This window comes from Daucus carota, chromosome 7 (genome assembly GCF_001625215.2).
Source record: "Daucus carota subsp. sativus chromosome 7, DH1 v3.0, whole genome shotgun sequence".
NCBI classification, from domain to species: Eukaryota; Viridiplantae; Streptophyta; class Magnoliopsida; order Apiales; family Apiaceae; genus Daucus; species Daucus carota.
Window position 1 is genome coordinate 38466649 of NC_030387.2, and position 278953 is coordinate 38745601.

The window sequence follows — 278953 nt, forward strand, 5'->3', positions numbered from 1 at the left end:
ATTATGAAACTTTTTTTAACTTGTAAGAGAGTAATATTATATAAAGATATGCATTTTTATGTTAATTAAGCTCCATTTATGAATTCCTGGACCGGGGTTGCTACAACTGATTTGTTAGGACCCTGGACCCTGGTGGCGTCACATGGTTAGGTTTGAGTTCCGTCGTGGTCATCTTTTCTTGATTATCGATCATCTCATGTCTTGCTTAGCAAACCTCCTGAACTAAAAATGGATTCCATTCTAAGCTTTGTTCTAAAAGTTGATGATTAATCTTGTAACTCACCTAATTGATTAAATATTCGATTCAATTAATCATCCAATTATTTAATCGGGATTAATATTCAGATAATCCTTATACTGACTTCACTTGTTATATCCGATTCTCACTTTTACGACACGTACATGACTTTAACCGCGTGATCAGCAGATTTAGTGGTGGAGGTACTGTTTTAAGAGATTAGTCTGCGTGATCAAAAGACTTACTGCTATATTCGTCATATATATTTACATGCAACAAGGTCCTGAAGTTCAAACATATCATATCCCCGAGAAGCTTGCTATACAGGAAAAGCTTATTGACTTCATGGCTTCTGTGAAAGATCTTATCATACCATGAAATTTCCTTGTAATTGTGTAGCATATATATTTACGTTATGATAGTGACATGTTTGTTTTGTTCATTAAATCGAAAGTTACAATAATCTGTGTTATGTTTGAAGCGGATTGATAAAGCAAAAGTAATTATCAGCTAATGAACTTTCAGAAATTTGACGTCTGAACCAAGTATAATACGTACAAGTGACAATATCCAAGAAACTACCAGGAAAATTCCTCGACAGGCCCAGTTCAGGCCTGGATTTTAGTTCCGTTGTCTTCTTTGCTTGGATTAAACATTGAACTGATTCTTTATCTCTTTATATCAGTTAAAATGAAATACACACTTTTCATAACAGAAGTGACTTAATATCCCAGCTTTAGCAATAAGTATTTCTTTTCACACTATCTCTTAACTATTGATTTCTTCAGTGAAAACAAGGACTGGCGACTTCTCCTTAGCTTCGCATACAAGATATAATTATAGCAATAATTGCGGCCAAGGAAATAGGCGAGATGCTTCGTGCAACTTTGGGTGTTTGTCTTGGAAAGCTTATGTTATCTACCGACTACTTTGCCGATTTTCTATGCATTTTCCTCAGGCTTTGAATGACTTTTACCTTCACATAGGCCAATATGAATACCAGACCATCTATCTATAAATGCTGAAATGCAATACCATAAATCTATACTTCTCACAGAAGATACTCATTCAACAGCTCAGTCACTCTTCTACACCTCTCTTTTTTCCTCATCTACTATTATATTTCTTTCATCTCGAAACGACCATGAGTAAAGCAATTTCAGTAGGGGGAATAATCTTGATGGGAATCAAGTCAGCTAGCCTCACATCACTTGTCAGCATTAGCGTATTGTTTATGGTTCTATGTTGTTTAATAGAACTATACGACGACTTCTATTCATCTTTTGTTCAGCCCTCACTAGACTTCCTCTATGTCACATGGAAATGTTATTCCGCCAAGGGGACTAATCCTCACTCTAACGACGATAATCATGATTGCAGAGACACTAGGTGGATATTACGAGCAGAAGTTGAGATGGTAATGGAAAGATTAGGACTTTCTAGCCACCCAAATTGTGACAAGAAGTTGCAAGAGAGATTTAGTTCACATGAGATAGCAAATATGTTCAATGTGAATGAGCCAAGCCTAGGGGAAGTCCAGCAAGCTTTCGATTTGTTTGATGAGAATAGTGATGGTTATGTAGACCAAAAGGAGTTAGCTAGAGTCCTCAAGAGGCTGGGCTTAAAAGAATTTTCAGAAACAGAATATCGGAAGATGATTAAAATTTATGATCGAAACGGGGACGGACTTATTGATTTTTTCGAGTTCTGTGAGCTCGTCGAGGATAGCTTTAGTTGTTAATGCGTTCTTACTCTAATTTCCCCCCCCCTTTAGTTGTTTCTGAGCAATGTTTAATCAATGCATGCTTTGCCTTGCTGGTCGCTACTACTCCCATCCTGTTTTATTTTATTCAGACATTTTGAGACATTTTTTAGGTAGACGGAACGGATGATAAAAAATTATTATTTTTGATTAATTTTTTTTAAATAAAATTTTAAATGTATATTTTTAATCAGAAAAACAAAAATAATATTTTTAACTACCTGCTCAAAATACTTAAAAATGTTTCTTAAAAATTAAATGATCAAACAAAAATTATTTAAAATATGCATTAAAAGTCAAAGCGTCCAGACTATGTTGAGTAATACAGACTACAGAGGTGAGCTGTCTTTATATGAGCATATGACACATACTTGCAAGAACAAAATTCCCAGTCACAAGTTCATCTAATTCTTGACCAGACCAACCTGTATTCCGGACCACTAATTCATGTACATTAACAGATTTTATAGTAAATTATTCATGTAATTTAGATTACATATAAAATGTGTTTAGCGTGTTTTGTGCACTATTATACTTGCGTTTAGCAACTCACTGATGACATAAAACCTAGATGGAAAAGATAATCAAACAGATTCGCTATTGATATGTTAAGATAATAGAGGAAACTAAATATCAGACGTATCAAAAATATATCTCAATATCTATTTTTATTTTTATCTTTTGCACTATAAATTTTAACATAGAAATTATTATATATATATTTTTTCTTCGATACTAATAGATAAAAGAATGATAGTATAATTTTGGAAGAGCGTGTCCAAAATGATAATGCGCGATAAGTGTTTTCAAAACAATTTGAAGAATGCGTATAAAAAAGTTGCACATGAGTGTAAATAAAAGATGCGTTTCATCTGTACATGTGTTTCCGTGATGCAGAAAATGTATGTTATTGCAGAATGTTTTTATTTTAAAATAATTATCCGCACAATGCTCATGCACAAGATGCGTGTTATTGTAGAAAGTTGTTTTTTAAAAATAACTAGTTGAGAATCCGCGCGTTGCGGCGGCTTATAAAAGTTATATTAATAATTCAATATTAATATTTGTAGAATGCAATAATTTTGTGGTTGTCTATAAAATGTATATTAATGTTTCCAAGTTATTATTTATAGGATAAAATAAATTTTATGCTATAAAAATCTTGATGTAATACCAATACTAATATATAAAATTGGAATATAATTCATGGTGAAAAAATGAAAATAAATTTATACACGTATTAACAAATTAATTTGTGTTTTTTTAAAAATAATCATGTTATTACATTGGCACCTTCTTCCAATTTTTTTTATTGATTGTGCACGAAAACATCTAACATAAATATGTAAGATAGCAGTCTATAACTACTGTTGCTTGTAAGGATTTTTATTTTTTAATACTGTATAAACAACCTTCACTTAAAAATTGCTTGAACGGAGCAAACAGATTATTCATGAATAATTCTTTCATGTATACAAAGTAAATCATATAAAAATTGACAACAACAAACATGTCCGATGAACAAAACAAATATTATAAACGAATAACCAACAAACATACATCACTAATAGTTAATTTATTGATATCATCCATCAATATCATGTCAAGACTATATTATTTTCCTGTATTTGGATTTGTTGACTTCCACATAGCGGTCTATAACTACCTTTGCTTGCAATAACCTTTATTTTTTTTAATACTGTATAAACATCCTTCACTTATCGTCGCAGAAGAACGGCACCACCGAGTTGGAAATCGAGCAAGAGAACTATCACCAGAGAGAGGTAGGGTTGTGGTATTCAAAGAGAGGAGGTTGTGTTTAGATGATCCAAAACCCTGTGTGCTACTCTTTCCCATAATTAAATAATCTGAAACAAAATTAGATTGAAATTGAAATATAGGAGGTTGTGTTTAGATGATCCAAAACCCTACAATCTATAGGGGTATTTATAGGTGCAGAGAGACTTATGTGCTACTCTTTCTCATAATTAAATAATCTGAAACAAAATCAAATTAAAAATTTCAAACTACTATATTCCATAAATAATCTGAAACAAAATCAGATACTGAAACTTGCTTTTTACATACCTGAAACTGAAAAAGGTAGTTCTGAAACTTGCTTCTAATATATCCGAAACTAAAAAAGGCAGTTCTAATTTTTGATATTTTTCATCTGAAAATTTCAGAAAATTAATAAAATAAAACGGCGGAGCGATGTGAGAGGCGCCACCTACACGCCCCTCGCTCCTCCTTTATATAGAAACAAAATTAAATTAAAACTTTCAAGTTACTATATTCCATAAATAATCTGAAACAAAATCATATTATATAGAAACAAAATCAAATTAAAACTTTCAAGCTACTATATTCCATAAATATTCTGAAACAAAATCAGATCCTGAAACTTGCTTCCAATATATCCGAAACTAAAAAAGGTAGTTCTAATTTTTGGTATTTTTCATCCAAAAATTCCAGAAAATTAGAAAAATAGAACAGAGCGATGTGGGAGACGCCACCTACACGCCCCTCGCTTCTCCTTTATATAAGTATATTGATTTATCTATATATATTTTTTTGCAACACGAGGTACTTTGACAAATATTTTATGAAATATTAGTCAGCTTCTTCACACACGCATTTTAATTAGAAAATTAGTGTGTATGCAGGGGGCTCGTTATTATTTGTAGGACGAAATTAATTAAAAGTTGTCGTATAAAATTTGAAAAATATTTGTTTTACTTTGGCATTTTTAAAAACAAAATTATAAATATAAATTTTGAAAGATAAATCAAAAGCAAATATATAGTTAGCATTTAATAAAATTTTAACTTGTACTCCCTCTGGTCCATTATACAGGGCGTTTGACTTTATACGTATCTTTAGGAGGTTTGACCACATGCAAAACGCCTAAAATTACATGTAAAAAGTCAAACGAACCTATATAATGGATCAAATGAAGTATATAATACGATTATCATTCATATATATTTAATACCATCAAGTCAATGCTATTATTCGATTAATTTGATTGGTAACTCGATTTTGAGTTTGATTCGGATAAAGCTGAACATAACTTGAGTCAAAAACTTCTTTTCTCTGTTGGAAATTTTGTTATTTTAGTTTCTATTGACATTCCCTCTTTGAGATGTGTTCTTCGAGATTTAATTTGAGAGGAGTCCTCTCGTTGTGAATATTCTTTTCTTGGTATAAAATTTTACAAGGTGTAGCGCTCATTTACCAAAAGAATAAATAAATCTGGGCAACTTGGATTATACATTAAATTGAAAAATAAAGAACAAGTTAAAAACGGAAAAAATCTCACATGATAACATAATTATCTAACATATGTAAAAGTTTATATAATATTATAACGTAAACTATAAATTATTATACAATCTATATATCTATATATAAATTAATGATTTAATATCTAAAATCAAATTATAACTATATTCATTTTTTTAAATAAGTAATTTTCAACTAATATGAATACTCGTTACTCAATAAGCTTATCAAGTCAAATCGAAATTCAAATTTTAGAACATTAGTTAGCTGTTAATTGACTTGCCACTTAAAGTGTTGGAGTTTTATTGAACACCATCACCAATCATATTCTTTAGATCACAAGATATATGCCTAAAACAAAAAATTTTGTACTCCCGCTCTCTAACACAAGACGTATCAAATCTACTACTCCCTCTGTCCCGAAAAGATTGAACTGCTTTGACTTTCACGGAGATTAAGAAAAAGATAGTAAAAAGGTTGAAAAGTTGGTAAAGTGGTGGGACCCATCAAAATTTTAATAATAGATTTGAGATAGTGGAGGAAAGTAGTGGGTGTAATAGTGTTTATATTATTATAGAATAGAGATAGTGGAAGAAAGTAGTGGGTGTAATAGTGAAAAGTAGTGTTCAAAAATAATAAGTTTAATAGGTTCATTTTTTTTGGGACGTCCCAAAAAGGAATAAGTGTCAATTAAAATGGGACGGAGGGAGTATTTCTTATGAAATTTAGTGTTAATAATTAATGTAAAACTCTAAATTAATAAATATGATTGTATTATTACACACACAAAAATATATATGTGTGTGTGATTAAAAATAAGATTAGCAAACAAATCACTCCATTAAAAATATAAAAACTAATTAATTATAATATTAGAAATAACACTAAGTTAAATCGAAATTAATTTGAGGTATCCGCACATGCAAATTTTTTTTTTTTTTTGATAATATGAGAATCAAGAGATCTTGATTTAATAGTTATGATCGCAGAGTTTACATGAGAGTTAGTTTATATATCTCAAAATTCAATTCACATATTTCATTCTTTTTTAATAAACAGTCATAAATAAGTGACAACTATAATTAAATAGATATTTATTATGTAAATGTATTAATTACTAATACTTAATATTTCAAGTATAATAAATGAATCATCTATTGGTAATTTTGTAATTACAATTAAAATAAGGATATAATGGATATTTCACAATTATTTTATTGGCTCTTTTTGCCCTTGATTACCATTTAATATATAGAAGCAGATTATATACTGTCCACAGACCCAAACGCCAAGAAAATCTTCAGGGCGCAACCAGCCCATGGCTGGGATGGGCTATAGCTCCAGACCAAAACAAATTTTATAAAATTTATTTATGTATTTGCTAGCCCAATAGAGTTTCAGCGAAGCTAGTCCAACAAAACAAAACAAAACCTAATTACAGGTCCAGTGTCCACCAAATTAAACCAACGTAATACACAGTTACACAGGGACACGGTGTTGTCTCTGTTATCTTCACACTTCACAGCCCGCTGCTCCGCTCTGCGCCTCCGCCGACCGCCGACCGCCGACCGGTGCCGCTCCGCTGCTCCGCCGCGGCTCCAGGCTCTTGCTCCGCATTCCGCAATGTAATATTTATTTCTCAATCAATTTGATTTTTATAATTTTTATGTATCTGCAAAAGTAAAACTCATTCAATGTATAAGTTTTATGTATATTTTTCATACGAAATTCTCAGTCAATTAGCGAAATTATAAAGTTTAAAGGGTCGCCAACTTGCCATGTGCTTTCTAATTATACTGTATAATTTATACAGAAGTCGTTTTGTATAATTTAAATCATTTGTCAGATAATTTATTTTGTGATCCCAATTTTAGGTAGTTCAATTTGAAAAACAGAGCAAACTTATCGAATATTAATTGGATAATGTGGATGATTCTGACTGTTTGCTGGTGTTTCTGTTTTTGTTTTAGCAAGCATATTACTTTCAGAGCTCGCATTCATTGTTTGTTTATATTATTGCAGGAGTCACGATCGAAAGAGAACAAAAACATTGTTTTCGTTTTTAAGTCAAAAAATTATGTTATATATAGGTATTGGGTTGTGAATTTTATACTGTCTCTTTCGCCCAGCCCAGGTGGATTCTAAATCCCGGTTCCGCCAAAACCCCCTCAATCCCTAACCATTCGCCGGAGCTCCGGCGGCTCGATTTCCGGTAAACTAAACTCCTTCACTCATACACACACGTACGAAGATAAGTAGCAAAAGGGTCTCTCAAATTCTCCAATGGCGGCGCTTCCGTTGATGAAACTTATAAGACTTAAAGGAGTGCCAATACTGCAGCAACTTCACTTAGAGGAGCGTTTGCTTCGTACTTCTCCACATAATTGGTGTATTATTAATGATGGAACTAATTTACCTCACATTGTTATGGGCATTTCTGGGTATTTCTCTTTTTTCACTTCATTTTTTTTAAAAAAATTTTTTGTTGCTAATTGATGGGTGTACTTTTTCTTTATATTCACTTTTGTAGTTATCTTTCTTGGGATTTTGCTAGTCAGCTTGAGTTCAATAATTAAAATGCATATTAACTTCTTAATTGTCCACTGCTTGAAAAGTTGAAGCTTTACTATGGGAGCAATAAGGTGATGACCAAACATAATATGACTACTGGTTGCTAATATTGTTCATTGTGCATTACATCGTCTGGCCTGAATTGGTTATGAATATGGTGATACTTTATGCTGACATGCTGATTTTAGTAGTATATTTATTCATTTGGTTAACTATTGTAGTGAATCAAGGATACAATGCTTTATTAATTTTTGAGTTTTCGTAAATATGTTAGGCTATTAAGCTAACGAGTTAGTTCTGAAATTATTACCAAGTGTGAGAAAATTTTGTGCTTGCTATAGATGCTTTTCGTTAATTTTATCATTATTCGTGAAGTCGTGAACTGAATGACAGCGCTGCTAAAACTGGTCTTGTAGGACCCTGATGACACCACCTGGCTAGATTTGTCGCAGGGTTGTCTTTTGTTGATCGTCATCTCATGCGTGCTTCACCTATATTTTCCTAGATGCTAATATTCCTTAAATGATTGTTCTTGCTTAGGAAACCTGCCGAACTTCTTGAAATCAATTCTGTTTTGAGAGATAAAGTTCCTGTGATTAGAAGATTTAGCGGAGGAGGTACTGTTATAGTTGATACTGGTACGATATTCGTCACATTCATATGCAACAAGGATGATGTTTCTGAAGTTCAACCATATCCTCGACCTATCATGTCCTGGAGTAGCTTATTGTACAGTAAAGTATTTCAAGGAGTTGGTGATTTTGTCCTCCGCGAGAATGGTATATACATTGTACTCTATACTGCTTACAATCGAAAATGAATTCAATATCCCCCCCACCCCCACCCCCACCCCCACCCCCCAACACAAAAAAAAAACAAACCGCCCCATCCTTTTTACTATACACCAAATAAGTGATTAAAAGGTTCTCGTGAGTTTGGTTTGCCTCAACTCACAAACTATGTATTAGGTGATATATAAAATTGCTTCGAGCTGTCAGCAATGTCTGAAGTTGTAATTGATCTATTTCAATTCAGTGGCTTATGACACCTTTAGTTTTCTTATCATGCATTGAAATTCTGTCGGTGCTTAAGTTACTCAATATTCTTTTTGAATGATGTAGATTACGCCTTTGGCAACCGCAAGTTTGGTGGAAATGCTCAATCTATCACCAAAAATCGTTGGATTCATCATACATCGTTTTTGTGGGACTATGAAATCAATAACATGGCTTATCTCAAGCTTCCGAAACGAGCTCCTGAATATAGACTAGTATGTCCCCAATCTCTTAGCTTCTACTATATGAGAGACTACAATTACATTTAACACCACCACTATCTAAACTGTTCTATCACTAGTTGAGTATTGACATGTCATTATAGCTTTAGATAAATGGAAGATAGTGCACATATATAACTGATGAATATTTAAATACATATGTTCCGTTTTGTATCTTTTGAAGCCTGAGGGAAAAGGAATCTAAGCTATGAACAAAACATCAACTTCTGAGGGCATTTCATTGATTGTGCCTGTCAAATGTTCCTACTATATATTGGTAACATTATTAGCATATACCATAATAATCAATTCATCCCAACTGTCTTCTGTTGAGAATCCACGTAACTATTTCTGATGGATGCAAACCTATAGTCGGCAATCTGAGGGAATATTATGGTCAGAGCCTGTTAAATTGTAAGGGCATAAGCTGATCACTTGTATTTGTGCAGGCTTGTTTTTTCTCTAAATTTTGTTTGTGCAGGGTTCTTCTTATAGGGATGCTATTTATAGTTCTGCAGTGAACATTAAGCGTTATTAATAGATTTGCACTGAAAGTTTTGCAATTACATAAAACATTACTTTGAAATTTTTCTGTAACTGTGTGCACATCAATGTATGTTCAGGCTAGGAATCACTTGGATTTCATATGTTGCATGAAAGAATATATGCCAAGGACAAATTTCATCACAAGAACTGTTGATGCACTCCAAGGTGAGTTTTCTGTTGAAACCACAGACTTGGAAGCAGTTGAGTCTCCTCCAAATACAAAGTTTATTCATTCCTCAAAGATACTGACAGAGCGGGAACTGGAGGAAGCTGCTCTGGGATGACACGTTACTCTTTGTTAGTTAGCTCTGTAGAATTGGTTAGTCAAGCCAGAGAGAGACATGTAGAGAAGCGCTGAATATTTCCATCTTTGTTTCACAATAGAAGGTATTAAATTCATTCTGATTTAAATGCTTGGAAACTCATATCCACTTTGATCTAAAGTATAATGTTAGAGAGGATACATACATAATATATACAGGCAGAAGCGTGCTTATGTAGCATAGATGTATGCTCATAGTTATATGTGTATATGTACTGTCTCAATTCTTATTATTCAGGTGCAGAATAATTTTTGCGTTGTCATTTAATTATATTCTTAAGGATTCTATACATGTGTTAGTTTCATATATATAGCGTCTTTCAGTTTGAAATAACAAGGGCTCTGAAGAGCTGGGAATGTCATACGTGTACTGGGTATATGTTCTTTTACCATCTATTAATCCAGTATGATTTTGCAATTTCGCTTATGCTGCGTGTTTTAGGAGGAAGTCGTGGATCATATGAACTTTGTGTTAATAATGTATGTTCATATAGTTGAAAATATGTTGTAATGACTTGCTAAATATGTGATGATGGAAGTTGTCTTGAATCTAGTAGGAGCGTTGAAGATTATGAATGTCATCCATCTTATATCTATATGTCATTATAGAAACAAGATTTAATTAACCAAAATTAATATACTCCAGGAAAAATAAATATTCTCAACAACTCTATTGATTACAAATTGTAGGTGTTTTTAGGTCCGCATCTTATGAAATAATACTCTTGGACATCGATGGTAAAAGTTTTGCTAGAATATAGAATACATTTTGTGATGTTTGAGGTGGTTCAATGCTGTGAGGTATATAGTGTAACTATGGATCATGCACAAGATCAAGCAGCTTATATTAGTTGTTATTTTCCTGCACAAAGTTGTAAAGTTAACAGTAACATGCCTTGATATGTGCTGCTCTATGTTATTGCATATGTATACTAAATGTTGAGCAGAAAAGGAAGAAGACTACATAACTTGTGCATAATAATATAGGTTTCATTGTGTTCTGTTTGTTGATGGAGCTTGTTAAGAGCAAGTCCATCGTGTTATATCTTGTTCTATAGCTATATTATAGAACAAAAAGTAAAAATCAACGCTCCGATGGTGTTCTATATTTTGTGCTACGATAGACAAGATATAGCAACAACCGTTGGAGACATGATTTTAGTTTAGCATTAAAAATCACTTTCTGTAACTAAATTATAGCAATAACTCTGTTTATTTTATCACAACCATTGGACTTGCTTGTAGAAAAATATTGCAATCTTACTTCTGTACATTGAAACTAAAGGTACGCAATAAAGCAAATTTTCGGTCAAAAATCATGTATTCATGGTTTACAATACAAATGAACATGATTTTTTTCTTAAATCGACTCTTGTCCGGAGATTTTAGCCTATGGTGAGCCGCTGAAAGTTTGAACAATTGTGTTGTGCCATGGGTCAGCTAGGTGCTGCTGAAGGTTCTCGAATGGTCCTTTTCCGGTCACATTGTGTTGAACCACAAACCCTAAGAATGCCAACATTGCCAGTCTTCCTGTAAAATTTGTAACACATGAATTAGTTCCTAGTTCATGAATGCAAATTAGATTTGCTAGATGTTAAACTATGGTTTAGGAGAAAGGAGACTTGGTGACTTACCATTGGCAAGCTCTTTCTCTTTAGCCTCTTCAGTAGCCGCGAAATTCAGAGGGTTGAAGATACCGCCTGGGTAACCAACTTCACCTGGTGGCAAACTGTAGCTCTTGAAGATGGGATCCTGATTTACGCTTCCAGGGTTCTTGATGTCTTGCCACCTCCTGATCTCTACATAGTGGAACAAGATGAACTCGATCACGAACAGGGTCGATGACGATGCAAAGTACTCGGATTTTCCAGCATCGTACCATTCCGGAGCATTGATCAGACCAATCTTGGTGAAAACCTCAGGTAGTAGCATTCCAGCAACTCCTAACATAGCCCATCGTCCGTTAACAAGCTCTGCCTGAACGAACCATTTCAAGTTCTCGGGGTCCTCAGCTAGCGCCAAAGGATCAAATCCATTGTCACCTGGAAGACTGAATGAAGAAACAAAGGTAAATTACTATCCTTAAGCACACTAAACTTACATTGTACAAGAAGTAAACATGTTTCCACAAAAGTACCTGCCATCTAGATAACCAGGGGAAGCTAGGCCAGGTAGCCACTGGCCTTTCTTGGCTTCAACTTTGAATGAGCCTGAAGCCACCGGCTTGAACGAGACCTCACGGTTTAATCTCCCCGATGATCCGGTGAGGAACCTCGTCTTCGAGGCACACGGCCTGATACCGGCTACCGAAGCTTGGGTGGTGACTGCAGCCATAATTGTTTTCTCAGATTAAGAATGTAGTATTCTGCTGGTGCTCTCAGTGTATGCCCTTGTAGCCATTTTGTACTTCATTTTAAAACCATATTCGTGGCTTTGGTTCAATGAAAAAATCAGGCAGTTGGATCTGTGGAAACCAGTGGCTGTGATTTGATGTCATGATTTTGGATATGCTTATCAGCCTATGGTGCTGCAAGGTCCTTATCCACCTTATCTTGCTGTTGTTGCTTATTGATCTTCGTATATTTTGCGTTCTTCTTACTGGTTCTGAGCAAGTTGTGGGATCCACCGGTGGTGACACGTAGATGATTCTGCGATGTGGTGGATTCGATTTTCTAACAGGCCATCTAAACATCCTTCTTGTACAAATGATTGGTTCACGTGAGAACTCGAATCTGATGAGACTTGGGTTAGGTTTGATGGGCCTTTAGTTTCTGTCCAGGACTTTAAAATGTGGATCGGATGGGAAGTTGTTCAAAAAACTTGAGCCCAATGTCATCACTCTTATAATTTCAAACCTGTTAATATGTCACACAACGCTTTACATTTATTTTGTTCGCGTTCAGATTTACTTATTTGATCATAATTATTGTTCATAATTATTTATTTTTGACAAACGAAATAGGAAAATGTGATCATAATGAATGAGATGGAAGGTGTATACTATATAATTATCATTGATCTTAAATTTGTAATCACTATAGAATGTTTTGTTACTTAGAGTTTTCATGATGTAGGTGGTGTGATATACTCCATCTCTGACTCTCTCCCCCTCTTTCTCCTAGGTTGTTTATCTTTGGATACAGACTGTTTATTTTTAGAGACGGAGCTTAATACACATTTTAAGACTCATATAAAAAGACGTGTTTTAGAATTTAAATTATGTGCTAAGCAATGCAAAAAGTTGTAAAGAAATGAGAGGGATGGTGAATTATATCGGAAATGAACTAGGCCGGAAAGAAGAATGTATGCAGAAACAAGAAAGCATAAGTAGACAAACAAAGGCCCTCTGCTTTATTCTGTCATGACTAGATATACATGCCAAGTGATACAAATTATCATCATAGCTAAGGACATTTTTAGCATCAGCAGCCAAATTTGTTGACTCCATCCAGACCCCCAAACAAAATATGCAGGCACTTGTTCTTTAATGTATACTATGGGCCGTTTGGCTGTGCTTAGAAGAAGTAACTTATTACTTAAAATAAAGAAGTGGATTAAAATTAATAAGTTGATTTAGACTTAAAAGCTATTACAAGTGTTTGGATACTATGACTTATAATTTCTTATAAGTTATTTAAGTGTTTGGATAACTTAACTCATAAGTTTGTATAATTCTCTAATTTTTTAAAATAAATTGTTTTATTTAAAAATATATTTTAATAGTTTCAAAAAAAATATATTTTAACAATACAAAAACTTTTATTATTAATACACGAAATATTTTCTTTCAAAAAAAATACACAAAATATTTTACAAATAAAAAATATAAAAACTATGCATTAAAAAGATAAAGAAGAAGTGCTGAAGTTAAAGAAGAGGAGGTGCATGAGAAAATCCGCCGCGGAGAGAAGTAAACAAGTGTTTAGTAATATAAGCTGGAGTAAAAAAAAAAGCCGGGGTTTATAGCTTTTTTTTCCCGAGCTTCTCCAACTTATTTTGAGCGCTCCTACATTTGCCAAACAGCAGGTTTAACAAGTGAAGTGGGCTTATCGGGCTTTTAAGCCCATAAGTTCAATCCCCAAACACCCACTATATAATTGTCCTTGATCTTAAATTTGTACACTATAAAATGTTTTGTTACTTAGAGTTTTCATGATGGAGGTGGTGTGATATACTCCATCTCTTCCCTAGGTTGTTTATCTTTGCAGGCATACTGTTTATTTTCATAGACGGAGGTTGACACACATTTTAAGATTCATATAAAAATATGTGCTTTAAAATTTAAAATACGTGCTAAGCAATGCAAAAAGTTGTAAAGAAATGAGAGGGATGGTGAATTATATCGGAAATGAACTAGGCCGGAAAGAAGAATGTATGCAGAAACAAGAAAGCATAAGTAGACAAACAAAGGCCCTCTGCTTTATTCTGTCATGACTAGATATACATGCCAAGTGATACAAATTATCATCATTGCTAAGGTCATTTTTAGCATCAGCAGCCAAATTTGTTGACTCCATCCAGACCCCCAACAAAATCTCCAGTCACATCTTCACCAACGAGCTCTGCTAGCTGCTAGCTGCCTCCAAGATACAGCGGCCAGCCGCAGCCGCGGCCAGGGTGGTGATTAATATTCTCACCACCCCTATTGTTATTCTCTCCCAACATAATAACCAGACAACACACATGTTACTGAAGTGAGCCTCTTAATACGAGCCTTAATTCTCACTTCTGTAACCAGAAACCACACTATACAACACAACAAGTACATGTATATGACAATTATCTACTGATGCAGAGGGCTTGTTGGATGAGTTAGAATTGCCCGCCACTGAAGGTCTGGCCGAAAGACCAGCCTTCAGGGGCAACGTTGTCGCACTCCAGAACACGGCCATCGCTGCTAGTGACTCTGAAAGACAGACTCTGACCATCAAGTAAAGTATAGCTCTGCCAGTTCTGTCCCCAGTTCCTTGACATGGCTAGCCAACCTGTTTTTGAACCTTTTATCGATACAGCCTTAATGTCACCCGCCCCTGCAACGTTTGTGATGAGTACCAGGTTGAAGTATGAGTGTCCGTTTATAGTGAATCTTATTCCTCCTTTCTTCTCGCAAGGCACCCTAATCAAGAAATTACGTACAGTTAAGTTACCAGTTCTCCTAAATTTTATGACGGTGACTGAATCAGATATTGAAATTTATGTTTATTAAATTTTATATTAAAGAATTAAAGACCTTCTGTAAGAGACAGGAACAACTCCTCCAGTAGAGTCTGCAATTTTTTGGAACACAGGCTCAGAAAGGTCAAAATGAGGCTGGGGAGGATCGCACCAGTTGCCAGGATCATTAGGAGGACAGAAATTAGTTGCGGTGACTATAATAGACCCTGATCTGCACCATCTCGGGGAATTGATACACTTGAGCTCAAAGCAAGCTCCGCAGCTGAAGCCATCATTAAAAAGCACAGTGCTTAGTGCTGCAGTATCCGTCCCATACCCTGTGTTAAACAAGTTTCCATATCCACAAGATCCACCTGTTCCCAAATTTTCACAGATCAGCTAATAAATATATTTATGAGCCTCGAAAATAAACAAAAATGGTATACATAACAACGTACCCATAGTGCCGGAAGCATCACTGCCTCCATAAAAGGTGGCACGGCCCTGCATCCAGCTTCCGTCATCAAATCCATGAACAAGCGAAATAAGACAGAGGATGCCTCCTAGTGTAGAAACAAGCCTGCAGGCCATTTTTTTATTGTGTATTCTTCTAGTTAGTTCCTGCAAACAACCAAAACAGAATTAATTGAGTTACTGACTACTGATAACCATCAACCATTAACCGTTAACTGTAAATACTAGTATTCAGTCTCATTTCTCGACAATAAAAAACGTTTTTAGAGTTGATTATCACACCTTTGGGGAGATTTTGTTGTGGGGGATGAAGCTGTGATTGTGATGGACAAATGAGGGGGAGAAATGGATGTTATATAGGGGAGGGTAAGGGCAAAACGGGGAATTCGGAGACCAAAAAACTGTAATTCAAGTATTGCAGGTAGCTAGTATGTGAACAAGTGAAGGCAGATTGATAATGTGATATGATGAAAGCAATTTGACTTGAAGGGCAGTGTGCAACTTCTTTTTTTTTAGCTTTTTCTGCATTTAAAACCCTTTTCTTCTTCATTTTTGCTTCTTCTTTTGCTTTTTTCCTCCGACGGTTTCGTCTGCTTTCTATTTATATGAATCGTTGTTAGGAGGAGGTTCTGAGTATATTCCGATGCATATATTTCGCTTACATTTTTAGCGGATGGTTCTCTTTTAGGTAGAGAGCTGTAAACGAACCGAACTCAGATGAACTCGGACGAAAATTTAACAAACACGAACAAATTTTAGGCCTATTTAAGATTATTGAACATTTTAAATTCATAGCATGAGAAACGTAGCTTGGCCGGAGCCACAAATGACTCTTGCAGATCGATCCGGGATATTCTGAAGGTAATCGAAATTCTGGAAACAGGATGCTAAAACCCTTCCCTGCAATTATTTTGTAGCGGACGGGTGTGTAACGCGTAAAAATCTGTTAAACAGTTCGGATCAAATTATTTAGTCAAGAATGAGAATGCGAGGTCTCCAGAAATATTGTTTCATTTCATTATAATTCTTATGAATAATTTCGTTTTAAATTAGTAAATTAAGTTATGATGATCGACGGATATATATGGTAACTAATGTGAGTTGCAGAGATGCAACGGCTAAATTAGAAATAACGTACGTAACAGGATGAAGAAGCAAAAGATAAATTGAGTTGCAGAATCGCGCTGTTGTTACAACTTTCGTGACACTTAACATTATGCAGCATGTTGATCATGACCCGTACGTTCATAAACCGCGGCAGAAAGAAAGGAACTGATCTATGCTCAGCAACTCTAAACAGGGTCTCGGACAAACTCTTTTAAAAATGCGAGTCTTCTTTTTCCGCTCTCTTTTAAAGAGTATCTAAATGCTATTAAATTATTATTATTAAATACAATATTCACTTCAATCCAATTTTATTCATTTCTCTCTACAGCAATTTTTTTCAATAATAAAAAATAAAAATGGAGAGCAAATATAAAAAGTAGGGCTGAAATTATTAATGTATTTAATGTATTAACTTGTTATGAGATATATATATTATAAAATTATATTAAAAATAATTTAAAACCCCGTTGAAGATGCTCTTACTAAAATCTAGTTGAAAGGAATTTGAATGTAGTTTAGTCATTTTTTTGAGAAAATAATTTTTATATCAATGAATAGCATCAAAATATAATATCCGAATATGAGGCTTCTTCGTTCAAAAAATTTTATAATCTAACCTAGAGACTTGTCAAGATGTCGACAAAAATTTATGATCTTTTAGAAATTTGTGAAACACCTCGTTCCATATTTAATATATTCATCATCAGATTTACGATTTTGACAACACTCGATTTTCGGTGTTTTATATATATATATATATATTTGTTTGCATTTTGTTTTTTACAATGATTATAGATTATTATAACATATTAGATATGCTTAATTTCTTATTATTATTTTTGACATGATGCTAATTTCTTATTGGTTATCATCTTTATTGGCTTACATTAATATTACTTTAAATTCATAATGATTATCAGATATCATATAATAAACTTGAATATATTTAGTTTCAGGTTGTCTGTTTTGTATTTGTAATGATTTCATATGACAATTTGAAATATACCCGCTTTCTTGATTGATATCATATGTGTCGGTTCCGAATTTTTCGTAATAAACGTCATATATTATTCTGTATCAAGAGAATCCAGAATGATCATCAAATCTCATATAATAAACTTGAATATATTTAGTTTTATGTTGGCTGTCAGCAATTTATATCTGTAATGATTTCATAACTATAATTTGAAACATACTCGCTTTCTTGATTGATATCATATATGTCAGGTACTCTCCATCTTCGCAATGAACGTCATATATTATCGTGTATGCTGTTGATTCTATGATATTTGTCAACTTTATAAGTGTGAACTACGTCAAAAAAATTATAACGATCGTCAGACATATCATTCCGTTATCATGAATATCCTTTTATCTTTGCATGTGATGCTTATCGGGTTGCAAAAAAGAAAGTTAAAAAAAGTCCTTATTTTTGTTTTGTATACTCTACTTATAATAATAGTCATTTATATAATATTATTTATGATCGACTCAACAAATTTTCTAACATATTTGAACTGTTAACTATTAAATATATTGTACACGTGCCTATTTATAAATAAATTATTATATAATTTATATAATAGCTCGTATCTACACTAAGGAGTTGATATTAATTTTGTCCTATTTGTAAGATATCTTATTTTATAATTAGACAATTCGAGAAGAAATAAAAGATACTCCCTCCGTCTCTAAATACTTTTCATGTTTGTACTTTTCACGTTTGCCAACACACACTTTTAATCATTAATATTTTTCATTTCGTAGTAGTATTAAATATAAAAATTTCACCGTATTAAAGTACTCGTGAATACGAATCTAACAAGATCACTCATGACTATATATAGTTTTATAGATTAGATGTAAATTAGTAATTTGTCTCATGTTATGAACAGTACCGACATCACAAACAGGAAAAGAAATAAGAAACGGAGGGAGTAACGAAAACTCTCTCTATCCCATCATTCACTCTTCTTATCATTCTTGCAATATTAATCATTAGCCAACCTTGCATTCAGTGCAAAGAAGTATGCTCTGTTATATTTAATAATTTAAAATATAAAAAGAAAATATATTTAGCGTGAATTGGTGTGTTTTGCGCATAAGATCGTTCTTTTTATCATATTATTTATCCTTTATAAATTGAGAAAGAAGTGATTATACTCTATATTGGTTGAGATTAATTAACAATAATCTTAATTACAAATCTCAATTGGCTAATGTCACGTGCAACTAATTGATGTATAAAGTTACACACACATATAAACCCATCACAAATTTTTTTACATAAACATCGCAATATCGCATATGTTACTACTATCATCAACTTCATGTTAACATGTCATGAAAAAGATAATATAATTTTATAAATTTTTTATCACAACTATATTATTAAATTTCATATGTGTGTGTAAGAACTTATACTCAAACAAAGATGATTTTAAATGAGAATTTATTAAAAATAGGTGATTTGAATAAATAATATTGATAATTTTTACAAAATTTAATTAATAGATTATATAAAATTACCACATATTGAATATAAAATTTATTTTTGTTGACACATCTTCCGCTGCTACTAGCAAGCAGCATCAATTGGGCTTCAAAAAGAACCTGGATAGTCAAGCCCATGAACTGAGCAGCCAGAGATGGTCCGCAACAAGTGAATTGTTAATTTAGGGTTTTATATCAAACTCGTCACTCATTGCGTCAAAATATCTCATTTGACCCATCCATCCCATTGGCGACTATTTAAGCCACTATAAACAAAATATATATCATTTTACCCACAATATTATTCATACATTTTTACTTAAACATTTATCAAAAATTAAATATTTGTTATTTTGCTACAAAACCACCTCGAGTACCTTCATAATTGTCTCTAGTATTTATCAAAATAATTCGGGAATTAAAAAGCAACATAGCTATTTATGAAAAAAATATTTAGTAATAAATATTATTTATGTGATCTCTCTAACTATGTTGCTTTAGAAATTTCTAAATTATTTTGATAAATACTAGAGACAATTATGAAGGTACTCGAGGTGGTTTTGTAGTAAAAAAACAAACGGTTGATTTTTTATAAATATTGCTTAACTAAATAGGTATAAATAGTGATGTGAGTAAAATGATATATATTTGGTTTATAGTGGCTTAAACGAGTCCCCGATGAGATGGGCGGGTAAAGTGAGACATTTTGACGAAATGAGTGGCCAGCTTGATATATAACCCGTTAATTTAGTAAATTTACAATTTGCACGTTATCTTATCTTCTGTTGTGTACTTTAAATATATTTTCAGTTACAAATTTTTTCTACGTATTATTGAAAATTTGGTGTAAAAGTTTGTGAATCAAAGTCTGTGTAATGTAGTTACAGACTGTATTTATAATTGTTCTTATTTATAAATTCTCAAAATAAATTAAATAGTATATTTTTAAATATATCTATGATATATATGATATGAAAATTGATTATAATTTTATTTTATTAATATATTTTAATTGATTCAGATTTTTCGGTGAACTTTGGAAAAAGATGAACAAATAGAAATTGTATAATAACTGAATTAATTTTAGGGGATACTCATAAATATCTAAATCCAAAATTATTTTTGCAAAAATATCATATTTTTTAAAAATATTTCACGAAAATACTAAACATTAGAAAATATCGTAAAAATACTGTGCAACATGTCATAACCACATGCAATTATGCAACTATTCTTTGAACGAGATGCATGCATGAAGTTGCATTTAGTTTTATTTTAATTAGTCGAACTAAATTATTTCATGTTGACAATATTCTAAGTAGTAAGTACTAAGTAGTGTAATGTCCGGCCTCCGGTCCTTTGACTTTCTTGATTTGCACTCTGCAGTTCGGTCGTTCTAGCAACTTTCTTCCCGTTTCAGATTCAGAAATTTAAACTCCCTCACATTTAATCTCTTTCTTATCTTCCTACTCTCTGAAACAGATCACAACATGGGCAAGACAGAACTGTTTGATCTGGAGAAGCACTTTGCTTTCTATGGAGCATACCACAGCAACCCAGTCAACATTTATTTACACATGCTTTTTGTATGGCCAACTGTCTTCACTACTCTAGTTATTCTCAGCTTCACCCCTCCAATATTTTCCAGCTTCTCTGAAGTTGATCTTTTTGGTCAACACTTGGTTCTGAATGTTGGGTTTTTGCTGACTTTGACGTTTGCAATCTTCTATGTTTGTCTTGACAAGAAAGCTGGTTGTTTGGGTGCTTTTCTTTTTTTTGCATGTTGGGTTTGTGGCAGCTCTGTTGCTCAGTACTTGGGCTTCTCTGTAGCTTGGAAGGTACTTCTACATCTCCTACTTGTATGTATTTGTGTTGTTTCTAGTTGAATAACTACCGTGTGTTTGGATCATGATTTTTGAGCCGGTTAATGGGAATCAGAACCTCAAACCATGCAACCATGCGTTGGTGTTTGGATTAGTAAATTTATTGTATGGAATATAATAGGAATCTTATTTGGTAAATTATTCCCTTCACAGAATCACAGCCCATGATATGCCTATTCCATACCTTCATTCCCATACCCCTCTTTCTCATTCCCGATTTTCATTCCCACCCACGATCCAAATGCCCTCTATATCATTGGATTGTTGTGGAAAAAGTATATTAGGGCCTCGGAAGCGGATTGTAACTAAGGTCCCGGCAACCTCAATGCCGGATATATGAAGGCCTCGGAAGCCTATTTTGACCAAGGTCCCGAGAGCCTCAATGTCGGGCCCAGTGGTATTAGCATGTAGGACTAGTAAATTGTTATTTGTTAAGTAACAAAATTAAAAGTTGAAATTGTTTCTTTTTGGTTGAGTGAAAGATTAATGTATGATCTTGTAAATATTATGTGGACTTGGTTAAATTGTGACAGATTGCAGTGATGAAGTATATAACTTTTTGATAAGGAAGTTTATACTTTATGACTTTGTGTACATTGCAGAAGTGTTATAAATCAGACTTGAATAGGAGAACAGATAGGTTTGTGCTTCCTTTGAGTTTGTGAACATAGGTTGAGTTTTATTCTCTTCATTTTAGGATAGCCACCTCGCATATACTTGTTTTTTCAAAGCATGTTATTACCCTTCAATTATCAATAATCTTGCAGATGTTAGGCACGTAGAGAATTATTCAAGATCCTTGAAGGATGCAGATAGATAAGTGATAACTCTGACATTTTTTCGGAAATCATATAATAGTAAGAAGGTTTGATGGAGGAATACCGGGAATGAGAGATGGGTACTGGGACTGGAGCACTAAAAATGCATAGCAGTGCCTGCACAGTGTGATTATAGCCCATTTTGACGGTTGAGTTAAAAGAATTTAGCTCTAAAGTTTTAACTAGATACTTGACAGCATTAATTACCGGTTTAGCATAAACTCTAAATGAAGAGTGCCTGGTATTATCCTGAATAATTAGACAGTCTTGCTTGTGCACTTGTGTTTTAATGTGTACATCTATATATTTTAGGTTGTCCTAGCAGCTCAATTATTTTGCGGAACTGGACAATTCATTGGCCATGGTGTGTTCGAGGTATTTTTGTTGCTTTTTCAGTATTCATCAGCATGCTTCCACTCTTTTATAAGCTGGATCTGATTTGTTGTCTTCCGTAGAAACGTGCTCCAGCTCTTTTGGACAACCTGATGCAAGCCTTTGTAATGGGACATTCTTCGTATTGCTCGAGGTTATTTGCATTAGCTGTATTATAAATTAAGTGGAAATTATTTGTTGGCAAGAAGAATAAGTTTCTTATACTTGATCTTGCAGGCACTTCACATGTTCTTTCACTATGAGCCATATCCTGGATTTCATGCAACTGTTAAAGCCAAGGTAGAAGCTGAAATCAAAATGTGGCAAGACAAGAAGCAGAAGAAGATAACTTAAGTTGAGTTGTAAATGAGTGTTTATTACATCTGAACATATGAGTCTGATTGCATCCTAGCTAGATCCTATGACAGACTCGGGCTTAAATGTTGTACTATAAAAGCTTAGGTGAATAATCATGGAATGAACTCACATTTTTAGATCTGAATAAAACATGATGTTTCCTTCATTGTATAGTTAAAATTATTATCTTCAAAATATTCTTTTTATGAATAATAATATATGATTAATATTATAATTCAAAAAAAATATAATTTTAAAAATAATAATTTTAATAAAACAGTAAAGGACTTAGAATTTAGAAATGTGTAGGATTGGCTGCTAAGCTGTTCTTTGCCTTCTTGGAAGAAATGCTTGAAAGCAGAAAAGATTAAAAGGAGTTTGGGCTTTCTCTTAGAAGTTGTTGTGAAGTTGTGGTCCTTTGATTCAGGGTTTCTGGTAAGAGCTTGTAGAGTTAGCCCAATACCCAGAGAAATGTATATCAGCCCAATATCACGTGCAATTTCATTTTTTTTGAAAGTCGAGCAAATTTTATTAAAAAAAACTTTCAAGTGCGAATCAGAAATAAAATATTCTCTTTGAATATTATATGTTTAACGTGATTCAATCAATAACTTAATTAATTGAACAAACTTAAAATAATATTATATGTTAGTTGGAAAATATTATAGACAGATGAATGATTTTGGTTAAATAATTTATATATACACGAAATTTCGTTATTGTTAATATTAATAAACCGATTAAATATTATCAATTAAGCTTTTGAAAAAATATTCAGGATCAATTTCTGGATTATCCGACTTTTTCCATTTTGCATACTGCATCAGCCATGAAACGAATCCTCTCCAGTTTCAAATCGTCCAAATATCTCAGCACGAAGAAAAGGCACAAGTCGTTGGAAAGATAACAACGCAAATCCCCAACAAATAAAAGACCCAACATTTGTTTAGCCTTTGCATGTCGAGACACAGTCCTCCGTGACTAACTTGTCCACCTCCGCTTTAATCCACATAATACAGTTGTAAATCACAACAGAAACTCCATCCAAATCTCTGCATTATACATGCACACAAATTACAATCCGACGAATATAACAGAAATAATTGTCGTAGATATTGAACACATGGGTTGTTTCGGCAAGTTTAAAAAAGTGACCCCTGACTTACAGTGCAAAAGTGGATGAAAAGTGAAAAGTCAATAAGTGGATAAAATGTTTGGAAAATAAGCAGAAGCTCTCAGAGAGAAATTAGCATTCTGAACTGCTCGAAAGTGCTTCTGTTTTTTTACACCAACGGGTCAAGAAAAGCAGAAGCGAGAAACAGCTCCAGCTTCTCAGAAACAAACACCCCCACAATCAGTTAGCTCATACTCCTTTGGCTCATTCAATTGTAGTTGTTACTCTTTTGGCACGTTTTTTTAGACTCTCTTAAAGTATGATTTTATAATATATTTAAAAATAATTTCTTTTCTAAACAAAAGTTTGATATATAAATTTTTATCCAAAAAATAAAATTTTGAAAAAACATTGTGAAACTATACTTTATATGAGTTTTAAAATACGTACAAACAGGTGACATACACTACTTATAAGTATAGAAAGAGTATTATGTTGTCGACTACAAAAACAATTAATCGGTGTTTTTTTTAAAAATTAACTCGATTAACACTTAATCGAAACCGAACTCATTCAAACCGTAACTGGTGATCAATCGATGATTTTTTGAACACTTAGATATCGAACACAAGCAGCCAGCCCATACTATGTTGTCGACGACAAAAGCGAGCAACTCCACAAAAAAGGCAGAGCTTTGTTGCAGCCAACCTTACCCACCAGTTTGTCTCGTATGTGACTTTCGATTAGTTGCAAGTATGTAACAACAATTGTTTGGATCGGATTGGTCCACTTTCCAAGGCTTGCTACCTCCTCAAATCTACTAACGCAACGGCTTAGATCAGACAAACCATCCCAGCGTCATCCGATTTGATTTCGTTTGTCGTCTTCCTTTTCCTCCAATTGTTTTTTTTCGTTTTCTTATTTTGGCAGTATGTTTAGATTTTTAGTTTGTTCTCATTATAGGGTGGTGTTTGTTCGAGAGAAGAAGTTTCTGGCTTCTGCTTTTTTTATCCGTGTAAAGAGTTAGAAACATTTTTAAGAAGTTGAGAACGCTAGCTTCTCTCTCACAGCTTCTGTTTCCTTTTCAAACACTTTATAAACTTACCTACTTCTCATTTCTACTCCACTTCTTAACTATAAGAAAGAAGTCACTTATTTATTTTAAGATAACTCAAACGGTCTCTATGATTTCGATGTTAGGCTTTCAGCTCACCGGCTAATATCCATGTTTTAAAGTTCGTAACAATATTATTACTCTGATATTTATTGTCATATTATGATTTTCTAGAGACGGAACCAGAATTTTAAGAATCGGTCATTTCTCGAAAAATAACGGAGGCTGCACAATCACGGACACATCATATTTATATAAAATTAGCTTGAATTAATATTTTTTATATTGACAAAAGATAGAGCCGTATCGATGGATGTTGATGTCGCACTTGTTCTTTAATGGACGATACACACGCAATAATATGCAGGCAGTGGCTAAAAATTTCATAATATAAAGAATTTTGGCATTTTGTATAAAGATTTATGTTAACGAAATATTAATTTTTGCACATATTTAACTGTCAGTATGACGTGAAAGTACAGTGTTTTAGTATGATATTAAATTTTTGATATAACATTAGCTGTCATATAGCTATGTCGCCAGGAAGATGCGAATATTATTAGATTTTGGATATCGTAGAAATTGAGACCCAAATAATATTCTATATCGTTAAAATAATGATTCTACAGTGAACTTGTCCCGCATGATTATAGTGTTTTATAAAACAAAAATGTAGAATATACATGTCAAGTTTTAATTAATAATAAAAATGATAAATGAGATTTCATCCCGTACTGATCACAGTGATTTTCTATCGCGTCATTTTAGTCATTTATGTCACGTTATTCGAAAATTCTTTTAAAGTGCCCAACATTGATTTTATAGACACTCTCTTATTCATTCTCATTTTTTTTTATAATTTTTATTATTACTTGATGCACATTTTAAATTATATATAACATGTAATTTTATAAATTATTATTTCAAATTTGCTTTGTATAAATATTTAAACAGTAGATTTCTATTTTTAAAAACTTAAATTATATATGAAATTATATCTAATAAAAATTTTAAAATATGTGTTAAGTTCTCGTCTCAATGATAAACAATTTAGGGGCAAAGAGACACTCGCTGAAAATAAACAATTTAGAAGGGACAACTTAGAAGACACAATGAGTACTAAACTAGGTCATCAATTATATACTAAATAATTTAAGCTCCATGCGATTAGTAAACCTAATAATCAAAAAATAGATGAAGAAAAATAACCAGTCCTCTTTCGATCATCAAGCAATTAAGAAAAACTACTTTGACCTAGGTTTTCAAATTGTTCATCTCTATGCAGTAATTTATAAAAATTCAAATAACAGGTACTGTCATAATTCAAAGCTGCCAAATGAGACCTACAACTTAAAGGCAGAGCTCAAGTTTATTCCGTATAAATATATAAACGGTTTGGCTAGTGTGTGCCCATGGGCACATGCTAAGCACTAACATTAATAAAAATGGAGGGTTTTGATTGGTGTGGTTGTTGTAACTGCAGGGGGGTCCACCATTATTAAAGAAGGTAAGCCAATAGAAACCCTCCAATTTCATAAATTTTGGTGCTTAATGTGTGCCATGGGCACACCATAGAAAAACCGATATATAAAATAACTAAGTTGTTGCAACTAACAGCTTTCAATATTTGAAATCAAACCATTAAACTATAGAGTTACGTGCATACTGTCGTTCTCATGAGAATTCAGATAACTTATGTTCAGGTCCAATCTACAGTTATTCTTTTATTTACACCAATGTTTGTCAAAACCAAATTTACTGAAATTCAAAACGAGGATGGTTAATTATTAGACTATCCATTTCCGTTCAAATATTTTTAGTGTTCGATGAAATATTACGTGATATCGAACTTACATTTCTTATACCCATCGTTTTTGTTAATATGATCGTTTTGTATGTCGAGTGTTATTGAGGAATATATGGATTTGAGATATGATATTTAATATTATGTGTCTGGTTGAGTTACCAATTTGAATTAATTAAAATTATTATTAAAATTATTATCATATATTTTCGTATGATTGATTTAATTTTGTATTAAAAGTTTATATTTAGTTGATTAAACATAACTAAAAATATGTGAAACAAGTTCATTATCGTACCTCTCTTTCATGCTAGCCCACTCTCTTCCGTATTAATTAAGTCTCATATACTACCTTTATTCCAAAATAATAGTCGCTTTGACACATTATTTTTGAAATTTTTTTTTCCTGAATAAAAGTTTAACATCTCTATTTTTATTCAGAAAAAGAAGATTTCAAAAATAACAAGTAGAAGTATGTTTTTTTTACTTCAAAATGCGTGCACAAAGTCAAAGCGACTATTATTTTGGAATGGAGGGAGTATTGAAAAGTTGAGATGTGAATTTCAAAATCTATTTTCTTACTCTCTCCGTTTTTTAATATTTGACGTTTTGACTTTTGGCACACATCTTTAGGTGAGTTGACCGGATATTAAAAATTATTATTTTTGATTGATTTTTTTTGTGAATTAAAGTTTTGATTATATATTTTTATTTAGAAAAACAAAATTTTAAAAATAATAATTTTAACAACTCGGTCAAAGCACTTAAAAATACGTGCCCAAAATCAAAGCATCAAATATTAAAAAATAGAAGGAGTAATTAAAATAACTTTGAAATGAGCGAAATCTTTCAAAACACCTCAACCAAATGATCCCAAAATAAATGTTCATTTAGAAGTAATAACTTACACAAATTTGATACGAGTACGTGTCAGTGCAGATATATTGTGACGATAATTCAGATTCCATTTCATGTTTTATTATAATCAAAGTCGTCACATTTGTATTAATTAAAGTATATAAGTTAAATAAAACGCCATCAGTGCTTACATGCTAGCTATTCTAAAGTGTACTTTGACCGAATTAGTATATGATTAAACGGTGTTATAATAATTCAGGTTAGGTAATTACTGTTAAAGATGTGCGTGGAGGCCGCAACAGTCACAAAGCAACAAATAATAAGCCAATAAGCAATACCGAATCGAGACTTTGAGTTAATTATTTGACTAGCTATACTGCCTAATTGAAGTCTTAATCCCCTAAGGCCTAAACCTATCGGCATTGTGTCCAATTATATTCTTTACTCGTGTGCATGTCGCTGTGCAGCCACCTGTTGGGAGATAAGAAACAGCCAGCTAGCTAAACGGGGGACTAAATTACCACAAAGACATTAAGAGGTCAACTCTCGTATTAGCAACACTAAATCTTTCGATTAATTTTTAATTAGGGATTAGCAGAGGAAGAAATGCTGATTCATACTTTATGATGTTAATTAAAGCCGTTTAATCTGACTTAAGTATATTTAGAAAAAATAAAGCTACATATCTCAATTTTTCGTCAATTTTTCCACAAATAAATGCCGTGTGACAGATATATGGATAATTTGGATATACATATGATCTCATTATAATTAATGTGAGTAAAATCAATCATATGTAATTGCCAACTAAAATTTAGTAAAAAAAATTAAGAACAAGATTTTAGATAACGATCATTTTCTGTTTAGAAAACTATCTCATCATGGTTTATTTGTTTCGATACAATTCATTGTTAGACAGAAGGGTAATTCTTTCAGCTTTTCACCATTTTGTTGTTAACCACTTTTCAATGTCATGTCTGAAATAAAAATATTATTTTTGGTTATTATCTAAAAGTAAAAATTAGATTAAATTTCACAGATAATTGAGGAATAATTAAGACCTTAAGAATATTTACATACAAAAGTAACAAAACAGAGCAACTAGCTGTACCAAGGACCAGGTCAAAAGGGAGTACCAGTTTTCTACTACTTGTTCCATCAATTTTTGTTTTGTTTTGCTGACTTTTCTGCATGTTTGATTGGAGTAATTAATTAAATGAATAATTAAACATATCCTTTCTATAATTTAATAAAATAAGATATATATATATATCTATAAAAGCAGATAAGGAGATTGAAGACAGAAACGAAGCAAAAGACAAGAGTTAGTATATACCAGCTGACTGAAGAGAATGCCACATTGCCAGCTGCGTGGTGTTGGGGCGTGTTTAGATTTTGGGCGCACTGTCATGTAATTTTATTGGTGTGAAAACCTAGGTGGCAAATATGGAATTTGACTTGCGGAATAAATAATATTTTTTCACCAACCGTAATTTTGTGATATGGTTTTCTCAAATGTTGATTTTGGATCAAATTGCATGTTTTTTCACACGAATTTCGATTTTAATTTGTATCAAATTTTGGTTAATATATTAGAAATTCTGATATACTGTAAACTGAACTGTTTTTCTAAATTTTTAAGAACTTAAATTTCACTTGCAAGAATCTTTATATTCAACAGCAGAGTTTTGAAATATGTTTTTCATTTATTCAAATTTACTGCTACAAACAAATACTAATATATGAATTTATACTCAAAACATTAACCTACGTTTGTGGATAGAGCAACAGCTTCTCTAAATAGGTACCGTCTCTAAACATGCAAAATATGCAACACATGTATTAAAAGCTCTGAAGATCAAGAGAAAGTGAAATTGGCGGTATCTTTACATTCTTGCCGAGGATAGAGTGAAGCAAAGAAAAATTTATTCGTATGAGTTTTTATTTGTTTGGGGTAAAGGTTTATTCCCAAAAAAAAAATAAAGTTAGTAAAGCATCGGTACATCTATGTTATTTTTATCAATTTATTGGAGTAGATATCTGATGAGGTAACGTCACTATAAATTTTCCTTTTTATTATGCACGAAAAAAATGATAGAAGTCGCTGATCAATTTTCAATTCTTTTCCGAATATCGTAATTTTTATTAGTCATTAAAACAATAAATAAGATGCACGTCACATTCATATTATTCACACAAAATTAATAGGTTGGTTTGTCTTAATTTCAAAGAAATGCCTATTAATTATAAGTAATATATTTTTTATAAGTGAAAATTAATTTTGAATTTATGTGTTTGGAATTTTTTTTTGTATTTACAACTTATCGGATGTAAAATTATTATAAATTATTTTTTAAAATGATCCCTTTATATTTTTGTAAAATCAATATTTAAAAATATAAATACATCACTAAATAAGTCTGGTTTTCAATTTGTCATATTTATAAGTCAAAAATTAATTTGCAATTTTTTACGTAAATAGTATATAAATAATATGTTTCTGACTTATAAATCCGGCATCTTTTAAACCAATTAGTCCCCGTATCTAATATAAGAACATTATTATTTTTGCATTTACAAATAATACTTTCACAAAAAACATATTTTCCATGTCGAAATTATGAATTTTATTAGTTGACTACATGGGATATCGATAATCATTGCCTCCACAACCTGAGTTACGATTGGCCATCAAATTCAGCCATCAACTCACATACAAGGCTAGAGTACGTCCAAAACAAAACCGAACCACTTTAAGGCAAAGAAGAAGGAGGATCCTCTACTACTCTTTCTCATTTCTAACAACTTTGAAAAAGTGTATCCAATACTTCATGGCAGAATAATTCATAACTAAAAAGCCAACTCCTTTCGTGTTTATTGTATTAGATAAGGATATACTTGAAAATAATGCGAAACCATGGGATGCAATTTGACTTTTTGCTCCTTAAGGGCCACGCGTCACATAGATAACCTTGTTATCAAAAGATTATTATGTTTAGGATTAGTGGGGGTAAACCTGTCTTTTGTGTCGACTAATGGAGGCTAGACTAATTTCAGGTGGCTGATGGGGAAGGTATTGTAATCTTGCATACAGCTGTTTTCACTAGTAAGTGAAATTTAAGTATACATATTATGCTCATAATCGAATCATCTTTCGAAAACAATATTTTCATTCAGTGGTGGAAATCATTTTATGAAAATAAAAAAAATATTTTTAACGAATCAAATTGAGCTGATATTAAGAACTCGTTTGGCTGAATATAAAATTATGATTTAACATGACTTTGACTATGATAAAATGATTTATGATTATTAAAAATGTAATAATAAGAAGTTGATTTATGAGTAACTTATGACTTAGGAGTAATTTTAAGTCACCAAAAAAAGTATCTCAAATTAAAATCTGGCTTTAATATTTTTGATTTTAAATCAATTTATGACTTATTATACAAATATATATTTTTTACTTAAAAGATGGAAACAGTTTTAAATCCAGACTTAAAACTCATGCAAACATGGTGTAAGTGTAACTATACCAACATAGATGTTGGTGTTTATAATATTGGTTGGTATATTTACTTTTTTATAGGATTATTTGATGAGATTATATAATAAAATAATTCAAACATTTTCATAATGCATGTTGGGGAAGTCCGGTGTACAGCAAACTTAAATAATGCCAATCTGAGTAAATCAATATATAACAAATTCAATGAATTTGTCAAAGAAAGATACTCTATGAGTCTATGCATGTAGTTGCATAAAAAATCATTTTGTTAAATAAGCACATAAATGCTATTTATTCTTGTTGCATATCTACTCCAGATATAGGATTGTTTAATAAAAACTAATGGCATAAAATTAGCACTGATCCCTTTTAAAAAGTCATATTTTAATGCTGGAGTTGAGATTCTTTTGTTGACAAAACCATGGGACTCTTTATTTGAGAGGCCTGGAATACTTTGTGTATCAAACTTCATGCCTGATATGTAATGTTCACATTCAGATGATCTGTATGTATTTAGTGTTAACAAGCCGTGTAATGTGATTAGTTGATGAAAAAATAGATAAAACCTGATTGTCCGTGAAATAAAATCACTCCTAGCTAGTTGCCTTTGGAGCCACGTTTCTCTTTCCTTTTCACAAACTCCTCTATATAGGGCCTTATGTTTTTCTTCTCAACATTTGCCAACTCTTTAAGCTACTTTCTTTCCTCTTCTATGGCCTCTTTCTCTCCTTTTCTCTCCCTTTTTCACTCACCTGTCTCTATTTAAGCCTAGCTAGCTCAATTTTATTCTTCAAGACTGTCTAGTTTGCTATAAGTTCTTTTTTAAGGTAGGGAAAAAGGTGGTTTCTTGGTTTTTATTGTGTAAGGAAGAAAGGGTTGGTGATAAAGATGGAGAATTTTGGTGGTAAGGAAGATGAGCAGGTGTTTCTGCCTCCGGGGTTTCGGTTTCATCCGACTGATGAAGAGCTGATCACTCATTATTTGTCCAAGAAGGTTCTTGACAGTAACTTCTCAGCTACTGCTATTGGAGAAGTTGATATGAACAAGATTGAGCCTTGGGATTTACCAAGTGAGGAACTTTTGTTTTATGGCATAATTTGTTATTTTTCTTTTGTTGGATTAGTTTTTTGTGTGCTGACTTTGTGATGCTTTTGTTATTGAACAAAGGGAGAGCAAAAATGGGGGAAAAAGAGTGGTATTTTTTCTGTGTGAGGGACAAGAAGTACCCAACTGGGCTGAGAACAAATAGAGCTACTACTGCAGGGTACTGGAAAGCCACTGGCAAAGATAAGGAGATTTTTCGCGGAAAATCTCTGGTTGGAATGAAGAAAACTCTGGTTTTCTACAGAGGAAGAGCTCCAAAAGGCGAAAAAAGCAACTGGGTGATTCATGAATATAGGCTGGAGGGGAGATTTTCCATCCATAATTTACCTAAAACTGCAAAGGTACATGCACTTGGACTGTTATGTTCATTGTATTTTCTGTTTTCGACGAAATTTTTCTGACAAGAGCTTCTCTTTTTTGTATTCAATTGCAGAATGAGTGGGTGATTTGCAGGGTGTTCAAGAAAACATCTGGAGGGAAAAAAATTCACATCTCTGGATTATTGAGTTCGAATACTATTGATGATGAAATGATTCCAGATGTTATGCCACAGCTTCTGGATTCTTCGACTAGTGATCGATTAACTCCCAATGTTACAGAGTCACTTCACGTGCCCTGCTTCTCCAATGCTATCGACATTCAATCATCTCAGAAAGATTTATTCAGTTACTTCAACAACAATCCGGGCTACCCCATGTCCTCGAACACATCTGAATTTTTCCAGAGGTTTTCGCATCCAAATTTGTACCCTGGAGTCCAATCCGCTCAAATACCAGTGAATTTTCAGTATCCAAGTACCATGGCCATGCAAGACCAGTCGATTTTAAGGGGCTTGTTTGAGAATTACGGTTCAAATACGCGACAAAACCTTAAAACCGAGAAGGAAATGGTGAGTGTCTCTCAGGAAACAGGCTTAAGCACTGAAGTAAACACTGAAATCTCCTCAGTTGTGTCGAATCTCGACATGGGAAGGAGGACATTTGATGATCAACAAGCTCCAACAGCTTCAGTTGGAGCACTGGAATATGATTGTCTTTGGAGCTATTAATCTGTTATACCAGACGCAGAGAAGGATAATAAGCATCTTCAGACAGAGCTAAATAAGTATCAACTGCAACAATTATTCTTATTGTGTTAGATTTATTATGTGATTGTTAAATGTATAGATTTATCAACTCTATGACCCCTAAAATTACATATATTGTAATGATGAAACTTGCTTGTAATATATATTATAAGATTTTCATTTTAATTATAGCAATTAACTTTATGTAATTATGAATAAGTACGTGAGTATTTAAATTTTCGTGATAAAATGGTATAATTAATCTTGGGTAGGATATCCTCAGGTTATCTGTGACATGAGAATTGAAGTTGGTGGCCAACTGATCTCCAAGTAGTTAAATAACTTACATTCTTAATTCTCTTGCTTGTCTCTTCTCTCTTGTGGGACTCCTAATCTCTATCAATATGCTCTAGGCCATCTTCCTTACATGTGACGCATGCTTGATTTGAAGTTGCTTATAAAATTTGTACAAAATTGCAGGGTGATGAAATTATGGCCCCTGTTCTGATTAATTAATCAGGAATGTCATCATCACGCATTCACACTGCCTTGTACTTTGATGCTCTTTCCTTCCCACCCCCTTTTTCCAGTTGTTTTCAAGAAACAAACGTCCCCAGAGTATTGGGATGGTAAGAGAGAATGAGAATAGGGAATTATAACGAGACGTTTCATGTGTAGTGTAAAAAATAATTTATTTTTTTTAATATTCTTATTTCATGTCATAAAATTGTTAATCCAAATATCAAAAATGAATCTGTGATTCCGATTCTATATAACCAAAACTCAAAACCATGAACCAAACATTTCTTTATATCTTTTCTCTAATATGAATTAGCCAATATTGTCTATTACAAGAAATGTTTGGGACAATCAACAATCTAAAATATTTAAATATTCATTTCTTTACTAAATTTTGAACTTTTAATTTCTTTTTATCCGATTTCGAATATAAGTATTTTATTGTATCAAGCCCACTCCATATCAGAATCTTGTTCACTGTTTATTATTTTTGTTAATTATTGTGTGTATTATTGTTCTTTGTTAATAAAGCCTCCAACCTACTATAATGTAGGTAGTTCAAAAAATAACCATTTCTCAAGATAAATGCCACATTTTAAACGGAGTGTTGTACAAAATCCTATATTTCCTTCAATCTTATGACTTGGTATAAAAATTGAAATCCACTTAACTGAAAGTGAAGAAAATTTATTAAAAGTCTGAAGTTTTGTGTATATTTTCACATGGGTTAACCTTTTAAAGAAACGGAAAGAACGAGTCCTTCACGAAATATACCTCAAAACATACCAAGGAAAAGGAATTTGCTGCTTTAAATTTGTTTTGTCCTTGTCACGTTCTGTTACCAGTGCAATTTGCGGCTCCAAAATTGCAATTACACCACTACATTTCTGTTGGCTTCCGTTCAACCCCAGGTCTTTGCTTGATTTTTAGTTGTATATAATGATTTGCGTTAGGAAATATTTATTTCTTTTATTCTTTTTGTATGTTAAACTAAATATCAATAAGCAATATACAAAACTAGACTGAAGTGTTTTTTATGCATAAAAAGTTAGAATGAAGTGTTTGGTTTTATATTATTTTATATGTATTAGAATTGATGCATTTAAGAAAAGTACATGAATGAATAAAAATTCAATATTATATAATATACTATGACAAATAAAAATAAAACATAATACAGTTATTTTTTGCAGAATACATGTGAAGTGGTGTGTTTTGGTGGCAGCCGGTGACTCCAACAACAAATATATAGTTAATAATTAGTTTTTTTTTCAGGGAATAGTAAATAATCTATTGGTCTATTTTTATTTTAAAAATAGTTATATTTAATTAATTTTATACAAATATAATAAATAATAAGTAAATTTAAAATATAACCCAATGAATAATAATAACTTTCTTACTTTTTTGTAATCAATAATTCATCAGTTGGTAATTTCAATTAATAATATAATTTATTTATACTCTTTATTATATCAAAAGAATAACTATTTGAAAAAACAAATAGCCCTATGACTCTTTCTTTATGTAACCTGCAGCCCAGCATTCTTTCTTTACGTAACCTGGAGCAGCCCAGCTGTATACTGCGGTTGCACAACAGCCCAATTTGCAATCAGCCCAATAATCTGGTCCAATACATGTGCTTTATTTCACCATCTAAGTATATTATATTGAATGGATTATAACGAAATATAATTTAATTCATATAAAACAAATTTGTTACAATGTAATTTTAAAATAAAAATAAAAAATATACCAATTGATCGAATTATTAATCAACTATAATATTTAATAATTCGTTTAAACTGTTGAATAAAATATATTATTGATAACAAATACTCCCTCCGTCCCTCCCATTTCTTATCAAATGGGTCGGGCACCGAATTTAAGAAATATATATAAAATAGTGGAAAAGAGAAAGAAAAGTGGGTGAAGTGATGGGACCCATTAATTTTTAACGTATAAAAAGAAGATAGTGGAGTAAAAAGTAGTGTGAAAAGAGAAGAAAAGTGAAGAAGTGGTGGGACCATTGACTATTTTTGGTAAGTTTTGAAATGTAAAGAATTGGATGGGACACCCCAAAAAGGAAAGTGTAAAGAAATGCGTGGGACAGAGGGAGTATCTAATACTACATGTAAATTTCAATAAATTAAAATAATTTAAAAGAAGTAGTAAAAATCGAAAACTGGAATTAATCTGATACTAACCTGTTAACATATTTGAGATTTATTGAAAAATTTTATAATCAAATCGAAATATAATTTATAATCAATAAATTATTAAATATTTTTTAAAATTTAATCTTTTAAAAGATGGAGATATTTAAAACACTAAATAAGTGATAAACATTGTAAAATTAACAAGGGCAAACATGTAATGTTAAAATGAAAAATAAGACGGCCACATAAACAGAGTTGGAGTGCAGTAAAACCTTGTTGGCCGTTTGAGTTCTCATCTTCTTCCCTGTATCTCAATCCACACAGCTATGTATGTATCTGTATCTATACTTTTCCTTAGTATGATTCTATAATTTATCTGTTTATTTGTTTTCCCTGATTTTTATACTTGGTTTATTAATTTGAACAAGATTTAACATTTATAAACCCAGGTTGAACTATGCTTAGTGATTTTGATGGTTGAGAATTGTGATAAATTATTTGATTCTTGAAAGATTTATTGTTCTGGGTATTTTAATGGGTACTTCACAATTGGGCTAATTATTGAAATTTTAATGTTCTATGCATATACTGAGACTTGAACCCTCACGTATTGATAATTGCTAGGCCGAGTTATTATTTTGAATGATTAAATAAAATTTCGCATCAATTTTGTCTTTAACAAGATTTATAGTCTCAAGACCTCTAATAAGTAGAGCGAGTGAAATACCATCTAACCAAGGTCATTGCTTAAGTTTTGCAAGTGCTCATGTGATTGTTGAGTGTGTTAAGGTCATATAATTGATTTGTTCGACATTGTAAGTGTTGTTATGTCTTGAGGCTGTCTTACTTGTGGGAGATGAATTTTTTAACTTGTTATTGAGAGTGGTTATTCGATTGTAGTTAATGACATTTTTATGATTCTGTGGTCTGTGCTATCCTGTGTTTGAGGCATTTTTGCACTTGTTAAGCACTATGTATACTCGGTGTTCACAGTGTGCAGTAATTATGGGAAAAGACGGAAAGGCGGGAGGAAAGGGTAAGGGAAAACAAGCAGCAGGTGGTAGTGATGAAAGTTCTGGAAAGGGCAAAGGGAAAGGTGGGAAGGCAGCAGATGGCCTTGGTACCTGCACATATGTCAAAGGTCTGTTCTAGTATGACATGGGGGTGATGAGCATGTGTATCCCTAAAATATATTAATATTACTCTCGTTTTTTGAAATGTTATCAGCTAGGCATGTTTTATGTGAGAAGCAAGGAAAAATTAATGAAGCATACAAGAAGCTGCAAGATGGCTGGCTTAACAATGGAGACAAGGTGCCACCAGCTGAATTTGCAAAGGTAAAATTTCCAATTGTTCTTGGCTCCTTGCAAGTCCGGTTAATTTGGTAATGTTCAAAATAACGTTGTACCATTAGAAAGTAAGTATTATCATGATTCAAGAATATTTACAATACATCCTTATCTATCGAGAAATGATGTCACACACCTGGTTGTACTTGTGCAGTCATGGGCCATGTTCTAGTATGTTGAATTGGTATCAGTTCACAGGAATTTGACACTTTTACCTAGATAAGGAGAATGTCATGAAGACATGAACATTCTGATTGTATCTTAGGAGAAAGAACAATCTTACGTGCATGATTGAGTTGGCAAGGCAACTATGTTACTTGTCAGGTATGGGTGTCGGACACGGGTGCAAATCCAACGGTCAGATTCCTAGAGTTTGGATAATTAGGATGGGTGTTTGGTATCCAAGAGTCAGATTTGTAGTTTTCAGATAATTAGGATTCTTGGACATGGATCTGACATTAGACAGGGCCCAGGGGTGTCTCGGCGCTTAGACTCCAACAAGTAAAACTTTATATATACTGATGTATTTTACGTTCTCAAAACAGTGTCTACTGCACATAAATCACACTTAATTATGTATGCTAAATTATAGCATAAAAATCAATAGAATAACATAAAAACAACCAAAGCAAATGCTAATCATTCATGGACCTTGATCTCTATTAACAAGTTGTTACAAGACGAAAATTTTCATTTGAAGTGTGATGCTAGGAAGTGAAGTGTCCGGTTTCAATAAGAAGGATCCGACTTAGATTCCATACCCACACCCATACTATGTCCGGTGGACGCAGGCATAAGCACAAAATATAGATAGTCTGGGTAACATAGTTTGGAAAAAGTACGGACCAGTACATTTGGAGCTAAAATCTACGAATACCAAAATTAGTCACAGTTTCTAATTTTGTTAATATGCTAGAATCATTGTTATCAGGAGTATTATTTTGAAACAGGGCAACAAGTAAAATAATTGTAATGCCAACATGTTTGGCATATGCACCTATCGAGTAACCTCTCCTAATTAGTCATCCTTGCATGATTTCTAGATATTCCATAACACTGAAGGTAACATGATTCTCTAAACACATGTATGTCTTTCCAGATAGCAGCTGAATACTCAGAGTGTCCATCTGGCAAGAAAGGTGGAGATCTAGGATGGTTTCCGCGTGGCAAAATGGCTGGTCCATTCCAGGAAGTTGCCTTCAATACACCTGTTGGGGTGACCAGTGCACCATTTAAATCAACGTCAGTTTACTAGCACGATTTCATTGAAATTGCAATGTAGTTTATACGTCTTGTCCACAAGTAACTGACTGTTTTTTTTTCAACACAATGCAGGCATGGGTACCACATTATATTGGCCGAAGGGAGGAAGAACTGAGAATCCTTACCGTTCAAAAGGAATACTATTTTAGGGTGGCATAGTTATGGAAGTGATGTACTGATTATCTTGCAAGATGTTTGGCCCTATAATGGGAACAATGACTTGATGTTGGATGTTCTTCCCTATAACTGTCGGTCTGTCATAAAATATTCTTCACTGTTTTATGTTGCTATATCTTTTTTTTTTCCTTGTGCTTTTGTTAAACGAGTTAATCTAGTTAATCTAGTTAATCTACCTGTGTTCTGATGAAGCTGTTGCTCTATCTTCCAAGAAATTAATAAACAGGGCAGTTGTCAGCTAGAGGATATTCTGAAGTCTGAACACTCCTTGGTGCTGTATTCTTTACTCTTTAGTGCCTTTTCTTTTTTTCATTTTTATAGATGTTTTCTACCTACATTTGAAGCAAATGATGTCCAAAGCAGCAGACATTACACATTTCCATGGTAGGGAAATCCTGTTCTACTGTGATGCATCAAATAATATTAATCTCTAGTATCCTATAAGTAAACAACTTTAGACTCATTTTGCTGTTAAATAAGTGCATATTTAGCACATATGTTTAATTATTGATAGCTGGATTTTCATATAATCAATTGGTAATTAGAGATATTATAAATTTTTATCAGACAATTTTTTATATTTTAAATAATTTTGTAGTTTCTGATCCACGAAGTTGGTTGTTGGATTGACAAATATATTCAAGCTTTTTGAAATAGTTTACGAGGGTTCTGGATTGCCTTTCTAGTAATTTGGGTTGTATTATATTCTTCACAAGGGTATTAGCCCAGTAAGGCAGGAGTGGTTACAAACGGGAACATGATCAAGGGTTTATTTAGTCTGAGATTTTCTTTGATGCATTGAGTTAATTGTGGTTTTACTCTACAATAAAATCAGAAGAAAATATTTGTTTCAATAATCTATTATATTATATCCATTATATTCATGGCAATAGAAATCGGTAATCAGAACTAATTGATAACCTGTCGATTTATTAGAGAATTATTGAAAAATCGATTTTTTTTAGTCAAATCGAAGTGTAATCGATAAATAAGTAAAATTATTTTTAAAGATTAATCAAAAAAAATTCAATAAATCGGGGATTTTTGAAAAATTGATTATCTAATTATATCTTATTTGATATGAGCATGTTGATCGTTCTGAATATGATTCTCGCTCATTCTGGTATATTCTCTCGGCTCTAATTATAGGGCTGTAAACGAACTGAGCTGTTCGCGAACAAGCTCGGCTCGACTCGTTTAAAACTCGACTCGGTTCGTTATGGAGCTCGAGTTCGAACAAAAAAATTTGATCGTTAAGAAACTCGAGTCGAGTCGAGTTTTACTAGTGTTCGACTCGAGCTCGACTCGGTTCTTAACGAACTCGAGTTCGAACAACAAAAATGATCGTTTACCTTGTCGATCAAGCTCGACTCGTTTAGCAAAAACTCGAACTCGACTCGCAAAAACTCGACTCGACTCGCTTCGTTTACAGCCCTGGCTCTAAATCAACACACTGAGCAGTGAGCACACTGTTTGGAAATGTGCAGAGTAATATACAACAGTATCGAATGGAGCAAAATGCAAAAGCGTGTCCAAAGACAAAAGGTAAGCACAGACAGTATAAAAGAAAGGGAGTGGCTCCAGTCACGCCTTGAAACTTGGCGCTGTTTATCTTCATCTACTCTTGTTAATTCAGTTTGTTCTGAGAGCTGCCATTTCTTTTTCCACTTGCACTTGCTTCCACACACATATGGAATCAATCTGTATGAGACAAAAGTTTGTGTCACTGATCTGAGAATCACCGATTTGTTTTTGTCCGAATAATAAAAATATACTCACTCTGTCAGTTTCCACTTTCCACCTACATGTATTTTACGATCTTGGATGATACTTGCAGATCATAATTTTTATTTTTTGTCTTCCTGATATGTGTACGATCTTTTGTCAGTTCGTGGTTTGTGTATTCTTTGATCTTGTATGATTTCCGTCAGAGAAAATGAGAACGAGAATGAGAATGAGATTTGAAATTTCTATAGGGACGAAAATCTGATAACACTCTCAAAGTTCTTGAACATGTATTTCTCGCATCACAACTGAGAAGAACACGTGCAATTAATATAATTACTGTAAAAAGAAAAGAAAAGACAATAGGATAAGCACGACAATTAAGCGAGTAGTGGTAATTAAAGAGTATAAAAAATAAAAACTGCTGCTGTTTAGAGTATTTGGTAAACTAGATTATCACAAATGCATGCACTTGGCTAGCTAAGTTTAACTTCTTTATCCTCAACCGACTTAACTGGGAGATATATACTCCTAGGTAGGTAGGAACGTGGTTAATAATATCTCGCTCCATTTATTTACATTTTCCTTTTCGGATGGCCGGTCTAACTAAATATTTTTAATTTTATAAATCCGAATCAAATGTTAATAATTGAGTGAGACGGAGGAGCAAAGATCGAGGTCGGTAATACCATTGTTATAAAAATTATCTTGGAAAGAACCTGAGATCTGATAAATCCTTACATGCACATGGTCACAGTGTTGGTTTTATCTAATGCATTTTTAGATTAATTGAAAGACATGTAAGAATTTGGCGGATTATAATCAGATTGAGTCTCTATTGCCGGGCTTGACATCAAGCAAGTTCGTATCGGACTAATTAGCTGCTTAATGGAGTATATAATTTCGAATTTCGAAAAACTTATCCATATGAAAATTCTTTATACTAATGTATATATATGCTAGCTAGGTGGAACTCTTGAAACTCTTTTCTCCTATATTAATGTTTGCTAGTAATACCAGATGCATGGAACAGAGAGCATATGCCAAGAGTATCATTTAATATCTTCATAACAGGCGCCCAGTCTAGTGTGATCGAAGGTGATCCTGACTATAAATTGCGTTCAGCTGAACATACGCCAAGAGTATTATTGAATACCAATTTTGACCAGAACCTCATAATTTTTTTTGGGAAGGCTCCATGATGGATGTGAATTTATATGAAGATAATTTAGAGATAAAAAAAATTAGGGTTCGTGGCTGCCTCGTGAGTCTGAGTACAGTCCTAGCTGTTCATTGGATCCTATGTCATGTGCCCCAAGATGCTTGCTGAACAATCCCATTTTTTATTATATAAACTGATCGGTCTCTAGTTAATATAGTATCATAGCGTAAGCTCTCTGCTATCTACTGCTTACTTAATTTAGTCAAGATTACAGAGATCAAATATTTTGTTACATGAATCTCAGGCACACAGCACGGTCAGGTGCCCGGAAAGACAGCATAAAGATACAAAATATGATCCTGCTAAACACTCCTCGTGATATCTTAAAATTTTATGAGAATTCGTGACCATCGGAGTTGAAGACATTAGCATGTCATCTGTGGAGGCATTGGAATAAATTACACATCCTTACGTCAATTGATCGACGATGCCATTAGAGCCAATGATTAATTACTTTCTTGTTAACGGAATCTCCTGCTTCATGACCAACCATTCAATGACCACGTTAATTCTGAATTATTAGTCCTGCTAAATCTGAGGACTCTGTAATCATATCATAGATTAATAGAGTACTAATCTGGGAATCCGCTAGTTCGCTAGGCAGGCGACATGTTTATGTGGTGCCAACTTAAACATGTCTGCTTATTATGTCCTATGTACGTAATTAGCAAGAAATGGTTTCCAGAAATAGAAATTCCTAAGAATTACCTGTCTAATTTGTCATCAATTGTATAGGATTCCTCAGTTTTTATGTACTGAATATCTACTTTATTAGTATATACAGCTGATTATAACTAGCTACTGTACTACTGAATACTGATCACTGATCTCTGGCTGGCTGGCTTACTGAAATTAATTCATGATTAGCAATTTAGCATATCTGATTAGCGATGATACTACGTTAATTATAATAGTCATTAAGACTATATGTGGAAACTGGAATAATGACCCTGTGCCTCTTCTTGCAGCCTTTAAGGCTAATGACTAATTCAATGGCAGCAAGTTGAAGAAAACACATGCATATTAAGCTAGTTGTCCAACTTGCTGAATGCAGTAATGAGCAAAATCTACTGGTGCAGTTCAAATCATATAGTCAGTTTTAAAAATGTTGGTTATTGTATGACTTCCCTCATGGACTGACTCAACTGGTTGATGATTTCGATCCATTAAGTAATCAGAATTCAGAACACTTAAATTAACTCTTCTGCTCCTCAACAGCTAGTTGACAACTGAAACTATCAGGTACCCAAATCTACTTATTCGAAATGAAACAGCCTACTTGCACAGATTACTCTAAATTCTAGTAATGTGCTCTTTTCGTCCCAAAATAAATATCGTTTTAACTTTTTGCACACAATTTGAGGTGTTGAAAAACATATTTCTATATTTTATTTTTCAGTTTTTAATGAAATAAAAATTTACTTACCTGAAAGAAGTCAAACTGACGGTTATTATAGGACTAAGGGAGTATTATTTAAATTATGACTATTTCGACTATCTATTATTTAAGCTTCGGTTATTTCGGGATCCTGATTTCGCCCTGCATCTAATATTGTGATCCGTAGTGTGTAGATCATGTCGGCAGTGGATGAGGTACAAACATTGCAGTATGAGTTCGAAACATTAAATTAGCGAGGGACAACATTGATCGTTATTTGACAACGATATTAAGTTGACGAGGAAGGAAACAAAACAGTTATGGGGGAAAGGAAACCGAAATATAACGGCCATTCCCATGCATTTGATATCAAGATGAGTCGCTTGTGGGACGGTGTGTTGTGTTCTCCTCTTCGTCGAGTACCCACGTGTCTTGTTCTTTCCTTTCATTTCTATAACCCGACTATCCATGTTGCTTCATTACTCGCTAGTCAACTCACTCACTATCCTTGGACTAAATACACTGGACACTCCTCACCGTATATATTTTCGGAATCCTGATTCCGTCACTGTAATACTGATGATCTTAACCAACATTTTTTTTTTTTGTAATTATTTTTACATGTTTAGTACTGTAGTACTAACCAAGATGAAGCACTTACTTTTGATTGGTTGTTTGAGAAATATATTTATAGTGAAACAGCAGTACAAAGAAGTGAGGTTGATGTTTGCATAATTAGAAGAAATGAGGGTGAAGAGTAGAAAAGTATAATTAGGTCTGGTACCGGCGGGGGAGCAACCACAAAATGCAGAAGCCCAGTAGTCCACTGTAACATGGTAGGGCGTGGAAACACTGACAACATTCAACATTAAACAACCTAATCAATTAATCTCCTCTCTCCATACAGGCATATGTATGTAGTTACTCCCTCCGTCCCCCTGAGTAGTATACATTGGGGGAGGGAGACGCGGCACGGACTTTAATGCTCTTGTAAAGTGTAGTTGTGTAATTTATTTTTAAAATTTTCTTTTTCTGAATTAAAGTTTGGATGTTATATTTTTATTCAGAAAAAGAAAATCTCAAAAATAAGTTACGGAACTATATTCTATGAGAGCATTGAAATGCGTGTCGAACAGTTGAAAAGAAACGTATACAATTAAGGGACAGAGGGAGTAATAGTTATAGAAAACAAATTGTTTTACCATCTCTTTATAATTACATAGCAGTGTAGTTATTATTATAATTTACTGATGACGGAGAATAATCATCATGCTTAGATTAATACTTCCGGCCACAGTTTTTATTTCCCGGGCAGGGGTGGAATTCTGGATTACATATCATGTTCGTCGTTGGTAAACGGATCACGTTCATGTCAAATTAAAATTACATGAAATTGAATATTTAATTTTAAGATAATGATATTCTAGTTTCAGTTTATTTTTGAATTAAGCGAATCATTTTCGAGTTTTTGAGTCCTTTTCAAATTTTATCTCAGTAGTAGATCAGATTACAAACCGAGTCAGGTTCATGCAAGATTTCAGAATTACGTGTCATGTTTGTATTCGTAAACAAGCCAAGTTTAGGTCAAACTAAAATTACATTAAATTGAATATTTAACTTTAAAGACAATAAAATTCTAATTTTGGGTATTTTTTGATTCATCGAATTATTTTCGCATTTTATCTCGATAAATCAGGTTAAAATTGGGTCAAGTTCATCTCAGATTTCGGCCATTTAAGAAAAAATGGAGGAGTTCATGATATAAACAATGTGAAAGTACCAAACTCTCCCCTTCCATCTCTTTGCCTCCCTCCCTCGGGCCTATTTAAGTAGTACAACCCCATTTCTTTCTCCCATGCAGTTGTCTAGATATCTCATTCCTCTCTCACTTTCACTCATCACTCTACCTCTTATCTTCACTACACTTTATTCAATCTAGAGCACTATATACAAAACACAACATACCCCCACCTCTTAAATTTCTTCTGCCCCACTCTCATTTAAGTCCTCCGGCCATCCTGTACATTTGTTTCGATTATTTCCACATATTACATTTTTCTCGAATTTCTGTTTATAAATACACAGCTTCTGCAGACTGCAACATACACATATTTTCTACAACTCAAGTAGTGTGTACTATACTTTAAAAATGTCTAGCAGGAGATCTTCTCGCTCAAGACAGTCATCCGGTGGAGCTTCCAGGATCACCGATGAGCAAATCAACGATCTCGTCTCCAAGTTGCAGCAGCTCCTTCCGGAGATCAACCGCAACACCAGGCGCTCTGACAAGGTGTGTACAATTGAATACATATATACAGATAAATCTTTATAAATGAATATTATCAGAATCATGGGAGGACCTGTTAAGGGGCGAGGGGCTAAAATCCCTGAACTTGGAAAAATAGGAAAATGTTATTTTTTATACATATAAAAATTATAACAGTTTTTTAAGAAACATGAAAAATATAACATGTTAACTATTCATATGGAAGTAATTAGAAGTATGCAAGAAAAATTGGATAAATATATACAGTTAAATTTTTTAAAAATGAATATCCTCGGGATCAGAGAATTTATACATCCAGGGTAAAAATAATAAACCGTCCAATAACAAAGAGATGTATTATTTTAATTAGCTGGTTATATATTTATTTAGGAGCATCTTTTGTAAATCTTACCAGCAGGCTCATATTTAATAATGAATTTTTTTTCTAATATTCTTTATATACATCTGGATTTGCATGGAAGTCTGAGTCTGTGGATTATAAGTATACATGAGCATGTGCTAACCTATATATTATTGAGATATTAAAATACCTTCTTCTCAAAATACTCATATTGTTTGTAGCTCAGTATATATAAAATGATATATCTGTGTATATATTTGTGTGGACAATATTACTGTGCACATAATCTATCAAAAAAGAAAATAAAACCGTGCACATATACATTGGCGGAGCCAGGATCAAATGTATAAAGGGACATCATAACTCTAATCACATAGTTCAGCTGGAGGCACCTGTTAATAATACATGTGGGACCCACAAAAATATAGTTGTTTTTTGAAAGTTGGAGGGGCACGAGCCCCCAGGTGCCCTAATGTGGCACCGCCACTGCACATATAAATAGAAAATAAGAGTGTACACTGTACTGTATGGGATCGGAGTTTGAGTAGGGTAAACATGCACGTGCAGGTATCATCGGCTAGGGTATTGCAGGAGACCTGCAACTACATAAGAAGCCTTCACAGGGAAGTTGATGACCTCAGCGAGAGGCTGTCGGAGTTGCTGGCCAACACTGACACCACTCAAGCTGCCTTGATTCGGAGCCTGCTCATGCAATAGCTCCGTCACCATCGTTATCATCATCATTATCATTATCATTCGACTTCTAGCCAGTCGATGTATCAGATCGGTCCGATTACATGTTATACTACTTTTGTCTGTAATTTTGCAGTGTCTTATAAGTACCTGTACTGGTTTGCTTAATTTTGATCATTAGGGTTTTTGTCAACCCAAAGATGCAATGCCTTGCACTTGGATGATTCCACTTTGTATCAGCATAGTATAGTTGATGATTTATCATGGAAACTCTTGTGTCTCTTAAGATAATTAGCTTTGTAATAATAAATGGAGACTCGCGTTTTCCTGTATCTTCCAATTTTCTTAGTCAATGTACTTAATTATGTGATGTTATATACTCCATCTGGTTACGTACGCATTTCGAGGTTCCTATAAATTATAGTTTCATAATTTTTTTAATTATTATTTTTTTGAATAAAAGTTTAAATATAATTAAATTTTATCAGCAAAAAAATAATTTAAAAAATTATTAATAAACTATACAATTGAATGAGACAGATTGAGTGACTGATTAGTTATTTTTAATTGTTAATCATATGTGTAAAAGTAATACAAAGTTCTTCTATATTTTAAGTTGGAATTTAAGCAACCTAAACACCCCTCTAATTGTTTAACGGGTACTGGTAAGTCTGGCTTTTTTGTTCAGACAAATAAAACTGATTTTTCTCCGGAGATCGAACTGATATATCCTCGCATCAATGGCCACCCGAGAGCTTTTACCTTACTATCTATCCGGCCAGCTAAAAATTATAGTTAAAAGTAAGAACATGCAATTTATCCTAACAATCAAGTAGCTAACGACCGGAAACTTCTTGGGTTATTGATGGCCGGGAATCAGTTGATTCCGATCCGAGTTCTTCAAATTTGAATAAGTTCGACAGCAGATCAGTAAATCTTGGATTTCCTTTCTCAAATTATTAACATTTAGGGTCTACATTAATTAAAATTTTGTTCGTCTAGTTGGTCTTTGACTCTTAATTTTTCGACCAGTTTACCAACATATATTGCTACAAATACAACATTTTATAACGGTTAACTTCGTATTTTACAGGTTCATTTTGATTCAACTTAAGACTGATATAATTCGAAAAACTCCTATCCCAGTCAATACTTTAAAACAAATCCAAAAAATTATTTTTCGGTCAATATTTACGGATCAAATTCATGTTACATTCTCAAGTTTGATTTTGCTACTCTTGTCACCAGTAAATAAACATGATAGAAATCTGTTTCCTCAGTCAGCTCAAATTTGGCCCTGCAGTGCGGCTAAATTATAGAAGAAAGTCGGAAGGTACGAGTAAACGTAGAAACACGAATCATTCATAAACATTGTTTTTAAACTCTGAACATTTTTGCATAGTAAAACGTCAAAAACATCGAAATTGAATGTAGGAATTGTACAAACTGTCGGCACTTATTTCTCAAACATTCAGAACTAACAGCAGCCTTTATTGTACACCTAAAGAGTGCACACGATTAACGTTCGTACATATATGAATGACATATATCGGGGGTTGCACTAAATGGCTGAGATGGAATTTCAAACAATTCAAGACTAATTTTTTTTAATATATATTTGTAGTGAACTTCTGATCTTTTATATTCTGCATGTGATATATAATATTGGTGTTTAACAATATGTCGTTACATAAACCCTCAAGTTTATCCGCTGAAATTCAGTTAAATTCAACTTCAACTTATCCAATATTCTTGAGTATATTTGATATTTGTACTTTAGCCTCCTTATTTTTACGTATTTTTTTAATTTTATTTCAAATTTTGTTTCTTGTCATGTTATATCTCTAAATTTTAATTTTCACTTTATTTTACATTTTTTTGACCAAATTCTGTCCCTATCGATTATTATTATTATTGCGTGTTGTGATAAAATATTGAAATTTACATAAATCTGCCCGCAAGTGTACATGTTGACTCCCGAAGGGAGCAGAATTTGTGATGATTATGTCTCATCCATCAGTGCCCGCAAGTGTACATGTATCCTCTTGGTCACAGGTTTGACTCTCGAAGAGAGCAGAATTTGTGGTGATTATGCCTCCTCCATCAGAGCCTGTCGCTTATGAGTTTACCCAGTACGCACCCGAAAGATAGCGGTCGCGGATTTCTACGTAAAGATTGAAAATGTATAGAAACATAGTTGATACCAAATCGAAAATATGTCAAAACAACAAAGGATGTAAAGTACTAATTACTCCTCACTCTTTCAAGAATTTTAAATCGGTGTTTCTGATATCTCTTAAGCTCAGTTAAATTGAACGTCGGCCTCTCTTACCCTTTTAACGGATTATAGATTCCGTGCATGTAAAATATAAGTAGATGACCCATGTAATAAATGCATTATTTCACATGAGTTAGTTGGGTACACAGAACACTGTTTGTACGGGACGGTGAAAATTACAAGTGATGTGATTCACCGCATGTACACACGTAAAAATTGGAATTTTGCTGAAAACTTTATGGGCATTGTCACCTCAACAAATTGTACTAGCTGACTTACTGTTTCTGCAGTACTGCTTGCCGTGATGTTTTATTCAAGGGAACCGACCCATCTGATGCCCCTTTCACTAATTAATTACATATCAACCACGGTAACTAATTTTCATGGCTCCACTTTCATTTCTCTGCTCACTGGAATCGCCTAGAACATGTTGTATTATGCTTGCAGATGGAGAACTCGGGAACAAACATCGTCTGAGAAATGCAGGAACCTATTTATGATTGCAGACAACCGTTGCACATAGTTTCGTAGCCATTTGCAGATCGCGGTGCTGTAAAAGAATCTTATGCGGCCGTGATCACCTTATAATTAATCGCCTGCAATTGTATGCATAGAAAGTTCATATAACGTGGGTGTTTGGGCGGGGCTTAAAAGTCCCGCTTCTAGAGTTTTAAGTTAGAAACATTTATTCGTATCGTATCGTTTGTGTAAAAAGTTGAGAAGCACTTATAAAAAGTTAGGATTCCTAGTTTTTGTTTCAAGATTTCTACTTTTTTCCCAAACACTTTAATCACTTATAAGTTTTAACTAACTTCTAACTTCTACTTCACTTTTTTACTTTAAACAAGAAGCACTTATTTTAAGTTCACCAACGACCCCAACATCCCATATCGGCAAATAATAATTGATACATGATTGTATTTGGAAATTAGAGGTTTGAGGTAAAATTATTTCAAAATATAATACATAAATTTTTAAGAATAAAATAGTGGTTAGAAACTAATATACACACTCTTATCCGTCATGTTAGCATTGATTTTTAACGGAAAATACTTATTTGTTAATTACCCAAAATCTCAGGGCACATCGATCTGTACAGATAGCTACCTGTAGTGGAACATCAATCCGGTGTTTCGGACTTCCTCAGAACTCAGATGCATTCCCCGCCATTCCGCGTACCTAAAATGAACTGAGATTGGCTGTCCCATATACGTTGAAAGAGTAATACCTGCGGCTCGGATTTTTCCAAAAGCTCAGAAATACAATTTTGAGTTCAATGATAATACACACAACGATAGAAACATTATAGAGACCAACCATAGAACCCTCACCATTATTCTTGTACATGCCAAAAATATCAATATCTAATATTATGTTTTAAAATTATTTTTGAATACACACAACGATAAAAAAATATGAAAAAATATTTACATATAGATCCTAAAAATCTATTGTAGCAGAACTTTACTGGTTCTATGGTTCTATTTTAAGGACCGGTTTTCCTTTAATCGCAACTCCTAAATTTTAATATTAAATACTAATTATATCACCTACACAGCCTAAAACGTTTCATTAGCTTTCGGCACCACTAGAATTTTAACAAAAATTTGTGTATAACTATGAAAACCTTAAATATTATGTAAATTTAGTGCTTGAAACTTATCAAAATTAATATATGCTTTTAAGTTTTGTCCAGATAAAAGAAAATATTCATCACAAAAATTTATAAATATTAACAAATATATGCAGAGTAAAAATATATTAATCACAAAATTTTACAAACATTAACCAATATATATAAGTTATATTTATCATTATATCACTTTTTAATTTATAAATTTTAGAGATAAAAAATTAGAAAATTCATATTTAAGAGAAAATTAAAAATTTCAAATCTCAAATTTTTAACTAAACATCATAAAATATTTATTTATTTATTTTATAAAATCTGAAAATTATATGTTAAAATAAACTAAATATATTTATAATGATATAAAATTTATTATTTTTTCCAATGACATGATATATATAAATTTTAATTAAATATAATTAACTTGACTTGTTTATAATTAGGTCGAAGAAATATATATGTAGGGATAAGATCAAATAAAATTTTTTTAAAGTTACGAACTTACAAATTTTTTTTTTTTAATTTTTTTTATTCTCGCACCCTGTTAATCCTTAGTTATCGAAAGTATCTATGTTGAAAATTATTGAAAAAACATCACAATTTTAAAAATAACACATAGATAAATCGTGCATTCAACACATTTGAGGCTGGAGTTCAACATTGGGTGTACAACATTAATTATCATTGTGTTGAATATTATATACTTTTATATAATAAGTGTAGGGGAGATAATTTGGTTGCATGGTCATATGGTCCAAAAGCTTATCATATGTTGGATCTTATATTGAATAAATAAGTACCATTAGATTAGAACAAAATTAACTTCTAATTCTATAAGGCAACTTATATCTACTTGCATGTTTATAATTCTTTTTCTGAATCCAAAACAAATTTTGTCTTTCATATGTTTATGATTTTTTTAATTCAAAATAAATATTTCCTACCAGTTTTAATTGTAGAATCATATAAATCGCACCGTCGCAAAATTATTTTTATCTAATATATTTCAAAATTTCAAATTAATGACCATCACAAAATTATTTTTATCTAACATTGGCTTGATTACAATAGTTTATTTGAAGTCATTAATGACAATGTATTTTATACTGCATTGTCACTGTCGGATGATCCAACATGTGCAACCAATTTTTTTTTTTTTTACAGAAACAAGTCTGAAATACAATAGTTCTGACTTACAAACAAATCATAATTTCACATTTTATTTAATTGAAAATTTTAATTTATTATTTATAAATTAAATTCTTTCACACCACTTACAATGTATTTAAAAAATTTATAAATAATTAAAAAGCTCATGTGTCTTGCACGGGCTATAAGTTAGCATTTATAGAGATGCACGAGCTATAAGCTAATATTTATAGAGATGCTTAAACTATAACTCTGGATTTGAGTAGGGTATAAATATTGGTTATATAATATATTTAACGTAGTTCTTACATTTAAAATTTAGTTTATATACTTCTCTAAACGAATATAATACGTTTAACGTAATTTTTGCATTTAAAATTTAGTTTATGTGCTTCTCTAACACATTTTTAATTGATAAAAAATTTGTAAGTTTGTACCAGAACCCTCCTCCACTAATATATGTATTATATTGAACTTTATGAACAACATGTCAATTAAATTAGAGTTAAGTTCTATGGAGTACATGAAAACATTGGAGTATTGGAGTACAAATCATAATATTTTAGTTTAATCATAAATAATATCTCTAATTATCCAAATTCATATATAATTTATCATTTATAAATAATATTAAACATAATTATCAATTAATCATTAATATCTTTCAACTTTATCAAGTATTGTTGTTCTGCTTATAAGTTATATTGCAGAACATAATGTCCTACGTTTTATAAAAGTAACTATTCTATCTTTTGGTTACAATGTTTATGTTATAGAACATAATCTGCAGGTTGTCGGATGTTTATAAATATTGTAGAACAAAAAAATTAAAATTTAAATGACTAGATTATATTGTACTAATCTTTGTACTGCAGTACTCCAATGTTTTTTGTACTCCATATAACTTGACTCGTTAAATTAAGTATTACTAGCCTTTAACCCGTGCGAAGCACGGGCGAGTATAGAATTCGTAATTTATTAATTATAATTTAAATTTTAACATCTTATTATTAGTATTTTAGTATTGATGGATTGGATTTTAACCATATTATATTTACCAAGTGATTATATTTAAAAGAATAATGATGGAGTTTTTATCTTGTACTACATCTCAAGTGTTTGTAATTTAAATGATATAAAACTTTTTAATATTGTAAGAGTAAGAGAAGTCTACACGTGACAGACCTGTATTTAGAAAAGATATGACCAAACCAAAATTTTGTACGATTACGAATTATACACCTAGATTCCTTGATTAGTTAAAAAAAAAGGTATTATCCCTCGATTAATTGATCAGCTAGGACTCTTCCAAACTCCAGAGCCCCAATTGATTCATAACTCTCCGAGCAATACAAACACCGGAGACCATCAAGTCTACTTCAGGTTCGATCAGATCCCAGTAACACTATCTCTACATGCGTTACACATTTAAACTTCATTTTGATGCGTTTGCACATGATTATTATTTGATTTGATCGGTATTAATTGCTGCTGATACATATAATCGATTGGGTCATTGCAGAAATTAGGGTTTTGATTTCTTGAAGATGGTGTTAGTGTTAGCATTGGGCGATCTTCATATTTCACATAGAGCACCTGATTTACCTCCTAAGTTCAAGTCAATGCTTGTTCCCGGCAAGATTCAACATATTATTTGCACGGGAAATTTGTGTATCAAGGTAATTGGTTTTTGATTCTTTATATACCCTTTTATTGTTTTTATCAAATTTTTAATCGAAATTTTGGTTAAGCTGATTAAATGTGTGTACTGTAATTTTGCGGATTTGATGTGCTTACTGGGGTTCCTGTTTACTAGTTGGAATTGGTTATGTATATCGTGTTAGTCTGTTTGTGATGGCTAAAAGGGAGTTATGTCAAAGATTTAGTTATGCGACTAATTTTTGCCTCAGTAAAGTGGAATTTTATGTTGTAATATATGTAGTTTTACTGTTTTAAATGATAGATGTTCACGGATGCAACTTGTACTATAAGGTTTGGTTTTAAGGTTTTTCCCAAATTCATTTATATTTGTTATTTGAATTGCCTTAGTAAAGTTTTTCCCTGGTAACTCTGGCACTTGTGAAATGTGGGAGAGTTGACAACTTCACCTGTTGAATAGTTACCCATACTGATGTGAGAGCCGATGTATGAGTAAAAACATTGATAAACAAGCATAGGCGCAGGGTATAACAGGAGGTCCCTGATTGTATGTGAAGTCGATATAGCTAATCACATATGTAATCAAAGTATAACTAATTCCCGCGGACATAGGATATCATGCTAGATAAAGAAACTTGATTATAAATCTACTAATGACATCATCCTCCTTATGGTGATAAATATGGGTTAGTATAGAGTTCACAGACATGTGTGCCATACTCTTATGTTGTGTTTGGTTGGGGTGAATGAAAATGGAGGGAATGGAATGGATTTGAACTATAATTTAGTTGAATGTATAATAACTTCATTCATTACATCATTCCATTCCTATCACTCTTAACTAGAGCTCAAACCCTCAATTTTGTGAAGGAATGCTCCATTCCTTATCATACCTATTTTCTACCCAAATCTTATCACACAAAATTTGCACTCACTCGTTTTTTTTAAAGTCCTCTCTTCTGCACTCTATTATTATCCTTTATTTATACTCATTCCATTCCATTCCATTCACCCCAACCAAACACAACATTAGTGCTTCTGATAAATAGATACATAGTGCGGTAAAGTTTTGCTTCTTTAAAATGTATTACTCTGTTTTGAGGGATGCGGGGTGTTCTGTTTTCTGGTCGTTTTTTTGGAGTTACTGTGGTATACACTTTTAGGCATTGCAATGTGGAACTACAGTATGTGGAAATGTTTATTGTACTTCATATCTTGTTTAGGTAACTGAAATCCTTTGCCATTACCTTAAAATCTTTTCCATCCACGAAATTTTATTATTTCTGTCATTTTGTGTGAAATGAGTCTGAATCACCTTCTCCACCTTCAGTTTGTGGCACATAGCATAGCAAACTAAAGGTGACTGTCTGTAATTCTGTATATATATTTGATATCCTTTATGCCTTGTCTATTTTAGTAATTTACATGTTGTGTCTATGGTATATTTGTATCATATGATTCAGATATTACTAATATGACGGGCTATGTATTATTTACAACCTATAATGCAAATCATGATATCCTTTTTTCAACTTACAAACAATTAGTGATGCTATATTAAAGGGCAAGCTTAGGCTTTCCTTGGTATGGCTTTTAGTAGCATCAAAATGAGCTATAATGTTCTAATTTACTCCATAACAGTTGGTTATTTCACTCTTGCAACAAGACGTGTTCTCACAAATTATGTGTTTCTAGGTAACTATCCCTTAATTTATTATTATTATTTTTTATTGTGTAGTCATTTCTCATGGTATGTAGTGCCTTCTTTTGTCTTGGTTCTGAAAATCTTTGTCTACTGTGTTCTTCTCTTCCTAATGATGATGCTAAATTTATAGGAGATTCATGACTACTTGAGGACTATCTGTCCCGACTTGCATATTACTAGAGGCGAATATGATGAAGAGACACGGTATCCTGAAACTAAGACACTGACCATTGGTCAGTTCAAGATTGGAATATGCCATGGTCATCAGGTTTAAATCTTGTTATTCATTTAGTGCACTGAACAGTAATATCTTAATATAAAAGTGTTGGCAGAATTTTATGATATCCAGTTTATACTATATCTAATATTTACCATGTACTTACGGTATGGACTCAGAAAAGTATTCTTATACATGCTGACATCATTATATACAATTCTTGTTCCTTTCATTTGTCCGTGTGACTTTCTGTTTGCAAATTAATCTACTCACCTTGTGAATGTTCAACATGGTTGCTCAATTATAAACTTGTTATGTTTAGCCTATTTGTAGTTTGCTGAAAAGAGTATACACCTAAATATGTGTTTTACTCGATGAATAAACTGATTTGAGGATTTAGTTGTTCCATGAACAGCTTGGATCACTCTAACCTCCGATTTTAGGGGAAATATTCTGATAGTGATTATATATTTTGAAGGTCATTCCAAGTGGGGATCTGGATTCATTGGCCATGCTTCAGAGGCAGCTTGACGTAGACATCCTAGTAACAGGTCACACCCATCAGTTCACAGCCTACAAACATGAAGCAGGAGTAGTCATTAACCCAGGATCTGCAACTGGGGCCTACAGTAGCATAACGTACGATGTTAATCCCAGCTTTGTTCTCATGGACATCGATGCACTCCGTGTTGTTGTCTATGTTTATGAACTTATCGACGGGGAGGTTAAGGTAGACAAGATCGATTTCAAGAAGACAACTACAACATAGTCCTTTTCTCAGATTTTATGGTTCAATAGTATATGCTCTCTGAGTCTCTGGGGATCTCTTGATGTTGTTAACCAAGTATCGAAGGTCATCATTTGCATGTTGCTGCAGTTTTGCTGTTGCAGATTTTACTTTGCAGTACACACCTAATTTCTTTTGTTGTCGATTTGTGAAGGTTGCTAAGTGTAGTCAGCTGAAGCAAATAAATTATGCTGATGGGTACTTACTGGAAATATTATGTTCACAGTTCCGTCAAAGACTTGGTTGTTTAGTTTTATATGGTTTGTTCAAGGCTAGTTCTAAGTTTCAAGTTTGTGTATGGTTTCATTTTAGGCGAGTTTTAAAGGTAACCTGATAGGCAAAGAATTGCCCAATTTGTACAAGCTAATGAACATATTATCTATCACCTTGTATTCTCAATGTGAGTTGTTTTATGTCCAAACATGTTGGCATGTATCATGTTCTACAGGTGAGCCAGGTTATATATGACATGTATCATATTGATCAAATGTTTCATGATTCGGGGCCGTTTTGTGGGAATGGGTATCTCATGGGGTGTGAAGATGATTTACGGTTAGAATGAGATTTCCATTCCATACAATAAATTTGTAATCCAAACACCAAGACATGGGTTTGAGATTTCGATTTTTTTAACCGGACTCATTAACCATGACTCAAACACCCCTTCGGTGGTTATATAACAGAGCAACAAGAATTTTAGTTAATTGTGAATATTGAGAATTGGCTTAAAGATGCAACCCATCTGCAAATTTTCTTGTTGATAAGAAAAGATCAACCCTTTAAGGCTTTAACTAGTTATTAGACTGGGTAACTACAATGTTTCCACAAAAGCACAAGTACTTGAAGAGTTGAAGAATAAAGATAGGCTAGCCAAATGCTCCATTCTACTCTGTTGTAAACCTGTAGACCATAATGTGCTCATAAGTGGCCCCTGGATTTACAATCTGTGAAGGAAAATTTGGCTGATTCACGGCATCAGGAAATCCTTGAGTCTCCAGGCAAAGTCCAGCGTGCTTGTGATAAATAAACCCGAATTTGCCCTTCACACTGGCTATCATGTTACTGGTATAGAACTGAACTCCTGGTTGATTAGTCCAGAGCTCCATCTTTCGCCCGGATTTACTGTCATGAACCATAGCAACCTTGTTAAAATGCTTCTTACTGGTGCCATCTAGCACATAATTGATATCATATCCGTCTGAAAGTTCACTGATTCTGCTTCCAATCTCACGGGCCTGTAGGAAATCATACGCTGTCCCTGCCACAGGCACAATTTGGCCTGTAGGAATCAAGTGTTTATTAACCGGGGTGATCTTGGATGCTAATAGTTGAATGGTGTGTGACAGAATGTCACCGCTGTTATGCCCTGCCAGATTCCAGTAAGTGTGTGAAGCTAGGTTTATCGGAGTGGCCTTGTTCTTAGGCTTTGCTTTCATTTTAATCGCCAGCTTATCTGTATCCATCAACATGTATGTAACTTCGACTGAAACATCACCAGGGAATCCTGTTCCATTAAAAACAATTCCAAATCTTAAACCAAGATACCTCAAATCAACAACGAAATCGATACAATCAAGAATCTACAAGAGTAAATACCATCTTCACCATCCGGGCTGTTGTAAGTGAATGTAATATGGCTATTCGCCTGGTAATCTTCAACTGTCCATACCATCTTGCTGAATCCCTTTTTACCACCTGGCATTTTATCCCGCATTTCATTATCCGAATATCTGATAAAAATAAATAAAAATTCTACCTTGCTTGAATAGTATGTACCATGGAGAGTGTTATTGCCATCATTAGCCGACAAATGATACACAACACCGTTCAGAGTAAAACGAGCGTTTCCAATCCTGTTAGCCACACGCCCCACAAGAGCACCGAAGTATGTTGTACCATTCTGTATAACAAACAAATCACTCATTAAACCATAATATCAATTCTTCGAATCATTCGAATATGCTACCAGCAATATACGTGAAACTTGTTTAGTTTTCTCTTGATGATCATAGATAAAAGAAGCATCACATTCTATATCAGATTAATAATTCTTTTAGTATTTTTCCGACAAGTCATTCATTTTCTTCTGAAAATGACTGTAAACTGATTTAACCAATCGGGTTTATTATTAAAGTGTCCACCATTCTCTCCAAAAACTACCATGTGACTACCCGATCTCCATGAATACTCATTTTAGCCACCAGAATCACTATATATATCATTATGTTAAATCTTGAAAAATAATTAACGAAAAGCTTAATGAAATCCTAAGCAGCAAATGATGTCGAGTAACAAGGATTACAAAAAACAACTAGAAGCAAAGATTATAAAGAAATATAGAAAGATTGTAGTAAACACATAATCTATTTGTTAACTATTTCATTAATATTTTTTCAAGATTTAACGGAATGATATATAAAATGATTATAATGGTTTAAACGAGAACGGTGGACACTAGTACTATGATATAATACCTTGACCAATCTAACCAAATTGTAATTGTCTGAAACAAACAGTAAAAAAGTACAGAAGAAACCTACAGAGTAATCCTTAATGGAGTCATAACCAAGCACCACATCATCAAATTTGCCTGAAAAACAACATACAAACTATCAAACCATCATATTAATATAAATTAACATACTTAATCATTCTTTTTTCCGGAATAAAAAACAAACCGTTTCTATCAGGGAGCATGACAGACAAAACAGTAGCACCATAGTTGGTAACCTTGATCGAAAAATCGCCTTTTTTCAGTTCATAAATACCGATATCTCCTCCTCTACTCAGTTGAATCAAGAGATTAAACACTAAAAACACCAGCATTGATGATGAGAGCAGAGCCATAAAGCAGAATGAAAGTGTGTATCTCTTTATTTTGACACAGTCTTGGCAAGGATGAGTGTGTTTTGTGAGAGCTGGTTTGTCAGTTGTAACAAACAAGCGATTTTGGATATATATGATTATAAAAGGCTGAGCCTTAGCCATAGGCATCAAAATTCGAACATGACAAACGTGATATGCCACTATAAAAAAGCAATTTTGATAATATAGTAACTCACATTTGTTGGCATGCTTGCCAAAGTTAGAATAATGTAACGTAGAGTATTTAGGATTTAAGTATTTCAAAATTCTTGATTATGATGGGATTTTATATAACATAAAATATAATCAACAATATCACATAATCCATCATTAAAAAAACCATCATAATATACAATCCTAATTGAATATCTCAAGATTTTGATACAATTTTTGAAATTCGAGCTGAAAACACCTGAATTTCATGAGTGAATTTTTTTTTTTAAAATCCCAATTAATTATACTCCAACACGTAAACAATGATATTTTTACGTCTTTCGTTTTTGACACAATAAACTTAAAAATGTCTTTAAAATATTAAGTGAAACTATTATTTTCATATACTTTGAATTATTTAGAAAATAAAACTGACATATGTCCCAACAAAAAGAAAACTACTTGGAAGAAGAAAGACAAAGCTAGACAAAAGCTTCATTCTACTCTGCTGTAAACCTATAGAGCATAATGTGCTCATAAGTCTCCCCTGGACTCACAATTTGTGAAGGGAAATTCGGCTGATTTACTGCATCAGGGAATCCCTGAGTCTCCAAGGCCAGCCCAGCGTACTTCTGATAAAAAGACCCTGATTTTCCCTTCACATTGGCTATCATATTACTGGTATAAAACTGAACTCCTGGTTGATTAGTCCAGAGCTCCATCTTTCGCCCTGATTTACTGTCGTGAACTACAGCAGCCTTGTGAAAATGCTTCTTACCCGTGCCATCGAGCACATAATTGATGTCATATCCATCTGCAAGTTCAAGGATTTTGCTTCCAATCTCACGGGCCTTTAGGAAATCATATGCAGTCCCTGCCACGGGCACGATCTGGCCTGTAGGAATCAAGTCTTTATTGACCGGGGTGATCTTGGATGCTAATAGTTGAATGGTGTGTGACAGAATGTCACCGCTGTTATGCCCTGCCAGATTCCAGTAAGTGTGTGAAGCCAGGTTTATCGGAGTGGCCTTGTTCTTAGGCTTCGCTTTCATTCTCAGAGCCAGCTTATTCGTACCAATCAACATGTATGTAACTTCCACCGAAACATCACCAGGGAATCCTGTTTCATCAAAAATTACACTTTCTTAAAACAAGATATCTCAATTCAACAACAAAATCGATACAATCAAGAATCTACAAGATTAACTACCAACATTATACACCCTCTGTTTTGAAATACTCCCTCTGTTTTTTTATATGACGCTTTGACTTTTGGCACACACTTTTAAGTGCTTTGACCGGGTAGTTAAAAATATTATTTTTTGAATTTTCTTTTTCTGAATAATAATATATAATCAAAATTTTTATTCAGAAAAAGAAAATTTAAAAAATAATATTTTTAACTACCCGGTCAAAGCATTTAAAAATGTGTGCCAAAAGTCAAAGCGTCATATAAAAAAAAACAGAGGGAGTATAAGTCTGCTTGACTTTTTTGCACGCGGTTTTAAAATCTTTGACCACATGTTAAAATTTATTATTTTTGAAAATTTTCTTTTTTGAATAAAAATATATGATTGATATTATTATTCAGAAGAAAAAAATTCAAAAATAATGATTTTAAACATGCGGTCAAAAAACTTAAAAAATCAAACGACTGATATTTCAAAACGGAGAGGAGTACTTCTTAAAATTCTTCAATTCAACAACAAAATCGATACAATCAAGAATACGAGAGTAAATACCATCTTCGCCATCCTTGCTGTTGTAAGTGAAAGTAACATGGTGTTGATAGAGGAATTTGGTAATCAACAAAGATGAGGTTCATGGCCGGAATCAAGATCCGTGACGGTGGTTTTGGTCGCCGGAGAGTGGTGGTTGTTTGTTTGAGGGTGGCTGAGATCAAGGGAATATATTTCTGCTCTCGTTCTCACAACTCTCGATATATCCCCTTGATGTGCCTACGTACCCCTTTATATAGGGGATCAAGCCGTACGTAGTTCTATAGAACCAAGACTCCTAGTTTGATCAGGACTAGGCCTCTTGGGGATAAGACCAACCGTGGGTCGGAGACTTATCACTTAGAGTTCTACTCCAGTTAGAAGTAAGCCTTGAGACAACTACCTTAGAATCCTAGTCCAAGTACATCACGGATACGGCATCACCTCCACTACGAGAGGTGACACTAACCGCTACTCTTCGTAACATGGAGGAGACATTGGATAGAGTCGTAACCACTTCCATGAGGCGTATGGACGCGTCCTTACCCCCTAGTGAAGGTTCTCACTAAGAGATAAGACAATTGAGGAGCCAAGTTACACGATCGTCCCAGTCCCCCAATGAGGACTAACTCACCAGAATACAGGACCCGGACATATGATCGGCCTTCGTGTTACCCCTGAGGGCCTTCTACAACCATGATCACCCCAGGCCCCCGCACGAGGACAACCCGGCAGATAGCAGGACTGGGGATTATAGATCACGCCCGGACGTAACCCGGGAACTACCAGATGAGCCTGATAACTACCAGATGAGCTCTGGCACTAGTCTTCATATCCCTCGGAAGGGTAAATCTTCGTATCCCTCGGAAGGGTCGTCATCGAGACTCACTCAACCTCACACACATTCATCACCTGTGGGCGCGACCACGGAGGGCGCGCCCTTGACCCTTGTTCCTCATTCTCTTCACACTTCAGACACGTGACATCGTGCTCTTGAGACAAAGGGCCGCGCCTCCCGGATTACCCGCGGAGGGCGCGCCCTCTCCCAATTCACGTGGCCAAATGTGGCCAAATATGGTCAAGCCTCTCATAGAGGTTACACCTCCAAGGGGTACGCCCTCTCAAAGAGGTCAAACCTCTAAGGGGTACGCCCTCTCATTCAATGCGTCCACATGTGGGCGCGACCCCTGAGGACGCGCCCTTCATCTTCGATGTCTTGTCCCATGAGTCGTCTCAACAGGTCAGACATGTCTTCTAATATCCGAAGGCCGCGCCCACGGGATCACCCCGCCAAGGGCGCGCCCTTGGTCTTCTTCCCATGGCTATCCAAGATACTCCACGACATGCTCCCCCCTGCCAGGAGGCCGCGCCCTCGGAATTACCTCCGAGAAAGGCGCGCCCTCTATAAGATTACCAGGGACAAATCTGGCCATAACAAGTACTCCCCAAATTTTCTTGATATTGGAGATATTAGGGAAATTTTTACCCCATACCACACACCCTCTTCCGAAAGCGCGTCCGCGCATAGAGGCGCGACATAAGCCACTATTATTCCTCGACATTCCAAGATGCAGGTTGTACACAGACCTTGCAAGTATATAATGTCGGTATCTTTGATTATCTTAGCAAAGTGGCTAGACATGAGGCTGGCGCATCTTTATGATGTGTTCATAAGTAATGAGCAATCTTTATAAAAGAAAACAGGGGACGCGACCTATCTGTCGTTGACAGTGGCGCAGCTTCGCTTATTCCCTCCAAAGAACACATTCAACCATAACATTCGCGCCAATGAACTTCAACAAAAGAAGGGCGCGCCTTCGCGGTGCGAAGGTTGGTGGCTGTTTTTCAGCCTTAGTGTGTCCACGGTACCTAGGAACAGTACATATAAGGCGCGACTTACAAAACGGCGCCGCCTTGTTATAATATGACCCCCTTTTTTATCTTTTTCTAAAGAATTGCCTAAGCAGAGGGCGCAGCCTACGGCGCAGCCTTACTTGTAACGTGGGCTCTTTTGATCTTTTCCAAGGATTAAGTAGAGGGCGCGGCCTTTGGCGCAGCCTTACTTTTTCACGCGTGAATCACTTGCTTAAGAAATTCAAAAGGACCACTCCCCAGTCCATACATCATCCCATATGGGGCATCACGAATCTTATCGTGGTTTATATAACTCCGGTGCATCGCACGGGTCCCAGAGCTCATAGCTTAATGGGGAATCAATAGTATAAAGCGTTACCCAGAGCATATCATGGATATGTAAGATCCAGAGCGCGCAAATATAGTGTCCAGAGCGTATCATGAATGGTTAAAATTCATAGCACCCAGAGCTGGTCATTGATAATTAGGCAACTTTTGAAAGGCCTTAAGTGTATCATGGTCAAAGACCTTGTAGGTATCATGCTACGTTCATATAGAACGGAGGACGCGCTCTCATCAAGATGGACAGCTCCTTTAGCATGTCGGACTTGACCTGCACTCAATCATGTATACCACTTAATAATGACGATCAGTGTTACCTCATGACGTGCCCTGTTAGGGGGAAGGCGTGTCCTCCCGAATTATCAACCCTGGAAACATGACTTTGGAACTCGGGGTGCGTCCAACTAGGAGGAGGCGCGTCTTTGAAGCATCTCCCTTCTCAACCTTATTATCCTGGGGGCGCGCCCTCATGCGCTTTCTCGAGTGATAAGTACTTCCGAGAGGGCGCGCCCTAGGGAGGGACGTGACCTCTTCAAGACTAGTGAGCTCCTTCCTGAGTATGTTTGTCTTCACACAATATCATATGAAGCAATTAATGCATCAGACATACCATAGGACGCGCCCTGTCAGAGGGAGGCGCGCAATTCGTTCTCTGATAGAATACTGGTTGGATATGGCGTACCCCTTTAGGAGGGCGCGCCTTGTTGGAGGAAAGTGCGACTACTCCTCACGGAGAAACGGTGTACTTCTCTTAAAGGTAACACCATATTACCTGTGAATTTATACATGTAGTAGTCTTAGGGAACCAAATACCGAAGGAGTCTAGTATTACCTGAGGGCGTGCCCGGTCAGGGGAATGCGCGCACTCCTACGACTTTTTGAGCTAGGTTCCATCTCAATAACTCGCCCTTCGTAACTTTCCCGTTCATATCACCACATGTGGTCAGGCCTTCAACATGCGCCTCTCGCGAACCTCAAATTACTTGCTCTGGGGAGGGCGCGCCCTTTTAGAAAACCGTTGAGGCTTCCAAGGAGGCGATCTCCTTCTCGTAATGACTCAAACCACAACAGACTTGTTAGCAATAACATGCGAAAGCATTATGAGAATCTTACCCGGAGGTGCGCCTTCTTCGAAGGTGTTAGGGAATTCGTTCCTCGCGGTGGTAATTGAACACCACATTACTTGGAGGCGTACCCTGTCAAGGGGAGGTGTACCCTGCCCGGGGGAGGTGTTTAGGGCTTTTTCTTCCTTTAATTCATATTTAAGTGCCCTAAGTTGACCGGGCCAGCAGCTAATCCAAACGGACCTAAAAAACGAAACTTTCCACAATCGGAGTAGCGCGGGCGCGCTACCAGGGCGCACCGAGGGCGCGGGCGCGCCGCTCCAGGGCGCAGGCGCTCCCAGGGCGCACCAGGGCGCGGGCGCGCCGCTCCAGGGCGCGGGCGCTCCCAGGGCGCACTCAGGGCGCGGGCGCGCCGCTCCAGGGCGCAGGCGCTCCCAGGGCGCACCCAGGGCGCGGGCGCGCCGCTCCAGGGCGCGGGCGCTCTCAGGGCGCACCCAGGGCGCGGGCGCGCCGCTCCAGGGCGCGGGCGCTCCCAAGACGCTCCCAGGGCGCACTCAGGGCGCGGGCGCGCCGCTCCAGGGCGCAGGCGCTCCCAGGGCGCACCCAGGGCGCGGGCGCGCCGCTCCCGGGCGCGGGCGCGCCACATAGGCAGACCCCGGGCGCTACCAGGGCGCTCTAGGGCGCTCTTGATTTTCTTTCTTTTCGCTTCATTTCTCGACTTCCAAGCCACCGTATAAGCTTGGAAAAGTCCATACTCCCTCCACCTAGGTTCTTCGGTCCGGGGGAGGCGTACCCTCTTCGTAGGTGTCAAGGGATGCATTCCTCACGGTGGTCGACGGACACCACATCACCTGGAGGCGTACCCTGTCGGGGGGAGGTGTACTCTGTCCGGGGGAGGCGTACCCTGTTCGGGGGAGGTGTACCCTCTTCGTAAGTGTTAGGTCTCCGAAAATCGCATCCTTCACCGACTCCCCGGTCCAGAATACCTTGTTCGCATATTAGGTTACCTCCTAGAATTTCGTTGATGATCGTCCTCCTTCAAACCCCCGATGAAGGTCTCCTCTTCTCTTGTGCTCTAGCCATCGCCCTGCCGGAAAACGATCCTCCTCTACGTGCGAATCTCCGTCGTGTGACATCTCTTCCTCTTAAGATGATGATCTTGAATAGCCCCTCCTTCTAGCGCCAATTTGTTGATAGAGGAATTTGGTAATCAACAAAGATGAGGTTCATGGCCGGAATCAAGATCCGTGACGGTGGTTTTGGTCGCCGGAGAGTGGTGGTTGTTTGTTTGAGGGTGGCTGAGATCAAGGGAATATATTTCTGCTCTCGTTCTCACAACTCTCGATATATCCCCTTGATGTGCCTACGTACCCCTTTATATAGGGGATCAAGCCGTACGTAGTTCTATAGAACCAAGACTCCTAGTTTGATCAGGACTAGGCCTCTTGGGGATAAGACCAACCGTGGGTCGGAGACTTATCACTTAGAGTTCTACTCCAGTTAGAAGTAAGCCTTGAGACAACTACCTTAGAATCCTAGTCCAAGTACATCACGGATACGGCATCACCTCCACTACGAGAGGTGACACTAACCGCTACTCTTCGTAACATGGAGAAGACATTGGATAGAGTCGTAACCACTTCCATGAGGCGTATGGACGCGTCCTTACCCCCTAGTGAAGGTTCTCACTAAGAGATAAGACAATTGAGGAGCCAAGTTACACGATCGTCCCAGTCCCCCAATGAGGACTAACTCACCAGAATACAGGACCCGGACATATGATCGGCCTTCGTGTTACCCCTGAGGGCCTTCTACAACCATGATCACCCCAGGCCCCCGCACGAGGACAACCCGGCAGATAGCAGGACTGGGGATTATAGATCACGCCCGGACGTAACCCGGGAACTACCAGATGAGCCTGATAACTACCAGATGAGCTCTGGCACTAGTCTTCATATCCCTCGGAAGGGTAAATCTTCGTATCCCTCGGAAGGGTCGTCATCGAGACTCACTCAACCTCACACACATTCATCACCTGTGGGCGCGACCACGGAGGGCGCGCCCTTGACCCTTGTTCCTCATTCTCTTCACACTTCAGACACGTGACATCGTGCTCTTGAGACAAAGGGCCGCGCCTCCCGGATTACCCGCGGAGGGCGCGCCCTCTCCCAATTCACGTGGCCAAATGTGGCCAAATATGGTCAAGCCTCTCATAGAGGTTACACCTCCAAGGGGTACGCCCTCTCAAAGAGGTCAAACCTCTAAGGGGTACGCCCTCTCATTCAATGCGTCCACATGTGGGCGCGACCCCTGAGGACGCGCCCTTCATCTTCGATGTCTTGTCCCATGAGTCGTCTCAACAGGTCAGACATGTCTTCTAATATCCGAAGGCCGCGCCCACGGGATCACCCCGCCAAGGGCGCGCCCTTGGTCTTCTTCCCATGGCTATCCAAGATACTCCACGACATGCTCCCCCCTGCCAGGAGGCCGCGCCCTCGGAATTACCTCCGAGAAAGGCGCGCCCTCTATAAGATTACCAGGGACAAATCTGGCCATAACACATGGCTATCCGCCTTGTGATCTTTAACTGTCCATATCACCGTACTGAATCCCGTTTTACCTCCTGCCATATTATTCAAATTTCATCATCTGATGATCTGAAAATAAATATAAATTCAAAGACTTTACGTCTAATAGTACTATTGTAGTACCATGGAGAGTGTTGTTGCCATCATTGGCGGACAAATGATACACGACGCCGTTTAGAGTAAAACGAGCGTCTCCAATCCTGTTAGCCACACGCCCCACAAGAGCACCAAAGTATGTTGTACCATTCTGCGTAACAAATTAAACCATTAATCCAGAAAGCAATACATTTGTAACCAAATTGTGGTTGTATGGTTAAAATAGTTGTAAGCAGTGTTGTAAAAAGCGGGAATTGGAATTAATCGGTGAAGTTACGGAACAAGGATTAATCGAGGATTAATTGAATTAATCGGGGATTAATCGGATTGATCGGTGATTAATCAAAGATTTAATCAGTTCGACGAGTTACGGAACAGAGATTAATCGTTGATTAATCGTGATTAATCACCGACTTTTACAACAGAGGTTATAAGTAGAGAAGAAACTGACAGAGTAATCCTTAACGGAGTCATAGCCAAGCACCACGTCATCAACTTTGCCTGAACACCAACATGCATATTATCAAACCAAATAAACAATGTTATAAAACGGAAATCGATGATTAATCAGTGAAGATCAGAATAAGAATTAATCGGATTGATAGAGAATTAATCGAATGATTAATTGAATAATCAAAGATTTAATCAGTTCGACGATTTACATAACAGAATTAATCGACGATTAATCACCGACTTTTAAAATAATGATATATTACAGACACATTAATCATTCAAAAAAACACACCGTTTCTATCAGGGAGCATGACAGACAAAACAGTGGCACCATAGTTGGTAACCTTGATCGAAAAATCGCCTCGTTTCAATTCATAAACATCGATATTTGCACATTCATTCTGTTGAATCAAGAGAGAAAGTATTAAAAACACCAAGATTGATAATGAGAGATTAGCCATTGTGTATCTACTGCTGCTGGTGGTATAGCAGAATGGACGATGTATATTTATACTCACGGAGTCCTAGCCGACAGCTAGTTACAAGTCGAAACAAACATGGAATCCTGGATAATAATATTCAAAAAGGATATTTATTAAAATACAATCTTTTGATGCAGAATTAAAAATATTACCTGATTTGATTTATTATCCAGATAAGAAGACAAGAGAATAAAGAATTTTAGTTGAATTATGATCCTTATCCTTTTAAGATTCATAATATTCTAAAATCTCAATTGAATATTCCCTTGAGTTGCGTCATTATCCTTTTATTCTTTTACTCTATTTATTTTTTTAATATGTCACTTTTGATTTGATCACACATTTTTAAGTGGATTGATCGCATAGTAAAAATTATTATTTTTAGTTAAATTTTTTTTGTGAATTAAATTTTTTATTATATGTGTTTGTTCAAAAAATTAAATTTTGAAAAATAATATTTTTAACCACCTAATCAAAGCACTGAAAAATATATGTCAAAAAATAGAAGATTATATAATAAAAACAGAGATGGTTAGAATTAAAAAATAAAAGAATATGAGTTACACTATAATTCCTTATTCTCTTGTTCTTTAAAATAAGAGAAAAACTTAGACGATCATTTTTTGATCGTGTATAATAATTAATAATACTTATTTACTCAAAACATAAAAAACATGTGATACATACATTTTGAGAATAAAAACATGAGATATTTGAATACATCTCAAGATTGTGCACGAGAAAAATATAAGAAAGATTGTGTATATGGAAATAAAATATATAACAAAATACAAGAGGAAAGTTATCTACGATTTATCTCAATTCGTTGTTTCTTCTTCCCTCCTATTTACTTGTCTAATTCAATTTGTCCTTTTTACATGTCCAATTCAATTTTTAAAAAGTCAAATTAACTAATACATGGTTAAGTATTAGAAAAAAATCATTTAATATTTTACGAAACCGAAAGTTATATTGTAAAATAGATTAAATGAACGTCTTAATGATATAATTTTTTTTTAATTTTTTTCATTTATATGATATATATAAATTTTATTTCAAATAAAAAATGATTCGATTACGCAAAAGTCAAAAACGACAAATAAAAAGGAACAAAACGATAACTTTTTTGAAATTATAAAAGATTGTGTACATCAATAATAATATCTTATCTTTCATGTACATTGTAGAAAATTTATAAGGGATTCGACAGTTATCTTTATTATTGTACGTATATATTAGCATTCCAAAAATCGGTTGACTCGGCCAACTATTCGGCCGAGTACCCCTTTTCACCTCCTGACTTGATCCGAGTTTCGAGTAATCAGGAGCAGAAACGATTTTCTGAAAATCAGTCAGAACTCGGTTTAAGTATTCGATTTAACTCAAATTTCTGAAATTTTTTGAAGTATTTTGAGACGCCTGTAAATATAAAACGGAGAGCTGCCATACATTAAAGAAAAAAAAATTCCTACATAGGATGTTCAATGTATGTTTATATTCATTATAAATGTATGGCAAATTCATAATCTTATTTACATTTTGGCACACTTTAGGAAGGCATTAACTTTCATTACATAGATAGGTATTTCCGTCGATGTATTACTAATCTTTCTTAGATCAGGCTGCCTGCCTGCTCCACAATTCGCTTTACTGCAACCTAAGTCTTGTTCTCACTAAACATCCGAACAGCTACAGACTTTGTAGAAGAAATAGTGCTGGGGTGGCATAGCAGTGATGACAAGGTAAGGTTTATTACCATAAGCTTTACCCTGTCTGCAATACTATAAGATAAGACGGACCAAATTATTCAAATGAAATAGACAACCTCATGTTGAAAGTAGAATTACAGGCCTTGACAAATAAACACAAGATATATAGTTAAGTCAACAATTCAAGGTCTCCCATTCTAGTACTACTATATGTTCTTCATATTTCCACCGTTAGGTATCCCATTCTAGTATTACTACATATTCTTTATATTTCCATCATTATTCTCAAGCTCTAAGCAACAGATTAAAATGTAATCGCTCAAGTACAGTAGCACTTTATCCAATATAATATACAAAAATGGCCCCAAGATATAATTCTAAGTTCAATATAAGAAACCAGATTGGATAGCAATGGTGCGGGGACTGCGCTTAGTTATAATACAGATAAACTAGAGTCAGCCATTTTCATTCTTAAATTGTTTGTTGCAACTTGTGACTTTTGCGATGACCTCATAATCTCATATGATAGTATGCAGTACAAAATCCCCGTCTTATAATGTTCCTATAAATAGCCCCAAACCTAAAAGCATAATATTGAAAAGGTGGGTACCGAAGTGCCCCTCTTTACCAACTGGACTAGATGCTGAAATCTGACAACATTTACTAAATTCGATGTATTATCGGTAAATATTCGTTGCTTTAGCTATCAATTAAATTGTCCTTGAGAGTATAGAAACAACTAATATCGCATTTTCTCCTAATATATGCTTATGCCTGGGCAATGAAAGCTGGGTAGCACCCTACTAATTAAAACCAGTATTTAATCATCATATAACAGGTACATCTATTGTAAGACAGGAAGCTCTAGAATTTTGCACAAGTAATGCATACATTGATATGATTTTCAACATTGTGTCAGACGGGAATGTACTTTAATTTCCCAAATCCAGTTTCTTCAATATCTGAAAAGAAAGATGCTAATTAGACAGAGTATCAAGAACACTACTATACGAACGCCAATATATAGTTAATGCAACTTCCTTCACATACCAAAATCAGATATAACCCAAGTAACACAATAATATGAATCGCGAGAGCAAAACCAAGAACAAGACAATGCACAATTATATCCAAGACGAGCAGTTCATACCTCTTTCATATTGTTGACCAAAGAAGCATCTCTGCTGCAGAGGACAGCTAGAACCTAGAGTTTAAGCTGAAAAATTATTCTGAATTATCCCACTTTGTGAAAATCCATTTCAGCCATGTAGAAAAGCAATGCCTGGATAGGTGTTCTGGTAAATCCACCTAGCAACAAATTTCAATTAGTGACTGATCTTAGGAGCTCATTTCCTTGCATTTTTGTAGAAAGAGCCAAGTTTCAGTGTTTACAAGTTCAAATTACTGTGGTCTCACTTCCTTACATTTTTGTTATCTCGTAAGCTTTTCTAACATAAATAAGGTTGACGGTTGTTTTCATTCAAAAAATACTACCAGAATTCAAGCTATACCTAATAAGATCACAGGTCTAACTAGTATAATATGAGACATGAAAATATCATTGTTATTAAAAAAAATACAAAAAAATTAAGAATAAGGAAAAAGACAAGCATATAAGTACATATCATATTATTTAGGAAAATAAAGAAGTTGCGCCACAACTTACAGTGTTCCATACAGTAGAGTACCCATCTGTAGAGAGCAACCAGCCACTTGACAGGGATAACAAACTTGGACTATTGTTTGAAAAATCAAGATCAAACAAAGCATTATTGCTCTTATCATGATCACGATGTTTTCTCCTTTTCTTTCCATGCTTCTCTTTCTTCCTGCGTTTTACTCCAATTAAATTTCTTTTGTCTGAATCAGATGCAGTATCTTCAGAAAATCCACTAGGATCTAATAATGGATAGTTTTCAGAATTACGAAAAAATATTCCATTACTTCGAAAAATTATTTCCCAAGTATCACGAGTCTGAGATTCCTCAGATAATCTGTAATGAAGAGCAAAAGACTGCAGCCCCAGCCACTTAATTGGATTTAGGGATTTAGTTTTTATGCACTCTAACATAAGTGGGACCAAACTGCTGTGATGGCAAGAGGATTCACAAACCTGCCGCACTATATCCTGAATTTGCATTTTCTCCTCATGTGCCTCTTCTTCACAAATAAGACGGAGAAGCTGCCTTCCTTTATTCATAACTGCATTTAACAGGAGTAGCTCATCCATAGAGTCGGAAATGCTGAACTTCGATAATATCATCTCAAACCAATAAAATGAAGAACCAGTCTCTATATGTTCCCTCTTCAATTTAAGAACCTTACGGCTTAATTTCAGGAAAAGAAGCAAGTCTCTCTCTTCGAGAACAATAAGAAGGTGTTGACATAGAGATGAGAAAGATTCATCCATCAGAAACTCATCTACGACTTCCCACATCTCTTTCAAGTCATCTTTATACATAAAATCAAGAAACAACTGAACAAAGAATTTCACATCCATAAACAAGATTTCCCCACCTTCTAATGACTCAGCAAACTCTCTGGATGACCAAAACTCAGGCACATATTCAAGGAAATTATTAACAGTTTGTTGAATATCAATATCAAGAAAATAATGAGGCTTTGTGGCAACCACTGCAGGTGATTGCCCATGTTTTCCTTTCCATTCAAGCTCCTCCCAGCAGAGGTCTCGATTCACGAAAGCAAATTGTGATAATGCCTTGGCACCTTTTCTATGTTGCAAATCGCCACTCCCAGAAAAACTGGAGAACCACTGGATGATACGGTCTGGATGTCCTGCATGTTCAGAACAAAGATAAATCAATCTTGCACCAACTGCTACGTACAGAAGCTGATAAGCATTTCAAATTTTGCAAAACAATGAAATACGGATATGCCAAGGACAACCACAGAGTCAGAAGTACAAGTTGATGCAAAAAATAAAAACCCCTAATAAGACATTTCGTCATTTTTTACAAAATCTAGGGAAGCTGCATTCAGACTGGCAGTATGATGCCATGTGAACAGAGTCAACAATAACTTGTGTACACAGTTCGGATAAAGAGTAAGGTCAATAATAGCAGGACAGCAAATAAGTAATATTTGTATAATGGAATCACCCTATCATTCAAGCTCCCAACTATTACTCAAATAACAAACAAATTTCTATGCTAACTCTTCAACTAAATTATAACAATTTTACCTCTAAAGAAGATCTCTAGCATGTGACAATTCTTGGCTAAGATAGCTCCAACTCTTTCTGGTCTCTTTTCAAAGATCATCTGCAATAGCTGACTCGCAAGGACAAGCTTACGTGGTTTAGACCTTAATAACTTCACAAACACCTCTTGTTGGTTGCGGGGATTGATTAAACTCATGCCTGAAAGTGTGTTGCAGAGCCATAAGCGAGCCTCAGACCGACCCCCGTATGACAACAGTGATAGGATAATTGTTTCCAGCTTAGTCAAGAGAGATATTCTCTGCTTCACGGACGCATCATCCTCTATGTGATCCCATGAGGGTTCAGATAGGTACAATTGAGCCATTTTTATTCCTGAAATGCCAACATATTCTACTCAGGCAACAAGTTGAGAATCCCAATAAGAGATACTCATAGCCAAATATTAGTTCATATTTACTAAAGCTTGTTCTAAATATGGCTTCCACCTCAATTAAAAAAAAACCATCCGTATTAAAAAAAATTAAGATAAATGCTACAAAAGATATTACTAATAAGTTACTTCATCTAAAAAACTAGGAATACTGAAAATTGATGATAAATGATGGTAGATTAAGCTCCACATCTAGGGTTGTAAACGAGCCGAGTTAAGTTTTGTCGAGTTCGAGTGTTTTCTTACCGAGTCAAGCCCAACTCAATTAGCTTATCAACAAATTTTTCCAATTCAAACTCGAGTTTGTTAATGACCGAGTTGAGTTCGAGTCGGGTCGAAACAAACGATAATTTTTTATTTTTTTTTTCATCTTTGGCTTCTTTTTTAGTGAAGCAGATTAGGCCTGAACCAAAAGTCCCAAATATATTTGTACAAAAGATAAAAGAATTATATATTTGGTGTTATAATATAGCCTAAATATTTATATTTGCAGTAATATTGTAGAACTAAAAATTAAATAGTCATATTCCGACTATTCTAAATCTGTTTCAACTACATTTATCACTGAATTTGCTCAAGTGTGTACCATCTGTTTATCTTACATGTATGCGCTTTTTTCTTTCTTGATATAATATTCAGTAGAGTGCATATTCCCTCACAACAATAGGTTGGTGTGTTATGAGATATACAACATAATAACAGATTCTCACCTAGTCGAGTTGAGTTTCTTAATGACCAGCTCGACTCGTTTAGAATCCTAGATCGGTTCGTTTACAACCATATCCACAACCCTACCAACAAACACACAGATATTTAGAGGGAAAAGAGTGTCTAAAGCCTACAGTAGAGAAGTTCTCTATTAATGCGGATTATATATAACAATATAAATTATAATTAGAACACACTAACCGTACAAAACCCAGCTAAACACACACATACGAGAAATAAGGAACCCTGCTATAGCTATATAAATATATAAAACTTTTCCCCCGACATCTCACACACACGCGAGAAGTGAAGCAAGGAACGCTGCTATAGCTATCTAGTTACTGAAAGTTGCGAGGCTTCCGTTATTCAACCATAGGCATTCCTCCACAGTTCTTCAAATAATTCGACAATTCAAATCATCCCAATATAACTAGTTACATTACAAACTTCTACAAGTCCTCTCGCAATTTTCCAGAACAAATATCGCTCGAACTCGAAAAAAAAGCAGAACGACAACAATTCACAAGCTATTTTCAACACTACTGCCTTGATCTAGATAACATCACAATTACAAATACACACAAACATATATGTATATCGTCAACATCAACAAAGATAGAGTAATATTGTAATCCGCTTCAACTGCTACTAGAATTAATTAAAGGAAATTAAAGTAAAAAATGGAAATTACATAGCAGCGAAACATTAAATCTAGCAGAGCTCACCTGAAGTTTAATTGATTCGGGCTGTTCGTTCGCGGAGGAGAAAAAAGATAAACCCAATGGCTCACTTGCACAGCATAAAGTGTTCAGTACAGGCTTTTGGGCTTGGGCTGACATTTTGTGCCTGCAATTAAGTTCGTCTTGTTAAATTCGTATTAAAGGAAAGAGTTAATTACAGTTTGTAAACCCTAAGATTTCTCCAAACGCATTTAAGATTCTGAACTATCAAACGTGACATAATGCACCCTGAACTTTACATTCCCGTGCAAGTTGTAACTCATAGTCACTATTTCGTCCAAATATGCCGTTAACTTTAACTGTTTGAGAGGTAACAGTGTGTATATTAGTTTCTAACAGCTGCTTTACCCCTGTGATTCCTCAAAGTTTATGTATTATATTTTGAAATTATTTCTGAACACACACAACGATGTAAAAAATATTAAAATAATTTTTAAAATATGTATTTATTTTAAAATTTTAAAATAAGTTACATCGTTTATGTAAAAATAATAATAAATTTTCAGATTCTAAATCTAGATACATATTTTAAAACTTATTTTAAATTTTTTTACATCATTGTGTGTGTTCAGAAATAATTTCAAAATATAATACATAATTTTTGAGGGGTCACAAGAGGTAAAGTAGCTGTTGGAAACTAATATACACGCTGTTACCTCTCAAACAGTTAAAGTTAACGGCATATTTGGACGGAATAGTGACTATGGGTTACAACTTGCACAGGAATATAAAGTTCAGGGTGCATTATGTCACGTTTGATAGTTCAGGATCTTAAGTGCGTTTGGAGCAATCCTAGGGGTTACAAACTGTAATTAACTCTAAAGGAAATTTATGAGAGATTAAAAGTAGTGAATATACCTTTTTTTTTTTTGGAGGAAAATATATATTAGGCATGTGTAGATGAAATTATTATCTTTATTATATATAAGCTTATAAACTTATTATCGAAAAATCTTGTGTTGATTTTTGATTATAAACTGTTAGCATAATGTAGATGATTAATTGTATTACTATAAGTTGTTTTTTATTTATAAGTGAAAAATGAGACTAGTTTAATATATTTTTAATTTGAGTTAAGTTTTAAAATAAATTTCTTGTGTTATAAATTAAAATTTTAATGTGTTTAAAGATAATCTAATTGCATACTTCAAATCTCAGTGATTTGAGTGAATTTATCAAAAATAACTATTTTATATTAGTTACTGGATAGATTTGTTGCATAACTTTATGCTTACAATCTTTATAGTACGGTATTCCGTAAAAATTATGTCACAAAATTCTAAAGTTATGCTTACATTTATTTCTGTTATATTATTGTCAGATTTTTAGTCAATTGCTCAGCCTAATGTTCTACTCGCATAACCTTAACTGTAATGGTTAATATTTTGGTTTAATGTGTATCCTTGGTATGGATGAATTTGTTGCTTATTAATAAATTTGGATGATTGTGGTTTGTTTGACATAGACTGGTGATATACTTACACCAGTAGTAGTGCAATTGTATTCCTCGAGTTTTGATTGCTACTGGTAATTTTACGCAACTCGTTTTTTGTTTCAGTTGGCCCAACCGGAAATGAAGTCGAACAGGGCGTGAATAGGTTGTGGGACCTTGATGGTTATGTAAAACTTTTTTTTATATCAGCATTTCTTTTAAGTTTTGTTTTCCATGCTAGTTATTAAAGGGTAGTGATATTTGCACACCCTAAATTGATAGTTGCACACCCTTTAGTGGTCATTTGACCAAAATAATCTCTCCTTTTCATTTTAGTCTTTACCTGTTAAGGTGCGAGATAGGGGTGGACACAGTTCTTTCATTTTTTTTTAAATTTCAGAAAGGTCAACAATGGCATTAATGTGTTTTGTTTGAATATTTCATTGTTGTCGCATGATGTCATGATTGTTCAAGGATGCTAGGGAGATGCTCTCAACTAGCTGAAAATTGCTAATTAAACACTGATGACCAATTCAATAACTTGCAAACCACAAAGTGATAATATATAGGTTAGTTTGTCACAATACACTGAGTGGTCCACGTTCACAAAAAGTTGCATTTCTAAGATGCACTGGCCGAGGCATATATAGGACCCTCATACAGACAGGCAAATGTTACATGTATTTGTACCCAAAGTGGTACGATAGTTCAATCTGTCTCCTTGCTAATTTATATATTTAGTTATATACTTATATACTTATATGATATACATTAAAAGGTTTATTTGTTCAAAACAATTTTTTCATGCAATATTCAGTATGGAAATTGGTGAATAAATTTGTCAAATTATTGCAACTTGGATTTGGTGTGAGAACATATTTTCCAAGAATCATATTCTTCTACCATAGTAACATGCTCTTGTAATCATGCCTGATTGATAGAGAGGGGAAAGAAGCAAGATAGCTAGATAACAAATACTAACAATATGTTTAGAGCAAGTATGCCATACATAATGATAACAACTTACGAATGTTAAAGTAGCTCAGTTGTCTTGCATGTCCAGTATAATTGATTGGAAAACCAACGCTTTTTTCCTTTGAAGTACCCTGTATAAAAAGCAATGTTGTGTTAATAGGGGATATTTGCTTTGTTGTATAAATATTTGAAATCTTACGGAACAAACCTCAATTCCATCATGTTGAGAAGTTTCTTTCTTATCTAGTCGGCATTCATCGAAAAACTTTTTAAGGATCGTCACATGAATTAAGATCGTGGAACAAGAATTAGAGAGCAATAAAAATCCTACAATCTTTCCATCAGTATTGAAAGCCGGGACATCCCAAAGACCTTCCATACAAGTTAAGCCATTACAATTGATGATTGGGGTCAAAGGGTTCAGATTTCTATAAAATTCTTTATCTTCAATATCTGCAGCATCTAACATTATCTTATGAAAAACATGTCCAAGAATCGGATAGTGCATTAGTGCGGTACTGCTTGTACTGATGCATTTGACTCAAATGTCCCACATGTCTCATTACCATTAGGTAAAGTAACTTTTTCTATGCGCTGCAAAGTTACATAACCAAACAAACGTGAGCCTACATATTCTAAAGGATTTCCATGTATTATCAACGGATGGCCGACATAAAGTGTCCCATCAGAGACAAACTCCCCGGACTTCCAGTCAGTCACATTATTGGCCTCCAATATTGCTAGATCCATGATGTACGGATATGTTTTAATGTAAGCGTAATCCTTTTTAGATCAATCTCCGTAAATAAATGTGAATAAGTCCTTATCAGCCCGTTGGTCATAGAAAACCCAGTGTCTTGCGTAGGATATTGATCACTAATATCATCATTAGTTTCATCATACATTTGAATAAACCAAGTAATATCATTTATATTCTTGTGAGCACAAATTTGGACATCCTACAATTTAATTTTCAAAAACAAAATCAAATAAAGTTCACATCAACACAAGCATTAATAATAAAATAAACAATATGTTGTGTGTATTATATTTTGTCAATATACTAGATTAAAAAAATATCAAGATGAAAATAGGTACAATGTTCGTTACAGGTTATATAGTCACTTACAAAAACGAAAGTATAATGACATGACTCTCCAAACAACACCAAAATCAACTACATCGAGTATTTATTGACCAAAAACTATGCATGTCAATAATCAAATTAAAAACCACATACATATGCAAACAAAAATATATTCAAAGCATTGTGTATATAGGCAGAGAAGGCTGCAAAACTTTTCATGTATATTGCAAAGATTGCCGACTATTCATCTTTAGCGGATGATGCACAGAGTATTCACATTCCCCAGGACTCTTAACAGGTGAAATTATTGTGTTTATAAGCCTACTAAGCAGTAGATGTGTAAAGCATAATGTAACGTAAATGTAATTACGATAACTCAACACAACAAAAGACAAGAAACAATACGTAAGTATAATACAGGAATCTACAGGTTGGAGATTCGATACAAACAGACAAAGACAATCAAGATATCTGAGGCGAGCATCCGTCCACTGAAAGAAGTTCATTAATATGTTCAAGCCTCAGTGAAGAATAAAGTTCAATGTGTCTGCTATCAAGATTGCCTGAAGATCAAGTATCAAAGACCAGAAGATTCCAGTATATTTAATTTGATTATTCATAATCAAATTTATCGAAGCAACACCTAACCCGGAATGACTGATCAAGTATATTATCAAGCAAAGGATTCAAAGAATTATTTCAGTTCGAGTCGTTCGTGAACCAGACCAGTGCACAGGACGTCAGGACATACGAAAGTATTCAGTGGATTCGATCAACGAATTAATTGATCAGGTCAATCGAGCTGCTCCTGGATTTATTGCCAAAGGAACTTATTAATTAGATATATATATATATATATATATATATATATTAATTGTGAATTATTTGAATTTAAATAATTCAAGTGATTAATTAAACACAATTAAGTATATATATATGTATATTTAATTCGTATGCTAAATGGGAAGTCTTGTGAAATTGTCTAAGTGTTCATCACAAGGGAAGCATCAACACTGTTAAAGCGCAAACTTTGACTAAGTCAAAGTTTGCGCCTCAACCTCTCTCAAACACTTAGAATTTTCTAAGTATATACAGTGCATACACTGTCTCCTTCCATAAGCGCAACTATTGACTTTTGGTCAAAGTTGGCGCCTCACATACAGGGGAAGAATCAAGCGCATCTTTCACTTAGAATTTATCTAAGTCATGTCCCCTGTGAAGCTCCTTAAGCGCAACCTTTGACCAGTATTCTCAGCGCAACAATTGACTTAATTACTTAGATTTAATCTAAGTAATTCTCTCACAGTAGTTGTCTCTACAAAGCGCAAGGTTTGACTGGGAAGTCAAGCGCAAGTTTTGACTTCCCATTGTACAAATCCTTGGCGCCATGTTTGACTGGTTACTCTGTCATACATATATATATACTTGTATATATGTATATGTAATTGGCGCCAGTTAATGTGTTGTGGAGATAGATTTATTTTGGTCAATTTAATTCGTCCAGGACGAACTCAAGTCGTCCAGGACGAACTCGTTAACCATGGTTAGTTGTTGGAAAGCCTATAAATAGAGGTTAATGTTTTCATTTGAAAACAACTACACACTTTGTAAGTGCACACACTATACACATTCTCGAGAGTTAAATTAGAAGATCGTTTTTATCGAGAGTTTGTAATAGAGTGATTGTAGTCTCTGCAGCCGACACTTGTGTTGGATTTTGTAGCACCCGAGGATTATTTCTAATATAAGAATATTCCCCGACTTGCTGGAGTTATTTATTTACGATTGATTTAACATGGACTGAAACAAGATTATCCGCAATTAAATTAAATCGAAGAAATTGGTAAGACGTATTCAACCCCCCCCCCCCTTCTACGTCTGATTGGACCTAACAATTGGTATCAGAGCTTAGCTGATCGATATACAGATCTGAGATCCGTAACCAATCTAAAAAGCTAGATGTCCGTACAATCGTAATTTTATCTGATAACAATGTCGACACACAAGTTAGGAATCAAAGTACCTCCATTTGACAAGGATGACTACAACAACTGGAAGATGAAGATGTTGCTGTACATCAGAGTTGCTAATCCCATGTTCATTGGGATTCTTGAAAATGGTCCATTTGTGCCTATGAAGATTATTCCTGAATCTGTTGAAAATGGTGTTCGTATTCCACAGAAGTCTGTTCCCAAAGAGAAAAGTGAATACACTGACACTGATAAGGAATATGTTGCACATGATCATAATCTGCAACTCATAATTGTTGAATCAATGACCAAGACAATGACACATCTGATACTAAGTCTGAAAACTTCAAAGCAGATGTGGGACACTATTGAGGCATTGATGGAGGGATCTGAAGAAGTCAGGGAAAATAGATACGATATGCTAATTGCCAGATATGAAGCATTTCAGGCAATACCTGGAGAGAACATTTCTCAAATCTATGAGAGGTTCATGCTGTTGTTGAATGAACTCACCCTGCATGGAAAGACTTATCCACCGAAAGAGATTAACAGAAAGTTCTCATTTGTGATGCCACCCCATCTAGTTGTAAAGACAGAGACCATCCGGGAAAGAAGCGACTTCAGAACTATGACTTTGGAAAAGCTGTTTGGAAAACTGAAGACGTTTGAGATGGAACTTGAACAGAGAAAGATCATATATGGTGGTGGATCAACAGAATCCAAGAGTATGGCCTTACAGAAGACCACTGCACTTATTGCTGATCAACCATACTTTGGTTATCAACAATTAGTTGAATATGGTATCAATGATCACACTGTTGCTCAGAGTGATTGTTCATCCATCAAATCTGACCATCCTTCTACCAATACTGAGATTGTGGAAGCTGAAATTGATGAAGTTTCTGGAGAACCGGAGGATGAGTTCTACACTCAGGAAGAGCTGGAGCAGCTGGAAGATAAGTCAATGGCTTATATGGCTGCAAGGTTCAAGCATATCAAGTTCAGGAAGAACCCCCGGTACAAGAAAGCTTCAGGGAACAAGTTTCAGGGTAAAGGAGGATACTCAGGGTCAGGGTCAAAGAGTACTGGCAGTTTCAAACCAAACATGTACGACAAGAGCAAGGTCAGATGCTACAACTGCAATGACTTAGGGCACTTTGCTACAGAGTGCAGGAAACCCAAAGCAGCTCCTGTCAGAAGCAACTCATATGATAAGAAGAATTCTTATGAGGATCCGAAGAAAGAAAATGAGAAGCTAAAAGCTAAGTTGGAAGCAATGGTGGCCAAGCACAAAGGAAGGGCTTACATTGCTGAGGGAAAAAGCTGGGATGACACAGATTCTGATGATGAACCTGTCCAGAGCAATTATGCATTTGCATTAATGGCTGACACTGTCGAGGAATCTCCATCTCAGGTATCTCCTGAAATTTCTGTTGATGACATGACTACTGCTGATTATAAAAAGACTATAAATGAACTAGGTCAAGAGATGTATAACTTGCACACTAGTTTATTAGCTTCAGAATCAGATAACTGTAGTCTTTCTCTAAAGATAGCTAAACTTGAAGAAAGAGTAGATGAATTAGCTTTAGAGAAACTCATGAACACTAACTTTAAAGATAGAATTGAATATCTAGAGAATAAGGAGAAGTGTAGTGCAGAAATTGAGGAGTCCCTTAGGTCTCAGATTGCTGACCTAGAAACTAAGCTTAGGGCCTATCAGAATTCTGCTTTTCTACAGAAAGAGATCTTGGATAGTCAAAGGGTTGATAAGAAGGTTGCTATTGGCCTTGACTATAGTTCTTTGGAAAGAGCTAAAAGAAAGAAGAGAAAAGAGAATGAAGGCATATTTGTTTCAGCAGGAACTGAGAATGCTCCTGAAGGAACAAATATACCTAAAATTCTGAAGAACACCAAGACCCCTATCTTTAGAATGGCACAAACAGAACCTCTGATAGAAGAAGACCTTGTCATCAAGGAAGAGTTGAAAAATGAGGAAGTTGTTAAGCCTCAAGTAAAACAGGAATCACAAGATGTACCTTCTAATTCCCATGTCAGAGATGACTCAGATAAAACTGGATTAGGAAGTACTAGTTCCAACAAAAAGAAGAACAACAGGAATGGCAAGTTAGATCCTAAGAACACCAATTCTAGGAATTCTAATGCTAGAAAGGTTTGTAATAATTGCAATTCTACTAATCATCTTACTCATGCATGTAAAGTGATTAAAGTAGATAATTCTGTTTCTAGCATGCCTAATACTGTTAACATGAATACTGTTCATTTGCCATGTGGTAGAGTAGGTTGCATGCTATGTGCTATGAATATGATGTCTGCATGCTTTACCATGTTGAATGCATCTTTTTCTGCACCATCTACCATGAATATGAATATGCCTGCACCTTCTGTTGCCCCTGTGGCAAAGACTGCTAGTCCTTCTAAGAAGAAGGAAACTCCCAACTCCAAGTCTAAAAGCACTTCTGCTAAGACTAAAAAGGAGAAGAGTCCAGTCACCCCTGAACAAGCACATGTTAAACCAGTTTCTGTTGATAATCCTGTTTCTACTAAATCACCTGGACCCAAGAATGTCTGGGTACCAAAGAAAGTTTAATCCATTTGTGAATGCAGGGCACAGGAAGGAAAAGTAAAGTTGTGTGGGTTCTTGATAGTGGTTGTTCAAAACACATGACTGGAGAAAAGTCCCTGCTCACAGATGTGGTGATGAGAACCGGCCCAATTGTAATCTTTGGAGATGACAGCAAAGGTTTTACAACGGGATATGGTAAGCTGAAAGTTGGAAATGTCATCATTGAAGATATCTCTCTGGTGGAAGGACTCAAGCACAACTTACTGAGTATCAGTCAGTTCTGTGACAAAGGATACGACGTAATCTTTCAGAAGGAAGTTTGCTTAATCCAGAACCGGAAGAACAAGGATCTTACCCTCCGTGGTGTAAGAAAATCAAGTTTGTTTATAGCCGACATAGACTCAGCAAGTAAGGGGGAGGTCAAGTGTTTCTACACCAAGGCCTCTGCTGATGATAGTTGGTTATGGCATCGGAAGCTCTCACACTTGAACTTTAAGACTATGAACTCTTTAGTCAAAAGGGAACTTGTGAGAGGATTGCCACAGAAAGAATTCTGTCAAGAAGGACTCTGTGATGCATGTGAAAAAGGGAAGTCAAAGAAAGCATCACACAGGAGCAAAGGCATGACAGATATTGGTTCACCCCTTCAACTGATTCATATGGATTTGTTTGGACCAGTCAACATCCCTTCTATATCAAGGAAAAGATATGCTCTTGTGATCGTCGATGACTACTCAAAATACACATGGGTATTATTCTTACATTCAAAGGATGAAGCAGCACTCGTCATCATTGATCATATCAAGAAGATTGAAAAGGAAGCAGATCTGCCAGTAAGGGCAATCAGATCAGATAATGGAACAGAATTTCGTAATGCTGTTCTTAATGACTTCTGTACTGATAAGGGCATCTCTCGTCAGTATTCAGCTCCAAGGACTCCACAACAAAATGGTGTCGTAGAAAGGAAGAACAGAACCTTGATTGAAGCAGCAAGGACAATGATTAGTCAATCAAGACTTCCAATCTATTTCTGGGCTGAAGCTGTAAGCACTGCTTGCTACACTCAAAATCGTACCCTGATTAACAAGGATCTGGATAAGACTCCTTATGAAGTAATGGCCAACAGAAAACCATCACTGAGTTACTTTCATGTGTTTGGTGCAAAATGCTTTGTGTTAAAAGAAGAGCATTTGGGAAAGTTTGATGCCAAAGCTGAAGAAGGCATATTTCTGGGTTATTCTTTGGAGTCTAAGGCCTACAGGGTTTATCTGATCAATGACGACAAACTGATTGAAAGCATCAATGTAAGATTTGATGATACCAAACTCCCAAGTCTCCAAAAAGAAAATGAATCAGATTCTCTGGAGTTTGAGAATTTTGAAGACATTTATTTAGGAGAAGAGCAACCTGAAGCTGATGCAAGAGAAACTAATGCAAATGAAGAAAATGCTGATCCTGAACCATCTGGAGGAAGTATTGGCAACAATACAAATGATCATCATGGTCACAGTGGTCAAAGTGGAGGATCATCAAATAGGATCTACATCAGCTCAGGGGGAGTAAGTCAAAGTGGATCTACTAGTCATCACACTCAACACAACTATGATTTTGGTGAATCATTGATAAGCGGTATTTATACACACTTATAGGCCTTCATTTCCACTTAAATTGGTTGGTTGTACTTAAGTGTTTAGTGTCTTTTGATGTGTTTTTAGTGTTTTTCTGTGCAGGTCACGAGTTGAGGTGATGAAGTGATTTTCTATCATTTTAGGTTGGTTTTGGTGCATTATTTGCAAGAATAGAGAATTATGGAGTCATCACAACTTGGGATTTTGTGGGTACATCTTCTACAAACCCTCACGAGAACACACTCGTCCACTAGAGCTATCTAGGGGTTTAAAGGGCTTGTTGCATATGCTAAATGCAACCGTGATCACCTACGGAAGTGGTACTAGAAGCGAGGAAGGACATGCACGCGAGAACGAGCGAGAAACGAAAAAACGGAGCTGCCAGTGCAGACACTAGCGCGCCCGCGCTAAGTGGTAGCGCGCCCGCGCTACTAACTGCATCAACTAGCGCGCCTGCGCTAAGTTAGCGCGGCCGCGCCCAGCAGAACTCCCCGGGCCGATTTTTACAGCTTTTTAGTGGATTTTCGCAGCGGTCGAGGCCCGGTTGACTTGGTCAATGCACTTTATTATTTTTCATGTGTAAAACCCTAGCCTCGTAGTAGTTGAATATAGTTAGAATATCGGAACAATATCATAGTTAGTTTTCTCTTGTAATCAAAACACATTATCAGTTTGTATTAGATCGTTCTTTGCGAGGAAGTGACAGTTTCGAGCAAGATCGTGAACATCAAATCTGTAACGTGTGATCCTTATTAGTATTAATTCAAGCATTTTTATTCCATTCAATTCTTGTCTTTTCTTTATAATGTTTTCACTAGAACCCATGATGTCGATTAGTTCGATTATGAACTAACCGCCTTCATGGGATTCTAATGGATTTATCGATGTAGTCTAGTAACGAATGTTAATTACTTGATTGTGTGACGTACGTTGATTTCTTTGCATGAGCCGTGCTTATTCTTCTTAGGAGCGTAGCTAACTTCTAAGTTGTTTGTTAATTCTTTCTGAAGCGAGAGTGGATGATTGAATTTAGAACTATGCCATGCAAACATAGGATTATGTGAAAGAAACATAATTTGTGGTAGACTTGAACTATTTTTATCACCCTGTGTAATCACGATAGATGACTTGTTATTTAAACCTCTCTGCTTACACTACCGCTATAGAGATATAGGGTCTGAGCTTTGTTGGTGTCCATGAGATTTCTGTCTTAATTGCGGATTTTGATTGGTATGATATGTGTGCAACGAGAGTTGGCATGTATTACTTTCGTGTTGTCTGATTAGGATCAACAGTCGCATGTTAATCAGTAATTTCAATTCTAGATGAATTCGATAATGAAGTTAGAATCCCATGTGTTTTCCTATTCTGAATTTGATTAGTAATTTTAGTTATTAGTATAAAAGAAACCAATCCTTGTTAATTGTCTTAGCAGTGATAATTGATCATACATTGTTGCATAGGTGCGTATTCTTAATTCACCAGTCTCTGTGGGATCGAACTTAATATATTACTTGTGATCACGTGCGCTTGCGTGTAGATTTCACCGAACAAGTTTTTGGCGCCGCTGCCGGGGAACTCGGTGTTAATTAATTAGTTTATGTACTTGTCATCAGTGTGCATTAAAATTCACTGACTAGGATTCTATTCTCTTCTCACTTTTCTTCTTTTCTTTATCTCAGGTGCTTGGATCGCGTTTATGCAAACACATACTCAAACCAGTAAGGAAGCAATGGATTCATCTTCTTTCTCAGATTCTGAAACAATGAATTATGCAAGGACAGCAGTTGGTGAGGCGTCACGTGAATTTTCTCGTTTGAACATCAATGATAATAAGGCTGACACAATTGAACCATCAATATCAGCCAGTGGCATTCGCATCAAACCATCAATCATTCTCAAGCTGCAAGATACCATTCAATTTGGGGGTTCTGTTCTTGAAGACCCAAACCTACATCTAAAGAAATTCGAGAAGTTCATTACTGCATTGGATTTCAATATCGGACCTAAAGATCTAGTGAAGCTGAGACTCTTTCCATTCACGCTACGTGATGTAGCACGATCGTGGTTTATATCTCTCTCGGCAAGCACTACTAATAGCTGGAACAAGTTGGAGAAAATATTCTGTACAAGGTTTTATCCTCTAATCAAAGTATCAGCTATCAAAAACACTGAAGGTAAATTCTCTCAATTCTCGGGAGAATATCTTTGCCTAGCGTGGGACCGATTCAAGAAGATTCTCGAAAATCTCAAGGAAGATGACATGCCTCCGGGAATGGCAATTAATTACTTCTACAGGGGTCTCAACAGTCAATGTAGAGCAGAGTTAGACGTGGCAGCTGGAGGAAGTTTGTGGAACAAAAGCTTCGATGATGCTTACGAACTGATGGAGAACCTAGCCGCTGCTGAGCACAAAGATCTAAAGTGGAAGATCTCAAAAGAGGAAGAATCGGAGGAGGATGAAGCGGTCGAAGTCACTCAGGAAAATCAGATGAATAATTGGCACAGAATTAGAGCTCACTCAGACTCAAACTTTAATGCATGTGGAGACACTTATCCTCTACTCTCGGCCAATGCAAGTAACCAATCCGTAATTCAATCACCTGCTGTTTCAACACTGAATGAAGCACAGTACCGAAGAATAATCAGGCGTATTGACGTGTTGGAGGAACGAATTGGTCGCTTTGCTGATATACTAACGGATTCTCTTGCTGAAGCGTTCTTGGCACTAGACGTCAATGTTACTTGGGATTCGTTTGGTTATGGAACGAGGTATCCTCCACAGGATACTTCATCGGAATCGGATTAATTCTGGACTTCACGTCGAGCTAACGACGTTAAACAAGCGCTTCGTGGGAGGCAACCCACGCATTGGAACCACATTGTACCATTGTAAACCTCAAAAACACAAAAATCGAAAAATTCAGCCTCCGGTGTCAGACACTAGCGCGCCCGCGCTAGTGTCAGCGCGCCCGCGCTAAGTTGCACGGCGCGCCCGCGCTATACTTAGCGCGGCCGCGCTACTGACTGCAGAGGCTGGCGGTTTTTCTCCCAAAAATATTTTCTTTTCGTTTTTAAAAGCCCACAATCCTAATTTTGCATGCCTAGCCCGAAATACATCTTATTAAACCCTAACTCAGCTCTCCAATCCTTATATAAACACAAAACCCATCTCCAAATCGCATTATCATTCTTTAAACCCTAATTATATATACACACCCATACACACAACCTTCATCCAATCTCTCAAACCCACTACAAACAAATCTCTTGCAACTCTAAATCTCTACCAATGGCACCCAAAAGAGCCCGAAGATCACAAGGAACAAGCACCCAAGCCCCTACATCTAGCGATTCTTCCTCGATGGGTGAGGTTGAGTTCACTTCCGATGGAGCACGAACCGAGTTTCAACGGCTTATGAATAAGTCGTTAGTTAAGGAGAGGGGATTCTTACCCACGGCGGAGGATGGTGAGCTTTTGAACATGGTTCAAGAGCGGGGTTGGGAGTCTTTTTGCGAGGCTCCGGAGGCGGTTCCCTTGGCTATTATTCGGGAGTTTTATGCTAATGCCAAGGAGAATCGTGATGGATTCACGGTGGTGCGGGGAATCCGAGTTGATTATAGTGCGGAGGCGATCCGTAAAGTTATTGGGGGGCGCGCCAAGCGCCGTAATGAAGAAGATTGGGTGGTTGAGAGGATTGGGCGTGCCAAACGCCGGTTTGATGACGATCCGATTGATTTTGAGAGGTTGGTGTATGACATGTGCGTACCGGACACGCATTGGAAGATGACTGCACCTCCTTTGCCGGCACATGTTTCTTTTCCTGCAGCCGCTCTGAACCGGTATGCGAAGGCGTGGAACGCCTTCATCTGTGCGAACATCATGCCATCTTCACATGGACATGAGGTGACAGTGGAGAGAGCTATTCTGCTCTTTGGGATTGTCTCGGGCAAGTATATTGATCTGGGACATGTTATTCATCAGGGGATTCTGAGGTTCTTACGGGGAGGAACCACTGGTGCCATTCCATATGGCACAATTGTGACGAAGCTCTGTCGATCGAGCGGTGTTCGTTGGCCATCCAACGAGCAATTACAGTTGCCAGGGACACCTATTGATCATTCGGCGATCAGTCGGATGACGGAGTGGGATGGAGGAGTTCCCCACCCTCGAGGCCTCGGGTACATATATGATGAGGTGCCAGGGGGACGTCCAGCATTTGTGAGGAGGGAGCAGCCTAGAGCTTCTGGAGCTGGTACTTCACAGACGGAGAGGAGCTCCGAACCGATGGGAGATGTTCAGTATCGCCGCCTAGCGAGACGGATGGACACCATGCACGACATCCACCAGAGGTTTGCTTATGACTTGACACAGGCTCTAGGTAGTGCTTTCCAGGCACAGGGGGTCACAGTTCAGTGGCCAGTATTCGGAGCAGGGATGCAGTATCCTCCACCTGATTCACCTCCAGCAGAGGAGGGGGAGGACTCGGACACCGAGTAGGTATGTGGGTGCTCTAGCCTTTTTATCACTTTCAATGGGGACATTGAATATTTTAAGTTTGGGGGTGGTAATCTAAGGAAGAGCATATTATTAGATAGTTTTTTTTTTATTATTTGCATGTGTTAGTTAGTTCATGTAGTTCACGTTTTTTTTTATTATTTATTTATTTTGCTTTGATTATTTCTCACGTTTTCTTTCTAATTTTCCCATATTTTCTTTATTTTACATGTTTAGTGGTAATTGTAGTAGTTAATATCACGAGCATGTGCATGAATTATGAAGTTAAGCCAAGTTAATTGCCTATGATGAGTTATGTGCGCAGTTCTTGATTAGTAGTTTCAATTGCAATGCTAGGTTAGTACTTGGAAATTGCTTGTGTTGGAAATTGTAATTCACATATGTTCTTGAGATAGGATTTAGACGAAATTCCATGAATTCTAGGATTGAATTGAACACCCTTCAGCTTAGGTCTGTAAATCTTAAGTTTGGGGGAACTGAGGAGTAGATATACCTTTCTAGAAAAAAAGAAAATATATATAGGAAAAAAAAAAAAGAAAAAAAAATAGTAGTAAATAAATTCACTAGAAAAATAAGTGGTAGAATTAACTAGGTTGAGCTCATTAGTACTCGAGTAATTAAGTCTGAGGGGACTTTGTGCCTAACAACCTAAAGCCCTTCGTGGTTTGGGATTGTTGACCCAACGCTCGCTACATGGGTACTAGTGCATAAATCTTTAGGGATCTCAACCATTGCACGGTTAAATAAACCACTAGAATAGAGTGAATAATTGGTGTGTGAAGTCTTGTGGTGTTCGTAACGCATTTACACTGCGAAGCGCTCTGACCTTAGACCGAGCAATTAATCATCAATAATAAGAAAAAAAAAAAAAGAAAAAAAAAATAGTGAATAAAATAGAAGGGTGTGGACATTCTTTGGGACCTTGGCTTTTAGTAGGACTTGAGTGACGGGGTGTTAGTTTTAAACTTTTACGATTCTTGATTGGGATTCTGTGGGAGTAGTAGTATTTGTCTTGTCTCAATAAAAGAGCATACTTGCACACACGGGCACTCCACACTTGTAAATAGAAGAGTAATTGACTTGGTAGCGAGAGAGATGAAATTCGAGAACATTAGCACAATCTGAGGTATTATAATTGGCAAGGCAATTACTTCATAGTTTACTCATTCATCACGTAGTTGCATTCATGCATTGCATTGTATTGTTGTATAGTGTCGTTGACGCTTGAGGACAAGCATCAGTTTAAGTTTGGGGGTGTGATAAGCGGTATTTATACACACTTATAGGCCTTCATTTCCACTTAAATTGGTTGGTTGTACTTAAGTGTTTAGTGTCTTTTGATGTGTTTTTAGTGTTTTTCTGTGCAGGTCACGAGTTGAGGTGATGAAGTGATTTTCTATCATTTTAGGTTGGTTTTGGTGCATTATTTGCAAGAATAGAGAATTATGGAGTCATCACAACTTGGGATTTTGTGGGTACATCTTCTACAAACCCTCACGAGAACACACTCGTCCACTAGAGCTATCTAGGGGTTTAAAGGGCTTGTTGCATATGCTAAATGCAACCGTGATCACCTACGGAAGTGGTACTAGAAGCGAGGAAGGACATGCACGCGAGAACGAGCGAGAAACGAAAAAACGGAGCTGCCAGTGCAGACACTAGCGCGCCCGCGCTAAGTGGTAGCGCGCCCGCGCTACTAACTGCATCAACTAGCGCGCCTGCGCTAAGTTAGCGCGGCCGCGCCCAGCAGAACTCCCCGGGCCGATTTTTACAGCTTTTTAGTGGATTTTCGCAGCGGTCGAGGCCCGGTTGACTTGGTCAATGCACTTTATTATTTTTCATGTGTAAAACCCTAGCCTCGTAGTAGTTGAATATAGTTAGAATATCGGAACAATATCATAGTTAGTTTTCTCTTGTAATCAAAACACATTATCAGTTTGTATTAGATCGTTCTTTGCGAGGAAGTGACAGTTTCGAGCAAGATCGTGAACATCAAATCTGTAACGTGTGATCCTTATTAGTATTAATTCAAGCATTTTTATTCCATTCAATTCTTGTCTTTTCTTTATAATGTTTTCACTAGAACCCATGATGTCGATTAGTTCGATTATGAACTAACCGCCTTCATGGGATTCTAATGGATTTATCGATGTAGTCTAGTAACGAATGTTAATTACTTGATTGTGTGACGTACGTTGATTTCTTTGCATGAGCCGTGCTTATTCTTCTTAGGAGCGTAGCTAACTTCTAAGTTGTTTGTTAATTCTTTCTGAAGCGAGAGTGGATGATTGAATTTAGAACTATGCCATGCAAACATAGGATTATGTGAAAGAAACATAATTTGTGGTAGACTTGAACTATTTTTATCACCCTGTGTAATCACGATAGATGACTTGTTATTTAAACCTCTCTGCTTACACTACCGCTATAGAGATATAGGGTCTGAGCTTTGTTGGTGTCCATGAGATTTCTGTCTTAATTGCGGATTTTGATTGGTATGATATGTGTGCAACGAGAGTTGGCATGTATTACTTTCGTGTTGTCTGATTAGGATCAACAGTCGCATGTTAATCAGTAATTTCAATTCTAGATGAATTCGATAATGAAGTTAGAATCCCATGTGTTTTCCTATTCTGAATTTGATTAGTAATTTTAGTTATTAGTATAAAAGAAACCAATCCTTGTTAATTGTCTTAGCAGTGATAATTGATCATACATTGTTGCATAGGTGCGTATTCTTAATTCACCAGTCTCTGTGGGATCGAACTTAATATATTACTTGTGATCACGTGCGCTTGCGTGTAGATTTCACCGAACAATCATCAAGATTGAATCTGCCAAGACAAAGGGTATGGAGTAGAGACCATCCTGTCGAACAAATCATTGGTGATCCAGACACAGGAGTGCAGACTAGAAGAGCAACTCAGAATGAATGCAACTTTGCTGGTTTCTTGTCTCAGACAGAACCAAAGAAAGTTGATGAGGCTCTAAATGATCCAGATTGGGTATCTGCAATGCCGGAAGAACTCAATCAATTCGAAAGGCAGAAAGTTTGGAAGCTAGTGCCAAGACCTAAAGGAAAATCTATAGTTGGCACTAGATGGGTTTTTAGAAACAAACTAGATGAAGATGGTATTGTTACGAGGAATAAGGCAAGACTGGTTGCAAAGGGTTATTCGCAAGAAGAAGGAATTGATTATGATGAAACCTATGCTCCAGTTGCTAGGCTTGAAGCAATCAGGATGTTCTTAGCATTTGCTGCACACTCCAACTTCAAAGTATATCAGATGGATGTGAAAAGTGCATTCCTGAATGGTGATCTGGAAGAGGAAGTCTATGTTGAACAACCCCCTGGGTTTGAAGACAAAGAATTTGAAGACTTCGTATACTTTCTCTTCAAAGCTCTCTATGGCCTGAAGCAAGCCCCTCGAACCTGGTATGACACTCTTTCCAAGTTCTTACTTGAAAATGGTTTCACCAGAGGTATCATCGATAAAACTCTTTTCCATAAAAAGCATAAGGATGATATAATTCTTGTACAAGTATATGTCGATGACATTATATTTGGTTCTACTAATGATCTTTTGTGCGAGAGATTTGCTAAGTTAATGCAGAGCAAGTATGAGATGAGCATGATGGGAGAATTGTCCTTCTTCCTAGGACTTCAAGTCATTCAGAAGCCTGACGGTATTTTTATCTGCCAATCTAAATACATCAAGGATCTTCTGAAGAAATATGGAATGGAAGAAGCATCTCCTGCCAAAACCCCTATGCCAACTGCTGTCAAACTTGATCAGGACAAATCTAGTAAGTCAGTTGACATCACGAAGTATCGAGGTATGATTGGCTCTCTCTTATACTTAACTGCTAGTAGACCAGATATCATGTTCGCAACTTGTTTATGTGCTAGATTCCAGGCTGATCCTAAAGAGTCACATCTTATAGCTGTTAAGCGTATTTTTAGGTATCTTAAGGGAACCCCCGATCTAGGGATTTGGTACCCTAAAGATACAGGTTTTAATCTGATTGGCTATACAGATTCTGACTTTGCAGGATGTAAGATTGATAGGAAAAGTACTTCAGGAAGCTGTCAGTTTCTTGGACGAAGGTTGGTGTCATGGTATAGCAAGAAGCAACACTCCGTGTCTACGTCTACAGCTGAAGCTGAATACATAGCTGCTGGGAGTTGCTGTGCTCAAATCTTGTGGATGAGGAATCAACTACAAGATTATGGACTCATGTTGGATAAAATTCCGATTCTGTGTGATAACACGAGTGCCATTGCCATTGCCAACAATCCTGTTCAACACTCCAGGACAAAGCATATTGATATCAGGTATCATTTCCTTCGCGAGCATGTCATGAATGGAACAGTAGAGTTACACTTTGTACCTACTGATCAACAAATTGCAGACATCTTCACTAAACCACTAGACGAATCCACTTTCTCTAGACTGGTTGGTGAACTTGGGATGTTAAATATGTCTAATTAATTAGACAAGAAATAACTGCAATTTGTTCGTAAGTTCACAAGTTTTAAAATGTACATATTTTCAGGACTTGTGAATTTACAAAGTGCATCCAGTATTTTACATATTAATTTTCTTGAAGTATTTAAGTGCTTATATTCAATTAATGAATATTAGTGTTTATTTAATTCATATTTTAATTATATTTGATTAATGGATTTGAAGCAATTCAAATTATGTTAAGTTCTCCATTAATTAAATCTTGATTAAAATAATTGCAGCACAATTCATTAAATATTTGTTGGCTAAATTTTAATTTAGTTAAAACTTATTTAATTTAGTTGTGATATCGATTTGTTAAATCTCTTTGAATTTAATCAAATTCGTTTAACAAAATTGATATGATTTTGGGTGGAGTTCCACTCGAAATTTGGCTAAGTATACTTTACTGGTAGGTATGTGGGGTTAGGCGCAACATTTGACTAAGTCAAACGTTGCGCCCCTGACCAACATATACATACACATACTGTATACTCTAGAAGCGCAACGTTTGACTTTCCAGTCAAATGTTGCGCCTCTTACCTACAGCCACTGTATGCTTCTGTTTATTGTGACTTAGATTTTCTAAGTCTCACGAAGTTGCGCCTCATACAGTGTATGTATGAGGGGCATTTTCGTAATTTCAATTGTTGCGACCTGTTTTGAATTCCCCTAGTCGAGAGCTTTCACTACATATAAAAATTTTAACGATCCATCGTTGTTTTTCGTTAGGGCTTTTTCGAAACTCTTGACATTCTTGGACTGATTTGAACGAGTTCTTAGTATTCATAATTTGCGAAACCGATCCCATTATTCTTAGAATTTCAAGAAGTATTACATACTTGAATTTCATTAAAATCTGAAATTCTTGGAATTAGGGTTTTACGGAGCGTTATTAATTAATTATTTTCGTGACATAAGTTGAAATTTGTTCGTTATTTTTCGTGAAACGAAATTTATAATCATTTTTATTTTTAATTAAAAATGGCTGCAAATTTTGAGATTCCGAAAACAAATTTCACTATTGTTGAAAATAATAATTTAATTACGCAAGCGAATTATCGACGTTGGGTTCGATACATGTCAGAATTCTCATTTGCTAGGTTTGCTATGACTGAGTCTGTATACCTTAACAAATCTCTACTTCGAGATTTTCTGTCCTCTATCTCTGTGGTAAATGAAGAACAGGTATTTGGACTCAAATGCGTTATTCAGGGACGAACACTGACAATCACTGAGAACACCCTGAACACTGCTCTGCAACTTCCAACAGAGAATTTTGAAGATGTTCCAGATAGAGCTGAAAGGACAAACTTCTTCTTTGCTATCCATTGCCAGAGGGAAAATGGTGATCTTCCCAGCAAAATGTACGTGAAGCATTTACCTCGAGAATGGAATTTCTTCTTTAATTCTATTTCTCATGTATTTGCACCAAAGACTGGAGGGTTCCATGGCATCACAACCTTCAACCAGGAGATTGGAATTGCAATAGCTCAGAATACAAGAATAAATCTGGGACACATGATCATGGGAGCTTTTCAGGACTCCCTAAGGAAAAACGGAAACATACTCCTCTATCCTAGGTTCTTCCAGATTGTGCTCAACCAGATGCTGACTCCTGCTGAAAAAGCTGTCTATCCCAATATAGACAATGTCATATGCTCTTTCATGACTACCAGGGTCATTTCTATGCTGGAAAACCATCAAACTTACACCAACAATGAAGATGTGGTTCTTCCGGAGGCAATGCAAGAATTCCTGAACAATCAAAATGTGCCTCCACCCCACATTCAAAATGTTGCTGATCCAGTGGTTCAGGAAGTAGAGGCTCCTGAAACCCAAGCTGAAGAAGTCCCTGAGTCATCTCATCAAGCTGATATCCCTGAGACTCAAACTTCACACATGGAAGAAGAGGTGATAGTGGAAGATGCACAGACATCATCAGATGACAATGCTCAATCTAAAGGAGAGGATTCCTTACAAGACAACTCCACTGACTCTGAAGATGAAGTGGATAGTCCTGTTCCAACCACTGCAGCTGCACCTTCAGATGATGTGATGGTGGACATTGATGAGCTCTTCACCAACACCTACAATCCTTTGCTGCAGTCAGGTATCCCTTCTGACTCTGACAACTTGTCCTTTAGTGCACCTGATTGGGTTCAGAATCTTTTGGATTCCAATCAGCTTTCACCACCTATCACAAGTGCCAATGAATTTGAAATCCCCCAAGTTCATAACCAAGGCACCACTTCACAAATTCTACAAACATCAGAAGCAGAAACTACTCTACCCCTCAGCCAACCATCTACTATTTCTGAGAAAGAGGGAGAAAGTGCCTTTAGTGCACCACATAAGGAGTTTGTTTCTGAATCTGCAGCTCTGTCTCCTAGTCAGGAAAGGAGAATAGAACCTGAGACAACTGCAAATCTGTCTTTTTCTTCACCACCTCAGCCAAACATTACTCCAATGCACAGTGAGGTTGCACACACGATAGAAGAATTGACGGTTGCTAACACTTTGTCGTCCATGTTAGGGATAGACACTGTTGTTACTGATCCTATTCAGGGTCAATTGCCTTCACAGGCTTCTGGGGGAAACTTGGATGAATTGCCACATTCTACATCCTTGTCTACCCTCCTGGGAGGAACATTCCCAGATCCTTCAAAGGACTCTTCACCTCTCGAAGGTGAACGGCAATCTGTTTCTGAGCCCTTCATTTCAGGAAGTGTGCCAGTGATAGAGGACTTGTCACAAAGTCATTCGCCGTCAAAGGCAGTTGTGGGAAACCAGGGTGCTTCGCCTGTTCAAGGATCACATCCTTCGAGCCCTGTGTCTACCCACCCTGAGATTCCAATTCAGGATCCATCTAAGGACTCACTACCTTCGAGTAGTTGGCAACTTGTTTCTTATGACTCAGATTCATCTGACGAGGAAACTGAGGACGAAGGCTCACGAACCTTCATTGCACCTTCTGTGACCTCTCTAGAAGAGGCTAAGAAGATTTCTCTTGCAGGTACATCCACAGAAGCTGGAGCTTCTTTGAGTGAGAGGGAAACACTTACAGAACCAGTTATACAGAAACCCTCTGCCCCACTGAGTGCTCTAGTGTTGAGTGAAATGAGAGAAACACCTGCAGAACGAACAAGTGAGAACCCAACAGCCCAACCTACACCAATTCCAACTGTATCTGTGACAGAATTTGAAGCTCTGAAATTCAAAGTTCAACATCTTGAAGCTGAAAATCTTGTTCTACGGGAGGAGTTGGTGGAGATTAAGTCTACTATGGAGCAAAGATTGGCTGCTCTTGAAGCTAAATTGCTGGCTTCTCACCCTTCCAGAGAGGATTACTCAACTGAGGGGGAGAGAGCAGCTGAAAAAGCAAAGGGAAAAAGGGTGCTCACAGGGGTGTCTGAAGAACTGATTGATTCTGCTCTTAGGCATCAATTCAGTTACAGTCATGATGAATACATCCCTGAGTTTGTGGATGACAGGGTGATTAGGATGGTTGGTGCTGAGAATGAAGATCTTGAAGAAGGAGAAATCCCAGACACTGAAGTCTTTGCTGATGAACTTGCATATCACAATGACATCTTTCGTGCTGAAGAGTTTGAAATTGCAAATCCACAAGACATTGCTAATGTTGCTAGGGATTATGCTGAGCAAAGGAGAGCAAGGGAGAAGTTAGAAAACCAAAGACGGATTCGAAGGGAAAGGAGACTTGCCAACTTACATAAAGATGGAGCTGAATGGGATGCTGCTAGATCTGTGTTTGATTTTCCAGAGGTCACTCAAGACAATGATGATGACGAAGTAAAAGATATCTTTGACTCCTTCAGGAACAACTACAAGGATTTACATGATTATCACGAGGTGTTAAATGATATCATTTCTACTGTGTCTGTTGCTGTTCTTCCCAGGAGAGGGTGGATGGTGAACATATCATTTGAGCTACAGAGAGAAGGCCATGGACTCAAGCATGTGTCAAGTCAGTTTCTCAGAGATCTTTCTTTAACTGAGCTGTTTGTGGTAAGAAACAAGATCATCTCAACCGGCAGAAAGCATAATGAAATATTCAGAGATATGGTGGAAGATTGGATATCTGATATTGGAGTTGAAATTCATGACAAGCCTTCAGTTATCAAATATTTCAAGGATGGTATGATTCAGAGTATTGGACTCACTGATGAAGCATTATCAACATACAATCCTCGTATACTGAAATATCTGGAAGCTCAAGTCAGGGAGAAGTGCTCAAGGACTAGCAAGGGAAGACTAACTGCTGAATTGCTATATGCTTATCGTCTGAACTTTGCTGCTCTGAGAGATTTGGACTTGTCAGCCATCAATCGTCAACCACCATATCCACTGCCTCCACTCAACCCTGAAATTCCTGAAAATCCAAATGCACCTGTTGTTACTTACAATCCTACATCTGTAATATTCAAGAAGAAGAAAGACTCTGAAGTCACTGCTATACCACTCACAGAGATTGGAAAACTCAATTCCAAAAGAATCACTCGTGCAGTTGCAGCTGTTAAGTGGTCAGTGGTAAAAGAAGACAAGAGTGTGCTCAAAGATTTGATTGATCTTCTGGAGATAAGAAAAGCTGTAGAGACTGTCCACAACACTTCTAGAGTTCGTGCTCATCCATCAAGGATCATTATGAAAATTGAAGGAATGGAGATGAATGTCACTTTTAAGAAGTTGAAGAAGATGGTTCATCTGCAAACCTTAGAGAAGATGAAGAAAAATCTGGAGCAACCTCCACCTGAGAATACACTGGAGCAAGTGGCACTGAGTACCATCACAGCAAGGATTGAAGAGATTGAAAACAAGCTTACTCAGAAGAGAGTAGAGGAAGCTGCAAAGAGGAAAGCTGAGCAAAAGCTGCTTAATGCAAGAGCCAAGAAACCAAGGACAGATTAGTTCAGGCTAGAGGAAGAAATGGCTACTTATATTTACTTTTGATTTCTGGAAAATGTAAGATATAATCCAGACTGTACTTAGTATTATTTCCTGTTTAAATTAGTATGCTTTTTCATTGTGTCAGTTGAGTTATCCTCTTAAAGGATTTGCTTGTCGAACTCTAACAATCAAATAGGGGGAGATTGTAAAGCATAATGTAACGTAAATGTAATTACGATAACTCAACACAACAAAAGACAAGAAACAATACGTAAGTATAATACAGGAATCTACAGGTTGGAGATTCGATACAAACAGACAAAGACAATCAAGATATCTGAGACGAGCATCCGTCCACTGAAAGAAGTTCATTAATATGTTCAAGCCTCAGTGAAGAATAAAGTTCAATGTGTCTGCTATCAAGATTGCCTGAAGATCAAGTATCAAAGACCAGAAGATTCCAGTATATTTAATTTGATTATTCATAATCAAATTTATCGAAGCAACACCTAACCCGGAATGACTGATCAAGTATATTATCAAGCAAAGGATTCAAAGAATTATTTCAGTTCGAGTCGTTCGTGAACCAGACCAGTGCACAGGACGTCAGGACATACGAAAGTATTCAGTGGATTCGATCAACGAATTAATTGATCAGGTCAATCGAGCTGCTCCTGGATTTATTGCCAAAGGAACTTATTAATTAGATATATATATATATATATATATATATATATATATATATATTAATTGTGAATTATTTGAATTTAAATAATTCAAGTGATTAATTAAACACAATTAAGTATATATATATGTATATTTAATTCGTATGCTAAATGGGAAGTCTTGTGAAATTGTCTAAGTGTTCATCACAAGGGAAGCATCAACACTGTTAAAGCGCAAACTTTGACTAAGTCAAAGTTTGCGCCTCAACCTCTCTCAAACACTTAGAATTTTCTAAGTATATACAGTGCATACACTGTCTCCTTCCATAAGCGCAACTATTGACTTTTGGTCAAAGTTGGCGCCTCACATACAGGGGAAGAATCAAGCGCATCTTTCACTTAGAATTTATCTAAGTCATGTCCCCTGTGAAGCTCCTTAAGCGCAACCTTTGACCAGTATTCTCAGCGCAACAATTGACTTAATTACTTAGATTTAATCTAAGTAATTCTCTCACAGTAGTTGTCTCTACAAAGCGCAAGGTTTGACTGGGAAGTCAAGCGCAAGTTTTGACTTCCCATTGTACAAATCCTTGGCGCCATGTTTGACTGGTTACTCTGTCATACATATATATATACTTGTATATATGTATATGTAATTGGCGCCAGTTAATGTGTTGTGGAGATAGATTTATTTTGGTCAATTTAATTCGTCCAGGACGAACTCAAGTCGTCCAGGACGAACTCGTTAACCATGGTTAGTTGTTGGAAAGCCTATAAATAGAGGTTAATGTTTTCATTTGAAAACAACTACACACTTTGTAAGTGCACACACTATACACATTCTCGAGAGTTAAATTAGAAGATTGTTTTTATCGAGAGTTTGTAATAGAGTGATTGTAGTCTCTGCAGCCGACACTTGTGTTGGATTTTGTAGCACCCGAGGATTATTTCTAATATAAGAATATTCCCCGACTTGCTGGAGTTATTTATTTACGATTGATTTAACATGGACTGAAACAAGATTATCCGCAATTAAATTAAATCGAAGAAATTGGTAAGACGTATTCAACCCCCCCTTCTACGTCTGATTGGACCTAACAAGATGAAGCCCCAAATCTGCTCGTCACACGCTGAACTCTAAAATTCCAAACTGAAGCCCCTGAGACTCGACTGCTCTTGAATCTCTTGACTTTCTGATTTTAGATATGTCAAAAAATCTAAAACCCTCTTTTAATTGAAATTTCGAAAATGATTTATAATTAAAATATTCATGCTCTAGTTTTTTTTAAGAGCAAAATCGAATCTCATTCATTTGTTCAAGTAAAGAATCTTTATTTTATCTTTATTCTCGTACAGAATACAAAGTTCTGGAAGTATATTTTAAAAGCTTTAAACGAATCTTAAAATTGTTCGCATCAACACTTGGAGGTCAATTTTTTTTTTAAAAAAATGTAAAATTACTATACATTTAACAACATTATGAATCAAAAGCAGAATTGTATCATTTTAACAAAATAAAAGCCAAATCTACATGCTACAAGTTAGTGAAGCAAATAATCTTCTTAAGAGTGTAAAACCAAAATAAATCTTTTTAAGAGTTTAAAATCAAAATAATCATGACTACTGCAAATGAAACTTAATTCTTGAGTATATGAGTATAGTATCTTGATTATGAAATTTAGAATTTAGAAAGTTAATCTCCACAGTTTTAGGCGGTGGGAGGCTTTAGATTAAGAAAAAAAATACTATATCTCATACATATAAAATATAGATAAAAAAATTTATAATTATATAACAAAATTATTTCGATCCAGATTGAATTTATTTTTTTAAACAACAAAACCTATGTATCTGGTACCCGTTTCAGTATTGACAATATTTAATATCTGAAAAGCCCAACTAGCTCATACTCATGAGTCATGACCTTTGGATCTCATTGGGACAAAGTTACATGAACATTGACCGTCTCCTCTCATATATCAATTTATATGTACATGTATTTGGACAATATCATTAATATAAGGAGATAGAGAATGTATCGTGGAAAGTATATTGATTTGTGTATATGTAGAAATACTGAATATGTATATGGGATTAATCAGGGTCAAATATGACATTTTTGGGTGTCTGTTTGAATTCTGTTGCATTCAGAGATCTACTTTTACTTGTTGTTTTTAAAAAAAAATTCCGTGTTGTGTTGCTTTCTTGTCTGACCTCATAACTTGCCACTAAAAAGTAAAAAGGTGTTTTCACATTGCCTTCATTTGGTCGTGGTATACATTGTGCAGGAGGCATTGTCACGTACCTTGGGTGCATAGTCGTATCTATTTGAGCAAATGTATATCTCAAGTGTCGCTGTGACTGTCTCTGCAGTGTTTCATTGTTTCTCTTATTATCGTATTTTGTTAGCGCTATTTGTGGTTGCAGTTGAAATGAAGCTATAATGAACATGATAATAAAGTATGACGTGGTGTTGAGTTTATGTTATTCATTGCAAAGCATTTATGTTTTATGTTATTCATTTCAAAGCATGTGGTACATTTAATGGTAAAGTGGACTTCAGTTGTGCAGTGTTTTATGTTCAACATCGTAATTAGGGTTCAATATCGGGTGTAGAACATTGTGTTAAATAAATTTATTAAAACGTTTTAACTATACTTATGGAGTTCACCAATACCCACCACCCAACTAGGGTATAGAATTTCGCTTTTTTCTTTCTTTGTATTTTTAGTATTAGTGATACAAGAGGAATCAAAAAAATTTCCCTCCTCGTTTTATTTCATATCATCATCACTTATTTGGACATTTTCTTTAACAATCAGTTTCTATAATATGAGTAATATTGTGTAATACAGGACTTTTAATTTGTAATATTAAAAGTATCACATATTTATATAATAATTTAAATGTACAGTATATCATTATATCAAAATTAATAATACTCCCTCCATTTAAAAATAATTCTTATTTGATTTTTTACAAGTAACTTAATGTAAAATATAAAAAAAAATTCTTTTCTGTGAATAAAAAAGTAAAGATGTTATATTTTTATTACTTCCGCTCTTGTGTGCATGCCAAAGATGAGGAGATAAGATGAGCACACCCTTCTGCATCTCTTCTCCCTGGCAGCCTGGTCAATACAAATAGGACTAAATAATAATCATACATTAATTGTAAGTACATGCAGCTATAAAACAAATTTACATTATTTACAATACTCAAAACTCAAATATAAAATGTTGTTGTATTTATTTAATCCACATGCATGCTACACCATTAACAATGGCGACTACCAATTCAGTTCGCAGTCGCCTCAACATGCAATGTTTTCTCCATTGTACATCACTAACATAGTATAATTACTAAGAGTTATATACGTTACAACCAAAGAATTATAATGAATCATTGGAAAACTAAGTTTACTTGGCAAACAAAATTCATTGCATGAACGCCAGTTATGAATAATTAATCCATAATCATCTGACTTGGTCTCTATTATCCTCAGGAGATGTAGATTTACTCTTCGAACTCGAAATTGGCAATGAAGGAGGGAGAGGCCTGATCATGTTTGATGCCTGAGAATTTGTTGCAAGAAAACTAGACAGCACTGGAAATGATGGCTCCTGCAATTTTACATTATTGCCACTGATGTTGTTGGAGCCGATCATTGAGGTGATTGCAGCTGCTAGGGCTGATTGGAAATTCGGGTCGGCTGTTATTGCTTTCGTGGCAGATTCGATGGAGTTCTTGTCCATTTGCATGGACTGATGAGCTTGAGCAAGATCATTGTTGTTCTTTTGCATGTAGGAATATGGGTAGAGGTTTTCTTGATGTTGTCTGGCAAAGTTTAGCGATTGGCCTATTTGAGTGTTCTTTGCGTAATTTTGTAACTGGTAGTTGTTGGCATTGCTCCAGAAGATGGGTAAAGTGGCGTTGGAGTCCAAAGAAGTGTTGAAGTTGAGATTAGTACTCGAGGAATTGAGATTGTATCTTGGAGGGAAAGTACTTGTCATGGAGGAGGAGCTTGAGGTGAGATCGAGAGTGATGGATGGATACGAGGAAGATGAGGAGATTGAAGTGTTTGGCAAGTAGAATGGAGGTCTAGAGGATGCTGAGTTATTGGAGAGATAATAGTTGAGTCCGTGTAGCTCAGCTGGGGTGGTGATGGTAGTCGGGGCTCCTGATGATCCGATACCCGAGGTGGATGAGCCGGATAAGAGCATGCCTGCAGCTGCCGAGGTAGTGGAGGCCATGGCATGGGCTGCTATTGGGAGTGTGTGGTTGTGCGTTCCTTCGTAAGTGGTGATCAAGATGGACATGTCTTGTGAACATCTTTGTACTTGTTTTCGCACTGGACATGATGGTGTGACACTGCACCGATAGTATGCTCGGGGGCATGGATTTCCTTTCGCGATTTTTTGACCATATTTTCTCCATTGGCACCCATCAATCATCTACAATCAAGCACAAGAAACACCCTCTAAGTACATTTCCACAAACATCGAATTATGATCAACAAAATTAAGAGTAGTGTTAGGTGTACAGAATTGTGCACAGAAAATTTGTACATAATGACATGACAATTGTGTGGAATGCTCACCGTGGGAGTATCACATCGAACTCTGACAGAAACCCTGGCTTTCTTAGCAGGGTTTTGGTGCGAAACCTCATCCTCTTCATGTGCTTTCTCACTTTTCTGAGCATTCCACGTCTCCGCGCCAACTTCCTTCACATCATCCAAGCTATGTTCAGGAGACGATTCAGGCACTCCTTCTTTCGAAAGTACAGAAGGCTGCACATCAAACCTGCAGTCCAATCCAAGCCTCAATCCTTCTTTATCCTGTTCAACAGGCTTCTTAGGACTCGACGAATGCTTATGATCATTCTCCCTTTTTATTTCACTCGAAGATGATCTTCCAAGACTAAGGGACACATCAAACTCATCACGCGTCTCATGCTTCTGTTCGCGATGGCCTTGATCATTGACAGGCCTGGATTTGGTGGGAGAATCCCTGTCATGAACAATGTTGTTGAATTGAGTTTGAAGAGTTTGATAATCCTTCATCATTTTGTCCAAGTAAGTTCTTAGTCTGTGGTTCTCCTCTCTCACCTCATGCATTTCGGCTTTCGCAGAATCAAGCTCATTATCCTGCATGCATCCATTAATCCAATTAATATATAAGTACACGTATGAACTGTAGCGGAGATAAAGAATATGAGTAGTACCTTAGTACCTACATTATATAATTTGCTTTTAGTTTTATAGTTAATTAGTCTTTGCACTACTTAATTAATTAACACTAAAGCGGAGACTTAAACAGTAGTATGATTGCAATTTGCAAATGGCCTTTGAATACGATATCGTTTATCTACTGATCAAGAAAGAACAAAAACAAATTGGTAGCATGCGGAACTAATGAATATTATACATAACAATATTTGCAAATAAATTTCAAAATTCTCCCGATCTTTGTAAAAGTGAGATTTTTGTACAGACGATTAGAGAATTTAGTCATCGTGTACCTGTCTGTAGATTTATTCATGCTATCTAGATACAGTTAATACTTCTCAATCTTTACGTGTGGTTAATGATCAAAAAATTAACGAACTAAATCCATTTCATAGATATCAATCTAAATATCTAATCACATATATACTCAAGGGGATAATTAAGCATAGATGAATGAAAATTAACGATATATATACTTAAGCATGATAAAAAATTTTAAGAAATAAGACTAATCTTATTATTTCAGATTCTGGATTCGATTCTCGTTCATTTCAAGATTTGCGAGGATATACTTAATCCTCACGAGAATATATAAAATGAGTTAAGTAAATACCTTGACAAGGGGCATATCTTCGTCTTTGCGGTCTTCATCATCGGCATGGCTCGATTCACTTCTCTTCTCTTCCTTGAATGCATCCCCATGAGCTTTTCTTTTCAGTGTTTCCTCCATGTATGTATCTATCTATCTTCTCTCTTGTAGTCTATGTATATATCTTAGCTAGCTAGCAATGGATAAAAGTGTTTAATGATAAACAGCGGTTCCGTTCTTATAAGAGCAGCCTGCAGAAATTGACTCCGATGCTCTTAGCGACTACTATTTCAAATTTGCTGGCTTTTACCAGTTAATCTTTTCAATATACTCAATGTCAATGACCCACTTGGATTACTCGACCATACTATACAAACACGCATTTTAATGACGTTTTTTCGTGTTTATTTTTTATACGAAGTTGTTGTATTATACGTATGTATAATCTATGTAGGTCAAACTAATTGATAATATCTTTGAAAATCTATTTCTGTAAACTTTACGTATATCACTTGTAAAATGGTTCACGACCAATATTGGTATAAAATCATTCATAAGAGTACATGGGTTAAGCTTGATGGAAATATTATATAAATTCGTAAATAATATTAATAAAAATATTCGAATGTCAATTATCTAATTATTATGTATAAAAAATTTTGACCAATTTTGTGTATCACCGCTCCTATTACTCTTATTCTTAGTTAATCATGGATGGAAAGAGTATCATATATGTACTAGAGTCCAAGCTAAAATATTAAGAATTAACAATTTAAATAATTCAATATTGTACATAAAAAAAAGGTGAAAACGTTTAAATTATTTTAAATTTGAGTCAATCCATTTAAATGATGAAATAGACTTTGATCATTCAAAATTCACAAAAATAGTACAATATATTTTCAAAAATATCTCATATATATTTAATTACTTTTGACTTTTAGTTAATCGTCTTCCAATTTATTGTACAAACAAATTTAAGATAAAAAAAATGAGTTAGAACCATTTGCTTACCTTGAGCCAAACATGCAAGTAGTAATTAGTAAACGAAGAACTAATCTGGGGATAAGGTATTAACAAGACTAAAAAACATAATTGTATAATAAAAACAAGTTGCAAGGGAAGACTTCAACTTCAGCGTTTAGGTCTTCAATGTAACATGTCAGAGAGAGATCCAGAGAGAGGTTCGAGCCGCAATCGTCGGTCCCCACCCACAAGTCTCATTTCAACTACTACTGTTATCAAGCAAGCATCAACTTTTAAATTATATGCACACATTTTTAATTAATTTAATAATATTAATAAATAATATGTGGTTATATAGAAATGGACGCCATTACAAATGTGGATGCATCTGCATGGATGGACAAGAGGGTTGCTCAGAGCTGGGCCTACTGAAGAAGGCAAGCGTCTGTCTGGTAGCTAGGTAGAGACACTGTGGGTTCAGACTTGAGCTGCTGGTTGGCTTATATATTGACTAATCTTAGTGTGTGTATGACATTCTTCACAACGTTATAATGTAGGGACCGACTTGATATAGACCTAGCTACCTCGTTTCGCACCACAAACATATGTAGATCTGTATATAGGTTTATATGAACTGGAATTGGTGTAAAACTATGTGCCTGTTTGGGACGAGGGGAGAAGTACTTCTTTTAAGAAGAAGTTGGCTTCTGCTTTTCTTACCTGTTTGTGTAAAAAAACAGAAGCACTTGTTTGAAGTTACAAATGTTAGCTTTTCTCTTACAGCTTCTGCTTCTTTCCCACACTTTAATCACTTATTTGTTTCTAACTTCTACTTCATTTTTTTTACTTTAATCAAGAAGCACTTATTTTAAGTTCATCCAAACGGCCCCGATAACTACCAAACTAGAAGCTGGCCGAGCACAACCGGATAATCCGTGATTATGGTTTTATCCTCTGTTTTCCAGGTTATGAGTTCCACTCTGACTCATCTTGAATATATCTGAGAACATATACTTAATTGCAAAATTATAAGGCATATGTGTTATTTTTTTTAAAAAAACCTAGCCGGGTATATGTCTATGTGCAATGTATGTAAGATCAAGAGTTTTATAGGATATCTAAATGCAATAAGATGGGCGAAAGTCAGATTTCCCTTGTAAAAATTGTATATTATTAGAGGGTGTATATTGTCGTCGAGAGATGAGGTATTGTCCCTTAACTCTAGTAGTGTCTTCATTCTGATCTGCATTGGTTTGCTAGTGTTCACTTGTAATGTGTGACTAGGGGTCAAGTATGTAATTCGTGATGTAGGTCTCTAGCAGAAAACATGTTCTGGGGCCATGATTTTTACCGATTTTATTTAATATAACTTTTGTTAATATTAATAATTAATAATGAAGTTTGTAATAAATAAAAAAAAAGTTGGTGAATTAATGATAGGATGTAGAGTAGATGGTCATGCTTTTTGATGTTCTTGAATGATGTCATTTTCAATTTAGCATAATTGCATATTAGGTAGATATCATACATAATTATATATATGTACAAGGATGCTGGAAGAAAATCTGAATTTAAGAAATTAAATTAAATAAAATATATATACACACACATACATACATACATATATAATTATCGGCGTTGCATTTTGAAATTTCATTCTTTCACAAGTTTTCGTTGACAACTAAGTTAGTAGAAGTCCGGGTCTATTATTGTATAATTTTTCTAATTTATACAATTAGTATTTATACTTCCACATGTATAAAATTGCATGTGCATAACTATTCAAGTGAATAATAATAGTGAATTATTCATGATAACTTGTATAATTTCTATGCTGACTTTTCCATGTTCGGAATAGTACAAAACAAAGACTGCATGCGTTTACTTCTGAATAAAAGATGGGAAGATTGCGGAAGATGGTAAGAGTATATGCATTATAAAATTTCATGCTGACGACCAGCCATTTGCATAATTTTATACAAGATCATCAAATTAAACACTAATTAATAACTAAGCCTTGGATCTGAACTTGAAGCTCAAGATTTATCATCAATCATTTTATAAAGCCCTTCTTTTTAAATTATCGTTCCAGCTAGGCTGAACCGGAAATTTATTGGTAGAGGTTATTAGGTCAATGAAAAATGTACCAACAACTTGAAGCAGAAACCCTAGCTAGGGGTAGGCTTTTGATATAAATATACATGCGTTTATATTTAGTAAACTAGCCAAAAAAAAAGTAGTATGGTACTAAATAAATGCAAGGACCGAATTGAAGTCCTCAGTGAGAGCCTTTATTCAACGCCAGCAACTATTTATGCATATGCGGATTGTATCTTGGATCAAGAGCGTTGACATGATATCCAGTAATTAACTGTGGTTATCTATGCGGTCTAGACGTTCCTGTTTATACTTTATATAATGGAAAATGTTTTTTATACACAAAATTTGGTATAACATGAGTTGATTTTAATTCTTGATCCGAACAGGTCGTTTATATGTATGTCAATAATATCAGTTAAAATATGTCATCTAAATTATTATATATTTTTATATCCAATTTTGGGTATGAAATATTATTTTTATATGATATTTTTTTAAATTATCATTTAATGAATTAAATTTTATACTTTATATATGTTAACTTATATGTAAAGTGTTTTACATAACATGTCAAATAGGAAAAAGTTAATAATAATATAATTCATATCAATGCGTATTGTAATTTAACGTATGTGAATTCTTTTTTTATTTTTTTAACGTAGCAACCTGCAGCCGCTACCTTTTGGGTGGGAATTGGAGAAACCCACGGGCTCACGCAATAACCCGCAAACTACGTGAACCATATAAACCGCACTTGAGCGACAGGCTCTGGTCGAGGAGCATAATCACAAATTCTTCTCCATCTAATGTCGAACCTATAACGAAGAGGATACAAGTTACAAATTTATAATTCTAGTTTCAAAACTTCGATAACTATTTTATTGGAGTAATTTGTTTAAACTAAATGAAATATACTATTTTGTTTCAAATTCAAGTATTATTAATTTTGATCCATCGGCTAATTAATAAAATGCATATGAAAAAGTATATATATTAAGACATTTTAATCATAATCTCATGGATAATTGCTAATTCGACCTTGTCCGAATCGGTCAAAACCGCATACACAGTATTGACACACATACAGATAAGTTAACAGGAAATTAATTAACAATATTAATTAATGGCTTATTGCAAGACAAGCAACACTTAAACATCATTACGACCCCAAGAAATGTTTTTAGGTAACACACAGATTATAAAATATTCTACGAGTTAATTAAAAAGCTAGTTGTGAAAAGTCGCTTAAATTCGGCTGGTAACGAAGGCCTGGGAAGTTTGCTGTAATTAACTAATTATTCATTTCACGATCCTCAAGCGTGTTAATCGGGCGTATATAGGGTTAAGTCAAGTTGACTAAAACAAAGCAAACAACTACTCCTAGTAATTCTCATTTTATTCCTCTTTGTAATAATTTGACATTTTTTTATTGGAAATGTACGTGAGTGTGTATGAGATATGTATGGAAATTAACAAAGCGACAACATGGTGCAAAGGTACAATGTTTATAAATTGAGTTTCAACGTTTTGCGTCAAATTCAAACAAATACACTTGGCAGTATATATTGTTCGTGTAGTTGTTGTGGACAGATATGATGCGGTCCTTTTCGGGCTTTCATTATTTTGAGTCAAATTTTCAATTAATTTGGCCATACAGTTCTTTAAATGCTATTCCGAAAATTTCAATTTTTCAGGGTAAACAGGGTGATCATTACAGGAACGAGTAGAGGGTTCTTGAGCAGAGAATTAATAGCTCGATGACATAGCACTCAGTTGTCGTTTCTACGTACTTAAAGTCAATTAGTAGGGTTCGATAAACACCTCGTTTATGCACTTTTTGCTTAGGAATTTGCACGTAAATATAAATTATTTGTTGTTCTTCAGTCATTCATTCTTGAAATCATGTTAAATTTTCAAGATAATGAATAAATTCTTGACATCTTGTATGTGTTTTAGATGGATCATAAATTTTCATCAATAAACGTTTTTTATTTTATACGGGTTAATACAACTCACAAACAAAAAGTTTATTCGAAGAGCTTGGAGATGCTCTTGTACGCGACAAATGCAAATCATAAATCAAGAGTTATAGATTTAACAAAATTGAAGCTCCCCGTTTAGGTATACCTATTCATCAAGTTGATTTATTTTCTCGTTTTACATTGCTTCCGCCACCTCATGGTCAAATGTCGGTGTCAGATCAATAATATTTAAAACAGATAAATAATATTTAAAACAGTTATTAAAAAGCAGTATTGTTAAGCTTTTCTATTAAATTAATTTAGGCACATATTTCATCTTTGAACATATCATCTATAACATTAATCATTTATATTAAAAAGTTTATACTTCCTATATTGTAACCCGGATTTAAAGAATAATGAGTCAGTATTAAACACTATTTAAACTGAATTAAGAAATATTATATGTTTGAATATTAATTAAAAATTAATTACTGATATACAGATAAAAATCATTAATACAGAAGGTATGTATGGTCTTTAGGTAGTGGGTACACACAGTCTTTTATTAAGCCCAATCCTAAATCCGTGGCCTATAGTACAAAGGCCCAATGTAAAATCCAAAAAAGACCTTTTTTTTTTTTTTTGATAAATGAGTTAATTCAATAATAAAAAGCCATACGGCATCTACATAAACAGTCGCGTCGAACAAACAAAATACAGAAACAATCACTGATTAATCCATTCATCTTGGAGATAAAATCACGTGATTTGTTGAAGATGATATCTACACAAACTTCGCCACTATCGCTTCCGTCACAAACAGTTTGAGCTATCGACTGAGAATGCAATCCCTTGACAATTTCTATTACTAAATCAAACATCATACTCACACAAACGGTGAGAAAATAACAAAACTCACACAAACGGTGAGACAACAAAAAACCAAACCAAACGTGATAACCTAACAACCAAATGCGTAAATGAAATATTGGCTAAACCAAGTCAATCTTAGATCTGGGGAACAAAACTCACAGAAACACGATAACTCGGGCCACTTTCAAGGATAAAAGCACCGGGAAGAACGAGAAATCCGTAGTTCCGTGGAATTGAGATCTAAGAAAAGAAGGCCAAATCGGAAAAGGTTTTGAATCCTTAGATCCGGAAAAACAAATGCCAAAGAAGTTTTATTGGAAGAAAAAAGCAAACACAAAAGAAGAGAAATAAAAAATTTTGGGGCTTTCCACCGGTAGAGATCCGGTGGAAGCCCCCGCTGCTATTAAGCAAAGAAAGGGACAGAGGAGGGGAAATTATCCAAAAAAGACCTTAAAAAATCTGTATGCTGATCTTTCTTTTTCCTTCTTTCCTGTGTCATTTCTTCATGTCTTCAAGGCTCAAGCTTTGAAAGACGTGACTCGTAAATTATCTAGTGTTTAAATAATTTAATTTAAAATATTTGATGATTCTAAAACAATAGAAAGCTATTGAAAAAGTAGATTTTGTAAAAAGAGGGTCTTTCTTGTCTTCCGGCGTCTTTTTCCGATCTTTTTAAAAGTGCTTCTGACACAAACAGATAAAAAGAAAAATAGAAATCACGCACTACATCCATTGTAGGTCGAAAAACCCGATGCATTGCCTAATATTAATGTACAATTAAATCGGAATCGAGTAGTCCATGTACATATACTAAACCTATGGTTTCATCACAATCTCTTCACTACTTCCATGGAGTACAAATCTCGTACCAGGAAAAAAAACTATGAAATAAACATCATCCTACTTCTTCCTCTATGCCTAATGATTTTAAAGCTATGACACAAGTTAAAAAGATGCTCTGTTGACAATGTATTAACATGGTTTGTTTTCTTTGCAGGCAATAGCACCGGCAAATCTTGTGAGCTTACTTACAAGCGTCCCTGGCTTCGGAACTATCATGTCTTTACCAGTAGGAAACACATGTTTAGGATCCCCGGATTCGACGAAGAATGCTCCGTTCTCCATCAGGTCTTCCTGTGATTTCCATATCCAATGCTTCCATTCACTTTCGTCTGCGTAGTCTCTCTTTGTAACCTGCACGCATTAAATCAAGTCACATTTCATTGTTTCATGAGTTTCGACGTGCTGGTAGTCATGGGCGGATCTAGGAGTAATTTCTCCATGGTGCATCAAGCAAATCTTTAGAAAATCACTTACAACTTTGTAAAATCTAGAATGGTGAAAAAAAATGTAAACAATAATTTTAGGGGGACAAGTGTCCATGTGCCTCTTACTAGATCTGCCTCTGCTAGTAGTTGATTATAACTGACCTCTTTAGCATTGGGATCTTTTGGAGCTACGTAGCGGTTCCCCTGGCTAAGAATGGTGGGATTAGAGCTTCCACCAACTGCGTACATTAGATAGTGAGTGTAGTCATTGTTGACTACATGCACAAATCCGAATCGACATCTCGGCATTCTTTGAACCAATCCTTTCCCGAAATGATTGAATGTCAACGTTATCTGCATTATTTTGTCCTCTGTGTAGCTGTCAGTTGCGCCAAACAGAAGCGCCTGCAATATGATAAATCATGTAACATTATAGTGTACAATAATTAGACGATCTCCAATGACCTCTTGGTCAGATGTATCTTTCTCACTCCCCTTAACGATTTAATTATATAAAAAAAAATTACGCAAAGTGAATTTTACCTCATTATGCCTTGTGAAGTGGCAATTTGAGATGGTAACCGCGGTGGAAGCCTCGACAACATCAATTAACCCGTCCTGGCAATTGAACATAGAAATATGATCAATCCAAACATGAGAAGATCCAAAAATCGAGATACCATCACCATCGCTCCTGGACCGAAGACCATAATGGTCCACGGAACTTCTGATCATTCCACCATTAGCAGCCTTAATATCATGAATGTGAAGGTTATGCACAATCACATTCTGAACAAATTGTATCGTCAATCCAGCTCCCGAACAAATGTGAACTTGAGCTCCGCGTCCATCAATAGTCTTATTACTCGTCATGATAAGTTCTTCATTTAATCTAATTATCATGCCGTGTTTAAATATGATCCAAAGAGGCTCGGCTTGAATCACTGCATGTCGTAAGGTCCCGGGTTTAGGATTAATCATGTCAGTGTCGGATGGATCAGTAACTACATATATCTTGCCCCCTTTGCCACCTGTGGTGTTGCGGCCAAACCCAAGGGCACAATCCGCTAGCCTCATCCGATTTTTCATCCAATTCGGATCACATCTCCAGCATTGGTCTATAGGGTTCGTAGCTCTACAAGGGCCGGTTCTCTTTATTCCATGTAAGCCCCTTCTCGTGCTGTTATGATCCTTCTCCGTGGCCCTTCACAATCAAGAATAAAGAGAATCAGCATGTTAGAACAGTTTGCTCAGGGCTTAAGAATAAATTTTGAACGAGGACTTACTTGTGGACATGGCTATTCAATTGATTGGTGACATCATGGGGATGAGGATCAAAAGCAGCCATCGCGTGTTGTTTTGCATTCTCAGCTCTTGCCTTCCATATCATCTCGTCCTGTTTCGTGACATTGAGCTCCACCGAAGCAGCAGAAACCATTGCAATGCCAACATATACAAAACACAATGCATGCTTCAAACCTTTCATTTTCATGTTTTTATGTCTCAATGCTGCAGGTTTACCTTAAACCTTTCGTCTAAGCTCAACGCCTGGCAAATAAACCAAAGTGTAAACTGATCCACCTGTCTGATCATATACGGACACGTTAAACATGTGTAGAGCAATCATATAAAATATTAACGCGATTCGGCACCTACAACTTGGCCTGAACAAATGTGAGTTCTCAAGATCAGGAGTTTCGAAGATGGACAAGTATGATATGTTGATGGGCGATAGAGCTGCAACATTGTCTAGTTACCACAAAATGAAAGTATGAAATGTTTGTTAGAAAAATGGTATTTGAAAAGTTGAGAGGGAAGAGTGGAGAACCGCTTCTTTAGCAAAGGTCAATATTTAGTCCATAGGTTTTATTAATCAGATTGTGATAATAAACAAGGACCTATATTCTCGTACTAAGACACAGTTGATTAATCTATTCTTGGACAGATGAAGAATATAGATTCACAAGACAGGAAAACTTGTAATTTCTTCCCCATTGCTCTGCTTGACAGAGGTTTATAAACTATTGTAAAGGGACTGCAGAAAAAAAAAAATCAAGTAGACATAGTAATGAAGTGTAAAAGCATTCACTAGTCATATAATAGAGAGTAAAAAGACGACGAGAATTTGTTTACAAACTCAATCTCTAGTGGAAGAAATCTTTATAATGTACAACCCTACTACTTCATTGATGAACATAGATACTGGTACCAAACCCAAGCAAATTAACCAAACCGTGAGTAAAAAGTATACTCCGCAACTTCCAAAACAAACTTTAAATCATATGTGATTATATATACTGTATTTGAGAACAAATTTCTCCAGACATATTTAAGGGGGTGGGAATGTTAGTGCTGGGCAGCAGATCCCTGAAGGAGCCCATCACGAATCTGGGTGGCAACATCACGAACTGCGCCAGGCCCGTGAGGTATGAACACAGCAGAGGACTTTGATGAAGCACCGATTTCCTTCATGGTGTCGAAGTATTGTGTCACCAAAACCATGTCCATTACATCCTTTGCAGTTGTGCCGGGCACATTAACTGAGAAACCCAACACACTGTCTCTTAAACCATCAACAATTGCCTGGCGCTGGCGTGCTATACCCAGTCCCGAGAGGTACTTTGACTCAGCCTCACCTTCAGCTCTCTTGATCTGAAGAATCTTTTCAGCCTCAGCCTTCTCAGTAGCTGCCATCCTAAGCCTTGCAGCTGAAACAAATCCAACAGCAATTAAAATACAGTTTTACCAAAGTATGCTTTAGACCCAAAAAGGGTTGATGAGTGGAAAGAGCTAATAATTACTGTTGGAAACATATCAAATGAGATGTATAACTTTGACATGTATTCAATGAGGGTGTGCACCAAAATCAATGAGGTAATACTGATGACACAGAAAGGGGGCAAAAAGAACCAATACCTAGATCAGAATTTTAACAAACACCAAGTCAGTATAAGTAGGCCAAAAGTTTGTATTAGTAGATAGGAGGAACCTTATTCAGATGGCCTACAAATCCTACATCCATGTTCCTGTTTCCTCTGAGAGGTGCACCTGTGTGGTAGATCCACACCGGATCATGTGCAAACAATGTTTCGACCCTTTCAGTACTAAATCATAATAATATTATATCTCGAGATCATCCCTCTTCAACAAAATCCGAATCCATTCTTCCCACTAGATTTGACTAGCTACCAACTGTATTCCAATACAAATATAGAGGATTTGTCTCTCGATTGTCAATTGGGTATATGGTACCTTATATTTTGGCTTATCCATGTTTTAGGGGCTACACAAATGAAGCAAATTAATGCATCGTTTGATATGGTTACAGTATCAAGATCTTTAAATTTTAGCAGGGGGTGAAATTAAAATATTCCGCTCGCATTTTTAATTGTGAATTTTTAAAATTTTAGGTAATCTTTTTTTTTACTCATATTCTTAATAATCATCTCTATAGGAAAGGAAATCAACATCAAAACATGTATGTATCTGCAATAAAACTCCCGAATCCCCAGGAATGTACTAGTTAATTTCTACCATAATTCCATAGCTTAAAAAAGAGCTTTACCCGCATTGATTTCATTCATTGCTCTCTTAACATGCTCATCAGGTTCTATATCAACTATCAGTGTCTGGACAATCTCATATCCATAATGAGACATTGCCTGCAAGCAGCAAACATCAAACGTTGACAGAGGCACAAAACTTAGAATTCAAAATAGCACCTAATTAACTCTTCATATTATTACCTTCTCAAGTTCATCTTCAACAGCCTTGGCAATGTCATTCTTCTGCTCAAAAGCAGCATCTAGGTTGAGCTTAGGTACCGTTCCTCTGATAACTAAATTGGAAACATTCAAAGCGATCAAAATACTTATAAGCCTAAATTTCAATTTTCAACATTCAAATACATTACAAAAACAAGTATTTAAGCAATAAAATGACAATTAGCAAAACAAGTATCCAAGCAAAAAAAATGACAACTTGCTGCGTTTGAATTAAATTTATACCATCAAAGACATAGGCCTGAATCTGAGACCTTGTATTTGAGAGTCGGTAAAATGCATCATTGGCCTTCTCTGAGAGAGCACGGTACTGAATTGATGCTACAACATTGACGAAAACGTTGTCCTATAACCAAAAGGAATCATTTCAGGTCAGATAACTTGTAAGCTAAGCTCTCAGATTCTGTACATACATGACATCCATCAATGCATATATAAACTTCAGGCACAGAAAAAGTAGTAGTCAATAACAACTTACAAGCTACTAAAGTATAACATGTCCCAATACTGTGACAAGATTTTGCAATTTATGGATTGACAAAAAAAACATTAACTAGTATTCTAAACATTAGTACGGAGTATTAAGATAAAACAGTAAACCACACAAAAACTAACAATTCGATCAATTCATAGAGCCGAACCTTCGTTTTTGTTTCACACTTGACATCCAACTGTTGGACCCTAAGAGACAGATGACCAGCAATCTGATACCCGAACACCCATGGCAAGCAATGGCATCCCGGATCAAGTACATCATCGAACTTCCCAAAGTGCTCCTTAATAGCAACAGTAGACTGATCCACTTGAACGCAGCAAAAGAGATTACCCATACTCTGTCACACAAGCATTTAAAGAACCGTTAATTAAGAAATTTAGTACATCTCGAAAACATAAAACTCCCAAGACAAACTATAGTGCTAATCACATATACTACTCACTACCAATTACGACTCATATCCAAAAACAAAAAACCGAGAGAAACCAAAACAAAATTAAAGTAATTATACTAACATATACTACTAAATTATCGCGTATACTTCTCCTTGAACAATTAACAGTAATTATGCTCAGATTTACTAATACAACACAAATTACTAAATTACGATTACGACTCATATCCAAAAAACAAAAAACTGAGAGGAACCAAAACAAAACTAAAGTAATTATACTAAAATATCGTATACTTCTCAGAATTAACAGTAATTATGTTCAAATTCACTAATAGAACACAAATTCATCTCAACTCACAATCTCGCTTTCGTAATCAACCGCAACAGGTCAACTGAACATACCTCTGCTCCCCTCACACAAATCACACACACAATTCAACACACTAACTAAAAGTCAACAACACGAAGCTCAGTCAACGCAATTCATTTCACAATTCACGAAACTCAAACCTAACGAAACGAGATACAATACATTAATTCACAGATCACAAGCAACAATCAATAACGTAACATGAGCATATACCACAATACATGATAACAAACCCTAATATAGCGAAATTCACACAGTTGTAACAAGTGTGTGTGTGTGTGTGTGAATTGATGAATGAATTGCGAAAAAAACGGAGAAATAGAGAAACGTACTTAGATATGAGAAGAGAATATTGTTATTGTTGTGTGTCCAGGAGAGGGGATTGATGAGTAAATATATACAGGAATTTATTGAGATTTATAATGGGGCTAGCGCTCTTGACAGCTCCGCTTTGTTTTGTGGTAAATTATGAGTTGAAAGACTCGAATATGTCTACGGCCTCGAGTCTCGACTACACTGAGTCGGATATTTTCCAACTCGCTATCCATTCTTTTTATTTTTGTTTATCCACAATCAACTCCTTCATCTCTAATGGAATGAAATAGAAATAATAATGAAATGAGATTTATTTTCTAAATAGAAAGTGTTAACAGAATAGTTTATAATTTAATTTCTTTAATTATTTTATTTTGAATAATTAAAATCATAAATTTAGTTATATATTTTAAAAATCATAATCATTTCAATTTTTTGATAATTTTCTACAATTTTCATCACAAAAATATTAGAGTAACTCTTTTTTTTCAATTATTGTTTTTTTATTTCATTCAAGTGAAAACACTACCCATATGACTGTATTCATATTTTTTTAAATTTTATGATTTTGGGGGTTTAGGGTTTATGAAATATCGATTTGTCTTGATATCGGATCTCATATTCCAACATGCCTGCGTACCTATATTTTTATAGGATCAAACTCACGTAGTTTTGTAAGGATGGGATCTATTTCGAGAGACTTCAGGATAAACAACGTTAAATATTGAATTAATTGATTTTAATCTAATATAATCTTCGAGTTGTGATATCTTTTCAGATTTAAAAGATATGGTTTGAAGATATTTTATGTGATGGTTGATTCTTTACTCGTTGCATAGAGAGGATAATTATTTATAGCTAAGTAATTAATTAATGATTTTAATTAATAAAAAAAATTAGGAGTCCAATAGGAAAATAGACTATGCCAAAGTATGTCATAACAATTCGTTTTATAAATTGTTGAGTTGTGGGAGGATTTGCAAGATCACAAAATTTTAAAAAAAATAGCTTTATAGTTGGTGATATTGAAGATTATCGAGCATATACTAGAGCTCAATTATAAATCTGAGAGTCAGGATTCATGCCGTTTGATCGAGTTTCAGCTATAAGCATGAACTCCGTTAAAAATTCAATATATCCAAACTGTGCTGCTTTTTTTTTTTAAGCCAACACACAAGTTCATAAAAAATGCTAAATATACGGTACAACAATCAGAGATAACAAATACCTAGAAGAAGTCATTAAAAGCAAACAATTGCAGTAAAACATTGTTGATGACAGGATCTTATCCAAACTGTGCTTAAACATCCATATCATCTAATTAAAATATTGATAAAAACACAATTTGGGTACTTCGTCTTGAATATGACTCAATTAAATTTGTAAACGGTAAACGATTAAATTTCATGTGTGTTTAGAATTACAAATTGATAATCAAATTTTACCTTTTTTAGAATTTTCTAATTAAAATTTCAGATTCATAATATATTATCTCAAAGTTTTAAAGAGATGGCTTAGGTCGGCTTGAAAAGAAGTACACACGGTCATTTTTTAAAATATAAAAAGTAATATCATATATTATGTTATAAATCTAAAATTTTAATCATTAATATATTAAACGGGATTAAGTTTCATAATATTGGAATAAGAGCATCTCCAAGAGTCTCCTTGTTGGCTCCTAAATATAATATAAAAAATGTGGCTCTTAGTAATTTAGGACAAAGTTAAGAGTGTAAACTCCAACAATACTCTCTACATATCTTCTCTATTTCATATTTTATTCATATGTTGGGCTCCACTATAACAAAAGAGAGGGAAAGATGGAGGTTGATTGGAGGGAAGGATTTTTTTATTGTAAAAAAATAAGTTAGGAGCCATGTGGTGGCTCTTAACTTTGAGGAGAGAGGAGAGAGAAACAAAAGGCTCTTAAGATTTAAGAGTCACTTAAGAGTCTCTTGGAGCAACATTTTGCTTCTCCCTCCTCAAATCTCAAGTTAGGAGCCTAAATGAAGAGCCTCTTGGAGATGCTCTAAGTAATTATGTAATTTACTCAAATTCCTAGGGGCTTTTTCTGTAAAACTCAAAATTTAAGGTTAAACAAACACAGGATGTATTCGAGAATCCTATGAAATGATTTCAAGCTAAAAGTGGTAAAAAGTAAACAAACACGCCACCGGATAACTTGAAGTGAAATGAGGCAACTTGAACAGCCCCGAACATGGTTTACATAATTACACTGATGCAAACATTTGTTGACTTGTCCCCGGCGAAATTTCTTAGAATAAAGAATATAATTTATCAGGAAAAAAGGTTCGTATGGACTAGGGATGGGCATTCACCCCGCCCCGCTCGATCCCGATCCGATCCCCGCCCCGTTCGGGTCGGGGATTCGGAGAATTTTTCGAGGGCGGGGCGGGGATCGGGTAAAGTTTTATTAAAAATTCGGGGATCGGGGCGGGGTCGGGGATTCGTGTCTCCCCGCCCCGATCACCGACCCCGATTGTGTATATGTAAAACCAATAATATGTTTATATATATATATTATACTAAATAAATAATTAAAAATAGATAGTTTATATAGTATTATTAAAATTAAAAAATAATCTTTATTTTTATTGGTCAATTATAATTATATTTGTAATATAATATATTTTATAATTTTAAAATTATCTTTTATTTATATTATAAATCAATTTTAATATGATTTGATGTTGAAAATATGAGATAATACTCCCTCCGTCCCACCAGGATGTTTACGTTCACTGTTTGCACGCATTTTGAGACTCTTATATAGTATAGTTCAATAACGTGTTTTTAATTTATTTTTATTTTGAATAAAAGTTTAAACTCCAAACTTTTTTTCAAGATTTTTTTTAGAAAAATACACGTTATGGAACTATACTTTATAAGAGTCTCAAAATGCGTGCCAAAAAGTAGCGTAAAGAACCTGGTGGGATGGAGGGAGTATTATTTTATTAGTATATTAGGAGTTAGTATTTTATTTTTTATTAAAAAGTATATTATATAACATAAAGCCATTATTTTTTTATTAAAAAATTAAATTTCTCGAATTCCCGCGGGGATCCTCGTTCCCCGTTCGGGGCGGGGATCGGGGAGGAAAAGAATCCCCGTTCGGGGTTCGGGGCGGGGTCGGGGGTGGGGTTGGAATTCGGGGATCGGGGGCGGGGATAGCACTCCCCGACCCGAAGTGCCCCGCGCCCATCCCTAGTATGGACCATAAAACAAGCAATTAAATTTAAAAATGTGATGCACGTAGGATGATATGTTACCATTCACACGTACATTGACAACAAAGAGGATTGGCGTGGACTAATGTATTTGCTTGGAATATACGTTGGTGTGTTAATAAACGTAAGTAAACAAATGACCACGAAGGTGATATCTTGTAGTCTTCTTTAGTTCCTCACACATAACGTCTTGCACTATTTCTGGTTTGGTAGTTGCGACGAAAGTGCTTGATGTGCGGGGACTTGTGCGTCCTCTCGTTAAGGAATCAGGGTGAATCCTCTATTCCTCTTAATCACCGAAATACGAATATATCGGCCTGTTTGGGAATTAACGGTTAGCGGTTAGCTGATAACGGATTGAATTAGATGTTTTGACTATCTGATTGATTGAATTAGATGTTTTGACTAGCGGATTAGATTAGCTGTTTCTCGTAAAACTGTTTGGTAAATAACTGATTGATTAACTTTTTCTGACACGCACTAAAACTTCTGATCCAAAAAATTCCTCAAAGTAGTTTTTTCAAAATTAGTTTTTTGGACCCAAACCTCTATTTCAATTTGGCTAACTACCAAACACTAAAATTAGTGGATTTTAGTGGTCAAACCTCAAAACCACCTCAAACCTCTAATTTTTACCCAAACCTCTAACTTTCAAATATGGTCATCAATAGAAATGGTAGTTTTATTCCGATTATAACTAACTTCTAATTCTAAGTTAGTTTTTAATTTAATTATGATTTCAAACCAACTTCTGACTTATTATATTTTTCAACTTAAAATTAAAAATAAATTAAAATCCCGCCTTAAACCGGGACAACCACGCTCTGAATCACTTTAGAAGGAACCGGCCCGGTCTCCACCCCCAACAAAACAGAACGTTTACATATTCTCCTCTTTCCGGGCAAAAATATCACATGCTATATAATTGCGTTCTACTTTATCACTTGTTTTTATATAACCTTTTTTATATGGTTTGATTTGTATTTTAAGACTTTAAATAATATAATTTTATATTTTAATTTTTAATTTTTTTAAATAAAAATTTGAATATTAAATTCTTTCATAAAATTAAAATAATTTATAAATATATTTTGTAAAGATTTTAAAATATTTGTCATCGTCTCGGTCTCAAACATATACAATCCAATTAGACGGTGAGTGTATTTAATTTAGACTCTCTAATCTTATCCTGTACTCTATCGGTTTATTATTTTAGTACTTAAAAACAATCGTTTCGGAATAATTTAATTGTGTTAACACATTCTATCTTATCACTATATTGTCTGTTACTTTCATATTTATTAATCAAAGTATATTGTTTTCTAACTGATGACAAATTCAAATCTTAAAGCATTAGTTAATTACTATCGGTATTGGTAAAGCCGTAAAGGAGAATAATAATATAATAAGTTTTTCTTTCAATTTAATATTTCTTTTAGCCGATTGTCAATTTTCTCCTCTCTGTCATAGATTGTTACAAGCTGGTTGTTTTTCTCAAACAAACCGGCCTGAAATAGCAGTGATATCTATGTGCTTTTTTAATATATGTGCTGTGTACAGGAAAATATACTACTGTATAAATTATGGCAGGATTCTCTCACCCTTTTCCCCCTGTTTGCACTTTCTAGCATCCGAGCCTCCGAGGTCCCTAGTTCTAAAACAGTACCCTCTCTCCCACGGGCCACTAGATTGGTTACGTTTGCAAGGATGACTCGTTGAAATATTATAGATTTTTATAAAACATAATTTTACAAATTATTTTAATTTTTTTCTAAAATCATAAAATTATTATTTGTAATATCATTAAAATATATATAAACTAATATAAAATATCTGAAAAAAAATGAGTGGGACAGAAATAATATTAATTTTATTTTCAAATGGGGTCGTGCTAGTGACCAAGATACGAAGAAATGATAAAAGGCCAACGACAATCTGTTTTGATCCGTTATTACTTATTCAAAACATCTCTAAACGAACAGAATTCTCAATTAAAATTCAATAAATTATATTATAACTAAAAATATAAATAAATTTGTAAATTTGTAAATTCCACCCTTATCTGAAAATATAACTAATCCACGAATATAAATTACCGCATTAAAATGATATAGAATAGAAAATAAAATTAATATATCATTTTTAAAATATAATCGGTAGATATGTTGACAATAGCATTGAAGCGATGAACATTACCGGAGTAAACTAGAATAAAAAATATATTTCATTTTAAATTTTAGAAAGCGGTTAAAGTTCACAGGTGTTTTTTTTTAACAATAATATTTGTTAATTTTTAGTTGATTTTCCAACCAGAGTCATTTTTTTTTTTGAAATACATTAATAACATACTAGGAGACAGGAGTATCAGGCAGTCGTATTCAGTCCCTTGGTTTGTTCTTTCACCCGGACGATACAGGCACTAAAATTTACAGCCTGTGATCTGTGTAGTTCATTGATGTCAACGATTCTTGTCAATGTTCCATCAGCTAGAGATTTTTCATATACAAATCTGCATAAATTTTATAATACTCCAGTTCATAGCTATGCTAAGTATCCCAGTGACGAGAGGATCTTTTAACCAAGAATTAAAGATCTCCTCCACTAATAAATCGTAACATTTCGGCCATTCAAAACCCTTAGCTAAAAACTTAGGTATTTCTAATCATATCCATCTCTGAGTTATTTCTTTGAAAGCTTGTAAACTTGTACCAGTAAGCCATCAAGGCTGAAAAAAATTCAAGAACAAGAGAAGACATGCAATCATGCATATAAAGTAGATTAACAGAAAAAAAATTGATCACCACACTAAAGTAATTAATCAACCAAAATTTATGTGGGAAAATATAATCCTACTCACTAGCTTAAAACCTCTCCCGAATAGCTTTACAATATCCTCACAAAGCTCAAAGTTATACACAAAATTGACATTGATCAGTTTAGCAAGACCTCTGGAACAACTGTACCATATAATTGTCCTCTGCCATTGTTGCAGTAAGACAGAGTTTTCTTCCCCTGACGACTGGTCTTCAAGTAAACATTTTCTATCCTTATGCCCTCGCACGGGACAGTCTTGCTGCAATCAATCTTTACCGCTGTCTCCCTTTTAGACGTCCCAATTACTTCCCTGAATGTCACTCCGCTCACTTTCACCGCGGAATCCTGCCATATCAAATTCATCGAAATTCAGTTCATATGGTGATCAAGTTTAGAGACAGAACTTCAGTAAGCCAGCACAATGTTAATTAGTACTTACATGATCTACACATTTTTCGTGATCACAATAGAACTGATTAATGATGATAGGATTATCCGAGTTTTGACTGAGTATACGTTGGAATGTTATTTCCCTGGCGAAACCTTTTCCTCCCTGCAGAATTCGGGTCACAATCGATTAGTACCATCTATATAAACTTGTGACAATGGCTTCGAGAGTTGAGAAGTTGAACATAGGAAAATGCTTCATGCACAAAATTTGGGTACAAAATCTTTCACAAAATAATATGTCTTAAGTTTTGATTGAAATGGACCCCATATAGTATTCACATAAATAGCACCAATTAAAACATCTCATCTCGGTTGCTATGTCATTTTATGCAAAATTTTGTACTCGATTTTGTGCATGTAATAGATGATCGGAAACTTTACCTGCCATGTTTTGATTCTAGCACCGTTGGTGGTGTTGGTGAACACAACATCCGATATATCAATATATTCCACCTCGTCGTTAGCACCATGCTTTCCTAAACTCCCAATGCTGTTCATATCGAAAGATAAACATGCAAAAGAATATTACAATCACATTGTAGTTCGAGGACAGATTGTATGGAGATAACAAAATACTAATAACGCACCACTAGAAGAAAAACCAGAACAATTACCTTATACCATGCCCAGGTCCGCATCTGATATTATTAATTGTCATGTGTTTTGATCCACCCCCGATGGATATACAATCATCACCTGCGTTAAGGCCGACATATATTAAACTCAAGAATTACTTAGACCAGTGTCCACCCAAGTCCGATAAAAGAAGATTTAGAGGAGCCCAAAAACAACATGACTCAGTGCCGACAATATCATACTAATACAAAGTTAGTAGGTACGTAACACAAATAACAGATACATGCCTGTTCCAATTGTGCAATTCTGAATATGTACATCAGTTGATTCCCCGATGTGAATGCCATCAGTGTTGGGGCTATCAGCAGGAGCCTCAATGTTTAAGTTTGCGATGTGTGCCCCTTGTACTCCGTCGATCACAATGTGCATACGAGGATTGTCCTTGAACCTTAATCCACTAATTTGTAGATCTTTTGAGTTAGTAACCCTTAAAGCCTGCACAAATCAACACCAGTTTAGCACAGTATTGTTTTTACGTGTCATGTCATGTAACGTCCCACTTAAACCGACTTCTATTCATAAACTATATTACTTTGATTGGGGTACGAAATATTAGACACGACACATATCCGAGTATCGGTCTCGAAAAATCTTGAAATTAGGGACACATGGACACTGTTATGTTGTACCAGGAGAAGGCATGATACACTAATAAACAAGCATGGTAAATAGAGACCTTATCATAAAACTATCATTCCCAAATCAACCACAATTTCGTAAGAAATTTTGCAGTTTAGGGGATCTTCTCTGCTTGTTTTATGTTTTTACTTCTTTCCTTCTGTTTTTATTTTATGATTTGCATTGTATATTCAACTTATATGTGATTCTTTAGTTCATCAAAATGTCCCGAGTGTTCAAATATCAGACACGAGTACAATTATCAAAGAGTCGGATCAGTAACATAGTTCATAAACATACTTACCGCTGGCTTGTTGTTATCCTTAATTTTCCACCACTTTTGTCCACGTCCATAGATGGTTCCGGAACCAGAGATGGAAAGGCCATCTACATGAGAGAAGCGTATCCAACTATCACAATTATCAGACCCGCACTTCCATTGTTTAGGTTCACTTGGTGCTGTTATAGTACCATGTACCTACAACAAAACATCCGTTTCTTGTTTCACAATCCAGTTGTTGAATTCTTTGTTTTTCGTCAAAAATAAATAAATAATTGTAGTAATCAGTTAAGCAGTGATAATCAAGTACCTCAACTACGACAATATCGGGCTTGCATGGGCCAGTAAAATCCAAAGGATTCGTGAGAAACTCAAAATTTGCCGGGAAATGCATGGTCGCTAACGAAGATGAGGACTTGCAGGTTGCTTCCCATGCTCTCAATAAACCCTAATCAGTTCAAGTAAGAAGTACATTAGCGGAATAATTTGATAATAACAAATTACGTAAGCAATATATCAAATCGCGCCTATTTTCAACCGTCAAAATCTGGTCGACTTACTTGAGTGTCATCTGTGATACCATCACCAACGACACCATGATCACGAACATTGACGATGGACTGAGTAAGAGCAAAGTCTACAAGAAGGCTGAATAACATGACATACTTCAAGAACCCTAGCACGGCCATTCTAATTTCTCTCGAAGCTATATGTTTATAAGTAATTTACTAATAATGTATTAATGTCTAATTTCTGCGGGAGAGGAGAAGGAAGATTAATTATCTTGTCGAGTGTAAATTTTTTAAATTAAGTGAGGAGGTTGTTTGTTTATATAAAATTTAAGACATAGACTCCGATTAGGACTAAAAGTTAACAGAGATTAATGTTGCAGACTAGTAAGATTAGTAACGAAGAAAATAGTTACCGACAATAGATTTTAATATACAGACTAGGACTAGGAATTACTCCCTCCGTCCCTATTTATCTGTCCACTTTGGAAGTAAAAATTTGTCCCTATTTATCTGTCCATTTATACTTTCAAAACTAACTTAATGATAGTTTTTCAAATATATCTTCATAATTTCAATTTTCAAGGCTTGACTTATTTAAAACTTGGTTGAATTCATGTTTTGAAGACATAAAGTAGGAGTATTCCACCATCTTCAAGATATTAATTAGAGGTATTTAATGAAAAAGTTTATACAATCAATTATTCCTTGGTATGCGTTTTTTTTTCCAAAATGGACAGATAAAAAGGGACGGAGGGAGTACCGTTCAAGAAGCAGAAAAGTCGGTCCCGTGTAATTCTCGTCCACTTTTGCTAGTGACTTAGTGGATCCCCGAGAAGGAATAAACCGATATACCCAAAGAGTAATGAGATGTATTTCAAATTGTATTCGAAAAAAAAAAAAATTGTATAATTTTACTTATCTAATTTATGTGTATGGAGGTATGAGTAAAAAGAATTGAAAAGGAATGTTGGGATGATGAAAATATGGTATTTGAGCTATGAAATCTATACTATACTATTAAAGCCGAAACATTAAAAGTTTGGTCGGTCGGTCGGTACTTGGGCCGAAATACAGGCCTATCCATATAACTAATTATTCATTATAACTTTGGGTCGGTCGATACTTGCCGAAACACAGGCCTATCCATATAACTAATTATTCCTTATAACTTTGGGTGTCCAAATCTATACTATATTGTTAAAACCGAAACTTTGGGCCCAAATATATACTATACTATTAAAACCGAAACATTGAAAGTTTGATCGATCGATATTTGGGTCGAAATACGGGCCTATCTATATAACTAATTATTTATTTTTAACTTTGGCCGAAATACAAGCCTATCTATATAACTAATTATTCTTTTTAACTAAAATATATTATCTTTTTATATTTTCTAACTAAAAAAACTCAATCTTCTAAAATATCGTCGAGCAATATAGTCATTACCTTTTTAACAAAAAATGTTATCTTTTTAAAGATTTACTATCTATACTATACTATACTATAATAAGCCAACATGGGTATAATTTGTAGTCCAAGGTTTTAGTTATCTTTTTTGGTTTGGTACTGTTCTTTTGGTACTACAAGTCTACAAATGTGGAGTGTATTAGTATTATATTGTTAAACAGTTTCAAATACTAAAAACACTCATAACAATTCATCATCATATAATATTTCATTAAAAAAATTATAATGATATTATAAATAAAATTATAAATATACAATTTTGAATATCTTTTTTTAACAAGAACCTTCATATAATTCTTTTTAACTTTAATGTGTTCTATTTCAATATAAACACGAACCGTTACATAACTCTTTCTAACTCTAATCTTGAAAGTTGTCAAAAAAACCAAAATTACGTTGAAATTCGATTGATTAGATTACTGAATCTTTTAAAGGTATTACACGATCGGCTATGTTTGGAAAAAATTTGAATTTTCTGATTTTTTATTTTTAAATCTACGTGTACTAAATTCGGATTACATATACTAAAATCTGACACACACACATATATATTTATTAGGGTTTGTCCATTTCAAGTAATCCAGAAAAAATATAGTCAGTTGAATAATATAATTTAATTAAAATTCAATCCATTAATACTAAAATACTAATTAAATAATATTAAAATTTAAATTATAAATAATAAATTACGAACTACATACCCGCCCGTGCTTAGCACGGGTTATAGGCTAGTTATTTATGAAAAGAAATGCAAAGTAATTTTTTTATGGAGTCGTATCGTGTATGTACTGCTGCTGACCTGCTGTTCTGCAAGTGCAGTTAAAAAACCGTACATATTCTTGTTTATCAGCTCAGGTCATTCTCCAGCCCCAGGTCATTTCTGGACTTTTCGTACATACAAAATTATTATTATTATTATTTACTCCCTTCATTTTAAAATATATGTTCACTTTAGAAAAAAAAATTGTTGCAAAATATTTGTCCATTTCAAATTTCAATATAAATTTATATTTTCAAAATAAACTCTCATTCAGATATTGCTAATTTATATTTTCAAAATCAATCATATATCACATATTTATGTTTTTAAAAGGGGCATGTAATTCGAAACGAAAAGAGTATTTTTTTTAAGTTGTGGTATCTTTTGAGACAAATTTTAGGTATTGTTTGATATTTTTTCGAATCTATCGCCGATACACACATTTTGTTGATCGATAGTTATATCATGGAAGTTGCAAGATTCTACTTAAAAAAATAAAACGAGCAGAGGCTCTATTCAGGTATGTCTTGCCCTTCACATAAATACATACATAACTATAACTGAATTGCCTTCACTTCAATTCAATACTCCCTCTGTCCCTCGGAATCATTTACAGAAGGGGTCACGGAGACCAAGATAATGTATAAAAAATGAGTAAGGTGAGATGAAAAATGGTTAAATGATGGGACCTATCAATATTTAATACTCCCTCCGTCCCTATTTATTTGTCCACTTTGGAAGTAAAAATTTGTCCCTATTTATCTGTCCATTTATATTTTCAAAACTAATTTAATGATAGTTTTTCAAATATATCTCCATAATTTCAATTTTCAAGGCTTGACTTATTTAAAACTTGGTTGAATTCATGTTTTCAAGACATAAAGTAGGGGTATTCCACCATTTTCAAGATATTAATTAGAGGTATTTAATGAAAAAGTTTATACAATCAATTATTCCTTGGTATGTGTTTTTTTTTCCAAAATGGACAGATAAAAAGGGACGGAGGGAGTAATAAATTTGAGATAATGGAGGAAAGTAGTGGGTGTAATAGTAGTTTTTATTGTTAAATATGAGATAGTAGGGGAAGATAGTGGATGTAATGATAGAGAAAACTTACTATTTATAATAACGTAAATAGATGAGAGGGACATCCAAAATAATAACGGTAAAGAAATGAGAGGGACAGAGAGAGTATTTAAATAGGAAAATGGTGATACCACTTTCATTCTTTCGCGAAAAGAAGGTTTCATTCTTTCGCGAAAAGAAGGTTGTTATCTAACATTTGACCTGACATGAATGCCATCTTATCCATCTGTACTTCCGCTGATTATCTGTGTTTTATCTTTTTTCGTCACAATATTATTTTGAACGTAGTGTGTTCAAGGAGTTATAAATGTGTTTGTCAGGCCGGCTCAACTCAATATGAGGCCCTAAGCAAGATTTTAACGGAGGCCTTTTCTTATATATAAAAAAATTCTATTTTATTTAATATGTAAATTTATATATTATTTATAATAAATTTTTATGTAATACCTTTTTTTTATATTTGAAATAGTTTATATTTTGGATTCTTATAGATGATTGTACATATATTTTTTTATGAGAACATTAATAATTATATTTATATTTTACACAAAATTTATACATCATTTATATATATATATATATATATATATATATATATATTTATTTATTTATTTATTTTTTAAGTTAATTTGTATATTAATATAACATTTAAACTAATCAAATTTTTAAAGAGTACTATAGCGAAAAATATAGAAATTACATCATTCATAATAACGTAAAATTTATGAAAAACAAAATATATATTATTTATTTAAACATTATATATTAAATTTATTAAGTTCTTACGCATATCACTGAAAAATTCAAAATCATTTGAATCATATAATTCTCATTTTTTTTAAGCTTATTTTATTTATATCACTAATATTTTATTATATATATATATATATATATATATATTTAAATTCAAATAATTTATATTTATTTTAAATTTATTTTCATAAATACATATCAAAATTTAACTATTATAATCTAAACATATATAGAAAACAATAAAAAATTTGAGGCCCTTCCAGAACTTGGGGGCCCTAAGCAACCGCTTAGTTGGCTTCACTGTTGAGCCGGCCCTGGTGTCTGCCTAGGAGTTTTTCTCATGCTTGAAGTGCGGTAAAGATTGTAATGTTCATTTCAGGAATAACTAATCGGTCTTTATAGTGTTTGTCGATGAGGTTACTTTATACTACTCTTTTTAGTTAGGTGAGAGATTTTGATTGATGGAAATTTTTGTGTATTCAGGGTCACTATTATTAATGAAATGGGAGTCTATCGATGTAAATGTTAACTCTAAAAAGTGGTTGTTAGGATATACTCATGAGTACATGTTAAAAAAATCCGTTAACTAATAAGTAAATAATGACATATTCAAATTACCATTTTTGTGCTGATACAATATTGCACTTCCTTCAACTAACATGAGAAACTGTCTCCTAAAACTCGAAAGTGTTAGGAGGAGAATTTAATCGAATCATATAATATATTCTAACAGAATCGGTAATAAGTAAAATACATCATTAATTATCAAGAAATTTCTTGAGCAGGACGATAATTTGCATTCCCTATTCATTTCCCGACCTTGTAGATCTGTACTTGTAACGATTAGCCCAGAAAAGAAAATGCAGGAAGTTCAGAGTACTTAAAATACCCATCAGCCAGTAAAATCTTTCCAGGTGATAATAATTTATGTTGCTGCCATAGAGCCATGGTGTGTTTCCAAAGGTTCTGGTGACCCGATTCACTGTCGATACAAGCACTGAGCTGAAATAGTAGCCTGTTGCCAGTGAGGCCCAGGAGAGGGATGTTGCTAGAGATCTCAGGCTAAGTGGAGCCTCGGTGAAGAAAAATTCCATCATGCCAGCCAAGGTGAAAAGATCAGCAGACCCGAGAAATAAGTATTGCAATGATACCCAAAGGAATGTGATTGGGAGAGGTTTTGTGGAATTTAATTGGCCATATAGGGTTGCCACCTTCTTGCGTTTCATTTCAACTAGAGCTGCAACTGTCATGGCCACAATGGAGAGGAATAGGCCCGTTCCAATTCGTTGTAGATGAGTGATACCCGTCTCAGTTCTGGTCACCTTCCGCGCAAATGGAATGATAATGTGGTTGTATATTGGTGCGAGTACCATAATGAAGAGGACAGGGAATACTGGAAGAGAAGCTGGTGAGACACGTAGAGATCCAATTTTAGTGTTCATGGTGGCTGCTTGTTGGACTGAAAAGGTGGATAGCTGAGCAAGGCAGCAGTTGAGCATTATAGTCGACATGAAGATTGGGAGGATCTTGAGTACTATCTTTACCTCCTTTACTTCTGTGACAGTGCAATCAAGTGCTGGATAATCAGGATTTTCGTGCAGTGCTCTGTTAAGGAACTCTGCTTCTGATGAAAACTGGGCTGCTTCTTGTTGATTAGCATGATGTAGGTCTCCCTCACCGCGTTTTTGAGTGTCCGTGGTTGTACTAAAAGGACTTTTGCAGATGCAGGTGTTGCAAACTGCTGCAGTTAAAACCTGTTGCAAAAAAAATTTCGGTCTCTCAAGATATGACCAGATTTACTATGTATTGCCTAGAGCCTTCTAAATTTTGGAAAGTAACTGTACCTTGAGTATTGATGTCATGGGGCTTCCTCTAGGAACTCTATTTCTGTATGTGGTGGAGCCAATGAGGAAAATTAAAATGGAGATAAGTATTGTTGCCGTGGAAATTCCAAAGCCCCACTGCCATCCCCAATTATCCTCAATCCATACGACGAAGGTTACTGCAATCAGTGCCCCGCAAGCCAGGCAAAAGACATAATAATTAAAAAATGTTGATCTCTTCTTTCTTCCCTCTGGAATGGTATCATCAAATTGCTCGGCTCCATGTGTGAGCAATGAGCCTTTAATGCCTCCAACGCCCAGTGCCACCAAATACAGGCCTGCAAACAGCATGACGGATTTTGCTCCTTCTAATTCCTGACATACTGTGTTTCTGTTTGTTGGCATGCAGCTTGGTGGCCTGAGTGAGGGTCTTTGAGCTTGCAGTGTAAGGATCAAAAGGCCCTATTTCCAAAGTCATAGTCAGATATGGAAATGATTAAAATTAGTTCCTGCGACTAATGGGTATACTAAAACCTATGTGATTATGTCAGAAACTTTGACTCGTTCGATTATCTAAAACTGCTAAAATTCATTAACCCGCCTCTAATGTGTACAACTTTCCCTGCTAGTCTACCTCTTATTATCTTAAATAAACGTTTTTGATTGTACATGATGTTATGTGAAAGTTCTTGCCATTTAGTGTTTATTCTATGGTTATATATGCTTCTTCATGGTCACTATACTCTAGTAAATGTCCTGTCTCATTCTGAGATCAATTCTTCTAGATAACAAGTCACACCAGGCTGAGTTCTTGCATGTGTGGTTTCTCGTAATCACCATAGAAGTCACTATATACTCTTCAAATTGTGTTCTAAATGAAGTAACTACAAATTTGGCATTTCCCTTGTTAACAGGTAATTCAGAAAAGGCTCTATCAGGTCCTGTTTGCCAGACTTGTCAATTGCTTGTGACCACCTTTTGAGTATGTACTCTTTTTTCCTACGTGGAACTTTTGATTTTCCATTTAAGCCAAGGTAGTTCCTGTTTTAATTTGAGTTTTACTGTTTAGATGAGTTTATATTAACTGATAACATTGTCGAAAGGCAACTGCAGATGACTTGCACAAGTAATATAGAATATCCATTAACAAAACTACCGCTTAAACTATAGGCTTATTTGCAGTAAATCAGTACTTACTTAGAATACTTGAGTAAGAAACTTATAAGTTCTTACCATGAATTCAATTATAGCACTTATCAGATATATGCAGTAGGTGGTGAAGTATGCATCAGATAAGAAGCCGCCAAGGAGAGCAAGGAGGAAAGCTGTGCCCATGAAGTTGGTCACAATGTTGGCCGAACTGGATGGAGAAAAGTGCATGAATCTCAGGAGATACAGCACGAGGTTGCTTGCATTGGCCAGATACGCTAAATTCTCCAGTATCTCCACAGCTATAGGTCATATGTTCAACTTAGTACTTGCAAGCATGAATACAAAATTCTTTACTTTAAATCAGCAGATGTCTGTACTTACCTAGGACGAATGATGCAGCTAGCACGCCGCCATGTTTCCCTCTTAAAGCTGGCCTGTTCTTCCAGTCTACGTACCCTTCCCATTCTCTTAAGTGATCTGCCTCGTCCTGGAAAAAGAAAAGTTAGAGCCAGGAGCAAAGACTGAACGAGATCAAACATTTCAGAACAGGAGCATACCATATTCTTTCCTACTTCTATGTGGTCTAAACAGGAGATACTTATGTGGTCTAAACTCTAAAAAGGAGATCAAATGAGAAATTTGTTCACATATTAAGTCGAGTGATAAAATTAGTCATATTTATACCGAGAAGGTATGAGTTGCAACCTAGTAGAAAGGTCTAGAGGAAAATGACAATGCCTTCTCTCACATGTTACTAGAGAATTCGTGCTCCTATCTTGATGTGTTCATTAGAGGGCATGTGGGAGAGTGAGTGAGACAGAACATAATGCTAACTCATGTCTGCAAGTTCTTACAGTGACTGGTGCTGTTCTTGTTAGCACAAAATTCTCTTATTGGTTGGCCTTTTGTCATTTTACGTACTTGCACCTAATAGATAGGTACGTATGGAAGAAGAATTCTCCTTATGGTGGATCAACTGAGACATTTCAGATCAAATGTTGAGTTTGCTGGTTTCCGTATTAAGGTCTGTAATGTGATACTTTCCACTGCCTTAGGGTATACAGTTTAGTGCAGGAATTTATTATCACTGTGTTCTCGGGCTCACTTAAGTAACGTTAATCAATTACATATCTGTTGAAATATAGCATAAGATGTATTTGAGACCTTCCTCTAACACCTTAAAGTTTTGGATGGACTGGTTCTCAACATGGTATCAGAGCTCTGGTTTGACGGAGGTATCAAGTTTGAGTCTCCGTCTTCTAACACAGAAAGTGCAGTAAATGACATAGAAGCATAAGAGAAAAGCAAGCATTTACTAGGACTGCAGAGGTTCTGTTTCTGCTGATAGCATTTCACCAGGTAGCCAGAAGTAAAATCTATAGAATGGTCCCTGCAATACGTAGCTTTCCTTAGCTTTGCCGGTGGAGGGTACGTTTTCAAATTTGGTACAAATGTAATAGTGCCAATATAATTGCCAATGGACGGTTGCTACAGGGTTATAGTTAGCATTCACCATTCGATATGTACAGGAAGGGCTATATAGAGGGGCGTAGTTACGTGCTTAACAGGGGGTCACTTGCACCCACTCACTCTTAAATCATCCGTAGAACTTACAGTACCGGAAAATCGGTTAAGAATCTGTTTAGTACTTACATTCTTGACATGAGGTTTAGTGGAGTTTTCAATGCTTAATGGGATAGGTATCCTTGCCGAGAAGTTAGTTCTGACTTCTGACAGAAAAATGTAGTTTATCGTTTGGTTTGTTTACTTATCAAATTGGCAATGACATTACCGGCATTGACAGCAAGGCTAAGGAAGAAAGGGAATTTCCAACTGCGAAATTGGATGGGAGATCAACTATTAAATGTTAATCTTGTTACAATTGTGAATATTGTAAGTACAATTTTAAAATTGACGATATTTTATATTTTTATAATTTTGGTTCAATTTATTGTGGATGCAGTACTGGACTTGAGCAAAGACTGGCCAGGATTTTGTTTAAGCCATGAAATTTTAGCACAATTATGAAAACCCTACTCACTAGCTAACAGATCCTCCTGAAAGCTGCTACAATATCATCTTCATTAAGCTGAAATTGTTAGACACATAAGTGACACGATCACTTTAGCGAGACCTTTGGAACAATTTGACCATATAACTGTCCGCTGCCATTGTTGCAGTAAGACGAGGCTTTCTTCCCCTGACGACTGCTCTTCAAGTATACATTTTCTATTGTTATGTCATCACACGGGACGGTCTTGCTGCAATCAATCTTTACTGCTGTCTCCCTTTTCGACGTCCCAATTACTTCCCTGAATGTCACCCCGCTCACTTTCACCGAGGAATCCTGCCATATCAAATTCATCGAAATTCAGTCCATATAATGATCATAGCCTAAGATTTCAGACACAATTTTAATTAGTACTTACATGATCTACACATTTTTCATGGTCACACTAGTATTGATCTATGATGATAGGATTATCCGAGTTTTGCAAGAGTATATGTTCAAATTTTATACCTCTGGCGAAACCTTTTCCTCCCTGCAGAATTCATAAGACAATTGATTAGTATCATCAAATAATGTATTTGACAGTAACATAGAGTTATATGTCAGTTCCAAATGCATTGACATGAGAGAATTGCTTGTCAGTTTTGAGTTCTTTCTCAGACGTTTCTAATGCATTAACACCTTAAGGTTTTAGATGTACTGGTTCTCGACATGTTACCAGGGCAGGGCTCTGTGATCAACTCTTGGTCCAAAAATGAGATTTTAGATGGACTGATTCTCAACAAATGATCTTTATATTTAAATTTTAGTATGATGTAAACTCCCCAGAATTCAGAACAAAAACAGAACCTGCTTTAGGAAATTTCACATTTGCACCACCGTCCACATCTATCTTCTGCCATACCACATTAAAATGTTCGAACCTATCAGGCTACTTTGATAATTCCATAAAGTCGAAAATATAAACATGTGTCTGTCGTTTCTTTTTATCAGATTACCAGAAATCGGGAATTAAAAGAAGAATAAAAACAACCGCGTAAAATATCAATGCTTATATACCCTGAAAAGAGCCAGAGGATCGTATACGAGGATCATATGCATCAAAATGCTGTAAAGTCTGTTAGAATAGAATTTTCACAAGAATAATCCAAGTGAAAATATGCATCTGTCTATCGCATATTTGATCATTCGACACATGATCCATGCATGTGATAAGTTCAAAAGAAAAATGCACTATGAAATTCCTTTCCTTTCTATATATTCGCCAAACCAGATTGACGAAAAGTGATTTTTCAGAAATTTATGCCAAGAACAACTGCGAAAAATATATTGATTTAATGATTTTTTTTGTAATAAGCAGTTGAGGATTGAACTGTTGGGAAATCATGGATGAGCTGAAATTATGACTAGATCACCGGCAAGTTGATATAAGTAGGTTTGAAAATTTGTTGCACTTATTCAGTCGTTGACAAATTGCTAGTGCGAATATCAACTACTGGTGACAAATTGCTCATTTTGCTATCCTCTGTTTGTAATCGGTCAACGAAGTTATATTTCTCCCGTCTTTTCCTGTTTATTTCTTCTTTAGGTGTTTTCTACTCCCTCCGTCATAATTTTGGGATCGACGGAATAGTGTTTATTTCTTCTTTAGGTGTTCTCTACTCCCTTCGTCATAATTTTGAGATCGACGGGAATAAAATATGTGGTTGGAATGAACGGAGGGAGTAACAGATATTCATGCTATGAAGTCTATCTATTTATTTTATAGAGAAACTATACTTGCACAGCATCTTAATTCTTAGACTTGAATTTTTAGCTGAGGTTGGGGGTTTGAATCTTGTTAATGACAACTTTGATTATTTCGAATCGAGATTTTCTTTTCAATATATTTAGTAGATCGAGGGTTTGAATCTTGTTAATGACAACATGATCATTGCAGACCGAGAATGGTGCAAGCTGGGAATGGGTGTATTTTCTCACTAAGGAAAGACTAGTTGGGAATACAGTAGATGTCTTTTCCCTGTCTTTTTGCAGAAATCAAAAGGCACATTTTCCTTGATTCTCCACAGAAATATTTGAAACTGAAGCTTCCCTGTGGTCCTTAATGTATTTTTCTTACAAGTGCCTCTTTACAACTATCAGAAGGCATATCTTCTTGATTCTCAGTATTGGCTCACAAATAATAATGCATTCCGCGTTCTGAGAACTCAAAAAAATCATACCAAGAGATAAATGGCTATGAAACTCTCATCAACAATAAATCTAACGAAATACATATATAACATTAATTAAGAAGAGCAAAGGAATCTAAAATTCTCATCAGGCTTCGGCAATAAGAATTTCTTTTTTTAACAGTAGTACAATACATACAATAAGCTCTATGACAACATGGGAATACGCAGATCCTTTATTTTTCTTACAATGCCTATTACATTAGACAGGATGATTGAGAAAACATAAGAGATTATTACTACAATACAAATTATAATTCAGTACCCCAAAAGCCAAACGTATGATCTTCAACTGGGAAGCCAAAGTACGAAGAGTTCGAAGGCTGGTCGGAGTAACTACCGTCTTCAGTCTTTGAGAAAACATGATATGATGGGAGAAATAAGTTGTTCCCCATGTCATCTTCTTCATCTTGAGATATATCCGACTGAGCAGGTTCAAAAACATAAGAGCGATCCACTGGCTCCATAAAACTGGAGTAGACTTCATCACTGTAGTGTGGACTGTCAGAATCAACTGCATCACTTTTCACAGAGTTATGATCTTCTTGCTTGCAGTCCATAACTGAGTTACTGAGTACTTCACCCACAGATATGTCATTACTAACACGTTCTTGTTGGAATGCTGCAGACACCTTTTGCTTATCAAAAACTACTGTCTTGCTCCCCTTATCTTCTTTGAGAAGTAGCTTGTCTGTCAGGTCGAGAACCTAAAAATCAATACATCGACCCATTCATTAGCACAATTAATAAAATTAATGTATGAGCATATATATAAATATTTTCTTAGGTTGCTGATACCTCGGCTTTAAGTTTTTCTTTCTCGGCAAGTAGATTGTCATAGTCAGCCTTGAGGCTGTTGTAGCTATTTTGCAATACATCATAATCTTTTTCTAGTGTTTTGGTCTTCCACCGTGCTCGACGGTTCTGAAACCATATCGCAACCTGTCTTGGCTGCAAGCCGAGTTCTTTTGCAAGCTGAACTTTTCTTTCAGGCTCAAGCTTGTTATCAGTCTCAAAACTTTTCTCAAGAAACTGGATTTGATCAGCCTTGAGCCTCCTCTTCTTCTCAGGCTGCTGAAAGTATTCATCATATTCTTCATCCCCAATTTCTTCTTCATCATATGACCGCATAAAGAACCCATCGTAGGGATTTTTTCGCTTAGCATCTTGAAAGCTAACCATGGATTTTGAACCTACCATCAAAAAAACACAAAACAAAATTCTCAAATTAATCAACTGATGACATCCACAATCAAATATCATTTCACAACCTCTACAAACCATTTCAGAACCAGCTACAAATTAATAGCTACAATAACTTAAAACAAGTACTTTCAAGTTTCAAAGACTAACTAAACGCAATTGATCTCCAACTATGTCAAGGGTAAATGAACAAGGACTAATTAACATGATACAATTTTTCGAGAAAATAAGTCAACTAAAGCCTTCACAATTACACAAATAACAACAATCACTATTAAATTCCACAACTAAAAAGACCACCAAAACATCTAAAAATCAAGAAAACACAGTGCAACGCTACAATACATTCAACAAAAAACACATAAAGCATGAAACTTTATCATCAAGATTGCAAACTAGATCAAGAAACATACCAATTAGAGAAGGAGAAGGTGCAGAAAGAAAGAAAGGCTCAGGTCTTTGACTATGAAACAACAGGCTAGCCGACGTCGTATTGGCTCCCTCCCCATAGAAACACCTCCGACCCGCCATAATATATATAAAAACAAGCACTTATGTGTACAAATTTATCCAAGAAAACCAAAAGGGTGTCTGATTCTGACACAGATGATGAGAATTATAGGTACAGAAAAATATATATGTAACAATAAACAGAGCAAAAGGGTGGAAAATCTAGTAGAATTTGTGGCGGAAAAAGCTGGTGATGATGAATTTGGTGATGTGGGAAGTGTGAGAACACCTGCTAGGGGTACCCATGGCTGAACCCCAGTTGAAAATCTCCGTTTTTGAGAGCCTTTGTCGAGTATTTTGGCTGGGGAAACCACAGGATGGTGATGAAGATGAGGGGTTTGGTTTTGTGCTTATAAGTTGCTTTTTATACACTCATAAGAGCAAGTCCAACAGTGCCTTAAATGTGTGTCCTAAACTAGAATTTAAGGCATCTGAGGCAAAAATGTAATCCAACAGTGTCTTAGTGGTGCCTCAAACCACTAGGACACACAACATTTGCCTCATTTTTAAGGCACTACTAGACTTGTCCTAAATCATTTTCATTCATAAAATATTCACTTCCCTCATTTTTCACTCCTTTTCACACTTGTCTTACATGTGATTGTATTCAAATATATTAATATTTTAGTAATAGGGCACCAAGATAAGACACATTATTGGAGTATATGTATAAAAGTGATGTCCTAAACTACTAGGACACTATATTTTATAATATTTATAAGGCAATAGTTAGGACACTCTTGGACTTGCTCTAAAGGTGTTAGTGTTGTGGACTTCTTGTAATAAATGGAACATGTTAAGAGATCATTATTCTTTTTTTTATGCAAATTTAGGGATTTTCGTGGAAAGTAATGATATTATTTTTGATTTATATTAATCAGTGTCGTAAAAAACAGAAATCGGACTTAATCGGTGAAGTCACGCACAAAGATTAATCGAGAATTAATTGGATTGATCGGGGAATAATCGAATAATTAATGGAATAATTGGATATTTAATCAATTCGTTGAGTTACGAAACAGAGATTAATTATAATTAATTACCTACTTTTAGAATAAAGATTATAATGATTTATTTTGATTTAATATTATTTTGATTTAATATTATCATAATTATTCTTAATTATAGAGTAGCCTCTCGTGAATGTGCAATTGAACAAGACACACATAAATGCATGAGAGATGATAGCCTCGACAGCGAAGGAAAGTAAAAACAAACAAACAAAACACAGAAGATGGGTAGCATGTCTTATTCCTATCAATCGTTTTCTAATTTTCGTATATTTGAAATTTTGCTAATGCCGTCATTATCATATTATTTTATTTCTACTTGTTTTTTTGTGATAAGTAACTGGCATTCTTGTATGCATTTTTTTTGCCGTTGAACCCACGAAAAGAAGTACATATACACCAAAAACCTTATGTTCTGGAATTTAAAAATTGATATATCTTCTTTGGGTTTTATATCAACTTGCCCACCCGTCTCGCCGAAAAATCTCAAGTAGCACATAGGTCTCCACGGCGACTCAATTAAAACACTAAACAGCTATATAATATCCCGCCGTTATCTTTTAAAGAAAATTTAACAGAAGTGGTGATGTGTCAGTAGTGCATACGGGAAAAAGAAGTGACCTGGCAGTATTGAATCTAACAGCTAATATGACCAAGTCCTTGTATATATACACGTATATACACACCTTTTGGGTTAGGGTTCATCATCCAAACTCCCCCAAATCTTTGTATCTAGAGCAAATCTATCTAATTCCTTCTACCGCTAATATCAGCAGCCACCAAAATCCGAAACTCCATGTCGAACTCATCGTCTGTTATGCCAACCACGCCGAGCCCATTCAACCAGTAATACACCCAACCCATTCAAATACAAGCAAAAATACTACAAAAGTTAATATTGTTCGTAAAACTTTAATATTGACCTCGTTCGATCGAAGTGGAGAGATGGAAAAAGCTTCGATGACGCCTTTCCCAATCGCAAGCAACGCAGTCGCGGTTCGTTTTCCCCAATTCTAAAGGCCTCGACGATCTTCAGTTTCCATATGTTTGTAGTCATGTATACACGACTGTGTATGTATTTGTATACACAGTTGTGTTATAATTTCAATTACTTCCTTTTTTAATATCAATACTTTATGTTTTATATTGTTTTTATGTTTATTTTGTTTTTTTCTGGCAGTGTTTTTACATGTCAGTGCCACATGGATTGCCAACTGTACAAATATAGATGTTATTGACGGAGAAGCTTCAAATTTAACGGCTTCTGTTAAAATTTTTTAAGAAAGATAACGGCAGGATATTATATAGTTGTTTAGTGTTTTAATTGAGTCGCCGTGGAGATCTATGTGCCACTTGAGACTTTTCCGCGAGATGAGTGGGCAAGTTGATATAAAACCCTATCTTCTTTCAATAAATATCATAGTTACGATCCATGGAGGACACTCTAAAACATACTTTATACTATACTAGTACAACTGATGTGTTACAATTTCGATTATTTACATCCTAAAGTTTTTTTCTTAAAATTCTAGTTAATGATAAATTGATATATTTATTAACTAACTTATTACAATATTTGAATTTTATTGATAACAAATTTCATGCTATTGTCATTACAACACACGTATTTAAATCTTAAAATTACTCTATGATCTATAATAATCAAAACTAATCGATTAATTTTCCTCTGAATTTATAGGATTTATTAAAGATCTTTTTATAAATCAGAAATTTTTAGTAAAATCGAAATGGGGTTAATTATCAAATTGTTCACTGAAGTGGATTTAATGCATCAAGTTGGTCACTGAACTGAAAACGGTATCAAGATGGTCGCTAAACTCACAATAAATATCAAATAAGTACCTTGAAATATGAATTCAAGTAATAAAAATATTATTTGTAGAATTTTACACATAATTTTTAAATATTACCGCAACCAACTAAAAAATTATGACTTCTAGTATTTATGATAATATATTTAGATTTTATCCAGTTTATTTATTTATTATATATTTATTTTATGTGTTTTAATTAAAAATAAATAATAAATAAACTTGATAAAATGTAAATATATTATCATAAATACAAGAAGTCATAACCTTTCATTTGGTTGTGGTAACATTCAAGAATAATGTGTAAAACTCTATAAATTATATTTTTACTTATTGAACTTATATTTTGAGGTACTCGTTTGATATTTAGAATGACTTTAGTGACCATTTTTTTCAGTTCAGTGACCAACTTGATACAGTAAGCCCACTTCAGTGACTAATCAGATAATTAACCCAATCGGAATGTAATCGGTGAAATTTTATATAAAAATAATCAAGAATTAATAGAGATTTTCAAAGCACTGTATAATATTATACAGTAATATTAATGTGCCGTGATTGATTTTCAGTATTTTTAAATATGTCAACATAATTTCAATTGAAGTATTCAATATCACACCTAATCTTCTCTAGACACACTCAAGTGGTGCGACTGTGACAAATGCGCATGAACGTATACATACTGAACTTATCATCTTAAAAAATGTCACAGATGTCTCTCTTTTTTCAAAAATAATACTTATTATATATATGTTATCAGATAAGTCAAACATCAAAATGATATTACTGAAATTTCTGAATTTATTAAAACACTTTAATTTATTATAGATTATAGATTATAGATAACCAATAGTCTATGCCAGATTGGCCAGTTAGGTATTGGACACCTCTTACCCCTTTTATTTAGTTATTTGAGATAATATATATAAGTACGTAGCTTAAGTCAATTCATTATTTATTATAGTTACGATAAAATTAATATCATTGTCATCTTTCTGTTCTACTTGTAATAATGAGGTGGAGATCCAAATCTAGTTGCTAGATACAATTTCTTCTTCCATCGTTGCTTGCATAGATTTAGACCAAATTTACTAGTGCTATTTTTATTATTATATTGACGAGTATATATCGACTAATCGACTAATCTCAGAAAATGATTGAGAAGGCAGGTATTTTAAGAAAAATGTTAGAGATAGAAAAAAATTCTAGTTTTTCATATATTTTAATTGATAATATTTGATTGATTTCATTCATATTAATAATAACGACAATTGAAATTCGTCAGCCATCTTAAAAACAAATTGGGACATCTATTATTATTTAATTTTTAATTCAAAAAAAGTTTATAATTAAACATTCTTATATTTCATATTTCCTCCGTCCCATGAGATTCTTTGCAGTTTCCTACTTATTTTGGACGTCCCACTCATTCTTTACATTACAAAACTTTCCTAAAATAGTTAATGGGTCCCACCATTTTCTCACTTTTTTTTTTCTTTCACACTAATTTTACTCCACTATGCCTATTTTTATATATTAAAAATCAATGGGTCTCATACGTCACCCACTTTTCTTTCACTTTTGCAATACTCTATACATATTTCTTAACATCCGCGCACAAACCCAATGTAAACAATTGGGTGGGACGGATGGAGTATATTTGTTATTTTTTAATTTAGATAAAGTTTTTAATATTGTCATTGGGCGGAAATTGTTTGCATTTTCATTGCAAGAACTGAAGAAGGGATTTGATTCTTTGATAGTTGCAGGAGAGGTGGCAAGTATGTTGTGGTGGAATTATATTGGATGGCTATTTAATATTGCCTTAGCTTTAAGCTAGGTCCACTCTGAGAAGCCCCGCAAGTTTTATATTCTTCCTTTGATGCATGCATATGTATGTATTGCTCGTTTAGTGCCCAGTTGCCTTGTCCTGTTGAGAAGCAAAAGTTGTTGTCCAATTTGTCTTCTTGCTTCTTTGTGATTAAAGTTTCTTCATGTAATGCACTAGATACTGTACTCATGCTAGCTCATTCCTTCACCAAGGTTGTAAAGATCTTCAATTTTTTAAAATTTTCAATTAATTTCTGAATAATTTTTTAAAAATATTTTCAGTTTATCGATTACCCTTTGATTTGAATAAAAAAATCTTGATTTATCAAAAAGACAAAAACTCTTATATAAATCTTCAATAAGTTCAATCGATTAGTCAACTGATTGCTTCGAATTTCTGATTTCTTCAACCATGCTTTGAGATAGAATTGCGAGCCAGAAAAATTGTCGCTAGACAATATGCTATAATTAAAGACATTTCAACCCAACCAATGATTTTTTTCCCATCTTGACAAATCATTCACTTGAGGACTTTCTCGAAAAAACATTTGGGATATCTAATATTATTTTTTTAATTTTATGATGACCGAGATATAGTGGGTGTTTGGCAAACTTAACTTATTACTTATTTGGAAGAGAAATTGCTTTAACTTATTTATATAGCATTTGCAACTTAAGAGAAATACTTAAAATGAGACTTAAAAGCCCCGAAAGAAAAGCTAGGAAACCTAATTTTTTTGGGATTTGGAACTCATTATAACAAAATAAGTCATGAGTATACAAACACTTTTGATAACTTATAAGTTTAACCCAACTTTTCCTTTATAATTCAATTCTTCACTTTAAGTCATTTTTTTTCCCATAATATACTCGGCCCTCGGCCGTCACTGATGTGATCAATGCGGAGAAACAATATTTTTTGTCTAATTGCACCGCTAAAAGCAAGTATCAAGATTCAACACTCAAATCTAACTTCCGTCAAATAAAATCAAACATATTGAGCTTTTCTTTCCCATCAAGTTAATAAGACGCAATTAGCTAACAAAATGAGGGTTTTTTTGCACACGATGACACGAGTATGAATCTTTTGGAAAAGGCATCGGACTCTATTCTAAAAGTATACATATTTACTACTCATCATTCTTTTACCTGGTGGAAATTTATAGTAATATTATATTTAGAACCAATAAGAGTAAGAATATGTTGTTGAATGTCTATGTTAATCTACAAACGAATGCACTTTTCTTTAGTAGACTAGCTAGTAGTATAATACTAGTATTGTAGCTTTAGTGATTGGGTTGATAATTTGATATGCCTTTGCCTGGCCTCCATTCATTTTAAAGAAACCTCTCTCTCTTTTTTTCTTTAATTGCTTTGAATTTGTCTGATGAGTGTGACCGGCATCTCTATATTTAACTTCTATCATGGAGATGTAATAATAGTAATAATATATCATAATTTATAATTTATTTTATGATACCGATCAACTGAAAATATACTCGGATTTTCATGATAAATGATTTTTAAAGAAAATATTTTCAAAAACAATTTATTTTCTACTCCTACCGCCCTAACAGTTTATATACATATGTGCCGTTACACGGGGTTAAGAAAAAAAATATAATTTAATGGAGAAAGATAAGAAAAATGGGTAAAGTAATAAGACCTATTTATATGTAATAATAGTTTTGAGATAGTGCACGAAAAATATTGGGTGCAATAGTGTTTATATTATTATGAAATAGAAATAGTAGAAGAAAGTAGTGATTGTAATAATATTTTATATTATTAAAATTTACTATTTTTGAAATTTATCGAAATGAAAGAACATCTCAAAATAAAAACTGTATAGAAATTAATTGGACAGAAGATGTACTAAATAAATAAGGTCTTAGTAATATAAAAAGTACTAATTCTTTATTTTTAAAAATATAGAGAGAGTTGTTCTAGTGAAACGGGGTTCGTTGGTCAAAGAGTCATGGGTTCAAACCTCGTCAGTTCTCGGAACATCCACCCGAGTACATTATATCATACGTTCACTCAATTTTTTCAACACTTTTCCTATTTTTAATACGTTTTTAAATTTTATTATTTCTATTTCACTGTATTTCCATTTTCGAGCTGAACACAACATAAATATTAAAAATTATCAAATCCTTTTTTCAAAAAAAATAAATAAATAATCAAATCCTAATCCAACTGTTTTAAATTTAGATGGGAATCAACCGATCAAGGTATGGATTAAAAAACGAAATCTTTTACTTACACCTCACACTAGAGATGTTCAAAAAATCCGAAATCTGAAATCCGATCTGATCCGATCTGGAAAAAAATCTGAAAAATCCAATCCGAAAAAAACCCGGTCTGGCCCGGCCCGGCCCGAGGGCCTAAAACAGGCCTAATATTTTCAAAAAAACCCGGATAAAATCCGGATTTTTGAAAAATCCGGGCTTTTTATAACTAAACCGGGCCTAGTATTTTTGGAAAAGCCCGGCCCGGCCCGGCCCGATTTTTAAAAAAGCCCGGCCCGATCTGGTTTGAAAAAAATCCGGATTTTTTTGGCCCGGTCTGAATCTGGCCCGAACAGATCTTTTGTGCATCTCTACCTCACACCGAGCCTGAAGCTCATCAGTTGAGTTCACGGCTGCAAATCTGCGATAGCTCGGGCCCAATTGACACTTTAAGCCCAATTAAAATTCCCCCGCAGATACGCAGACAGAACACGCGTGTTGAATTCGATCGTGGCGGAAGGTCCACACCGCACCACACTCAGTTGACTTGACTGACCGAATCGCATCGCTCTCACTCAACACTACTAAACCTAATAGCTTTTGAATGATCGTAATTTTGATCTCCGATCGAGATTGAGATCGAGATTTTAGCCTCGAATTGAATCGAATGGCGAAATGGAGCTGCGATTATCGATACTTACTCATCGTCGCCGCTCTCGCCTTCTTTTACATCCAGGCAAGCTCCTATACTCACATTTTCTTGTATATATATGTTTATCTGTGTGTATTTTGTTATTGTGTTCTCGTAATCTATATTAGTAAAGCTTCAATTGTCGAAAATTTATCATTAGATTAAATAATCGATTAGGTAGCTTTTGTTTGTTTTGATTGTGATCGAAGTTACGAATTATATTCAGTGTTGGTGAATATGCTTAATATCTTAGTGAATATATTTCCGACCTTCGATTGGCGGAAAAATGAGATTAGGTGTAGTGTTTTTTCGTAGGAAATGCGAGGGAGGAGTAAATTAAATAACCTGATTAGATTAGGTTTAGTGTGTTTGGATGGAATCAAGTTATGACTTCTGTTTGGCAGTAGTAGATGTACTTGACATCTTAGTTAATATATATCGGTAAGCTTCAATTGGCAGAAAAATATGCTCAGGTGTAGTGTTTTTTTAGTAGAAAATTCGTGGGAGGAATGAATTATATAATTGATTAGATAACTTTAGTTTGTTTTAAATGGAATCAAGTTATGAAATCTATTTGGCAGCAGTAAATATACTTGGCATCTTAGTATATATAAACTTGTGAGCTTCAATTGGCGGAAAAATGTGCTTAGGTGTAGTGTTTTTTTAGAAGAAAATTCGAGGCAGAAATGGATTAATTGATTGATTAGGTAACTTTAGTTTGTTTTGAATGGAATCAAGTTTAAGAATGCTATTCGGCAGTAGTAAATGTATTCGACATCTTAGTAAAAATATTTAGTAAACTCTAATTGGCGGAAAAATATGCTTGGGTGCAGTATTTTTTTAGTATAAAACTCGAGGGAGAAATGAATTAAATAATTGATTAGATAACTTTAGTTTGTTTTGAATGTGATGAAGTTGTAATTCTATCCTGCGTTAGGAAATATACTTGACATCATATGTTGTATTAATGTATTAGCTCTTTCGGTTGTTCTACAACTTCGTTCTGTAAGTGTCACCTAAACTTTATAAAGATGCAATGCTAATCAGCTTTACTTTCGATAGTGATTCTTCATTTTTTTTCTTTCTCAGATGCGTCTTTTTGCCACACAATCTCATTATGCAGAGCAAATTGCTGCAGCGGTATGTTGACCTTTTCATTTCTATTCGTCTCAACATTTTATCCATAAGTTGTATCATTTTCTAGTACTTCGTTAATCCGTAATTGTTAGTATGTATAATTATGTATGAATTTGGAGTAACACACTATATGATAATATGAATATCATATGCTCTGATCTGCTAAGAGGTGTCATGTTGCTCCATTGTTACGTGTCAAGCTGTGTTATCTTATACTGTTTCTGAATGTGTTATCTGGAATATAGTTATGTTGTCACTCTTCATAGTGTATCACATTTATATTTTAAATGGTTGTTGCTTGTTGGAAAGGACCTTCTTTTAGGAAGTTTTAATGAAACTTAAAATATAAAGTGCAAAGTTTTGAAGGACTGTATCTAATTAACAACGTTGGTTTATTCCGTTTACAAGCTTTTTTCTGTTGCTTCAATATTGACAGTTTAGTAACTTCAGTTGAATATATTTGTAAGCAAATTTTCACCATTATTACATGTTCCTTTAGCACTTGTTATTGAACAGGTTGAAGCTGAAAGCCACTGTGCAAGCCAGACGAGGTTACTGATTGATCAGATAAGTGCGCAAAAAGGAGAAATTGTCTTCCTACAAGGTGTGTTAGATTTGTCAACCAATTTTCTTTTTCTTGAATGTATATTAGAAGTGGTAACTCTAGTAACAGTGATCTCTTAAGGAATTTTAGCTATTCATTTATGAACTTGTGGAAGACCCTGGAGTACTTACTGGTTACATATCTGCCAAAAAAAAATTAGATTGCAATAGAATTTTGCATGATAGAAGGGTTTAGTGTTGTTCATGACGTACCATCTTGCTTTAACTGACAGAATGATATCATAAACAATAAGGACATGTTTGACTAGGGGGATTGATGCAGGACAAATGAAAATCAATAAATAATATGAATGTTTGTGGATAATCCACAGATAACATGCCAGCGCTAAGGTGATCCAGGATTTAATTTGAAAGTGGTTAGACACTGTAATTGTTGGTCATGAAGGGCACTCCACTCACAAAATTTATATAGGAGGATTCTAGGCTTGTGATCGACATTATACTCTGTGGATTGCTGGTTTCGTGGTGTGCCTTAACATGGTTTATATGCTGCATGTGTGCTTCATTCAACCAACTGCTTGGGTATCATTTGGAATTAACTAACAATAAATTGATTCATTACATCCCTTTATTGCTTTGCTCTCAGTATTGAAAGTTTCAGCTGACAAGAACGCCCCATATTTGAATACTTACTTTAAGAAGCCTTTGTTTCTTCCAATTCTTGGTAAACATTAATAATTATCTTCCATTGCTATTCACACCGGAACCTTGCAATTTCAGAACAAAAGAAACATCAAGACGAGAAGTGCAGACAGTTGAGTGCTCTTGTGCAGCATTTAGAGAGTAAGGAATCTGTAATGCGATGTCTTCTTGCTATCTCAGCTTCTCTGAAAAAAGCACTCATATCTATCTCTAAATGTGCCCATGCATGTGAAGTTGATAGCTCCTTATTTTGCAGGTAAAGGGGTCAAGCAGATGATAAGTAAAGTGCAGGTTGAGATATTTGACGAACCATTATAGTTGCCTACTTTTGATCGCTTCATGCCCATGCTGTCATCTTACACATTTTTATCTTCAACTCTGATTTATTAGGTTCCAGTTGCAGCAGTTGTGGTTATGGCATGTAATCGCGCTGATTATTTGGAGAGGACTATAAAATCTATTCTGAAGTATTGCTTTAATGATATCTGTATCAAGCTTTAATTCGAGCTGTATAAAAGTTTAGCTGACTTACTGGTGCACAATGTTTAAACTTTCTTAGATACCAAGAGCCTGTTGCATCAAAGTATCCTCTTTTTGTATCCCAGGTACTCATTTAAAGATATGTGGAACAGTAATTAGGCTGTATAGTAGTGACTCGTGGCAGCTAAATTGTGTTTCCTTTGTTTTCTATTCAAGGATGGAACCAATTCTGACGTTAAAAATCTGGCTTTAAGTTATCACCAGTTGACCTATATGCAGGTATGTTCCTACTTCCTATTCTAATACTACCGAGCTGTATTAATTATAATGATTCTACTATTACCTTTTTGTCTGAATTATAACGATCCAATATAAATAGTAAACGTTTTTGGGTAAGGTCAGTGACAAGAAATTTGAGTGCTTTTGCTCAATGCTCACATATGTACAATCACATCTGTCCCCATCAAGACTTGAACTTTCGACCTCTTGTTACCAAGGGCGAGGGGTATCCAGTAGGCTATAGTGCTAGGGATCCAATAATAATTGTATATGTGTGGAAAGACTCGCCTTTGGAGAACACGGGACTAGGTTTAAAATTCTAATCATGCTGATCTTCTTGAGATGATACTTGTCATATTTTTTGTTATGCTTGGTTGATGTGGTAGGCATCTAAAATTACATATTTGTTGCAGCACCTGGATTTTGAACGTGTGCGTACTGAGCGTCCTGGAGAAATAATAGCATACTACAAGATTGCACGTAAATTCTCCCCCCCCCCCCCTCCACACGCACACACACACACACACACACTTGTGTATATCTACTATCGTGGAATGAAATATATTTCAAGCTGTTCTCATTAAGCCACTGCTCTTTTTTTATAGGTCATTACAAGTGGGCATTGGATAAATTGTTTATTGAGCACAATTTTAGCCGGGTTATTATACTTGAAGGTGTTGATGGTCTACGTTGTTATTAATTACAATTTTATTTTTCTTCTGGTATTTGAAAGTTAAGTGCCCAAGCAGTGGCAAAGGTGCTCCTAGTGCTAGAAGAGCGATTGTCACCTCCCCTCCCCCCTATACTTAAATATATATCAACTACCAAGGATATGTTAATATATTTGGCATGATGCACAGATGATATGGAAATTGCTCCGGATTTTTTCGATTATTTTGAAGCTGGAGCAGCACTCCTTGATAGTGATAAGTAAGCTCTTCTTGCAAAATTAATATTACAACTCATTGGAGTCGTATTTATATGTGAGTTAATTACAAAGTTTTACCGACTCTGATGCGATTATGTACTCTGTTTGCTTTGAAAACCTTGTTAGATCCCTCTTAGCTATATCCTCATGGAATGACAATGGACAAAAGCAGTTTGTGCATGACCCTTGTAAGTCTTCCTATCTATTGGTGTTCAGTTTAGTGAGATAACTAAATTAAATTAAGCTAGGTGCCTAGCATGATGCAACAACCATTTGCAATTCACTCTTATAATCACTAGCAATATTAATTCCTGGATCTTGATGATTGATGTTCAAATTACAAACTGTATCATGGATATGGATGTTCACTCTCCATAGATCATTTTAAATTGTTTTTAGGCAAGATTTTTATTCTTTGATTTTGTTTGTATTCCGATCTCCTTATTTAGTAGGCCTTGATATTTGGCAAACTGGTTCCCGCTGAATATGGGAAACATCTCTTAGCACTACCAGAGCACACCTGTTTCCTAAATCACTCATGTGTCATCTACAGGCAAAAGATTCAACATTGTGTTGGAATTTTGTTGAGATCTTTTCCACATTGTCTCACAACTCCTGATATTTACAAGGCCTAAAACGTTCCAAGCTGCTTTACATTCATAAAATCTATATTCTTGCAAGTTTGGAGTGTCTACCCTCAATATTGGCCTCTATGCCATGTTCTGCGGAAACTAATACTTCTGGTAGTCCAATAAAGCAAAATTTATAATTACTTGGTTAAAATTGATGGGAACGTAAGCTAAATATATTTCAGACTTGGTTTCTAGTCAATTTATAAGTGCATGCAATCACCTCAATGATCTGTTGTGTTTGTTTGGGGGCATGTTCAAGGAATAGAGAATTATGAACAAATTTTAGGGTATACCTGTTTAATTTCAAGAGCTTTCTCTATGTAATCCTTGTTGAATGGTTTGTCTGCATCCTATGAGCTTCCTGAACTTGTGGGTATGTTCTAAAATAAAATTTGCAGATACACTTTACCGCTCAGATTTTTTTCCTGGTCTTGGATGGATGCTTACAAAATCAACATGGGATGAACTATCTCCGAAGTGGCCAAAGGCATATCCTTTTCCATTATTATATTTTCAGTAATTATAATTTATCAAATGTGTCTTTATAATTTCCCAATTGTTCCTCAAGCAATCTTTAACACATTTATACTTATTGGGATGATTGGTTGAGACTGAAAGAGAATCATAAAGGACGGCAATTTATTCGCCCAGAAGTGTGCAGAACATACAACTTCGGTGAGCATGTATGTATACCCAAGTCAACTTTCAAGGATTACTTCTGCTCTTACACTACAACATATATCTATCAGCTGCTCATCTCTTTTAAGTTGGTTTTTGTTTCTTGAACAAACATACTTCACAAATATATTACAATTTTCATCAACTGTAAACTCTGTGTGTAGAATATTTTCACCCAACTGTCAATTCATACATGGTAACGGGAAAGTCAGTATTCGTTGCACATTTTGTTACATTGCAATGCAGCGCTCTGCTTCCTATAACTTACTCAAGGTCATTTTGTGTGTATCATTTTGTAATATATCTTCTTATACTCTAATTAATTTTGTGACTGCATAATTTAAATAAGCCCGTCTCTCTCTCTCTCTCTCTCTCTCTCTCTCTCTCTCTCTCTATACATATATATATATATGTATGTATGTATGTATGTATGTATGTATGTATGTATGTATGTATAGATAGATAAGTAGATAGATAGATATCAGACATGTACATACTCCTGAAATGTGCATGCACCCACAGTTATACACGCAAAGGTGACATGTAGTTTTGCATAGTCAGCCAGGAGTTGCATACTGTTTTATTCTTATGCAGGGGCGTAAGTTCTTGACAGCAAAATGGTCCTGGTCATTTATGAGGACTACATCTTTTGCTTATGACTATATTTTCTTGTGCATACAGCATACTCTTTTTGGATACTTATATATTCAGTTACTTGCAGGGTTCAAGCTTGGGTCAGTTTTTCAATAGATATCTTAGGCCCATCAAGCTGAATGATGTCCAGGTATGGAAAACTACTCTAACTTCTTCTATCTTTATGGCCCAGCATTTCCATTGCAATTAAAAACACAAAACAAATCATATTTCTGCTGCAATAGGTTGATTGGAAGTCGATGAATTTGAGCTACCTTATTGAGGTATACATCTGATGTAGAAACTCCTACCAGTTTTATATAGAGATCATCAGTCATCAGCATAAGCGTGTTATCAGCTAATTTATCTACATATATTAGGACAACTACGTCCAGCACTTTGGTGACCTGGTAAAAAGTGCAAAGCCTGTCAGGGGAGCTGATCCTGTTCTTGAAGCGTATAACATAGATGGTGATGTGAGGATTCAGTACCGAGACCAAGAAGATTTTGAACGCATAGCAGCTAAGTTTGGCATTTTTGAAGAATGGAAGGTATTATATACATCACTAGATTTTAATAGTACATCTCTTGTGCATGAACAGTTTGACACAAAATTTTCTTATATGATTGGTACTAAAACTGTGTATTTCTTGAGAATATGTGTTCCAATATTTTTGCTATATTCTTAATAGACGCGTATGTAAATATTAATGCATTTATAGGCAGTATTTTGTTCTTCGGTCTATTTTCACAATCTATCCTAGTGTCAAATGCTTTCTGTAAGACACTCAGGAAGTATGTAACATAATGAATGTTAATTTCCATGAAATATCTTCTTCCACTCCCTCTTTGTACACATGCATGTAGATCTGTTATTACTTGCTCTCATCTCATACTTTTCTGTGCATCTCTTTCCCTGAAATTCACAATTTTCTCAAGGATGGCATACCAAGGGCAGCATATAAAGGGATCGTAACTTTTCGGTACCAAACCCCACGACGAGTATTTCTAGTTGCTCCTAGTTCCCTTCAACAACTCGGGGTCGAAAATGATTTATAGTAATGGGGTTAGTGAATGTTTACCGTATATGTTAAGTTCTAACTCTATTGTTATCTTTTTCTAGTAATTTCTTTATTTAAGAAAGATTTTGTTTCATTCCTTATTTGTCATACTCTACTTTGTTAATTCAGGAATATCCAGTGATTGAAGGTGCTTTGTAATCTGATGGAGCCAAAGGTTTGTTTTGCCATTCTCTTCTTTTACGGCTTCAAGCAACAATAGTTCCCAATTCAGACCAGGAGTGCAAGCATAACTGTTGTGAACATATGGGTGAATCTGACAGTGATGATTATGATAGTTGTTCTAGAATCATCCTAGGAAACACGGGATTGTTCGGGGCAGATCCTCGGATGGTATGTGTCAAAATGAGTTTTTTATAATGAACATAATAGCAAGTAGAGGTATACAGTTTTGTCCCTTGATGAGGTCAGTTTATAAGGAACATGTAAACTATACATTTTCTTAGCATTTGACAACAGTAAGTGTATTAATTTATATTGTAACTTTCTGATGGTAGTAAAGTGAAAAACACAGAACCTTGTCTCGCAGGAAGTTATACTTCATTTTTTAATTATTTCAGTAACTGTGGAACAGGATGCGTCCTCCGATGACAACATCCAGCATTAGGCATACCAGAATGTTTAATGATTTATGGATATGAAATTCCGATATATGGTTTGTACTTTCAGAGAAGTCTTGGTAAAACAGGGTATGCGTTTATTTCAAAGTAGTATCAGCTTAAACATTTAGTTGCTCTCTGAACTTTGAGTAACTTGGTTATTAAATTTTAGAGTAAAGTACAACTCTGTCTCAATAATTTATTTTTGAAAGGCAACTCTGTCTCAATAATACGTGTAAGAAGATTTTTTATTTTATTTTTAAAATAATTGATAAAGTGATGCTTTCAAATTCGGAGACCGATAAATTGATGCTTTCATATCGGAAATTTCTAGGAAATCATCTGAATTTTGTATTTGCATGTGAATTATGCAAAAGAATAAACCCTTTTAAAAGTACTTGCCTATATATTATATACTAATAATAAACCGCTGGTATAATGCTATTACTGCAGCGATAGTGGGTAGTTGTCTGCGGAGGATGAGTAAGACACCATAATTTACGGCCTTTCAATGGAACATGGCTTGAGACAGTATAATACCAGAGGCCACATGCAGTGATGCATACACCCAGTCTTAAAATTTGAAGTTGTTCTTCAGATACATCACCACTTCTTGCTGCAAACAAATAATAGGGATTATTTAGTCATGCATTTATAAGATTCTAAGTGTAGAACATGAAACCTAACTTGAAGGTTCAAAAAACAAAAGGTTGACAGAATGGTGGAATAACTACAGCTCAGTGCATGTGAATATGTGATCCTCGTATGTAGGAAAGACTATCATTTTTTTTAATTCTTTTTTATGTAAATATTTGATTGAATTTCCCAAACACGAGCTAGATCTCGGAAGGAGTTGAGTTGTTCCTGTGGCTAGGTGCCCGTCCAATTATAGAAGTGTCCTCATAAAATTGAAAATATAGAGGCATTATCTAAAAGTATTGGTTGGTGTCCCGAGAAATCCCCTGCTAGATCGCCCCCAGTCCAACTCATGCCATAAATTCGATCTCTTCATACATGACATTATATTCTTCTACTCATGAATTTGATTCCTTACCACGGGTAAGAATGGCAAGCAATAATCGGTAGACGAATGCGAGACTGCGGGAGATTATTACGAACTTACTATTAAACAGAGGAGAATGCATCCGGCAGCACCAGGGAACAATGCATACCAGAAATTCAATTGCTGCATCTTCGCAACATCGATAAATAATATTGGCAAGCTTGCAGCTGGAATATTCAGATTTCGAATTATAATAAGGCTTAAAATGAGGATTTAAATGATAGGTAACAAATCAAATTGGATTGAAAAATGTGCACCTGGTGGATGTACCGCGCCTGTGAGAATCATAAAAGCGATAGCTGCAGCAAGGCCAGCGCTCCTAGCTAGCCAGCCGGGACCAAATACTGAAAATGCCAAGACTCCGATAGCTGCACAACCAATTTGAGCCATAAACATATTGTATTTCTGCAAAATTACGCGATGTTAGTTCAGGTAACATCAAAGTAAGGAAGATAGCATGTGTTAACATTCTGTTTCTACATTTTAAGCTGCTTGCAAGTTCATTTCAGGAGCAATTAACAATTTACCAAGTTAGAGTCGAAAACCACTTTAAGCCCGCGACTTAAAGTTTAAACAAACAGGCGGAAAGGCACGGCTCATTCATCTTGGGTTTTAACCACATATGACAATAATTAAAGACTGTCTGGAGCATCCTTCATTACCCCTATTCAGGAATCAAAACTTTACCGAACATATCTCCTCCATTAGACCATTACTTCTAGACGAGATCGATAAAGCGAATGCAAGCGAAAACAAGAGATTTAAGACGGTTAAAGGGTATTCTATAGCGTTCGCCTTAATGTTAAAGATCCATCTACTTTGACAAAAAGACCGCGGAGAATTGTCCAAGTAACATTTTCCGTCAAATAATATAATCAAATTAGGAGAGCATTTCAGGAATGAGAATGAAGGATATGGGAATAGGTCTCCTAAGAGAGTGTGAGGAATAATTTATACTCCAAATGGGATTGGGTATCACAAAATTGATGATCCAAACATCAAACATGGCTTAAGATTCCCATCTCCGTTAACTGAACTCATTAACCATGAACCAGACCCTTCCTAAGTCCTCCGACTTAATGAACAAACACATACCCAATTAATCTAAGAGCACAAATGATCACAATTCACAAAAACCATCGTCGCGATTATTATAGAAAAAAAATTAGTACCCGAGCGCCAGGCGAAGAAGGAGTGGCAAAAAGAACAGCACAAACCGCCCCCAAAGGAGCAATAGTAATAAAAAGCCCTTTACTCGCCAAAACCTGATCAATTTTAGCCAACGCCGCCATGGCCGCAAACGCACCAGCACAAGGCCACACCACATCGCTCAGCGACGGAGATTTCGCGCCCTTCTCCGGCTTCCAGCTCTCCCACAACGCCACATTACTTGACGATGAAGCTACCACAATACCCACATCCCTTCTTCTCTTAAAATCTCTATTAACATTTTTAGCAAGACCAAAGGCTCTGTTATGCTGCAGTCTTTGGCTGAAAAAAGAAAGTGGTGGGGAAGAAATGAGGGTTTTATTGAGCGGTGAAAATGGGAGTGTAGCGTGAGAATGCATGTGCAGCTGCGTTCCCATTTCTTGAAACTGTCTGGTTTGTGTTTGAGTTGTGTTGGTTCTATATATATGTTTGTGTTTATGCGGAGAAGAAACTCGAGAGACAGGGAAAGGTATATTTTAAGTTGGGACGGCCAATTAGGGGGCCGGTTAAGTTAAAAAAGGTTCAATCCATGTGTTTGGATTATTTTTTTTGTTGCTTATATTTATCTGGTATTATTTTATTAATATAGTAATAAAATGTATAAATTGTTTTAAGTAATTGTATATATTTTTTGTAAATTTAAATTTGAAATTTGAAAATAAATTACTAGATCAATTAGGATTTTGGTTTATAAATCAAAATTTATCTTATAATTTCTATATATAAATGACCCGATATGTGGTTTCTAACTTGTAGATCTAGGGATTAGGAAGAAAATTTTTGCTCAAACAGGCCTAGGACAGCTAGAAACTACAATTGTTTTCGAATTTTTTAGTGTTTTTTTTTTATAATTTCTTGGTAAATCGATATATGCTGCTAGTAAAGTGTATCGGAATTGTTTAAGAGTATGTGTTCAAAATTGTACGAATTTAATTTCAAAAAATTATACGAATTTATGTGTTATCGAAAGTAGAGATAGTATGATGAGTAAAAAAAAAATAGGTAATGTTTAGGGGAATATACCAGGAATATTTAGTTGGATTTGGATAGATTATATATGAATTTTAAGAAAAAGTGCCCAGGATTTATATGTTTTTTTAAAAATAAAAATAAAGTGGGGGATAAAGATGGCTGATGAAGGAGTCGAAAGGTCATTGGTTGATTGATGATTGAGGAGAGCCACCCGATGCCCGCCGTCACAGCTTATCTCCACAGCTCACCTCCACTGCGTGTCCTGTCCCTACTTTTTGTCCTTTGCTTTCTATTTTATTCCGCTTTGACTTTATCCAAATTTATGAGTAGTGTGTAGTGTGTAAATGAGTTCAAAACTACATTCCGGAAACCGCAAATATATATAATTAAACACCAACCTGACTCGAGAAAATATAAATTATTATTGAGATTTTATATTTCAGGTCCCGTATTTTTTTATTATAAAAATTCGGATCGTGTTCGGACTAACGCATTATTCCCGAATTGGAATATTTTTTATGTAATATTTTATGTATAATATATAAATTTATATTAGATAAATTATATATATTTATATATTATTTGAACAAATTTATCCACTTAAGATCTCACTAAATTATTATATATATATTGTTATATAATAAAAATAATTAGTTTTAATTAAAGTTTAAGCATTTTGGATTTTGGGTTGATCGGATAATAAAAGAATCGAGCTCAGAATGACCCAAAACAAGATGGACTAAAATGACCTAACACGAACCCAATCCATTATCATAAATGTCATCCCTAACTCTATCCCGTAGCTGATGGGATACATTCAATTTGTATTCGAATTTGAATTTTATCGTGTTTTAGTTTTAAAATTTAACTGGATAAAGATTAATAAATTCAAATTTAGCTAAATAAATTGTGCTGTATCTTTGTGATTCCGAATATCAAAAACTTGATTAATTTTCCCTTGCAGGTATATTTCCCTTGCATTTATTTGCATCCTACCCTCTCAACCTTAAAGAATCATACTCTAAAAAAGACTTAACTCAGGGGAATTTCTGTCCATATAAGAAAAAGACTAGTTGCCCCAAAACAACTATGCACCAGAATTTCATACAAATTCTTTCTTAGAAAATGAAATCAGAAATTTCATACACTCAGCTTAAACTAAGCATATAAAACTATGTGACACAAGCAAATGCACTTAAAATCGACTCATTCAAGGCCTGAAACCAGCATCTACAACCAAGTTATGTCCAGTGACAAACTGAGAATCCTCGCAAGCAAGAAACAGAACTGCATCAGCCACATTTCTTAACTTAAGCACTCCCCCTTTCAAGAAATTCATCGACTCGAACGCCTTCTCGATTCCTTCTGCATTCGTGTGCATCCAGTTGCACATCAGTGGCGTTCCTATTGGCCCAGGCGATACACAATTCACCCTTATCCCATGCTCTCCCAGGCCTCTACTGGCGCACCTCACCAGCCCAACCACTGCTTGCTTCGACAACACGTAGTCTATAGGCCTTGCAGCATCTGTATTGGCCACTGCACTTGATGTACACACTATGCTCCCCTTAACACCACATTCCACCATTGCACGCGCAGCGTGCTTCACACAAGCGATCATCCCACGTACATTGACAGCAAAGAGTTTGTCAGATGCCTCGAGATCAAACTCCAGGATGCTTTGTTCACTGCTGCTCATACTGAGGACTCCAGCGTTGCTAAACATGATGTCTAGCTTGCCATGAGCCTTAACAGTTGAGTCCACCAAAGATGTAACCTGCTGCTCGTCAGTGACATCGCACTTGATGAACGTGCAGCAGTAGCCGATTGAAAAGGCCACTTCAAGACCCTTTTCTTCTTGTAGGTCTGCGATCACCACAGCTTGTGCACCGTGGTCTGCAAAGTGGCGAGCCGTGGCTTCACCAATGCCACTGGCTCCGCCAGTGATGATCACCACTTTGCCTTCCAATTTCTTATTGCCTAAAATAGAGGAATTCATTTTCTGCTACCCATATAGAGACATGCAGGGCAGTTGCTTTTATATGATCCCTTCTGGACGGCAGCTCTTATAAAATATTTCGAGGTTAAACAAAGGGTGACAAAACTGCAGGCCCAAGCATCAACCTGTTAACTATAGAACACACAATCTAAACACTCTTTCTATATGCAGCATCTTTAGTTTTGGCGCTACGTTGGAGTAGCCAGTCTTCGGATGTTATCACTTTTCACTTATGAGTAACTTCTATACGACTCCTCGGGTATAAAAAAAATGCACTGAAAAGTACAAGATGGTGTGCTAAAAAGTACAAACATGATGGTGTGTATCACCTGACATCAGTGTTCTTAAAATCTCGATTTATTGAAAAATCTCCGACTAATCCTTAGAAATCATTTTACCGATGACAAATAAATCCTGAATCGGCGGATCAACCGATTAGTTCTGATTCTCGATTTCTATGACCATCCCTAGAGTTAAAAATAAACAATCAATAACATTAAAAATAAACGAGGCAATCTCATCTAAGGCCTGAAACCAGCATCCACAACCAAGTTATGTCCGGTGACAAACTGAGAGTCCTCAGACGCAAGAAACAACACCGCATCAGCCACATTTCTCGACTTAAGCGCTCCTCCTTTTAGATAACACGACGACTCAAAGGCCTTCTCGACGCCTTCTTCATTAGTCTGCATCCAGTCGCACATCATCGGTGTTCCCACCGCTGCAGGTGATACACAATTTACCCTTATACCATGCTTACCCAGCCCTCTACTTGCACACCGCACTAACCCCACCACTGCTTGCTTCGACAGAACGTAGTCTATGGATATTGTAGCATCCGTGCTAGCTGCCACGCTTGATGTACAGACTATGCTCCCCTTGACACCACATTCCACCATGGCACGCCCTGCGTGCTTTACACAAGCAATCATCCCCCGGATATTAACAGCAAAGAGATTATCAGATGCTTCGAGATCGAAGTCCAGGATGTTCTGTTCACTGCCACTCATCCTGAGGACGCCGGCGTTGCTGAACATGATGTCCAGCTTGCCATGAGTCTTAACAGTTGACTCCACCAAAGATCTGACTTGCTGCTCGTCAGTTACATTGCACTTGATGAAGGTGCAACGAGAACCGATTGATGAAGCAACTTCGAGACCCTTTTCTTCTTGAATGTCAGCAATCACCACAACTTGTGCACCGTGATCTGCAAAGTGGCGAGCTGTGGCTTCACCAATGCCACTAGCTCCGCCAGTAATTATCACTACTTTGCCTTCTAATTTCTTACTATTGCATAATGCAGGGGAGTTCATTTTCTGCTATTAGTGCCTAAACATTCACAGGGAGTGCGTTTATACTAATTTGTCGAGGACGGCAAATTTTAAGAATCAATTAAAGGTCAAACAAGACGCAAGGAAATTGCAGGCCTAAGCATCAACCTGGAGAAACATAATCTAAACGGAAAACTGTATAAGAAATATTTAATTTTGGTGCTGCATAAATAACTAGGCTACTACATATATACAAAACAACAGTGATAGTAACTAAATATAAATGGTGCAAAGCGACGAGCACATTGATCTCTTAAAGCTGTATATACATTATACAGTACAGGTCGCCAAAGCTTAGTAGCCACAGTGAGGACGAAAAGGGAGATTAGATGCATATTCAACATTCGTTATGCAACAATAATATATGGTTGATATGGAAATCAGGCATAGTCGGAATGAGAATCATAAAAATCACTTGGGCAAGGTGACATGACCTCTTGCTCTAGGAACTGGAGCACCTGTTGCATCTGCGGCCGTTCATCTGGGTTTGCATCAGTGCACCTTGCAGCTATTTCTAGGATTGCTTCCACAGTTTCTAAGTCTGTGTCCTTGCATCTTTTGTCTACCATTTCTGCCATTCGATTCTCACGCACCAGCGTATTCATCTGTCACAAAACATATCATATGTAAATCTCAGGTGTGTGTAAAAAGATCAGAACCACTGATATTATATCTTGCTGCTTTATCTGTAGTACTACCAAAAGGAAGTGAATCTTAGGATGTGGAGAACATACCCAACCAACAACATTCAAACCATGTTTTACGAAGGCAGGATCAGTGGGCCTCTTTCCAGTTATAAGCTCTAATAGAAGAACTCCAAAGCTATATACATCAGACTTCTCCGTGGCCATTCCACTCTGTAGATACTCTATACACAACAGCAGATACAAGAAAATCACGTTAACATTGTACCAGTGATAGCGGGTGTTTATCCCTAGTCAAGTTGGCAATTTTACAGTGCGTTATGAGTGACATGTGATTGTTGGTGCCACAGTATGCTAATGGCTCAAGTGAAAGTAAGACATTGTGCATACCTGGGGCCATATAGCCAAAAGTGCCAGCAACAACTGTTGTGACATGAGCATCCTCGTCGACCAAAAGCTTGGCAAGCCCAAAGTCTGACACATGGGGTTCTAGGTTTTCATCAAGGAGTATGTTGCTAGATTTTATATCACGATGGATGATTCTCGGATAGCAATCATGGTGTAAGTATGCCAAACCTCGAGCAGATCCGAGAGCTACTCTCAAGCGAGCGTTCCAATTCATTGATTGGTCTTCCCAATGTTCTGAAGGAGAAAGTACCATCAGAGAAAATTACCAAAACAGAACGATTTTAATCTGTATCAGTAACAATCACGTTACTGTGATGTATACAAAACAATGATGAGAATAAATATCATAAATTCAGGTTAACATATCCATATGATCCAGAGCATTTTAGAAAAGAAGAGCTTGATATATGCCCTCTATTTGGGATCTTTTGATAGGGCTAGAATAAGATAAGACACCAAAATTCTCAAAGGTTTTTTATTAAATAAACGTTCACATAACATATAGATGACTGATGTGTATGTGAGTAATTTTGCACTAGAACAGAACATTCTGAAGTTGTTGATTGCCAAGAGCGTAGAGGGAACATTAACTACCCGTATTCCATGTAAGTAATCCTTACCTTATACAATGTCTTAAGGAGAAATTACATAAGTATAGATGAAGAATCATACCATGCAAAAAGTCATCCAAGCTTCCCAAGGCCAAGTAGTCATAGATAAGAAGCTTTGCATTAGGGAGCCTACAGTAACCTCTAAGATTGACCAAATTAATGTGCTTCACGCTGCCCAATATCTCCAGCTCCATTTCAAATACCTCATCACAGCCTTCACGACTCCTATCAATCCTCTTTACAGCAAATGTTGCACAATCATTCATTACCATCCGATAAACAGTACCAAAACCTCCAGTTCCTACAACATCTTCCTCTGTAAGGCATTCAAGTTTTTCTATAATCTCACTTGAGGTATATGGAAGATCACCATGGAATGTTTTAAGCTTGGTGCCTGATAAAACATAAACGCTTAGTGGAAGGAAAGGTGGGTGATTTACACATTTATGAGTGTAACTTACCTGTTTCCATGGAAGATTGTTTTTTAACTTCCTTGTATCTTTTGGTAGCCCTCTCTTTCTTGGACCGAAACCAAACCCATAAGAAAACAATGAGCACAAGAAGTGCTATTGTCAGTGTGGACATAACTCCAATCAAAGCTCCTTTCACGTAATGAGAAGATTTCTTGGTAGGGACTGCGTATGGCCATTAGAGTAAAGCATAATGCTAGAGATTGGTGAAAATGGACGTCAAGTTTACAAGCAATTGTATACATGAATAAAAAAAGGGAACTTCTCATTGACTTTCAATGATGTTGATGATCAACTTACCAGCAACTTCATCACTTTCAGCATGTGGCAACACTGCAGGGAACCCCAATGAAGTTTTACATGGCTTGTTTATCTGCCGACCGCAGAGATCTAAATTACCAATAAACCTAGGGATAAGGAATGCATCCTTCAGAGTGAGCTCAAATTAACAAAATTTGAGTATGACAAAGGAATTAGTTATTGAGCCTTAAATGTGAGAACTAGGAACTGAGATTTGAACTAATATAATAAGCCTATTGATTCAGATGAAATATACTTTTCCTTTCACATTAAATTCAGAATACATGTGTTACTTTTATGTTTCCAGCTGCAAGACTTCGTAATCAGTATGCTAACTAGAACCAAAGGTCCCCTCAGCTCTTAAAAATAAACTGCCTTCTTTGTAACTTCAATTGACACAAGAATTGCAATTTCTTCAAGAAGAGTTTTTCTATGTTTGCCGATTGGAAATACTGAAGTTACAGGAATTGATCTCTCAAGATCTGGACTTTTTTTTTGCATGCTATTAACTATAAATTATTTTTTAGGATGGATTGTATATGGTATATGGACCTTTAATTTGATGAAACTGGGTAAAAATATTGATTACCAGTGTACTACTAGCATACATATAATATTCAAAAGCTCAAAACCAAAATGAAAGTCATTGATCATCAATGACAAACAGTTCCAATTTTATAAATGGGAATTAGCATCCACCATGGGCGACAAATAAAAGAGAATAATTATGAAGGTCTCAAGTATTAATAGTATGACAGTATCACTTACGAATTGTTTCTGAACTTGCTAAGCACTCCAACATCTGGAATTTCACCCGAAAAGAAGTTTGCTGATAAGTTCCTTAAAGTAGAAAGATTATGATATGCAATTATGTGAGGAAGCAGTCATTAAAGCTTAGATATCTGAATGACTATAAAAGGATTGCACAAGAACCTACATATAATGTAGCCTTTTTAGACGACCAAGCGAGGCTGGTATAGAACCGGTAATCGAATTGCTTGATAGGTCTCTACATGCATATTATAACAATGAAATGTCAAAGTAAGAGGATAATATCTCTAACAAACTCAATTTAAATAACTCTGAAAATGCCAAATTTAAGAGGTATCATATGATCAAAGAGGCATCTTACAATATATTGAGAGATGGCAGGTCCCCTATATTTGGTGGTATTTCACCCTGAAGATAATTAGCTCTCAAGTACCTAATTGTGGATATAAAGAAAATGGTCAACCAATCTGTATCGAAATGCATAACCAGAATATTAAGTCATCTTTAAGTCATTAAAACTCTCAGAAAAGACACCTCTCATGTTACTTACAGGGCTCTGAGTTCAAAACAATTGGCGATTTCCTTTGGAATAACACCATGTAAGCTGTTCTGGTGAAGTGCCCAGACAAAAATAAACAATATAAATTATCAAAAACATTCACAGTCAATCAAACTTGGGAGATTTTCGACATAATTAAATTCACTTACAGCCTCTCGAGTCTTCTTAGTTTACCAATAATTGGAGATATAAACCCTCCAAGCTGCATATAAGGCAAGTTTCTACATAAACCCAAAGAACATTCAAGATTTAGATTAACAACATCATTCCACATTACCAAAAAAAAGCCCAAAAACTTTATAAATGATTCTTTATTTAAGTACATACATTGAGCTAACTGTTTGGTCATCTGCATTGCAAGAAATACCAGTCCATTGGCATGGAGTTTCATCACCATCATTCCAGTCACTAAGAAAACTCTTGCTATCATTCAAACTAATTTTCAAATCCAGCAATGTAACACCTGCAAACAACATAAAAAGCCACTAAATAAACATTTATAACACATATTCAAAATGCATAACATTTTCATCTTTTTCATCATTAATGATCTAAAAGTACCATCTTGACTAAGAGCAAGAGAGCAAATGCTGAAAAGGGCTGCTTGCAAAAGAGCTGAAACTGCAAAAATCAAAGTGCCCATGTCAAGTTTTCTCATATTCTTGAGACAAAGAGGGGTTTCTTGATTCTTGGCTAGCTAATTAGGGTTTCATTGAAACAGAGGTTTAGTTGCAGTGTTTTTTTTTTTAGAAAGTAGAAAGTGAAGTAAACAAAGTGAAGCAGAATGAGGAGAGGGAGGTGGGGTTTTCTGATGATTTGTCAGAAAAATATTTAGTTGGGTTGGTGTAAGCGTGGAGGAGTAGTATTATGATTTTTGAATATAGAAAGTTGTGCATGGAATAATTTCAAAACACTTGTGCTCACCCAGGTGAGTGGGTGACTCGCACTCTAAATAATTTGACTTGTACAAGATCATAACAATATTATTTTGATTTTATTGATTATAGTTTTATTATAATTTTATACAGAGGATAGCAGATTTAAGATAAAATGTCATAAAATTATGAACTAGGATTTAAATATAAATTTTAAAAAATTTTACGAAGGGATTTCAAAAATTAGAAAATATATACTAAATAATCTCACAAAATTTATTATTTTATAAAATTAAAAAAATCATCAATTTTTGAATGCCATCAACAGAGGACTGCCAAATTTTTAAATTTTTAATTACATATCATCATGTTTTTAAATTATAATTAAATATCTCGACATTTTCATATATATATATATTTTAAAACTGTTAATTTTGAATAAAAATCAGTTATACAGTTGTTTGTAAATGAAGTAGATTACATCATTACAAAACACAACGAAAATTTAAGTGACAAGTCATTTTATAGTGACAGAGCAGATAAATCAAAGAATATTACAGATGTCCCACTGCCCAATTCTCAAAATCTGAGCAAGAACTTGTAATATTTCTTGGAGTTTTGCGACTATTTGTCAACATTATTGTATTTACACTCTGTAAAATATTCCTAAACACATACTGTATCACTTTTCTGACAAAGCTATATTGTCTATCAAACCAACATTGAAAAGAAAAATCATCGCGTCGAAATAATGAAAACTGATTGTCCAAAATTTACTCGCCGGTCTTAAATTTACCGGCAGCATCGCGGAGAAATTCACCATCACGCTTTCGTAGCATCATGCATGTAGTTGAGATTTAGTGGGCGTTTGTTTAGGATTTATAAGTCCAGCTTCTGGATTATAAGTTAGGACTCTTAGATTTATTAGTACTGTTTGTGTAATAAGTCAAGAAACACTTATAAAAAGTTAGGAATGCTCGCTTTTGTATCAAAGATTCTACTTATTTTCCAAACACTTTAATCACTTATAAGTCTTATCATGCTTCTAACTTCTATTCCACTTATTTATTTAATCACTTATAAGTCTTATCATGCTTCTAACTTCTATTCCACTTATTTATTTTAAGCAAGAAGCACTTATTTTAAATTCACCCGAGCCAAACCAGCCCTTAGTTATAAGACTATAAACTTTCGTAGCATTATGGCATGTAATCGTGAACAAGTTGATTATAATAAAAACTTTTTTTATCCACAGCTACATGTAACAAGCTTTAAACATTACAGGATCGTTTAGAAAAGTACATTCCTTCCGGTAAATTCCTATCAAATCTTATTTCAAAAACACATACGACTACAATTCGGTACGCGACGGAACAGCTTAAAGCTTGCTGAAGCTGATCATAACGCCATCCTCGGGTTTGGGATGAGGAAGATAAACCATCTTTGCATCAGGATTGATGAGTTCCCACCTACACAAATTCGAATTTTGTTCCACCAGTTTATTTGTGTCAGTATTTGAATAGCCTGGTTCGTAAATTTGAATAATTAATAACATTTCTTACTTGTATCCGATTGATAAATGATGCAGAAAGATGGCTACTTGTAATCTGGCTAGCATATTCCCTGCACAAATTCTGGATCCTCCTCCGAAAACTTGGTAGGTTCCTGGTTTTGCTGGTTCCTACATATAAACACGCGTCAGATTTAAAAAATCGCCATGATTTTTTAAAAAATAAGCACTTATTTCTGAAAAATAAGGTAAACAGAGACCGTCAGGCTTAGATACGTACACTCCATCTGTCGGGGTTGAAGCACATCGGATCGTCGAAGTTTTCTGGATTGGTATGGAGGTATCTAACCCACATCATCACTTTCCATCCTTTGGGAATAGTATAACCTGCATTGGAAACACCATAACTTCATGTTTCCGATACCATGTTAAATAACCAGCTCATCTGAAACCAGGGTCTTATGCTACAACAAACATTATTCAACGCTTAACGTATAAACAGCACTTATTTGTTTGAATATTTGACATTAGTGTAAATTGCAGACCTTTATACTCAACATCTTGAGTTGCAACTCGAAATATGAATGCTGCAATATTCGCCATTCTTATTGTTTCTTCCACAACCTGCAATCGCATAATACATTAGAGTTCTGAGCTAGCTCCTGCAACTAATTGACTTAGATTATCGTGTGTTTTTTCCACCTTGTTGGTATATTTTAGCGTAGCAATGTCATCGCTTGTAATTGGCTCCCCATTCTTGTGTTTGTGCAGGCACGCGTTCTCCTCCTGCAACCATGCAGGCTAGGCAGTCAGATTCTGATCTATTTTTCGATTTTAATTGACAAAAAACAGTTAAAGAACTAATTTAGAGGAAGATTTTGATATGATACCCGAAGCTTCTGGAGAACATTGGGATATTTAGCAAGATAATACAAAGACCACATAATTGCAAGAGAGGTGGACTCGTATCCTGCAATAACAAGACTGACAATGTTGTCAAGAACCTCTGTGTCGCTCAATTCTTTCCCTTCCTCGTCCTTCATACGAATCAATCCGTCCATCAAATCGTTTGTGACATTTTCGACACCATCACTCATCTTCTTCCTCTTCTTTTCTAGCTCCTTTCTGAAAATCATTGTGGCTTTTTCTCGACACTGCCAAATTGCAGTACAAATTTTAATTTACAAGTATATTTAATATGTCAAGAAAAAGATTATTTCAAAACGACGCTTATTTTGAAATGGAGGCGAATATGGGGAATTGTATATAACCTGAAGAGCATGATGATAAGCACTTCCGGGAACATTGACAGTAGAGGCTCTCATGCCTTTAAGAATCCCTGTGAACAGTTTATCTAGGGTGTCCAGACCTGGTCCAGGCTCAAGGCTAGCGAAAAAACTGCCAATGTTCTCAAATGTTACCTGTGCCAAGCAACAATAATGAAATATTAATACACTACTTCTCAATTTGAGGGCGTTTGAAAACGTGCATTTCATTTTAAATGATGGATTCCAAATGACAGGATTTGAGTTGTCATTACAAATTCTCAGGTTTATACTAATATTTGAATGTCCTCGATTTCAAATGAAATCCAAATCCATATTTCCAAACAAGTTATTTGTTCAAACTCAGAAGTTCCAATGAAACTTAGGTTCCCAAACGGGACTTAGGAAATTCAATTTGGATTTCTAAATACTTGCATACCTTTTTGGCTTCTAGGTGAGCACCAATTGTACCCTGGTTGGACCAAGTATGCAGGGCTGCTACGATACGTGGCTGGACCATAATTGCTATTCGACGAAGAGATTGAGGCAGGTTAATGGCTCTGGAGACGAAGCTTCTGAGCCTAGTATGGGAGGCCCCATGCACGGCAACTAATGAAGTCGCCCCTACAAGCAAAACGCTTGGCCAGTCGATCTTGAACTGTGTTTCGTTTTGCAGTATGAACTTGATCACAGCTGGTTTACATGCTATGACTCCCGGTGATCCGAACAGGTGTGTCCTGTACAGCCCAATCCCATCCCCGTACCTAAATATTTCCACAAACTTGTCATTTCAAAACAATATTGTTAGAATATACTATGATCCTCATAAGCCCTCATCCCAACATCTCGAGGTCTCGGGAGAATTGGTTAGTTAACATGGTATCAGAGCTCATGCTCGTGAGAGACTCAGGTAAGCTCTTATATCATGTCGGGAACCAGTCCATCTAAAACCTTAAGATGCTAGAGAAAGGTCTCAAATGGATTATATGCTATATTTCAACAAACATGCAAACAATGCTTCTTTTTTTTTCCGTATTCTTTAGGCTACAAACTGTTTATTTTGAGAGAAACAAAACATACCTCTGTCTTTTCGAGTTAATGTAGTCATCAGGGCGACCAATAATCTTGAAATACCAGAGAAAACTAAGCAACTCTCCCAAGTAGGGGAGTCCCATATGGCCCGGAGGTAGCTTGATCACGTCGGTGCCAGTTTTCGCGTTGGCTCCTCTGCTCGAATTTATTAGTTTAAGTCTGAGACGGTACGATAGATCATTACACCACCACAAATAACACCCGAGCAATGGCAATATGCCTAAAACCCATGTAACAACCCAAATGCTAGTTACCATATTCATAAATTCCATCACTAGTGATTTAGATGCTAAACTCTTTGTATAGAGTGTGAAGGATATGCAAGGGAAATGCAAGGGCTTAAATAGAGTTCTCGACTAGCTGATACTTACTACATTACAAAAAAGTATTTCTGATATGAGAGGTCTTTAACTAAAAATTTATACGGTATAGTTAAAATACAATTCATCTCATCATATTGACTAAATTTGTCAAATCTCTCGAGTGTTGGAACAAGAATATATATCAACATTCGACCGCTACACTCAATCGGAACAAAACATCTTAGAAAGGCAAAGTACATTGTAGCTAATCATTGTTCGGATTTTCATGAACACACGCTAACAACCACCTGGAATTCTATTGACTCCAATCTCATTAATAATATAACTCCTGCATGCACAAAAATCTACCCAAATAAAAAACTTCAGCTAAGTAAAAAGTAATTTTAGTACAGTAAATCTCTCGGGGATGCTTTAATATAGGGTGGCTGTACGAAGTATAAACTGATTCCTTTATCTTCTGTTCTGTTCTAGTGTTCTGTACCTTTCTGGAGATCATATTAACAACGATGGCTTACTAACTCATTTTTAAAATTATAAATCTTGTCACCCAACATATACACATTAGCCTAAAAAAAGAAGCAGCAAGTTTAGCTTTAAAAGGAACGTAAATTTGTATTGTGTGTGTGCATGATTCGATTAGATTATAGCCAAGATGCTTTCCACTAATAGCCAGAAATAGAATAATTTTCTTTTGTTATTTCATACTCATGTATTTAAATAGATCATAGCCAAGATGCTTTCTACTAATAGCCAGAATGGTCTTGTATTGCATAATGCATAAACTATTTCAACTCGATAGACATTTCCACAATTTCATTGGATGTTTAATAGAATATTAAGAGTGACAAGTGTGATTTTGTTGGTATAAGTTTTGGCCGGTCCGAGTTTGATCTACCATGCAATTGTTTTCATCACCAGCTCACCCCTCTATGTTCAGTTCCTATCAAAAAATATCAACAAATTCTTCCAAGATACACTCGTAGGATCGCGTTCAAAAGAACCAATGCTTAAAATATTGTAGAACACTGTATTTTTCATATAAGTGTTTTTTTATTATTTGACATGCAACCTTGCAGTTGAGTACGGATGAACAAGAATTATGAATTAAACAACTCTTTAATTTTTTGAAATATAAATATATTCGATTAATTTAATTCTGTAGTAGTATAAAATGATGGTGCATGTTGCACCCTCTTTTTTCCGCGGGTTATATCTGGCCAGAATGAACTCAATTCATATTTTAAGAATTTATATTACAATTATTTGTTAGTACTCCATTTACCCCACAGGACAATTCCAGAAATATTCTCACTACACTTGGTCAGATATGATTCCCATCACAATATTCCCCAGGGGCGAACTACTAATAGACAAAACAAGAATATGACTATATACGGGCATAGGAACTGTTAAATTACAGTATATATTATTTATATATTTTTATAAAATCAAATTAGTAAAGAAGTAAGGATTTTCAACCTCTCAAAATTAGTTTATAATTTATATGTTTGTGAAAAAAAGTAGAAATTAATTCGTAATTTCTTTTACAAAAATAAACAGTACAAGTAAATTGTAACTAAACATGCACTTAAATTGGTTAGATGGGCATGGGATGAAGCTTAAGAGCAAATCCAGGAGTGTTTTAGTTCATGTCTCAAATATAATATAAAATATTATGTCCTGTTAATTTAGGACATACTTTACTAACTTGAACTCCAACAATGTGCCTTATTCTCACACTATGTTTAATATTTTATTATTAAAAACCTTCTTTCATCATTTAAGCATAATATAAAAGTAGAGAGAGAAAGAGAGTGTGATAAGAATTTATAATAAAATATTGAATAGAGCAAAGTGAGATGTGCCCCCAAAAATAGGGTTTGGAGAGGTTGTCCTAGTGATATAAGGCATCACTAACACATTGTTGGATCAAGTTTTTTAGTCAATTGCCCTAAATTATAACTTAGCACATGATAAGAGCAAGTCCAACAGTGCCCTATAATAGTGTCTTAAGTTAAAATCTAAGGCATTTGAGATAAAGATCTAATCCAACAATGTCTTAGTGGTGCCTTACAACACTGACACACTAAGAGCAAGTCCAAGAGTGTCCTAGTGAAAGCCCTAAATATAATATAAAATATCATGTCCTAGTGATTTAGGACATGTTTTATTAAATTGAACTCCAACAATGTGCCTTATTCTCACAATATGTATTATATTTTATTATTAAAAACTCTCTTTCATCATTAAAGCATAACATAAAAGTAAAGAGAGAAAGAGAGTGTTCATGAGAATTTATAATAAAAAATAGGATATTGCAAGGAGAGATGTGCCCCAAATATAGGGCTTGAGGAGTTTATCCTAGTGATATAAGGCATCACTAGGACACTGTTGGATCAAGTTTTTTCATCAATTGCCTTAAATTATAACTTAGGACATGATATAAGGCATCTCTTGGACTTGCTCTAATGTGACTTATTTATAAGGCACTACCACACTTGTTCTAAACCATTTTAATCCATAAAATATTCACTTTCTCTCTCTTTTCACATCTTTTCATACTTGGCTGATATATAGTTGTATTCAAATATATTAATATTTTAATATTAAGACATAAAGATAAGCCATATTGTTGGAATTGATGTATCTGTATAATGTCCTAAATCCTAGCACATTATATTTTATTATATATATATAGGGCTTCTACTAAGACACCGCTGGAATTGCTCTAAATTAGATACAGATTTTGAGAGAGTTTGGAGCTTCTTTCCGGAATTTAATTAAAATGATATTTCCTCAATGTCAAAATACATATATTTGATTTGACTAGTCAACATGACTATACAAGAAAAGTTATATCAGGGAAAAATATATCCAATCTATTATAATTTTTTATTTTCTAAAATAATAAATAAATATCTTTTAGTATATAATGAAAGATCGATCAATTTTTGACTTCAACACCGAGGGAGTAAACAACAAAATTGACGTCCTACAACATTTTTATTATGTTCTCGTATTTCCGATCGGAAAACATGTAGTTGCTCTTAAGCATTGAAAACCATGTGATTAGCTAGTAGTTAACCGACAAAACACGAAACGTGATGAACAAGCGTCCCATAAATGCAAACTCAAAATTATACTATCAAGAAGGTGTATATGTAATGTATCATCAATGACCAAACTCATCTATATAAACATCAGACGATGAGTAATTACTAGCTGCTCATTGTTCCCAAACTAGGCATATAATGCAATTCTAGACATGATTGAAAAAAAAAGTCTAAATATCCGGTAAAGAAACCGAAGAACTACTCAAATGCTGAGGATAGAGACTGATATGAAGCGCGGTTTCTAGGTACATCACATCCTTGAATTATACACGATAACTTCTCAGACGGTGTATGATTGCTGAATTGTCTCGACGTCGATGCCTTTCATTCTTATCACTGATTCAACATGACCTTTCAGTGTGTTCATTTCTCTTAACCTGCAAAAAGTGCAAGGAAATCGACTGAGTAAACTAAACCTGCAATAACCACAATACCTTAGCAGTTGGCTAACATGGTCGCATATGATGTTGTAATGTTGTATCACGCAAATGATAATAATAGCACTCATGATTCATGAATATGTGTCCTGGTTCATAAATAGTTACTTACTTGGCAATCTCTGCTCTTCTCTTGGCTTCCTCGGCCATCTGATTGAGCTCGGTAACATTGTTTCGCTCACCAAACATCTTAGTGTCGGGTACTTCAAGTCCATGAAGGGTTCTCTGCGCATGTGCCCATCTAAGCTCTCTTTGTTCCCTTCCAAAATCCTTCTGCCTGGTGAAGGCAATCTGTGACATGCCCAATATCGGATTAATTATAATACATACATAACAGTGGTGTTAATTCAAAAAAAAAAAAGAGGATAATTTTCATACCCTTCGTTCTAGAACAAGATCCCAGGCCCTTCCACTAATAGCATATCGAATAAAGAATTTTATAACATCAAGGGGGATGTAGAATATGATATTGTAAAGCCAAATTACACCAGCCCAACCCCATCCAATTCCTTCAATTGCAGCAAAACCCCAATTTGCATAAACCGCAATCAAAGTGGCAATCTATTTGCAACAAAATAAAAAGATCATTAACTTTATCCAATCAGTTAAGAGAATATACAAGTACAATAGGATAATTTCCTCACCAGCTGAGCAACCGCAAAAGCACCAACCAGCAACAAGCCAGGACGCTCAACAAATGACCAGCTCCGGGATCGTGTAACAAATATAAGAGCCTGACTAACAGTGCTCACTTGAAGATATATAGCTGAAGCAAGCTTTCGAGAAATTAATTTTGTCCTTTCAGGTGTATCAGAAGGCATTTCTTCAAGTGACGACACTCCAAAAGTACTCTGCCAGATCCCACAAATGCAGTTTTCATTAATATTGTAAGACTTTTACACTCCCTGAAGATATCTTAATAAGTAACAAAGATTAACAATGATCTCAGGAAAAATATTAGATCAGCTCTAGACATACACTAAGTGTTGGTATATATATGTGAAATAACATTGAAGACAGATTAACCGTGTTAAACAATTAACGCCTCATGCAATTGCAACATGGAAAAGAACACCTACAAGTTACAAGTCCTTAAAATGAAGTTGCTAAAAGGATAAGATATTTGACAGAAAATGAAGGATATTTGACAGAAAAGGATATGAACCTGAATTTTAATTTACATAGTAATGTGAAGGTGATTACATAACAACAAAAGAAACTATCCTGAAGACATAATTAAGTTGCTGGCAGTATAAGGAATTCAACAGAAAAGAAATGAAGATACATATCCAGATTTTGGTGCATTTAAAAAATATAAAGCCACTATCTAGAAGGCAATTTGGCTTACTGGAAAGAAGTCAGTTTTGTATGCAGCCCAAAAGAATATAACCGTCATCATAGCTAGGTAACTTCCAAGTATAATGCCTGTTGTGAAAATCTCAGCCAGCTTCCAGCTATCTGGCATAGGAGATGGCTTCACCCTATCCTTAGAGATTGTCATGATGGTTCCTGAAATTAGATAGAAGCTCATATTAGGGACAGCATCTGGAAATTGTCCGCTGAAGAGTTTCAACTTAATAAGTGGTCTTTTAAAAGCGTGTTGAGATCTACTATATTTGCAAGTACTAAACTAAAAAGCCACTGGTGAAGCAAATAACTTGTCCCATGACACAGTACTTATTAGTTTAATATCATACTCCAGAAGAACGAGTAAACGAGAAGAGATGGGGGCTTGAGAAGAGATGAGGTATTTATTTAAAATAGATGAAGAAAACTAACCATCATTGAGAATTGCAATGATTAGAACCATGAAAGGTGGAAAGTCAAATTTCCATATTAACGCCAGAAGCATAAAACCAAGCTGTTGAAAAAATTGCAGAATAAAAAGGAAATATAATTAGCTGTAATGCAGATAAAGGACTCAAATATTAACGTGACAATTCTTATAACCATATAATAACTCCCAGTGACTTACCACTATACGTATTGTTATGGATACTGCATATATCTGTCCAATTTGAAAAAAACCCATTAAATATCCTCTTCAAAGGTTAATGGAAGTAACCTCAAAAGGACGGAAGGATTAATTAGAGAATTATTCAGATTAAACAACTTAATAAAAATGACCAAGAGAAATAATTACCGTATAATTTTTCATTCTCTGAAAGATTGCCCTACTGGTCAAAACGGCACTAATGATGACACTGAGCCCAGGTTCAGTAAGGACGATATCTGAAGCACTACGGGCTGCATCAGTTGCATCCGCCACAGCAATTCCGATGTCAGCTTTTTTAAGAGCAGGTGCATCATTAACTCCATCGCCAGTCATTCCGCAGATGTGTTTTCTAGCTTGCAAACGCTTTACTATCTCGTACTTGTGCTCTGAAATCATGGCCATAAACAGATAAGTCATAAGCAGGGGTTTGCGACCAGCAATATCTTTACATGTATTATGCACAGAAGGTATAAAAACAATTTAATAAAAAAAAACAGTCCATACCAGGAAAAACACCAGCAAAACCATCTGCTTTCTCTATGAGTTCGTCAACTGGTAAAGCAACAATTGACTCGTCCTTGTTCTGCCCTAACAAAGCAGAAGAGGGATACATGTTGGTTCCCATTCCTAAGCGGCGCCCAGTTTCTTTTCCTATTGCCAGCTGATCACCTGATACAAGTCACAAGTTCAGCATCTGATAATGGACACTGGACCCTATTAGGAATGCTCAGGGCTGTTTGGATCATGAAATATCAACCCGTTTAATATGAATGAAATGAACTTTTAATGCATTTTTGTTTACTGAAATGTCATTCTTCTCTCATTACTCCTGTTAAAATCCCATAATTCACACGGCTCCTTATAGTCTATATAATATGACATCAAGTAAAATGCAAAAGCAGGTTCCTGCCAACAGTAACTGGGAAAAAATGAAATTAGTCCCAATATTCCTGGAATTTATATGTAGTAATAAAATTTAATAAATAATAAGAAATATATTATCGCTGCCTTGTAAAGAATTAAGACTGACTAGGGTATATGAGTGACACATCCCATCAACATTCTCTCTCTCTCTCTCGAGCCAATAATCATACATGGGAAGTATACTCCAAAGGTTTATAGTGTCTCTATCATCTTCAGTTTCTAAAGCTGAGAACAATATCTTGATAGATAGTTGATTTACAAGTAAAACAGATTTTCCAAATTTAGCATTGTTTCCGTAGCAATAGGAAAAGGCTCATGTCGGCTGATACTTTTGGGTCGCAATATATTGCAGTATCATTATTTTGTTAGTCAACTTTCTTAAGAGGCAAACATTTCTACACTATTTCCCCAGTCAATCACTTAGAATTTAGAACTAGTAAACTAAATTGAAAAGAAAAGAAATAATGCACCTGTGATCATTTTAACATTTACGCCAAGGTTCAAGGCCCTCCTTATTGTCTCTGCACTGTCATGCCTGGGTGGATCAAAGAGAGGCAGGAGACCTATAAACTGCCAAGGGCCTCCAGCACTTTCTTTTCTTCCCTCCGGAACTTCCTGCATAGAAAATGACAAAATGTCTAATTGTAGTGCATCATAGAAAAATAGAAGTTATTTCATTTTTAAAAATATCGGGGAGTGTAAACTTTGAAAGAATAACAACTTACCTGGTATGCTACCGCAAGTGACCGCAAACCCCGGTCTGCAAATTTGTCAATTATAGAATGGACCCGGCGGTCTATATCTGATTTATTGTGCGCAAGATTTAGAATCTACCACCATATTGAAAGAAAAAGATTATGTTAATTGATTGTCAGATAAGATATGGTATTGCAAAATCTTATGCATTGGTACCTGCTCTGGAGCCCCTTTGCTAACTCGATGCATTTTACCATCTCTGTCAAGATAAGTTAAAGCAGTACGCTTATCAGTTGGATTGAAAGGAAGGAAGTGTATTTCCTGAATGCCAGCACGTGCCTGTCGATGACATTTCACAGCAACAAAGCAAGTTAAGCTAACACCGGTGACCATAAGACAAGTACAAGAAATATCTGGTTCATCATATCACCTCCTTCGGGTCAGCCAGCATCCCAACTATGGCTGTATCTATTGCGTCCTGGTTTTCTGTTCTTGACGCTCGAGCTGCCATAAGAACAACAGTATCTGCATCTACTCCTTTTGCAAATACCTAAAGGATTTGAACAAAGGACAGTAAAGACAAGTGCTACTTTTTCACTTGTATAAGGAAACCAATTAAACGGCAGGGATTTAGTTCGTCAAATTACCTCAATAAGGTTTTTGTCAACGGTGAGCTTGTTTAACGTCAAAGTTCCAGTTTTGTCACTGCAAAGCACATCCATACCAGCCATCTCTTCTATTGCTGTCATTCTTTTTGTTATGGCTCCCTAAAAATATAAAGATGTCATTTCACGCACCGCATTACAAACTACATAAATCAAAGTAAACAAAGAAAGTAATAGCTAACCTGTTGAGCCAATCTGTGAGCACCGATGGCCATTGTTACTGATAAAACTGTGGGCATAGCGATTGGAATTCCTCCAATAAGAAGCACAAGAAGATTGTCAATCCCAGGGCGATACTTTCGGTCTTGGATCGGATATTGCACAATAATCTCTATAACCATCCCCACAGCAATAGAGCATATACAAAAATTACCAATAGCAGTCAACACCTATTCAATACAAAACAATGTTACATCAGAACTTACTCCGACAAGGGATTATGTAAATCAAGTATAGAGACACCAATTGTAATTACTTGCCTTCTGAAAGTGGCCCACTTGATTAGTAGAATCAACAAGGTAAGCGGCTTTTCCAAAGAAGGTGTGAACCCCAGTGGCAATGACTACAGCATCAATTTCCCCCTGTTTGCATGTGGAACCCGAGTACACTCCATCCCCAGGCCCTTTTGTTACAGGAAGAGATTCACCGGTCAAAGATGACTGCAAAGTGTTGTTGAATGAGTGCGTTAGCAGCTGTACTAAAACATTTCATAAAAACAGAATGCTAATTATAATTTAGTGCTAACAGGAGACCGACCTGATCAATTTTCAAAGGATCACCATCAAGTAAACGAGCATCTGCAGGAACAATATCTCCAAGTTTAATGCTGATTATATCCCCAGGCACCAAGACAGCAGCATCTTCTTCATTCCACTTTCCATCTCTGAAAACCTTTATTACAAATAAAATTAACAACAGAAATATATTAAATAGAAAATGATTCTAATATGTTGAAAGAAATTATGGTGAGTTGTCTTATAGCCAAAATTCAGGGAAAAATTGTTATACTGCTATATATGTTGCTAAAGATGTTAAAAAACATTTGACACCATATTTTAAACTTTATTAACGTAAGCCATTGACATTATGCTTATAGCTTTACATGCCAGCTAATCATGGGAAAAAGTTACTTTCCCCCTTCTCTTCCCCTTGAATGTATAGACCAAACATGTTACATGTTATTACACCAAATTCAGGTATTTTGAATTCTTATGTTATACCTTGGCTTTTGGAGCGAGACGAGCCATGAGGGCTGCAGCTGCATTGCCTGCATTGTTCTCCTCTATAAAACTTATTGTTGAGTTTATCACAAGCAGCGTAATGATACCTACAAAATCTTGCCAATCAGGGGCCTTCCCCTGCACGAGACAATAGATACAGTCAGTGAAATTTAAATACATAATGATAACTCTGCACAAGTAAGTATTAGATGAATGAAAAAACACGGTCTTACGCCTCCATTAGCAAGGGCAATCGCCATGATTGCAGCAGCTTCCATGACCCATGACAGGGGGTTCCACATAAAACCCAGAAACTTGAGGAATTTACTCTCCTGCAAATCCCGAGGGAGTAGAACAACATCATATACAAGATATAACATCAAACACGGACAAACATTAAATCACACACACGTATTCCACGAAGGACCAACACTAGAAGCTGAAAAGGCTTAATTGAACCAAGTCAGGCACACGAACAAAGATTTTTAAGATACCCGGAACTCAAAAAACATTATCATTGATATTATAGGCCAGCCAGGGTTGAAATTTTTTACTGAATATTGAGGACCATTCAATACCTAATTTTTCCTTTTCCTTTTGATTTTCAAAAACACGATTTTTATAGTATAATCCAACATATTTCACCCAAAAAACATAACAGATCAAAAACAAGCAAACCATCATCAAAATTCCAGCTAACTAACAGAACATAATCAAACAAACATACAAAAACATCAAAATTCAGATACATAGAGACGGTAACAAGAGGCCACCTCTTTCTCCTCAAGCTTGTTATAACCAAAGATGGCCAGTCTTTCCTCAGCAGCAGTAGTAGTAAGCCCATCTCTGCTACATCTCAAATTCTCAAATACTTCCTCAATAGGTATGCTTTCCTGCATAATCAACACGACAAAAATCAACCCACATAACAAAAACCACCAATAATCTTCAAGAATCAACCCAGACAGCAAAAAAAATAAAAAATCACTAGCCCACGTGCTAAAACACAAAAATAAAACGACCCAGATGATCAAAACATGAAGAAATTTTTTTACCAAATCAACGGTTTCTTTGAGGACAGCTTCAAGAACTTCAGGTTTTTCTGCCATCTTTTTTTCTTAACCCCAGGTAACTCCCTGCCTATCTCTTTGAATACCCTTTAGCTTATGTATGTATATATACAAGTGTGTATGTATAGCTGTAGCTGACACCAAATCAATGTCAGAAGCTGTCAAATCATTAAAACCAGAAATAAGGAAAATTCAAACTTTTTGTTTACCTTTTATTTTTCTTGCTAATGTGTGTGCGGAGAAATGAGAAATTAGAGTTAAGTAACGGTCACACTTCACGTTTTCACATTCCTTGCATTTTCCTCTTCGTCTACCAACACATGAGAATTTATACAATTTTACTTGAGTAATTTTTTTTTCTACAGGCTGTATATTTAGCAGGATTCATAATTACTTAGGAATCAACTATTACTTGTGTATTTATTATGAAACTGAAAAATACAATGTTTTGATACTCCATCCATCTCATTTAACAGTTTTTTTAGAATTTAGTTGTTGTTTCAAAATAAGTGAATTTTTCTTGTTTTCATATATGGTAGGTGAATTTCAATTTTACCCCTCATTAATGCAGCTTATTAATGTAAAAATCAGTTTATGTGCATCTCTCTAAAAAAGCAGTTAAAATAGGACAGAAGGAGTAATAAATATAACAAGATATGTAATTTTATTACAATATTTACGTGTATATACATATCTATACAATATTATTAAAACCGAAACACTAAAAGTTTGGTCAGTATTTGGGCCGAGACCTATTTATATAATCAAGCATCTTTTTAACTAAAATTATCATCTTTTTTATATTTTATAACTAAAAAAACTCAATTCTCTAAAAATAATATTGAACAACATGGCAATTACCCTTTCTAACTAAAACACATTATCTTATTCACACTCCAAAATAAAAACCGATTTTTCTAAACATAGCACATGGAACATACGTATGACAATATTATTATTATATATCTATACTATATTATTAAAAAGTAAAACATTAGTCGATACATGGGCCGAAATACGACATATATATATAACCAGTTATTCTTTTTAACTAATATAAAATATCTTTTTTATATTTTCTAACTAAAATAACTCAATCTTCTAAAATAACATAGAGGAACATAGTAATTATTTTTCTAACTAAGACACATTATCTTTTTTAATCTTCTAACTTAAAAAGACACATCTTCTACAATAACACCGGCGACACATACATAAAACTATAATATTATTATATATTATTATTAATAAATAGCCGGTGATATTTTTCAATTAAAATACATTAATATTATTTTTTAACACTCTAATGGTCTCACTTTAAAAGTAATATTATAAATTTATAATATACTTATATTATTATATCACTAAAGCTGAAATAGGAAAAGTTCAGATGGTTGGTTGGTCGAGTTTAGCGAGCCGGTTTGTATTCGACATCGGAGCTCTTTAATTTATAACATATTATAATATATTTTTTATTTTCAATTAAACTAAAATATTATAAATTAGATCAGTATGATGGATCGATATTTGGATTTACGCATCTCTTTAAGTTATAATATATTATATATAATATTATTAATCATTAATAATGAAATATTGATTGACTTATATATATCTGGGTTTATAGGTCTTCTTAAATTATAACATATAAAAAATATTTTTAACATCCGCATTAAAATATATATGTTCGACGTGATTTTTAGTTAGTTATTTGACAGACTTAACTACCAAGAATTTATTCAGCTGTTAAATAAAAAATTTATTTAATCATATTATTCTATCATAATTTTATTTTCAAAATAAAATTAGTTAAATTTAGAATATATACAATAAAATAACAAATATTAAAACCGCCCGTGCGTTGCACGTGTTATAAGCTAATATATATATTTATCATCATATAAAATATTGGGCCTATCAATTTTTTTAACTAGGATAATTGACAATTAAACGCGATATTTTTTGTTTTTTCCTTAAACAAAAGCTTTATTATATTGTAATTACTATCTATATAAATTTATGAGAATATTAATTATCAATTAGAAAAGACTAATGAGGTTTAGAAATTTATTTAACATGAGTTAAATATTCCAAATACTGATTGAACTAAATATAAAATAAGTAGATATATTGACTAATTTCCACCAATAACTTTTTTTTGGCTAACGACTAACGAGTCGTTATAACAACTGGGATTGACCGGAATATACATTAATCGATGCTTATGCATGTGATACGTGGTCAAAATATATCGTTGAAAGACAATCTTTATCAGCATATGTTATCAGTACTGATTACACGTCTATACTGGTTTTAAAAAAAGAAAAATGAAAAGAAAAAACCCGGGAAGAACGAAAGAAGAAGGATTGTTTCACTTTTAAGCAGCCTATTATGTACTTTCTAAGAATAAAAAAGATGATATAACTGGGGTTGACTTAACTTATAAGTCATTAAAAATTATTTGGAGAATTTTATTTATTGAACTGTTTAACACTCAAATTTCAAACTCGAAATTAAAAGCTCGATCGAACTCCAGTTCGAACCCAATCCTGAACTTTTCAATCAAATTTAACGACAGTGTTTGACTCGGATCAATTACACTCTTGCCTCCGATTTATGGCTTCAAAAATCTAAAATAAGCATTTATGTTTCTTAATAAGCCCAAAATAAATACTTACACTTCTTAATACCGAACTTACCTAATTTTATAAAAATTCAAGCCAAACCCAATTATTTGTACAATTCTATTTAATTATTTCGATTTAATTCAATTTTGCTCGACCCTGCTATTTTATTTTTTTTTTAAATGGAGTGCGAGAGATGAGATTTGCCAAGTGTTTCAGAATTTCACGTTTCAGGCATCTCCTCGAGGACCCCACTTAATACGGTCAGTTGATGTTCTATCTCAGCAATTTTGTTTCTTTCGATTATTTTACGATATTAAAACAACAACGGCGAACGATGTCCGGAGACGTATGTTCCTTTAATTTTCAAGGAACATCGTTAACAAATATATTATTCACAAAAAGAATTCCACTAATATAATATAATATTTTTTAAAAAAAATATCTAAATTGAGATAGGGAAAAAAGTTGACACGCGTCTCATTTACCTAATTCAAATATCTAAAACTATTTTTAGAACTTTTTTTCCCCTTGCAAGAATTATACAAGGAAAAACGGTAAAAACAATATACTCCTGGAAAATATTGAACGCTTCTTCTCGGAAGAAAGAAAAAGTACATCGTGCGCATAATTTCTCTGGTACGGTGATGAAAATTAGGTTACCACGCTAGACCGAAAAGTTCTTTAAAATAGAAGGTTCTTCCTTCTTCGAGCAGTGAACAATTTTTACCTTTTCTTTTCTTTTTCTTTGAAAGCAAATTTTCGAGTAAATGCATTTGCTAGTCTAATTGACTAATCTCTGCACCTCTGGGAATTATGTTTTTTAAAGTAATATATTGAAGCTTAGAGGAAGAAAGAGAAGTGTAATTTCTTTTTTCCTCTCGTCTTTTTCAACATTTTTTCTAATCGGGAGCTCCCTTTTCAAAAGCAATTTTCGCAGGCTCCAACGATTTTTTTAAGGATCATGAGTTTCGTATGTTTTTTTTTTTTTTTTTTGAACATGAGTTTCGTATGTTATAATTCCACCAATACTACAGTACAATATGCAATTATTTAACTTATGTAATAATTGTATCGATAATTTATTACTCCCTCTGTTTCTTTAAACGTTTCCCGTTTTATATGTCGGGACTGTTCATGACATGAGACAAATTACTTATCTACGTCTAATCTATAAGACGAAATATAGTCATGAGTGATCTTGTTGGATTCGTATTTACGGGTACTTTAATACGGTGAAATTTTTATATTTAATACTAATACGAAATTAAAGATATTACTGATAGAAAGTGTGTGTTGACAAACGTGATAAAGGCAAACGGGAAAAGTATTTAGGGACGGAGGGAGTAGCTTATTTAGCTTTTATCTTTATTAAGTGGGATGAGCGAGACGATAGTGCAGCATCTGGATGACGCACTGAGGCTCTGAAAAACTTAGTAACCTGTTTTTCAATGATTAAAATAACACGTCATGTATAACTGTATACTCATAATATATTAATAATTTTAAATAATTAAAACAATATAACTTTTTGAATGTGTGAAATAAGAATTTTTGACGGACCTGTGACGAATAAGATGTTTAGATGCAGTCTAATTATAGTTATAATTGTAATTAAAATATAATCTACTAAACATGTTATAATTTCTTGTAAAAATATCTTATTATTCAAAAAAATTGTAGGTCCACATACCACTTAGATTTTTGATGTTTTAATTTTAATAGAGCAATATAGATACATCATACATTAGTAACATAGAGTTAAGTTTTATGAAGAGTATTTTTTTTTTTGAGACATATTTTGGAGATTATTTATGTTCTGCAAGTAAAATATCATATAAAAATCTTGCAAAACGTATATTTTGCGAATCATGTTATACAAATATCGTTATTTTATTCAAAATCCTGAACATCATATATGAAAATATTATAAAATATTTTATTTTATAAAATATGTTTATTTTGCAGAACATTTGTTTGTTTATGTAGAATATATACACATTGTTCTTATTAAATATAAATTATGTTCAACAATTCTAAAGAATTATTGATATTTGTAAAACATATCTCACAAAATAATATATTTTATAGTATTTGGAATCCCGATGATACGTGGTCTTCGCTAAAATAATAATCTTTATAGAATTTTTTCTTAGTAATACATGTTTAGATAAATTTAATTCAAGCGAGAAGACAGGGTTCACCGAATAAATATTATGTGTGCTAAATTCTCTAATCGACAAAGAAAGATTGTAATACACACTGATCCTTATTTTCACATAAAATAATATTTTCTACCATATACACGTTTTCGTATATCTGTAACTTAGTGTGCGGACGATCCATATATATATATTAAATTCTATACCAAATAAAATACTTATAATTTTTATTGTATACTTGACTTGACTCACTCATTTCTTATATGTACGGAGAGAGTAGGTATTCGTCAATGGCATGAATTTTAAATTAAGACTAAACATTAACGAGCATTAAAATAAATAAAGAAAATAATCAACACAAGTCGTGTTTACATGATAGCAGCCGCGGCGATCATCTAATTATTCTACTGTATAAGAAGCTCCGAAGATTATTATAAGTCAGCGTGCAACATTGAACAAATGTCACTACTCATTAATAATCCGAAAAAAATCAACACTTTCATACGGTAATTTCACAGGCTGAGTTGAACAATGTACAGGAGGGGTGCCAAATGGCAATTTTGCATAATGAGTCGTGTTCGTGTCAACAATCGGGTCGATTTCGAGTCAAGTTAAAAATGTTTAAGATTGAATAAAACTAAAAATTGAAATTATTAGAAATAAAATTCTAATTTCGGATCATTTCGAGTCAATTAAGTGATTTTCGGATTATCTTCAAGTTTCTATCTCAATAAATCGGATTTTAGATTGGATCGGATTCCTATCGGATTTCGGGTCGTGTTTAAAATTGTCATCCCTTAGTCCAGTAAATACGAGTTATGGCCTATGGGAAAAGACGAGGAGGTCGGTGGTAGGTAAAAAACGTGTGGTAAATATTTTGTTTAGGTGAACTATTTTATTGACCTTTCTCAAGTTTATGTTAGGTACAAATGTACAATGTTTTTGTACGATTTAGAGATGCGTTAACTTTTGGCTTTTAATACGAGTAAGTGGTGGTGGCCATTTACACAATTTTATCCGAGTTTGATTAAACCGGACACTTATTTTTCGGGACACCGATTTGGAAAACATGGACACAATCACCGTCAAGGCTAGTTTGCTCATGTTTCGAAATAATTATCGTTCGATTTTTTTATTATGTTGTTATAAATATTAGTTTATTTTGTAAGCGTAATTGACAAATATTTACAGATAATAATTTTAGCATAATTCTGAAAAATGTATCAGAAAATCAATTGATTATTATTTAGATTAAAAGAGTGTATACAAAATAAAAATATACCGTATAGAAGTTTGAATAAAAAGTGAAGTAATTTCATGTTAGCTGCAGATGGTTGGAAAGGGGACATTGTATGATTAATTAATACGGAGTATTTGATTTTTCTTTTTCCATCAATAAACTTGAAATCGCATTTAATAGTTTAATAAATACAGAACCTAGAATTTACATCTTTCGTGTAGTTGATATGATTGGAAAACTTCAATGATTTTTATAGTATAAAAACTTCAATAATATAGTTGATATTATTTTTCAAAATTTTTTTTTCTGAATAAAAGTTTAAAATCTATATTTTTATTTAGAAAAAGAAATTTTGAAAAATAATGGTTAGAAGTATATTTTTTATACCTCAAATTATGTGCAAAAAGTCAAAATAACACTTATTTTGGAACAGAGAGAGTATATATAAAAAAATTGATGACTATTACACAATGTGTAAAAATAAGTCACTCTAAGCTCCTTAAAAAAAATAAAATCATGGCTGCTTTAAGCTGAAAACCACTTTATTTTAATCAAAAATTCACCTATATTCTATTTGGCTACAATGAAATATCTGCACATACGTGTGTGGATTGATTTGGTTTAAAACATAAGAGCAAGTCCAATGCTAGATGCTATATATCTATTGCTATTGCTATAATATAGCACCGAAAAGTGTGTTTTGTTGCTAAAATAAAACTTGCACTCCAATGCTAAGTTCTATAACTAGTTTCAAACTTGCACCAAAAAGTGTTTTTTGGTGCTAAAATAAAACTTGCACTCCAATTTCTAGTTATTGATGATGTGGCAACATGGATGGATCCATCCTTGGTTTCAAATATAGAACCAAGGATGCATCTATGCATGGATGCATCCAAATATAACACCCCTTTGGAGTTGAGTTTTTTTAGTTTTGATGCTATAATATAGCAATAGAACCAAGTATAGCATTGCATTGGAGTTGCTCTAACAAGCCACAAATCTGAATCGGACAGCCCGTTGAGATTAATACTAAAAAACAAAATTTACATATTTTCCTTTTTCCAGAGTGCCTAAATATAATGGTTCTGTTTTAGAGACTTGTCTCTTTCACAACTTTGTGTGTTCAGTTTCGCCATTGAGGTGTATTAATTGATTTTTCCAAGGTCTCTAACCCATCACGGATATAAATCGTAACGTATTAATTGTCACTTAACCTGATAGGTATAGTAAAAATTTTAATCTAGACATAACAGGAGTAGCTAATTTTCATAATTTTATTTCGTAAAAAAACAATGAGTGCATAAATATATATATATATAGTTATCGCATATGAGTTCCAAGTGTGTTGTCTTTTACTGTCACGATTTTATATAAAAAATTTCACATATATATGAGTGTAGGAGAATATGGTCTCGACTTATCAATTTATAATCTAAAATGTTACATTTTGCAGCTTTTATCCTCAGTTGCTTCTTAACGTACCCGATGCGCAGTGTTTTGAGATCTTAAACGATATTTCATATACTCCTAAACGTAATGATTTTTATATCTAAAAACAACATGATCCCGTGCCTTGCAAAAATCAAAATATTGAATCATCTAAAATAAAAAATGATATTTTATATTATTTCTTTCAATTCAATTATATAAATATATTATCTGTAAAAATTATCGTATATCTTTTCCGGATCCGGCGAGGGGGACCAAAACATGAGGCACATGTAACGCTCCGAATAAATAATGGAGCAGTTATTTTCTGGCACAAAATTCTGATTGTGCTTCGCTTCCATTCCGTGACAAATGTACATCCCATTATTTAATACTTCCACATGCTAACTCTTTCTCGATCCCTCTCTCTCCATATCGCAAGGTACCGCTCCCCGTACGACAGCCATGCCGCACCACTTTCTTTCTTTATTACACTCGATCATATTTTGTACTCGCACTACAATTATTGTTCCATAGTCGTTTTCCGCACAAATATTTTATTCTTCGACTATGATGAGATGATCAAATCTCGTAACAAATGGTGAAGTTTTTTAGTTGAATAAATTGGTTTTTGTAAAAATTGTTTCAAAAACCCGGATTTCAGAATAAAATTTGTAGTTTGTTGGTATGATTTATGAACATCTGTTTGTATTGAAAGTTGATATAATTAGTTACACGATTTTACTCCTAAAGAACTAAGGAAAATTCTTGGATTTAGAAATAATTGAAAATGTCGTAATGAAATGGCTCGAATGTTATCGATTTATCTTTTCAGGTTTCGGGTTGAATTTGCTCATCCGGGATATAAGAGCAACTCTAATGGGGGTGCTAAAAAGAGTGTCAAAGTGTCATGTGGCATGACGTGGCATGACACTCTTGTTGGCTCTCCATTGGAGTGGAAGGGGTGCCAAGTAAAGTTGTCAATTTTTGGCACCCTCCTAAAATGAAAAAAAGTGTGTATATCACCCTAAAGCATATAGTTCCCTATCTTTTTATACTTATATTTGTTTTATTTAATGTGGCAACTTTGGTTGCCAACCATTGAAGTAAATTTTTATGTAAGAGTTGTCAAAAGCACAAATAAAGAGAGAGAAAATAAAATAATAGTACTTTTAATGATGTGTCATTTTAAGCAAATTTAGTTAGCACCCCCATTGGAGATGCTCTAAGATAAATAATAAAAAAAAATTAAATGTGAAAGTATCAATGTGACCTACAATGAGAGTTATGCTAGTATTTGCTGGTTCCCCAAAGTGCGAATGGACTACGAAGGCCCAAAATTCTCTAACCCGGAGGCCCCAAGCAGTGGCCTCGTGGGCTTCCATTTTCACCTTCACTGAGACGGGGAGTCCAGTATGGCAGTATCACATCATGCAAGATATGTACGTGGGCTACTTCTTTTATCAGACCATTACTTAAAATGATAAAAGGCTTTCTCTTTCCTTTCTTTTTTGCCAAGCAGCCGGTCATCACAGAATGTTATAAACCAGAGTTGTTAACACGATCGAATAGTCCAAGTGGTGTGTTTACTCTGGCTCACCCAGAGATTTATTAGAACGTATGCAAACGGCCGTGGTGCTTTTTTACTATAGAAAAAGGAGTGCACTCTGATGCTTCACTCGATTATTGTCCTTTTTTGCTTAATATATCAACTTCTTCACAATGTTAGCCATTGCTGATCAGTGATCAACTTTGAGGAGATTTGTGCAGTTTCTTCCGCCTCATTTGTTGAATTTAGTCTCCCAACTATTGTACCCCTCAACAAAATTACAAATTTCTTCAGAATGTTGTTGGCAAAAATAAAAAATATGATTATATAAATGCCACAAGTACATAAGCAAATTAATTAACAGGCACAAAATAACAACAGAAAACTATACAATTAAGGACATGACTCTAAACTAAGCTTCATATCCTTGCAGTGCAGCAGAAATCTAGTTACTACTATATCCATTCAACGCCAAAAAAGGCCTGAAAATTCAGTCATTCTTCCAGGCAACATCTGCGAAGAGGGCAACATATGAAAATAATCGATAGAACTGCGGCTCTGGCAACCTCAGGGATTTGGTAAAAAAAGAAAATAAACATAATTGAAACAATGTCGGAAGGTCTTGAATTAAACAACAAAAGTCTGGCCAGATATAGCATCCTGCAGATGCAGCGATCCGTCCTTCATTAGGTTCACGCTTAAGCTCTGGAATCTCTCTCTTGAATATTGTCGAGAGGCCTTTCTCCAGTCTGTGCCGGTTTTCATCATTGCAACAAACTCGTCGTAACTAATTTTTCCATCCTGAAAAAACAAACCGCTGTTGTAAAGTCTGAAAATAACGAAACAGATAAAGTAGGAAATTTTATTGAAAATTATGAGATTTTAGTTCAATGTCAGACCTTGTCTGTGTCAACCTCTCGCATTATTTCATTGAGCACATTATCATCGGTTTCACCAGATTCATCAGCCAAGGCTTCTCTTAACTCGTCGAGCTCAATATATCCATTAGCATCTTTATCAAAAAATGTAAATGCTCTGCGGATATGCTCGTCATTCTCCATCCTCTGCAGGTGGATTGTAACAGCCACAAACTCTCCGTAATTCAGTACTCCATTTCCATCAACATCAGCCTATGGAAATAGCCAAATGATCAACACAATTACAAGCATTAGCAACCCATATTTCCCCTATAGAAATTTATCAATTATTTGCAATATTATTTCACATGGACCACATAAATTTGCTCGTCATAATTGAAGTCTTGAAAATGCAACAGAGATTAAGAAATATGGTCTGAGCTTTTAGATGCAGAAAAAAACTTACCACATCCATCAGCATCCTTATCTCCGGTTCAGCCAGCTGTGAGCCAACTTTCCGCAGTCCAGCCTTCAGTTCCTCGTATGTAACTTTACCATCATTGTCCGTGTCCATTAAGGTGAACATGTCTCTAATTACTTCTACTTCTTCAATAGTTAAGTGTTCAGCAATAACCTACATTATTCACTAAACAATAAACACAAACTCGCAAGACTAAATGTAAATGATCCATCATAATTCATAAGAATGGTGGACTGATATTAAGACAAACTCGAGAGACTAATTATTTGGACAAACTTACCCTCAGAGCTTTCTTTTTGAATCTGTTCATCAGGGAGAACTGCTTGAGTCGTGTTCTCACTATATCTCCCAATGGAACATTTGAAGCCTTCTTCGCATTTTGTATCCACGGATGTTCTACCAACAAGTAAAAAAAGCAAAGACTTTTAAGTAAATTCAGTGTTGCAAGTATTATCACGAAAAACATCTAACTCTGAGAAATCCATTTTGTTCGCCTGAAGACAACAGATAGAGTTGCCAGTGTACATGCATCATATTTGCCATCAAGTAAAAGATTCTAATTTATTTATTGAGTTTTATGAAAATGCGTTTAGTTTCAGGAGGGGCACCTCCGGCCCAGGATCATAGCAAACCACATTGCCAAAAATTCACAGGTCAAATACAGTTTCAGTTTCGAGTTCAGGAGGCCAGAAGTTGACAAATGACTACATTCTTAAACCTATTTTTATGACACTTGCTAAAAGACTTACCAAGAACCTGTTTAGCTGTCAAACGCTTTTTTGGATCTGGTTCTAGCATCCGTCGAACAAGGCTCTTGGCATTGTCAGAAATCTGAGGCCAAGGTTCTCTCTTAAAATCAAGGTTGCCGCGCAAAATAGCCAGTGCAACACCTTGTTCAGTTTCTGCAACAATAAATACAACAAACACACATAACCACTTCCGCGATTTTTCCCCATAACAAATGTTATCCAACAGCAAAAAAGGTGCTTAATGCATGTTACTAGCACAAAGTATGTTCAATAACAAATCAACCTGCCCAAAAGGGAGGAACCCCACACAGAAGAATATAAAGTATCACTCCTGCACTCCATACATCAACCTCTGGACCATAATTTCTTCTCAAAACTTCTGGGGCCATATAGTAAGGACTTCCGACAATCTCAGAAAACTTCTCACCTTGAAGAATATATGCAAACAACAAAATTTGGCAAACATCAGAATATATCAATAAAAACTGCTGCTTATAGTTATAACCTCGACGGATTAAATCAGTAAAATTAAGGTCGAACATTTGCAGTGTCAGATATCAGAAAGAGGGTTAGAAGAAATCAGTGGAGAAGGTAAAACTCAAAATTATTACCAGTGAATCATCAGAATTCTTAATTTAATTAGTTTTGCTCATTCGAAACAAAAAACCACAAACCACGATCCCTAAAATGCATTAATCAGAATAAATTAAATTTGAAACAAAATTAAGGGTCTTCTTCAAGAACCTACCCACCCCAACCTCCTTCCACCTACTTTGCTGCCTGTTTATTGTAAGACTAATAACTGATACGTGAAAATTGGGTAATCTCCTGACCCCTCAGAATACCAATTAGCCTTCCTATCTCAGATTCATAATCTGAACTGCAAAAACTACCCCTGAATAAGAAAATCACAAAATTGGAAAATCTTAACTAATAATGTTACAGATTTAAGATTTAGTATAGCAGAAGATTTGGGATAGCCTAGTGACAAACGCTCATCCCCGTCCCTGGAGACAAGTTCAATGTTCATTTACTCAGTTTCCCTCCCCTTATACCTGAAAGTCTATGTAAATTTGTAGAAATATGTCATAAGATCAATTTGGGACTTTCCTCTGACACCGTAAGGTTTTAAATAAACTGGTTCTCAACATGATATCAGAGCACACCTTAAGCTATTAAATGGACTGGTTCTCATCAAATTACCATTTTCAAAACAACATAGCAAGAACAAGATGTAATTTAACAAGATTCAATGAAGCATAAAAACATACCAGGCTTAAAAAAGACAGAGAGGCCAAAATCAATAGCCTTAAGAGGAGAAGTCTCCTTCTTATTAGCAAACAAGAAATTCTCAGGCTTCAAGTCTCGATGAATGACACCATTGTCATGACACATCTTCACCACCTCCGCCACCGTCTTCGCCACAGCAGCCGCAGCCCTCTCACTATAATGCCCTCTAGCCACAATCCTATCAAACAGCTCCCCACCCTCACACAGCTCCATCACCAAATGCACAGCCTCCCCATCCTCATAAGTAGCCCTCAGCTTCACAATGTTCGAATGCATTGGCAAACTCGACATGATCGCCACTTCTCTGCGCACATCTTCGACATCTATAGCTGTTCTTAGTTTTTTCTTGGAAATGGACTTGCATGCTAGCTTCTCCCTGGTTTCCCTGTCTGTGCAGAGGTGTGTGATGCCAAACTCACCGCGGCCGAGCTCGTGGCCTAACGTGTACTTATCGGTGACTCGGGTCCAGCGAGAGCCGCCCGGGGAGATGTCCTTGAGGACGCGGATCAGTGCAGGGGAAGTGGAGTAGGGGTTCTGTTTCTTGGCCTTTTTGTTGGTTGTGTTGGGAGTTGGAGTTGTGTTGTGGTGTGTTTTGGTGTCTGGGGTTATACATGTCACGCAGTTCCCCATGATTGTGTCCGAGATTATGTGCTGATTCAGGGGAGTTATTAGAGGTGGTTGCTGGTGGTGGCTGAGGAGTTGAGGGAAGTTGAAGAAGAGACCATGCTTGAATTAAGAAAATATGAAACTTATATTTTGTTAGATGATATTATATTATTACGAGTCTACTATGCTAAAACCCGGATTTTAAGTCATTTTTTGCTTTAAATTAAAAAATGTCTGTTTGCTTGTGTAATAGGTTCAGAAGCCGAATTAAAGTTACAAATAAGCAAAAAACAAATAGGAAAGCAAGATATTAATTTTAGTTACTTTTTTTGGTAACTTATTTATTATAAACTTTATTCTTGATAAAATTACACATAAATCATAAATTATCCACAAATTACTTATATTTTCTTATTATATTTTTAATAACTCATAAATATTAATAAGCCAAAGTTATCTAAACAATTATAAGTTAGCTTGTAACATTAAGTCATGTGAAGTCATAATTCACAATTTTAAACTACGTCAAACAAGATTTAGAATAGATGCTATCGAACAATGTTTTTTTTATCGATTTCTTTAAATATTTTTCAAGATGTCGAAAATCGGAATTTTGTCAAAACAAAAGTGTGTGGATATTAAAAGGATATGGATATTATTTTTCATGATAAAGTTATGTCAGGGTAGCTAACTTTTGCAATTAACTTGCTAAAAATCAAAATTAGATGTTGAGTTTTGTGGATTAGTACTCAACTAAAATGAGTTTCATGCATGCCAGCGCATAGTTGTGCTAATTAACAGAGTATGTAATAGGTTATGTGACCTGCTCTCATGATCAAATTGGCCCCTCAAGTCAACAAAGACTCAACAATAACTAGAAAGTTGAGTGGGATTAGTGAAATCATAGGGTAAAAAATTGCCAAAAGCGTGACAAGTAAGACTGTTTTTTTTACAGAGTAGTCTTAAGTGTGAAGTGTAATCGCAATTACTAGTAGGTAAATTTTAATATTAAGATGATGAGATTATTGTTTAATCTTTTCAGTTTTCATGATGCTTGTTTGTTCTTTCAAAGGTCAATGTGTTTATCAGCTATGAAGATGAGGATCCGTCAAAAAAAAAAAAAATGAAGATGAGGAAAATGTAGTTGGCGAGGAGGGTTGAATTTGGTCAACAACTTCACCGGGGGATGTTCTTGTAACAAGACTGAGGTGTCACATTTTCATTTCAAATATATAACTGCCCCGTTCGGCCTGCAGTCCTGCACACAGACCGGCTTGTCACGATAATTTTTTTTTAGCCAGTTTTTGACGTATATTTTTTAGCTGGAAATTGATAAAGCAAGAAGGCAGTTTTCAGTTACCCCCTCCGTCCCCTTTTACATATCCATTTTGACTTGGACCAGTCAAATTGACTATATTTTAACTGGACTTTACGTATATCAGATAATTGAGAAAAATAATAAAAATTCTATCATTAGAAAGTATATTGTGTCTATTTTAATATGCAACTTTCAGATTTTAGAAACATTGGGTAGATAACTCGTAATGTTTAGTCAAAAATTGGTCAATTTGACTTCTCGAAAAGCAAAATAGACATATAAAAGGGGACGGAGGGAGTACTTATTTTTTGAAACCTTTTCTTAATAACTTTATGAATAAATAATAAGTTATGTAACTTTTATTTTTACTATTATATTATTAATAATATAATAATAAAAATAAAAATCATGGGCGAAGATAAGTCTCATGTGAAAAAGGTCATGAGCTAAGATATCTGTATCACACACTATTCTATTTAGACTTAATTGCAGGAAGATGGCCTCAACTATTTTTTTTTTTGCACAAAAGTGACCCAAATATAAAACCGGACAGTGTGAGGGTCTAACTATTTTTTTTAAACACATGAGTGTATTCAATTTATGATTTAATTACAACACGATGGCCGAACAATGTTTTTTTTAACACAAAAATGACTCAAAAATATAAATAAACAGTATTTTTTAGACTAATTTAGACGGAATGTAATCATCCGCTTAGGAAAATATCTGAGCCATTTTTGTGAGAAAAAATAAAAGTTAAGCCATCTTCCAGCAATTAAGTCTTTTATTTATTATACACTAAGCTGGGGGTTTTCACGGAAATAGTCTCTTTACTTTTTAAAGGTAGAGGCAGGGCTGCGTACATTTTATCTCGTCAAATTCTGCTCTAAGCGGGAATACTGAGTACGTATGGTATTGTATGGTATAGTATTAATAACTCATAAATTATTAATAAGTTAAACATACACCAACAAATATTTTAAACTCACGAGTTTATCACATTAAGTGACCGTTAGGTAAGTTTATTTTCAGAAATGAAGAATATGAAACATTTTTTTAATATTTATATCCAAAAAAATTATAAAAATATAACTTTTAAAGAAAGTAAACACTTATTTTGAAAAAAGAGAGGTTGTTAAACATGTCTTAAATTATGTTAAGTAATAAGTCACAATTTCAATCTTACACAAACAGACTATTAAACTCGGCTCGACCAAGTAATCGATCTCGAGCATTTAAAAAACCGAAGATGTTTAAATTTTGGTATTCATTATAAATTCTTCAATTTTTCGGACTTCTTACAGGTAAAATCCGATGTTTCTTGTAACGAATGTCCTCGAAGAGACCGAATAAAGTGATTGAACTGAAAACACAATGATGAAAACCCACCTTATGCAAGAAGCTTTATGCTCTGGAAATGCTGGATTATACACAGACACTCCTCCTTTCCATTACATCTGCCAAAAAAATAAGAATTCAAGAGACAGAGAATAATGCAGTGTGTGTGTGAGTGTCGTTTAAGTATATGTACACACATATCATGATGTTTTGCAACCGCAAGAAAAAGGGCAAGGAGTTAAAATATTTAACCAGCTCACACGTCTACTCAACGAAACATAAGGATCACTGGGTCCGTGACTTTTTCGGATAAATCATTTTCGGCGCACAACAGACATGCAAGCACATGCACTGTAGACTCTTTTTTAAGGGCTCGTTTTATGTTTTGCATACACAGCAAAAATCATCGATAAATAAATTATAAATAATTCTTTTTTCGATGATTTACACTTATATATCTTTTTTTAGCAACACACTTATATATCTTATAAATATATGTTTTAATACTTTAATACTTATCGGATTAGTGTTTGGATTGAGTAAGAATATAACCGTGTGTTCTGGAACAATATAGTATAAATCCATCACTTAAAATATATGTTTAATTTCGGATTGAGCGAGAGACTGACTAAGTGTCCTGGACAACATGTTATAAATGCACCACACCACAAATTATTTGACCGCACTCATATTTTAGATCGAAATGAAATATATGATTGTTCACCGAAATATGGACGAAATCAATATTGTAGTAAATAGAAAAATATTTAAAAAATGATTTAAATTATTTTCGAATTTGAGAACTTTCGAAATTCTTAGGAAACGTATTCACTTCGGTTCTAATCCACTTTAACGAGAATAGGCTTGCGAAAAATTGCCACTTTGATTAGTTAGATAAAGATTTGTTTGCTTGGGTATAAGTTAACTGTGTGTATATATTATGACAAAAAAGAAAAAGAAAAAAGAACTGTGTATATATTGGTATTGGACTGGACTCTTACAGGCGAAGGAACTATCAGGCCTGGTCCAGTAGATAAGTAATAAAGAATAAACCGGGAGCAGCCTTTTCTTTTTAGTGTCTCGATAGTTCATACTTTATATAGACCCTTTTGATACTAAATTAAAAGCCCAAGATTTTGTGACAAAATGAAAAATAAAAGCCCAATATTTTTGTTGAAATGTGACTTAACCCGATTACTCCAAATTAAATGCACTCATGGCAACGTGAAGGCTGTCCTCCAAAATTGCATGCGAGCCAGTAAAGTACACGAGTGCGTTTAACTGCGACATACTCCAAATTCTTACAAATTAACCCGAGCACGGTTGTATAAAAGAGATTATCCATCCTGACTCATCCGAGATTTCTGAGAAAAGATACTCACTTATAAGGTTATAAATAGGGCTACTCATGAGTTATCCAATCCGTTGGAACGGAACCAACCCAACCCAATTCTAAACTGGACCGACTAAACCGACCCATTTCAAACCGTGAGTCAATTGGGTTGATTTGTGGTTGAGCCGTTTATAATGAGTTGGGTCAAAATATATCTTTTAAGAACCTTAAACCAACCCAACCCAACCCAATAAATTAAGCAGCACATGCTTCGGTTAACTTGCATTGGCACAGAGGCACAGATGCTGGTTAATTTGCATTGTAGTTAAGACACATTATTTCAGGATATTCCTTATACTCCCTTCGTCTCAATTTATAGGTTCCTTTTAGAAAAAAAAATTTGTCCCAGAATACTTGTCCCTCTTTTCTTTCAATACAAATTTATCTACATATTAATTGTGATTTTTTTGAAACTCAACTATATTCTCACTTATCAATGCACTAATTAATGATACATGAGATAAGATTCTATATAACCAACTTTTTTCTTAATATACGTGTTTATTATAAAATGGACCTATAAATTGAGACGGAAGGAGTATTTCAACTTGCAACCTGAGAAGAGTAGATCCTGGTGTCTTAGCATTCTTGTTGATATTTTGCATCTGTGCAGTGTTGAGCGTACAACTTAATGCTGTGCTACATAAACACTTACCTTATATAACAAACCAGCATATGAACTAAAGCACATTCAGCATTCGACGACTAGAATATTGTCTTTTACAACCCCATCAACTCTACTCTAAACAACCCAACCCATCATGCAATTAGTAGGGTAAGGTTTTCAAATTTTTTTATGATTGATGGGTTAATATTTTGTGACGCGTACTAAATGGGTTGGGTCGCTTAAATGACCGAAACCGGCCCAACCCAGCCTATATGCAGCCCTAATTATAAGTCATATTTGTAAAAAAAAAAAAAAAAAAAAAACCCAAACGTTATCATTTCTCCTGTGAATCATGCATGTATATCAGTTTATTTCATTTTCCATTGCATATGTATAAATATTTCTTTAAAATTATAAAATTTTAATTTATGACACCTCTCGATTATTAAATTTGTTATATATAGAATTATAGAATTTGGTTCACATTTTTTCAAATATTTATATTTTAATAGATGAATTTCCTGACCTCAGCCTGGTGACCTGGTCATAAAAGCATTCCCTGTATTTTTTAATTGTATTAGATTAGTCTCTCGATTCCTAAAATCTTCCTTCATGCATTTGTTTGATTGCTTTGTTTATTATCATTTTCATTCCATTTTGTTAACTAAACAAAGTACATATTAAGTGGGTGTTTGGCTGTGTGCTTCTGGGCTTAAAAACCTGAGAAGCCCACATCAGCTTATTTACTGTCCGTTTGGCAAGAATAAGTCTAGCAAAAGAAGCCCTTGATTAAGCGGAAATAAGCCAGCAAAAAAAGCTTCGAAACCTAACTTATTTTTCAATCCCGACTTCTGCTTTTTTCGTTCTAACAGAAAACGACTTCGAGGGGTGCCTCAAAATCTGGGGATCTGGGACTGATGGAATTAGAGCATCTCCAATAACCTCTTTATAGTGCCTCTTAAATTGAAATTTGAGGAGAATGTCATTTTTGCTTGCTCCAATAGTCTCTTAGTTGCTCTTAAATTTACTAAATTTTTCCTCTCCCTCCTCACTTTTAAGAGCTACTAGTCACTCTTAACTATTATTTTATAATAAACTTGTAAGCACATATTCTCTCTCCATCCACTTTCTTTTGTACTTTTATGCACATGACCTACTTTTAACAATATAAAACAAAGTAAGGAATGAATATAAGGAGTATTGTTGGAGTTGAACCCGCTTTAAATCACTAAGAACCAATAATTTATATTATATTTAAGAGTATGTTAGGAGACTATTGGAGATGCTCTTAGTTCACTAGTGGCAAGAGCATGTCTTTTGTCTACAGATGTTTTTTCAAGCTGAATAGAAGTAGAGATAGGCGTGGATATACAAAATTACCAAACTAATCTATACTATAATATAATAAGGCAACATAGGTTTAATTTGTAGTCGTACAAAATTTTGGTTGGTCATCTCCTTTATAACTACAAGTCTGTCACGTGTAGACTTCTCTTACTCTTACAATATTAAAGAGTTTTATACCATTCAAATTACAAACACTTGTGATGTAATACAAGATAAAAAACTCCACCATTATTCTTTTAAATATAATTTATATATTGTTTATATACTATATTATAATAAACTCCAAAAAATGTAATAAGTTGGTAAATATAATCTGGTTAAAATCTAATTCATTAATACTAAAATCCTAATAAGTTGATGTTAAAATATAAATTATAATTAATAAATCTATACTATCTATACTATACTATAAAAAGCCAACATGGGTATAATTTGTAGTCGTACAAAATTTTGGTTTGGTACTCTCCTCTAAAACTAAAAATCTACACAACATGTAGATATCTATTAAACAGTTTTATATACTAAAAACACTTCTCATGTATATTGATATCTTATTAAATATAATTTATAATATGTTGAAAAAGGTGAAACTACTGTTAATAACATATATTAATATTAAAAAAATACTTATAGACAAATGTATAAGTAATTATAAATATACAATTTTTAATATCTTTTGTCTAAAATACATATAAATAATTAGAGACGCTACTTTTTAATTATAACGTATTTTACTCGAAATTTAACTCTAACGTGTTCTATTTCGTTATGAACACGAACCATTACGTAACATATGAAGATATATGAAATATGAAATATGAAAAATTTGATTCGGTTTTTTTCGGTATGGTTTTTCGGTTTTTCGGCTCGGTTTCGGTTTTTCGGTTTTTTTTGCTCACCCCTAGTACCAACTTATAAGTTAAGTTATCCAAGTTATCCAAACACTTTAAAAACTTCTGGTAGATTATAAGTCACGGTATCCAAACACTTTTGGTAGCTTATAAGTCCAAACCAACTTATAACTTCTAATCTACTTCTTTATTTTAAGCAATAAGTCACTTCTTTTAAGTCCAGCCAAACAGCCCCTAAATCGACAACGTCCAATCTAATACGGCAATAATTTGTGGAAAATACGTGAATAAGATTTTGTGAAAAAATAGATAATATTTGAATTCACTAATTTCGTGATAATAATGCTAGGGAATCATGTACTCAAATCTTTTTCAAATAATATAAAATTTATGCGCCAGTTAGAAATATTCTAATCAGCGTGATTATTGTGTGTGATGGATCTACTATATTTGATTGAGTTATAATCCATTAAATCATGATACATCATATTTAGAATTTTTCAATATTAAATTTAAGTGCTCTAATTTTCATCTTTAAAAAAGTAGTACACTGATTTTCCTTCCTCAGATTTACTATATTTAATTGAGTTATAATCAATTAAATTCATGACAGGTGATATCCAGAATTTTATTTGAGATTGAATTTGAGTACTTTGAAAAATCAAAGAGAAAAATAGAAGAAGTAGTTTAGCTTATGTTGGGGGCCATGGAGATCTTTGTTAGAAGAATTTTGAATTGAAGGAAAAAGAAAATAAATGTTGGAATCAACCCAACCCTGAAGTCTGCCAAAAAATATAAACTGTGTAACATTACGACATTATAATATTCATACATAGCTACACTCCATTACACAACACAGTCTAGGAGTACTAGATACTGCAGCACTGTGTTCTCTGTATTAAACCCCCGACGTTTGATCTTCCCCTCAATATTTTAGTATTTTATCTCTCTCCAACACTTCTACTCACTTCTCTAGAATCACCCCTCTCTCTGCGTAAGTCTCTGTCTCGTCTCTTTCTCTCTCTCCGCAAGTCTCTCTCTCTCTCCCCCCCTCTCCCCCCCCCCTCTCTCTCTCCTCTTCCTCTCTCTCTCGCTTGAACTCTCACATATGTGATATGACTGTATTTATTCACTCGCTTAACTCTCGTGTATAAGTGTGTATTTTTGCTTTGTGTGTAAAAATATATATGTTCATGATCTTGGTTTAGTTAAGATAATGGGGCATAAGAAGCGTAGTGTAGCACGTACTAAACACTCCCCGGCTGTTGTTTCCGGTGGTTCTGACGCCGGTGACGTCAGCCCTTGCTTAGTAGATGAAACTCAACAAAACCCTAATTTCTGTTTCAAGAATAAGCAAGCAGAGAAGCAAGTAGAGGTTGTTAAGAGAGTGGAAGAGCCCTCGGGTGAGATTAAGTTAGAATGCGAGAGAGCTTTGAATGTTCTTAATAGAGGGAACCATGCAAAAGGCCTTAGGTTATTGAAGGAGTTGTGTTGTAAGAATTTGAGGCCTGTCGATTTAGGGCTGGTTTATCGGGTTCAAGCCACTGCTTGTGTTAAGGCTGTGATGATGTTAGATGATGTTGGAAGGAAGGCGAAGTTTGTTAGGAATGCGATTGAGAGTGCTAGGAAGGCGACATTGGTGGTGCCTAATTCGGTTGAGTATGCTTTATTTTACGCCAAGTTGTTGTTCGAGGAGGCTGATGAGGCTAAGGAGTATAGTGAGGTGTTTGAAGAGTGTGAGCGTGCATTGGGGGTGGAGAATCCGGTTGATCCTGCTTTGACGAGTTTGCAGGAGGAGAGTCATTTGAAGATGTTGGCGGCTGATGTGAGGATAAGTCTTGTGCAGAATGAGTTGCGGGGTTTGATGCAGAGAGCAAACATTGGGTCGATTACCACGTTTGTGAGGCATTTAGGGAATGAGGAACACAAGGCTTATCTTGTTCCTGTGAGGAATGGTGTAGAGGATCCAATGGATGTGGGGTTGGTTCAAGCGAAGAAATGTAATGAGATTAAGAAGGCGATCAAGACACACGAGGAGCGGAGGAAAGAGATTGAAGTGCGTGTCGCTGCTGCGAGGCTGTTGCAGCAAAAGAGTGAGTCACTGGTTGATCAGGATGACAGTGACGAAGTTTTAGATAAGTCTACAGGTCCTGGGCGGGGAAAAGGTGAACGGAAAAAGGGTGGCAATACAAAGAAAAATGCTTCTTCTGCTGAGTGGAAGGACTATGTTCAGTCCTATTGGAATTCCATGAGTTTAGAGATGAAAATAAACTTACTCAAGATAAACGTGTCTGATATTAAGACTCATTTTAGTTTGTCAAATGATGCCCAGGCTTACGAAGTCCTTTCAGAAGCTATATCATTTGCTGAAGCTAAAATGCAGTGGAGGTTTTGGGCATGTTGCAGATGCAATGAAAAATTTACCGACTCCGAGTCACATCTACACCATGTTCTGCAGGAACACTTGTGCGAGCTGTCACCAGAGATGCAATCAGTTTTGCCTCGAAATGTTAGCGATGAGTGGAGTGACATGCTTCTCAATTGTTCTTGGAAGCCATTGGACGTCATTGCTGCTGTTGAGATGCTCAATAAACAATCAAATCCCATAGATCCAAATTTCATTTATGAATCATATGAGAATGATATGGATGAACATGCAGACTGTTTTGTTGACAGTAGCAATTCTGAAAATGTATGTGATTCAGCCCCGCAAGATGAAGAAATGTTTGACAGATTTGAGAGCAAAGGTCAGGATAATATTTCAGACAGTATCTGGGGAGAATGTAATGAAAATTCAGGTTGCAAGACAACTTTTGGACCTGGTAGCTGGCCGTTATCTGACAATGTTGTGTGTGCCAAGCTCCTTCAGAAAATTGGTTCTGTACTACAACTTCTTGTCAAGCACAAGTGTCTAGCTGAATGTCATCTCAGTAAGATAACACATTTCGCTATGACTGAATTGCAGAAAGTTGTCTCTGTTTCTCTGCTTCTTAATTATGGTGTGGTTCAAGAACCACTATGCATTTGCTTTTTGAGAGCTCCTGAGCTGAAGAAAGTATTACAATTTTTGCAAGAGCTATCTGATTCTTATGGAATAGATCTGCAGTCTGAGAAAAATAATCTCCAGGATGATTCAAACAGTGACATTCAAGCTGATACCACACAAAAGGTAGTTCTTGATGGGTTGAACTCATTTCTGTTATCGAACGAGAATTTCATGCCTTGCAAAGTCTCTCCAAGCAGATCTGATGATGCTGTTACAGATGGTGCAGTTTCAACTGTTTCTGCAAGTGTTGCCAATGTGAATAGAGTTCTTGATGCAGATGCCTTGTTGTCATGGATTTATACAGGTTCAGCTAGTAGGGATCATTTGAATCATTGGATGCATACAAAAGAACAGAAAGCAAATGAAGGGATGGAAATCCTTCAAAATTATGAAAAGGAATTTCAACAATTGCAGACTTTATGTGAGAGGAAGCTTGAGCATTCAGCTCATGAAGAAGCATTGCAGTCTATAGAGGATATATGTATTAAAGAAGGTAAGAGAAGGGTTCATGCAACTGCTTTGAATTGTCATAGTTATGTGCCTGTGTTAAGGAAGCGGCAAGCAGAGCTCACTGAAAGTGAAAATGATTTTATGCCTATCGCTAGCAGGATTGAGTTGAATGTAATATCTAATATTCTTAGAGAAGCAGAATCTTTGCATGCCAATCAGTTCAACCTTGAAGATTTTTTAGAGGGTTTGGATAGTGATGTTTCTATCATAGTACCTGGTGAAGAAAACAAAAGGATGATGAAAAAGTCTCTGCATCAAATAGACTCCTGGATTTTGGGTGAGATTCAGAGACTGAAAGAACAGTCATCTGATGAGGTTAGAGTGATATCTCATTGTTGCATTATTTTTATACGCCTTGTTCCTCTTTATCTTACTTCCTCAGTATTGCAGTTCAACAAATCTGAAGACAAGATTTCACAAATTGTTGCTAGGATGTATAATCTAAAAGTTCAGCTTGGGCATGCATCTTCTCATGATTATCGATTGATAGTAGTACCTCTCATGAAATTATTCATCCGGGTGTGTTATTACTTGTGTTATTTGGGTGATGTTTTCCCTTTCTGATTAACTTCTCTTCCAAGTAATTATATGTAGTTTGTGCTAATATAATATATTCAGGCACACTTGGAGAATATAGCAGAAAAGTATGCCACGAAGAAATCTGATGCTGCTAGAGAAGCGTTTTTAGCAGAACTTGCTCTAGATTCTAAAAAACACATTGTCAATGGAAACGATATTTCGAGACATGACAAGTCTAAGGAGAAGAAGAGGAGTAAAGATTGGAGAAAAACAAAGGATGTCAAGGTATGAAACATATTATCTGATTTTATCATGTTTCTTTACTCTTATAAATTATTTACCTTCAACACAAACTATGCAGGTCTAATAACTTGCTCATTTTGTAGGCTACTGCTAGCAATGAGCTTCATAATCATCCTCAGAATATTGCTGAATCCATGTATGAGTTCTGTATATCAAAGATCACTCATTCAAAAGTGCTACCAATTCAAATTTGAATATGTAATGCATTCCTAGTAATTCATCATTATTTAATTTATTATACACTTTGGCAATTTTTGTCTGGCAGCAGTTCTGTGCCAGTTGAATGTGATAAAGGCCATCTTGATCATGAAACCGTTGTTGATGGGAGTGGTGTTGACTTGGCTTATAAGGAAGAACTTAAACTTGAAGCTGAGGTAAAAAAGCTCGAAGAAACTTTAGAATATCAAATGATGATAGAAAATCAGGCTAAACAGAAACATCTGGCTGAGAAACACAAAAGTTCTGCCATGAAAACTTTAGAGAAGAATGCAGCACTTGACCTGCCAGATAATAATATTATAAACAATGATAATGATAAGCACGTGTCTGGAAAAATGATGAACTGTTGGCAGGTGATTGTTCTAATACTCCAAAGTATGTTGGCCCTCTCTCTTCAAAGCATGAACAGAGAGGATATAGTTCGTTGTTACAGTTAGTTATGCAGATAAAGGCATGAGAATTTTCACTCTAGAATTAGACTTATGTACTTGTACTCAGGTTCCCTTGTGTCAGAGGCAGAGGAATGGATTATGGGACGGTGCAGGACATGTGCTAGGAGAGACCAGCGATGAAGCATCCCTGAAGATTTGTGTCACCCACAACAATTATAGTGGTCACATAATTAAACAAAGTTAGTCATCAATTATGAGGGAAAAAATGTTGGATAGACAGTATCAGGAATTAAGATGTGATCTTTTGTGCAGGCTATGGAGTTGGAGATGATGGTTCTGCGGGTTTTGATCAATGGAGAGGAAGGAAAGGTAGACGTGAGAAAAATTCAAACAAAATAGCTGAGGGGAAGTATCAATCTTTGCCGATTGAAAAACTTAAATTAAATGACAGACTACATGGTGAGGGCAGTTCTGATGTTTCAAAATTTTACTACTGTGCAATATTTTTAGGGGTTCTTTGCAATATTTATTGTTTTTATCATTTATAATTAATGTTTCTTTGTTGATCTCTAATTCTCTGTACCTGTATGTATGTAGCCCTCATGACCTTTTGAAATTGATAATTTTATTATTAGTGATATGGTAGATTGAGTCTGGAAGTACTAAAAGTTGAAGGCCCGATATTGATTCTTTTTTTAGCTTGTACAAACAATCGAACATCTCCTTATAGCCGCACCTTCATAGCCTGCAGGAATGGCCCGAGGAAACATTGCTATCCACTTGATCTTACTTGTTTTGATTGATTTTATTGTGTTCTGTTGTACAGTTGTACTAGTACTTCAATTCCCATGATCGAGCTGGTTTATCTTGTTTATGTGGCTTTTCACGGAGTTATGCAATTGTTTGCAAGGAACCGACTTGTTTATTGCTAGTATACCCTGCATCACATTTCATTAATTCCCCTTGCACCCACACAAAAGGATATTCATAAACTTTGTTCAAATAGTGCATTCACGTGTATTTGCATGCACTCTTTAGTATTTTGGTTTCGATAGTTTGTCACGTCTGATATGGTGATAGTTGGTTTACATTGGTTAGATGATGCTTATTTGGTGAGTGGAACAAAATCACTGAGACAATTGCGTTCGGAGGAGCACGAGGAGGAAAGGTATCAGGCTGATCTTAAAAGAGCTGTCTGCCAGAGCCTTGGTAAAATGATTTAATCTCTCTCCTTCAAACCTTCACCTCCAACATTTATGAAGCATACAGACAGAGGACTAGTTTAATGAGTCTCCAGTGCTTTACGGCTAAAAAAGATCTCGTTATTGCCGGCATAACCATAAATATCCGTTATTATCAAGGTCTAAGTTAAACAGTCTCATCTGGTGATTAATATTCTTTTAGACCTGTCAATTGGCCATTATCTAAGCCATGGGACTGTGGGAGGATTGTCAAGCACATCAATAAATTCCTGAGTAAAAATCATTATGAATGTTTGCATCTGTATACATTGGACACAAGTACTTGGATCAGGTGGTGAATCATGAAATTGATTAACCTGTTTATCATCTGTCCTGTAAAGTATAAACAGTTTGAAGTAGTAAGCGGCATCTGACTTGTCATACTCATCAGTCTTGTCATCTGTGCACATTTCAAAAAAAGATATATTGGCCACTAAATTGGCAGTGTGCTTCACATACAGTCATCTAAATTTTGCAACTGACTTGGGGACCATGTCCCACACTAGATATGCCAGCATTTGGAATGAATAATATGTTTTGGACTGGATTGTTTTTTTTTTCCTTATATGCAAAAATTTGTTAATTTTATTAATTTTGAGATATAGTTTGTCAGTAGCCCGTGTAAGATGTTTCTTTAAAGAATTCTATGAGTTTTAATAATCAGGAGATGTAGGACCTATACCTAATGAGTTCTCTCTTGAATATGTAGATGAAGCTGAAGTTTACGGCACAGGGCTGAAGAATGAAGCTGGTGAATATAATTGTTTCATAAATGTTATAATACAGGTTGTTTACTAAAAAAATACCTTCTTTTGGAATCAACTTTTAGTTTTTGTCTCCTTCAAGTCCTGATGTGTGTGTGCATGGCAATTTAGTCTCTGTGGCACATAAGACGTTTCCGAGAGGACTTCATGAGAAGATCAGCATTAGGGCATGTTCATGTTGGTGATCCCTGTGTTATATGTGCTTTATATGACATTTTCAAGGCTCTGAGCTTGGCATCTTCAAACTTGAGGAGGGAGGCTGTTGCTCCTACTTCTTTAAGGACTGCTCTCAGCAATCTATATCCTCAAAGTAATTTCTTCCAGGAGGTAACTTGACAACGGCCTTGTGCTGATTCTCAATTTGGGGTTGAAGCGAATGTTACGTTCCTCTCTTTTCTGTCTAATGTGTGTATATGATGAGGTTAGGGCTCTAGAATGTTTCCTTCAGTTTATTGTGGAGTATAATGACCTGCTTTTGTGCTGATATAGTTAACATTGATGATGTATAAACTTCAAGGCATATGCACTGCCTAATTATTATTATTTTGGTTAGTACTTGGAAATCCACCTGTTAAAATACTGAATCTCACGGTCATATTATGATATAATATTTTTTGCTAAATGGATATGATGATGTAGTTGAGTTAGGTGATGTATAATTATATGTCTAATGTGGTGGTTACAGGCTCAGATGAATGATGCTTCAGAAGTACTGGGAGTCATATTTGATTGCCTTCATTGGTCATTTACTTCTGGATTTGGTGTTTCTGATACTGAATCAATTGAAAGTAATGGCATGGGCTCCTGGGATTGTGCAAATCATGCTTGTGTGGTACACTCTCTTTTTGGTATGAATGTTCTCGAAAGTTTGAATTGCTCTAATTGTCGACTGGAGTCAAGAGAGATGAAGTACACATCTTTCTTCTATAATATTAATGCCAGTGCTCTCCGCTCGATGAAGGTGCCCCATTTTCTACCAAGACTGTTTGTCTTTATAGTTGCATGGCGCAAGCCAACTTATGCAAGTCTTTGTGAGCTTGGAATGATTACTTTTTTAACTATGCTTTGAATGATTCAGGTTATGCATCCAGAGAGCTGCTTTGATGAGCTTCTAAGCCTTGTTGAGAGGGATGACCAATTCATGTGTAACCCGGAGGTTCAAGGCTGTGGAAAATTTGGCCACAAACATCTTATTCTCTCTACTCAGCCACATGTTTTTACAACAGGTGATTGCATTCTTATTGGGAGAATTAGGGGCATTGTACATGCCAATTGACATATACAGTAATACTTGTTTATGAATTTGCAGTTCTGGGGTGGCAGAATACATGTGAGAGTGTTGATGACATAAGAACAACATTGGCGTCTTTAGCTACAGAGATTAATATTGGCGTTCTTTACAGCGGCCTTGATCCAAAGAGCAGGCACAGATTGATTTCAGTGGTATTCTTACTGTTAAGATTGTGTGTTTTTGTTTACTACCGAAGTTGTTGGCTCTCATAATCAGATATGAAGATTTCATCTTATTGCTCTGTGGAGACTATTGCAGTGATATCTATTTATCTTGTTCTAATGATATATTTAAGAATAAGGTGTCATCTGTTTAAAAAATATCTGGGACATGGTAGTAATTGACCACGCTTATAGAGTTGCAGTCATGATTAAGCAAGGATAATTGAAATACATCTGACGGCTTGAATGTTCTCCTGATATTGCTTCCTTGTGTTGTCAATTCTAGGTCTGTTATTATGGGCAACATTATCATTGTTTTGCTTACCGTCATGATCACAAACGCTGGGTTATGTACGACGATATAACTGTCAAGGTAAATGCTTACGTCTAGATGATCAGTGTTTTATCTTGCATCCCACTGTTATGGCCATAAATATCTGCTTATTTCCATTTTATTGATTTATTTTTAATTTTTTGTAGTTAATTGGTGGTTGGGAGGATGTTATTACCTTGTGTGAAAAAGGGCAGTTGCAACCTCAGGTTCTTTTCTACGAAGCTGTAAACTAGTTTCACCTAGACGGGATTACTTCTTGTGCACTAGATAAGTAGATATTTTGGAGGTACATTTGGCTCAACATACAATCTTGGAATGGCATGGACAACAATGATGTTGCGTGACCAATTTCAGTTTCTTTTTGAAAATCTCGTAATATGTTAAGAGGTGTATAAGTTGAATGTGTAGTTAGAGATTATGTTGACAAAGAATCTTAAAGATAAAATTATTGTTTCCGAATGCTGAAGAGCTGCACAAGGAGAGATCAGGAGAACCAAAGTTTTTGTCAATGGAAGATCTCTCAGTATAGTAGGTTGTTGCGGAACAGTGTTTTGGATGCGAGAGCCTCGTGCCTCGCATCCATTCGAAATATTCTTGCCTGTTCTTGAATATTTTGAAGTACATGATGCTGATTCCTATCCCGTAGAATACAGCAGTTGTGCATGAAATACTGCTAGATGTTAGTCTTACCCTGGTGTTTTCTCGATATGAAAATGGTTTTGTATAGATGGGTCCTTTAAGTTCTTACTATCTTACTATGTGAACTTATATCCATGGAAATGAGAAGTAACTTTTAATTTATCGCATGAATACATTACCTTTTCAATTCGAAAAAAATCGAATATGTAAGTGTAACACGTAGAGAGGTTAAGTTATAATAACCACAGGTGGCCCAAAAAAATAGGGGTATACTAAACTTGGCAAAAATATTTAGTCACTAACGGTCATAGAGTTTTGAAGAAAGTTTCCCAACTAAAATCTCGCTCTTCTCTCATTCTGTTTTTTTACTCAGTCTTGTTCCTCATCCCCCAAATCTAACCTTCAATCCTCTACTGCCTACAAAATCCATTTCTTCATTCCCTCATTTGTTGATTCCAAAACTCCGGGGAACTGGCTTTTTTCGATATCGAAAATGACCCTTAAGGGTGGCACCAGCCAGGCCTGTGCTGCGTGCAAATACCAGAGGAGAAAGTGCACTTCTGAATGTCTACTGGCTCCTTACTTCCCTCCTGACCAGCCTAAGAGGTTCCGCAATGCTCATAGATTATTCGGGGTACGTAACATCTCTAAGATACTCGAGGAGCTCGATCCTAGTCAGAAGGCGGACGCCATGCGTTCCATCATTTCTCAGGCTGACATTCGCGACAGGTTCCCTGTGCATGGCTGTCTTGGAGTCATAAGGCATTATGATTACCAAATTCGACAGCTACAGGAGGAATTGCAAGCTGTGCATGCACAATTGGCGCTCTATCGACAACAAGAAATGTCAGCTATGCCACCGTATGATCCGTCTCAGTTACAATTGCAGTTAGGAATGCCGAGGCCTGTTGATGGTCATGCTCTTTTCAATCAAGAAGATTCTGATCCTCAGCAGTATAATTCTGTTAATGCTCTTCCTATTGCGTCGCATCCTTCTTATAATTCTTTCTGCGGAAATGTTACTGCAGATTATATTGATTCTAAGGATAATAATTTAGTTAATTCGTTCTGGATTCAACAATCTTGTAGTAATGGTAATAACAGTAATGATCAAATTCAAATGATGGGTAGTCAGACTGATCAATTGATTGGATCACAAAGTATGCAGCAAGATGTTATTCAGGATTACGAGTTCTTCGATGTCATCAATGACAGACAGTCCTTCATCGATTTGAAGGAGAATCATGAGTCCAGGTATAGTATTTTCAGAAATGCAAATGTAGGCTTAAATAACTTTGGTTTCCAGTAAGCTGAATTGACAATGTACTTTGTTGTTTGCAGCTCGGAATCATCCTTGATAGATACGACTCAGACTCTGGAGAACATCGCGGAGAATGAACTGAAGAATGCTGCAGCATGCTTAACTCTCACCAGTGTAAATTGACGGAGAAGGAAAAACAGCAATAAGTGTGGCTAGATCATTTTCATCTGATGTTTCACCATTTTTGTAGAGCTTTCGTAGGTACTTTCCAACAATTTGAGTTTTCCCTTGTTCTAGACGCGTATTTAACTCTCTTCTGCAGTTCTGCTGTTGGGACACATGAGAATTATTTCTTGAATTCGTAATAGATAAACAGTTTCAGAATTTCCAGTTTGCTGATGTTTCTTCATTAGTTTTATAACTCGAAAACATAAAAAGGAAAGATAGAAAAAGAGAGCAAATCTTCTCAAACTCACTAACTGATATAGAAATTGCTCATGAATTGTTCTTTTTATTCTTTACAAAATTGCTAGAGAGAATCTAGCTGGAGAACTCGAATGTAATTACAGTCTATACAACCCTGGTATTGAATGAACCGCAATGTGGGCACTTGTGGTAGAGCCAGTGAAACGGAGAATCTCCTCTCTTTTCACAGTCATTGCATAATATGACCTGCAAATGCTTCAGATTGTCAAACAAACAGCCTGAAACTTCCAACTATGGAAGATGGATTGAGTCATCGAGTACCAGTATACGAATGCACAACAGTAGTTGATTTACCTGAGTCTGGCCAGCATGTTCAATTGGGATTTTCTCTTCAGCCAGCAATGCATCGAGCATCCCAAAATATACCTAGAACCAGTAATCAGATAATGTTTCTCATATTTAACCGGATGAACTAGAAGTGTTTGTTAGAGTACAAACTGAGTATAGAACAGGCAAGAGATTTCTGAGACAAACCTGCATATCTCCAAGTGACTTGCTGCAGATCGGACAGGTATAGTAGGAACAAGTGTAAGCCTAGTACCAGGACACGAGTCAGTAAGGATCGTGAATGAATAGACATTGATGAAAAGACGATGTCATGTTATAAAATTACCTGGAAACATGATGAGTGCATCAGATGACCGCATTGAAGGGCCTTGACGGGTAAGCTAGAAGAAAAGATAAACTCATGGCATATCGGACAGAAATCTTCAAAACACTTCTCTCTGCATATATGCACTGAGAGAGACCGCGACATGCAAGCATTGCAATTCATGCAGTGAAAATAGTCGATCCCCAGTCCCTTCCCAAGCCGGCACAGGTTACAGTAAGGACAGTGGTAGATCTCCCTGTTAATTACTTATTATCAGAAAAACATGGCTGCTGGACCAGATCAATTTGCCAGAAAAACTAACATCATTTCTATCATTTTTATACTAGTTAATAAATACCGATTTCAATTCATTATTAGTGGCACACTCTGCACATAACTACTGTATGAGGCGTCTAAGACGACATAAGTTAGTTTGAAAAACATCACCTCTCATCATCGAAAAATTTGCAGATGCTACAGTAGTATTTGGCCATGGATAGCTTCTGGCAAGAAGGAGTTGAGCAGGTGGCACCAACTGGTTGAATAATTAGACATTTCATGCACATCATCTTGGCAGTATCTTTTCTGCTTGCACATAATAAACATCAGAAATGTAAATAAGAAAAACTTAATTTATATGATTAAGTGAACAGAGAAATTACAAACTATGAAGTAAGAAGAATGCCTTCAACAGTACCTATCCATAATATGATCTTCAACATCATCATGACAAAGTCTGCATGTGTAGAGCTTATTGCAACAGGCAGAAACAAGTTTGCAGTTCCTCTTATAGTGTTTGCAGCCAAAAGTTAATTTCAGTGGATCTCGATAAGATGCACTTTGTCCTGAAACGTTTTCCTCATTTCTTGATCTTGTGGTCTCTGAATTCACTTTGGGCTGGGCAGCAGAAGAACGGCTGAAAAGTCACAGTGGTTCGGTTCAAATTCTTGTGACAGCTTGTTCAAAGCATATGCAAATCGCATAAAAAAAGTAAATAAATCTTTATGAGCAGAGGCAGGGAAACAGCCTACTAGTAAATCAAAAATGGCATAGGTTTGATGCTCGAAACAAGAGAGGGTAAGTATTGATCAAAAACTTTATAGCATGAAATATGAACTTTAGTTATCATGCTTAAAAAATTATGAACACCTACCATTAGCAGATAAAGTTGGCATTTCACAGTTGTCAAAGCCCTTGATATGTTGAAAAGAGAAGCAAAAATATATTTGTATGAAAAAAACTGTAGAACCTTGTATGCAAACTTTGGATTATACGTGCTTTTGATGCAAGATCCAGCTTAGAGTCGTTATGAACTCGTCTTATTGCTGCCACCAGTTCTTCTTGACTCAAAATGGGAAGGTCTCTCTCCTCCTTTAAATGCTGACTGGCTTGTACAAGCTTTCCAGTTTCATCGAGGTCAGAATTACCTGTTATTTCCTTGCCTCTTACTTTGTCAGCCTCAACTGTGTAATTATCTTTACAATGGTCTTCTTTTAATCGGTGATTCTCTTCTGTTGCACTAGGTACTCCGCAGGGATCACGTTTACAGCCACTAATTTCATTTTGGGAGATCCCAGTGCTCCTGTCATGTATGATGCCTCCATTGTCATGAGCACCTTCTTCCACCATATATTTTAAAACAACCTCCACAGCATCTCCAGTATATGTTGGAAGAGTATTTGTCTGCTTCTCTTCAACCTTCTCCACAGCGGTGAAAAGCCCACCTTCCCACCATTCTCCGAGCCACTCATCAAACTTTGTATTTTTAGTAGCCTTACGCCATAAAGACATCATGGCTTGCTGTTCCTCAGGGGTTAAAGATGCCACTAGCCACGGTATCAACTCTTGCAGACTTTCTGCTCTCATTCTTCCAAGCATGTTTCCAGTGATCTTCATTTGCTCCTCAACAGAGAAATATTCTCTATATAATGGCAACAGCTCAATTTCTTCATGATCAATGTGATCACAAAGTACTTTGTGCATTGAAATGCACATAGCATGAAGCTTGAAACACAATTGCCCATATTTTGGCTGTTGATGACCCGATGCATCCACATCAGCATCAGAATATGTACGCAACTTTGAAATTTCATCAAGAATATTGGAAACTTTGATAAATTGTTCACCTTCTAATTTATGGTCAATGCTGTAGGAATGGCTAATATTTTGAAAGTTCCCCTTTGCCTCAAGAGCCGGAAAGGCAATGTTATCCTCTGAATCACTATGTATCTGATAAAAGAATTGCAGAAGATGGAAGCAACGATGGAAGTCCATTAGAAAACCTACATTCTCAGCCAACTTAGCTGAAACAAGGACAAGATATTCCAGATCCTTCTTGAGAGCTTTGTGAAAGTAAATAATGTGGTCCATGGGATTTGTGTCAAGTATAGTGAAGGAACTGACTATACTGCTCACTTCAGGATTCTGAGAAAGGTAAGAAGGGATATTTAAAATTTGCGGGAAGGATACATGAAAGTTCATCCCACTAGTGTATGATGTATCACACTTCCTATTTCTTTTGGTGGAAGAACATGAAAAAGTAGGAAATTTGTTCTCCGTGTCTGTGGATTTTTGTGGTTTCCGACAGCTAGATGTATTGTGGTGTTTATCATCCAGAGGGAGATGGGAAAGCTCAGAATCCTCCTTAATCTGTTTACAGAGTAACAAGCACCTACTGTTGAACATTTCTCTCAAGTCTTCTTTGAACTTTTCTATCGAAGATTTTCCTGAATAACTGATACGTAACCAGTGGCATAAAAGAGAAGCCAATGGATTTCTGGCTAAAGGACCTTCTAGATTTATTTTAAGAGCAGACTTGGCCTCGTTCCCAGATAAGTGAGCAGAAAACCATGTGATCACACACTTTATCAGCCCGAGTGGCATCATCTTAAGGCATGTGTAAAGTAGCCATTGCTGCATATCACGGCTGCAATTCATGCGTATTAATGGAAAAACCTGACGATTTCATAAGAAGTTAAACAAGGCAATTAATTGTTATTACTATTTTATATTCTTAAGATGAACTGAGTTTGCAATTTTCCCCTCAGTCTCGAGTTTCAAGTAAAGTAAGGTACCTCTGCTTCTATCAAGCTCAAGTTTTCATCAATCCAGCTTGCAAATGACATAAGTTCTTCGTAGAGCTTTTCCACATAGCTTCTCAGTGGAATTGTTTTCTCGGATTTATAGTACAACAACCTCTGAAGGCCTTCAATTTTCCTCTCATCCAGATATTGGGCATAACGGGCAGAATAGAAATCCTTGGCAAGTTCATTCCACAGGGGATAGATTATATTAGACAATGCCTTGCTGCAGATCAAAGTATTCATTGAGAACTACTACTAAAACCGACAGAACACTATTCTCACATTTCTGAAGCCATACGCTTTCCTTTAAGAAAAATATCCAGCAATGTTACAAAACAAAAGATTGATGTATATTCTAGCATTTTCTCTTGGAGATCATAAAAATGAAATGATTAAAACAGAAAATTGCATATGATCCCGTTCAAACATAATGAGGAACATTTTATGATTACCTGTAGAAGATGAGGGTATCTGCCAAAAAGTTTAGGTCTACAACTAGTGACGGTAAATCTGAAAATTCGCTTGATATTCTGATTTGATAGAGCTCGATCAAGACTTCTTGTAGATCCTTCCTAATAGCGTCATGCCAAAGACGAATACCATCAAAAGAATGCTGTATACTAGTTTCACGATGTGTTCCAAGTCCATTATTAAATTGAGCTCCTTGTTCACGTATACTCGTGCAGCCTCCAGTCGCAGGTACTTCGTTATCAATCCAAGAAATTACAACCTTTAAGATTTAACCAGATTTAGTAGGCCGGAAATTTTGGTAGCAAACTTGCAGTAAATAATAATTTAGGTCTTGATGTACCTCCTGCAGTAGTTTCTCTTTTGGTACAATCTCCTTCATACTGCGGCTGACTTCTATTTTTTCATCGGGTGAAAGGACTGATATCATCCATGGTAAAAAATCTTCTAACAGTGTCACGGGAACACTACACATGAACTGCCAAACAAGTGAAGCTTGTTCAGAAGACGAAAACTGCTGCATCAGCAAAGGGAAGACCTGCACTACCAATAATTACAGAATTAGTACTATTTCGGTATATGCAGGATATCTAAGAAAGCATCATCTCTTTCGTTTTAAGTCACTCCCAACATATTTACTCGCACATTAAATAACTCTATTGACTTTAAACTATGTGATTCAAGGTATCAACGCAATTATATGTAAGATGGACAGATGGTCATAGAAAACTGGAAGAGCTGGTGACACGATGAAGTAATTCTAGTTTCCAACGTATGATGACCGACTCTCCAAAATCTTACTCCCTCTGTCCCATTTAATTGTATACGTTTCTTTTCAACTGCTCGACACGCATTTCAATGCTCTTATAAAACATAGTTCCGTAACTTATTTTTGAGATTTTCTTTTTCTGAATAAAAATATAACATCCAAACTTTAATTCAGAAAAAGAAAATTTTAAAAATAAATTACACAACTACACTTTACAGGAGCATTAAAGTCCGTGCCGCGTCCCCGTCCCCCAATGTATACTACTCAGGGGGACTGAGGGAGTAATTCTTAAGGTGTTAAGTAGCAGTAATTAGTAGATGCACTCCCCCAAACGGGTGGACTACCATAACAATATAATATCAGCAAGAAGCAGAAACTAACAGAAGATGTTCGAACCAAAGCTTAAAAACCATGTCAAGTTATCAGTTCTGCACAATCTCAAGGTGCCAGTAGAATCTACTAAATTGGTCTTATTGTCAACATCTACAACGCATCTGAGCTTAAAAACACATAACGCTACTAATATCTAATTATACTTTATACACAAACAACAGTCACGATACACACCTGCTCCTCTTCTTTGAGCATATGCTGGTGAATTGTTGTCTGGATCGTACCAATGCAAAACAAAAGTCCTTGAAATGTCTTGTAATTATCTTTCCCTTCCTTGTCTAGAACATCCAAGCAGTTGAAAACAGAATCAAAAAGATCATCTATGCTTTTATGTTCTAGTGAATACGTCGATACCACATTCTTTACAAGCTCATCTAATGCTAGAAATATAACCTGCAATGTCAAACCAAAATTTACCTAAAACATCCAAATTGCTCAAATAACACAGACTTTCCATAAACTAACTACAATTTCATGTTTAATTGCATTACTAAACAATTTATCAACCATCACTAAAATACTTAAGAACCAAATTTTCCGCTATTGATACTCAAAAATTATTCTCAATTTTTTTTTTCTCAAATCTTAGCTGACAATGTTTGATTGATTTTACTCGCATTAATAACAATTGGATCCTCAGTATACACATAAACCATCTAACTTAAAGTAACGTTATTTGAGAAAAAAATTGACACAAAATTTATGATAATTAGCATTGCTCATACGAAAATAACAAGGGAACTAGAGTTGACCTCATCTTCAGCCGCAGAATGATACTTGTAAAACAGCTTAAGAAACTCAAACCGTTTCCTCAGCATAACAAGAAGCTCCACGCCATGCGTGCCACTCTCCAAGGCCTCCACCGCGACGCGACGCAGCTCGGCAAACTCCGCCCTCAGAGCCTTATGGAAATAAACCAGCACTAGTATCGGATTATCAACAAGTCCTACACCATTTTGATGCACAGCGGCAACTTCACCTGCTCTGCAGCCAGAGTCCTCGTTCCGGAACATATTTTCCGCAATTTCGAAATGAAAAACAGGCAAAGGGAAGGCGTTTCATTGAACATAACAGAGTATATATAGAGAACAGAACTCAGGAAAGTCTGTTAGCTCTGTCAGAGTCCGTCTCTTCGGACATGAAACTCATTATTTAATTAGTATACTCTCTGTTCTAAAAGTCGGTCACGATTAATCACCGATGGATTCCGTAACTTGCCGAACTAATTAAATCTCTGATTAATCCTCGATCAATTCAATTAATTACGGATTAATTCTTGTTCCGTGACTTCACCGTGTAAATTCGATTCCTGTTTTTTACAACATTGACCGTACTTGTTTTTTTTTTTTTTTTTTTTTTTGTGAAAATAATTTGACTTGCTGTCTTGTTGGCACGTAGGATGATTTGGACGTTGTACCTAACGGCTAAATTCTGTAGCGGTTTGGCTTGGTTTACTTGGACCAGAGTGCCACATAGTGAGAACTGGATCATAGGCAGGAATGTCTAGGATCGTAACCTTTTCGAGCTCCAGATGAAACCTTCTAGCCATTAAAAAACTATTTCCAAAAATAAAAAAAATCGATTTCCGTTCGCTTGTATTGACTGGAATCTGGATTGCGACCTATGTACCAAATTAATATTCATTTTGACATTTTATACAAATTTTAAAATGTATAAGAAAGAAATCATCGTGAAATTATTTCTCGAGTTTTTTTTAATATTCTAATTCTTATTTAAAATAAATCTAATCATAAATTTATATATATATTATATAATTCACGAGTTATGTATATATATAGATCATTTAAAGATTTTGATATTTTAATTTTACGAGTTGGACGTAAGGTTTGTTTATGTATAATTCTAATTCGAGTTTTCGGAATATTTTATTCGACAAACTAGAATTCAGAAAGTAATGAATTTTGTTCAACATTAGTTAATTAATTGATAGGCTTCTTTAAGCACCAGTTTTCGAGCATTTCTATTTGTTTTAAAAGTTATATGCTTTCGTTAATTAATTAATGTTATGGTATGTTTTTAACCTACCGCATGCAAAGCATGTTCTGCATTGAATAGTTTGTTTTCGGTCATCCTTTTTCTACATTGAATAATTTACTGAACTCAATGATGAGAAATCGTGTATGTATTCTTTTGAACTATATGCTAATTGTATAGAAAATATAAGTCCGGCCCACGAAATTATACATTAAATTATTATTTCTTTCATCCTCCTCATTTTCTTACATAACAGTTTGTTATACTATTTTAAGATGTATATAAAATATATTTTTATAATTTATTTCAAAAATAATTTTTTTCCTTTTATATGAATATTTAAATATTAAACTTTTGTTTAGAAGAATAAATTTAAAATAATTTATAAACTTACATTCAATAAAAGTTTTTGATTAGGGCCAGCCCCAGACCAAAGCCAGACAATAGAGAACTTAAAGACGGTAAACAAATTTTATGGTTGACAAATAATATAGTAAAATCACGATTAATTAATTATCATTGTATTAATAATTTATGGTGTATTAATACTTGAATTACGAATATCTGATGTCAATTTAATAACGAAATTATCTATTTAATTTCAATTAATTAATAAATTAATAAATTAATAAATTAATAAAATTCAACAGTACCGCTATTATTAATTTACAGAGGTTTTCTTGTAAATTAGTGTGCCGTCAAAGTCAGATATAATATAAAATTCGTGTAATTTGTTAATTTGCAGGATTAAGCATAATATATGGGAAAAGGTTAAAATCTAATGACTTGGTTCATGCCGTCGGTGATTTGTTTTATGTCCACGTCGGAGGCTTTCCTGGCACACGTGGCTGCCCGCGAAAAACACACTCTTGCCCAACTCATTGACTTGAAATTACTGTATATATTTATACTTGCACATGCCTCTATCACAATCCTAACAAAACTAATTTATTTTCCGGTGTGTATTATTATCGAATTTAGTCAGTTATTGATTTGTCGGTATTCGAAGTATATCTCATTTAAATTTTTGACATGTAATGTTAAATATTATATAATTTAAATTATTGTTTTTGTTTATTTTTCTGAACTAACATATATAATTAATACACAATTCGAAAAGTAAAAATATATACGAAAAAGTAATATATATATATATATATATATATATATATATATATATATATATAGGCTAACATTCAAAAGAGGGACTCCTTATATGGAGTTACATAGTGCGCCACTATAAATCATCAATTTTATTATAAATTCTGTTATAGAATACATATAAAACGTGATTCTAATATAAAATACTATAAAATAAATCTATTTTAAGTAATTTAACACTTAAAATTTGATTAAAAAAGTATATTTTCGAAACTGATTCTACAACAGAATAATTCTGGAGGTTTATTATTCTGTTATAGAATCATGTTGAGATATTGCATAATTTTAGATGATCTTTGGAATAAAAAAAAATTGTATAACTTCGTTTTCGGTTTAATAATCAAAATTTGCAATTATATTTCATAAAAAATATAATAGAATATATATTATGTATATATTTATAATGGTGTGCTACGTAACTCCGTATAAAAGAGTATGCTATGGAGTGCTACCCTATATATATATATATATATATATATATATATATATATATATATATATATATATATATATATATATATATATATATACCTGAGTAGATAAGATTGATTAAGAAAACCTGTTTTTTTTTGTAGTATTGTCATGTCAATTTCTTTGATTTTTTCACGCTGATTCTACTAGCACTGTAGTATGTATGGACAGGGCCGGCTCAACTGAATATGAGGCCCTAAGCAAGAATTTAATGGAGGCCCTTTTCTCTATATAAAAAAATATTTTTATTTTATTTAATATATAAATTTATGTATTATTTATAATAAATTTTTACTTAATACTTATTTTTATATTTGAAATAATTTACAATTTGGATTCTTATAAAATAAATTATACATAAAAATTATTTATGAGAACATAATAATAATACTTACATTTTACACAAAATTTATACGTCATGTTATATATTGTTCTTTTTATTTTTAGGCTAATTTGTATATTAATATAACATTTAAACTAATAAAATTTAAAAAAAATACTATAACATAAAGATATAAATTACATAATTTATGATAACGTAAAACTTATGAAAAGTAAAATAGATTTTAAAAATATGCGTATTATATTTATTAAGTACTTACAAACATCACTGAAAAATTCGAAATCATTTGCTTCTTCTAATTCTCATTTTTTAAGTTAATCTTATTTTTATTTATTAATAATTCCTTATTGTATATATATATATATACTCTTTTTAAAGTATAATAATTCATATTTTTTTTAATATTTTTTTCATAAATACAAATCAAAATTTAACTATTATAACCTAAACATATATATATATATATATAATTAAAAAAATTTGAGGCCCTCTTTTGAGTTGGGGGCCCTAAGAGCATCTCCAACGGTGTTGGTTATAATCGTTGGCTAAATTGAACCTGTAAGACTTTATGTAAAATTTGCTGAACCTGTAGGACATTTTTTTTCAATGGTACTGGCTATATTGGTTGGCTATAATTTAAAAATAGTATGTTATTAATATTTTAAATTGTTAAAATAGAATATATCAGTTCGATATGGTAATAAATGATGTACAATCTTCCTACAGATTTTCTTACAGACCTGTAGAAGTTCGACAAATTTAGCCATCCACAGGAGGTTGGCTAAATTTATAGACAAAGCTGATCATGGTTGGAGTTCAGTTTTTGGAGCTGTTGGCTATATCTTTTTATTTTTAGTATGTCAACTCACCTTTTAGCCAAGGGGTTTAGATGGTTGGAGATGCTCTAAGCAACCGCTTAGTTGGCTTTACTGTTGAGCCGGCCCTGTGTATGGATGCACTACTGTAGAAAACTATAGATGCAATTGAAGTGGTTAATTAATTTGTAAAACCTATCTTCGGTGGACCTTTGTACTTTGTAATGTACTTCCGTCCATTCGTGAATTGAAGCACTATATTAACCGGAATCTTTGCTTTCACTGCAGCAACAAATTGGTCAGGGATCCTCTGTATTCTGATTAAATACAATGAGTTCTACTTAATCACAAAATTATATATAGATATGTAAATTTAATATGAGATAATAAGATTTGTAATCTCTGTAAAGGTGATGAAGCTTAGCAGCATCGAATTCTCACTACCAGGACCAAACTGATAAACATAGATCTTGATAAGTTAATTACCAATAAAGATCACGTCTATATCTATCATGTAAAGCATGTCGCAAGAATAGAGGAACATGATTTTCTCATTTTCTCTTTGCTTTAGCTGAAATTTTAAATATAGCGTAATCATCAATATACTTATATAAAGGAGAAGCGAGGGGCGTGTAGGTGGCGCCTCTCAGATAGCTCCGTTCTATTTTTCTAATTTTCCAGAATTTTTGGATGAAAGATATAAAAAAAATTGTTTCAGATTCATTGATATGGTATATATCTTGGTATAAATTAATCTGATTCTGTTTCAGATTATTTATGGAATATAATAAATTGAAAGCATTAGTCTGATTTTATTTCAGATTATTTATGGAATATAGTAGCTTGCAAGTTTTTTAATCTGGTTCTATTTCAGATTATTTGATTATGGAAAAGAGTAGCGCACAAGTTTCTCGGCACCTATAAATACCCTTATAGGTTGTAGGGTTTTGGATCATCTAAACACAACCTACACTGTCTCTCAATATCACAGTTAAGGGTGTGCATTCGGTTCGGTTAACCGAAAACCGAACCGAATAACCAAAATAATTTCGGTTCGGTTAATCGAAATTTATATTTCGGTTCGGTTTTCGGTAGCCAAATTTTCAATTTTCAGTTATCCGGTTTTTTAACCGCGGTTTCATAGAATTTCAGTTTCGGTTAACTGAAATAAATTTCGGTTTCGGTTAACCGAATGCACACCCCTGATTACAATGATATATGTTTGTTGGTGATTCTTTTATAATATTTGTTTTGGCCGTCGGACGTATTTGTTGTTGTTTGCAAGCTTACGGTCTGTTTTATTGATGTCATCAGTCAGTATAGTCGTATGCTTTTTATATGCAGGTAGTGGTGTATATGTCTAAGAAGTAGTGTTTGGAAAAGTTAATGACAATGTTAGTCAAGAACAAAACTTTTCAAAAAAAAAAACACAATTAAAATTAAGATTCGTCGTGCTTTAAATCGTTAATTACATGTAGAAACTTATTATCATTTTTTCACATATGAATTATAGTCCAATTTTGCAATTTTAAAAATTAATATTGGTATTGCATCGAGATGTTTATAATATAAAATTTATTTTATTTTATAAATATTAATTTTGAATCATTAATATAATTTTTATAAGTCGCCGCAAATTGATTTTATTCTATAAATATTAATTTTGAATCATTAATGTAATTTTTATAGGCCGCCGCAACGCGCGGATTCTCAACTATTATTATAAAGCGAAAATGACAAATAGTGACCGTGACAAATTATTATGTTTTCGTATCAATTTTTTATTTTTAAATTAAAATTTTATATTAATCAATTGATTTTTTTTTTTTTTTTTTGAACAGCAAGCAATTCATTGAAAATAAACAAGCCTCCAGTTGTAGTAGGAGACGTACAGACCACCAGAACACACAAGGAAACAGACTAGGAAAACAAACCCAACCTACACGACCTAGAACCAACCTAAAAAGCAGAAAGAAACACCAGGTGAAGACAGCAACAGACAAAAGCTATAAGTCCAACTTCATCGACTAAACCAAGACACAGCAAAAGCAACCTCCATATACCATGCACCATGCAGAAATCCTTAAGCAGCCATAACCACGGGATCATCCCCATCCTCCTCTTCATCTAGTTCGTCTTCATAAATGAGATCGTGAATCTCCATTTCACCTTGCACTTCCCCAGCTTGCAGCCCATGAAGACCCGCAGTGTTCATGAACTGGGCGGCTTGCCCTGGACCATTAGGAGCCCCCCATCCCTCCTCCAAAGCCTGATCAAACAGCTCTATCTCCTCTCCATTCATTTGCACTTCCTGATAACGAGGATCATGAAACCCTAAACCAATGTCCATATCCATCAGCTCAGCGGCCCTTCCCAGAGGCTCAAAAGACAGAAATAGTCGCCCAAAGAGATCAGCTCCCAACAATGCCAAGTAGGTTGCCACCCTGTTGCGCCTTGGATAAACATACCTTATCTTACATTTCCAGGCCTTATCCTTCTTCAGAATCTTAATCTGCTGAATGATGTTGCGAGCTGTGACAGAGGTGCCAATGTGTTGAAACTTCAGCATTCCAAAAGCTTCCAGATTATCCGTTTCAACAATAACTTTCTTACAGGTTTCCTCATAAGCACGCTTCATGCCAATGTGAATAGCTGCAAGTTGATTTTCAACTGGAGACAAGTTGGGAATGGTTCCAGAGATGCTGCTTGACATTCCGCCATTAGCTCTGCGAATAACAGAACCCATACCCGAGGTGTTCCCGTTAGCAGCTGGGACAGGGAGGGTAACCCCGTGAACGTTCACCTTAACTTCACCAGGAGAGGGAGGAAACCAATGGATATTCATAGTTTGAGAATAAAGAACAAGAGAGGAGAAGTGAAGATGACACTACACGAAGGGCTGGGCCTCTATATATACCCTGGAGAGAGCCAGGCGCATGCCAAAACTACAATTCCCAAGGTGTAGAGAGATAAGAAGACTGCATGAGCAGCCCTCCACACACCACCCAAAGACGGCTGCATGTCTGTAGAAACAGTGATTCCCCATAAAAAAGTGCCTGGGGGCACTCACCCATGCAGGAGAGGCTAGAGAAGGCTATCATGACCATAAATACCCTTGAGATCTAGAAAAAACCAAGAGAGGAATTCCAATTATCAAAGAAATCCTTCGACTATCTGGGATTTCTTGATCCCTTGCTTCGCTAGAAAATCAGCCTCTTTGTTCCAGACTCTACTTATTTTACATGCCCATATATTATTAAAATCCACATTCTCAAAACTTGATCCCAGAACGAGGCTTCTCATCCTAATAGACCCGAGTTTGAACGCCTGAAATTTTTTAACAGCAATCGAAGAGTCCGAGCATATCACAGCATGTTTTCCTGGCCAATTACCTAAGATCTTGATACTGACATACAACATGGCTTCGAGTTCAATGTCTGCAATATTAAGACCTTCACACGGACCGAAAAAAAGAAAAGCTAACTCCTTGAAATTATCATAAACTACACCTCCCACTCCTCCTTTGTTGAGTTGTGCTAGGTTTGGGGAATACGCACCGTCTGTAAACGCAATAATCTCATATTTCTGTCTTAACACTGCTAAAAAACTCTCTTTCTTCTGTACTTGAACAAAATGAGCCGTGGATTTTGGGTGACAAGCCCAAATGTTTGCAGATTGTTGAGTAATAATATTGGCCGAATTACACCATTCAAAAGCGCGCTTCTTTGCAAGCAGAAAAATACCCTCCGAATTAATCAAAACTCTATTAAAAATTCTGTCATTTCGGGCTAGCCACAACGACCATAAGACAGCCACTATTGAGATTTCCCACGCTTGAGAGCACATTAGATCATCAACAGAACCCATAATTGCCTCTAAATTTCCTTGAGAAACAAGGGAATTTAAATTTTTATCCCACCAGCAACCAAATTTATTCCAAACCTGAGTTGCACCCTTGCATTTCCATAAGATATGAGTCTGGTCTTCCACTGCCAAGTTACACCAAGAGCAAATAATATTATCCACCTGGAATCGCTTGCTGAGAAAAAATTTCGAGGGAAGGACTCGATGAACCACTTTCCAAAGAAATATCAGAATACGAGCTGGAACTCTAATCTTCCATATTTTACGCCAAAACCTAGATCCTCCATCAGAACAATCTATTAGCTTGCCATATCCGTGCTTCACCGTGTAACTTCCTCCATTATGGATCCACAATAGTCTATCCTCCCAACTCCTAAGTTCTATAGTCTTGAGGATATCTCCAAGGTCCTTCTCTACATCTCTCTCCCACCCCCTTAGAGGCCTTCTCCACAAGGAACTACCCTGTGAGGATTGTACATTCCAGGCAACTAGCATATTGGAAACAGAAATTTGTTTATCCTGAGCCAATTGAAACAATCTGCCAAAAGATTGTGACAGGGAAACTTCACCAATCCATACATCTAACCAGAAAGAGATTAGGTTACCATTCCCCAGGATCCATCGCCATTGAGATTTATTAAAAAGAGCTAAGAAATGCTGATTTGAACTGCAACCAGTGATATCCTTAATAATAGGAGAAGGATTTCTAATATATTTTTCCTCTAGATATAGATCCAACTGGTATTTTGCTCTTACCAACTTATTCCACCTTCTATTTCGCTCATGTATAAAACGCCACCACCATTTACCTAGAAAAGCCAAATTCTTCTCATTTAAACTGCTTAATCCCAGACCACCATGATCCTTAGGGAGAGACAAAGTACTCCATTTGATTAGATGAAGTTTCCGACATGGTTGTAGTGGATCTTTCAGTTCTCCCCACAAGAAACGTCTCTTAATGAGGTCTATATTCCTACAAACTCCTTTGGGAACTCTATGCAGAGACAACCAATAATTAGGAATGCTATCCATACAAGCTTTTATTAAAACCACCCTGCCTGCTTCATTAAGCGATCTGCACTTCCAACCAACAAGTTTGTTTCTGATACGATTAATCAGAGGAGTCCAAAAGTCTGCCTGTGTAGGAGCCTTGCCAATCCATGCTCCTAGGTAAGGGAAAGGGATTTTTCCTACTTTACATCCCAAAAAAGCCGCACTTTCAGCAAGGACTGGAAGATCATTATGAGCATTGTAAATAAAACTCTTCCCAAAGTTTATTTTCAAGCCTGATATAACCTGAAACAATAACAGGACTGACTTGATTCCACGAACTGATTTCACATTATTCTTAAAGAAAAGGATCGTATCATCAGCATATTGTAAGTGGGTGATCGGATCCTCATCTGGAGCAACTATTATTCCATCAATGATCCCTTTTTTTGAGGATTCAGATAATAACCAATGTAACACTTCTCCAACTAAAATAAAGAGATATGGAGCCAAGGGATCTCCTTGCCGCAACCCTTTTCCTGGCTTAAATTCTGACGTTGGGGAGCCATTCACTAAAACTGACATTCGCGTGGAATTTAGAATAGACCTGATCCACATAATCCATTTTGGCCCAAAATTCATACATTCCAAAGCATGTAACAGACAATTCCAGTTAACCGAGTCATATGCCTTTGCAAAATCTATTTTCATGATAATGCCTCCCCCGTCAATAACACGCATGCTGTGAATAACTTCATTAGCCAGAAGAATACCGTCGCCTATATTCCTTCCTGGAATGAAAGCGGATTGTTCTTCTGCAACAAGGGAATCCAGACTAGGTTTTAATCTGTTTGCCAACACCTTAAGAAGCAACTTAACTGAACAATTTATGAGACTAATTGGGCGGAAGTCGGACAACAGCTTAGCATCCTTTAGTTTAGGAATAAGGAATATAAAAGAGGAATTGGCCCCCGGTGGTATGTCTCCCGTGTCATAGAACTCATCAAAAAATTCCTTCACTTTGTGTTCAATAGCAGCCCAAATGAATTTTAGCCATTTAAAATTTAATCCGTCCGGACCAGGAGCCTTAAGATCATTGCTATCCTTGAGGGCAACTTCGATCTCTTCCAAAGAAAATTCTCTCTCCAAGTAGTCTTTCTCAGTCTGAGATAATTTATGCTGCATGCACGAGTCGAACTGAAAGAGAAGTTCCCCTTTGCACTCTGAAAATATATCACTAAAGTGAGCGAGAACCGCTTGTTTAACCGTACTCGGATGTTCCACCCAACTGCCATTCCAGTAAATCCCCTTTATTGAATTGTACGCCCGTCTTTTCTGAATACTTTGATGAAAAAATCTCGAGTTTCTGTCTCCCTCCAGATTCCACTGTATTCTAGACTTTTGTCTAAGAATTTCACTCCTAATACTGTAATGTTGTATTAGTTGGGAATGAATAGACTCAATTTCACTCTTTGATGCAATCCCTTCATCCAGTCTTTTAAGGTTAGCTTCTAGCTTCATAATGGAAGAGTTTAATTCATCAAACCTCATCGCACTCCATTCCTTAGCCTTAACCTTGACACCTCTGAGCACTGCAAACCAATCTATCTTATCCTTTACACATAAGGAGGAAATCTCAGCGAAAATGATCTCTAGGAGTTCAGGACATTGTAACCATACATTGAAACCCTTGAAAGGTTTTGGACCCCAATCTTTGGGTTGGGAAAAAACTGAAATAGGACAATGATCAGAATGCTTCCTATTCCATTTCTTCACCGACCATGAGTGCCCCGACATCCAAACATCATTAGCAAAAACTCTGTCCAACCGGCTTTTTTTATTATCAGGGCCATACCACGTAAAATCAAGCTGGGAGTGATAAATTTCAATAAGATTACAGTCTCTAAGAAACTCATTAAACCTATCAGAGTCCCTTTGATTGTAAACACAGTTTTCTTTATCCTCCCTTCTGCATACACAATTGAAATCTCCCATGATACAAATTGGTTCAGTAAAATAGGAGTTCACTAGTTCCCGCAACGAGTTCCAAACTTCTAGTTTTAAATCTGACTTCAGAGGACCATAAACATTACCAATGTTAATAATATGCCCGCAGAATCTGCCTCTCAGCCAAATCCATGATCTGCTCTTAAAAACTGAGATGGCCTTAAAATCCATAGAAATCCAAGAAATTACTAGGCCACCTGACTGACCTACCGCATCACATACTACAAGTTTATTATCTTCCCCTTTCCAGAACCCATCTGACCAGCTCTCATTCCATTTAGAACATTTAGTTTCTTGCAATAATAGGAAATTCGCCCTGGACTCCATCAAAAGTTTCCGAACATTGGATCTAGCCACATCGTTACATATTCCCCTACTATTCCAACTAACAATATTGATCTTTTCCATAAAAACCAAAGAAAATGCTTCCTGAACCCTTTACTTATTATAACGAAATTATAAGCGGCCTTCTATCAGATCAATCATTTGGCCTTTTTCCTTTGTCGGTTTTAAGCCAAGAGTAACACCCAAATGATAAATATCCTCCGCTGAAATATTGCCCATCTCACCCTTTTTACCCTGTTCTGTTTCTTTGGCCCTTTTCTTTCTTACTTCTATCATCTTGCCTCTGGCTTTACGTGTTTTCGCAGAATTCCATACTCTAACGTACCGCCCGATCATCCAGTCTGGGACTGCTTCTCTCTTTCTGTTCTGTCTTCGGTTCTTATCAAAACATCCAAACTTCCTCCCTTTCCTCATCCTACCACCCTTACTCTTGATTCTCAAATTTTGTAATTTAGAACACAGTTCAGGAAATGACTTATTCGAATGGGTCAAGGAATTATTCGAACTGGTATCTGCATTCAAAACATCATGAGAAAGAGAATCCTTATCAGAATTATAGTGTGACTCACATTCGCCCCTACGATTCCATTTCTTGGTGTTAATAGAGTTCCCAGAGGATTCATTAAGACACTCCTTCCTAACATCTTCTTGCCCTGGAAAAAAGGAAGTACTACTCTCCACCGCTCTATTCCAATTTTCTGTCCTTGCCTGTCTATATCGTAACTCCTCCGAAACTGGTTCTATGTAGTTTATACTATCATCACAACTATCCTGAAGAAGCTCGACAGAAGATCCAAACGACTTTGTGTCGCTTTTGTCACTAAGGACCCCTACTGACATCACCTCTGGATGTAAGAGAGGCTTCACAGATTCTTCCACCGTTCGCGCCTGCGAACTTTTGCTTGAGAAGATACTATCTGCATTATTTTTCTTGTAAGGGACCTCATCTTTCCAGAACACCACGTTCCTAATTTCACTAACTTCAACCGTAAAATCCCTGCCCGAGATGTGTACATTCAAATTCCCATGTATTTCTTTCATAGAAGGCGTCACAAGGCAAACTCTAGGGTTGGATAATTCATTTTGAAATATATTCGGAAAACTACTGCTCGCCAGTACACCCCATTGGCTTAACAACTTGCTAAGACACTTAGAAGAGAAAGCACAGATCGGAAGACCTACTATATTGACCCAAGCCAATCTTGGTAATACCAAGTCTTCCAAAGCTGCTTTTGAAACCTTCTTAATATCAATTTCAAGGGCCTTCCAATCCATTTCTTCCAAACTGAGACTATCCGGAAATGAGATCAAGAAGCTATAAGGACCTCTTTTCCTAACTCCTAGATCCCCAAATCCTTTACTTAGAATTAATTCCCAAAGAGAATCTGGAGCATAGTCTACCTCCAAATCAATTCTAACACTTCTTGCTAACATATCAACCCATTCCTCCATCCCCTCCTCTAGTACCACTTGGATGTTTTCCTTCCCACTTTCTTTACCCTCATTCCCCTCCTTCATCTCATCATTCTTAGTCTCCTTACCCTCCAACGGAACAGAACTCTTTTTCAGAAGCTGTGGATGTCTATCTCTTGCCCTTTCTATCCGTACACACCTACCCCCTAGCACCAACTGATTTGAAACTTGAAGTAATCTATTCGCATCTTCAACCGATGAAGGTTTAATAAAACCAAATTTCTTATTATACTTATCCAACCGTTTGGGAATCACAATGTCCTTAATCCTTGCCACTTGTTTAATCCCTTTCCAAATATCACCCACCGATACCCCCTCAAAACCAGTAAAGAATAGAGAATCCCATCTCAGAGGAACAGGAGATTTCTTGTTGGACAAGGGAATTACCTTAGGAACTGCAGTAGTCCTATTTGATTTAGCTGCTTCCAAATATGAAGACTTGCACTTCATCTTCTCCTCTATAGAAATCCTTAGACTATTGCTATGAATCTGACGTAGCGCCTCCGATATGTCCTTATCTTTATTATATGAAACCCCCTGTAAAGTAAGAGGATCCACCTTATCTGAGTGAGAGAAGATAAATCTCATGAGGGCCTCCTTTGAATCTAGACTCTTCCTCTGTCGATCCTCCTTTCCCAACTTAGTGTCTCCATCATCTATATTACTAAAGAAGTCTTTTACCGCTGTCCTTTGTGCCCGCGCCCGTCTACTTTTATTCAAAGATCCAGAGTGAATATGATTTAAAGCTAGATTTATGCCTTCTGGATCCCGTTTTTCCACCATATTCAACACACTTGGATGAACTAACTCCTTATATGACTGTATGAATGCCCGAGTCATATTCTCATCTTCATTAAGTCGTGTCTGTGAAACTCCGATATCTAATCCAAAATCCCTAAGTTTGATCCTCTGGGCCCTGTCCCACCAGCCTTCATTCATCAAAAACGTTTGAATATCAATAATGACTTCTTCCTCACCTCGGCTAGCCGCAAGAAGAGACGATCTTTCAATCTTGGTTGAGAGATAGTTGATCCGAGCTACCGCAGGATTCAAGAGCTTCATATTTTTTTTTCCTAAGGCCTTCAGCATATCATCTTCCAACAAGAAGCCATACTTTCCAATCCATCGTAGCAGTTCATCTTGTCCTGATGGATCCTCCTGATTGATCTCACTAATCCATTGGAAATCTGGGTTCCAGTTTGAAATTTGAAATTCCTTCTTCCCTCTCTGTTTCTCTCTCTTCATGTTTCTATCGGAGTTGTTTCGGTGGGGAATTGGATACATTTGTTTGCCACTTTCTAATCAATTGATATAAAAAAATATAATACTTCTTTTAAAAATTTTATTTTATTTTTTAAAAATTATAATTATATATTAACGAATTTATATAAATTTTTTGATATTTTTTGGAAAAGTTTCATAAAATAATTGTATTCCATGTGCATAGCACGAACAATTAGGCACCAATTGTTAATATAAACTTAAAACAAGGAAAAAATAATGGAAAACACAATATTGTGTTAATTGTAATATGATAATATTTTTTTTTTGTAAGGATGATAATATTAAAATTAATTAGATTAAAATAATAAAATTCCGTATGCGAAGGACGAGCAATATTTACTTTCTTATTCTTATTTATAGTTTTAGACTATTCGCAATGAATGTTATTTAAGTTATTTGCGTTTTTCCAGAACTTATCGAATGTTTCATATTATTATTCTATTCATAATGGATGGCTTTGTAGTTGGTTGAAGTATTTTGTTTTTACTACTTATCACATTTAACAATAGTTCTAATTAGACTTGAAAATAAGATAATCTTCTAAATAGCAAAAAATAAACTAAACAAACTCCACTTTATTGGTTCAGAAACCAGTTAAATTTGCAGATTCAGTGCAGAGTTGTTCCACAAAACAAAGTCATCTTATAAGCAATGTAACCAGTTTCTAATACTTTGATCTACTTTTTATATTATGTTTTAAGCTTACATATACAAGAAAATCCTTCTTCCATGAGGAGAGATATTATTTTTTTTCATTTATTTTGGTGCTTATTTTCATTGTGCAGGCAGTGATTTCATGCAGTTGATTAAGCTCAGGCCTTATTTAGGTTTTCATTTTTCTCTCATATGTGGAAACAGTTGTCTTGTGTCTTGTGTGTGCATGCACTTTACTTTGTTTCAGACCCTCATGTTTGAAGACTAATACTCCGATCATTTGAAGCATCTTATTTAGTCTGGTCTAATAAATTAACCTTGAGTGCGTTAAAGTCTAAATCACTCCAAGTTTAATATTAGATTGTGGGTCAAAGTATCTGAATATCCTATTGTATTGTATTAGTTCATAAATTTATTATTGAGCGGGTCACAATTACAAACCAATTACGATCAATTATTAAATATAAAAATGCAAACGTTACCCGTGTGCGAAGCACGGGCAAAATTACTAGTTGACTTGAAATTATTGTATATATTTATACTTGCACATGCCTCTATGACAATCCTAACAAAACTAATTTATTTTCCGGTGTGTATTATTATCGAATTTAGTCAGTTATTGATTTGTCGGTATTCGAAGTATATCTCATTTAAATTTTTGACATGTAATGTTAAATATTATATAATTTAAATTATTGTTTTTGTTTATTTTTCTGAACTAACATATATAATTAATACACAATTCGAAAAGTAAAAATATATACGAAAAAGTAATATATATATATATATATATATATATATATATATATATATTTATATATTAAGATATTGTGGTGCATTTTAAATCACGTTTGTATTATTCTTTGAGATATTATCATCTACATGATGATCAGTGAAGACTAAAAATCATCGCCAATTTTTTGACATAAATAGTATTTAGTGTTATAAACTTTTTTTTAGCGCCCACTGCTTTAGAATTTATAAGAATATACTAGTGTATAATTTTTATTTTGTGGATCATGTTTTGAGTGCGAAAGGTGAAAATATATGCATTTTGAATAGTGTCGTAAATAACGGGAATCGGAGAAGTTATAGAATAAAGATTAATCAGAGATTAACTTAATTGGTCGGAGAATGATCAGAGTGATCGAAAATTAATCGGAGATTTAATCAGTTCACCGAATTACGAAACATGGATTAATTCTGATTTTTAGAACATAAATTTTGAATTATATAATATTGTACTTAAATTTTAGACTTGTAAACCACGGGTAAAAGGAGACAAACGGTACAGGGATATGTTTCTAACGAGAGCTTGATCTGGCCCAATTTATAACAAGGCCTGCGGGGAAGGAATGAAAACAGGCCAGAAGAAAGGCAACAAAAGAGAGTCCAAATCTATGAGTAGTGACAAAAGGTACTTTGCTGGGCCTAGAGACACGAATAAGATCTGAAGGGATATTTTTTTTATTTGCTGGATATATAAAATATTAAAATTACTCGTTCTTCTGACAGAAAATAAAATAAGGTCTCCTCGCTTCTTCTCTTTCGTCGGATCAGACACGGAAGTTAAGAATAATATATACAGATTTCTTTAAAAAAATTTGATATAAAGGTGGTGTTTGAGTGCGTTTATAAGCTGGATTTTAAATTTATAAGTTATAATTAATTTATTTATATCATCTAAGAAATTTATAAGTTAATTTCTAACTTATAAGATAGAAACTGTAAAGTAAAAAATTCTAGTTTTCCAGCGACTTGCTTTATTTTTAAATTTTGATTTTATAGATACGTAGAGGACGATTTACAAGATAATTTATAATAATAATTTTTATATCTAATTTTTATTTATATTTAATTTCACATTTATACATGATAAATATTTTTTAAGTCAAACAATCCAAAAATAGCATGAAAAGTTGTCACGAAAAAATGGTTAAGAATATAAACTGATGTTAAAATCTGTGACCAAAAGACTAGCATATTTAACAGAAATGAGTCAAACGACACGAAAAGGAAAAAAAAAATGAAGAAATGCCAGTCATTATTTAACAGAAATTGTGAACGATAGGTAAAAACAGGGTTAAAATTAAACTTTTTATTATATGAATTGAATTATTTTTTATAAAATAAAATATAAAGAACTGTAAGAAGATCCTAAAAAAAAAAAAGAGGAAAAAAAAAAGAGAACTGTAAGAAGAATACATCGAGGAAATAGAGGGGACACGGTACTGTATAAGCAAGTGACAACTTGCTTTGGAATGCGTAGTGCCGTAGTGGACACGAATCATATATCTGCTGCTGCCACGTGTGACTTTGGCTGCCACGCATCACCGGCCAATTTCTCGTTGTCCATCCGATATATATGAATTTGTATAAATGTAACGCAACAAAAATTTTAAAAACAATAATCTATTGTTTATTCAACCACTTCTTTTTAAAAATTCTTCATATATCTTGAAATTGATATTGTAAAACTTGAAATTTAATACACCCTCCGTTTCCATTTACTTCTCTCATTTGATATGTCGGGTATTCATAACATGAGATAAATTATTAATTTACATCTAATTTATAAGATTAAATATATTAATGAGTGATCTTGTTCAATTTGTATTTATGAATATTTTAATATGGTGAAATTTTATATTTAATATTAATACGAAATTGAAGATATTAACGATCAAATGTGTGTTTTAACAAGCGTGATAAAAAAAAACAGAAGAAGTATTATGGGACGGAGAGAGTATGTTTGTAGGTTGCAGGCATATAGACATTTATATGCATATTTTAATATAATATTTAATATTAACAGAAGAAGTATTATGGGACGGAGAGAGTATGTTTGTAGGTTGCAGGCATATAGACATTTATATGCATATTTTAATATAATATTTAACGATTAACGATGATCTAAATTGAAAATTTTAACGAACATGTCCAAATAACAAAAATGTGGATACCATAGTATGAAGCTATGAATTATACTGTATAATTCATAGCTTCATACTATTGGGATACGTTTTTGTTATTTGGACACATATCTTGTATTTACATCACGTAAAACTATGAAAATTTATGATATTTTAATATCCTATAAATATGTTTCGTATGCTAAACTTTTTATATCTTGTAGTGCTGTGCTTGGACTTTCGCTTTCGTATTTTCATTTTGTTTCGATATTTTTTGACGTATTTTAACGTCCCGAATCACAAATCAGCGTAATTTTAAAATGAGTAAGCGTTTACGGTGAGCATTTTCATATTGCCACACTACTAAAAGCATACAGTATTTTACCTGAACTGCTTTTAGCAAAAAATATCATACTCCCTCCGTCCCCCTCAATTGTTTACATTGGAGGGGGACACGGAGACCAAGACAATGTATGAAAAATGAGTAAAGTTGGATGAAAAGTGGGTAAAGTGGTGGGACCCATCAATATTTAATAATAGATTTGAGATAGTGGAGGAAAGTAGTGGGTGTAATACTAGTAGTTTTTATTATGAGATAGTGGGGGAAGATAGTGGGTGCAATGATGGAAAAAACTTACTATTTATGGTAATGTAAAGAAATGAGAGGAACATCCCAAAATAGTAACTGTAAAGAAATGAGAGGGAGAGAGGTGGTATTAACATGCAAGGATTTTTTGTCAAGTTTGAATACTGCCAGAAAAAAGCAAAGGAGTAGTATCTAGTTGTACTTAGTGATGGCAACGTAGTTGGCAGTTAGTGAGCTGTGACTAGGGTACATGTCACGGTAGTTCTCACTGGCATGCCTATAGGAATGTATTTTACAAAAATGCATGCCCAAATGGCATGCCATTTTCCATTAAATATAGCAAAAACTGCTGCATCATTACAGGATTGATACTAAAGTGCACTTACAAATATAACAAAAGTTAGTAAATATTAAGAACAGAACTTAGTACAGTACTAACTTATATTAGTAGTTTATCTAATATTTAACTATGAAGTTGGACTATATTTAAAATTTTCTATATTTATAAGATATAATATTTATATAAATTTTATTATTTATATAAAAAATTAGTAAAAAAGCATGCCAAATGGACAAAAGGCATGCCTAGGGCATGCCCAGTCTGGCATGCCCGTGCCGCTGTGACATGAACCCTAGCTGTGACTATGATTGTTCAGGTTTCGAACATGTTCAGAGTCCCACTCATCGTGATCTTTCTTGTTTTAAGACAAAAATAACAGCTCATCATGATAATTGTGAATTTCTTGCGGACAGCTCATTGTGATAATTGTGAATATGTTAAAATAATATATCTTGAAAAACTCATCATGAATATAAATAAATTGAAAATATGAATGTAATTATATAAATTAATTGAAAAACACATTAAGAAGTTTACAATGTATTGGTCAAGAAAAAGATGTTTTGACTATCAGATTGAATTAACTGTTTTACATAGTTGATTCGTTAGTTTTTTCTGTCACAAACCAAAACTTTCAACCCAAAAAACTCTAAACTTCTATTTTAATCCGTTAATTACCTAACACTAATATTATTGGGGGATCCTAATAGTCAAATGTCTATTTTTATCCAAACCTCTAGCTTCCGACTTCCGAGCATGGTCATAATGAACATAAATGATTCAAACTTACATAATAAAAAAATTGATCATCAAATAATTTGAGGCTTGGACACTCGAATAAAATTATATTGGCCGAATGTATAATAATAAAAATGCATTACATATACTATATAAATTATATAATTAAATCTATTTAGTAGGAACTGAATTTTCTTATTTAAAAATGGATTTGACTGACAAACAAATTATCAAGATTTCAAATGATATAAATCAAACAAAACCGAACTTACATGATTATATTCTATCTGGGCCTGGGCCCTAATCACGTCCCTCCACAAAATGCGTTGTCGCGACTTTTTTACATTGACATGTCATAAAGACCTTTCATATAAAAAATTCACTCGTTGGTCGTATCCCTCCATTTTTAATATTACCAGATTTTGCAGTGTAACTAAAATTTTAATCGAATATTTTTAAATTTTGATAATTTTTTAAAATCTGAACGAAATATTTTCAAATTATATAAATGGAAAAATCTTTCAAAATCTTAATTGAATTTCTTCCCTAATTTATAAATTAGTTATTTAGAGCATTTTCAACCATTGAAAACCCTTGACTAAAAGATAAGTTGAAATACTTAAAATATAAAATTTTTGCCAACAGCTCGAAAAACTCAACTCCAACCATACTCAGCTATTGTCTATAAATTTAGTCAACCTCCTATGGATGACTAAGGGGCCGTTTGGCCGGGCTTAAAAGAAGTGACTTATTGCTTAAAGTAAAGAAGTTGATTAAATATGAGAAGTTGATTTAGACTTATAAGTTATTACAAGTGTTTGGACACCGTAACTTATAAGTTTTTAAGTGTTTGGATAACTTAACTTATAAGTTGGTATAGTTTCGTAATTTTGTAATATAATTATTTGATATTTACGAAATAAATTGAGAAAAGTTTAGATTAGAGTAATATTTATATTATATAAAAAATGGTTTTTGGTTTGCTTTGTCTCACACTTAAATGATCTATAAGTGTGTTTGAAAATTTATATAAATATTAATATATTTAAATATTTCATAAAATTGAAGACAAAAACTTAAATTAAAAAAATCCTTATATTCAATATTTGGAACGAGATAACATAAATCAGAAGAATAAAAAATAAATAAAAACAATAGGAAGTGAAGAGGAGGAAGGAACGGCTGAAAGAAGTTATAAGTTCAGTCCAAAAAAAGCCTCGATTGGTAGCTTATTTTATCAGCTTCTTTTACCTTTTTTAAGTCCTTCACCATCACTTGCCAAACGCCTAAGAAAAGAGAGGAAGTGGGCTTCTGGGCTTAAAAGCCCAGAAGTTCCACTCCCAAACACCCACTAAATTTGTCGAACCTCTACAGGTCTGTAAGAAATCTGTAGGAAGATTGCATATCATTTATTACCATATTGAACTGATATATTCTATTTTAACAATTTAAAATATTAATAACATATTATTTTTAAATTATAGTCAATCAATATATCCAATACCATTGAAGCAAAATGTCTTCCAGATTCAACAAATTTTACCTAATATCTTCCAAGTCTCATTTTTTACCTAATATCTTCCAAGTCTCATTTACCCAACGATTATAGCCAATACCGTTGGACATGCTCTTATCTTTAATATATAAATCACACGCAAACTATCATTTCATCTTTGTGAAGATTAAAATTAGAATAAAATCCGACTATTCGAGCGAAATAGCAACAACATGTTACTGTTACCTTAAAAAAAAAAAACAACATGTTACTGTATTGGTTTCGATCCAATTATTTCTCTCCTTCAAAAAATTTAAGCAAGATCCTTATAACGATTAAATTATTTCAACCAAATCTTTGTCTTTTTTTAATCAAAGCTTATAAACGTGGGTGCATAAACAATAGCTTCGCTCTATTTATTCACACACACACACACTACTATCATCATTTATTTGTCGCCGGAAAAACACAATGATACCGGATAAATGGACGGCAACGGTGGCAAGCATATGGATTCAGTGCAGCTCCGGCTCCTCCTACGCCTTCGGCATCTACTCCCCCCTCCTCAAATCCTCCCAGCTCTACGATCAGTCCACTCTCGATACTGTCTCCGTCTTCAAAGACATCGGCGCCAACGTCGGCGTCATTTCCGGCCTGCTCTACGCCGCCGTTTCGTCCCGGCGACGTGGGCCGTGGCTGGTGCACTTGGTCGGGGCGGTTCTGTGCTTTGTTGGGTATTTTTTTATATGGTTAGCGGTGACCGGAATTCTAGACCGGCCGCCGGTTCCGGTGATGTGTGTTTTTATGTTTCTGGCGAGTCAGGCGCAGACGTTTTTTAATACGGCGAATGTTGTTGTCGCGGTGCAGAATTTTCCGGAGTATGGGGGAACTATTGTTGGCATTATGAAGGTACTTATCGTGTCGATGTATTTTTAGTCTCGATAAATTAATAAAAATTCTCGAAAATGTTTGTGGAAAAAGATTGTTGAGTATTTATTCTATCGGCGCATTTTTAATCTTGACAAGTGAATAAAATTCTGGAGAATGTATGTGCCTATCTTTTTTTTTTTTCTATTTTTTTTTCTGCTAAATATATGTGCCTATCTTTGTGAAAGAAGAAGTAAGTATTCTATCAGCGTGTATGTAATCTCGATAAATGAATAAAAAATTTCTTGAGAATGAATGTGCATATGTTTGTGGAAAAAGTTCTAGTGATTTAACTTTTAAGTACCTATTTTATTAGTGTATTTTTAATCTTGATAAATAAATAAACTTCTTGATAATGTATGTGCTTGTGTTTGTGGAAAAAGAAGTTCTAGTGATTTGTGTTGTTTATATGAAAAAGTTTATTTGTGCACCTTTTTGTGTATTTGAAAATTTTGAGAGTAAGTGTTGTAGTTCCAAGTGTGATTAGTACAATTTTGGTAGAGGTTCTCACTTCTCACAATGCTTGTTACTCTTTATAATTTAATTTCTTCATGACCATCATTATATAAACTATGTGATTAGTACAATTTTGGTAGAGGTTCTCACTTCTCACAATGCTTGTTACTCTTTATAATTTAATTTCTTCATGACCATCATTATATAAACTATGAAGTATTCACTCTACCGTGTTTGCAATTTTTAATTTCATTCCTTTCCGTTCCTTGCGAGCCATAGGGCGGCATCATGATTCCACTTTCACCAGTATCACTATACTTAGAAGACTTGTCTAGATAGGTTGATAGGCCAGAGAAGTGTTTCGACGAACAAGAAATTGATACATGTCAACTGTTTGGTACTTGCAAATATTATGGCTCTTGTTATGAAGGAGAAATATCTGTTATATGACATATTATTTTTTAATCTGATGTGATTTCGCAGGGTTTTCTTGGGCTGAGTGGAGCAATTATAATTCAAGTGTATTACTCGTTGCTGGAGAACAATCCAAGTAGTTTCTTGTTAATGCTTGCTTTGTTGCCATCTCTTCTCCCCATCTCGCTCATGTTTTTCGTTAGAACATATGAGACAAATGATGGACACGACAACAAGCATTTGAATCATTTATCATCGATTGCCTTAATTCTTGCTGCCTACATCTTGATGTTAATAATTTTGGAAAATACCTTTACTTTTCAACCATGGGCTCGGATTTTTATGTTCCTCTTACTTCTTTTGTTGCTATTTTCACCCCTAAAAATTGCAATAAATGCTCAGAGAGAGGAAACATGTAGAATTTCACCAACTTCTGCCTCAAGAACCCGTTTACTTCATAATACCGAGTCTATAGATCCTAAAAAGAATTATGCAGTAGGGGATCCTATAGAAAACCGTGATTTGCAACTTTATGCAAGACAAGAAAATGATGGTTTAGAAAATCACACAAGACAAATTGGAGAAGAAATGAATCTCTTGCAAGCCTTAGGCACCATGGATTTCTGGTTGTTATTTGTTGCTATGATTTGCGGTATGGGATCAGGAGTTGCCACCATCAATAATATCAGCCAAATAGGAGAATCTCTAAACTATACATCCGTTGAAAGAAGTACGTTGGTTTCTTTGTGGAGTATATGGAATTTTCTTGGACGTTTTGGAGCTGGTTATGTATCAGATGTTTACCTCCACAAAAGAGGCTGGCCAAGGCCGATTTTTATGATTCTTACACTAGCAACCATGGCTTCTGGCCATTTAGTTATCGCATCTGGATTTCCTGGAAATTTGTATTTGGGTTCTGTTATAGTTGGTGTTTGTTATGGTTCTCAGTGGTCCTTGATGCCCACTATTACCTCGGAAATTTTTGGCGTGCTGCATTTAGGAACCATTTTCAACACCATTGCTGTGGCTAGCCCCATCGGATCTTATATAATGTCTGTTCGGGTGGCTGGCTATATTTACGACAAAGAAGCATCAGGGCACCGGACATGTTATGGCACTCATTGTTTTATGCTTTCATATTGCATCTTTGCTGCTGTAAGTCTTTTGGGTTCATTAGTTGCCTTGATATTGTTTTTCCGGACAAGGAGGTTTTACACAATGGTTCTTCTCAATAGAATACAGCATTCTTCAAGAGGGTAGATGTGCATTCAAGCTCAGGCCACTGATGTTATGTCTTTTTGGCTCAAATCTGCTTTGATAGTTATGCCTTCGTATTGACTCTAATAACTGTAAGGCATATTAAACTTCAAGTAGTAAAGACCCTTTACCCAAGTGGTAGCAGATTTGCAAGTTACATATAATCTTGGTTTTGTGTAATGTATCCTGGTGCAAGCAGATTTGCAAGTTACATATAATCTTGGTTTTGTGTAATGTATCCTGGTGCAACTCTTTACTTATAGAGAATGTAATTTACATCAGTTTATTCGCTCACAGTTGGAAATCAAAGACTCAGCCTCAAAGATAATTCAAGATCAAGGCACTCTCAAATATGTTCCAACACTTGAGGTAGCTCTGGTATGGCACTCTTCTAAATCAAATGAAGTAGACCTGAATATTGCTGCCAGATGGTCGAGTGACCTTGGACGTTTTTTTGTACAGAGTGCTAGTTGGGAGTTTGATCATCCTGTTTAGTCCATATCCTGTCACAGTTTCTTACATCTATCTGAGAAGTTCGTTGACAAGCAACTTGTGGATTGGCTATATACCTATGCTTAATTGGTTATTTTCAGTCTCAAGTCCGCACCAACATTAATATCCTCTTTGAAGAAGTAAAGCCAAGTAATACTCTCAGATTTCTCTTGATTTTTATATGTCCGCAAATATTGTCATAGCCTATGTTCGAGTGGTATATGTTCATTGTGATTTGTGCAAAGCATCCTTTGTAATTAGTTTAACGGAATTCAAAGTACATGATTAGTAAAATCTGGAACATTTTTAAATACATTTTAGGACTGCATGAATTGTAAAAATTTAACCTTATAAATGAAAATATAAATGAGTTTTTAGTGAATTATATATTAGAATCTTGTTCTTATCTTCAAGCCGATTTTTATTTGAAACCGTCAGTATATATATAGCTCCATGGCGTATTCTTATCATTCTATTCCTTTTTGAGAGGCGACGACAAAATGATGAATAAGATAGTGAGCTTTTTAATTTTTTCTTTATTGAGTCGGTTCACTTGAAATACATATTACCAAAACAGCTTTGTCATAGACTTTTTCTTTAGAAAAACTATCAGAAGATAGACTGTCTGCACCTGTCCTACAAACGAAACAGAGTTCTAACGTTCAAGTATGATGATCAGTAACAAATGGTTAGCTGTATCAGCGAGCATTATGATCCAGATCACTGCCGGCTCACTCTATACCTTTGGCATCTACTCTGGGGCCATTAAATCATCACAGTCATACTCTCAGCAAACCCTTGACACCCTCTCTGTATTCAAAGATATTGGCGCCAACACCGGAATTTTTGCTGGCCATCTTCACTCTGCTGTAGCTTCGAACTCTAGGAGGTGGTTTGGTGGGCCATGGGTGGTTCTTGCTGTGGGTGCTGTTTTGTCGTTCTTGGGGTATTTTCTTATGTGGTTGTCGGTTTCCGGAATTATATTCCACCCGCCGGTGAGGGTTATGTGCTTGTTTATGTTTGTAGCTGCTCATGGACTGGCTTTTGTGAATACTGCTAATGTGGTCACTGGTGTTAATAATTTTGCTGATCATAGAGGCACTATTGTTGGCATTATGAAGGTCCTTTTCTGTTCTCTCTCCCTCTCCCTCTCCCTCTCTCTACTTAATAATTTTTTGCCTGAATTTGGTTATCTTTGTTCTTGTTGATTCTGGATATTTGGGACTTTTTCGTATTGGTACTGGTGATAATTCCCTGGTTCACTCACAAACTGCAAATTTATAACCTAAAAAAACTGGTCTTGCTTCTCGATCATCGTTCTGCTCATTGGTAAAACTAATTTATTATTGTTCTAAATTTTATCTCATTTTCCTTAGGGTTTTCTGGGCTTGGGTGGAGCTATATTGATTCAAGTATATCAGACGGTTTTCAAAAATAGACCTTCTTCATATTTATTGATGTTAGCTCTTCTGCCGTCTTGGAACACTGTAATATTCATGAGCTATGTTAAAATGTTCAACACCTACAGTGTGGATGTGAAGAAGCATCTGAACCGGTTATCAGTTGCTGCGCTGCTAACTGCTGCGTATCTCATGATTGCTATAGTGATAGAGGACTATTTTACTTTGACACTGGCGGCACATATCTTCATACTTGGTGGTCTTTTGATATTCATATTAGCTCCTTTTTACATTGCAATTAAAGCACAACATGAGGACTCCTTCAATACTTCAAGTAGTTATCTTGTTGAGGATAACCATCTGATGGATGAACCATACCAGATGGATGAAGGACAGGTTCACTGTAGCCAGGATCCTAGTGGCTATATTCAGGTCCCTGGTGATGCAGATAGCCAGACACGTACTTATAATGACCACAGAGTGCCCTCGGGAGAAAATCTAAACTTGCGCCAAGCCATGTGCACCAGTAGTTTTTGGTATCTGTTTTTTGCGACATCATGTGGCATGGGGTCAGGACTTGCCGTAATAAACAATATCAGCCAAATAGGAGAGGCTTTAGGCTATACGAGGCTTGAGACAAAAACTTTAATCTCCTTGTGGAGCATCTGGAATTTCCTCGGTCGTTTTGGAGCTGGATATATATCAGATTACTTATTGTATACGAAAGAATGGGCAAGGCCGTTGCTTATGGCCTTGACATTGTTAATCATGAGCTGTGGTCATTCTGTGATTGTTTCTGGTTTACCTGGCGCTTTATGGGTGGGATCAGTTCTAGTGGGAATTTGCTACGGCTCACAGTGGTCATTGATGCCCATAATAGTTTCTGAGATATTTGGTGTCGTGCATATGGGAACCGTGTTTAACGCAGTTACCATTGCTAGTCCTCTAGGATCTTATTTTCTGTCGGTGAGAGTGGTTGGGTACAACTATGACAAAGAAGCATCCTTTGAAGGAAACACATGCATCGGAAGACATTGTTTCAGGTTATCTCTTCTGATTATGGCATCAGCTACTTTTTTCGGTTCTCTTATTTCATTAGGGCTGTTTCTTCAGACAAGAGACTTATACAAAAATCTTATACTTCTAAGATCACAGCGTTCTGTTCTGTAAAAGGAATTATATGTGACTTTGATGTAATCTGTATGCTTTTCATCCTGTTAATCGCCTCATGCGATCTGTGATATGTGATATGTGTATACTGGTATGTTCATTGTAATAATATGTATACTGTGATGGGAAGAACATAATAGCTTCTGATCCATGCCTTCAAGAAAGGTTAGTTGACAGCCAGAAGCATCAAACACTGGAAACCCAGTTTATGCAGATATATGTCTGAGATTACCTCTTGTTCATAACTTGAAAGAGAAAAAAAATGTTATTGTTTGGATATAAATCTCTACTTTCTTCTATACTTAATACAAAAGTTTGCAGCTAAAATAAAATAGTGTAATTTTAATCTCCAGCAAGAACTTTCTTCGTCGACTGTCTGTTGAGTGGTCATTCAATCCAGCACTCGAGGTCAGGCTGTTTAAATGTATTCATTTTTGGGTCGTCGTACGATCAAACTTATCTGTTTTTGGGTTCGATCCAACAAGTATCTTACAAGACGTGCGTCTGTTTTTGGGTTCGGATTCAACAAGTACAAAATTCGCTCGTGGTCAGACTGATTAAAGTTATTCATTTTCAGATTTGATCGAACAAATATTTTGCAGTTAGACTGTCCAAACTTATTCGCTTTTGGGTTTGATCCAACAAATATTCCATAAGCATGACTCACGAGTAAAAACATAAGTATATTCATTGTATATCGATTAAAATTATTTATTTTCAGGTTTGTTATCAAATATTCCATAAACGTGAGTCATGAGTAAAAGCAAAATCATATCTGAAGCGAATATCAACATAATACTCCTTCTGATAACTCATTTCACGCATTTATACGATTTTTGGCTCGATGATAAAAAAATATTATATTTTAATTTTTCCTTTTTGTAATAAAAATATTTATAGTAAAATTTTTGTAACCAAAGTGAACACGAGTTGGGACGTCTGATTGGAGGTGAAAAATGATCCAAACTAATTTTATCAGTTTATAAATTTTCTGGTACACTATGGGCTTTCGAACTCGCGCAAGAACAAATAAAAATCTCAGTTTTACAAAGTTAAAAAGAATTTATATTACTAATTTATAGATCACAAACTAAATCCAATAAGCATATTTTGCTAATACGCTTTTAATTATTATCAGGTTGGGTTATGATGGTTCAAGGTTAAATCTGCCGAACTCTAACCTAATCCAATTTATTCGGGTCTTTTAAAAATCGAACCATTCAAGTTTTGATTTTGATTGGATTAGTTCAGTCGGCCTAAAATAGGGTTAATTTGGTTCGGTTTGGACGGCCTGAAATATGGCTTAAAATAATCGATGACATTAATAATATTAACTACTAGTTTGAAATAAATTTGACTGGCAACCTATTTTCGAATATTTATAAACATACATGTTTTTATTACATATTACAGTAGAAGATATCAATAATATCAAGTACTCATTTATATACATCTCATATATCCGTAGTCAATAGATCATTATTAATTATAGTCGACAGTAATAATAAGCGAAGTACTTATTAAAATTCGATCCAATCGATTGATCATCCGAATATCTTCGGTTAATAGATCTTCATTATTTATGATATACTCGTTTAGATGCTGGTTATTATTAATTATAATTGATGATATCAATAATGTGAAATAATCGCCTATATTTAACTCGAGTTTTCACCAATTTTCGAATATTCGCAGGTAACATATATTTATTATTATAGTTGACGATGATAGTAATATTTAGCTTAAGTTCGTTCTGATTATCCATAAAATTTCAAATATTCATGATCAATCGAACATTATTAATTATAGTTGATGATAGTGACAATACATTGTCAAATACTCTTTTAAATTCACCTCAATAATTTTTTTAAGATTTACTTTGATTTTAATTAGTGATTTTCAAAATTTACTATTAACTTATTATATTATTATTATTAATAATAATTGACTAGAAAAGTAATATAAAATACTCGTTTCGCTTGTCATCGGTTTTTACAGCCATGAAGTTATACTTCAATTCTTACGCTATTTGATATCTTTACCGTAACTAAAACGCTTCAACCACAACCAAATAAAAACGTGTCAGAAAATCAAAACAAATATTCATATTCATCACAAATTAGTAAATTATAAATAAAAAGGAAATTTTAAAAAGGAAAAAAACTTATTGTTATTATTATTATTGTTGTGAAAAGACGCGACCCCCAAACTCTGCCTTCTTTGCCCTAAAATTAGTTGTAATAGCAGTTAAAAAGTCCCATCTTTGCGAAACCCAGTTTTAGTTTCATCTCCTTCCTTGTTCAACGGTCATTATATATCTCGCCAAAATCAAATCAAATCATTCGTTTCTCTCTTAATCACCTCCCCGCAAAACCCCAAATCGTTATTTTCGATTTGGGCACACAAATCATTGTAAAAATTTCATCTTTTTCATGTTCTTGAACCCTAACCACTTTCTTGAAGCTTTGTAATACAGGGGGAGTTTCTTCAAATGAGCGCAAACCCATGATTTTTTGATTTTTTTAAGAGACCCCATCATGTCTAAAATCGAAGAAGACTCTTTTTCAAGCCAGCCCAATTCCCAAGAAACCAAGAAAAAGAAGAATTTGAGTGGTGATGGTGATGAGAATGGGAGTGATGTGGTTAGGAGAGTGAGGCCTGCTAGAGCTTGTACGCTTCGGGCTGCGTTGAAGGTTTATGAGGTGGAGGAAGATTGTGGTAGTGAGAGGAAGAAGAGTAGGAAGAGAAAGGAGAGGTCTTTGTGTAGGGAGGAGTCTCCGGATCAGTCCCCGCCTCAGGACGAGCAATGTAGTAAGATTGTGACACCGTTGGTTGCGGAGCCAACACTTTCTCAGCTGCCGCGGTGGAGTATTAGGTCAATGTGGGAGTTGGGTTCGGTTCTTAATTTTTTGAATGTGAGCTGAATTTAGTGTAAAGTTTAAAGTTTTTGTGTTGAATTTTGCTGTTTGGTGGTAATGTGTGTTTGTGATTGTAGGTGTTTAGGCCGCTTTTGAATATCAAAGTGGAGTTCTCGATTGAGGAGCTTGAAACGGCTTTGATTACACCGAATAATACTTTGGCTGATATACACATTCCTTTGTTGAAGGTTGGTGTTTTTGTCCATTAGCTTATTTGAATGTGCTTCCTTGTGATGTAGAAATGCATGCTCTTCTTGGTACTTGCTTTTAATTAATATTGCATGTTCATTATAATGTGAAGCTACATTGTTTCTGTCCACATTTCTTTGTTGTAAAGTCCATATAGAAAGCATGTAGTTATTGTTAGTTTAGGATGTGGTTTACCACATCAAAGTTGCAAAAGGCAATGCAGATCTTATGTGTTCAAATTTTCGAAGTCTATGAATTTTCTTACTTTTCACTTTAATGCTCATAAAAATCAGTTTCTTTACGATGCTGTTCAGCTAACGACTTTTAAGGTAAAGACTTCTGGCCATATATTTGTTAGGACTGTGAACTCCTGCAGTTCCAAAAAGGATGAAATTTTCTTTCTTCTGCTGACACCTTGCTACGTTTCTGTTATACCATAATTACTTTTGACTGTGCCGCATAAAATAGGCAAATCTGTTAGCCCATTCATTAATGATTACGACTTATTAGACTTTGTTGTGAAAAGATTTTGTTGTACCGCATTTATATGTTCATAATGTAAATTCTTCAATAGTCTATCTACTAGCTTGTGTAGTGAATATTCTAATTGCTTCTTTTCTTTTTTCAATCTGTATGTCCATAATATAGGCTATCCCACCTATTGCTCGAATGACGCTTGGACACAATACTTGGGTCACTGTTCTTTGTAGAAAGTTAAGGCAATGGTGGCATTGGGTAAATACTTGAGATTCTTGAACTTAACTCCTAATTTATTTCCCTACTGATCCTATTATGGATATTAATGAGGTTGCTCCTGTACGCAGGTTGCCGATGGGGAGCTACCAATAATTGCATCTCATGGGTGAGTATCTTGCATATATCTAAACATTTAGATTTTTTTGGATTTAATATGTGACAAGGTTTCCTTGCATTGATTTGGTAGATCTGAGGTTGAAGCATATAATAAACTTGATCCCGGTGTCCGGGTGGTGATTTTAAAAGCCTTGTGTGATATTCGTGTCGAGGTACTTAATAATTTTTTTTTTTTAATTATGTATGATTTCCTTATAACTATTTCCTACGGCGTGTATATCCGGCCTTCTCTTTATGGAGGCATTATTAACTGTTGTGCTTGATATCTTCCACTGTTAATGGTCCATTTAAAATCATTTTTATAAAACAAAATGATAAATATTGCTGCAATGTTTTGGTGCTTATATAAAAGAGCTTATATATGAAAATAGATATGGGAAATTATAAGAATTGTGAAAGAAAGTAGTGAATTTCCAAGCCACTGCTGGAAAGAAGATAAATATATACAAAGTCTCTTAGGTTGCAAGAATATTGAGGTATAATCTAAGTATCTAAAGTATAAAAAGGAGGTTAATTGAGCACCATGCAGATTTAAGGGACCTGGGGTTGCAGGTTAACTAAAAAAATTCACCTGAGTTGAGATCGTGAAGGAAGGGCTCGCATGAGCAAAAGCTAACTTGTATGAGAAGGGCAAAGGGCAAACTTTGTTCTGAAATTATAATTTTGTTGAAACAAACATTGAAGTTTGTAAAACTATGATTTTCAAGCCACACATAAATTTGTCTAATCTTTCAAGGTCTGTCAATAGATAAGTAGCTTTGTCCTTTTTTCCAGGTAAAAATAAAGATAGAAACAGAATTATATATTACTAGCTTTGAGTTGTCTTTCCATAGTATTTTCCAGGGACATAATTATGCTGTGTGCGCATACAATTCTCTATGTTTGTTGTCACACTCGTGCCCACTGAACATGACATGGTGTGGGATTGGGATTTGATTCCAACACTTTATTTTTCAGCATCCCAAGATAAATTAACATAAAAGGTCTCCTCGCAACTTTTTATAAAGAGCAAGGTTCAGGGATAACTTGTTTCTGTGTTTTTCTTTTAACTCTATGCTACAGTTTAACATACATATTTTTAACTGTTTACATTTGTGTGTTGTAGATTTTATAATGTGTGTAGTAGACGCTATTTCTATAAATGCACAGTCTATATAAAGTAAGCTTACACGCCGAGTCCCCTCACGCATGCCCAATTTCGGATCCATAATCAAGAATCTAATATTTTAAACTAAGAATCTGATTCTTGGATGTGCATTGGTGTCCAACCCCTGTAACTGAGTCCGGGTAACTATAGGTGTATATTATGTGTACATTTCTTTGTAACAAAGAGGAATTCATTATTAACTGATCACTTTTTATTAATTCTATCAGAGTCATATATTCAAAACAGACTAAATATAAATATTGTAGTTATTAGTGTAATTATATATAGAGGCTATAAGAGGTCCGAAGTGCAATAACCAAACAGAAAATATGAGATATGTGTATAAGTTTGAAAATGGATCGTCTTTTATTGGTAAGACCGTAACTCTGTCGGTGGGTCAACTAGTACTTTGCTATCCAAGTGATAAAAACATATAAAGGTGTTGTAGACGGTAGCGAATAGTGAAAATGGTATATAAACCAACTTAATATTAGTTTTAACTGATAGTTTTTCTTATTTCACAGCAAGAAGACATACGGAGCTATATAGATAATTCAATAAAGCATGGCGTTCAGCTTTCAGTATTCCGTAAGGAACGTATTGGCGGTGATTCTCGTGGAATCTCCTATTGGTAATTCCTTATGCTTTTCACATTTATTTTAAGGTTCTTTTTCAGGTCATCTTCTACCAATCTGCTTTATCCTGTTGTTATGTTAAAATGTGTACAAAAATGTCATTGCTTGGTAAATGGAACACCATTGATTAGAATAGGTTTGATATAAATTGTACATTTTTGGGTATTTAATATTTCACTATCTTCATATGTTTAGGTATGAAGATGATCCAGTCATCGGTCATCGTTTGTACAGAGAAATTAGAGAAATTGAGTTGACGAAAGGGAAGGGAAAAAGTGTACAACCTATTTCTAGTTCGTGTTATCAGTGGGAGACAGTAGCAACCAGTTTAGATGAATTTCAAGACGTTTCTGTAAGTTTATCTCGCTTAATCCCGTGGTCTTTGTAAATTTTGCTGTTTTGACTTTTGACCTTTCTTGGCTTGTTTGTAACTCACAAGAAATTCTGTGTGAGCAAATACACTTGAGAACACATCTGTCGGATATAATAGTTCATGTTGCTGGATTCATTTTACTTTATTCACTATCATATTAGGACGTTTAAGGAATATTAAAGTTTAGATAGAATGTTGTTGGCGACCCTATATATGAACTCCTGCCTCCTTTATGTAATTGCTACCAATTTCTGCAGTATACTTATCTTTCACTAATATGTATTGCAATTTAAACTTCACAAACTAACACGTATATGCGGTGCCCATTGATAAAATTTCACCAAAATATCTGCACATAACACAAGTTAGCATCACAAATGCACCTATTAGGACATATATGTGGAATGAGTCTGCACTTCGCATGGACAACTCAAACCTGAAGTAAAGGATTGGTTTGGACAAACACGTCGTAGTGTTCTTTTAGCCAAAGCCCAAAGGTCAACAAGTTATACAACCTTGGGCATTAGGACATGTATATGGAAATGAGTATGTCGCATGTACAACTCAAAACCTGAATAAAAGAATTGGTTTAGACAAACGTATAGTAGGGTTCTGTTAGCCAAAGCCCAAAGGTCAACAATTTAACAGAATCCAGAATTTTAGAGGAAAGATGTTCATCTACATTAATAGAAGAAAATATAGCACAAATAAAATATAGGTGAAAAGAGGTCAAAATCAGATCTGCAAAGGGTCAGTATCACTATTTCTGTCTAACCATATCCATGGATTCTATAGTAGTAACTGGAAAATTTAGACCAAGTTATTAGTTTAGAGCATTTAGTTAGAATTTTATACGTCTCTCGACTACTCAATCGAAGTCCACTTAGATCTTTGGATCTTTGGTGTTCAACCTGTGCGAGGCTTGTAATTATTTGAAGGGAGCAGATCTATCTAGGTCTTGATGGCAGGCTTTCGGATTATGACATTCATCTATGAAATTATAGTTTGCCCTTTCAGCTGATAGATATATGTGCGTTCTTTTTGTTTTCTGGTTCTTGTGCTGTTTACCTGACAGGCAATGTTCTGTCTCAGGAGAAGCTTTTAGCAAGCAAAAACAGAAACGAGTGTTCTGTTGGAAAGAAGTTACATAATGACATGCTTCCTGAGATTGAGAAGGTCCACAAGGTATTTTTTTGTGACTTAGTACTGATTATTATGTTTGAAGTTATTGTTATTAAGGTAGACTTTTTTAAAATTTTTTTTATTATTATTATCTTATTGTGCAGTATATATGTGTGGGTGATCATATTTGTACATTGGTGGTTGTCTTTTGTGCAGAGAAAGGAGAAAATGTTGAAGAAACAACATAGAGAAGCTCTTCTTCTTGATAATATGATGGGTGTGAATGGGCTTGCACCTGGACATTCCCTTCGTGGTAGAAAACGTGTATCATATACTTTTGGTAAGGCTCTCGTTTAGTGGGTTTTTTTCTCTTCGAATTTTATCACAGATTCTTAGTATTTTTAAAGAATATGTGGGTTAAGGTGTCTCTCTGTCTCTGCCAATGTTGTTAAATGCGATATGTGCAAAGGCCCCGTGGAGCATAAGCGCAACGCGCAATGCGAAATGCGCAATGCGAAATGCGCTGATTCATCGAAGACAAATAAATATACATATATAAATGATATATAAGTAGAATTTTGTTAATTTATAGTAAATAGACATTTAACTCGTTCTTGTATGTATATCTGGTTTGTATCTATTAGTGTCAGTTGCTACAAGATCCGTAGCTGTCTTTTTTTACCCATTTCCTTTTAAAATTACTCATTTTAATAAAAGCGCGCTTATCTTGCGCTTTTGAACTGCGCATAAGCGCTCGATACACATAAAAGCGAGCGCGTCGCATCTCCGAAGCGATGTACTTCAGGTGCACATTGCATCGCATCTCGCATATGCGCGCTTTTAATAACACTGGTCTCTGCCAACCAGATATGTTACTATGATAATATCATAAATTACAACAATATCTTGCATATCTTTATATTCCTATATGTTAGATTACATACCGGCTTTTTAATATTTGATAATTCCTTGATGAATCTTTTATATGTTGCAGATGATTATGACCGATCAATAAATGAAGCTATCAAATCAACAAAGTATGTTTCTTCTCACTTTTCCAATAAATTATCCGTTTTACCTCTAGTCACTTTTTACTTGCATCTGTGGTTGACAAAAAGCAAACATTATATGACTTCGAATTTACATGTTTGTTTCTTCAATAGTAAATACTGACAACTTTGAATTAAATTGTGATGGCAAGTGCTAAGTGTGTCGTGAACTCATGATGCTCTTAAAAAACTGGCACTAACATATTGACATGAACTGACATTTATCTAATTCATATCTCTTGCGCAGAACAAAACAACCATTTTCTGAACATCCCGTCAGAAGAGAGGGTTTAAGACATAATTCTTCTTCAAATGGCAGTAGTAGACTGGGCGGCCGTTCACAAAATCCTCAGCGTGATTCATTCAATGCTTTATCACCTAAATCTCCTAATTATGTTGAAAGTGACTACGAAGATAATTCTGGACCATTAGATCGCAGGTACATTCATTTCTTCTTACTTTCTTGTGATGCTTTTGTTCCTTTTTTCTTCAGTTTAAAAACTTGCAACTATTGGGAACTTTTTTTTGCAGCAATCGGCGTAGGCAGAGACCTCAACGATATTCAGAAAGAGAGTTTGTAGAAGCGGTCTCAGATCAAGAGGCAGGCTTCGACAGTGACAATGATATAGTTGGAGAGGTTGTGTATGACGAAGATTATTTGAGGAAACGGAAAGATATGAAGAAAATAACCAGTAGCTCTGAAGGAGATGAAGAGTATTATTGGGAAGGAGAACGTGCTGAAGAGGAAGAGGAAGAAGAAGATTATGAATCTTTGAGTCTTAGTGAGGATAGCAGTGAGCGTCCAAGATTGAAGAAATTACGAGGCCAATCTAGGAGGGAATCAAAGTCGAGGTCAGTTCATGATATCCAATCAGGTCTAAGACGTAGTAGAAGGGCCACCAGAAACCGTATTGATTATAGGCGATTAGATGGGTCAGATTCAGAATACGAGTGCCTAGAACGGGAGGGATTGAATGCACAAGACAAGCACACCAATAAATTTGAATCTGCAGAATTTTCGATGGGAGGAAGTGAAGATACAGAAGACAATGATGAATACCAGGAGATGAAAAGTGAAGCACCTGTTGAAGAGAAGCCCAATGCTGTAGAAACAGAACACCAAGTACCTACAAAAGGTCATAGCACAGATCAAGATGAGTCGGAAGGTGTACAACAAAGGCGTTTTCTTGATCTTAATGAACTTGCACCAGGGCCTGGGTTTGACGACGGTCTGAATTCAACTATGAAAGATGAGGATACTGACAACTTGTAAGTCGTAAGGCTTCTCTTGGAAAGCTGTTTGTATTATTAGATAATATACGGACTTTGGTCCACTATTATGGAAGTAAAAGTTAAATAGGTCTTCCATGCCAAAATTTTGGCAACTGCCTGCCTGCATGTTTTATCTATGACCATGACAGGCAATATATAACTGAGAAATTACTTGCCAAAGAAATGTCGGGAAATTATGTAACATTGGTTGTTTTTTAAAGTTTCCTACAAGACCAATTGCAAGGGTTTTTTCTTTTTCTTTCCCCAGTGCATTTTCGCTGGTGGAAGTTTCATGGTTCGTTCATAATTTTATAATTTTGGTTCTGCTAGTGAGTGACAAAAAGCATAGGGCTAGACTATAATTTTTCTCTGTTTGACCAATATTATTATACTTGAATCTACGTAATAGTCAGTAAGACAATAATCTCATTCATGCCCTCGAGCTCAACATGTATATGCAAGTCACAGGTGGAGCCGAGTTCGAGTCGAGCCAAACTCATTAATTTATCGATTTTTTTTTGTTTGAACTCGAGTTCGTTACAAATCGAGTCGGGTTCGAGTTTTTAACGAATCGATCCGAGCTGATCAATAAAATTTCTATTTTTTTTCAAAATTTGACAATTGTCTTTGTATATTTACTACACAATTTAAAAATTAAAAAATTTGATTGCAAAATTGAAAATAAAAAAGCTAAAATCTAAAATTAAATTTTTTTTTTCTAATACATTTTTTTTCGAGCTGAGTCGAACCCGAGTCGGAGTATCTAACGAGTCGAGTCGAACAACTAAAAAACTCGGTTCGACTCGTTAAACTTAAACATTATTGGTTGTTCGAACTCGAGCTCATCAACGAGTCGAGTCGAGGTGGCTTAACGACTAACTCGGTTTGTTTACAGCCTATGTAAATGTATTTTAAATTTTTTAAAATACATTTTAAAAAATTGAAAAAATTTGATTGCAAAATTGAAAATAAAAAAGCTAAAATCAAAGTCTAAAATTAAAATTTCTTTTTTCTAATACATTTTTTTTCGAGTTGAGTCGAACCCGAGTCGAAGTATCTAACGAGTCGAGTCGAACAACTAAAAAGCTCGGTTCGACTCATTAAACTTAAACATTATTGGTTGTTCGAACTCGAGCTCGTCAACGAGTCGAGTCGAGGTGGCTTAACAACTAACTCGGTTTGTTTACAGCCTATGTAAATGTATTTTAAATTTTTTTAAGTATAGTTTATAAACAAGAATTAAATATTTAAATTTTTATGATGAAAAGAGAATTTTTAAAATAAGTTTTGAAATTAAAATATATCTTAAAATGCGTGTTAAGCAAAGAAAAATTATAAAAACATGAGTGGAACAAAAAAAGTAATATTAAAATGATATATTTTTACTCACTAACATATTTTCTTGGTACCAACGTTATTATTTTATATTTTCTTGATCTTGGTACTAACATATTATTTTATATTTTCTTGATCCCGACATTATTTTAAATTATTATTATTATAAAGAAGTGTACTTGTATATTTTGGTATAATAATGTCATTTAATTTTTATAGTATTCTTGCTCAACAAAGTTGCATGAGTGAAAATCAGGTCTAGATTCATAGTTATTATAATGATGTTAAGCTATCCAAAATAAACATTTATAGAACATCAAGGAAAATGCAATCTTCTAACACATTCATCTTTCACAAGATGGTTACCCCAAAAAGACTTCACCTATTCACTTTGTAATACCAGTCACCTAGCTGGGTACGATGAGGAGTACAACAAAAAATAAAAATGTTAACCACTTCCTCTATTTAATACCCTTCTCTCAGTTGTGCTTACAAGTTATATTACAGAGCTAAGAGTTGTATAAGGTATGCTAATTGTTTCATCTTTCTGGAATATCGACGGATAGGACCTAGAAAGCAAAATTAATGAAAGAATTTTCACGCGGGGTTGTGTCAGTCCCCCTATCTAGCCCCCATCTCCAGAAAATATGTTCATGCACAGCAAAAACTTGTAGATGTTCTTTGATATATTCTTCGGGTACCCCATGCTCCTATGTGTCATCTCATGTTACAGCACAACGGTTTTCCATGTTGTTGCAATTTGTTCCACATGCACATCATCTGCCTTGGAGATTGGTAGTGTGCTGTATAATAGTCGTCGATGCACCCAAATTGGCAATATTTCAAGCTGTGTATATACTCCACCGGTCTTGAGCTATTAAACTGCTCCACCCACATGCCCATACTAACATCTTCCATCTTGAACAACTGCATAGGAACACAAATCGTATATCTTTCAGACACTTAAAAAAAATCACATGAATATGTCTGCGGGAAGTAGAGTTACTATCAGGTACCCTAAGTTTATTCTTCTCAAACTTGGAAATGATGAAGTTTGCAATGTCTGATGAAAGAATGTATCCTGGACCATTTGCATAAGGTGGATAGTCTTCCTCCGGCCATTCCTAACCATATATAAGATTAAAAAAAAAAAGAAAATGAGACTTTCGACAGACAATTGCTTCATATTCATAAACTATTTACCCAACCACGCTAATGAGATATTCTAAGGTAGTGTACACTGAAAAGAAAGAATCGTGCCGGGAAACTATTGTACATGCTCTATAGCAATGTTCGAAGGCCACATTCTTTATTTATTTAAATAATTATATTGTTTCAGGCGATTATAAAAAATGGGAAGTAGGTACCTCATACGTCACTGCCCATTTACCATACCGTAGGGGCTTATGATAATAATTGATATTTCCAATATACATACTCCTATCACTGGCTACTTTATTTGCTTCTTTGATGATTGCATCAACTCGAACAAACGTGTCATCATCACACTTCATGATGTACTTTGCAGCTGCAGTACGGACCTGAACAAACAGAAATTCCAAACATAAGAGATCTCTAATCAAATTTACCTGACCACCTCTCTGGGCAACTATAACCTAGGGCTTACCCCGTATTCACAAATGGCAACAGTTTTCAACACGACAAGATCGTAATTATCCATGTAGGGTACTATGACAATATCACCGAAGAACTCTGATTCCTTCTTCAGCTCGACATTCACTTCCTTTCTTCCATTCTGTCAAGACAATTGTAATTGAAATCTGGAATATTAATAAACTAATAAAAGTTCTAGAGGTATAAAGAAGAAAGAGAGAGACAAATAAATATACTAACCAGTGCTACAAAAAAACGAGCGACTACATTCGAAGACTTGATAAGCTTATGCTGCATCCAAGACTTCCTCACAGCCATCCTTTCAGCAAAATGATTGCCTGCTGAAAGAATACCGATAAACATTTCAACAGGCCCATTTGGAAGAGCTGGAGCTTTCCACCTATTTGACATATCAAGGAGCCTTTGAGGAGCAAAGCTAGGGTGCGATGTGGGCAAGGATGCGGCAAATATAGAGTGGATGTCAATGTCTCCATTAAGCGACAGTCCTGTGGCATCCTCGAGTGCAAAACCCTACCAACATCAGCAAAGAACGATAAGGAAACCCACATTCCACAGCAACAATAGCGTATAGGTTATATAAAATGCAACTCACAGTACGATAAGGAAAAGAAGTCACATGTCTTCCATCAACATTGACATGGTAGCCCTCCAAGCCTGCACTTAATGTTAAGACAAATAGCTTTTCCTCTGCAAAAGGGTAAGGCCAGTCTACAGTCACCTTCTTTGTTCGCCCTATTAACCTGTTTAACCACCATGTTGTTTTCGATTCTTCAGAGTGATTGTCATCATCACGAATCCACTTCTCACATTTCAACTGATCATCAACTGCAAATACAAAAGAAGGTGACTTGAACAGGTCAGAGTCGGTCAAAGAATAGGCAACAAGCGTAGGATCTCTACTAACTAGATCTATCAAACAGATTATGGCCCTGCTTGGGAATTAGCGGTTAGCTGTTAGCGGATTGAATTAGATGTTTTGACTAGCTGATTTAGATAGATGTTTTGACTAGCGGATTGAATTAGCGGTTTCTTGTAAAACTGTTTGGTAAATAGCTGTTTGATGAGCTTTTTGTGACACATACCCAAACCGTTAACCCAAAAAGCTCCTCAAACTAGCTTTTTGAAAATTAGCTTTTTGAGCCCAAACCTCTATTTCAATCCGCTAACTACCAAACACTAACATTAGCGGATTGAAATGGTCAAACCTCTAAAACACCCCAAACCTCTAATTTTACCCCAAACCTCTAACTTCCAAACACCCCCTATATCCATTCTGCTTGATTTCAATTTAACATGAACAGACAAGAAACTTGCATCAGAAGAGAAAGAGGAACAAAATTAACAGCCGATAAACAGATGAGTAAATGATGTCCAGTTAAAAACCATCTCTTGTAGGTAAGGAACCCTTTGTATGTAAAGAAAAACCAGAATTTCAACCAACCAGAAATGGTAGTTACAAAATCCAAAAGTTCTGTTCTGATCTCTCCGATCCCACAAACCATGAACATCATCAGACAATGTGATGATTTTTTTTTTTTTGCTTGTAACGTAATTATAGGAATTTGACATTTTAACTACTTTCTAATACACCATGTGATATAAACTTACTTATGTACTTCACTACAATTGTCAATATAAACTTCCTAATTTATCTCTGTCACTTTCTCATACCAAACCAATCATTAAAATTATGGAGAAAAAAACAAGTTATCATTACAAAAAGAACAAAAGTAAGGCCTTATAAATAAACTCACCAGTTTCTTCATCAGCCCGTGATTTCCAACCTTCACATCGAAGCCCTGATCCCCACTGCATTCTATAACAAGTATTCTGCTCAATAACAGGCTTCCCACTCCAATCGCCTTTCAACCTAGGATTGAAATGCAATATCCTTGGTGGGTCCTCCCCATCAACAGTCTTCAAACCCTGCAACTCCATCATAAACTGGGACACCATCACATACTGCCCTTCTTTCAACAAAGAAATTTTCGGGTCTTGCTCCGGATGAGCTTGTTTAGGCTTCCCCACAAGAGTTATATGTGATCCCAATGTCATCCCACAAGGAATCACCATAATCTTCCCCTTTTCCACAAACTCAGCACCCGAAAGTGAAATCGAATGAGGGCAAGATTCAGTCCTATTCACCGCAGTATTATTACCAAGAACCTCAAGTTTCCCTGAATTCAACTCAACCCAAAACTTCTTCCCAACGTCAAAAGCCTCAATTGCAGACTTTTGAAGCCCCAAGAACCCATCTTTACTACTAGTATTTACAACAATGCCATCAAAATTCAATCTTGACAACGACCTGTAATCATAACCATACAAAGATTGATTCAATACCTTTCTGGGCAGATTAAAGGGTCTAATTGGGGCTTCTTTTTCTTGCAACTCCTCTTCGCTCTGAAGAATAAAGGGCTTTGAAACGACGTCGTTGAAGGCATCTTGACTCCCAGAACTCAACCTAGTTTTGAACACAAAGGGCAGTTCTAAACTCACCAAGAGCATATACAAAACCCCAATAAAAACAAGAACTTGAAACGATCTCTGGCGACTCAGTGAGTTGAATAAGTCCAACTTGGGCCTCTTGGTCTTCATGGGTCTTGAAAAGATCACAACTTTAAAACCCTAATGCATTAATTTGTGGTGATTGTGACCATGAAGGAGAAAGAGAGGGGGAAGAGAGAGATAAAGAGAGAGAGGGGAAGAGAGAGATAGAGAGAGGCTTTTTTGGGGAAATTACAACTACAGACAGACAGAGAGGGGGAGAGAGAGAGAGAGAGAGAGATGTGTACTGGAGAGAGATGTGTGTAATGGTTGTAAGCTTTTTTTAGGTCGGTGATGACTTGGAGTTGATTCTCTTCTGTTTCAGTTGAGATTGATAAAAACTTGTAAAAAGTAACCTTCAGCGCCCATTACTTTTCTCAATCTTTCCCTTTTTGAGAAATGATTTTCCTGGTTAATCATCCTTTAGTCGATAAATGAGGATAAAAAAATCGACTCAAAATAGTAAGAAATGAGGTCGACATTATTTCGAATAGTGTGTTAATGAATCGAGTGTTAATGGACGCATTCACTTGAAAATTTAATAGATAAATAATAATTTATAAAACATATTTAATATAAAATAGCAGATTATATACAAAAGAAAATAAATAAAATATAAAATACATAGGATTAAAATATAATAATTTAAATTTTCACAAATTATTATGAAATTTCAAAAAACATAAAATATATTGAGTAATTCCCCAAAATCCATCATGGTCATAAAAATCATCGACATTACATAAAATGGATTAAAAATAAAAATTTCAATTGATTGTACTCCTCGGCAATGATATTTGTCAAATTATTCTGATAGAACTTTGTAGTATATGTTATAAGCCGACGATATTTATATTCAAAAATATGTATTCAAATCAGGATCATAAATTGTCGTCAATTAAAATGGGAATTATTTTTTATTATTTTATATAATAGTTGGTAAAGTTCAAACTTACTATTTTTCTTAATGTGTTAAGAAAAGTTAATAAACTTCCCAAAATTTTCCGAAAGTGTGTCAGATACAAAATATTTTTATTTATTATCTGAGATAAATATTAAACTGGTGACATTATTTCCGTAAGGAAAAAAGCTGTGTGCCGAGTGGAGACTTGTGCCAAAGCAACATATGCACGCACCCATCGACAAGTCTGTAAAGTAGAAATAACAGGTAAGAATTTGCATATCCTTTAAATACCGAATAAAATAAATTATTCCTTTCGGCGTCGATGTATCCCTTATTTTCCGTTGAGACGGTGATAATTTCACAATACCATCGAGGTGTAGAAGCAGTGCGTCCCCTGGAGGGAAACATCGGAGCATAATTTAGGAAACATAACAGCCGGAATAAGCTAGATGCAATAAGAAAAGCATCAGAAAATTATTATTATTTTGTATCATTCTCTCCTGTCATATATAAATAAGTTTGAAACAAATATGTGAAAAAGTTTATTTAATTTTAATTCAAATGAAACTAATATACATAAATACCAAATGATCAATGATATATAAGTAAAACTGTAAAAATCGAAACCGAAATTAACTGATTGATATGTCAATTCCTGATTTATCAGTGATTTATTAATGATTTTTTTATTTAATTAAATCGGAATGTATCGTTAAAATATATTTTAAATATTAGTTGAAAATTTATCCATTTTTTCTAATAAAATAGAGATTTTTAAAACTCTACTTATGATTAATATTTTTTTTAACTCAATAATATTATGTAAATAACGCTGAAGAAGCAAAACGTGGTGAGAAAATAATTATAAAAAGATGACGTCCTGTAGCAATAACTACAAAGAATAAAAATACAATGTGATCCTCAAAGTCCATATAAGATAATCATACAAAAGTCTGTCCTGGTTGTGTTTCGTTAGTGCTTACATGACATTATTCTCCACCTTTGTATATATTTTAGAGTTATCCTATTTTTGCTGATTTCTTTCTATCGTAAAATGTGCCCGTTTAATTTAAAGATTACATTAAAAAGACTAAAGATATCTATAAATGAGTTTTTTGTGTTATAATAAATCGCTTCAACATGATTGTTCATTTCATTGTATACTAACTTATAATCTGTGTCATATATTAAAATGAATTTTTATTTTTTTATAATATGAAAATGGGTTAACCTTCAACGTGATTCTTATTTCACATTATATTAACTTATAACTCGTGTCATAGATATATTTAAATGGATTTCTATTCATTTACAATATTAATAATGGGCTGACGGCTTATACATAGTTGTTTTTTCTCGTTATATACAAATAATTTTCGACGTCAGAGTTTATCTTAATAATTTACACGGTGTATGGATATTTTTCTAAAATTTATTTAAGTTAATATATAATTTATATTGTTTTACTAATATTTTATATACTTATACAAGATTAAAGTTCAATAAAAAATTGAGTAATGATTTAACAATTATATTTGAAATAGAACAAAGAATAGGAAGTAAAAAAAATTATGAATCTTATAATGCGACAAGTGTGTACTCCGGATAATTTTACTTTATTATGGTTTTGAATTATTGAAAATTTAATAATAAAAATAATTTTGATAAGTTATTTATTCAAGATGAAACCGGTTTTTATTAAAAATATTTTTAAAAAATAAATTATTTAAAAAAGTGCCTTTCACTAATTCTTAAAGCTTATTTTTGTTTTTTTAATCAATTTTGTTAAATAAATATACCATATCGAAAATATTTTGATGACCGGTACTTCAAAGTTCAAAGAATCAAAGCCAACCAAAGAGGCTCGGCCTCCAAGACGAGGAGCGTGTGTACGTGAGTGACACGTAGTCAATAATTCTTACTTATGGCGGTTGTCAAATTAAAAACGCTCTTTACAAAGTAGTTTACCCGATGTTTTGGGTAATGTAAATAAAGGAAAGAAATGGCTAATTTTTATATAATATTAAAAAGTTGATGTTTTAGGTAATGTAAATAAATGAGAGGTAACAACATAAAAAGTGTCAAAAAATAGGGAGACGGAAAAAATAATTTAGATTGGTGATCGGAATTACTTTATATCCTTAGATGTCTATAATTTTTTTAAGTGGTTTTCTTTTAAATATCTAGGTTCAAAATTTTTTTGTAAACATTTTAAGTCCTCTTCAAATATTTTATAAAAAATATCAAAATTTTGAATTTTTTTGTAAAAATACAGTATGCAACCCGTTGTAACCACATACAACATTAATTGCAATCGTACTTGCAATCCCCGCAGGACCAGGATCAATTAACAATATATTGTTGTAGATCGTATTTTTACAATTTTTTTAAAAAATTTAGTATTTTTATAAATATTTCATAGTGATATCGTAACAAAACTTCGAAAAGAAGGTGTTTTTGGTAAATTCCTTTTTTGAAAAGTATATATACTCTTATTTTAATATAAAATATTTTGAGTTTATTTAATTCTAATAAATTAATAAAATTAATCATTACAATTTGTCAATATTTAACTACATGTGTATAAAAAATTCATTCTAGTTGATTTAAAATTTTAATAAAGTCATTCAAATATTAATTTTAAGTAATTGATTCAACTATGTATTAACTATTCATATACAATTAGTTTCAAAAAAAAAAACTATTCATATACAATTATATAATTAAAGATTGAAAATAAATAAATAATTTGATTCTTTGTATCCATTCATAATTTTAGACATATATTTTAAATTTTGTTTTATGTGTGAAATCCAGCAGAGGTGGACAATCCAGAAGACTCAATTACAAATAGCTTGGCAGTTGGCACCATGCCGCTCAGGTTCTCCGATCTTTTCCAAAGAGTAGACCATGCAGGATGCGGCCCGCGTTTTACGGAGGTTAGTCAACCATAATGAGAATTTAGTTGGTTTCAGAAAATTCATGCACATTGATGCTGAGTGACTAAATTAAGACATTGTTTGTTAATGGCCACCTAGGAGCTGTCATCAGACACAACAAATTAAAATTAGCGTAAAGCATATTATATCGACTTAAGATTCTATTAAGATTCTAGTAAGCTGGTTTTTCAAAAAAAAAAAAAAAAGGATTCTAGTAAGCTGAACAGCACAGGATAGGAAAATATGAGCCCAGGCTATTGATAAAGACCAAATAGGTAGTTTTATCATTCATACTCAAATGGGCCAAAGCCCAACAGGTTTTAATTTTTTTTTTTTTTTTTTTTTGAAATTGAGAATAAATCTCACAGATATAAACTGGCAATTCACCGTGATAATTCTTTCATCCAAGAAAGCTTATTATCTAACCGTCGGACATGCAAGATGACCGGGGAAATTTAGACAATAAGACTTTAATGTCCGAAAAGAAAATCCGTCTTCTTCCAAGAGTCCTGAAAATAAAACAGAGTAAACAAGAAGAATATAAGTCGATATATATAACAGATTATATATATTATAAAAATAAAAAATAAAAAATATATCCAATAAATAATTATTAACAAAATCACGTGTATATGCATGTGGTGATAAAAAATTCACACAATTATGATAAATCATAATTGAGACAATTAAACTCTTAATTAAGGCACAATTAATAAAATATTAATGCCCTTAATTAAGACACAAATAACGCCCTCAAATAAGGCACAATTAACATCCTCAATTAGAGACACAATTTACGCCCAATAAGGCACAATTAACGTCATCAATTAACGCCTTCCTTTCTAAACTCGGATCCCGTACTGATCGGAATGCCGTCGCCGCAACCCTCAGCCATCACCGCTAAGCTATCTCTCCCGCACACCACCGCAAAGAGGACAATGACCATCCGAAGTATATCTATCCACAAACACAAGCAAACCCTCTAGTTTCGCTCCAGCAACACAACACAATACTCCTTGCTTTTTCTGTTTGATCCATCTCCGCAATGTCCTCACTCCGATGACAAATTATCCGACCACCGGCATAACATAGATTAGTTAATCAGTGATATAATAAAACCAAACAGAGTAGGCTCATTCGAAAATCGAAAAAATTAAAATAATAAGAGAATTGATTGTACAAACCACGCCGGTATCACTGGCGGTGGAAACCGAGAATTTCTGATCGGAAACATAGTCTCTAGTGAGCCTATCGGTGGCCTTTTGCCGATGTCGAGAGAGTCGCCTATTTGAAAGCGAAATTGTATAAATTTACAGTATATCCAATTGGCCTTTTAGTACAACGGGCTTTACAAATATTTTCTCCACGGCACAATCAAACAGCTAGCTAGCTTGCATCATGGCTGATGAAATCAAAAAAATGTAAAAACTAAAAAGTTTGATCATGTGGTTGAAGTGATTTGGTGGTGCTTTAGTTTGGTATTCTTGTTTCTTGACTCGCTGTGTCACCCCAACAGGTTTTAATTTAGTATACTTTTAATAATTTATAATTCAAAATCAACTTTTCACTTATAATCTTTTTTATTTAGGTAATAAATAACTTCTTTAAGTCTAATTCAAAAGAAAAGATGATCAGGTGCATGCCTGCATGCATGATTTATATATAGCTATATAATGTAATTCATTAATGGCCGCCGCTCGGCGCCGCATCACATACACATACTCTCTCAGTCCACGTGTTTACGTTCACGTATTTTGAGATTTTTATAAAGTATAGTTTTATAATTTTTTTTTTAAATTAGCTTCGACATGATTGACTTCGATAGGATTAGCAGCTTGAGGTTCTCCATTTCCAGTAATCCTTCGAGCAAAATTGAAAAAACCGAACATATATAAAAACATTGGTTGAATGACCTGATAAATTACAATCAACATTTTCAAAGAGAAGATATGATTACTGGCCTTAATACCGGAAAAAACACAAAGAAAAAAGAGATGAATCAGAGATACTGAGAGAGAGAGAGAGAAAATGAGAAAACGAAACCAGGCATAGTGAGATATTGAGAATTTAAGATGAGGTGCATATATGCCCCATGCATGTGTATATACTCCTCCATCTCTTTTTATCACATCACATAAGTGTGTACTCGTTTTTATCTTTTTTTCTTCCTAGTGGTTGTTGATTTAAGAAAGTTAATTTAATTTAGTCTTACTATTGGTAAGATCATATCTTGAAAAAAAGAGTTACTAAATAAAAATGTCTTACAATATTTATGGACATCAATTTATTGGTAGGATTTCATTTTTTAACATGTCAATTTAATTATTTATCAATATTTTACAATGTTAATAATATATACATTCTTAGAGAAACTGTACTTGGCATCCATTTTTATATTTAATTTCTATAATAAAATAAGAACTTGATAATTATTCTAAATTATTTATTAAATTCGGTTTTACATTTACATTTTATATGTTGATCTAGACATAAATTACACTTACAAAAATGAAAGATACATAATTTATACAATTTAAATAATACAGAAAGAAAAATCCACATAAATTTGTAGAATTTAAATAATCCTGACGCTCTTTGCCTGCCCCTTCAGTAGCAACGAGTCCAAATTTTGCTTTATTAATCTGTGAAAACATGCAAACACAACGAAATTAGCAAGACAAAATTTGTTCATGCATGTAGCAAAATATGAAAAATATTTGTCGGGGTTTCATGACAAAGTGAGTGGTGACATTATACTTGATAATCAGAAGATAGTAAGATATTTGAAGTGGAAAGTTCATATTTTTCTCCGGATAGGTTGAATCGGAGATGAATGGGTTGACTAATGCTAAAAAAAAGGGAGGGATATTGTTTAAAAAATTCTAAAGATATATTAGAAACACAAAGGCTTATATTGCTAGAGGTATTCAACTCATTCGTACTATCTCGATTTCGAACAAGAAGAGCGAAAGTAGTATTATACGAAAGTTGCCTATTTTGGAGGTGAAATTATGAGTAATGATGTTAAACTTTGGAATTAGTGACTCGAGTTTAGGCTGGTGACGATTGTTTATTACTACATAAACAATTGTACCAACGGGTACTAGAACAAAAACTAAAACGAGAATCATCCCACATATTTTGTGATGATTGTTTTTGAAAAGAAAAATGTCAACTAATATGACATATATAGACAGAAATGCAGTAAAAAGATATAAGAGTGTGATATGAAATATATGATTATCTGGATCCAGAGGTGAATTGAGAGGTGGTTGATGAACATTGATGGGAGCTTGTCTTCGCGCTAGAGGATTAGCTTCAGGTTCTTCATTTTTGTTGATTCTTGGAGCAAAATAAAAAAAGATAAACGTATATGAAAACATTGTTTGAATGATCCGGTAGATTGCAGTTATCATCTTCGGAAAAATGACAAGATTGTTGATTTATACTGTAATATGATTGATATGTTGTTTGCTAGCAGAGATACTGAAAGAATCTTTGTAGTACGATAGTAGTCGCGACATTCGGTGTGATTCAAAGGATCTTGTGCAAAAACTGTGCAAAAATTGTGTAAATAATTATGTCATATTATATTTAGTATTTAACTATTATTATTTTTAATTTATTCATGTTTGTTGATATAACATAATTAAATTTAGAATAGGAAGATTAAAAGTTTTATTGTTACGAAAGTTGCTTATGACGAATGTCAAATACTTTATTTGTAGTACTGGTGTTAAATTTGAAATATTGTCAAAGTTAGCTCAAACTTTAGGAAACCGTAACTTCTTTAAATTATGGTTTTGCAAGTGGATACCATCATCCGCCTTTAGGAGGTCGCTTGCCTCTAATATAACACCTTGTTTCTATCTGATAATTATATGTTTGGAGTTGTTGCAGGACCGAATGAGCAGTGACATTCGACTTTATTGTTAGAAAATAATATATATTATCTTTGAAAGCATATTTATCAACCGAAAAGTTAATTTTTCCTCCAAATAGATTGAAGTGGAGAGGAACGAGTTGGCTATTGTTAAGAAAAAAAGAAGGGATGTTGTTTAAAAAAACCAACAAATATATTATAAATAAAAAGGCTTATATTAATAAAGATATTCAACTGATTAAACAAGAAGATCGAAAGTAATATTATATTAAAGTTGGCTTTTTTGGATGTCAAATTTGTGAGTAATAATGTTCAAAATTTGAAACTTAGGTGATTCGAGTTTAGGCGGATGACGATTGCTTACTAATAAGTAAACAGTTATACTAGCGGGTACCAGAACAAGAACTAAAATGAAAATCATTCCACATATTCTGCGATGATTGATTATGAAAAGAATAATACCAATTAATATGACATATATAGACAGAAATGCAATGGAAAGATATAAAATTATGATATGAGATATATGATTATTTGAATTAGGAGGTGGATTGAGAGGTGGTTGATGATCATTATGGGAGTTTGTCTTTGCTTGATAGGATTAACGTTGACATAATTGATTTCGACAAGATTCGCAGCTTCAGGTTCCCCATTTCCATTAATCTTTTGAGCAAAATTGAAAAAAATTGAACATATATAAAAATATTGTCTGAATGACCTAGTAAATTGCAGTCAACATCTTCAAACAAAAGATATTTAATTTATAATATTGGCAAAAACACAAAGAGAAAATAGATGAAACTGAGATACTAAGAGAGAGGAAACGAGATGAAGCTGAGATATTGAGATGAGGTGCATGCCTGCAGCATGATTTATATACCGGCGCCGCATCAGATCAGTACATCACACATAAATGTGTAGTAAGTTTAACAAGTAATTTTTATTACTTATTAAGTAAATTTTAATAATTTAGTAGCATCCTAATTTTAGTGTGAGTAACGAGAATCAGACTTAATCAGTAAAGTCACGGAACAAGAATTAATTGGAGATTAATTGAATTGGTCAGAGATTAATCGGAAATTTAGTCAGTTCGACGAAAAATATGAAACATTGATCAATCGGTGATTATTCGCGATCAATCACCGAATTTTAGAACACTATATAATATATAGTGGTGAGCAATTTGTCCATCTTTAAAAGGTGTAGCAAAGATATTCTATTTTAATTTTATTTCTTTTAGGTGCATTCCAAATTTACTTAATTACTTTGGCTCTAGAAATTGCCGGTTTTCGAGACCACTATAACAAATTTCGGATGTCATGACACGACTGTCATGACATATTATCAACGCCAGTCCCTCTTAAACAATTAGTAATTATTGATTCTAAATTTGTAAAATTGTATTAAAAATTAATACACTTTGGAAATCCAAGAACTTTTTTAATAATATCCAAAATAAGAAAAAATATATACCACTACTACTTGTTAGTCGTTACAAAGATAGAGTTCAAGCAATATACTCTGCTCGGTTGTTTGAACTTTGTATTAGCATTTTCCCAGAGAGATCATTTACAAATTAATCATCGAATTGGATGTTGATGTACTTCCATTATTTATTAATAAAACAATATGAGTACATAAACGGTGTTATTATTTTTCGATTTTTGTGCTTAATCATATCTTCATAAAAGAAATTGAAAAATCCACTTATACTGTATTGAAACCACCCCCACCCACCCACCCTCCAAAAAAAAAACATCATTTTGATGATACACAAGTATCAAAATTTGTATATCAATAAAAAATTTAATCAATTAGTTTCACCCAGTTTAATACATTATGAGTAAATTTAAGTTATTAAAATTGTAAAATATTAGAAATAATATGATAAATTGTCTATCGATAGGATAAATTTTAAGCCTATTATATTTTCAACTAAAATCCAAATCGTTAAAAATACTGATTTTAAATTTAAAGAAACATTCGCTAGCAATTTATCATACTACTGTATATTACTTTACATGTCGGGGTATTGTTATAAGCAAATAACTCTGGTTACCTCAAAAGCGACCATTATTGTATCATATCAAGATCGAAAGTTATAACACTTGGATCTATATCTTTATCCAAGAAACTGTATCATCTAACCAAAATTCGGAAACCCCAGTGGTTGTTAATAATATCCAAAATCAAGAAAAAGACACTCAATATTAAAGTCTTAATAATAATTGTCATATAGTCGAATTTTTCATATGGGTACTATAATATATTTTAGATTGATATCATTATAGTTTTACGACTTAGAGATTATAAAATAAATTATTCACCGATCAAGATCTTACAATATTAAGATCCTCTAGAGATAATATATATTTTTCATTTAATTGCAAGGATATATATTGTTAATATAGTAATATTAAATATTGAAGAAGAAGAAACTACAAGTCTACATTTTTTTTGGTAAGGTTACAACTTACAAGTCAACATTTTAATCGTTCTGTTTAGTCTCATTATTTAACTGGGCTGTTTAGAGGAGTCCAATTAGAAGAAAACATGTGGGCTGCTAAATGAAAGTAAATTGGGCTATTACTCATATATGGAGACATGTACAACAGAGTTGGTGTTAGGAAATGAACTGTTATTATAGTAAAAGTGTACTGAGAGAGGAGGAAGGGTACAGAATAAAAGAATACAGAGGGAGAAGTAGAACACTAAAACATTACAAGAGTGAGTCTCTCTCTACTGCTATCTCTATTCTTATACATGCTCCCTCTAACAGATTCTAACGGATTTTCCCTCTACAATTCCGTTATAACAACATTCTCAAGTCATGACAATTGCCCCTCCATAAGATCAAGCTTGTCCTCAAGCTTGGAAATCCGTGAACTGCTTCTGAATGAACTCAGCATCCTCCCATGATGCTTCATAGGATTCCAACCCCGACCAGTGTATGAGCCATTGTGTCACCAACCTGTTAGCTCTCATAATCTGCCTTCTCTGTAACACCTTCAATGGTACCAGTGGTGTTATGTCATTGTGATTATACTCAGGCAAACTTCCAGCTACTATAGGAGTCGCTCCAACATGTTTCTTAAGCAGTGAAACATGAAATACAGGATGTACTTTTGACTGACTTGGTAACTTAAGTTTGTAAGCTACTGTTCCAACTTTCTCCAACACCTGGAACGGTCCAAAATATTTGGAACACAGCTTCAAGGATGTTCTGATAGCTACCGTTTGTTGTCTGTAGGGTTGTAGCTTTAAGTACACCCAATCTCCTATTCCAAAATGTCTTTCAGTCCTGTGCTGATCAGCAAAAAATTTCATCCTGTGTTGTGCCTTCTGCAAGCTCTCTTTAACCACCTGTAGCACCATTCTTCTCTGCTCTATCATGTCCTGTGCTACTGGTATTATCATGTCATGTGTATCTCCCAAACTGAGAGGTATTGGTTTACTGCCATATAACACCTCAAAAGGAGTCATTTCTAAGCTGGTATGATATGAAGTATTATACCAATATTCTGCCATTGGCAACCACTGTTTCCAACTGTTTGGTCTGTCACTTGAAAAGCATCTCAAATATGACTCAAGGCATTGATTCAATCTCTCTGTCTGCCCATCTGATTGAGGGTGATATGCAGAACTGAAATGCATTGCAACTCCTAATTTCTCAAACAAACTGGTCCAGAACAGACTGGTGAATACTTTGTCTCTGTCACAAACTATAGAATTTGGTAATCCATGCAGCTTAAAAATATTATCCAAGAACACATTGGCCACATCTTTTGCAGTGAATGGGTGACTGAGAGCAACAAAGTGACCATATTTTGAAAATCTATCCACAATTACCAGAACAGTATCCATCCCTTCAGAATTTGGCAACTGTTCAACAAAATCCATAGATATATGTTGCCAGGCTTGACTAGGAATACTCAAGGGCTGCAACAACCCTGGATATGGAACATGTTCACTTTTATTCTTCTGACACACCTCACATTTCCTAATTGTTTCCACCACCTGATTCTTCATTCCTGGCCACCAAAATAACATTTTGAGCCTTTGCAAGCATGCATTCTGGCCAGAATGACCACCTAATGCTGTACTGTGTAAAGAATTAATAACAGTCTGCCTAATTTCCCCAGAATTTCCCAGATATATCTTGTTCCCTTTCTTCAGAATACCTTGCTCATATTGGAACTCTGCTACTGTATCATCTTTCAACAACACCTTACTAATTAATTGCAGACTGACCTCATCCTCTTCATAACTGGACAATACTTGTTGTAACCATACAGGTTGAACTGTAGTAATAGCAGTCAATACCTGTTCCTTTTCCCCTTCACTTCTTACTCTGGAAAGAGCATCAGCAGCTACATTTTCAGCCCCCTTTTTATATTGAATTTCATAATCTAACCCCAACATCTTAGACATATATTTATACTGGACAGTAGTATGCAGTTGTTGTTCTAGTAAATACTTCAAAGCCTGATGGTCTGTCCTAATAATAAAATGATTCCCTACCAAATAATGCCTCCATTTAGTAACAGCCATCACCAGAGCAAGTAACTCTTTCTCATACACTGAAAACCCCATATTTTTTGTATTGAAAGCTTTGCTCAAATATGAGATTGGTTGTCCCTGTTGCATAAGAACAGCTCCCATACCTTTTCCACAAGCATCAGTTTCTACTGTAAATGGTTTAGAGAAATCAGGTACAGTAAGTACAGGGCCTGAGCTTAAAGCTTGTTTTAACACCATAAAAGCTTCTTCTGTTTCTTGATTCCAGTAAAATCCATCCTTCTTTAACAATAAAGTCAAAGGCCTGGAAATAACCCCATAATTTTTGATGAATCTCCTGTAATAGCCAGATAGTCCTAAAAATCCCCTCAATTCCTTTACAGAAGTAGGAGTTGGCCAATTTACAATGCACTCTACTTTTGCAGGATCCATGCTGACTCCCTTCTCAGACACAACATGCCCTAAATATTCTACAGAATCTGCAGCAAAAGTGCATTTTGATCTCTTGGCCAATAACTTGTTTTCCTTAAGCACCTTCAAAACCTCCTCCAAATGGACCACATGTTCACTTAAATTCTGGCTATATATGAGTATATCATCAAAAAAAACCAAAACAAATTTCCTCAAATAAGGCTGAAAAACTTGATTCATTAGAGCTTGAAAAGTAGCTGGAGCATTTGTTAATCCAAAAGGCATGACCACAAACTCAAAATGCCCATGATGAGTTTGAAAAGCTGTCTTTGGGGTATCTACAGGTTTGACCAAAATTTGATGATATCCAGACCTCAAATCCAATTTGGAAAACACCTTTGCTCCATGTAATTCATCCAACAGCTCATCAATATTAGGTATTGGAAATTTGTCCTTCACAGTCAGCTTGTTTAAGTGTCTATAATCCACACAAAATCTCCATGTATTATCTTTTTTCTTAACCAAGATCACAGGTGAGGCAAATGGACTGTTACTTGGCTTAATAATTCCACTATTAAGCATCTCTTGAACTTTATTTTCAATTTCTGTTTTCTGTGAATGAGGATACCTATAAGGCTTGAGTTTAAAAGGCTTAGCATTCTCTTCCAGTGGTATTTCATGATCAATAGCTCTAGTAGGAGGCAATGCAGTAGGAATAGCAAAAATTTCAGGAAATCTATCTAACACAGAATTAATCAAACCTGATTGCAGATCATTTTCCTGAGATGCCTGACTTTTCCTGGCCTCCACTGTGTTCTGTGTCAAAATGTTCTCCACACTATTACATTGACTGGCTTGACTTAGCATCAATTCTCTGTTGAATTTCTTTAATGCCTTACCTCTAACCAAACTAATACAAGCTTTCTTCACTGTACCCTGTAATTTGATTTGGTTCTCCTCACCTCCATCTGCATTTAATTTCAAGTACAATTTCTTGAAGTCAAACATTAAAGGGCTGTATTGTTCCATCCAATCAATTCCTGCTATCATGTCCCATCCCCCAATATCCATTACTCTGATATCACAACAGAATTGATATTCTTGCACTTGCCACTTAACTCCAGTAATAATACTTGAACTCATAACTGTCCTTCCATCAACTAACTTAACTGGTATGGACTCTCTTGGTTCAGCTTTCAACCCACACTTCTCAGCCATCTTAGTATCTATGAATGTCATGGTGCTGCCAGTGTCCACCAATATTAACAAAGGTTGTTTTCCAATGTGACCCTCTAATGTGATTGTTTTTCTGAGTATATTATCAGACAATGCATTGAGTGCCACCTCTGTAATAGTTCCCTCTTTACAACTGTCTCCATCCTCTTCTATATCTAACATTTCCAACTCTTCTTTGTCATCTAATAGCATGAAAGTATATTGTTCATTCTTGCATTGATGCCCTTGTCCATACTTGTCCCCACATTTGTAACATAAGTGGTTATTTTTCCTATACTGAAACTCCTCTGGAGATATTTTCTTGAACAACCCTGACTGACTTGCTCCTTTTTTGACATCTCCTTTCTTATCATCTCCCACACCTGAATCTGTCTTCTGACTTTCTTTAACCAATGACCCATAATTGGTTTTCCCTTTAGATTCTTGTTTCTTGCTCAGGAACTCCACTGTTTGTTCCTGAAATTGGGCAATTTCTATTGCATCCCCCAGAGTTTTCGGCTTCATGATTCTAACCATTGGTTTCAATTCAAGCTTCAATCCAGATATAAAACTTGACACAAAGTAAGACTCATCTAAGTGTGCATTCTTGCACAGCAACACTGCTTTCAATTCCTCAAACTTATCAATATACTCAAGAACTGTTCCTGATTGTACAAGTTTGTTAAATTCCTCTTGCTCATCTACCCCTTTCTTTTGATCAAAACGTTTAATCAAAGCTTCACAAAATTCATCCCAAGACATCTTCCCTTTAACAAACTTATAACTCTGGAACCAACTATCAGCCTTGCCATCTAAGTACATTTCTACCAACTCACATTTGATAGGTTCACTAACCTGATGAAACCAGAAGAATTTGTTGCATTTTCTAATCCAACTTCTTGGATCCTCTCCCTTGAAATGAGTCAGCTCCACTTTAGGGTGATTGAATGACATTTTCCCTTGATTTTGGTTCTCTTTGTCATCATTCTTGTTTCTGAAAAATCTTCCTGCACCTGAATCTGGAGATGGTAACAATGGAGTTTTATCTATCAAGAACTCTCCATTTCGCCCCACTCCTCTTTCCAAGTTAGCATTCTTCAAAACACCAGCTAGTTTACCATTGATTTTGTCATCCATTGAGATATTGCAGGCCTCAATTCTTGCTTCACAACCCGCCACCAAATTCATCAATTGATCCATCTTACCAATAAGTTTCTCCTCAATCGATGACTGACTAGCCTCGATTTTCTTGGAACACTGTATCGATATCTCATGAATCTTATTTTCAAGATCCTTCCATTGATCGTCAACTGAGCGAGAACGAGTATTGTTAGCCATAGCACAAGAAATGGCCAAGAATCTACTGGCTGCTGATACCAAATGTTAGGAAATGAACTGTTATTATAGTAAAAGTGTACTGAGAGAGGAGGAAGGGTACAGAATAAAAGAATACAGAGGGAGAAGTAGAACACTAAAACATTACAAGAGTGAGTCTCTCTCTACTGCTATCTCTATTCTTATACATGCTCCCTCTAACAGATTCTAACGGATTTTCCCTCTACAATTCCGTTATAACAACATTCTCAAGTCATGACAGTTGGGTACTTTCCTTGTTGCAGTGGATCCAATTATTGTTTTTATATATATTCAAAAAATTTCTAAATGGATCCATTTATTTGTTTATGTAAAGAAACAGCATTATTAGTTGAAATTGTGCAAAAATAGTGCAAAAGTTGTGCAAAAATTTATATTATATTATATTTAGTATTCAATTATTATATTTTTCATTTATTCATGTGTGATAAATCACTCAAATAACTTCACAAATATAGGTGGTCCACTGATATAGTAATATGCCCAACTTTGCACCTCTACATCCTGTCTTATGTAATCCAGAAAACAGTTCATATATAAAAAAGCCCAAAGAAACGGGCTTAGGCCCAAAGAAATTCATATAGGCGGTTGATAAACATCGATTGGAGCTTGTATTTGCTCGAGCGGATTAGCTTCCTGTTGATTAGCTTCAACAGGATCAGCTTCGGGTTCTTCAATTCGGTTGTTAATCCTTGACGCAAAATAAAAAAACCTGAACAAATATAAAAAAATTGTTTAAATGATCCGGTAGATTGCAGCTAACATTTTCGTAAAAATGAGAAGATTATTGATTTATAATGTGGTGGTTTGCTAGCAGAGATATAAGAGATGACCGGAGTAAGAGAGAATCAGGGAGACTGCAAGTTTACTGAGAGTGTGACGTGCCCAATTCTCAGTTATATACACCAGCCAACTGCCAAGCCCATGCAAAAGCTAACGATAAAAAATGTCGATAAAAAATTATTGTTTGATAATTATTTTAATATTTATATATTTTGAGTCTTAACTGAAAATGGTAATATCTTTTATAGAATTTGATGATGAAATATGACAGTTTCTCGAAAAACGCAAGAAGCTAACTGGACTGCCAAGTAGAGCGATTAATCAACAACCACAAGAAAGATCTTTCGTCCAATATAGATTACGTAACAATAAAGTCCTTTTAATAAGGTTATATATAAATTTAAGAAAGTTGAAATATTTAGCAAATACACTAACATCAAACGTAAGCCACTTCAAGCCCTGCAAGTAATATAGAGATGCTGCGAGATAGAGAAGAGATGAAACTAGGATATGAGATGAGGTATTGCATGAGCTTGCATGATTTATATGCGGGCTGCATATAACATTAGTATTCACTGCATCACACATAAAGAAGTTTAACAAGTAAATTTTTATTGCTTAGTGAGTAAAGCTTAAATAATTTAGAAAACATCCTAATTTTAGGAGCAATATTGTAAAAAATGAGGTCGGTCTTAGTCGATAAAGTCACAGAACAAAAATTAATTAAAAATTAATTGAATTGATGGAGAATTGGTCGGATTGATCGGGAAAATTTAATTAATTCGACGAGTTATGAAATATGGATTAATTAGTGATTAATAGCAATTAGTCACCAGTTTTTTAAACAAAGAATATAAGTGATATATACTATATAACGGTGACAGAGAAAATGAGTAGTATATAATATACAGGTGACAGAGACTATGAATGGTACATAATATATGATGACGAGCAATTTGTCCATCTTTAAAAATTTAGTAATGATATTCTATTCTAATTTTGTTTCTTTTAAGCGCATTCTAAATTTACTTAATTACTTTGCCTCTACAAATTGCCAGTTTGCCAGACCACTATAACAAATTATTTCGAGTTTAAGTGTCTTAGTCTTTACTGATATAGTAATTTAAAGTGTCTTATTCTAAATTTAAAGAAACATGCACTAGCAATTTATCATACTAATATATTATTTTACATATCAGTGTATTGTTATAGCAAATAACTATGGTTACCATGAAAGCGACCCAACCCATTATATTTGTTCTATGAAATTTGAATTTTACTGTCAGCTCGCAAACGCCCTTATTTAGTTTTTGTTTCATTTGTAACCCGTTTTGGTATGATATACAAATCTCCGGACTATTAAATTAATTGGAACATTTGATTCGGACACGTTTTGACCTTTTAAGAATCTACATGTGCTGTTTTCCAAAAGCTCAAATATGGTTGTAAAATGGATATTAATAAAATATACAAATATAAATATATATGTATATATCACTCGTTTGAGAAATTAGTTGGATATATATATATATATATATATATATATATATATATATATATATTATCTCACCAAGTTTTAAAAAAAATATCATTTCAAAAAATATAATAAAAATTAATGAATAATTTTATAAAAATATAAAAAAGAAAACAGAAATGAAGAGGACAGACAGTGGAGTTTTGAAAGAGACCAAGGAGCGAGATCAAGCAGCGTTTATAGCAAAAGTAACATCCTTTCGAAATTTTCCTTGTGCATGCATGCATGTGGCTTTTGTTGGGTGAACCTTCTTACAGTCACAGATAGACCTGGCCAAATGAACGAATCGGCTCGTTCCGGCTCGTCTCGGCTCGCATATAAACTCGCATAAAATCGGTACTGTAACGAGACGTCCAGGACTCGTCTCGGCTCGTAGAAATAGACGAGGCGATCACGAGTTATGAATACTGAACTCGGACTCGTACTCGTCTCGTATCGCCCGTTACGTCACGTCTCGTTAACGTATCGTCACGTGCAGCCACCGCGAGTCCGTCTCGTCTTGTTCAGTATATAATATATATTTTGTTGGAAGTTTGTTATTTTGAGCACCAATTTGAGTGAGGCTCGGCTACGTGCTCGTGGCGGGTTATGCTTGGATAATGTTCTCCTCCGAGAGAGCTTTCCAATGCATGTTTATTCACTCAAAACGACTAAGGAATGGATGAGTTATGATGATCCAAAGTTGCTTCCTTGGTAGTGGAAATTTGGAGAGAAAAACTTGAGTCCCACATTGATTCTATAAAGAGCCTTTAAAGGCTTTATATAGTAGAACACTCTTGTAGTGTTTAACTTGTGTTAGTATGTTATGCTCCACTACCTACATGCGCGCAGGGGGGTGCAAATTGTGGGATTTCGAGGCAAATCTCGTGGCTTCGCAAGCCCGCGTGTGCGACCTGCGGACACGAATGCAACAAATTTGGACCCGAAGAATTACGGATTAGTTTTGCTGAATTTAATTTTCCACTGGGCTTGGGCTCAATTAAATTGACAGAAATTAATTCCGATTTGATTTCGGATTAATTTTTTGGTTTTAAATTAATTCGATTTGATTTCGGATTATATTTATAACCGTGTGAATTAATTAACGCGTTCTAATTAATTACAGAGCGTAGCGCACAAGTCTTGCATTGCCTATATATATTCATTATAGTTTAGGGTTTGTATTCACGAAATACACACAGCCTCTTACGTTCAAAAACCCTAGCCGCGTCGGTGATAGTTTTCAGTCCTTGTTCTAGTTCGTCGAAGGTGCTTCTCGCATCGGCAATCCGTTTTATCCTGGGAGGCGATCGTTCTTCACATACGGTGAGGGCGAAATACGCTTTAAGGAGACAGTTGCGCACCGGACTCGGATTCTCTTACTTATATCCTTCGTTTGCATTCTGTCTCCTACGTTTTGCACACACAAACACCGTTTGATTTTTGCACAGATTGTATAACATATTTTATGTATGGTTTACTACTGAATTGATACTAGTGTCGAATTAGCGGAAAAAAAAAATCAATACATATAAACTGCGCACATGTCACATACTGATACATGGGACAAAACATGAAAGGAAAGGCTAGCTAGTTCATCTTTCATCAATTCGTCTCGCCTCCGACTCGTCTCGTCTCGTCTCGTCTCGGGACGCCCGTATGGCCACCACTAGTCACAGATAACATAATATCCTTGGTTCTACAACTAGAAAAACTTCATTTTGATGAGCTACGTACAAGAATATCAAAATATCAGAATTTGGCTATTAACAAAGAATTTAATCAATTAGTTCACATATATCAGCGTCATTAGTTCATAATTAGAAAACGAAATAAACCGCACTGCCGAATCTGGTTTAAAGAAAACTCTTCCTTTATCAAAGAATGGTTTACAGGCTGTGTGATATCTGTGAAACTGTGATTTAGCACAATTAAGTTTTTTCCAAGATTCATATTATAGTGCCCTCTTCCTGGCATGAGACATGATTTTAACATATTTACAGTCAAGAGTAGCTTTAAAAGTTCCGTCTCGAATTAACCGAACCAAAAAAATCAAAATACTCTGAATTGGCTTCAACTCAGTTTGAAAAATGAATACGATTCGATTAGACTTCTAGAAATATAACATTTTAATATTCAAATATTTTTACTAGATTCGATTTTTGACCAACCGTTCATTTTCTCGGCCCTAGTCCAGTTACACAAGTTCTAACATTTTTTCGAGATTTTCCCTTGCATGTGGCTTTTGTTGGGTAAACGTTATATAATTGCACGTACTGGCATACATTTTTATATTTAATTGAAATAATAAGACAATCTCGTTGATAATTCTAAATTTTCAATTTAAATTTAGGTAACAGAGAAGTACATTTTATTTGTTAATTTAGACATAAATTACACTTCTAAATTAAAAAAAAAACTACATAGTTTATAGATTTTATATTATCCGGATGCTCTCCTTGCATGGCCCTGTTCAGTAGCAACAAGTCCAAGCTTTGCTCCATTAATCTGTCAGAACATGCAGACAAAACTGAATTAGCAGGGCAAACTTGTTTATGCATGTAACAAATTATTTACGAAAAATATCGTCAAAATTAGCTCAAACCTTAAATTATGGTTTCGCATCTGGATGTCATCACATGCCCTTCAGGAGGTTGCTTGCCTCTAATATAGCAACTCGTTTCCATCGAATAATTGTATGTTTCGACTGATTGCAGCACCGAATGAGCAGTGATATTGGATTTTATAATTAGAAAATAATATGAATTATCTTTGAAAATTAAGCGGAAAATTGATATTTTCTCCGGATATGTTGAACCGGAGAGGAATGGGTTGACTGCCGTTAAGAAATAGAGGAGGGATGTTGTTTAAAAAACCTACTGAGGTATTATAAACAGAAAGACTTATGTTACTAGAGATATTTAATTGATTGACACTATCTTGATTTTGAACAAGAAGATCGAAAGTAGTATTATACGAAACGAAAGTCCGGTATTTTGGATGTCAAATTTGTGGGTAATGATGTTAAAAATTTGAAACTCGGGTGACTTGGGTTTAGGCTGGTGACTATAGTTTACCGCTATGTAAATAGTTGTACCAGCGGGTACTAGAACAAAAATTAAAACGAAAACAATCCCACATATTCTGCGATGATTGTTTACGAAAAAAAAATGCCAACTAATATGGCATATATAAACAAAACGGTAGTAGAAAGATATAAGAGTGAGATATGAATTATACGGTTTTGTGAAATACGAGGTG

At 34.8% G+C, this 278953-nt stretch overlaps 32 protein-coding genes and 1 pseudogene across 45 annotated transcripts; 13 read left to right on the plus strand and 20 right to left on the minus strand.

The window, feature by feature from the left end:
• The first annotated feature begins 1382 nt into the window (after positions 1-1382).
• LOC108195015 (probable calcium-binding protein CML46) lies at positions 1383-1979 on the plus strand. Its single transcript, XM_017361952.1, has one exon. The coding sequence runs from the start codon at positions 1383-1385 to the stop codon at positions 1977-1979; it is 597 nt and encodes a 198-aa protein (XP_017217441.1).
• A 4732-nt stretch (positions 1980-6711) lies between these two features.
• LOC108195017 (uncharacterized) lies at positions 6712-10290 on the plus strand. Of its 3 annotated transcripts, XM_017361953.2 has the most exons (6): positions 6728-6910; positions 7308-7726; positions 8397-8635; positions 8978-9126; positions 9756-9843; positions 9931-10290. In XM_017361953.2, exons 2-6 carry the CDS (start codon positions 7569-7571, stop codon positions 9960-9962), a joined length of 666 nt encoding a protein of 221 aa, XP_017217442.2. In that variant the 5' UTR covers positions 6728-6910; positions 7308-7568; the 3' UTR covers positions 9963-10290. The 3 variants fall into 3 exon arrangements, with proteins under 3 accessions (XP_063937440.1, XP_017217442.2, XP_063937439.1); XM_064081369.1 differs by having other exon boundaries at positions 6730-6910; positions 9756-10290; XM_064081370.1 differs by lacking the exon at positions 7308-7726 and having other exon boundaries at positions 6712-6910; positions 9756-10290.
• Positions 10291-11239: 949 nt separating this feature from the next.
• Positions 11240-12479, minus strand: LOC108196117 (chlorophyll a-b binding protein 4, chloroplastic). Its single transcript, XM_017363232.2, has 3 exons — positions 12138-12479; positions 11635-12050; positions 11240-11530 (listed from the first exon to the last, which is right to left on the minus strand). The coding sequence occupies exons 1-3, from the start codon at positions 12332-12334 to the stop codon at positions 11391-11393; spliced, it is 753 nt and encodes a 250-aa protein (XP_017218721.2). The 5' UTR covers positions 12335-12479; the 3' UTR covers positions 11240-11390.
• A 1918-nt stretch (positions 12480-14397) lies between these two features.
• LOC108196118 (expansin-A1) lies at positions 14398-16062 on the minus strand. Its single transcript, XM_017363234.2, has 4 exons — positions 15911-16062; positions 15613-15775; positions 15231-15528; positions 14398-15116 (listed from the first exon to the last, which is right to left on the minus strand). The coding sequence occupies exons 2-4, from the start codon at positions 15743-15745 to the stop codon at positions 14813-14815; spliced, it is 735 nt and encodes a 244-aa protein (XP_017218723.1). The 5' UTR covers positions 15746-15775; positions 15911-16062; the 3' UTR covers positions 14398-14812.
• A 4477-nt stretch (positions 16063-20539) lies between these two features.
• Positions 20540-22815, plus strand: LOC108196119 (2-hydroxy-palmitic acid dioxygenase mpo1-like; annotated as a pseudogene).
• Positions 22816-31618: 8803 nt separating this feature from the next.
• Positions 31619-33412, plus strand: LOC108194137 (NAC domain-containing protein 100). Its single transcript, XM_017361042.2, has 3 exons — positions 31619-32125; positions 32224-32501; positions 32594-33412. Exons 1-3 carry the CDS (start codon positions 31945-31947, stop codon positions 33206-33208), a joined length of 1074 nt encoding a protein of 357 aa, XP_017216531.1. The 5' UTR covers positions 31619-31944; the 3' UTR covers positions 33209-33412.
• Positions 33413-36148: 2736 nt separating this feature from the next.
• LOC108194045 (uncharacterized) lies at positions 36149-38821 on the plus strand. The gene is made up of 5 exons (XM_064082361.1): positions 36149-36232; positions 36896-37045; positions 37132-37241; positions 38353-38495; positions 38589-38821. Exons 2-5 carry the CDS (start codon positions 36910-36912, stop codon positions 38629-38631), a joined length of 432 nt encoding a protein of 143 aa, XP_063938431.1. The 5' UTR covers positions 36149-36232; positions 36896-36909; the 3' UTR covers positions 38632-38821.
• Positions 38822-44857: 6036 nt separating this feature from the next.
• LOC108195423 (transcription factor PRE3) lies at positions 44858-46713 on the plus strand. The gene is made up of 2 exons (XM_017362383.2): positions 44858-45308; positions 46213-46713. Exons 1-2 carry the CDS (start codon positions 45168-45170, stop codon positions 46360-46362), a joined length of 291 nt encoding a protein of 96 aa, XP_017217872.1. The 5' UTR covers positions 44858-45167; the 3' UTR covers positions 46363-46713.
• A 5931-nt stretch (positions 46714-52644) lies between these two features.
• LOC108193417 (vacuolar protein sorting-associated protein 29) lies at positions 52645-56184 on the plus strand. Its single transcript, XM_017360051.2, has 4 exons — positions 52645-52778; positions 52918-53074; positions 54890-55027; positions 55455-56184. Exons 2-4 carry the CDS (start codon positions 52943-52945, stop codon positions 55743-55745), a joined length of 561 nt encoding a protein of 186 aa, XP_017215540.1. The 5' UTR covers positions 52645-52778; positions 52918-52942; the 3' UTR covers positions 55746-56184.
• A 299-nt stretch (positions 56185-56483) lies between these two features.
• Positions 56484-58694, minus strand: LOC108195479 (uncharacterized). The gene is made up of 5 exons (XM_017362443.2): positions 58442-58694; positions 58304-58353; positions 57540-57663; positions 57360-57458; positions 56484-57267 (listed from the first exon to the last, which is right to left on the minus strand). Exons 1-5 carry the CDS (start codon positions 58608-58610, stop codon positions 56648-56650), a joined length of 1062 nt encoding a protein of 353 aa, XP_017217932.1. The 5' UTR covers positions 58611-58694; the 3' UTR covers positions 56484-56647.
• A 488-nt stretch (positions 58695-59182) lies between these two features.
• LOC108195018 (uncharacterized) lies at positions 59183-67357 on the minus strand. Its single transcript, XM_064082118.1, has 6 exons — positions 67189-67357; positions 66895-66944; positions 66471-66594; positions 66342-66382; positions 60524-60581; positions 59183-59901 (listed from the first exon to the last, which is right to left on the minus strand). The coding sequence occupies exons 1-6, from the start codon at positions 67355-67357 to the stop codon at positions 59282-59284; spliced, it is 1062 nt and encodes a 353-aa protein (XP_063938188.1). The 3' UTR covers positions 59183-59281.
• A 1478-nt stretch (positions 67358-68835) lies between these two features.
• Positions 68836-74260, minus strand: LOC108192624 (uncharacterized). Of its 6 annotated transcripts, XM_064081522.1 has the most exons (7): positions 74132-74243; positions 73409-73489; positions 72290-72640; positions 70754-71883; positions 70238-70395; positions 69979-70049; positions 68836-69151 (listed from the first exon to the last, which is right to left on the minus strand). In XM_064081522.1, the coding sequence occupies exons 3-5, from the start codon at positions 72630-72632 to the stop codon at positions 70312-70314; spliced, it is 1557 nt and encodes a 518-aa protein (XP_063937592.1). In that variant the 5' UTR covers positions 72633-72640; positions 73409-73489; positions 74132-74243; the 3' UTR covers positions 68836-69151; positions 69979-70049; positions 70238-70311. The 6 variants fall into 6 exon arrangements, with proteins under 6 accessions (XP_063937592.1, XP_017228279.1, XP_017228276.1 ...); XM_017372790.2 differs by lacking the exon at positions 73409-73489 and having other exon boundaries at positions 74132-74260; XM_017372787.2 differs by lacking the exon at positions 73409-73489 and having other exon boundaries at positions 68836-69159; positions 74132-74260.
• Positions 74261-101650: 27390 nt separating this feature from the next.
• On the minus strand, positions 101651-104600 carry LOC108194291 (WRKY transcription factor 72A). The gene is made up of 3 exons (XM_017361243.2): positions 104269-104600; positions 103026-103574; positions 101651-102879 (listed from the first exon to the last, which is right to left on the minus strand). The coding sequence occupies exons 1-3, from the start codon at positions 104383-104385 to the stop codon at positions 101902-101904; spliced, it is 1644 nt and encodes a 547-aa protein (XP_017216732.1). The 5' UTR covers positions 104386-104600; the 3' UTR covers positions 101651-101901.
• Positions 104601-110881: 6281 nt separating this feature from the next.
• LOC108195342 (pectate lyase) lies at positions 110882-113188 on the minus strand. Its single transcript, XM_017362304.2, has 4 exons — positions 112702-113188; positions 111959-112619; positions 111578-111820; positions 110882-111341 (listed from the first exon to the last, which is right to left on the minus strand). The coding sequence occupies exons 1-4, from the start codon at positions 112905-112907 to the stop codon at positions 111120-111122; spliced, it is 1332 nt and encodes a 443-aa protein (XP_017217793.1). The 5' UTR covers positions 112908-113188; the 3' UTR covers positions 110882-111119.
• A 296-nt stretch (positions 113189-113484) lies between these two features.
• LOC108196905 (hypersensitive-induced response protein 1) lies at positions 113485-116975 on the minus strand. Its single transcript, XM_017364387.2, has 6 exons — positions 116790-116975; positions 115839-116030; positions 115423-115543; positions 115162-115253; positions 114981-115077; positions 113485-114123 (listed from the first exon to the last, which is right to left on the minus strand). Exons 2-6 carry the CDS (start codon positions 116025-116027, stop codon positions 113762-113764), a joined length of 861 nt encoding a protein of 286 aa, XP_017219876.1. The 5' UTR covers positions 116028-116030; positions 116790-116975; the 3' UTR covers positions 113485-113761.
• Positions 116976-123599: 6624 nt separating this feature from the next.
• LOC108195019 (probable polygalacturonase At3g15720) lies at positions 123600-125507 on the minus strand. Its single transcript, XM_017361955.2, has 6 exons — positions 125379-125507; positions 125129-125266; positions 124843-125016; positions 124148-124355; positions 123899-123980; positions 123600-123774 (listed from the first exon to the last, which is right to left on the minus strand). The coding sequence occupies exons 1-6, from the start codon at positions 125505-125507 to the stop codon at positions 123600-123602; spliced, it is 906 nt and encodes a 301-aa protein (XP_017217444.2).
• A 4479-nt stretch (positions 125508-129986) lies between these two features.
• LOC108195754 (protein NRT1/ PTR FAMILY 4.6) lies at positions 129987-133034 on the minus strand. The gene is made up of 5 exons (XM_017362709.2): positions 132932-133034; positions 132756-132861; positions 132456-132673; positions 131244-131684; positions 129987-131153 (listed from the first exon to the last, which is right to left on the minus strand). The coding sequence occupies exons 1-5, from the start codon at positions 132932-132934 to the stop codon at positions 130203-130205; spliced, it is 1719 nt and encodes a 572-aa protein (XP_017218198.1). The 5' UTR covers positions 132935-133034; the 3' UTR covers positions 129987-130202.
• Positions 133035-136710: 3676 nt separating this feature from the next.
• Positions 136711-138723, minus strand: LOC108196641 (homeobox-leucine zipper protein HAT5). The gene is made up of 3 exons (XM_017364020.2): positions 138233-138723; positions 137415-137809; positions 136711-137323 (listed from the first exon to the last, which is right to left on the minus strand). Exons 1-3 carry the CDS (start codon positions 138348-138350, stop codon positions 136868-136870), a joined length of 969 nt encoding a protein of 322 aa, XP_017219509.1. The 5' UTR covers positions 138351-138723; the 3' UTR covers positions 136711-136867.
• A 6957-nt stretch (positions 138724-145680) lies between these two features.
• On the plus strand, positions 145681-153594 carry LOC108196690 (alpha-1,3-mannosyl-glycoprotein 2-beta-N-acetylglucosaminyltransferase). 2 transcript variants are annotated; one of them, XM_064081107.1, is made up of 19 exons: positions 145681-145968; positions 147013-147063; positions 147560-147664; positions 148405-148467; positions 148583-148617; positions 148717-148793; positions 148886-148931; positions 149023-149085; positions 149499-149565; positions 149691-149759; positions 149946-150015; positions 150140-150201; positions 151044-151133; positions 151234-151328; positions 152045-152107; positions 152202-152240; positions 152337-152507; positions 152896-153022; positions 153147-153594. In XM_064081107.1, exons 1-18 carry the CDS (start codon positions 145908-145910, stop codon positions 153013-153015), a joined length of 1347 nt encoding a protein of 448 aa, XP_063937177.1. In that variant the 5' UTR covers positions 145681-145907; the 3' UTR covers positions 153016-153022; positions 153147-153594. The 2 variants fall into 2 exon arrangements, with proteins under 2 accessions (XP_063937177.1, XP_063937178.1); XM_064081108.1 differs by having other exon boundaries at positions 145684-145968; positions 147577-147664.
• Positions 153595-153914: 320 nt separating this feature from the next.
• Positions 153915-156389, minus strand: LOC108195021 (uncharacterized). The gene is made up of 4 exons (XM_017361959.2): positions 155870-156389; positions 154955-155102; positions 154758-154864; positions 153915-154250 (listed from the first exon to the last, which is right to left on the minus strand). The coding sequence occupies exons 1-4, from the start codon at positions 156281-156283 to the stop codon at positions 154209-154211; spliced, it is 711 nt and encodes a 236-aa protein (XP_017217448.2). The 5' UTR covers positions 156284-156389; the 3' UTR covers positions 153915-154208.
• A 1526-nt stretch (positions 156390-157915) lies between these two features.
• Positions 157916-159086, minus strand: LOC135148060 ((+)-cis,trans-nepetalactol synthase NEPS1-like). Its single transcript, XM_064082288.1, has one exon. It carries the CDS (start codon positions 158875-158877, stop codon positions 158089-158091), a length of 789 nt encoding a protein of 262 aa, XP_063938358.1. The 5' UTR covers positions 158878-159086; the 3' UTR covers positions 157916-158088.
• Positions 159087-159218: 132 nt separating this feature from the next.
• LOC108194165 ((+)-cis,trans-nepetalactol synthase NEPS2-like) lies at positions 159219-160340 on the minus strand. Its single transcript, XM_017361075.2, has one exon. The coding sequence runs from the start codon at positions 160188-160190 to the stop codon at positions 159399-159401; it is 792 nt and encodes a 263-aa protein (XP_017216564.1). The 5' UTR covers positions 160191-160340; the 3' UTR covers positions 159219-159398.
• Positions 160341-160422: 82 nt separating this feature from the next.
• LOC108194164 (LRR receptor-like serine/threonine-protein kinase FEI 1) lies at positions 160423-164802 on the minus strand. The gene is made up of 13 exons (XM_064082287.1): positions 164533-164802; positions 164299-164434; positions 164120-164192; positions 163963-164033; positions 163774-163845; positions 163579-163650; positions 163410-163481; positions 162642-162748; positions 162333-162506; positions 161933-162265; positions 161243-161494; positions 160943-161076; positions 160423-160813 (listed from the first exon to the last, which is right to left on the minus strand). The coding sequence occupies exons 1-13, from the start codon at positions 164627-164629 to the stop codon at positions 160589-160591; spliced, it is 1818 nt and encodes a 605-aa protein (XP_063938357.1). The 5' UTR covers positions 164630-164802; the 3' UTR covers positions 160423-160588.
• A 1271-nt stretch (positions 164803-166073) lies between these two features.
• LOC108195661 (ent-kaurenoic acid oxidase 1) lies at positions 166074-169158 on the minus strand. Its single transcript, XM_017362639.2, has 9 exons — positions 168702-169158; positions 168061-168385; positions 167628-167777; positions 167247-167510; positions 167059-167142; positions 166902-166980; positions 166637-166743; positions 166409-166527; positions 166074-166315 (listed from the first exon to the last, which is right to left on the minus strand). Exons 1-9 carry the CDS (start codon positions 168983-168985, stop codon positions 166225-166227), a joined length of 1503 nt encoding a protein of 500 aa, XP_017218128.1. The 5' UTR covers positions 168986-169158; the 3' UTR covers positions 166074-166224.
• Positions 169159-172156: 2998 nt separating this feature from the next.
• Positions 172157-179301, minus strand: LOC108195991 (plasma membrane ATPase 1). Its single transcript, XM_017363033.2, has 21 exons — positions 179143-179301; positions 178861-178980; positions 178321-178419; positions 178088-178225; positions 177624-177758; positions 177347-177526; positions 177050-177256; positions 176850-176969; positions 176633-176752; positions 176419-176541; positions 176232-176336; positions 175977-176121; positions 175087-175251; positions 174730-174968; positions 174562-174594; positions 174366-174447; positions 173935-174095; positions 173231-173437; positions 172965-173147; positions 172699-172877; positions 172157-172526 (listed from the first exon to the last, which is right to left on the minus strand). The coding sequence occupies exons 1-21, from the start codon at positions 179194-179196 to the stop codon at positions 172430-172432; spliced, it is 2892 nt and encodes a 963-aa protein (XP_017218522.1). The 5' UTR covers positions 179197-179301; the 3' UTR covers positions 172157-172429.
• A 9094-nt stretch (positions 179302-188395) lies between these two features.
• LOC108193429 (calcium-dependent protein kinase 10) lies at positions 188396-192287 on the minus strand. Its single transcript, XM_017360078.2, has 7 exons — positions 191519-192287; positions 190531-190674; positions 190248-190400; positions 189779-189894; positions 189484-189651; positions 189060-189290; positions 188396-188961 (listed from the first exon to the last, which is right to left on the minus strand). Exons 1-7 carry the CDS (start codon positions 192165-192167, stop codon positions 188788-188790), a joined length of 1635 nt encoding a protein of 544 aa, XP_017215567.1. The 5' UTR covers positions 192168-192287; the 3' UTR covers positions 188396-188787.
• A 7778-nt stretch (positions 192288-200065) lies between these two features.
• On the plus strand, positions 200066-208562 carry LOC108194207 (uncharacterized). 4 transcript variants are annotated; one of them, XM_017361126.2, is made up of 15 exons: positions 200066-202868; positions 202944-203072; positions 203172-203357; positions 203459-203511; positions 203641-203947; positions 204093-204225; positions 204299-204445; positions 205085-205195; positions 205937-206013; positions 206103-206318; positions 206677-206952; positions 207070-207217; positions 207301-207434; positions 207730-207816; positions 207924-208562. In XM_017361126.2, the coding sequence occupies exons 1-15, from the start codon at positions 200214-200216 to the stop codon at positions 208008-208010; spliced, it is 4746 nt and encodes a 1581-aa protein (XP_017216615.1). In that variant the 5' UTR covers positions 200066-200213; the 3' UTR covers positions 208011-208562. The 4 variants fall into 4 exon arrangements, with proteins under 4 accessions (XP_017216615.1, XP_017216618.1, XP_017216616.1 ...); XM_017361129.2 differs by having other exon boundaries at positions 203641-203749; XM_017361127.2 differs by having other exon boundaries at positions 203644-203947.
• A 193-nt stretch (positions 208563-208755) lies between these two features.
• LOC108195022 (protein LATERAL ORGAN BOUNDARIES-like) lies at positions 208756-210059 on the plus strand. Its single transcript, XM_017361960.2, has 2 exons — positions 208756-209670; positions 209758-210059. Exons 1-2 carry the CDS (start codon positions 208910-208912, stop codon positions 209858-209860), a joined length of 864 nt encoding a protein of 287 aa, XP_017217449.1. The 5' UTR covers positions 208756-208909; the 3' UTR covers positions 209861-210059.
• An 81-nt stretch (positions 210060-210140) lies between these two features.
• LOC108196583 (zinc finger protein BRUTUS-like At1g74770) lies at positions 210141-216595 on the minus strand. Its single transcript, XM_017363925.2, has 12 exons — positions 216221-216595; positions 215643-215861; positions 214650-214844; positions 214291-214568; positions 213830-214061; positions 212005-213710; positions 211453-211671; positions 211203-211340; positions 210777-211011; positions 210638-210697; positions 210458-210529; positions 210141-210349 (listed from the first exon to the last, which is right to left on the minus strand). The coding sequence occupies exons 1-12, from the start codon at positions 216479-216481 to the stop codon at positions 210248-210250; spliced, it is 3717 nt and encodes a 1238-aa protein (XP_017219414.1). The 5' UTR covers positions 216482-216595; the 3' UTR covers positions 210141-210247.
• Positions 216596-237226: 20631 nt separating this feature from the next.
• LOC108196410 (protein NUCLEAR FUSION DEFECTIVE 4) lies at positions 237227-240594 on the plus strand. Its single transcript, XM_017363678.2, has 2 exons — positions 237227-237850; positions 238808-240594. Exons 1-2 carry the CDS (start codon positions 237413-237415, stop codon positions 239996-239998), a joined length of 1629 nt encoding a protein of 542 aa, XP_017219167.1. The 5' UTR covers positions 237227-237412; the 3' UTR covers positions 239999-240594.
• Positions 240498-243130, plus strand: LOC108196409 (uncharacterized). 3 transcript variants are annotated; one of them, XM_064081255.1, is made up of 3 exons: positions 240498-240637; positions 241167-241608; positions 241864-243130. In XM_064081255.1, exons 2-3 carry the CDS (start codon positions 241198-241200, stop codon positions 243055-243057), a joined length of 1605 nt encoding a protein of 534 aa, XP_063937325.1. In that variant the 5' UTR covers positions 240498-240637; positions 241167-241197; the 3' UTR covers positions 243058-243130. The 3 variants fall into 3 exon arrangements, with proteins under 3 accessions (XP_063937325.1, XP_063937324.1, XP_017219166.2); XM_064081254.1 differs by having other exon boundaries at positions 240589-240637; positions 241139-241608; XM_017363677.2 differs by lacking the exon at positions 240498-240637 and having other exon boundaries at positions 240941-241608.
• Positions 243131-245257: 2127 nt separating this feature from the next.
• On the plus strand, positions 245258-252872 carry LOC108193468 (DDT domain-containing protein DDR4). The gene is made up of 12 exons (XM_017360133.2): positions 245258-245972; positions 246053-246163; positions 246813-246899; positions 246989-247026; positions 247108-247189; positions 248709-248815; positions 249015-249171; positions 250285-250377; positions 250531-250654; positions 251309-251351; positions 251611-251802; positions 251895-252872. Exons 1-12 carry the CDS (start codon positions 245595-245597, stop codon positions 252634-252636), a joined length of 2154 nt encoding a protein of 717 aa, XP_017215622.1. The 5' UTR covers positions 245258-245594; the 3' UTR covers positions 252637-252872.
• A 1538-nt stretch (positions 252873-254410) lies between these two features.
• On the minus strand, positions 254411-258562 carry LOC108196606 (hydroxyproline O-galactosyltransferase GALT6). The gene is made up of 7 exons (XM_017363959.2): positions 257360-258562; positions 256198-256430; positions 255825-256115; positions 255598-255726; positions 255338-255511; positions 254987-255094; positions 254411-254897 (listed from the first exon to the last, which is right to left on the minus strand). The coding sequence occupies exons 1-7, from the start codon at positions 258201-258203 to the stop codon at positions 254688-254690; spliced, it is 1989 nt and encodes a 662-aa protein (XP_017219448.1). The 5' UTR covers positions 258204-258562; the 3' UTR covers positions 254411-254687.
• Between the last annotated feature and the right edge of the window lie 20391 nt (positions 258563-278953).

Excerpts from the sequence above, each read along its gene's own strand:
- LOC108196690 (XM_064081107.1), top strand. The coding sequence starts at position 145,908 with ATGGAGCTGCGATTATCGATACTTACTCATCGTCGCCGCTCTCGCCTT. Across the intron at positions 148,932-149,022 it reads ATCCTCTTTTTGTATCCCAG|GATGGAACCAATTCTGACGT; the intron begins GTACTCATTTAA and ends TTTCTATTCAAG. Across the intron at positions 151,134-151,233 it reads ATCTCCGAAGTGGCCAAAGG|CTTATTGGGATGATTGGTTG; the intron begins CATATCCTTTTC and ends AACACATTTATA.
- LOC108195342 (XM_017362304.2), bottom strand. The coding sequence starts at position 112,907 with ATGAAAATGAAAGGTTTGAAGCATGCATTGTGTTTTGTATATGTTGGC. Across the intron at positions 111,821-111,958 it reads ACTTCACAAGGCATAATGAG|GCGCTTCTGTTTGGCGCAAC; the intron begins GTAAAATTCACT and ends ATCATATTGCAG. Across the intron at positions 111,342-111,577 it reads AAGATCCCAATGCTAAAGAG|GTTACAAAGAGAGACTACGC; the intron begins GTCAGTTATAAT and ends TAATGCGTGCAG.
- LOC108195019 (XM_017361955.2), bottom strand. The coding sequence starts at position 125,507 with ATGGCCGTGCTAGGGTTCTTGAAGTATGTCATGTTATTCAGCCTTCTT. Across the intron at positions 125,267-125,378 it reads GTATCACAGATGACACTCAA|GGTTTATTGAGAGCATGGGA; the intron begins GTAAGTCGACCA and ends TGAACTGATTAG. Across the intron at positions 125,017-125,128 it reads CCGATATTGTCGTAGTTGAG|GTACATGGTACTATAACAGC; the intron begins GTACTTGATTAT and ends GTTTTGTTGTAG.
- LOC108195015 (XM_017361952.1), top strand. The coding sequence starts at position 1,383 with ATGAGTAAAGCAATTTCAGTAGGGGGAATAATCTTGATGGGAATCAAG.
- LOC108194137 (XM_017361042.2), top strand. The coding sequence starts at position 31,945 with ATGGAGAATTTTGGTGGTAAGGAAGATGAGCAGGTGTTTCTGCCTCCG. Across the intron at positions 32,126-32,223 it reads TGAGCCTTGGGATTTACCAA|GGAGAGCAAAAATGGGGGAA; the intron begins GTGAGGAACTTT and ends TATTGAACAAAG. Across the intron at positions 32,502-32,593 it reads ATTTACCTAAAACTGCAAAG|AATGAGTGGGTGATTTGCAG; the intron begins GTACATGCACTT and ends ATTCAATTGCAG.
- LOC108193417 (XM_017360051.2), top strand. The coding sequence starts at position 52,943 with ATGGTGTTAGTGTTAGCATTGGGCGATCTTCATATTTCACATAGAGCA. Across the intron at positions 53,075-54,889 it reads CGGGAAATTTGTGTATCAAG|GAGATTCATGACTACTTGAG; the intron begins GTAATTGGTTTT and ends CTAAATTTATAG. Across the intron at positions 55,028-55,454 it reads GAATATGCCATGGTCATCAG|GTCATTCCAAGTGGGGATCT; the intron begins GTTTAAATCTTG and ends TATATTTTGAAG.
- LOC108192624 (XM_064081524.1), bottom strand. The coding sequence starts at position 72,632 with ATGGCTCAATTGTACCTATCTGAACCCTCATGGGATCACATAGAGGAT. Across the intron at positions 71,884-72,289 it reads GCTAGAGATCTTCTTTAGAG|GACATCCAGACCGTATCATC; the intron begins GTAAAATTGTTA and ends CTGAACATGCAG. Across the intron at positions 70,396-70,753 it reads ACTCTACTGTATGGAACACT|GTGGATTTACCAGAACACCT; the intron begins GTAAGTTGTGGC and ends ATTTGTTGCTAG.
- LOC108196641 (XM_017364020.2), bottom strand. The coding sequence starts at position 138,350 with ATGGCGGGTCGGAGGTGTTTCTATGGGGAGGGAGCCAATACGACGTCG. Across the intron at positions 137,810-138,232 it reads ACCTTCTCCTTCTCTAATTG|GTTCAAAATCCATGGTTAGC; the intron begins GTATGTTTCTTG and ends TTTTGATGGTAG. Across the intron at positions 137,324-137,414 it reads AAGAAAAACTTAAAGCCGAG|GTTCTCGACCTGACAGACAA; the intron begins GTATCAGCAACC and ends ATTGATTTTTAG.
- LOC108195022 (XM_017361960.2), top strand. The coding sequence starts at position 208,910 with ATGACCCTTAAGGGTGGCACCAGCCAGGCCTGTGCTGCGTGCAAATAC. Across the intron at positions 209,671-209,757 it reads AAGGAGAATCATGAGTCCAG|CTCGGAATCATCCTTGATAG; the intron begins GTATAGTATTTT and ends TGTTGTTTGCAG.
- LOC108193468 (XM_017360133.2), top strand. The coding sequence starts at position 245,595 with ATGTCTAAAATCGAAGAAGACTCTTTTTCAAGCCAGCCCAATTCCCAA. Across the intron at positions 250,378-250,530 it reads AGATTGAGAAGGTCCACAAG|AGAAAGGAGAAAATGTTGAA; the intron begins GTATTTTTTTGT and ends TCTTTTGTGCAG. Across the intron at positions 251,803-251,894 it reads TCTGGACCATTAGATCGCAG|CAATCGGCGTAGGCAGAGAC; the intron begins GTACATTCATTT and ends TTTTTTTTGCAG.
- LOC108194045 (XM_064082361.1), top strand. The coding sequence starts at position 36,910 with ATGGGAAAAGACGGAAAGGCGGGAGGAAAGGGTAAGGGAAAACAAGCA. Across the intron at positions 37,046-37,131 it reads TACCTGCACATATGTCAAAG|CTAGGCATGTTTTATGTGAG; the intron begins GTCTGTTCTAGT and ends AAATGTTATCAG. Across the intron at positions 37,242-38,352 it reads CACCAGCTGAATTTGCAAAG|ATAGCAGCTGAATACTCAGA; the intron begins GTAAAATTTCCA and ends ATGTCTTTCCAG.
- LOC108196583 (XM_017363925.2), bottom strand. The coding sequence starts at position 216,481 with ATGTTCCGGAACGAGGACTCTGGCTGCAGAGCAGGTGAAGTTGCCGCT. Across the intron at positions 213,711-213,829 it reads TGAGCTTGATAGAAGCAGAG|GTTTTTCCATTAATACGCAT; the intron begins GTACCTTACTTT and ends TGAAATCGTCAG. Across the intron at positions 210,530-210,637 it reads AGTCACTTGGAGATATGCAG|GTATATTTTGGGATGCTCGA; the intron begins GTTTGTCTCAGA and ends TACTGGTTCTAG.
- LOC108195754 (XM_017362709.2), bottom strand. Across the intron at positions 132,674-132,755 it reads AGCTGCATCATTCGTCCTAG|CTGTGGAGATACTGGAGAAT; the intron begins GTAAGTACAGAC and ends TATGACCTATAG. Across the intron at positions 131,154-131,243 it reads CCATGACATCAATACTCAAG|GTTTTAACTGCAGCAGTTTG; the intron begins GTACAGTTACTT and ends TTTTTGCAACAG.
- LOC108196410 (XM_017363678.2), top strand. The coding sequence starts at position 237,413 with ATGATACCGGATAAATGGACGGCAACGGTGGCAAGCATATGGATTCAG. Across the intron at positions 237,851-238,807 it reads CTATTGTTGGCATTATGAAG|GGTTTTCTTGGGCTGAGTGG; the intron begins GTACTTATCGTG and ends GTGATTTCGCAG.
- LOC108195018 (XM_064082118.1), bottom strand. The coding sequence starts at position 67,357 with ATGGCTAATCTCTCATTATCAATCTTGGTGTTTTTAATACTTTCTCTC. Across the intron at positions 66,595-66,894 it reads ACTCCGTTAAGGATTACTCT|AATGGTACAACATACTTTGG; the intron begins GTCAGTTTCTTC and ends TTTGTTACGCAG. Across the intron at positions 60,582-66,341 it reads CGGTGATATGGACAGTTAAA|AAATTCCTCTATCAACACCA; the intron begins GATCACAAGGCG and ends TTGTTGATTACC.
- LOC108193429 (XM_017360078.2), bottom strand. The coding sequence starts at position 192,167 with ATGGGGAACTGCGTGACATGTATAACCCCAGACACCAAAACACACCAC. Across the intron at positions 190,401-190,530 it reads GGTTCCTCCCTTTTGGGCAG|AAACTGAACAAGGTGTTGCA; the intron begins GTTGATTTGTTA and ends TTATTGTTGCAG. Across the intron at positions 189,895-190,247 it reads GACAGCTAAACAGGTTCTTG|AACATCCGTGGATACAAAAT; the intron begins GTAAGTCTTTTA and ends ACTTGTTGGTAG.
- LOC108194207 (XM_017361126.2), top strand. The coding sequence starts at position 200,214 with ATGGGGCATAAGAAGCGTAGTGTAGCACGTACTAAACACTCCCCGGCT. Across the intron at positions 203,073-203,171 it reads TCATGAAATTATTCATCCGG|GCACACTTGGAGAATATAGC; the intron begins GTGTGTTATTAC and ends TAATATATTCAG. Across the intron at positions 205,196-205,936 it reads AGCTGTCTGCCAGAGCCTTG|ATGAAGCTGAAGTTTACGGC; the intron begins GTAAAATGATTT and ends TTGAATATGTAG.
- LOC108195479 (XM_017362443.2), bottom strand. The coding sequence starts at position 58,610 with ATGGCTCTGCTCTCATCATCAATGCTGGTGTTTTTAGTGTTTAATCTC. Across the intron at positions 58,354-58,441 it reads CATGCTCCCTGATAGAAACG|GCAAATTTGATGATGTGGTG; the intron begins GTTTGTTTTTTA and ends GTTGTTTTTCAG. Across the intron at positions 57,459-57,539 it reads TGGCAATAACACTCTCCATG|GTGGTAAAAAGGGATTCAGC; the intron begins GTACATACTATT and ends ATAAAATGCCAG.
- LOC135148060 (XM_064082288.1), bottom strand. The coding sequence starts at position 158,877 with ATGAATTCCTCTATTTTAGGCAATAAGAAATTGGAAGGCAAAGTGGTG.
- LOC108195423 (XM_017362383.2), top strand. The coding sequence starts at position 45,168 with ATGTCTAGCAGGAGATCTTCTCGCTCAAGACAGTCATCCGGTGGAGCT. Across the intron at positions 45,309-46,212 it reads ACACCAGGCGCTCTGACAAG|GTATCATCGGCTAGGGTATT; the intron begins GTGTGTACAATT and ends ATGCACGTGCAG.
- LOC108195661 (XM_017362639.2), bottom strand. The coding sequence starts at position 168,985 with ATGGAATTTATGAATATGGTAACTAGCATTTGGGTTGTTACATGGGTT. Across the intron at positions 168,386-168,701 it reads ATTAACTCGAAAAGACAGAG|GTACGGGGATGGGATTGGGC; the intron begins GTATGTTTTGTT and ends GGAAATATTTAG. Across the intron at positions 167,778-168,060 it reads CTCACCTAGAAGCCAAAAAG|GTAACATTTGAGAACATTGG; the intron begins GTATGCAAGTAT and ends TGCTTGGCACAG.
- LOC108196118 (XM_017363234.2), bottom strand. The coding sequence starts at position 15,745 with ATGGCCTGCAGGCTTGTTTCTACACTAGGAGGCATCCTCTGTCTTATT. Across the intron at positions 15,529-15,612 it reads TGATGCTTCCGGCACTATGG|GTGGATCTTGTGGATATGGA; the intron begins GTACGTTGTTAT and ends ATTTGGGAACAG. Across the intron at positions 15,117-15,230 it reads GTTCCTGTCTCTTACAGAAG|GGTGCCTTGCGAGAAGAAAG; the intron begins GTCTTTAATTCT and ends TTTCTTGATTAG.
- LOC108196117 (XM_017363232.2), bottom strand. The coding sequence starts at position 12,334 with ATGGCTGCAGTCACCACCCAAGCTTCGGTAGCCGGTATCAGGCCGTGT. Across the intron at positions 12,051-12,137 it reads CCTGGTTATCTAGATGGCAG|TCTTCCAGGTGACAATGGAT; the intron begins GTACTTTTGTGG and ends TTCTTCATTCAG. Across the intron at positions 11,531-11,634 it reads AGAGAAAGAGCTTGCCAATG|GAAGACTGGCAATGTTGGCA; the intron begins GTAAGTCACCAA and ends CAAATTTTACAG.
- LOC108194291 (XM_017361243.2), bottom strand. The coding sequence starts at position 104,385 with ATGGAGGAAACACTGAAAAGAAAAGCTCATGGGGATGCATTCAAGGAA. Across the intron at positions 103,575-104,268 it reads AAGATATGCCCCTTGTCAAG|GATAATGAGCTTGATTCTGC; the intron begins GTATTTACTTAA and ends GGATGCATGCAG. Across the intron at positions 102,880-103,025 it reads TTCGATGTGATACTCCCACG|ATGATTGATGGGTGCCAATG; the intron begins GTGAGCATTCCA and ends GCTTGATTGTAG.
- LOC108195017 (XM_064081369.1), top strand. The coding sequence starts at position 7,569 with ATGGCGGCGCTTCCGTTGATGAAACTTATAAGACTTAAAGGAGTGCCA. Across the intron at positions 8,636-8,977 it reads TTTTGTCCTCCGCGAGAATG|ATTACGCCTTTGGCAACCGC; the intron begins GTATATACATTG and ends TGAATGATGTAG. Across the intron at positions 9,127-9,755 it reads GAGCTCCTGAATATAGACTA|GCTAGGAATCACTTGGATTT; the intron begins GTATGTCCCCAA and ends ATGTATGTTCAG.
- LOC108195991 (XM_017363033.2), bottom strand. The coding sequence starts at position 179,196 with ATGGCAGAAAAACCTGAAGTTCTTGAAGCTGTCCTCAAAGAAACCGTT. Across the intron at positions 174,448-174,561 it reads CCATAACAATACGTATAGTG|CTTGGTTTTATGCTTCTGGC; the intron begins GTAAGTCACTGG and ends TTTTTTCAACAG. Across the intron at positions 173,438-173,934 it reads ACAAAACTGACTTCTTTCCA|AGTACTTTTGGAGTGTCGTC; the intron begins GTAAGCCAAATT and ends GGGATCTGGCAG.
- LOC108196606 (XM_017363959.2), bottom strand. The coding sequence starts at position 258,203 with ATGAAGACCAAGAGGCCCAAGTTGGACTTATTCAACTCACTGAGTCGC. Across the intron at positions 255,095-255,337 it reads AATGGGCAGTGACGTATGAG|GAATGGCCGGAGGAAGACTA; the intron begins GTACCTACTTCC and ends ATATATGGTTAG. Across the intron at positions 254,898-254,986 it reads TTGAGAAGAATAAACTTAGG|TTGTTCAAGATGGAAGATGT; the intron begins GTACCTGATAGT and ends GTTCCTATGCAG.
- LOC108196409 (XM_064081254.1), top strand. The coding sequence starts at position 241,156 with ATGATGATCAGTAACAAATGGTTAGCTGTATCAGCGAGCATTATGATC. Across the intron at positions 241,609-241,863 it reads CTATTGTTGGCATTATGAAG|GGTTTTCTGGGCTTGGGTGG; the intron begins GTCCTTTTCTGT and ends CATTTTCCTTAG.
- LOC108196905 (XM_017364387.2), bottom strand. The coding sequence starts at position 116,027 with ATGGGTAATCTCTTTTGCTGCGTTCAAGTGGATCAGTCTACTGTTGCT. Across the intron at positions 115,254-115,422 it reads TCAGGCCTATGTCTTTGATG|TTATCAGAGGAACGGTACCT; the intron begins GTATAAATTTAA and ends TTTCCAATTTAG. Across the intron at positions 114,124-114,980 it reads AATGAATGAAATCAATGCGG|CTGCAAGGCTTAGGATGGCA; the intron begins GTAAAGCTCTTT and ends GATTTGTTTCAG.
- LOC108194164 (XM_064082287.1), bottom strand. The coding sequence starts at position 164,629 with ATGAGAAAACTTGACATGGGCACTTTGATTTTTGCAGTTTCAGCTCTT. Across the intron at positions 163,651-163,773 it reads CTGCCATCTCTCAATATATT|AGACCTATCAAGCAATTCGA; the intron begins GTAAGATGCCTC and ends ATATGCATGTAG. Across the intron at positions 161,495-161,932 it reads CTTGGATGACTTTTTGCATG|AACATTGGGAAGACCAATCA; the intron begins GTATGATTCTTC and ends TTTCTCCTTCAG.
- LOC108195021 (XM_017361959.2), bottom strand. The coding sequence starts at position 156,283 with ATGGGAACGCAGCTGCACATGCATTCTCACGCTACACTCCCATTTTCA. Across the intron at positions 154,865-154,954 it reads AGGCGCGGTACATCCACCAG|CTGCAAGCTTGCCAATATTA; the intron begins GTGCACATTTTT and ends TGAATATTCCAG. Across the intron at positions 154,251-154,757 it reads GCATTCTCCTCTGTTTAATA|CAAGAAGTGGTGATGTATCT; the intron begins GTAAGTTCGTAA and ends ATTTGTTTGCAG.
- LOC108194165 (XM_017361075.2), bottom strand. The coding sequence starts at position 160,190 with ATGAACTCCCCTGCATTATGCAATAGTAAGAAATTAGAAGGCAAAGTA.